Here is a 288,358-nt window from a genome sequence, read left to right on the forward strand (position 1 = left end):
AAATTGTCAAAGATTTTTTGGATCATAATTTCCTCCAGTATCAAGAGAGATGAGAAGCTATGCATTCAAGAAACTGGCCAAAGTCCAGTGAAGAAATATCCCCAAATAAATTTATCATAACCTATAATAATCACACTATTCAATACCAAAGACTAGGAAAGTTTTCTGAAAGCAGCTTATGACAAACAAATAGTTCATTGAAAAGTGGAACACTAAAGCTAAGCTCTGATTTCTCAGAAGAAACCATGCTAAGCAAAAATGCAGTGGGATGACCTATCAAAACTTTGAAGGGAAAAATGTCAGTCAAGAATTTTATAGGCAGAAAAACTACCTTTCAAATATGATGGTGAATTTAGGACAATTCTAGATAAACAATAGATTTCAATTTATTAAAAAGTAATCCAGAGACATCTTACAAGAAATTAGAAATGGAATTCTCAGCCAAAGAACCACAATCACAGCAGATAAAAAACTGATTAAAATACATGATTCTACCCAGAACTCAACCCAGACTTAGAAATATACAAATAAGGAAATCTACAAAACCAAAATAGGGAGCCAGATAAGTGGATTTGTAAGGAAAATGATTGTAAAGTAAAAAGATGGAACAATGTAGTTTCAGGACTTCCAATAAAGAGAAATTAAAATAGTTTTGAAGAACGTTAGGGAAGAACTTTAGTGGGGAGAGTAGGTGGAAGGCAGAGGGAGAGGTTGGCCCAGTCTTTGCAGTGGACATATTGCTTTATAAAGTAGAGTTTCAGGAAGAGAGAGAGAGAGAGACTCAAAGAGATGATTGACATGGTGACTACAGTAAGGGGATCACATAGTTGGAATTGTGAGGGTGGTACAGAACAGGTGGTGTTTGGTTTTGTTGTGACATTGCTATGAATAAGAATTCACTCAATAGCACTTAACAAAAACAGGCATTTTAATACAAATATCATTTTGAAACAACAACAAAAACAACTAAGCATCATGCATAGGTTCACATGTATGTGTGGCCATATATACACATACATTTAATACATACCACATGTATTTATATATGTATATATGTATATGTCCTTAACTGTAGGAACACATGCTCAAATATAAATATAATGAAGCACTCAGGCAGCTGCTTTTTCTTGTACCTGTATTGAATTTTCTTAGACATATGAAACTTTTTGGATTTAATTTCTGGGTTTGAAGGATTAGGATGAGGACTAGAATGTCCCATTGGACATCTCAGTCAATTGCATTATATAATTTATAAAGGGTTGTTCTATATCTTACTTTATTTCCTTCTATATCCTGCTTTCAAAAGTAATGTCTTGAATCTTAAATGTTTGTGAACATACATTTAAGGCACCCAGTCTAGCTACAAGAAAAAGAGAACAATAAAACTATCTCAAAGAAGAAACTAGACTAATAATAAACAAAAACCAGGATCCTAGCTACTCTAAGACCATTACAACAGAATCACAATGCATGAGCCATTGTAAAACTGGGAAGGCCAAGGGAAATGTGAAAAAGAATCTCAAGTCCTTTAAAAACAGACAGCACACACACACAAACCTCCTGGACTGATTGGGAACTAGAGGGTTTCCTAAACAACGGCCAAATTTGCTCTTCAAACCTTGGACACAAAAGAATACTGAGGTCACCTTGTAATACTTGAGGTATTACAAATTTGCATAAAATTGTTAATATGAGTAGTGTACACCTTTACAGGTATCACCAATTAGGTTAGGTGAAAGCATTGCTATAACATTATAGGAACCTTTATTAAACAAAATATAAAGTGTTTAATCTTTGACAATCATCTAGCTTTATATACGTATGAAAGAATTGGGTTAATATTTCTAACCCATTCCTAAAAAATGTCTAATTCTTCAATTTACACCATGCGAATGATGGTTGTTTTCCTTTTAAGTGTTCTTTGATTGAATTTTGAGAGCAAAACAAATTGTAAAGGAACAAGAGGGGACTGTAAGATAAGTAGAGTTTCCAATGAAGTTCTCATAATGAACTCAAAAACAAAAGCAAGTGCATTATTGTGATGGAGGGAAAAAAATCGCTTAGCACTTTTTTTTTGCTCTTTTTTTCACAATCCACTTGTCAATTTTCTTAATTCAGTGGCCAGTTTCAGTAACCATCTGAACGGACCTTTCTGTCTTTAACTGACCAACCAGATCCTTGAGAATGTACTTGTTCAATTGGATATATTTTTGGAGAACATTTTATCTTATATACTCGAGTACAAGCCAACCCAAATATCTGGCAAGGCACCCAATTTTACCACAAGAAATACATAAAAGCATTAAAAAATTTGCTGAAAAACTCAGCTTATCCACAAGTATATATGGTAATTAGACTGACATGCGTGTGTTACTGAGAGAACTTATTTGAAACCACTTGCAGAGATGCCTTTAAGGTATGTATGTATGAACTGGAATATTAATAGTGAGTCTTTTACTTACCTTTGTATTTCATGTAAATTATCAGCAGCTATATTAAAAATTTAGAATATAAGAAAGTAGGAAAATAGATTAAGGGGAAAATGAGAATGCTCATGCCTGTGAATAATGCAACCAATGTTACTGACCAGTTTGGTGAAAAATGTAGAATGGAAAACTAAATTGCTATCCTAAACTTCATTAAATACACAAAGATAGGACTAAGAGAATAACCACAGCAATGAAATGTACTAGTGTAACTACTCTGACGTGTCCAGGGGTTCTTGGTCTTTAAAACAAGAATGAACTCATGGACCACAAAATGGCAAGCAGAATTCATAGCTTATTTGGAAAAGTAAGAAAAGCATCTGATGTTGCAGGTGGGTGGGTGAGGGCAGCTTGGATGTGTTGCCACTGAATGAACTGTGTGTAGGGTTTTTTCCAGGCATGGGGTACTTGGCTTGTCAGTGCCTCCAGATCATGAATGGTTCTGCCCATAGTTCTCAGGTCCAATCATAAACTTGATCATGCTCTCCTCCACTGCTGGGTCTTTCAAAGAATTGGACAGGGAAGGGAGCATGCAATGCCTCAGCAAATAGAGGCTTGAAGTTGCTGACTTGAAAATTTAAAATCATCCTTGAGGTTTAATATATTAATATTAATCCTGTAGGATTAATATTTATATTTCCCTAGGCTGTTGAAACCATCTCTCTAAACCTCCTGCTGCTAACTAGAAAAGTTTTCTGCCACAGGGTCTCTTGTTTCTTACTTGGCCAATGAGCTCTGTATCTCATTGCTCACTAGCCACACACACATATAAAAAAAACCTTGGAACAAATAACAGATAGCTTTACAGATTCGCCTGAACATTTGTAGAAGAATGACACCAATGCTATCTATATTCTTTAAAAAACGAAAAAAGAAGAGGCAGAAAAATATCTTCCTGCCGGATTTGTGGCAAAATGGTGACCAAGTAACGTACCAGAGGGACTCCGCAGAAATCAGTGCACGAGAGCAACTGAGAGAAATTCCACTCTGCCTGGGCAAAGGAATAGCTTCTTAAAGGTAAGTAGGTACAGATCCAACTGGTTTTGAGAGGCTATGGATTTTTTTTTACCATTGTGGAGGGGAACTAAACCCCACTACAGTATCACCCAGAGCTGGGCTCCTTTGGGTGATTAAAGAGCTTTTCTTCAATATAGCCAGTTTGCCACCACCTCTGGGCAGGGTTTAAACCCCTTCAGCCCTGCAGTCAGGCAGGCAATCAGGACTCAGTTATATATTTACTTTTGTTTCTCTCTCTCCTCTTCCCCCTCCCAACTACCCCACCTCCAGTCTCAGCCTGCTGTTTTGTTTTTTCCTTTCTCTTTCTCCTGATCCTTCACTACTGGTCTCCAGGTCTCTCCCATTTGCATAGGTCATTTATGACAGCCTTCTACTCAGCTTGGGAAACTCCAGCATTTTTCAGGATAATATGTGGCTAGGACAATAATCCTACTGACTTCCGTTACAGGGGAACTCATGCCTATCCTACAAAGCCCTTTAAGCCGCTTGGGGAAACCCTGACACACTTGAGGTGCTCAACTTGGCTGGGGGAATATGTGCCAGCCTTCTACAACACTCCACATGGCTGGGGGAGACCCTGTCCATCCTTCACAGTCCCACGTGGCTGAGGTAACCAGCATCCCCTGAGAGCACCATCCAACTTGCCTTAGGGAGCGAATGAAACTCTGGGAGATAAGACACAAGGGCACCCCACAGTGCAATTAGCAGCAGGCAGTTTGAAGAAGTATTCCTACAAATCTCCCAGAGCCAAGTGTTTTTTCAAATCTTGACATAATACCAGGCTCCTCTAAGAAAACACAACACAACAGAAACAGCAATCAGTTCCACAAACCTGAATGAAAATTAAACAGGAGAAATGAAAGGCAATGTTGGAAGAAGTCCTTAACATAAGAACATGTATAGAAAAAGCAGACGTTGATCTGCCACATAAATAAATTTTCAGAATGCTGCTGGTATTTATACAGGATATAAAGGAAATAATACAGAATAAGGATAGAAGAGATACAGGCCATGCACCCAATAGAAATAAAAATCCTAAAGGACGAGATAACAAAATCCAGTAGGAAATTCACGGCTTCTTGGACAGATTTGAGGATACAAAGAATCAAACCAGTGACCCAAAGCAGGCGTGTCAAACTGTCTGCCTGCAGGACGCATGAGGCCCCAAGGTAATTTTGTGGCCCACAATGCTCTGAAATAAAATAAAAATAGAAACAAATTGTTATGAAGAAAATAGCGCTTAGGGGATATTGAGGCAATACTATACACAAAATTCCCTCATTACATTTTATTTTAGAGTTTCATGGGCCACAAAAAAATTGCCTCAGGGGCCTCATGCAGCCTGCAGGCTGCCAGACTGATACCCCTGACTTAGAGGATAACAAGGCAGACTTCAAGAAATGGGAAAGGTAGTAAAATAAGATATTCAGGGAAGCTGAAGAAAACCTAAAAGTAATTTCTGATGCTATGAAAAGGAACAACATAAGAATAATTGCCTACCTGAACAAGACACAATGAATAAATCAATTTTAAAACAAGTGAGGAAATTCTTATAGGAAAACTTCCACAGATTCCTCAATGAAAATCAAGCAACCATTAAGGAGTCCAAAAGAACACCAGCTAGACTAAATCCCAAGTCTAGCTGAGATAAATAGATTGGGTAAACCCCCAAATTATTAGGGCCATCACTGAGGGAATTTTGGGACAAACCTGAGAACTTTGGCACATACATAGGCTATCAGAAATTGGGGAGGACACAAATACAGAGGAGTCACAAATAGACAAGTGGGACATACTGAAGATAAACCACTGTGTGCAAAAAATAAATCACCAAGAGAGTAATAAAAGAGCGAAACCATCTTTAGCAATGGCACAACAGACAAAGGCCTTCTTAATAAAATCTACAGTACTCTGCTAGCTTCCAAAGGGGTGGGGCACTAATTGCCCACTGAGGAGGTGGGCAAAGGACCTGAACAGAAGTTTCACAGTGGTAGAAATCTGAATGGCCAATAAACATAAGTGGAAATGTTCCCAATGGTTTTCCATAAGAGAAATGCAAATTAAAACAACAATAAGATATCACCTTACACCCTTAACGGTGGCCCAGTTAAAAAACTCAGAAAGTAACAAGTGTTGAAGGGGCTATGGTGAGAAAGGAACTCTCATCTACTGCTGGTGTACCTGTAGATATATACAGTTATTATGGAAATTGATTTGGTGATATTGAAAACAAATGGAAATTGAGCTACCATATGACCCAGCAATCCCCTTACTGGGAATATACCTACAAGAGGCAAGAAACAAACCACGGCCACACATCTGTGCTCCAATGTTCATCGCAACATAGTGCACAATTACAAAGAGTTGGAAACAACCCAAATTTCATTCAACAGATGAATGGATTAAAAACCCATGGTACATACATACAATGGGGTACTATGCATCTCTAAAAAGCAGTGATGGACACACAAAGTACATCACGGCATGAGAAGAAATGGAGGAAATTTTGCCAAGCACAAAAGAACAAGTACGATATGAGTCCCCTGAGGTAAGCTTAAAAATGCAAAAGGGGCATAGGGGAAATACTATTGCATACATACCTTACTTGGTTGAGGTCCAGATACAATGGCAACGGCCAGACCCAACCCAGGGAAAATATGACAGCCAACTAAAAAGGAAAGGAAAAGAAATAAAAACAAAAGAGTGAGAGACATGGGTAGCAGAGGAACACTAACCCACCCAAAGGGAGGGTGTTGTTTACACCTTCACAGGGAGAAAGGGACCAGACTTCACATAATATGCCAAGATGTGAATTCAACATACTGGCATAAAGCAATAGAGACTGCAGGACTGATTCCAATCCCAACTATGTGGACACTTCCCCTCCTCCAGAAGAATTCACTTCAAACAGCACTGAAGCTACAGATCAGGGAGAGAGTCCCATTTGATCAGAACACAAGAAGCAAACAAAGTGGAACACATCCAGGCCCACCAGGCTCCAAGGATGATATCCCTGCTCAGAATAGCCAATGCAGAGAGAGGGCCATCGGGCCAGCCCTACTATAAGACAAGATGTCCCTCACTGACCAATAGCACTATGGGGCCACACTGGAGGCATAGTGTAGGAATTGTGCCTAATCTGACCCCACCACACCAGGGAGAAATGCTAAGGGTGGGCAACAGAGCAGCAAGGGGAGTAAAGAAATGAAGTCCCCAGGGAATACCAAAATTAGCCTTTGGGACCAGGATGTGGCATCCCATCATATTTGACTGCAAACACCCCTAAAGGTTAACAAACAGACCTGGAACTATTTATAGGCTTGTCTCTTTTTTCATTTTTTTTTTCATTTTGCTCCATCTTGTTTTTGTGCTTATTATTGTCTCTGCCTGTCTATCTAGATAAGATAGACAGGAAAAACAATCCAGAGGAGAAAACAAGGGGACAGACAGTTTCAGGGGTACATGGGAGAGGGGAAAAGGGAGGGGAAAGGAAGAAGGTGTTCACAAACCCAGGGACAAGGGAACAACAAGTGATCTAAAATCAATAGTGAGGAGGCCATAGGATGCCTGGTAGTGTTTGAACAAGAACAATGTAACAGAGGAATTACTGAAACCCGTAAAAAGGCCTAACATGATAGTGGGACAATAGGAAAGTAAAAGAAAATAGAGGAAAGGAAAAGGAGGGAAAAGGCACTTATAGAGGTTTAAATATGGGCATGTACATACATAAATACATATGATGATAGGGAAATAGATGTACATACATATATTTTTATATGTTAAGTAGCAAGGTACCAGATGGACATTGGACCTCTATTGAAGTACTCCGTCAACAAAAGAACACATTGTTCTAATAACTTGGCATTCTGCAGTGCTCGCCTTCCTGACATGAACAGTGAAGACAAAATGGGTGCATAAGCAAATGTGGTGAAGAAAACTCATGTCAATCTATCAAAACATACAATGTCTGGGGTCTCAAAGGCTTGAAGATAAATAAGAGGACATCTATCTGAGAAGCAACATAGCCCACATGGAAGAAACACAGCAGCTTGTGTGTACATGCATGAGATGTTCATAGTATCAGGTATCAAAGACCCAGAACAAAAAATCATACCGATGTGAATGAGGGAAAAGGTGGAGTGGAGACCCAGAGCCTATATGTAGACAATTGGACATCTCCTTACAGAGGGTCACAAGGAAGAGATGAGCCAGTCAGGGTACAGAATAACACCGATGAAATATTATAACTTTGTTTTAGTTATTTAATGTTTCCATCCCCACACTATCATGACCCCAATTCTACCTTAGAAATCTGGCTTGACCAGAGCATGTGCATGGGTACAGATAAGAGGTGGAAACACAGGAATTCCAGGACAGATAAATCCCTCAGGATGAACAAAGAGATTAATGATACCAGAAGGGGAAGGTGCAGGGAGGAGGGGAAATTGATCACAATGATGTACATATAACCCCCTCCCAAGGTCATGGACCAGAGCAAAGTGGGTGAAACGAGATATTGGTCATTGTAAGACATGAATATAACAAGTAAAAATTATCAAAGGTTCATGAGGAGAAATAGTGGGGGAGGGGAGAAAATGAGCTGATTGACCAATAGCTCAAGTAGAAAGAAAATGTTTTGAAACTGATGGTGGCAACACATGCATAAATGTGCTTGACACAATGAATGGATGTATTGACTGTGATAAGAGCTGTAAGTTCCCCAAATACAATGATTTTTTTTAAGTGTTAAAAGAGTTAGTCACTTAGATGACTATGGTGTATCTAACCAAATCATGGTATTTTTAAAATCATTTTATTAGGGGCTCATAAAATTCTTTTCACAATCCATACATACATCACTTGTGTAAGGCACACTTATACATTCATTGCCCTCATCATTCTCAAAGCATTTGCTCTCTACTTAAGCCCCTGGAATTAGCTCCTCATTTTGTACACTCCCTCCCTGCTCCCCCATCCCTCATGAACCCTTGATAATTTATAAATTATTCTTTTGTCATATCTTGCCCTGTCTGATTTCTCTCTTCAGCCACTTTTCTGTTGTCCTTCCCCCAGGGAGGAGTCACATGTAGATCCTTGTCATCAGTTCCCCGTTTCCAACACTCTAACCTCCCAGTATGGCCACTCACACCACTGATCCTGAAGGGATCACTCCTTCTGGATTCCCTGTTTCCAGTTCCTATCTGTACCAGTGTACATCCTCTGGTCTAGCCAAACTTGCAAGGGAGAATTCACGTGGGGGGAGGGAGGAAGCATTTAGGAACTAGAGAAAAGTTGTATTTTTCATCGTTGCTACATTGCACTCTAACTGGCTCGTCTCCTACTCAAGACCCTCTGTAAGGGGATGTCCAGTGGCCTACAAATTGGCTTTGGGTCTCCACTCCGCACTTCCCCTATCCCATTCACTATGATATATTTTGTTCTGAGGATGCCTGATACCTGCTCCCTTTGACACCACGTGATTGCATAGGCTGGTGTGCTTCTTCCATATGGGCTTTGTTGCTTCTGAACTAGATGGCCACTTGTTTACCTACAAGCGTTTAAGACCCCAGATCTATATCTTTTGATAGCAGGACACCATCAGCTTTCTTTGCCACACTTGCTTATGCACCCATTTGTCTTCAGCGATCATATCATGGAGGCAGGCACAAAATAATATGAGGTTTTGTTCTTTGATGTTTGATAACTGAACTCTTTGGCACCTAAATCATGATATTTTCAAATAGATAAGTATGGATTTCTCTCAACAAGGTGGGTTGCTATAAATTAGAACCAACAGTATGATATTGACAACCTCTATCCAATTCCTGCTTTCATATTTGCTAAATCTGAATATGGTAAGGCTGACAGAGACTGCAGATACTTATTTTACTTTTAAAAATTCTTGCCAGATGCTAAACTAGAATTGAGAATCACCCATGTAATGGCAGAAAAAATTTATCAAAACCGTTCTGGTCCCATAAAATAAAATTTGTGTTCCCCAAATAGTAGTCCCCCAACTCTGTTTTAATTATGCAATAATGAACCTTTTAAGATTCAGGATAAATCAGCTATCTATAAAATATATCTTTGGACTCGATTGCTATATATAAATTTAGGTTATGCTTTTAATAAAATGGAACCTATAAACTGTTATATATTTATTAGATGTCAATAGAATTAAGTAGATAAAATCAGATTCATATTTAGTGGAAAATCTACAAAATGAGCAAAGTAAGGCTGCTTCTATAAATTTGTCTTATTGCAGGACTGTAGAAATAAAACTGTGTTTAACTCTGAGAACTTTTCACAGTTATTTTCAGTGACAGTCTGAAAGAGGTAGTCTTTTTCTACTAAGACCTGAGAATTGAAGAAGAATAATCTGTTATAGAAAGATTGCTAAGTAAAAGTAACATTAAAATATTAAAGATCAAGGAACTATATAATATGAAGATAATACAGTTTGTTACTAAGACAATTTTGTCAGTAAATTGGCAAAAGATTCCATTATGATGGAACGAATATAATTTAAATAAATTCACCATTGAAGATATGGCAAATTTGAAGCGATGGAATTCAATATTACATATTTGACTCAATTCTATACATATTATATAAAAGCAACCATAAGAGACATATCCATAAGTGACAGACTTTACTATGTTCAAACACAGTTGTTTAATGAAAGGTGGCAAGCCTAGGCTATAAAGTCTGCTAGCCCTGTTCTAGAATATAGCAGACTCTGGGCATGGGCATGGCACACAGCTACAACATTAATTGATCTGTAGCAGTAAATTCTGTTTTGAAGGAAAGTTTTCTCAAAAGGGGATAATTTGTTTTTATTTTCAGTTGTAATAGGAGTAAACGGAGTAACTATTAAAGAAAGCCAGATTTATCCCCAACAAAATCTATGTCCATTTAATGTATTACTTCACGCAGTAAAATCTAACTCAGCATACCAAAACCCATAAACTAAGTATTCTAAGTATAGCAGACCCAAACCCAAAGTCCATAGAGACAAAGTTATACAAAAGTCATATATCTGAACAGTAATCATACTTTGCTTTAATTAATTGGTTAAGTGCTTAGAAGAAACCCTTCCCAACATTTTTGGGCTACATTTTTGTTTTATTTAATTATTTGAATTTCACCTCCAATTAGTCTCTGGGATGTTTTTCATAGGAAATGCTCACTTCCTCCAGAGAATCAAAAACAACATAAGGCTCTCATCCAGTCTTTATTAAATCTAAACATGCTGGTTTTGAAGAATTTCCATCTTCTTTCAGAGCTCATTTCTTTCTATTTTAAGTAAGGTGGCCAGATGTCCCACTTTTGGCAGGACAGCCCTGATTTTGAACAATTGGTCCCTGTTCCCAAGTGGTTTAAAAAAGGCCTGATTCATGGAAAGCATGCACGACAAGCTAAGGAAGGGCAGGAGAGCGGGAAGGGAATATGCAGTTTTCTGCTGCCATGTGGCTATTTCGCCAGGATATGAGTTTTATATTATTTTTGTTAATTTAATAATGTTAAACTTTAATAATAACAAATAACTGTTGAGAACTGATTATCAAGAACTGCTTGTCAAAGTTCTCATTGTTGATCAGTTGTTAGAATTCGACCACCATTGTTTGGAATTAATGAACAATGGCATTTTTTTTCATTGGCAATGACAAAAACATTTTGCAACTGTCTCTCAGATGATACACATCATACTGCATGATAGTGCTAGTGAGCCAAGTCATGTCAACAAATCAGCTATTCAGATAATTTAGGTACGTTATTTATTTATTTCACAAGTGCATAAATTTTTTTGAATTTAGCAGACAGTATTCATTTATATTTTATAGTGGTGGCAAAAAGTCTAGCACTGGCCTTAACACTTATGACTTTCGTTAGGCAAATTCAGAGAAAAAATTAATACAAGGTAGTATTATTATTTAGAAAGAAATATTGGACTAAAATTAAAATAATTAAAAATATATAGTTACTTTATATAACAATCAACATAATGTAATTTATAAACTAACAAAATGTTTATATAATTATGTACCTACTTGCTGTTTTCAGCAATATGTATATAATAATTTATAATATAATTTTAAGGGTTTCTTTTAGATTTTAACATAGTGAGAAAGGAAAGAGGATGCAAATTCAATAATGATCTAAGAAGTGAATTTCCTTTTATTAAAAAAACTAAAAGCGATTACATGGTAAAATGTGAGAAATGTAATGATGAATTTTCTATTTTGCATAGCAGGAAGAATGATATTTCAAAGCACTTGGAAACACAGAAACATAAAAGATATTTAAATACTGTTGCATCTTCCTCCAAAATACAGTAATTTTTTTCTGAAAACAACTTATGGAGACAAAGAAATGAAATTAGCATTAGTAGAAGGACATGTCTCTTCATGCTATTAATCACAATTATTCCTTAAGATCTATGGACTGTATATCACAATTTGTCAAAAAGTTAATCAACAAAAATTTGCCTGTGGTAGAACAAAATCTGAGACAATTGTGTGTAATGTGCTCCCCATATACATTTTCATAATTAAAATTCTAGAAATAATTACTTTTATATCCATATATTCTGACACATCTAATCATAAGGATATAAAGTCATTTCAACCATTATTAGATTTTTTATTCTAAAACTGGAATAAAAATTTGAAGTTTAGATTTTGTTTCTGAGCCCGGAGAAACTTCTGAAATAATTTTCAGTTCCATTTTTAATATTTTGGAAAAGAAAACTATTTAAAAGATAAAATGATTGCATATTGTGCAGACAACATGAGCGCAAATTTTGGAGAAAAGAAAGAAGAGGTACAAATAATATTTTTTATAAATTAAACAAAAACCTTAATCAAAACATTATTCGTGTTGATTGTGCAGCGCACATAATACATAAAGCCATTCAAACAGCTGCTGATTGGCGTGAGGTCTGAAAGCCCCTCTCTCCAATTCCTCCAAAGGACTCTGTGCCCTTGTCACAGCCTGGTCTAACACAGCAGCTAAATTTAGCAGTGTCACCAGGTAGTACGTTTACCACGGATACATTTTAAGGGCTCAGGCAGAAAGCACCTTTAATCTTGCCTCTGGAACGGAAGTGGTAACGAGAAGTTTGTTTTTTTTCCCTTTTCCCGGCGTTTGAGGCTAGAACCAGTGGACTGTTAGCCACCGGCACCGAAGACATGACACAGAGGGGACCAGAGGACTCCTTCTGCCTCCATACATAACAGAGACAGGGAATGCACGCCCCACCCAAGCCAAGAAAAGGAGGGAGAAGTCTTTAAGATAGTCCTTATTGAGAGTTGTCCAGGTGCAATATTTTTTTTAAGCCCATCATCTTTGCAGATACTAACATCTTTGAGGAGAATGCCTGCTTTGATGCTTAAGTGTGTGTGCATTTTCATTTTTTTAGCCTTTTTATGAATCACCTGAGATCAAATAAATGAAAATTGCAAGTGTACCTAAAAAACATTGGAAGTTATTTAGGGATTTTATTTTGGAACATTTCTGCCAATTTCCTTTTACTTTATTCATCATTGATAATTTTGACATTAGAACTCAAAGCACCAGTCACTGTCATCAAATCATTTTTTTACTGTAGTGACCCTATAGGACAGAGTGGAGCTGCCTGTAGGTTTCCAAGACTGTAAATCTTTACAGGAGTAGAAAGCCTCATCTGGCTCCCCTGGAGAAGCTGATAGTTTTGAACTGCTTACCTTGTGGTTAGCAGCCCAATGTGTAATCCTGTATACCAGTAATTCTGTCTTTACATTGTTTTTAGTTTCTTCATAGAGATCAGTTACTCAGGTGTAGAATGAGAACCTACGCTTCCAAAGGATAGGTTACATTTTCTGAGTGCCATGTTCAGCGTTAAGCCCTTGACATTCATTCCTATTTACACCTTATTGAAACCCCAGGAGATAGGTTTTATGAACATCTTTCTTTTCAGATGTGGAAATGTCAGCTTAGAGAATTTAGGTAAACACTGGAATCAGGACTTAACCCCAGGGTTATCTGACTCCAGAGGTTTGAGTCTAATCCTATTGCATTGCTTTCTGCTCCTGTAAAGAGTTACAGTCTTGAGGGAAAAAAATTATAAGAAAAAGGGTTCCTAGGGGGTAGGGTGTGGGAGGAAGGAGATAAAGGGGAGCTGATATAAAAGAGTTCAAGAAGAAAGAAATTGTTTTGAAAATGATGGTGGCCATAACTGTACAAGTATGCTTGATAAAATTGAATTAGATCAATAAAATGATTTAAAAGAGTTTAAAAAAAACAGCTGCTGATTTGTTGCCCTTAGATGAGGAAAATATTATTAAACTATATTCTTATTTCTATATATACACTGCATGTTGAAATGCTTAAAGAAATTTGTGGAAGTTGAATATCAGAAAATATTTGGATACAGTAAAACACGCTGGTTAGCTCTTTGCCAGCTGTCAAAAGAATTTTGAAAATGATCCTTTGAAATCCTACTTTCTTTAACAGGATAAATGTCCTAGAATTTTAGAAGAGGATTTTGAAAAGGAATCTTCAAAAATGTGTCTAGAGTTTATACACAATCAAGCAGCTCTTTTTCAAAATGCTGTAAAACTTATTGAAGGTGACAAAATTTCGGTAAATGTTGAAAGCCATTAAGACTCAGCCTTGAAATGTCTGAGAAGTCTCATGGCCTATGTGTCATTGTTTGCTGATTTCTTCTGTGACTTTACATTTGAACAGACTGTCAAGGACAAGAAAGTATGAGAGGTCTGGGAAAAACAGGTGGTTTAATTTTCTCAAGGATGTCTGGCTTGGCAGAAGATAAGGGTTGCTATGTGTATCAAATGTGCTTGCTTAACAATGATATAATTAACCCCGGGTTGCTTCTGCATGGATATAAGGAGTGTGTAGAATAAACTCGGGTGCTTCAGTCCATCAGAATGTCGCCCTCCAAATATTTTCTGTCTCTCTTTTTATCCTTAATCCTCACTCCCCCTTTCAGGACTGTTCGACTCATCAGCTGGCTCCGACATGTAATCGAAGTAGCAAATGAAGTTAATAATTTAAAATTTCAGTGTCAAGAGCTGTTAGAAAATAAATTTCTTCCATTAACTATCCATAATAGTATAAGCCAGATAGAAGAACTAGATGCAATAAATCGTGCAGATATCATGAATCATGTTAAAAAGTTCTATAGTAACTGCACAGATTATTTAAAAGAGTGGACAGTACATTACAATGATATTGAACATTTTCATTGGGTTGTATTGAAACAAGAACTTAATTGAAATGATGTGCAAAAATCATTCGATCATATTACTCAAAATTTCCCATATAGTAATATGTCCGAAAATGTTCTTTTTATTAAAAATATATTATTAAATCATTATTAAAAATATATTGATAAGAAAAGGTTAAATCATTATTAAAAATCATTATTAAAAACATATTGATAAGAAAAGGTTAAATCTTAGGCATCAAGAAAAATCACAATAGAGAACAAATGGTTAGAAATATTTCATCATTTTGAAACAAACCATGTTCCATACAAAAGTGTAATAAATTGTAGAATACCAGGAACTAATGCTATAACTGAACGCGTTTTTTTCTATAGTAAATAACGTGTGGACATTAGAAAAGTTACAATTAAGTGTTGAGACTTTGAAAGCCATTTCATGTGTGAAATATAATTTAACTAATTCTTTTGAAAATGTTCATGACCTTTTAAACAATGACAGCAATCTACTAAAAAAATTCACTCAAATGAGAAATATGCCAAAGAATAAAATAATACTATACATAATTTTAATGTATTATACTTGTAAGTTGTATTATGCTGAAATTTAAAAAAAACATTAGAATACTATTTTTGCGTTCTATGAATTTTTTTTTTTGCTCCATATAGACCAAATTTGTAATCAAGAACACGCCACCCCACCCTACCCCCCACCCCTGGTTAATGGTGTCCCCCATTACCAATGTTAAAATCTGGTCACCTTAATTTTAAGAGCTCTGCACAGCTTCTCTAGCTGTTGTAGTTTTATTTGAAAGGTCTTTATCATGAACAACTTTCTGTAAGTAGAAAAGTGCAAAATCTATATGAAAACAAAGGATGATCACCTCAGTTAACAAATGACTGCATTTTTCAGTAAGGGTCAAATACTGAGAAGAAAGGACCAAGCACAATAATACACAATCATACCAATCACAGCCAGCATTATATTTGTTTTATATCTTGGAATTTGTTTTGTTTAGACATGTGGCACTCATGTAAAATATTCTTTTTCATTTTAAGTAAAAAATATAAAATTTCAGATAGCAAGACTAGTTGGTTTGTAAGAGTTTGATTTTTTCCATGGGGATTGCAATTCCTTTCTAACAATTTTGAAAATGTATCAATTTGTATACCCTAAGATTTTCTCCTCTGATATCTTATTTTAGTCTTATCAAGTTTTTAAAAGAAAAATCTAGCAGTTGCAAACAAAATACATCTCATTTATAATAAAATTTTGAAAAAAGGTACTTTTCTGGGAAAGGAAAAATGAAGGAAGCTAAACAACTGAGTTAACAATTTCCCCTCTGTACTAGAACGAAGGTAAAAACAAAAAGAAAAGAGAGAAGAGGCTCTCAAAATGTAGCCCCTGAGCCAGAAGACTCTGCATGACCTAGATTTTTTAAGAAGTGTAACTTTTTGGGTATTATCAGAAATAAAATTAAAAAGAAATATTCGAGTGAGCTGAGGCTGAGATCCAACTCAGTGCTGCTGAGTGAAATCTAATTTTCTACAGCTCTATAGGACAGAATAAAACTGTCCCAGTTTTTCTGAAATTGCACATCCCTATAAGAGCAAGATAGCTACATTTCTTCTCCTCACATAGCTTTTAAGTTTGACCTTTCAAATACAAGCCCAACACATAACCCGATGAATCATCGGAACTCTTTAAGAGTGGTCAGCATACCAATTTTAACAGGTCAGAATGAGTGTAATCTCAAATTTTCCATAAGAAAAAACAAAATTGAAACCATTTTACTTGTTCACAACACCAACATATACTAATTTATTGGGAAGAAATTATTTAAATAAGTACACATAAAAGAGTCAATAAAACTACACAGTGTGGGAATTGCACCTGACTTGATCCCACCACACCGAGGCAAATCACTGGGGGAGTGCAGCGGAACAGCAAGGGAATGGAGTGGCAAGGTCCCCAGGGAATGCTGAAAGTGGACTTTGGGGCCAGGGCGTGGTGCCCCAACAGACTGGACTGGAAAAGGCTCCTAAGGGCCAGCAAACGATCCCTGAACTAACTAGAAGCTTTTCTCTTGTGAACTGTTTTGTTCTGTTCTTTGTCAGTGGTTTGTTTTTGTTGTTTTGTTGTCTGGTTGTATACTGTTGCTTTGTTTTCCTCTGTCTAGTTTTCGTGCATGTTAGTGACTCCACAGGTCTGTCTGAATAGGACAGGCTGGATGAACTATCTGGAGGAAAAACAACAGGACCGACAGTTCTGGGGGGACTTGGGGTGGGGGGTTAGGGGGGGTAAGGAAGTGGTGTTAACAAACCCAGGGACAAGGGAAAAACATGGGACCCCAAATGGTAGAGAAGGGGGAGTGGCAGGCCTGGTGGAAATGATCAAGGGTAAGGTTGCTTAGAGAAGAGGTATACTCTAGCCCAGGTGGCGATGAAGCATGGTAGTAGGGCAGGAGGAAAGTCAAGGGAGATGGAGGAAAGAGCTAGGAGTCCAAGGGCATTCATGGAGGTCTAGACAAAGATATGTACATGCAAATATATATAGGAGGATGGGGAAATAGATCGATGTGTCTATATTTATAGGTCAAGTATTACGGTGGTGGAAGGACCTTGGGCCTCTACTCAAACACTCCCTCAATGCATGAATACCTTCTTTTATTAAATTGGAACTCTATGATGCTCACTCTCCCGACACAACGGCTGGAGCCAAAGTGGGTGAACAAGTAAATGTGGTGAAGAAAGCTGATGGTGCCCGGCTATCAAAAGAGATAGTGACTGGGGTCTTAAAGGCTTGAAGATAAACAAGCGGCCATCTAGCTCAGAAGCAACAAAGTCCACATGGAAGAACACACCAGCCTGTGTGATCGAGTGGTCCCAAAGGGATCAGTTACCAGGCATCAAAGAACAAAAAATCATATCATTGACTGCACACCTCCATGATAGGATCGCTGAAGACAAATGGGTGCATAAGCAAATGTGGTGAAGAAAGCTGATGGTGCCCGGCTATCAAAAGAGATAGTGTCTGGGGTCTTAAAGGCTTGAAGGTGAACAAGCGGCCATCTAGCTCAGAAGCAAATAAGCCCACATGGAAGAAGCACACCGGCCAGTGCGATCACGAGGTGCCCAAGGGACCAGATATAAGGCATCATGCAAAAAAAAAAGATATAAGTGTGTGTATGTATGTGTATATGTATATATGTATGTGTATGTATGTATATATATATATATCATATTAAATGAAGGGGGAAGTGCAGAGTGGAGACCCAAGGCCCAAGTGTCGACCAATGGAGATCCCCTCATAGAGGGGTTAAGGAGAGGAGATGGGTTAATTAGGGTGTGAGGTAGTATCGATGAAGAACACAGCTTTCCCCCAGATCCTGGATGCTTCCTCCCTCCAACTACCATGATCCGAATTCTACCTTGCAGGGCTGGATAGGACAGAGGCTGTACACTGGTGCATATGAGGGTTGGAGGTACAGGGAACCCAGGGTGGATGATACCTTCAGGACCAAGGGTGTGAGGGACGATGCTGGGAGAGTGGAGGGTGAGTGGGTTGGAAAGGGGGAACTGATTACAAGGATCCACATGTGACCTCTTCCCTGGGAGAGGGACAGCAGAGAAGGGGGGAAGGGAGACTCCGGATAGGGCAAGATATGACAAAATAACGATGTATAAATTACCAAGGGCACATGAGCAAGCGGGGAGCGGGGAGGGAGGGGAAAAAAAAGAGGACCTGATGCAAAAGGCTTAAGTGAAGAGCAAATGCCTTGAGAATGTTTGGGGCAGGGAATGTATGGATGTGCTTTATACAATTGATGTATGTATATGTATGGATTGTGGTAAGAGTTGTATGAGTCCCTAATAAAATGTTAAAAACAAAACAAAACAAAAAAAACGATCTTACCTCTTCAGCCATTTTTAGAAGTACTTCATCATTGTTTTCCAATTTGGTACACCATATTATGGTTTCTTTTTCCAGATTTTTAACTTTCCTTGTCAACTGTGAATCAATACAAATTAAAGTAATTTCATTCATTATCACTCTCAAACCAAAGATGTTTAATGTGCTTTCCTCATTTATTAGCCCTGCTTAAGCACTTGACGATTGCATATGTCTTTATAATAGCATACTTTATCAACATTTAAGATTATAACTATTGGGCTGATTTTGATAAATATAAAATGCTAGGGAAAAATAGATTCAGAAATTAAACTTTCTACAGAATTAACAGTCCACAGAACAAAAGCTTCATCTACCCAGACACCAGAAAACATTCCTGACCTTTGTTAGAACAATAAAGAAAGGGATGTGGGTCTGGGGGGCGGGGGGCAACCCAATCCAAAGTCTAAGAGAAGAAAGTAGTACCCACAGGATCAACAACTTAATCTACTTTAAGACCAGAAGGGCCATGTGGTGTTGGGCATCACTACCAACTATTCATTCAAGGTAATAGATCGATCCTGATAAAAGGAGAGAAAAATATAGATTTTTTAATTCTTAAAAGATCTGAATTTGCAGTACTCATTGAGACTCCTGAACTCTAGAACATGGTCACACTGAGATATTCCACAAACCACAACTACTCCCTGATAGAAGCTGTTAGCGATACACCCTGAGATATTCCATAAATCTTAAACCACAACTATTCCCTGAGAGAACTTGTTAGCGATATAAGAGCTTTCCTCATGTTATAAAGAATATTGCCAGTGAATACTGGTCACTTTTTTAAATTATCTGAGATCAAATGGTAAATAATTACTTTAAAGCAAAGATAAAAAGGTAAAGGGGGTGAGAAACTTTATTAGTAGAAGTGGAATACCCAGAAGGGGATAAAGCATTGTGAGAAGTATCAACAGTCTCTTAAGAAATTCAGTTTTGAGTTTTCTAGGGAATTAGTCCAACAAAGTAACACATCAACAGACTCTTGGAAGGACAGGTATTGTTGTTCCAAAAAGAAGATTCTGGGTACAACAGCAGTTTGAAAACTAGAGGCAATGTTTGGGAACCGATTGTGGTAGCAATGCTACAATTCTGCTTGACGTGATTGAACTATGGAATGATATATGTATTAACTCCAAATGAACAACAGAATATTTTTTAAAGTCTAGGTAAACCAAAAAACTAGAGGCTGTATAATTCTTGTGAACTCGACTATAAAATTCTAGTATGATTCTAGTGACTAGGAAAAATAATGTTTCATGTTTAGTTTAGTCATACTTATAATTAATATTTTACCAAAGACAAAATGATCCCCACTTGAAAACAACAATCTTACTGAATGATGCCACAGGACCAATATTTAATATTCTTTTGTATACTTTGACTGCAAACCAGCTTTGCCCAAAGTAGAGGGCACTAAGCTAGGAATAAAAGAGAAACAACTTGTGCTTTACTATAACATGAGTAGGGTCAAATTCTTGGGAAAGAGGTCATGAAAGACATAGGCTGTGTATTAATTGACAGTGATGATAGCATTGTTCATACTCAATTGCTCAATGTGAGAAAGATTAAGTTGTCTGCTCTGGCAAAGATTTAAAATCTCCAAAGCCCTAAAGGGGGTGGTTATGAGTTGGAATTGACTTTATGGAGGCTTTGTGTTAATTTTGAAAGTGTTTCTGGTTGGTCCACATAGTTAAGTTCTCAGGTACTCTGTTCTACCCAGAGGCACTTAGAAGGAAGTCATGGTTATCTACTCACCCTGATTCATATGCAATCATGAAGCATATGTCCTTAAATGTGGGCTTCCTCCACCTACTTCAATGAGTAAAGCTTGGGTTCCCTTTTAAATTCTAGATAACACCTTCACTCACTCACTCACTCACTCACTCACTCACTCACTCACTCACTCACACTCTTTAACATTTTATTCCTCAACTATGAACCACTGTACCCTTCCTTCATTAATGACATTGTTAGATTCCATAAATCCATATAAGATCACAAAATAGAAGAAGTTATTAACACATAACTGTCAAAAAATGGAGAGAAACATGTTCTAGTTAACCTAACACTTAACCATCACAGGTAACTTTAAGGTGTGATTAAACTACAAATACTGAGCAAATTTTCTGAAGATGGAAAGGAGGAAAAATGAAGAATTTAGGAATAGTAATTAAGTAGCCTTATAAGACAGTAAGTCATCCAGTGGGCTGGTATTCATAAGGGCCAATGGGAAAAAAGACTTTCTTCTCTTATAAAGTAGAAAGCCTTGACAAGAGGGACAATTCTGCTCTGTTCAACTGGGACACTCTTGTCATCAGGTGTTGTTAGTTGCCTTCCAGTCATCTCCCACCCATAGAAACCAGTGTCCTGCATCATCTTCACAATTGCCATCTGGTCAAATCCACTGTTGCCACCACTGCATCAGTCTACTAAGTCTTCCTTCTTTTTCCTGTCCTTCCATGTTACCATGTATGATGTCTTTCTCCAGGAATTTTTCTCTCCTAACAAGACAGCCAATGCATATTAAGAAGAAGTGTCAAAGAGGCACAGGGAATCCAGGGTGGATGATACCTTCAGGACCCGGGGTGTGAGGGGTAATACTGGGAGAGTAGAGGGTGAGTGGATTGGAAAGGGGGAACCGATTACAAGGATCTACATGTGACCTCCTCTCTGGGGGATGGACAACAGAAAAGGGGGTGAAGGGAGACGCTGGATAGGGCAAGATATGACAAAATAACGATGTATAAATTATCAAGGGCTCATGAGGTAGCAGGGAGCAGGAAGAGAGGGGAAAAAAAACGAGGACCTGATGCAAAGGGCTTAAGTGGAGAACAAATGCTTTGAAAATGATTAGGGTAAAGAATGTACAGATGTACTTTATACAATTGATGTATGTATATGTATGGATTGTGATGAGTTGTATGAGCCCCTAATAAAATGTTTTTTAAAATGAGGAGCTGATACCAAGAGCTCAAGTAGAAAGGAAATGTTTTGAGAATGATGATGGCAACAAAAGTACAAATGTGCTTGACACGATGGATGTATGGATTGTTTTAAGAGTTGTATGAGCCCCCAATAAAATGACTTTTTTATAGCAAAAAAAAAAAAAAGATGAAGTGTCACCACACTTGCCTCAAAGGAGCATCTGGCTAGTCTTCTTCCAAGACAGATTTGTCCTTGCAGCTCATAGTATTTTCCATACTCTATTTCAGAGTACAGTTTAATGCTTTCATTCCACTTCAGACTTCTTTATTCCATGTCCAACTTTCACATTCATAAGAGGCAATAAAAGACACCATAGCTTGGGTCAGGTGCACTGTAGTACTCAAGGTAATATTTTTGCTTTTCAATATGCTAAATAAGTTTTGTGCAGCAGATTTACCTAATGCAATATGTATTTTGCTCTCTTCGCTGCTGCTTCTATGAGCCCTCAGTGTGGATATAAGCATTAAGCAAAATCGCTGAAAACTTCAAAGTTTTATCCATTTATCATGATGTTATCTATTGGTCTAATTGTGAGAGTTTTCGTCATCTTTACATTGAGTTGAAATCCTTGATTGTCATTAGCAAGTCTTCCTTGCTTTCAGCAATCAAGGTTGTGTCATGTTCATATCGCGTTCTGATGCCTCCAATTCTGATGACTTATTCTTCTTCATATAAGCCAATTTCTGTGATTTGTTGAGCATGAAGATTGTTAAATAAAAATGGAGAGTATACAACCATGTGACATCCTCTTTCCTGATTTTTTCCTTATCATTTTATTGGGGGCTTGTACAACTCTAATCACAATCCATGCATATAACCATTGTATGTCAAGCACATTTGTTGCCTTTATCATTCTGAAAACATTATTTACTTTCTATTTGAGCAGTTGGTATCTGCTCCTCACTTTTAAGCCTCCCTCAGAGCTCCCATCTCCTTCATGTACCCTTGATAATTTATAAATTGTTACTTTGTCATATCTTACTCTGTCTGATGTCTCCCTTATTTATCCTTGAAAAGATTTAATGTACAGTCCTGAGATTCCTATTCTTTTCAAGTCTGTACATAAACTGTATGATCTACAGAGTCAGATGCCTTGTATAGTCAATAAAGCAGGTGAAAGTATCTGATATTTTCTGCTCTCAGCAAACATCCATTTGATATCAGCAATATCACTAGTTCCACATCCTCTTCTGAATCTGGTCGAAACTTCTGGCAGCTCCCAGTGAATCCATTGGTGGATCATCTTTAGCAAAATTATTCTTGTTTGTGATATTAATTATATCATTCTATAGTTTGGGCATATTTTCTTTGAGATGGATACAAATAGGGATCACTTCCAGTCAGTTAGCCAAGTAGCTATCATCCAAATTACCTGGCATAGATGAATGAGTGCTTCAGTGTTTCATGCACTTCCTGAAATCTTGTATTTGGTATTCTATATTTCCAAAGCCTTCCTTTAGTTTAATGTGTTCTTTGAAGCTTCAACTTTTTATTCAATATCTTGTTCATACACTGCTCCCTAAAATGGTGGAATGTTGATTAATTCTTTTTGGCACAATTATCCATCTTCTTTGGATGCCTCTTGAATTATTCAATGTTTTGTCTATAAAATCTTGTCAACACTGTAACTTCAGGCTTGAAATTATATGTCAATTATATTTTTAATAATTTTTATAAATTATATGTCAATTATATTTTTGGTTTTCTAACTGGTCCTTAGCACATTTCATTATAATATTTTACTTCTTGGGTTGATCTTTGAAATTTTCTATTCAGTTCTTCTAACTTCATTATTTCTTCCATTAACCTTAGCTACACTGTGATTAAGGGCAAGTTTCTGAGTCTCTTTGACATACAGGTTGTTCTTTTCTTCTTATCTTTGTTAATGGGACCTTTTCAGTATGTCCTCCCACAGCTCATGAGGTCTTTTGTCATTACATTCAATATATCAAATATATGTTGAATGCTCTTGGTCTGTTCTTGAAATTCAAGTAAGATATAGTATCCTGGCCTACTGTGGTTCTCTTGGACTTGCCCTAATTTTCCATTAGTTTCAACGTGACCTTACATATGAGCAATGAATTGCCTGTTCCATCGGCAGCCACTGGCCTGATTTTAGTTTCCCCATTGTTTCTTCCCACAGACACAATGAAAATGACTTCTGTGGCTTCATCTGAAGTCTATGTTTATAGGTAACTTGTGGGCTTTAAAAAATGCAATTAGCTATGAACAAGTCATTGGGCTTTAAAAATTATATCATGTAATTTCTATTTTCATATCTATCACCTGCTATTATTTTTCCTGTTGATTTTTCCCTCCTCCTAACCTTCAAGTTTCCAATAATTATTAATGCTTCCTGATTATATGTCTGATAAATTTCAGGCTGAAGAAGTTGGCAGAATTCTTTAACTTTCCATCACTAGCTTTGGATAAATTTGAATAATAGTTGTAATTTAAATTCCACTAATAGAAATAGTAAATCCAATCATAATTAATTGGATTTCCTTATTAGCAGATGGATATAAACGTATCATGTACAGCAATGCACTGTAAGAGATATCTTAAAATGTCCATTTTGACAATAAATGCATGCCATTCCTCTTGAATTGTTATTCTAGATAGTAAATAATGTGACTTTCTCACTCTAAGAGGCCAATTCCTCTCCATTTCACCTCACTAATGCTCAGTATATCAACCCAATATATAGGTTCCATTTGGTTTTTGATGATTCCCATTTTTCCTATATTCATCCTTCATGCATTTCAAGTTCTGATTATTGGTAGATTTTTAAAAATCTGTTTCTTTTCCCTTTGAGTTATGCTTCCCTTAAGAAATGAAGCTTCTGAAAGCCTTCATTCACATAAACTTTACACCACGTGTGTTACCATGGTCAATTCTATTGTGAGAAAGCAGCTACTCCTTGGTCATATTTTGAGCACTTTCCAACATGAAAGTACACCTTTGGGTACTTCCCAATAATATTCTGGTTCTATCCAGGATGCCCTCAGTATCAGAAAATGTCTCAATTCTATTGCCCGGGTTTGCAGCAGCTATTTAGTCTAAAGGGGGAAACCAAATCCTTTTTCATAGTCTGTTCTTAGTGAAGAGGCTCTGTTAACAGGGTCACCCTGTTAATTTTGGGTGACCCTGCTGGCATTTGAAGGACCAGCAACATAGCTTCTTGAATCCTAGCAACACAGATCATAGCACACAGTGCAAGAAATTATCATTAAATATTGGCAGAGAAAAACAATAGCCCACTAATAACTGGTAACTAAGAACATACCAAAAATTATACCTAGACAGTTAAGTAGTGGACAAGAGATAATAAATATCACCAACCAACAATAAAAGGTGACAAGGAATAGCAAAGAAGAAAAGAGATTCTGTAAATATCAGAAAGGAAGAACAATGACAGCAAAATATTTTTAAACCATTTTATTGGGGGCTCATACAATTCTTATCACAGTCCATCCATCCATTGTGTCAAGAACATATATACATTTGTTGCCATCATCATTCTCAAACAGCAAAATATTTTAAATAATACTACATAAGAAAAATCAGGCTATGATGTTTAAAAGTCACTCAAAATATAAAAGGCAACAAAATAAAGCAATTAAAATAAAATCTGAGGAGACTGAGTGTGCTTAATATAAATTGAGATATTTTTCCAAGTGTTTAAGGAAATTATCACATTGACTCTGTTCTTTATGTATATGAACAAATAAACTCTAAAATTATCAAGAAAGGGGTTTAAGAAACATTCTTGAAGGATCCTAATTTAAGGTGAATAAGCAAAGACTAGATTTTCATTCCTAATAACTACAAATTAGGTTTGTTTTATGGAGAATTTTAATAATAGGTTATGTTCTCATGAAACAACATAAAGGAAATATATTGAATAATAAGAACGGATGTCCATGCTTGAACTAGGAAATCCCTAGGAAATGTAAGAATTAGTTAGCCACAATGACGGGAAAATTTATCTATTTTAATTCATCTGGTTTGGGTTCAAAAGAAACAACCAGAAACAACAAAGTAGAAGCACATATAGAAGAATATATTTCTTTCTACCACCACACACAAAATTACCTGCTGTTTTAGTTGTGCTTCTTGTAGTTTCATACATTCATATTTATGTCTTTATTCTGTAACTCCTCTTAATAACTAGAAAACAGAAATATTCTGGCAAAGTTCTAAACATAGCTAAAGTTAAATGGCCATTTACTTATTTTTTTTTCTTTTATATCCTTCCACTCACTATATTGGCAAGAATCACAGGTTCTAAAATGAGATATTTTGAATGATCTATTTTGTCAGCATTAGGGATATGTGAAGGGCTTTTTACTGTTTAAATAGAAAATGTAAACTTGGGATTATAAGGCTGCTGGTGAAATTTTTGCTTCAGGTACTAAGTTAAATTCCTGGTTCTCCTTATCTGAATCTTAATAAGCCTATCCATTACAAGAAGAAAGATATGGCAGGATGAAGCTGGATAAAGCAAACCAATGTGGACTCTGTAATGTCATCTTACATCTTTTGTGTTGTGTGTTTTCCTACCTCTCTTTCTAATCAGCGTGTTGTGGTATATGTGTGTGTGTATGTGTGTCTGCGTGGTTTATTCTTGCCTTCTTTTATTGTTGAGCCAATGCTATCCTGGAAGCTATTGTTGATATGTTGACCTCTGAGAGGAGTTATTCTGTGTGGTAGTCTCTTATTTGTGCTTGGTGAGCATGGCTCTTTGGCCTATACTGAGTTGGCAAGGATTTTTTTTTGTAAGGCTGGGTTTCTTTTAATGTAATCTTCCTTGCTCAAGAAGACTCTTACTTCTCTATCTATCTTGATAGATAATTTGTTGGATAGTGCATTTTGGGTTTGTGTCATTTTCTTTCAGCTTTCACAATGTTACTCCATTCTCCTCTTCTTCATAGTGTTGGCTGATTGGTCTGAGCATATTCTTATTTGCATGTCTTTATAGGTGACTGCTTTTTCCCCCTTAGCTGGTCTTATGATTTTCTTCTTTTGCTCAAGTTGGATAGTTTAACTATTATATACCCTGTTGAATTCTTCTTGGGATTCAGTTGCCAGTGTCCTTTTGGCTCCCTGAATTTTCATTCATTAAGCCAGGGAAATTTTTCTCTAAGAATCCCCTTGCTATTTTTGATGTTGACTTCTTTGTGTGTCTTGTTCCAGTAGTCCAATTTTTTATGATGTTGTTCCTATTCATAGCATCAGACATTGTTCTCAGGTTTTCTTCAGCTACTCTGATTATGGTGTTTTACTCTGTTCCCCATTTATTGAAGTCTCCCTGGTTATATTTTAGGTCAGTCGTTCTCAACCTTCAAAATGCCTCATTCCCTCATGTTGTGGTGACCCCAAGCCATAATAAAATTATTTTTATTGCTACTTCATCAGTGAAATTTTGCTACTGTTATAAGTTGTAATGTAAATATCTGATATGCCAGGTGTATTTTCATGGTTACAAATTGAACATAATTAAAGCAGTGATGAATCACACAAAAATATGAAATTATATATTGTGAAATATTTATTTCTAATTAAAAATAAACGAAACTTTTTCTTGAAGCATGATGTAGTGTGGGTAGTAGTTTTAATATAACAGCAGTAAATTACATTGCTACATTTTGCAAAAGTATGAGTAAAGAGCCAATGTCAGTGAAAAGTCGAGATAGCTTCTTTCCCACCAGATCTGACATTCTCGGGGTAGTCTTTGCAAGAGCACAACAAAAATCATCTTCCACAACAAGTCTATTCTATACGTAGACTTGATAACCACAAGCTGGGAAACGCTGTTTCACAAAGATATATTGTTGGAAATGGAAGTAGAAAGCACAACACAGTCCGAGACAGAACAGCATTTGATGACTGCAAACACTCAATCCAGAATTTTCTAACTGGCATTGTAGAGAAATCAGTTCTTCTTGCATCAGTGTAAATAAGTTCAACTAATTCCTCACTGTGTCAGGAACATCTTCAACTTTGACTGTGAATGGGCTCCTGGCAAGTGCAAATGGGGTGTCAGGTAGATTTGGAAAGATTGATGAAATTTCATCTGTGAGCATGTGCAAGTGTTCTTTCACAGAAATAATCAGCTTAATCCTTTGTATGGCACAATGTCATGTTCTTCAAGGAAAGCAGATAAGGTAGGCAACATGTAAATTTTATTTTCACCCAATTTTTTTTTCTCCAAAGCTGAAGTTTCATCTGGAATGATTGGATCTTTTCAGACAAATGAAGACATGTTGCATTTGGTCCTTGCAATGATAAATTTAACTCCTTTAAGATGGAAAAGATGGCAACCAAGTAAGCTATTTTCTGCAGTTCACTTTTACCGTCGAAAAGTGCTTTAAATTGAGGTCTTGCTTTTTTCTTTAAAAACGTTTTGAGTTCATCATGAAGTTCAAAAACATGTTTTAAAACTTTTCCTCCAGACAACCATCTCCCTTCAGTGTGAAATAGCAGAGCATTATTCGGTTCATCCAACTCGTTGCACAGTTGCGAAAACAGTTGACTGTTTAAAGTGCTCGCCTTTACAAAGTTGACAGAATGTATGATGCTTTTCATTACTTCTTGTAACTCTTCTGCCAGCTTCTTCATTGATAATATTTTCTGATGAATCATAGAGTGAGTTCAGATGGTTTTGGTGACTCATTTAGTACCAAATGTTGAAAAACAGATCGATTTCCTATTATAGCTGGAGCACCATCTGTGCAAACATCACAAAGGATTTCCAAAGATATCTTTTGCTCTTTTAGAAATGATCCAACCGTGTCAACTACATCACATAAAGTAGTTTTCATTTCAAGAGGTTTGCAAAAAAGAAACTCATCTTTAAAGTTACCATTGTTTATATTCCTCACAAAAAGCAGTAACTGTGAACAGCTTGCAATATCTGTAGATTCATCAAGCTGGATACTAAATATTGGAAGTGGAGCGATTTAATTTCCTGGATTACCTGATCAGGAATATCAGCAGACATATAATCGATTCTTCTATTTAATGACTGTGGACTGTGTCATTAAATAAGGAAATTGCCTGCAATTTCATAACAAAGTCATCTCCGGTCATAATTTGAACAATGTCTTTGGCCACTGGCAACAGTAAATCCTCAGCAATAATGTGAGGTTTCATAGTTCTGGCAATTCTGAGTGTCACCAAATATGAAGCTCCAACAGCTGCTTCGTGTTGTTGATGGTACTAGCCAGTAGTGTCAAGTCTGGCTTTCTTGAGTCCATCTATAATAGTTGGTATCCTTCCTGGCCAAGTTCAAATGCTTGCTATCAAAATGGCATTTTAGTTTGTTCGCCTTCATAGATTCAGCTGATAGAACTTCACAACAAGTAACACATGTGGTTTCTCAATTCCTGCTATAATTACTAAGTTCCTACCATACTGTAAATGATCCTCACTATATATTTTTTTCTTAACATTCTTCTCTACATGATCCATTGTTATGGAATGGCTTGCTAATGAAAATAATATATAACAATAGCTTTAATAATACAAAAAAATTATACATGGCATAGTTCAGTCAATACAGTTCACTAAAGACTCCTATGATTTACCATTCTCTGTGGGTTTTTTTTACATACCTATTATGATCACAAGGGTGCACTATTTACATCAACCACAGCTGAATATAAAAAGACCAATCAGCATCCAGATTAAGTTCTCATGGTATGAAAATTTTTTTGCAGTAGTTGATGTTTTCATAGTACATGATTTAACATCTACTTAGTAATTATAATTCACGAAGTGTCATTTCACCTCCAATATTGCTGCTTTCAACCTAGTAGCTGCTTTATACACAGTATGTGCTCTTTTCACAGCAGCTGCTCTCTACACATGTGTGACTAGTCTGAAAAGTAGTGTGTGTGATGGGGTTAGCGTGATGATGTTATTACACCAGGAGTTTGTATGTGGGCATATCTCAATGAGGGTGCACCCGCCTGGAGACTGATAGAGCAGCAGTGTCTCCATTCCTAAGACCATCAGAAATCTGTGTTTTCAGATGGTCTTAGGTGACCTCTGTTAAAGGACTGTTAAATCCCCAATGGGTTCAAGACCCACAGTTTGAGAACCAATGCTGTAGGGTCACTGGTACCTGTACTTCCTAGAGCTTGATGATGAAGTCGGTGAATTTGCTACTTGCTTTCGTTACCTCATCCCATAATTCTTGTATTTCCCTTTGTTGCATGGCCTTTATTTCCTCTAGCAATTTATCATTTTACTGAATTGCTTCCCTCATATCCAGTATGACTCAAAGTAGAACTCTGAAGATTTTTTTCTGTGTCAAGTCAGTGTCTGCCTCTTCGATGCTGTTATGTTCAGATCATTCTCTGAAATTAAAAAAAAGACCACTTTATTAGGGACTCATACAACTATTCACAATCCATTCATCCATTGTGTCAAGCACATGAGTGCATTTGTTGCTATGATTGTTTTCAAAGCATTTTCTTTCTACTTGAGCCCTTGGTATCAGCTACTCATTTTCCCGCCCCTCCCTCATGAATCCTTCATAATTTTTAAATGATTAATTTTTCATGTGTTGCATGTCTGATGTCTCCCTTTACCCCTAGCCTATTGTCCATCCCTCTGGGAGGTGGTTATATGTAGATCATTGTGATCTGTTCTCTCTTACTCCCCCACCTTCCTTTCCCTTCCTGGTATATCCTCTCTCAATATTGGTCCTGAGGCATTTATCTGTCCCATATTCCCTGTGTTTTCAGCTATTATCTGTACTTATGTACAGATCTAGCCAGATTAGTAAATTGAAATTAGGGTCACGATACTGTTGGGGAGTGGGTGGGGGGAAGCATTAAAGAACCAGAGGAAAGTTGTATGTTTTATCTGTGCTATACTGCACCCTGACAGGTCCATCTTCTCCCCAGGATGCTTCTGTAAGAGGATGTCCAATTGCTTATAGATTGGCTTTGGGCCTCCACTCTGCACTCCCTTCTGCATTCAAATTATGATTTTTTTTAGCATGATACAGTTTATTGGTCTTTTGAGTTTTCTCATTTTCTTTACCAAAAACTGTATGGATAGATAGTAACAGAAGCACGTGCACTTAGTCTGTTCATCCTTCATTTATAGCAGTCGTACATTTTTTATGGTATCAACAAACCAACACATTACAAGCAAGGTCTCCTATTTTTAAAACCATTTTACTAGGAGCTCATACAACTCTTATCACAATCCATACATATATCAATTGTGCAAAACACATTTGTACATTCATTTCCATCATCATTCTCAAAACATTTGCTCTCCACTTAAGCCCCTGGCATCAGCAACTCCTTTTCTCCCGCCCTCCCCATGCCCCACTCTCCCACTCTCCCTTGATAATTTATAAATTATTATTTTGTCATATCTTACACTGTCTGATGTCTCACTTCACCCACTTTACTGTTGTCCATCCCCCAGGGAGAAGTTTACATGTAGATCCTTGTTCCCCCTTTCCACTCCACACTCCCTCCACCCTCCTGGTATCACCACTCTCACCACAGGTCCTGAAGGAATCATCAGCCCTGATTCCCTGGATTTCCAGTTCCTATCTGTACTAGTGTACATCCTCTAGGCTAGCCAGATTTGAAAGGTAGAATTGGGATCATGATAGTGGGGGATGAGGGGGAGGAAACATTTAGGAACTAGAGGAAAGTTGTATGTTTCATTGTTGTATATTTCATCTCCTCTCCGTGACCCTTTCATAAAGGAATGTCCAATTGACTACGGATGGATTTTGAGTCTCTACTCCGTACTCCCCCTTATTCAAAATTAATGAATCTAGGATGCACATTAATAAAAAAGAGATCCAGAGAGCCTTCATGAATAAAGATGAATCCCAGAGAACCTGATTCATTAAGATGATCCCAGAAACCCCATTTATAATAATGATTCCTGTAGAACACTCATTTTTAACGATGGTGCCTAGAGAGCTTCCATTTGGAAAGATGACCCCCTGATTCATAAAGATGATGCTCAGAGAACCCCCATTCATAAAGAGGATGCATATCACAATTGCTGAAGACAAAATAGGTGCATAAGCAAATATTGTGAATAAAGTGGATAGTGCCCAGCTATCAAAAGATATAGTGTCTGGCGTCTTAAAGGCTTGAAGTTAAACAAGTGGCTATCTAGCAAAGAAGAAACCAGCCCATGTCAAAGACACACACAAGCCTGTGTGATCATGAGGTGTCACCAGGGTTAGGTAACAGGCATTAGGCGACCCAAAACAAACTAACTAACTAACAAGCAAACAAGAAAATCTGTATTGTTGAGAATGAGGGAAATCAGAGCAGAGACAAAAGCCCATCTGTAGACCCTGGGCCATCCCGTCACAGAGGGGTCACAGGGAAGGGATGCAGTAAAGCACGGATGAAACACACAATACTCTCGATTCCCTCAGGCTTTCTCACCCCCTACCACCATGACCTCAGTCCTTCTGGTCAGTGGGGCTAGACCATAGCATGTGCACAAGAGCTCACAACACTCCAAATCTAGGAATAGGGATGGGAATAGTGATACCAGTAGAGAACGGGGAGGAGAGTGGAGGAAGAGGGAACCAATCATTATAGTCAATATCTAACCAAATCCCCCCACCAGGGGATTAAAAACCGAAGCTGTGGGGGAGGGAGACAGTGGTCAGAGTACAAGTATGCAAATAATAATAATAATGTATAATTTATCATTGGGGCACAAGTGTGAGGGGAAGGGGGGTTGGAGAGGAGCTGAAATCAATAGAAAATAAATGTCTAGAAAATAACGATGGCACTCTTGATTCTTTGTGAGGAGCCAAAGCAGGGAGTCTGGCTCTCAGCACTTGCAGCCTGGTGTTTTAGGCTTTGTTAAGCCTTAAAATTAATGTCTCCTGGAAGCTTAATGTGGGTGAAGCTCTGTTGAGTGCCTTCTCTCCCTCTCAGCCTCTCCCAGTCTACTGTGCAGAGGTGGAAGAAACTCTTAACAGCTGCAGAGCCATAATGGTGTGCATGGAATCATGGTGGTGAACACGGAAGATATTCCCATCAAAAGCACCATGGTCAAACCCACTACCACACAACATGCCAACCTCACACAAAGCTTCATCTTGAAGGCAAGGAGCACAGCGTGAGAAACTGATCCTGGGAACTACGTCACCTTCCTTTGAATTCATTCCAAGAAAAATGAAATTATGGTTGCTCCTGATAAAGACTATTTCCTGATTGTGATTCAGAACCCAACTAAATAAAATACCCAGCTCCTTCTCTTAGTCCTTAATGTAATCACCCTTCCCCCAAGCACTGATCATGCCAATCCATTACAAATGGAATCATACACTCAAATTAATCCAGTCAGTAAGGGAGAGCTGTTGCCTCACCCACCCCACCTGTGGAAGGAACCTGCCAAGGTCCTTCTGTAGGGCCTTGCTCTTCCAGGAGACCCCTTTCATGCACCTGGGGATTGGAGCCAAAGCTGTGAGGAGCCCTGACCCTGCTTCCTCCTGACCTTCAGTTCACATGTCACCATTGAAAAAAGTCTGATTTTATTTATCTAAAAATAACCTGAATGCTTGCTTTAAAAATGAAAAGAATGATGGCCAGATATGTTCAAATGTGCTTGAAACAGCTGATGTATGGATGGTTACAAGAGCTTTAAGATCCCTCTATACAATTGTTTTTAAAAAAGAGATGATACCTATCGAATGTGTATCCTTAAAGATGACACCAGGGAATTCCCATTTATGATGATGAGGTACAGAGAACCTTCATTTGTAAAGATGACACCAACTGAAGCATCATTTTTAAAGATGGTGCCCAGAGCACATTCATTCACAAAGATGATGGACATAGAAGCATAATTCATAAAGATGACACTGAGACAACCTCCACTCATAAAGATGATGCCCATAGAACTCCCATTCAAAAAAATGATGCCTGTAGAAGTCCTATCCTTAAAGATGATGGATGCCAGGGTATCCCCATTAACAAGGATGAGGTATGGAGAACCCCCATACATAAAGCTGGTGCTAAGAGACTCTTCATTCAAATACACGATGCTCAGAGAACCCCACTCATAAAGATGATGTCCAGAGAATCTCATTCATAAAGAGGATACCCAGAGAACCTTTATTTACAAAGATGATGCTCAGAGAACCATAATTCACAAAGATGACATGCAGAGATCCCTCATTCATAAAGTTTATGCCCAGAGAATTGCCATTCATAAAGATGACACACAGAGAACCTTCAATCATAAACATGATACCCAGAGAACACTCTTCTGAAGGGTGGGGCCCAGAAACATTTATGCATAAAGATCATGCCACTCATAATGATGATGCTCAGAGTACTCCAATTCATAAAGATGATGTATATAGACAGAATATTTTAAAGATGATGCCAGGAAAATCACATTAGTAAAGATGACATCTAAGGAACTCTCATTCATAAAGATGACAGCCAAAGAACACTCATTTTTAAAGGTGGTGCTCAGAGAACTCCATTCATGAAGATGATGCCTATGGTATGCCTATCTTTAAAGATGACACCAGATTATCCCTGTAATAAAACTGAGGTGTAGACAGCCCCCATTCATAAAGACGGCACCCAGAGAATCCCCATTGATAAAGACATCACCCAGAGGCCCTTCAATAATAAAGATGACACCCAGAGAACACTCATTCACAAAGATGGAGCCCAGTGGATCTTCATTAGTACACATAATGCTCAGAGAACCCTATTAATAAAAATTACATGCAGAGAAGCCCCATTCATAGACGTGGTGCCAAGAGAACCCTATCCAAAGATGATGGTCAAAGAACCCCATTCATAAAGATGTACCCAGAGAACCCACATTCATAAAGATGGCACCCAGAGAACCTCCCCCATTCATAAAGATGATGCTGAAAAAACCCTATGATTAAACATGATGCAAGAGAAATTCCATCCTACAGATGACACCAGAGGATGCCCAGAAAAGTAAGGTAGTATTAGGGAATCTCCATTAACTAAGATGAGGTCCAGTGAACTTTCATTCATAAATATGATGCCCATAGAAATCTCATTTTTAAAGATGGTGCCCATAAAATCTAACTTCACAAGGATGATCTCCCTGATTCATAAAAATGATGATGAGATGCATAATCCCCCAATACAATAGCACCTCGCCCTGCTAAGCAGCCATTGCAGGATACCCATCTTCCCGACATGATCACTGAAGACAGCCGTGTGTGTAAGCAAATGTGGTGAAGAAAGCTGATGGTGTCTGGCTATCAGAAAAAGATATAGCGTCTGGGGTCTTAAAGGCTTGAAGGCAAATAAGCGGCCATCTAGCTCAGAAGCAACAAAGCCCACAGAGAAGAAGCACACGGCCTAAGCGAATACAAGGTGTTGAATGGACCATGTAGCAGATACAAAGGAACAAAAACAATCATTGTGTGATCACCTTCCTCACATAATGGCTGAAGACAAAAGTGTGCATAAGCAAGTGTGGTGAAGAAGGCGGATGGTGCCCGGCTATTGAGAGATATAGATAGCATCTGGGGACTTAAAGGCTTGAAAGCAAACAAGTGGCCATCTAGCCCAGAAGCAACCGAGCCCACACGGAAGCAGCACACCAACATAGGTGACCATGAAGGACAGAGGAGGCCAGGTCTCCAACATCAAAGGTGGGGTGGTGGTGAGAATCACATCACCGTGAAAGAGGGGGAGTGCATGATGGGGACCCAATGCCCACCTGTAGAGAACTGAACACCCCTTCCAGAGGGGTAGTGAGGAGGAGATAGGCCACACAGGGTTCAGTGTAACAACAATGAAACTCAAAACCTTCCTCTAGTTCCTGAATGCTTCCTCCCCTCCCAATCATCATGACCCCAATCCTACCTTGCCTTGCGGACCTGGTTGTACCAGAGGATGTACAGCGGTGCAGTGGGGATCTGGAGGCACAGGGAATCTAGGACAGACGAACCCTTCAACACCAGCGGTGGGAGTGGCGACACCAGGAGGGAAGGGCATGTAGAAAGGGAGAACCGATCTCAGAGATCTATGTGTAACCTCCTCTCTGGGAGATTGGCAAGGGGGAGGCGGGTGAGGGGAGACGCCGGGCAGTGTAAGATAAGATATAATAATTATTTATAAACTATCAAGGGACCAGGGGTGGGATCGGGGAGGGAGGGGGATGGGGGGAAAAAAGGGAAACCGAGCTGATTCCAGGAACCCAAGTGGAAGGTGAATTATGAGAGTGACGAGTGCAACGAATGTATAAGGGTGCTTTGCTCATTTGATGGATGTACAGATTGTGATAAGAGCCTTATGAGCCCCAATAAAAAGATTAATAAAAAATGATTAGGGCAAAGAATGTACGGATATGCTTTATACAATTGATGTATGTATATGTATATGTATGGATTGTGATAAGAGTTGTATGAGCCCCTAATAAAATGTAAAAAAAAAATGATGATGAGAGAATCACTATTCATAAATATGATGCCCATAGAATTCCCATTCATCAAGATATTGGCTATATAATGCCTGTCCTTAAAGATATTGACAGGGAATTCCAATTGACCAAGAGAACCTAGGGAGCCCTAGGGAACCCACACTCAAAAAAACAGTGCCTAGAGAATATTCATTCACAAAGATGATGCTTAGAGAATCCCATTAAAAAAGATTACTCTGAGAAAAACCCCATTCAAAAATATGATGCCCAGAGAACCCCATTCATAAAGATGATGTCCAGAGTACGCTCAATCTTAAACATATTGCATAAAGATCTCCCATTCATAAACATACCACCTGGAGAATGCTCATTATTTTATTATTATTAAAAGATTGTTTTATTGGGGGCTGTTGCAGCGCTTATACTAAAACATTCACAATTGTTTCAAGCATATTTGTACATGTGTTATCATCATAAACTTCTAAACATTTATTTTCCATTGAGTCCTTAGTATCAGCTCCTCCCTTTTCCCTCCCTTCCCCCACCCACACTAAAGATGATGTCCAGAGAACCATATCACGAGGTGATGTCCAAGAAACATATCATGAGGTTATGCTGAGAGAACCATACTATTAGGCGATTACCAGAAAAGACCCATTCCTACAGATGACACTCAGAAAAACCCCAACCATAAAGATGCTGCCAAGAGAACCTTCAGTTGAAAAATGATGCCATAGACCACCCCCCATTCATAAACTGGACTCCTAGAGAACCTTTATTTGTAAAGATGATGCCCTGGGAATCCTCTTAAGAAAGATTACTCCCAGAGCAGCTCCACTCATTTATGTGACAGCCAGAGATCCCGATCCATAAACATGATAGCCAGAGAACCCCCATTCATAGATGATTCCCAGAGAATGCTTATTCTTAATAACAATGCTGAAAGAACCTCCATTCATAAACATGTTGCCCATAATCCCATGATCCATAAACATCATACCCAAGTCACCCATTTAGAAACATGAATTCAGAGAATTATCACTCACAAAGATGATGTACAGAGAGCCCCCAGTCATTCACATAATGCCCAGAGAGTCCCGTTCACACAGATGATGCCCAGATTACCTTCATTTGTAAAGGTGACACCTGAGAACCCTATCCTTAAAAGTGATGCCCAGAGAACCACCATTAATAAAGATGATACCCAGAGAATCTTCATTCTTAATCATGATGCCTAGAAAACCCACATTAATACATACCATGCCCAGTAGTCTTCATTCATAAGGATGATGCCCAAAGCACCCCATCCTTTAAAATGATGACCAGAGAAACCCATTCAGAATGAAGATGCTAGAAAATTCCTATCCTTAAAGATGGCGACATGGAATTTCAATTAGGAAAGATGCTCTCACAGAACCCCATCCTTAGAGATGATGTCCAGAGATTCCCATTGATAGAGATGATGCAGAAAAACCCCAATTCATAAATATAACACCAGATTAAACCCTTTCTTGATAATGGAGCCCACAGAACCCTTAGAGATTTTTGCCCAAAAAGCCTTCATTCATAAAGATTACACCCAGAGAACTTTATGCTTAAAGATGATGGACAGAGGAATGCCCCCCCAACACCCCTCCCCCCCACACACCCATTCGTAAAAATGGTGCCAAGAGAATCTCTCCATTCATAAAGGTGATTCTGACCCCAGGGAATACCAGAAATAGACTTTGGCCCCAGGGTGTGGCACTCCATCAGACTCAGCAGAAAACACTCCTAAAGGTCAACAAACAGACCTGGAACTCTTTATAGACTTTTCCTTTTTTTGTCATTGGTTCTGTTGTTGTAGTTTTTTAGGGTTGATTTGTTTATCTCTGTCTTGTGCTTATTACTTTCTCTGCGTGTCTATCTAGAGAAGATAGACATTTGCTTCTTACCTGGTTCTGATTCATTTCTGAAGATAAACTCAGCTTCCTCAGGAAAGAGCTCCGCAAGAGCAGCCTGCAATTACTATCCACGACCAGCACGTGGCGCTGTCTCCCGTTGGAAGCTGCGCGGGCTACTTTGACTTCCCTAGGCATAGAACTTCTGACTGCAGCCTCCCAGGAGAAGGAAGGGGGAAATTTCCCTTCAAACTTTCTGGAAAGAGAGTGCCACGTTTCCTGAAGCGCCCATGGGGCTTTCTGCTCCTGCTGCAGAACAAACAAAATGAGAGGTGGATTTCCCATTTCAGCTGGCTTTTTAGGAGGAGAAGGAGCTAATTTAATTACACACTTTTTTTAGGATAACTTAATTGCAGGAAGAAGAAATGCCCAATGCCCAAAGCAGATTTCCCATGCAAAGGAGACGTCCAGAAAGGAGTGAGGTGGCTATTCATTAAAGTAACACCCTGGGAGGACCTCATGCTTGGTAAAGGGCAGGTGCAACAGCAAGAGGAAGGCCCTCCTTCCCTGAGATGGGCCCACACGGAGGCTGGCACCAGGGGCTCCCACATCCAGGCGACTGTGAGGGCGTTGGTGCAGGACTATGCAGTGTCACACTCTGCTGGGTTTGGGGTCATGATGGGCCAGAACCGACCTGGCAGCACCACCAAGGTGGTTTTCTTAGTTATAGGGTTGGGCCCTTTGGGGGCAGTCACCTGGATTTGGCCGTGTTGAAAGGGGATGGGTGTGGGGAGCTCAGGGGTTTCTTTTGGTGCCCCACACAGCTCCCTGCACCTGTCACCAGCCAGTCTCAGAGTGCCTGGTAGGCCATGGGGACCATGGCTCTGACTCGGGATGCCTGGGTGCTTTCTAGCTAGTGTGGAAGCCGGAGGTTCTTTCCAGGGTCCATAGCTCCAGTACTCTAGGGCACACACCTTCCCTGGTCTCACCCAGGTCCTGGCCCCATGCCCTGTCCTGACCCCTTGCCAAGCCTGATATCTGTCCTGGAGACTGAGCTCCAAGAACAGCAGAGGTCCTCTGTGACCTGGCCTCAGGCCATGTGTCTCTCTGCCCACCCCCTCAGGGTGGGAGGGGAGATGGGAGAAGCAGCATCTGCAGTCAGGTGTACAGCCAACCATAGAACAGCTGTGTGCAGCACAGGGGGCGGGTGCAACTCACCATAAAAGCTGCATGTGGTGGGAATGATGGCTTGGAGGCGGAGCGTGACAGGTGGTTCTGGCTGCAAGGACCTGGGCTGCCCTGGGACTAGGGGGTGGTCTGGGAGGTGTGCTGCTGGGACCAGCCCAGCAGGCACCTTAGAAAAAAAGGCTTCTGCAAAGACCACCTCAGAAGAAGGAAACCAAGTGGTACATTCGCTCAGCATGGTATGGTATGGCATGGCACCGCATGGTGTGGCCTTCTCACAGTCAGCTGGAGGCCATCGGGGCCAGGAAGCACTCTCCAGAAGGGCCTGGTTCTGAACTCGGTTTGTTGGCATGGTTTTTAAAGAAGGTTTAAAACAGATCCATCAAGACGTTGTATAGCATGCACATTTCTGTCCAAGCTCTCTCCGAGGACTCTTGGTAAGCTTTAATGCAAGTCAACTCATAGCCATGAGTCCATGCTGACTCTGAGCCACCCTGTGGAATTGCCCTGGCAAGTTTCTGAGACAGTACTGCTTCATGCAGGTAGAGAGCATGGTCTTTCTCCCTTGGAGTGCATGGTGGCTCTGAACCATAGATCGTGTGGATTGCAGCCCACTGGACACCACACCGCCACCAGAGCTCTTGTGGTCAGCTCTTGTGGAGTTGACTCACAGTCAGGCTGAGCCTGTGTGCATTTCACTTCTAGTGAGGTGAACACCATCCAAAGCACTCCCGGTAACAGAAGGGACTGCAGTGGCCTAGCGGGGAAACACCCACCACAGCCCGGAGTTGTGTGGTTCAAGCCCATCAGCTGTGCCGAGGAAGACCCAGGTGGGGCCTGCTTCTGCAAAGACTTGGGGCTGTGGAGAACACACAGGACGTTCCACCCGGCCCCAGAGGGCTCTTGTCAGCTGGGCTCAAGCACCACCACTAAGGCCAGGAGTATTTGTGTTCACCAATCAAGGCTGCCCGGGTGATATATGAAAGGATTAATGTGGCCTTCAGCACCCCAGAGGCACACCCTGCTCCTATCTACAATCCTCTTGCTGTAGACCTGCCCCTGGCATGCTCCCACATCCATGTTCTTCTTGCCTGGGCTCCACATTTCACAGTCTGCTGGCCTCTTGAAGTCTTGCTGTGGTGCTCCCTGGGGAACCCCTGAAGCCAGTGATCCCCACAATCAATGGTCCCATTAACAATGGTCCCCATAATCCCTGTCCAAATGACCAGTGATCCCCATAGTCAAGGCACTACATAGTCCATTCCCTCCATGGCCAATGCCTTCCATGGCCCATTCCCTCCACAGCTAATGACCTCCATAGCCCATGGTCTCCTTAACAAATGGCCCTATGACCAACCATCCTCGTAGCCAATGCCCACAGTCACTGGCTGCCACAATCATTGCCCCTGTAAGCCAGCGGTTCTCAACCTGTGGGTTACAACACCTTTGGGGGTCGAATGACCCTTTCACAGGGGTCACCTAAGACCATAATTCCGATGGTATTAGGAACTGAGACATCGCTCCTCTATACAACTCAAGGCAGGTCTACCCACATGCAGAAACACCCATATATGGGGTCACCACAACATGAGGAATTGTAAAAGGGTCACGGCATTAGAAAGGTTGACAACCACTGCCACAAACAATGGCCTTTTTATTCAATGGCCTCTATAATCAATAGTCCCCTTAACAGCAACAGTCCCCATAATCAATGACACTCATACCCAGTGATGCCTATAACCAATGATTCTAAAACCAGTGATCTCCGTAACCAATGGCTTCATAACCAATGGCCCCATTACCAATGACTTATATAACCAATAGTCTCCATAACTTGTGGCCTCTGTAATCAGTGGTCACCATAACCAATGACCTCCATAACCAATGGAGTCTATACCCAATATATTGAATGGCCAAATAATCAATGGTAACCTAGCCAATACCCCCACATGCTGTCCAAGAAAAGAACTTGTTATGCCCCAGTTTTTTAAAAACATTTTATTAGGGGCTCATACAACTCTTATCACAATCCATACATATACATACATCAATTGTATAAAGCACATCTGTACATTCTTTGCCCTAATCATTTTCTTTTCTTTTTTTTCCTTTTCTTTCTTTACATTTTATTAGGGACTCATACAACTCTTATCACAATCCATACATATACATACATCAATTGTATAAAGCACATCCATACATTCCCTGCCCCAATCATTCTCAAAGCATTTGCTCTTCACTTAAGCCTTTTGCATCAGGTCCTCTTTTTTTTCCCCTCCCTCCCCGCTCCCCGCTTGCTCATGTGCCCTTGGTAATTTATACATCGTTATTTTGTCATATCTTGCCCTATCCGGAGTCTCCCTTCCCCCCTTCTCTGCTGTCCCTCTCCCAGGGAAGAGGTCACATGTGGATCCTTGTAATCAGTTCCCCATTTCCAACCCACTCACCCTCTACTCTCCCAGCATCGCCCCTCACACCTTTGGTCCTGAAGGTATCATCCACCCTGGATTCCCTGTGCCTCTAGCCCTCATGTGTACCAGTGTACAACCTCTGCCCTATCCAGCCCTGCAAGGTAGAATTCGTATCATGGTAGTTGGGGGGAGGAAGCATCCAGGATCTGGGGGAAAGCTGTGTTCTTCATTGATACTACCTCGCACCCTGATTGACCCATCGCCTCTCCTAAACCCCTCTATGAGGGGATCTCCAGTGGCCGACACTTGGGCCTTGGGCCTCCACTCTGCACTTCCCCCTTCATTCAATATGGTATATATGGTATATATATATATATATATATATACATACTATATATATATATATACATACTGTGTGGCAATGTCTCCACGGGGTTTCCTATGGGGCACGTGTTTTCTAAACCTGTGCCTCTGCACTGCTGTGCACTAGTGTCTTGCTCTGTCATCATCTAGGGGTGCCATTTAAGGTTTTGGCTTCTAGTACCACATACTGGTAGCCCGAAGCAGCATTTCTGAGATGGGGTGACCCCGGGATGTGCCGGTTTTTCAACCTCACTGCCACCACGGGGTCTTTGGGGAGCCTTTACTGTCCCTACAGGGCATGGTAGCACTGCCCTGTGCCTTTCTGAGATGGTAACTCTTACTGGGAGTAGATAGCCTGGTCTTTCTCCCAAGGAGCGGCTGGTGGTTTCAAACTGCTGACCTTGAGATTAGCAGCCTGACTGGTAACACCTATGCCACTGGGGCTCTTCTGCCCCCGGGTTTGCTGGGTGCTTCGTCAAGACGTTCCAATTCCTCCTGACCTCTTTTGTGTTCCACAGGGTTTCTGTGATGGGTCTCTGGGATGTTGATGGCTACACCTTTTTCTCCAAGGCCTTCTGGCTACCTGGATAATCAGCCTTTCAATGGCAGTGGCACCCAAAGCAGGTACATATCAGACTCTCGGGACAAGGGAACAGTGAACAAACTCTGAGACAGACCCCTCTCCCATTTAGGAGCCAAAGCTGCAGGGGAGGGAGCATCTCCCTGTGTGTGCCACCTCTACAACCTGACCCCCACCTCACCCCCCTGTGATGGGTCCCACAGCTTGGAGCATGTATGTTCATGGATTTATGAGCACCCGCCTTTGTATCTCTTCTTAACCAATGTGTCATGGCCAAACCGCATGCCTGAAAGCTCAGAGTGGCTGTGAAGGCTGTTACTCTGAATTCCATTGCTCTAACCCAAGCTCTGGAGTGAGGCTCCTGAAATTTGAGGACCACCCACTCACCAACCCCCTCGTGCCTCATTGTGCACTTTCAGGACTCAGAGTTCACAGCCATTCCCACACTCAGCCTGTGCACCACACCAGAAGACAGAGAACCTCATGTCCCGACTCCCAGTCGCAGAATGAAGACAGGTCATGAGCCAATGTCCCCATGGACATGGCCATTTTGCACTTCCAGGGACATCTTAGTGGTTCTCTAAATCCCATGATGGAGAGAACGGCCAAGGCCACGTGACCTGAGCAGGCGTGCCTCTGACATGAGCATCCCCAGGCTCCTCTGGAGAGTTAGGAAGTCACCAGTTGCCAAGGTCACTTTCTCCCAGAAGGCACTCGTTCACTGAGAGGAAGGTGTAGCTGGAGAAGTCACACACAGACTGAGTTCAGCCAAACCCACTGTGAGTTCTTCCAGAGGTTGAGCGCTACCTCCGAGAGGGAGGCCTGACCCTCTTGAGCTCAAGAACATGCACCTAAAAGGGGGTGATGTGGGGGCACACGCATGCTGGGAAATCCGAGGTGCCACGAGGAAATGCAGCCTTTGCCAGAGATTGGACCCTCGCTGGACTTCAAACTTGAAAGCCATGTCCTGGATGGACAGACAGATGGACGGATATGCTCTGGTTTGGGAGAATATTTGCATGATTCCCAAAGGACAGCCTTCATGCTGGGGACCTCCTCCTTCTCCTAGGAGGACAGAGGAGTGACTTCTGAGCAGGGCACATGGCCCTTCTGGGACCCTAGCCGCATTGAACACAAGACAAGTTTGGATCTGATTTCCCTAGCAATGCTGGCTAGGCAGCTTTGAACACACTACTGGGTGTCTGAAATCTCAGAACCAACTTCCCGCGTGTCCAGTCCAGCACAGCGCTGTCCTGGTTTGTCCTGCAGGTGAGAGCAGCTGGGTCCCCACTGGTTAAAGGAACCATGGTGGCAGCTTGAGTTATCTGCCACCTTGCATGAGGAGCCTGTGGTGACCTATGAGGTGGACCCTGAGTGCCTTAGTCTCAGCAACAGTGCCACACCAGGGGCCCTGGAGCAAGAGCTACATCTCCCTGATGTGGGACTCAACCCATTAGGGCTAGTGGGTGGGAGGAGGCAGGTATGAGTGCCTGCAAAGCACAACCCTGCACCCCCACCCTCAGGTGTGGTTAGAAGTGAGCCAGCCACATAGGAGTGACCATGAATCTAAATGGACAGAGCAATGAAGAACCCCCTCCTCACCCCGCTGCCACCCAGTCGATGCTGGTTCACAGTGACCCCGTGGAACAGGGTGGAACTTCCCAGTGGGTTCCTGAGGTGGTGACTCTTTAAGGGAGTAGAAGGCCTCATCTTTCTCCCAAGGAGATCTGGTGGTTTTGAACTGCAGATCCTGGAGTTAGTAGCACAACATGTAACCACCAGGGCTCTGGTTAAGAGCGAAATGATGTTGACAGCGATATTAAGCAATGTAAGAGGCCGGGTGCCAAGAAAGGAAAGATGCGGTTCCCTCAACGTGTTGGGCTGGTGTGAATGAGACTGAGGACTGTGCTGTCAGCCAGGGATGTGCAGACCACCATTCAGATGGTTGGGCATGCACGTGTGCAGGGACCTGTGTATGCGTGTGCATGCGAGAGCTGTCGCGCGCCAGGTCTCGCCAGCAAGAAAAGACGCGCCACAACAGGATTCTTCCACAGGTGTTTTATTTTTCATTATGCGGTAAAGACCTTGAAACCCCAGACTACTGCTGCTTATATATGCTCTATGGGGACGTGCTGTGCATTTGCCAAAACCTCATGCATAGATTGGTGAGTTCGCCAGGACCTTCGTTTGCATACTCCAGGGTGGAGTTATGACTACGTCATCTCAGCATCGCGCATGCGCTAAGTGGTTGTTTACCACTTAGTTGGACCACCGCCCTGACTGCCCGGCGCCATCTAGTAATGGCAGCGAGAGTTGCGGCTACCCACATCACGAGAGCTGTGGCTTCCCACATCTCGCGAGAGCTACGGCTTCCCACATCTCCTCCTTTCTTTTTAATTTTAAGCCTAATCCATCGATCAATTCCAGAGCCTCCAGCAGCTCCAAAAGATCAAGATGGATATAAAGTCCATCGATCCATCCCGGAGCCTCCAGCAGCCCCAGGAGATCAAGATGGATCTAAAAACCCAAATCTGGTCACCCTGATGTGTGCAATGAGCAAAGCTCCACATGGTGCAAGGGCTGACCAAGATCCAATTTCTGTCACTCTTCCCAGTGCAATGGGACAATTCCCTTGGGGTGCAAGAGCTGACAACTTATGGGGGTTAATTTTCTCTTAACAAAGAAAGCCAAAGATCATGGGAACCACCGCACTCAATCACTAAGAGCGCCTGCGTGATGATGACTTTATCACGTTTCTGCTGGGCTTTAAGCTTGCAGAGCAACCATAGCAACAACACTCCTCCACAGCACATTATTGCAGCAAATGTAAACACCCCACCCACTCTTTAAAGTAGGAAAAGGCAGTAGAAAGCCAAGAAGTAAAATCTCCAACAGTTATGGGTTTCATTCTTATGCCATTAAGAGTCGTAATCTGCATCCGGAGTTGTTCTTGAAGTTCTTCCAGCTCAGCTGTCCATTGTCCTGTAAGATACTGGGATATATTCTTGCTGCTAAAAGAAGACTCATTCAAGAATTTTAAAGGTGTTATGCACAAATTAGGTGTTGAAGAAACACAACTTAATTGCACCATGCTCGTAAGAGTATCCACTTGTTGTTGTAATAAATCAACTCTCTGGTTCACTAACAGTAAACCAGACATTAATCGAGCATCCAATTTATGGACTGTAGATAAAGCTTCTGATGTAGATTGTGTAATATTGTTAATGACATTTGCTGTCATTACTTGATTGGACATAGCCAATCCTGCTGTAACCGCTGCTGCAGCTGAGAGAGTAATAGCTGTAATAATTGCTGCAGTAATGCCAAAATCTCTTTTATATCTATAAAGGGTAGCAATAGGAAAAGTATTGGGATCTGCTTCAACCGGTACAGGTATCATAGTGGGAATCTTTACTATCAAGGCAAATGGCTCAGAGCCATTCCAACATTCAGCAAGCCAACACTGACTGCTAAAACTATTACATGAAGCTTCCCAAAATGTATCATTTGCATGACTAATGTTGAATGTTAACAGAAAGAAAAATGGGGGCTGGACACAAACAGGTGATGGCTGAAATTGCACTCTTGATATATTAACCATAGTATTTACTTTCAGCCTCTTTGTAGTGGTATTGTATACACCGGTGACATTGTATAAAGTATCATTAATTCCAAACATTTTTGCAAAAGGAGTCACTATTGTAGATGCTCCACGTTGATTATATAATATCCATTCATACCACGGCCAAGTATTATCAGGACCAGTGATATTAATACTGCTATTCCATTTTGCTTTACCTAAAGCTGGAGTCATATTAAAACCTGGTATAATAGGTTTGTTCCGATAGTTTGGAGACTGACATTGAGTAAAAGAAGGCGGAAAACCTTTTTCAGGTAAACAACTAGGTAATATGACACGTCTGGTCACATTAGGTTGCACTACTGATTCATAGATGGGCCCAGAGGGCCTAGATCCCTCACAAATCATCATGAGTGTTGTTATATTTACACCTTTTCCTTTCTCAGAGGTGCCACTTCCACCTGTAGCACCTTGTGCAATTTTCATAAGGGTGGATATAATATTATTAAATGTAGAGTCTCCAGAAGGATCCACCCAATTGACTAAAGACCCATTTCTTTACATATATACAAGGTGCACTAGTATTAATGGTGGTAAAACACAAAATATATGCCAATGTAAAATTGCTTGCATTATATACTTTAGGAGGCTCCCCTCTAGGTGTAATACATGGTATTCCCAAATCACATTGCGTTAAGAATAAGGGTAATATTGACGCATTCGAGTGTATGGGAATAGGTACAGGCCAAGTTTTAGCTATGGCCCATTAAAAAACTCCTTTAACTATTGGGGTCCATATTACCATCAGTATCAGCAACATTATTAGGTTGATCATCACCTTCTTCATTCTTCCTGCTCCCACGATCTTCATCCTCCTTAATTAGTCTCACCAGTCTCTCTGGCACCCAGATGGGGTTTTCTTCTTTCTGTGGAAAAACACAAATTGCTCCCCTGGACCTGATTAATATGGGGTCCGGGCCATACCATTTATTATCCAATACATTTTTCCATCGGGCCATTTCCTTTGGTGGCTTTGGCCATTGTCCATGTCTGTCTGCAGCTGATTGGCCTTTCTCATCCAGATTTAAAAAATTTAGAGTAAAAAGAGTTAAAGATAAGGCCATTCTAGGGGTAGTGACCGTCACGGCCTCTATTCCCCCCTTTTGTTTTAATAAATATTGTTTTAAAGTACGATGACACCGTTCCACAATTCCTTGCCCTTGGGGATTATACGGCAAGCCCGTGAGGTGTTTTACTTGCATTTGCAAGCAAAACTGTCAAAACTTGGTGGAAGTATATGCAGGCCCATTATCCGTTTTTAATATGGTGGGCTTGCTCCATGCACTCCAAGCCTCTAAGCAATGTTGAATTACTTGGCTGGATTTTTCCCCCGTTAGGGGTGTTGCATGTACAATGCCAGAACTGGTGTCCACTGACACATGCACGTACTGCAACTTTCCAAAAGCAGATATGTGGGTAACGTCCATTTGCCAGATGTTGAGAGGACGGACGCCTTGAGGATTTACTCCAACTGAAGGTTTAGAAATAAATTCTGCACACTTGGCGCATTGCAACACAATAGTACGAGCCTCTGCGCGAGTAATTGAAAACTTAATGCGTAGAGTGGCAGCAGGCACATGATACAGCTCATGAAAATCTTTAGCAAGTTCAAAATTGGATTTAGTTAACACAGGAAAAGCTCTTGTAGCTTGATCAGCCAAATCATTACTTTTCACCATGGGTCCCAGGAGCAAGCTATGAGCACGTATATGCTGAATATAAAATGGGTTTCATTGCAAAATACATTTTCTAATTTGAGACAATATGTCTGCTACCTTGCTAGATTGCTTAATGTAGCCAGCAATTTCCAGCTTAGATACTGCGTTGACTACCTAATGGGAGTCAGATATGATGTTAATTGGTTCCGTGAATTTCTTAAAAACTTCTAAGACCACCAAACATTCTACTAATTGAGGTGCATTAGCTAAAAATTGTAATGTAGTCACTTGATTATTTATCACATAACATCCTTTACCTGTTTTAGAGCCATCTGTATAAATGTCTAAAGCTTCCTTAATGGGGTTGTTAACAGTGACACGGGGAAAAATTACTGGATGTGCAGTCACAAACTGCAACAAAGAATGTTTAGGATAATGGTTGTCTATTAGTGCATTAAAACTGCATTTAAAAATTGCCCACTCATCTGTAGTGGCACACAGTGCAGCAACTTGCTCACTAGTATATGGGACAATGACACTGCTCAAAAACTAGCTGCTCAATGAGAGGCATTGCTGTGTCTTGATCTCCAAAAAAGTTTTTTGCTGCTTCCAACATTCGTGCCACAAAATCTGAAAAAGGTTCAGTAGGTCCCTGTACAATTTTTGTTAAGTTGCCTCTAACCTCTCCTTTATTAGGTAAAGTTCTCCATGCCTTGCTTGCAGCAGAATTTATTTGCTGATATACTTGCAATGGATATACTGTCTGATTATTAACCCATGTTCCTTGGCCTGTAAGCATTTCAAAATCCCATGCTGGCTGCCCTGCTGCAGCATTTTCTCTAGCCTGAGCTGTTAATAAATCCTGCCATAAAGATTTCCATTCCAGGTACTGTCCTGTAGTCAATACTGCTTTTGTTACAAATGTCCAATCGGCAGGAGTCATAGCTTGACTCATAAGCCTTTCAATTAAAGATTGAGTATAATTTGCACTTACTCCATAAGCTCTCACAGCTTCAGCTAAGTCCTTTACTTGCTTGTGTTCTACGGGTGTATGATAACGAGCGTTATTCTGATCCTCAAATACTGGATACATTTGTTGAAGTTCTCTACGGATATTGGGTGGGCAAAAGGAATAGCCACACCCTTTTTGCTTTTCTTCCTTATAAGGAGGTGGTGCTGATGGGCTCACAGCTGACTTTCGCTGAGCACTATACCGCCCTCTTTCGGCCGCTTTTAGTGCATCATGCCGACCTTCCTCATAGCGAGCAGCTATCTCCTCTAAGTGCTCCTCCTCTTCCTCTGATATTTCCAAGAGTTCTAGTTCTCACCACGGATTTAAAGGCTCCGAATGGCGGGTACGGTTCTTCTTCTGTTGATCAACTTCCTCCCCTAATTCTACCTGCGCAGTTTCTTCTGTTTGGGCATGCCTTTCCCGAGTCTCCTTGGACTCGCCCCGAGCCTCTTTGGACTCGCCCCGAGCCTCTTTGGACTCGTCCCGAGCCTCTTTGGACTCGTCCCATTCTGTTTCTGACATGCTTTCCTGAACGTCCTCCAAAGCCTGCTGTCCCTGCTGTAGTGACTGTCTACACTCTTTATCCTCAATACATGCTTTTATTAACTTCCAGATGGGTCTAGTTCCCGGTTTCAATTTCCCTTCTTTTGCAGCTCGGTCTACATCCCAGCCCAGTTTGTTCCAACTTGCCAAAGTTAGAGAACCTGTAGATAAAAACCACGGTGCTATCTCATCCACATTTGTTACAAACTTACGCAGCGTCGGCTCTGAAATTTTTAATCCTCTCTTCCTTAATAAAGCATCAAGCGCTGTAACCATGGTGTTTATTGCTACGTTCCCCATATTCCCTACTTATGTAGACAAGAATTTAACACACAGGTTCACACGGTTTTATTTGCAAGATAAGAAGCAGCAGGCTGTCCGCCGTTGAAACCGAAAGTGAAAGTATTAGAATGAATACAACAGTTTGCAGCTCTAGCAATCGTTCAGGCTCATGTCTCTCAGAACTTACCTCTATAATTCCATGTGGTTCTGAATCCTCCCTGGTGGGGGGTCTCCACTCGTGCCTTAGATGATCGTAAATTCCCGGGTTCTCGGCACCATTTGTCGCGCGCCAGGTCTCGCCAGCAAGAAAAGACGCGCCACAACAGGATTCTTCCACAGGTGTTTTATTTTTCATTATGCGGTAAAGACCTTGAAACCCCAGACTACTGCTGCTTATATATGCTCTATGGGGATGTGCTGTGCCTTGATTGGTGCATTTGCCAAAACCTCATGCATAGATTGGTGAGTTCACCAGAACCTTCGTTTGCATACTCCAGGGTGGAGTTATGACTACGTCATCTCAGCATCGCGCATGCGCTAAGTGGTTGTTTACCACTTAGTTGGACCACCGCCCTGACTGCCCGGCGCCATCTAGTAATGGCAGCAAGAGTTGCGGCTACCCACATCACGAGAGCTGTGGCTTCCCACATCTCGCGAGAGCTATGGCTTCCCACAGTTTTTTTTCTCTATTTGTTTTGTTTTTAACAATTTCTTAGGGTTCCAGATTTATGAAGCACAGAAGGAATGGCTACAGTGAGATAATAACTGATGCAATGTTTTATGGTGCGATGGGAGAGAAGAGTGAGGTGAATTAAGAAACAACTAATGAATGTGGGAATGGGGAGGGAGCACTAGAATGGAATTAATGATACATATATAACTCTTTTTAAAAGCGACATAATGATGGCAGTTTATGAGATGTGAATTTTATATCAATATAACTATTAAAACAAACCAATATTATAGCCAAGAAAATCCTATGGTGTTCCTGATGCAGTTAGGTTTAAATTGAGCTCCTTATCATTTGATCTCCCTTATGATCCATTTAAACTTGCTATAGGTTTAATATTTTTTATTTTTGTTTTAGTCTATTAAAAACTGGAGGTTTACAACCTATTTTTTCTTGTTAGTTTTGTTTCTAAATGTTTTTCAGTATGTGAAATCTAGAGTAGATTATAGAAAGCGAGGGGGATGGGAAGTAGGGATCTAATAAAGAGTGCAAAAATGAAGAAAATGTTCAAAACCTGATTTTGGTAATGATGATCTAATTCTTCTTAGTAATAAACTCACTGTGATAGAAACATAACAGACCCATGTGATTTTTTACTGTAATTTTTCAGGGAGTAGAAAGCCCAGTCTTCCTGCATCTGAGTTGCTGGTGGTTTCTAATTACCGACACTGCAGATTGCTGCACAACTCCTTTTTTAAAATTTTTAAATAATTATTTTATTGGGGACCCGTACAACTCTTGTCACAATCCATACATCCATCCATTGTGTCAAACACATTTGTACACTTGTTGCCATTATCATTCTCAAAACATTTGCTTTCTGCTTGATCCTATGCTATCAACTCAGTTTTTCCCCTCCATCCCTGCTCCTCCTCTGTCATGGACCCTTGATCATTTATAAATTATTATTATTATTTTGTCCTATCTTACACTGTCAGATGTCTCCCTTCACCCACTTTTCTGTTGTTCATCCCCCAGGGAGAATATATGTAGATATTTGTAATTGATTCTCCCCTTCTACCTCACCTTCCCTCCACCCTCCCCATATGGCTATTCTCAGCACTGGTCCTGAAGGGATCACCTGTCCTGGATTCCTTGTTTTTCCAGTTCTTATCTGTACCATTGCACATCCTCTGCTCTAGCCAGATTCATAAGGTAGAATTGGGATCATTAAAAGGGGGGAAGGGGAAGGAAGCATTTAGGAAGTAGAGGAAAATTGTATGTTTCATTGTTGCTACAATGCACCCTGACGGGCTCCTCTCCTCCCCGTGACCCTTCTGTAAGAGGATGTTCAGTTGTCTATAAATGGGTCTTGGGTCCCCAATCTGAACTCCCCGTCATTCACAATGATTTGATTTTTTTTGTTGTTGTTGATGATGCTTACTGTGCTGGTCTGGGTACTTTAGAGAAACAAATCCACAGAAACTCGTGGATAAGAGAGAATTTTATATAAAGGTTAAGTGAGCATCAAGAAAACATCCCAAATCAGTGCTGCCCAAGCCCAGAAGCCCAACATTATCCCAGTAACCCACATGTCCGACACCAATCCACAAAGTCCTCCTCCATTTCACAAAACAGACATGATGAAGCTGACTGCATGAGGAAAGCCGAGTCAGTGAATGTGTACACATCTTAGCGATGGCAGGGTCTCCACAAGGGTGCTCCAGCACCCAGGGCTGCATCAGATTAGGCCCTTGTGGCTTCACCTTGGTGATGTCTTGCAGGAAGTCATCCTTGCAAGCGGAATCAGGGAATTACTAAGGCATCCGCACCCTGGTCTGACCATCACAAAGCAATAGACCCGAGAACTAGAAAGGAGAGGTTCACCAAACCATTTATCCCCTTGCCCTTCATTAACCCCATATGTGTTTATTGGCCAGGTTGGCACAATAATCTAACTACCTCAATGCCTGATACCTGATCCATTCAACACCTCGTGATCACACAGGTTGATGTGCTTCTACCATGTGGGCTTTGTTGCTCTGAGCTAGATGGCAGCTTGTTTACATTCAAGCCTATAAGACCCCAGACGCTATATCTTTTGATAGCCGGGCTCCATCAACTTTCTTGACCACATTTGCTTATGCACCGCTTTTTCTTCTGCAATCATGTTAAAAAGGTGAGCATCATGGAATGCCAGTATAATAGAACAAAGTATACTTCCATTGAGGGAGTATTTGAGCGGAGGCCCAATGTCCAGCTGCTACCTTAATACTAAACCTGTAAGTATAGACACATAGATCTATTTCCCCATCCTCAGATATAAATATATTTACATATATACATGCCTTTATTTAGACTTCTATAAATGTCCTTTGCCGCCTAGTTCTTTCCTCTATTTCCTTTTAGTTTCCTCTAGTCCCACTATCATGCTCAGTCTTCATTTGGTTTTCAGTAATTCCTCTGGTTTACATTACCCTTGATCATGCCCTACCAGGGATCAAACACCCTTCTCACTACTGGTTTGGATCATTTGTTGTTCCCTTGTCCCTGGGTTTTTTAACACCACTTCCTATCCCCGCATCTCTCCCTCTCCCATGTCCCCCAGGAACCATTGGTCCTTTTGCTTTCTGCTCCAGATTGCTCATCCAGTCTATCTTATTTAGACAGACTTGCAGAGATAATAACATGCACAAAAACAAGACAGAGAAAAACCAAGCAACAAAATAAAGCAAACCAACAACAACAGGTCAATGACAACAACAACAAAGAAAAGCCTTTAGTTAGTTCCAGGACTGTTTGTTGGCCTTTAGAGTTGTTTTCCAGTCAAGTCTGATAGGGTGCCAAGGCCTGACCCCAAGGTCTATTTTTGGTATTCCCTAGAGCCTTCGTTACTCTGTTCCTCTTGCTGTCTGTTGCATGCTCTTGGTGTTTTTGCTTCAGTCTGGTGGGATCAGATGGGCACAATTCCCACACTGTGTCTCCAGTCTTGTGCCCTGTAGAGCAGCTAAACTCTTAACCATACGCCACCAGAGCTCCTATTCTTGATGTGGTAGAACTGTGGAATTATGAGATATATGAATGATATGGCAATTAAACTGTGTTGGGGAAACACACTAATTCACTTCAGTCTACTAACCTCTAGTATATTGATGTTGATGCATTCCATTTCATTTCTGATAACTTCAAATTTTCTTAGACTCATACTTCATATAAAGTTCTAATTATTAATAGTATTTGCAGTTATTTCTTCTCGTTTGGGGTCTTTCCCATCAGAAAATGAAGGGCACAAGTCTTTATTTTCTAATGCTTTACACCAGCCCTGTCATTACAGTCAACTCTCCTTTGAGTAAGCAGCTCTTCTTCAGTCATATTTGAGCATTTTCTGACTTGAGGGGCAATCTTCTGGCACTATACCTGTCCGTTATCTGTTGATGTCCATTTGTTTTTCAGTCTGTAACGGTATTCCCCTGCTATCCATAGATTCATTCCACTGAAGTTGAAAGTCTCTTCTTTCACTGTGGTCTGTTCTTAATTGTAAGATCTGCTGAAACACTTCACCTTGGGTGACCTTGTTAGTATTTGAAATACCAAATGACATAGATACGAGCATCACAGAAACATAAGCACCACAGTATGACAAAATAACAGACAATTGGAGGAGAGTTTTGTTGGGGGTATTAAATGGAGTTAAAAGGATAGCCAAGTCCAACCATGTGGAAATATGGTGCTATTTAAAACAGCTGGGAATGAAAATCCCATAAGATCCATCAATTCTTCTACTGCGTATGCTCCCTAAAGAAATAACAGACAGAACAAGATCAGACGTATGCACTTCCATGTTCATAGCACTGTTCACCCTAGTGAGTAGTTGGAGAGTGTCCTGAAGCCCATCACTAGAAAGTGGGGGAAGAAACTTTGGTACACAAACACACACACAGTGAAATACTATATGTACTGAAAAAAGAATGATGATACCATGAAGTAACTCATGATGTGGTTGTTGAATCTGGAGAATGTTACACTGTATTAAGTAAATCATTCACAAAAAAAGACAAATATTGTATGAAAAGGCCAAGAGACAGAGAGAGAAAGAGTAGCTCTTCAATACCCACACAAGCCGTCCTTAAAGGCAATTGAGTCATAGGTGTAATTCTTCTATTATTCCTTCATTTGTACACCATAAAGAGGACTTCTCCAGTGGAGACCTCATCCCAACTGGGAAAGAGAAAAGGAGTATTAGTCCATGGCAGGTGGCAGTACCATATAGGCATCTCTATGGAGTGAATGTAAGAATTTGATACACTCGGTGGGGATTCAAGACCAAGTGGAAGGGACAGAGTGTCTGTCTCAAAGAAGATGGTCTCACTGCTGTTGGTGGGGAAAGGGCATTTTTGCCCCTTGGTACAATACTTGGCATTGCCTTATGGTCCCCCAAAGATGAGACTATGCCTGATACTCATGCATGTGATGTAGAGTTTGTTTTTCAATTATTGCTGACTCAAGCCCATACTGTAGGCTACCTAGACTATATAGATCTTGTTCCCTAGCATACTACCTAGGGCATACCAGAAAATCCAAGTCAGAAATCTAGGGACTTATCTTTCCTGACAACAAGTCCAAAGTATGTGAGACAAAGGCTCCCCATGCTTGCCTCTAAGGAGCACTCTTGTTGTACCCTTCAAGGGAGATGTGATTGTCTTTTGGTACTTTCAATATTTTTAATACCACTCCTCTCACTCAGCAAGCAAGGTTGTGTCATCTGCAGATGGAAGGTTTGTACGAAGCCTTCCACTAATTCTGATGCCACATTCTTGCTTATATAATCCATTTTCTCCAATTATTCTCTCAGCATAAGCTTGCAAGGCCAGATGATACACCCTGATACAACTTTCCTGATTTTAAACCATGCAATCTTTCCTTTGTCTGCCTCTTGATGCATGTACAAGTTCCACATGATCACAATGAAGTCCTTTCTATACATAGTGGAGGACTAATGAAGGAGAATTGGGAGCATAGTTAGGCTTTAGCTTCTACCAGTGAGATTCTCCACGGACTCTTCCCACAGATGTATTCAATCATCTGGAGGAATAAATCTGGGTAATTTTCTGTAGTGTTGCTGAAAAACATATCTGCTATGAACCAGTCATTTAGTCTTGCAAAATTCTTCCATTCTGTCTCCAAATTAATTTCTATCACCAAACCCCTATTATTCCTTTTTGTGTATTTCTATATTTTGCATTCCAATTGCCAAAGATTAAAATGCATTTTGATTGCATGTTTACTCAATTTCCAACTGATGGGGTTGGTATAATTTTTCAATTTCTACATCATTCATTTTTGTGATTGGTGCAAAGTTTTGAATAATTATATTGTTTGGATTTCCTTGATGGTTGGACAGAATTAATCTTATCGCAGACAGCATTGTACCTTAAGATCCATCTTTAAATGTCATTTAAAAAAGGGGGGAGGGTGGCAAAACAAATGCAAATCCATTCTGTCATCCTTGCCATAATGTTGCTGTTTGGTGCCATTGAATAGGTTCCAACTCATAGCGACCTTATACACCACAGAATGAAATTCTTCCTGGTCCTATACCACCTTCACAATTTCTATGCTTGAGCCCATTCTTGCTGCCACAGTGTCAATCCAACTCCTTAAAAGCCTTCCTCTTTCTCACTGCCACTCTACCAAACATGATGTCCTTCTGGTTTCTCTGAACAATGTGTCCAAAGTATTTAATATGAAGCCTTGCTGTCCTTGACTCTAAGGGCATTTTGGTCATGCTTTTTCCATTACAGATTAGTTTGCCCATGGTACTTTCAATATTCTTCTCCAGTTTCAAAATTAAATCAATTTTTCACCAGTTTTCTTTATTCAATGTCTAAATTTCATATACATATGAGGCCCTTGAAAATATCATGGTTTGGATCAGGGGCATCTTATTCTTAAAGTAACATAATTTATTTTCAATATTCTAAAAAGGTCTTATGCAGCAGATTTACCTAATACATCATGTCTTTTGATCTCTACACTTCTGCCTCTATGAGCATTGATTGTCGGTGAAAGTAAGACAAAATCCTTTACAATTTCAACATTTTCTCCATTTATCACGATGATACTATGGGTACAATTGTGAGGATTTTGCTCTTTTTCTACATTGAGTTGTAATATATATGGAAGGCGACAATCCTTGACCTTTATTACAGAGTGCTCTGAGCCAACCTCACTTTGAGCTAGCAAAGTTAATAAGTCTTCCTTCAGTCTTGTTTTCTCAATCTTCTTCATCTAAACCAGCTTCTCTGATGATTTGCTCAGCATACAGATTGAGTAAGTTTGATGAAGGGATACAAACCTGTTGCACACTTTTCCTGATTTTTAACCTTGGGGTATACCCTTCTTCTTTCCAGCAAGTGCCTTTTGATCCATGTTCAAGTTCTGCATCACAGCAGTACATAGCACCTCTTGTCCGTCAGTTTGTTGTACTGTTGTCACTTGTGTATTACTGTGATGTTGCAAGCTTTGTCACTGGTACTTCAAATGCCAGCAGGGTCACCCATGTGAACGAGTTTCCTGGGACCTTCCAGACTAAGGACAGACTATGAAGAAGAGCTCTTATTCACACTTTGGAAGAAAGAGCTACTGAAAACTTTAAGTATAGCATCAAAACATAAGGTACTGATTGGAAGTGGAAATTGGCCAAAGATAGTACCTGAGGATAAGCCCCTTTAGTGGGAAGCAACTTAACATTTAACTGAGGTGGAGCTCATTTCTTGGAATGGAGTGAGCCATAATGATGTGAGTCTGGAAAAGCCTGTGGGAGAGAGGTCTTGAACTTCCTCATTTATTGACAGGCACAATTCAAGAGAGGGAGCAACAGCTGCAAAATCTAAAAATCATCAAACTTAGAATGTGGGGCGTATGAATCAAGGGATATTAGAGGGCATCAAAATAAAATGGAAAGCATGACTATCAGTACTCACTAAGTACTCTATATTTGATCTGATCATAGTTTCTTAGCTTTCTAAGGCACATCTTAGCTATGCAGACATATTTCTGCTGTCGTGGATGTGTGATAATGAACTTTGAGCCCTGTACATAACCTTCATTGTTTTCATTCTTCAAAAAAAAAATTCATTGAGATAGCTCATATACCTTATACTTTCATAGTCCAGTTGTATTAAAATGAGTTGTATATACATCATTAGAATCAGTTCTAAAGCAGTTTCTTCATTGTGGCATTCATTATTTGCTTCCCATGTCCTTTCCTATCCCCCATACAAAATAAGTTATTATACCAGTTACTATCTCTCTATATTTGTCTATCTTGGACTTTCTATACTGGAAAACATGATACAAACATACTATCAGCAACAATATATTGCATATTAATATATATTATGTAGTTTGTTTTTTGTTTATATATAAAAGGATAAAGAAAAAACCAGTTATATTAAAATAAACTAGGGAAGGGTAAAATCGCTCATCAAGAAAATAGCAAGAAACAAGCTAGACCACATTTAAAATACGTCAAAGGGGAGATTAAATGATCACGTATTATATTTTAGCCTAATTAAATAATTGATAATTGCATTTATAGTACTCTCTGTCTGATAACAAAGGTATTCACATCCCTTGACTATGTCGGAGGGGATTCACCAGAGGCTCACTTCATACAGGGACACTGTAAGTGGATTGCAGGCTCCCACAGTCATCCATAGCCTTCTGCAAATTGGGTGTTCACAATTTACACTCTGATTTTGATATTATTATTTATCATCCTTGGCTCACACAGGCTCGTGTGCTTCCTTTATGTGGAATTGGTGAACACCTCATTTGATGGCTGCTTGTTTGAATACAAGCCTTAAAACCCCAGGTGCTATAGTTTTTCAAAGCTGATTTCTTTACCACAATTTTCTGGAAGACCCATATCTTCAGTGTTCTCTTCATAATTGGATCATTGAACCTGGTCATCTCATAAGAAGTAATTGTTCATGTGCAGTGGAGAAGAATGTACAGTGTGCTTCTGATGGGTGGAGTGTTCTGTATATGTCTAGGAAGTATCAACTTTATTGACTGTGTTGTTGAGCTCTTTTCTGTCTTTATTGAGTTCCTTTCCTTGAGAGTAGCCCATTGAAGTCTCCTGTTATTGTCGAGTTATGTTGTTGTTTGGTGCCATTGAGTCAGCTCCAACTTATGCATAACAGAACAAAACATTTCACTCTCTTATGTTATCCTTACAATTTTTTCAATGCCCCAGAGCACTGATGAAACCACTACATCAAACCATCTTATTGATGGCCTTCCCCTTTTTTGCTGCCCTTCCACATTACCAAACATGATGTCCTTCTCCTGGTTTCCCCAGACACTAATCACTTCTGACAATATGTCCAAAGTATGTAAGACAAAATCTTGCCAGTTTGCCTCTAAGGGGCACTCTAGCCTTACTTCTTCCAATACACATTGGTATGAACTTTTAGCAGTACATGGTACTTCCAATAATCTTCTTCATACCATAATGCAAATATATCAATTCTTTTATAGTCTTATTTATTTAATGTCCAATTCTGTTCCAATGGAGAGTACCATGTTCCAATGCAGAATATGTTCCAATGGAGAATACCATGGCTTGAGTCAGGTGTTTCAGTCCTCAAAGTAATATTCTTACTTTTCAATACTCTAAAGTGTTCTTGGGAAGCAGATTTGTCTGTAATATGTCTTTTGATATCTTGACTGCTGCTCCAAGAATATTTTTTGTAGACCCAAGCAATACAAAATCCTTAACAACTTCAATCCTTTCTCCATTTATCAAGTTGTTACATATTGGTCTGTTGTGAGATTTTTGGTCTTTCTTACAGCGAGTTGTAATCCATATTGAAGGCTAAAATCCTTGATCTACATCTGCCATGATTTTATCTTCCTCCTCACAGATCTGAAATATCTCAGGCATTCTAGGGTGATAAATGAAATGTTAGCTAAGAGATGGAGGTATTCTTAATTTGAGGACTGAAGATGTGGTGAGAGGAGAAATGATTTTTTTAAAAGAAGATTAGCAGATGAGTAAGCAATGATAGAGGAGTAATTAGGAGAATTGTATATGAATTTGTTTTGATAAAAGGGAGGACATATATAGAAAAAAACACACTACAACAACAACAAAAGGAAAATAATAGGGTATCAAATTTGTTCTGGGAGAGGCCATGACTGTGTGGGCAGAGATCCTTTGAGCATTGGAGACAGTGTCAGGAAGTGAGTATTTCTGCCATTTTGTTTTCTAGGATGTCAGGGAAGGGCAGAGCTTTAGGATAAGGGGTTGATTGTGATAACACAGATAACTAAAACCTGAACTATTTTATTTAGAGGGCAATTGTCTTAGTGGAATAGACTTCAAGTGGAAGTCAGAGTGTGGAATTTACTGTTTTCAAATGAAGTGGTCTCCAAGAGGGGATAGGGAAGAGGAGACTATCTGACCATGTCCTAGGAGAACAAGAAAGAGCCATTTCAAAGGGCAGGGTATTTCCCTGTATGGCTTAGGGAGCTTGGGTTGCGAGGGAGCCAGCAAGTTGTTCAGTTTATCTAGTATTTCAGCAAGACTCACGCAAGCCTTGGAGATGACATCATGGTGGAAGTACACCAAAGCAGGAAGTTCACCAGTCAGGAACACCTTTACCTGGGGGATGCTAGTGTTAATCCCAGGTATGAACCCTTACCTGGGTGACCATCCACCTGCTGAGGGGTAACTCAGAAGGCAATCTGACAGCCAAGTATGTGTGGTCCACATCGTATGGGGATTAATTTAAGCAGATGGACACTGGACCCCTACTTAAGTACTCCCACAATACAAGAATACTCTTCGAATAGCCTGTCATTCCGTGATGCTCACCTTCCCTGCATAATCACCAAAGACAAAAAGGGCACATAAACAATGTGATAAGAAAACTGATGGTGACAGACTATTAAAAGATATAGCATCTGGGGTCTTACAGGCCTGAAGATAAACAAGTGGCCATCTCAGGGGGATTCAACAAAGCCCACATGCAACAAGCACAGTGTGATCATGAAGTGTCATCAGGATCAGGAAATCGGGCATCAGTTGACCTGGAGCAAACAATCATATTGACACGAATGAGGGAGGCCGGAGTGGAGACCCAAAGCCCAACTGTACACAATTGGACATCCCTTCAAAGCAAGGCCACAAGGAAGGGATGGACCAGCCAGGATGCAGTATGGCATCAACAAAACATACAACATTCCTCTCGTTCTTTAATGCATCCTCCGAATCACAATTCTGACCCCAGCTGTACCTTAGAAATCCATCTAGACCAGAGCATGTACACTGATACAGATAAGAGATCTTGACGTAGGAACAATAATGGGAGTAGTGATGGCTTTAGGGTAGGGAAAAGGTGGAGGGAGGAAGGGGGAACTGATCCCCATGATTGATGTATAAGGTGCCTTGAACACTCCCGCAGAGTGACGAACAACAGAAACATGGGTTAAGAGAGACAGTGGATGGTGTAAGACTTGGCCAGCAGAGCATCAGAATTCTTGACAATATGTGCCTGAGTCTCCTTTCCAAGCTTGGGGTGAGTGAGCAGTGTAGGCCAGTCAACTGTGCTTATGGTTGATACCCATTGGGATCTTAGCCTTGACCTCTTACACCTTCACAAGAGCCTTGATGGCTTCGGCACACATGTCCCTGGCATTGGTGGTGTTGGCAAAGCTTATATTCCTGTTAGAACTGGAAAAAAAGGAAAAGTGGAGTCAGAGAGTTGTTTTCAATGAACAGGTCTTATTAGAGTTAACAACCTCCTTGGGAGTTTAGATTGGAATGAGTTTAGATTGGAATGGTTTCCCCTCTCACCACATCTGCTTAAATTAATTAAACAGGTAAGGTGAGGGGAGCCTGGTAGTATAGTGAGAATAGCTGAAAGTCCGGAATGGAGAAGTAGAGACAGAAGGAGAGACAGAAGAATGTGTGGTCACACAAGAACGCAAAGAAAGCCTGGAGTGAGCGAACAAAGGGATTTTGCATTAATAAACTTGGGGGACAGAAATAAACTATGTCTAAGAGGAGCCTGAGTTTACTCCCTATCATTTGTGGCCCCAGTACACTAGTGAGGGTGGAGGGGGGAAAAGGTATCTGTGAGAAGTCTTGAGGTGAGGTAGGGATGGACACTGAATATCGCTGAGAATTGTAGCCTTACTTCTGGACCCTCCTTAAGAGAGCAATATGAATCTCTGTGTGAAACTATTGTAACAAGGTTTCTTGATGCCCTTTCTGCACCATTTTGGGACTGGTTGTGCATAACGTGGTTCCTGGACTTAGGCCTGTCTGCCTAAACACCTACTGTTCCCAGACTACCAGAGACCAGAAGAGTTACGTTCATTGTTCTTCCAAATTAAATGACCCATGCATCCGTAAGTGCATCCTACATTTTTAAGTGGTGGAGTAGAAGAATAATAGACACTTCCAAACAGGTAACAAGAGAAATAAAGCAGAGAGGAAAGATGTAAAAAACTGAAGGGAAAGTAGTAGAGGACAGAGAATAAAAACATCAAGTGGTGCTAATTTTAAAATTGTATTTTAAATAATTATTTTTATTTATTTTATAAAACTTATATAATTTTACTATTATTATTTTCAATCATTTTATTGAGGCCTCATACAGCGCATATCCATACATAACATCATGTCAAACACATTATCACATTTGTTGTCATCATTTTCAAAACTTTTTCTTTCAACTTTAGCCCTTAGTGTCAGCTGATTTTTATTTCCCTCACTCCCTCCCTCCTGCCCTCCCTCATGAGCCCTTGATAACTTATAAACTATTATTATGTGTTAATTTCTTAAACTGACTGATGTCTCTCTTCACCCACTTTTCAAGTTGTCCATGCTCCTTGGAGGGGGTGGGGAGGTGTTACATATGTATATCTTTGTGATTGGTTCATCCTCTCCCCCTCCACCTTCCTCTTATCCTCCTGTATCCCCACTCTCATTATTGGTCTTGACGGGTTTATCAGTCCTGGATTCCCTGTTTCCAGCTCTTATCTGCACCAGTGTACAAGCTCTGGTGTAGCCCCATTTGTAAAATAGAATTTGGATCCAAATAATGGGGGGAAGAAGCATTAAACAACTAGAGGAAAGTTGTACGTTTCATTGTTGTTATACTGCACCTGACAGGTTCATCTCTTCCTTGTGACCTTTCTGTCAGGGCATGTCCAATTGTCTACAGATGGGTCTTTGATGCCTGATACCTGATCCCATCGACACCTCATGATCACACAGGCTGGTGTACTTCCTCAATATGGAATTTGTTGCTTCTCAGACAGATGATCACTTGTTTACCTTAAGGTTTTAAAAATTTTTATCTTTTCATAGTCGGGCACTATCAGCTTTCTTCACTACATTTGCTAGGCACCCACTGTCTTCAGCAATCATGTCAGGTAGGTGAGCATCACAGAATGCCAGGTTATTGGAAAAAATACTTTTCTTGCATTAAGGGAGTACTTGAGTAGAGGTCTAATGTCCATATGCTGCCTTAATACTTAACATATAAATATATGTGCATAGATCTTTTCCCTTATCATTACATAATTACATATGTGCATGCCTGTATTTAGATCTCTATAAATGTCCTTTGCCTCCACGTTCTTTCCTCTGTTTCCTTTTACTTTCCTCTCCCCCCATTGTCCTCTTCAGCCTTCAATTGGGTTTCAGTCATTCCACTTTGTTACATTGCCCTTGATCAAGACCTATCATCAGGCATTCTACATTCTCCTTGCCATCTATTTTTAGATCATTTTTTGTTCTGTTGTCCTGGTTTTGTTAACACTCGCTTCTTTTCCCCTACCTCCCCTTCTCCCACCTACCTCCAGAACCATCGGTCCCATGTTTTGCCCTCTGGATTGTTTATTCTGCTGTATTAGTCTGGGTAGACTAGAAAAATAAATTCATAGACACACTCATGTATACAATATCGAGGTGTACATACAAGATAAATTGAATATTGAGAAAACATCCCAGCTCAGTCCAGATCAAGTCAATTAATCCAGTATTAGCCCATATGTCCGATCCCAATTTATACATTCCTCCTCAAAGATTCACGAGATACACGCAATGACCCTGAATGCTGGAAGATCACAGGTCATTGGGTGCAAAGTCTTGTGGCTCCAGTGGTGGTACAGGCATGTTAGTGCGGGCGGGGTCTCCACATGTTATCTCCTACTCAGGTCATTAGCATATTCAATGTGCCTTGTCAGCAGAGAGCCTCCCAGGGCGGGAACCAAGAGAGAGTTTTCCACCACCTGGGAGGAAATACAGGAATCCCCAGAATTGTCAAGGGAAGACCATGCCCTCACAGAGGTCTCATTGGCTATGACCTGCTTGACACGATAGACTCCACCCTTCACTCTTAATCCTCTCAAGTCCCCAATCCACACCAATTAAGTAAGAACCGCACCTGCCCTTCTTATCTAGACAGACATGCAGAGATCCTAATGAGCACAAAGACAAGGCAGGGGGAAACAAAAAAAATTAAAATAAAACAAAAACAAACAATGACACAAAGAAGAAACGCCTAGAAAGAGTTCCAGGTTTGCTTGTAGACCTTTAGGAGTGTTTTCTGGTTGAGTCTGACAGGGTGCCATGCCCTGGCCCCAACATCTACTTTCAGTATTCCCTGGGGCTTCATTGCTTTGATCCCTTTACAGCTCTGTTGCACAACCTTAGCATTTTGCCCCAGTGTGGTGGGGTCAGCGCGGGCACAATTCCTGCACTGTGCCACCAGTGTTGTCCCTCATAGTGCTATGGGCCAGTGAGGGACGTCTTGAGGTGTGGCTGGCCCTATCTGCGCATTGGCTACTCTGTAGTTTCCAGTAATTTTTTTTACTGGAGACTTGGGTTTTTATATATAGGATATTATCTGTAAATTGCAAGAATTTCATTTCTTCTTTGCCTATTTATCTTGATTTCTTTTGATTGCCTGATGGTTCTAGCTAATATTTTCAGCACGATGTTGAGTAAGAGTGGTGTTTTCAGTGGAAATGTTTCTAGATTCCCCCCACTGAGTGTGAGATTGACTGTTTTTCATTGAGAAATTTCTTTTATTCCTTTTTAGTGTTTTGATCAAGAATCTGTTTTGGATATTGCTTTTCCTGCATGTATTAATATGATCATATGATTTTTATTCATTGCCTTAGATTGATTTCCAATTAATGAACTATCTGTGTATCCCTGGGATGAATCCCAGGGTGTCGTGGTGAATGGTCTGCAATAATTTGTACAGTATTGGTGTCAAATCTTCTCTTAAAACTTGTTAGCATTCCCCTGTGAAACCATTTGATCCTAGACTTTTCATGGTTGGTAGTTTCTTAATGACCTGTTCTATTTCTTCTTTGGTTGGGGGTCTGAGAACCTATCTGCAGATATTTGAGTGGTTGAAGTATTTCAAGTATCTGTTCCTTTCTTCTAGACTGTAGGATTTGTTGTAATACGGTTTTTAAAAATTATTTTATTGCATCTATTCTACTATTCCCTTAAGTGTGCCAGTGCTGTCATTTAGTTAGTCCTTTCAAAGAAAGTTTCTTGTATTGATTTTCCATTTTTCCCTTATAATTTATTTCTGCTTTGATTTGTGTGTTTTCTTTCTCTTGTTGGAGGATTTATGTTGTTGTCCTTGCTCTAGTTCTTGAAGATGTGTATTAAACATACCCCCGATCCCCACACACACGCTCAAAAAATTAATTAGAGTATTGAAAAAAGTAAGGATGATATTTGGAGCCCTAAGGTGTGTGCCTGACCCAAACTGGTATTTTTGATTGAGTCATATGCATGTGAAAGTTGAACAGAGTAAGGAAGACCAAAAATTGAAACAATTGAATTGTGGTGCTGGAGAAGCATACTACAAGTGCCATGGACTGCTAAAAGGACAATCATATTTCTATTGGAAGACGTATCATCAGAAGTACTGCAGAGTCATGAATGGAGGGACTACATCTTACGTACTCTGGACATATTGTCAGGAGAGACCAGACTCTGGGGAAGGACAACATGCTTGGTAAAGCAGAAGGGCAGCAAAAAAGGAGGAGGTTCTTAATGAGATAGTCTGACACAGTACCTGTAAAAATGGGCTCAGGCATAGGAACCATTGAGAGGATGGCCCCGTACTGGAAAGTGTTTTTATGCTTTCTGGTAGAGGGTTATTTATGGATCAGTATCAACTTGACAGCACCAATTAACAAGATGCTACAGAGCTAAATGCAAAACCTATATAGATAGATCACTAATGAAAAAAATACAGATGAGCCTGGCATAAAGACAGTATTAAAAGTAACAGAATGTACATGCAGAAAAGGGGAAATAAGATGACTAGGAGCTTCTAAAAATTAGATACTTCTAAATAACTCAGAAAAATTATGTCATCAGAGGTCTTCCTCTTGAAAGTTGTGTTATATGTTTTCCCATTTTCATTATTTGAAACCCAGGCCCAATGAACTTACATGGACATCACGTATAATAAAGGTTTTTGGGGGAGGAGACACAGAGGTGGTCAGGTAAAAAGAGAGATTATGTCAAAGAGTCTGTGTAGAAAAAGAATCTCTGAAAACTGATTGTAGTAGCAATTGTATAGTTCTACTTGACATGACTGAACTATGGAATGATATATGTATTAAATATGAATTAATTTTAAAAATAAAAAAAATCCAGGGGAAATTTGGCAGTGATTTATCATCTAATAGACTAATCTCTAAAAGTTATAGAAACCTTCAACAAATTTAAAATAAAAATGGACAGAGGATATGAATATGAACTTGACCAATAGAAGATATTCTGGTATCTAAGCAAATGTATTAAGAAATGCTTGTAATCAATAGCCAATAAAACCAAAAACCAAACTCACTGCATTCTGGTCAATACTGACTCTCAGTGACCTCAAAGGACAGGGTAGAACTGTGCCCCTGAGTTTCCAAGACTCTTAACTATTCTGGGGAGTAGAAAGTCCTGTCTTTCTCCCAAAGAGCTGCTGGTTGTTTCAAACTTCCAAGCTCTTGGGCTTCAGCTTAACTGATGACCAGTCTGGCACCAGGACTCTAACACAGAAGTATAAATGAAGACAACAATGCATTTCTATCATGCACTCCAAATGCTGGTGAGGGTACAGAAACTAAAATATTCATTCACTGCTGGTATGGGTGTGGCTGTGGAAAATTATATGGTATTATTCAGTGAGATGGAAACAAAAGTACTATAAAGTACTGTGTGATCGTTAAGATTTTGTGCCCATTAGGCTAGGCCAGGATTTACAATGGCATGGCAACTGAAACACAGATCTCCTTGGGGGTATGGCCTGCTTCTAATATGAATGTGCACCACACACAAGCTTGCTGGCTTTCTGCATGTCTAGGGAGTGAATTTTATAAATAAAATGATTGAGGGGTCACCAGCATCAGTTAGCATACCAAAGTCCACAAATACAGTTTTCCATATACTACTTTGTTGAGCAGTGACTGAAGCTTTAAAAGAATGAAAGCATTCATTTATGGCACATGTGGGAAACTGAGAATCCAGAAGACAGTGTATGTGGGCAAATTGTCTACACTCACAATTAAGGAGTCTGGGAGGCCATGACTGGTGGAGGGATGCCTTCATGCTTGTGTGTTGGAGATGAATCACGGGCACATTGTCCTAACTAAAAGTTATTCCCTACAATGTTCCACACCTTTAATAATGCCAAGTTTAAGATAATGCTTATAAGCACATGACCACTCTGCCATACACCCAGAGACTGTGGTTACAGTGATTAGGTCCTATTGTCCCCTCCACCCTAAGTATGGCCTACTGCTATCTGATATTGAACATAGGTTGTTGCCCTGGAGAAGAGGTAAGGGTCACGTAACATCAATCCAGCTTAGGGACGGCAAATATTAAACTGCCATCTTACCTCTAGGACCTGCCCATCCTGTTCGTGTGTGCTTTCCTGTCACATGTATGCCCCTAGTACCTCCTCTTCTTGTCACATATGTGTATGATGTGGTTTGCATGCCCCAAGATTATATAAGTTTGTGGGAGAGTAAATTTTCTCCCCCTCTGGTTCCAGACTCCATGAAGAGGTGAGCCCTTTTCTGTTGTCCTTTATTTCTTTCCTTTCAATTACACAACTGCTCCCTAGAACCTTATCAGTTGTGAAGGTTAGTTCCTCCAGAGGTGCAATTATTGGTGTACACTCCAACTAGATGAAAGTTCTATGCTTTATCATTGCTACACTGCACTGTGATTGGCTCATCTTCTCCCCACACCCTTCAGTAAGGGAGTGTCCAGCTGCCAACAGATGGGCTTTGGGTCTCCACTCACCCCTCATAGACTCTGATGTCAGAGTGTGGCACCCCATCGACTTGATTGGAGGACATGCCTAGAGTTAGAAAATCAGACCTTGATCTATTTACAGGTTTTTCTTTTACTTTCATTTAAATTAATTTATTCATCTATGGGTCACTGGTTTTCCTTTTTGTTGTCATCGCTGTGTTCTCATGCGTCACCTTATCTTGCTATGCCGTGTTTTGGGGGGGGGGCATATTATTATCTCGATAGATGTAGCTAGATAAGATAGGCTGGATGAACAATCTGGAGGAGAAAACAAGGGGACCTATGGTTCTGGGTGGACATGGGAGAGAAGGTGGGGATAAGGAACTGGTGTTGACCAACCCAGGGACTGGGGAGCAACACGTAATACAAAATTAGTGGCAAGGAGGGTAGGGATTCAGTAAGGGGAATGTAACCGAGAGAAATTACGAAGCCCAAATGAAGGCTGAGCATGATAGTGGGACAAGATGAAAGTAAAAGGAAATAGAGGAAAGAACTAGGATACAAAGGGTATTTATAGAGGTCTAAATACAGGCATGTATATATGTAAATATATTTATATAGTGGGGGTGGGAAAATAGACCTAAGTGCATGTATTTATAGGTTTAATATTAAGGCAACATATGGGCATTGGACATCCACTCAAGTACTTGGTCAATGCAAGAACACATTGTTCTATTAAATTGGCATTCCATGATGCACACCTTCCTGACATGATCGCTGAAGACAAATGTGTGCATAAACAAATGTGGTGAAGAAAGCTGATGGTGCCCAGGTATCAAAAGATATAGTGTCTGGGGTCTTAAAGGCTTGAAGAGAAACAAGTGGTCATCTAGCCCAGTAGCAACAAAGCCCACATGGATGAAGCACACCAGCCTCTGTGACCACGAGGAGTCAAAGGGATCGGTTATGAGGCATCATTGAAAATATCTCTTGTCTGGTGTAATTTAAACTTGGAATAAAATACACTTACAAACATTTCTTATATTATTTTAGGATTGCTTAAAGGACAATGTGGTATAGATTAAGATCTAATAGAGTATTCTTGTGTGTGTGTGTGGGGGGGTAGGTTTTATATTATTCTTGTGTAATTCATTATTTAAGAAACCAAGAAAACATACTTAAACTTGAAGATACTAGCATTACCTGCTTGTCTAAACTAAAATCCTACATTTTCTTCATTTGGTTCTAAATTACTTTTCACAAACAATTAAACATGTAACTAGTGTATATTGTTTATTAGATGTCTTAAATATGTTATTCCCTTCAGAAGGACAATTTTAAGCTGACTTTTTAATGACTCCAAGATTTCAGACAGAAAATCAATACACGAACAAACATTGCCTTTAATTCTTAAATTCACAGTTTAAAACATTCAACTATATTAACCCTTTTATTTCTAGTCTTTTGTTGTTATTTGGACTTAATTCTAATAATAATATAATATTGTGCTGCATGTAATCAACATGACTAAATCAGCATGAAGGAAAGTGGAATTAGAGCATAACATTTCCATTATTTTAGAATGTTATGTAATAAACAGTGTAATAAAGGACATTTGAAGACATTTTCAATTATATTCTTAATATAAATGTATATAAAAATTTTCTTACAAGGGGAAAGTTAATTTTTCATATTCTTATATTTTAGCACGTTTTATTTAAAAACCAGAACTTAAAAATTAACAGAACCATGAAATATCCATTAGCAAGTGCAAATCCAGGCCACAGCTCTATGCAATATACTTGTAATGGTTTGGATTCTCTTTATCTCTTTCCATGTAGCCTCTCTCTATTAAGGATTCTATTTGCTTCTTCAGGTCTCTAGGCTACAAGATAAAGTAAATTCTCAGGGTTAAGACATATTAATTGGCAGCATTTACCATTCTCCCCTCATATCCACAAAACAAATGACACATTTACATACTTTCAAAACTAAAATTTGTATTATATTAACTGGTAATAAATACAGCAAAACTATATAAGGAACTGACTCCATTGAGTAGGTGCTGACTCACTGTGACCTAGATATAGGGCAGAGTAGACATGCCCTTGTGAGTTCCTTAGACATGTAACTGTTTATGAGAGTACAAAGCCCAGACTTTTTTGCTTGCAGTGCTTAGTGGTTTTGAACTACTGACCTTCCGGATGGTACCCAACATGTTTAAGTGCTGCACTACTGGGGCTCCTTTATATACGGAGGGTACGTAAAAATATAATTAAAAATAAAGATCCAAGGAAAATGGATGTTTTCAAATATGATGAAAGTATATTTCATCCAAAGGGAAAAGTACCGGAGCTTACATTATAAACACCCAAAAATGTAGAAGGCAAAGGAGGACAGGAGGACCCCAAAGCTGTCCACAGACTATCCAGTTAGATTAAGCCTTTGGCAGATCCTCCCTGTCCATGAGTAAGGCACTCACACAGCCTTACTATCAGACAGAGATTATTGTAAACTTGATGATGGTGGATCGAACCATGGAATAATATGATACTCGGTCGGCTGACCTCCCTCTTGACCCAACCTGAATGTGCTCCAGGCTAAAATATTTTCACTTGTTCCACGAAAATAATTTCTTCTCTGGCTTTTAAAATATTGACAGTGGACTCTTCTTACTTTTTATTTGTCTTTTAATCTTCATATTATTATTATTTGCTTCTCTTGCTGATTTGTTTAGATTTTGTTTGTTGTTTGTTGGGTTTCCCAGTTTGTGATGCACAGAGGAGTGGATGCAGAGAGATAATAACTTGATGTCATGGTTTATCAAGGACATGGAGGTGTGGGGTTGAAGGTGAAGGGATTTAGCAGGCTAACAATGAATACAGGAGGACTGGAGGGAACATCGAACTCATTATGATGATGGATACAAAACTCTTTTAAAAGCAATTTAACCATGGAAGTGCATGATCTGTGAATACTAAATCATGAAAACTATTTTTTTAAACGGTAAAAGTGTAATCGAACTTCATCAAAGGGTTATCATGGGTCAAGGAGAATGAGTTGTTGCTTAGGGCGCATTGAGTTTCTTAATGGTGGTACTACAATTTGGAGAGGGGAAACAATAATGGGTTAGAAAACAAAGTGTGTAATATTTGGCAGTGAATTCCACATGTAGAAATTGTAGAATTGTGGGTTAAAGAGGGTGAATGTATTTTGGAAACGCAGTAAACATCTGTTTTTACATCTAGTACTTATCCCCTCCTCCTAAAACTCTACTTTCCGGACACCCTTTTAGTCTACAACTGAAATAACCCATGCCTCATCTTTCAGGCAAATGGAAGGTTTATAAAATGTAGAATAATCAATTGCAGGTTACCAACGTGAACTTTTCTACAGGGTTCGAACTCAAGATGCAGGAAAAGATAGGAAAGTACGGTGGGAAATGCTAACCAAGTACCATATCTACTCGAGGATAAGCCGACCTTAATATCAGCCGAGGCACCTAATTTTACCACGCAAAAACTGCATAAAAATATGCTGAAAAACCTCAGCTTATATACAAGTGTATACAGTAGATAGGAAGAATGCTGTTAGATTATAGGGATTTCAATCAATGTCACAAGCCAAAATATCCATGAATTGTTTAGTGGAAAGAAACTTGTGCTTTCATTGAAAATCACAATTTAATATAAAAATATCCTTTAAAAATTGCTAGAGTATAGTTGAGGTTCTCAAAAAGTGGGTAATTTGATACCTTAGACCTGGTTATTTCAATAAGTATCACAATCCAATATACAGACTAATTGTCAATAGGGCATGATGGGGAAAACCCGCTCGTGATTCACAAAAACTCAAATTATAATGCATTCAAGGTGGGGTTAGGGAACTGGGATAAGGAATAAGTGTGTTCAGCTATAAACAGATACAAACAACTATTCAAGTTAAAAATAAAATTAGAAAAACTAAATAGTAATGATGATAATCATAATGGCAATGGGCAACGAATGCTGTACCAACAAACCTTTTCATCAAAACACAAATAGGAAAACTTATTTATTTTATATTATTATGTCAAGAATCTCAGTTGGACTATTCTTTTGCCTTTCGCTACTCTTCAGTTCCAAGGGAAAAGTAAAAACTGTGCCTTTCTTGAGGGAAATATGATTACAAAATAATCACACTTACTTAATTCCCTACCCAGTTTAAAGATGGACTTGTACTGCATTGTAAAGCTGATGTAGTTAGGTCAAAAGATTAAAGCTGATGTAGTTAGGTAAAAATGCACTATCTTATCTTTTGATCACTCTTTCGAACCATTTTAAAGATGTCAGTTAAAAAAAAGTGAAAAGGAAGTACACATGGATTAAACCCACAGTAAAGCCCTTTTGACTATGGATCAGGGGTGTACACACCCTTTCTACCATGCAGAATGCACTAGAAAGTAGATTGTTGCAGATTTCGTTAGGTTAACATTTAACACCCTATCATTTGATCTCCCTTATACTCAATTCACATTTGTTCTACTCTTTTTTTCCCTGTCAAATAGACACTTAAATAAACACTATAAATCCATATGAAACCTTATTGTCATCTAGTAGACACCAAATAATAGTGTCCCTACAGAGCAGACAGAGTAGAACTGTTTTATAAAGATTGCTAGGACATCAATCTCTATACAAGCAGACTCCCTCCTTTTATTCTTCCAGGAAGCAACTGGGAGGTTGACGTTTTGGTTAGCAACGAAGTGGTTAACCCACGTAGTACCTGTAATTCCTAAAAATAACAGTACAATCTAGTCTAACTGAAGTAAATTTGTACTTTACCCACACCAATAATCAAACTAACATACATTTTCTAATTGTACATAGTAAGTACAATTTTATCATGAATTTGCTTACCAGCATTTTTTTTCTTTAAACATTACTTCGTTAATATTAAGTTGGGGTAAATATGTTTACCTGTAATGTGAATTTTAGTTGGTTATATAATTCAGACAGAAGTGCATTATGGTTAAGTGTTTTCCTTATCTTCATAATTTGAACAATTGCAGCATCAATGTAGTATTTTCTATTTTGGAAAACCCTTTCTGTTGAAATAGTTTGTTCTTCTACCTAATGAAATACATTACAATGAAATAAGAGGTGGGTAATTTAGAGTTATAACTTTTAAACTTTGGCAAAATTACACAATTTAACTTGAAATATATTTTGGGTTAGATTGTTAGAGGAATACAAGTAACAATAGCACATATCTAAGAAAACATGTCTGCTTAGAGAGGATGTGGTGGCTAGTTACGTGGTCAAAGACTAGTCTACTCTAAATACTATGACATATTTATATCTACAGTAATTTACGTCCAGGAGCACAGGAGGCACAGTAGTTATGCTGGGACTACTAAGGGAAGTTTAGTTCAAACCCTCTAGGGGCTCTATAACAGAAAGATGAAGTTTCTAACTCCTGTGAAGACTTTCAACTTCAGAAAACCACATGGACAGTTCTGCTTTAACTGATGCGATCAAATGAGCCAGAATCAACTCCAGGACAGTGAGATTCTTGCCCCACTCCCTCCGGCCCCATTCGTTTAAATACTGTCACATGGTTGTTGCTGTGATGTACCGTGGCATTTTATGTGCTGTTATTTTGAAAAAATTATTCCACTGGAAACTGAAATATCAGGGAGTCACTATGTTGCGGAGGTTTCAGCAGAGTTCTCACACTACAGCACAAATTCCACTGAAGTAATAGATTATCCGTGAGAATGTCCACGTCTAAGTTTTTAATCACTTAAAACCGTTAAGAACTTCAGTTTAAAATTAACAGATACAGTGTTAGGGTCTCAGATAAGAAGACCCTTAAAATTTCAAGTGGGACAGAGCTACCTTCTAAAAGTAAAGACAACTTTAATGATGGGCATGAAACGAACTTTTGGAACCTTCCATTGCTGATATGTCATCATTGAAAATGAGGAAAAACAACTGCACACAAACATTCAGTATCAGAGCAAGAAGTGTATGGATTATAACTCATAAAGATCAGATAGTTTTAAGATAAAGTATCCTATGCATGAGTAAGCTGATTTGAACCGGCATTGATCATTTAGAGTTGGAAAATTACATAGCATACAATGCTGGGATTGGCAGATTCTGGAGGAATGGTATCATATTCATCTCCCCCCACCCAACCCCACTATCATGATCCCAATTCTACCTTAGAAATCTGGCTAGACCAGAGGATGTACATAGGTACAGAGAGCAGCTGGAAACACAGAGAATTCAAGACAGATGACTCATTCAGGACCACTGGTGAGAGTGGTGATGTCTGGAGGGTAGAGAGAATGTGGGGTAGAAAGAGGGAACTGATTACAAGAATCTACATATAGTCTCCTTCCTGGGGGAGGCACAGCAGAGAAGAAGGCGGGGGGAGACATTGGACAATGTAATATATGACAAAACAATAATAATTCATGAATTATGAAGGGTTCATGCGTTAGGGGGCAGTGGGGAGGGAAGGGGACAAAGAGCAGCAGATATTAAGGGCTCAAGTAGAAGGCAAGTATTTTGAGAATGATAATGGCAACAAATGTACATATGTTCTTGACAAAATGGATGTATGTACGGATTGTGATAAGAATTGTATGAGGCCCCAATAAAATGATTAAATAAAAAATAATATTCAAGCTCTACTTTGAAGTACACTGCTGTTTATATGGCTACAAGGAAGATCAGTTAATACAACTAGTATTCAAATTTAGGCAACAACTATGGTTGTTATAAAGTGTTAGGAGCTTTAATAGTTGAACTTCAGAGAGATATATGGTATTTATATAACAATCTATCCCAAATCCACTTAAACCATGTTGATTCTGACTCAAAGCAATCCTATATAGGAGAATTTGTACAATGTAGGTTTGTATTCATGAGTGTGTGTATGTATATAATAATTCAACTAATAAATATAACAAAATGGTAGGTTATTAAATGATTCCTCTATTCAGAGAAGCAAGCAGTAATCCAAACACTAATGGTTATGCTTCATGAGGGCAGTGAATAATGTGTTTTCAAAATCTACATGTAAGCCTGGATACCCTACAGAGATGAGAAAGGATGCAATAAGCTGAGCTTAAAAGCAAAATGAATTTGTTGTAGAAAACTGCAAAGTTGAAATAACTATTTGCAGGGGCACTTAATTTTTTTTTAAATTACACAATGCAAAATTCTAATGTTAATGATCAAAGTAATAAAATACACTAATAAAATCACCGAAAAATGGAAAATTGAGACTCATCTCACTGAAAAAGGCAAAGACATGAATCACATTTTAGGTATAAATATATATATATAAATATATACATCCAAATACTGATAAAATTGTAAAGAATTTTATTATACTATTCTAAAAAATGAGAGATCCAAAAGGAATCACAGGACTCTAATAGAGGACAGATATGTAGAGCAAGTTACCAATGACAGCAAAATGTACCATTTCCCATATTAAAATTATTCTTCACGATACAGCAAATGGATTGTCAAAGATCAAGTCTCAGTACAGCAAAAGAAAGGCACAGAGTGCATCTGTACGTATAAATATCTACTTAAAAAGGATGATAAATGTAAAAAGAAGCACAAGAAAAGAACTACACCACCTATCAAAATATGAACTAGAAAAAAAATCACAAGCAGCAGATAAAAAAGAAAACAAAACACTGAAAAGAGATATAGGACATAGAATGTAAGGAAATAGGAAAAAAACCAATGAAACTTTTAAGTTTTTTAAAGTTCCATTAAGTGAGTTCTTTCGGGAGGAGGGGCACCGCTCATGTGCTTGGGATTGGGGCCAGCGTCTCAGACCTCTCTACTGGCTCCCTGCTTCATGCCAGTATATTGCATTCATGTCTTGGTGCATAGGATTGAAGTCTGGAGAGTGTGTCAAATGTGCCTGATCTCACCCCACAACACTGGGATGAAACACTTAGGATGTGCAACAGAACAGCAAGGGAAGCAAAGATATGAAGTGCCAAGGGAACACCAAAAATAGACTGTGGAGCCAGGGCGTGGCACCCCATTAGCCTTGACACTCCTGAAGGTCAAGAAACAGACTGTGAACTATTTATAGGCTTGTCTTTTTGGTTGCTGGTTTTTGTTTTGTTTTCTTTTATTCCATTTTTAGGTTCTCTCTTGATTATCTGCTTATTATTGTCTCTGAAAATCTATATAGATGAGATAGGCAGGATAAAAAATCCAGAGGAGAAAACAATGGACTGAAGATTCAGGGGAGTGGGAGACATGGGAGAGGGAGAGGTGCGGAAAAGGAAGTCAGGTTAACAAATCCAGGGACAAGGGAACAACAAGTGATCTAAAATTGATGGCGAGGAAGGTGTGGGATGCTTGGTAGGGCTTGATCAAGGGCAAGGTAACTGAGAGGAATTATCGAAACCTAAATGAAGGCTGAATATGATTGTGGAACAAAAAGAAAGTAAAAGAAAATAGAGGAAAGAAGTAGGAGGCAAAGGGCATTTATAGAGGTCTAAATACTGGAAAGTACATATGTAAATATATTTTTATATAATGATAGGGAATGAGATCTATGTACATATTTTGAAAGATTTAGTAAGAAGGTGTCAGACGGACACTGATTCTCTACACAAGTACGCCCTCAATGCAGGAACACTTGTTCTAATAACCTGGCTTTCTGTGATGTTCCGCTTCCTGACACAATCGCTGAAGACAAAATCAGTGCATAGCAAATGGGGTAAAGAAAGCAGATGGTGCTTGGTTATTAAAAGATGCAGCATCTGGGGTCTTAAAGGCTTGAATGTAAACAAGCAGCCATCTAACTGAGAAGCATTAAAGCCCACATGAAAGAAGCACACCAGTCTGTGTGATCAGGAGGTGTGTCCAGATATCAGGCATTGAAAACCCAGGAACAAAAATCTTATCATTGTGAATGAGAGGGAGTACAGCAAGGAGACCCAAAGCCCATCTGTAGACAACTGGACATCCCCTTACAGAAGGGTCACAATGATGAGCCAGTCAGAGTGCAATATAGTACAAATGAAACATAAAACTTTCACCTAGTTATTTCCTCTAGCTCTATAATGGAGCTCCAGGCTCCATTACCATGACCACAGTTCTACCTTACAAATCCAGCTAGATCAGAGCATGTACATGGGTACAGAGAAAGAGCTGGAAACTCAGGGAATCCAAGACAGAGAAGCCCCTCAGGACCAATATTGATACTATCAATAGTAGGGTAAGGAGAAAGTGGAGGGGAGGAGGGGGAAGGAGTAGCAATCACAATGATCTACATATAACCCCCTCCCAGGGGGATGGAAACAGAAAAGTGGATGAAGGGAGACATGAATCAGTGTGAAAGATGAAAAAATAATAAAAAATTATAAATTATCAAGGGATCGTGAGGAAGAGAGTGTGAGGGAGAGAGGGTAAAAATGAGCAACTGATACCAAGGGCTCAAGTAGAAAGCAAATGTTTTGAGAATGATGATGGCAAAACGTACAAATGCACTTGACACAGTGGATGTGTGTATGGATTATAATAAGATTGTAGAAGCCCCAATAAAATAATTTTTTTTAAGTTCAATGAAATCAACAAACCTTTTTTAACCTAGACTTACAAAGAAAAGTAGGGAACTGGTGGTTATCCAATATAAAAAAATGAATGTAGAACACAGTATTAAATTCTACAGGAATAAAAGTAATCACAGAAAAACAATGAATAAATTTATGAGAAGAAATGAGCTAACTCTGGTTAAATGAGCAAGTTTCTACCGACATACTTTCCCTACATTACTTCTAAAAGAAACAGCAGATCCCAATAAATCTGTAACACGTGAACACAAGCACTAATCCAAACACTGCCCCCAAAAGAAGTCCAAACCCAGTCACCTTCACAGACAAAATCAACCAAATATTTATAGAAATCACCATTTCAGCCCTTAAGCATGTATCAGTAGTTAAGGGATTACATTTTAATTCATTAATATATAACTGAAGAATATCCCTCATTAATCTAAATGCAGAAACAATTTTTAAAATCCTGTCAAAATGAAATGCACAATACATAAACATATATGGAATTTCCATCTGAAATTAACAAGGAAATATACCATGCTAATTTAGCAAATATAAACAAAAATTGTCATTATCGCAATGCACTGAAGACTTCTGTCAAGTCCAACACCCTTTCTTGATAAAAACGCTCAGTGTGATAACAACAGAAAGGAAATTTCTCAACCTTAGTGGGTCTGAAACATGCATTTAACTTCAAACTACATTGAAAATGTCCAACACAAGTTTTTCGCTTAAGACAAAGGAAGAGGCATAGATATCATCTCATGACTACTACACAATTTTGTATGGCAAGCTGGGTAAATTATGCAAGAAACGAAAAGTTACTCAAATAAGAACGTCATTAAGTTATCCTTTACGAGGTGCACAGGTGTTTTATTCTTATTAGATCCCATTTGTCGATTTCCAGATCACCTGTGTGTGTCCCCTTCCCTGTTGCAGTGAGCCTATGTGCTCCCTGGGCCAGTGCTCTGAGATTAGTCCCGATTCCCTCCTTAATGGTCCTGATGGTTTGGGGTTTGACTTCTAGATCTGTGATCCACCTTGAGTGTATTCTTGTGCATGGGGTGAGGTAGACGTCTTGTTTCAACTTTCTACATGTGGATATCCATTGTTTCCAGCACCACTTATTAAAGAGGGCATCTGCTTCCCACTTGACGTTTTTGGGACCCTTGTCGAAGATCAGTTGTCTATATGCTGATGATTTTACTCCTGGGCTTTCTATTCTTTTCCACTGGTCTGAGTTTCTATCATTGTGCCAGTACCATGCTGTTTTGACCACTGTAGCTGTGTAGTAGGCATTAAAATCAGGTAGGGCGAGTCCTCCAATTGTGTCCTTCTTCTTGAGGAGTTCTCTGCTAATTCTGGGTTTCTTCCCTCTCCATATGAAGTTGGTGGTCAGTTTTTCCAATTCTTTGAAGAAGGTTGATGGTAATTGGATTGGTATAGCATTGAACTTGTAGAGTGCTTTAGGAAGAACTGTCATCTTTACTATGTTCAGCCTACCTAACCATGAGCAGGGGAGCTTCATCCATTTGTGAAGGTCACTTTTGGTTTCCTGTAATAGGGTTTTATAATTATGCTTATATAGGACTTTAGTATTTTTTGTTAAGTATATTCCTAGGTATTTCAGTTTGTTCTTGGCTACTGTGAAGGGTACTTCCCTCTTAATCGCCTCTTCCATGGCCCTGTCCGATGTGTATAGAAACCCTACTGACTTCTGTTTATTGATCTTGTATCCTGCTACCCTTCCGTATTCCTCTATTGCTGTAAGTATTCCAACTGTGGAGTTTTGGGGGTCTTCAATGTATAAGATCATGTCATCTGCAAATAACGATAGTTTCACCTCCTCCTCTCCCAACTGGATCCCTTTGATGTCCTTCCGCTGTCTTATGTTGTTAGCCAGGACCTCCAAAACGATATTGAATAGAAGAGGGGACAGGGGGCATCCTTGTCTTGTAAGAGGGTGACAAGGCAACCCACAGACTGGGAGAAGATTTTTAGTAATGACACGTCAGACAAAGGGCTCATTACTAAAATCTACAACACAATCATGACCTGCAAAAAGAGGAAAACAGTTAACCCCCTAAGGAAGTGGGCAAAAGAAATGAGAAGAACTTTCACTAGAGAGGAGATCAATATGGCCAATAAATATATGAGAAAGTGCTCGAAGTCCCTTGCCATAAGAGAAATGCAAATCAAAACAACCATGAGATACCACCTAACACCCCTGAGGCTAGCCCAGATCAGTAAATCAGAGAGCCACAAGTGTTGGAGGGGCTGTGGTGAAATAGGAACCCTCCTCCACTGCTGGTGGTCGTGCAGATTTGTACAGACACTGTGGAAAGCAATCTGGCGATACCTAAAGAAAATGGAAATTGATCTACCTTACGACCCAGCCATCCCTCTACTGGGCATATACCCGGTTGAAGCAGCAAATAAAACACGACCAGTCATATGCGCTCCAATGTTTATTGCGGCACAATTCACAATAGCAAAGACTTGGAAACAGCCTAAGTTTCCATCGATAGACGAGTGGATTAGCAAACTTTGGCACATACACACAATGGAGTATTATGCAGCACTAAAAAGCACCGATGAGCACATGAAACACGTTATTTCATGGGAAGAGCTGGAAGGAATTATGCTAAGCGAGGTAAGTCAGTCCCAAAGGGACAGGTACAACATGAGTCCTCTGAGGTAAGTACAATCAGCATGACAGAAATGGGGCATTAATCCACCCAAGGGGAGGGTATGGCTTATATCTCCACAGGGAAAGTGGGACCAGACTTCAACCCAGTGTCGCAAGGTGTGAATGCAATATCCCGGTGTGGAGGACGGAACCGGTGGAGAGGTCTGGGAGGCAGGCCCCAGCACCATAAATTAAGTGGATTCCTGCCCCTCCCCCGAAAAGAACTTGTTCCAAAGGACGACATTGACCCTGCAGCTATGGGAGATGGACATATTTGATCAGAGCACACGGGAGCAGATGAAGGGGCAGGAGGAGAGAGTGGAGCACAGCCTGGCCCACCAGGCCGTGATGATGATGTTCCTGAGTAGAGCAGCCAGTCCACAGAGAGAACAACATGGCTGGCCCTACTATGAGACATGATGCCCCTCAGTGACTAAGGGCGATACAGGGGACAGCACCGGAGACACAGTGTGGGAATTGCACCTGACCTGATCCCACCACACCGAGGCAATGCACTGGGGGAATGCAGCGGAACAGCAAGGGAATGGAGTGGCAAGGTCCCCAGGGAATGCTGAAAGTGGACTTTGGGGCCAGGGCGTGGTGCCCCAACAGACTGGACTGGAAAACGCTCCTAAGGGCCAGCAAAGATCCCTGAACTAACTACAAGCTTCTCTCTTGTGAACTGTTTTGTTCTGTTCTTTTTCAGTGGTTTGTTTTGGTTGTTTTGTTGTCTGGTTGTATACTGTTGCTTTGTGTTCCTCTGTCTAGTTTTCGTGCATGTTAGTGACTCCACAGGTCTGTCTGAATAGGACAGGCTGGATGAACTATCTGGATGAAAAACAACGGGACCGACAGTTCCGGGGGGACTTAGGGTGGGGGGTATGGGGGGGGTAAGGAAGTGGTGTTAACAAACCCAGGGACAAGGGAAAAACATGGGACCCCAAAGGGTAGAGAAGGGGGAGTGACAGGCCTGGTGGGAAATGATCAAGGGTAAGGTTGCTTAGAGAAGAGGTATACTCTAGCCCAGGTGGCAATGAAGCATGGTAGTAGGGCAGGAGGAAGGTCAAGGGAGATGGAGGAAAGAGCTAGGAGTCAAAGGGCATTCATGGAGGTCTAGACAAAGACATGTACATGCAAATATATATAGGAGGTTGGGGAAATAGATCTTTGTGTCTATATTTATAGGTCAAGTATTAAGGTGGCGGAAGGACCTTGGGCCTCTACTCAAACACTCCCTCTATGCATGAATACCTTCTTTTATTAAATTGGAACTCTATGATGCTCACTCTCCCGACACAACAGCTGGAGCCAAAATGGGTGAACAAGTAAATGTGGTGAAGAAAGCTGATGGTGCCCGGCTATCAAAAGAGATAGTGACTGGGGTCTTAAAGGCTTGAAGATAAACAAGCGGCCATCTAGCTCAGAAGCAACAAAGTCCACATGGAAGAACACACCAGCCTGTGGGATCGAGTGGTCCCAAAGGGATCAGTTACCAGGCATCAAAGAACAAAAAAATCATATCATTGACTGCACACCTCCATGATAGGATCGCTGAAGACAAATGGGTGCACAAGCAAATGTGGTGAAGAAAGCTGATGGTGCCCGGCTATCAAAAGAGATAGTGTTTGGGGTCTTAAAGGCTTGAAGGTGAACAAGCGGCCATCTCGCTCAGGAACAAATAAGCCCACATGGAAGAAGCACACCGGCCAGTGCGATCACGAGGTGCCCAAGGGACCAGATATAAGGCATCATGCAAAAAAAAAAAGATATAAGTGTGTGTATGTATGTGTATATATGTGTATATGTATATATGTATGTGTATATATATATTATATTAAATGAAGGGGGAAGTGCAGAGTGGAGACCCAAGGCCCAAGTGTCGGCCAATGGAGATCCCCTCATAGAGGGGCTTAGGAAAGGAGATGGGTTAATTAGGGTGTGAGGTAGTATCGATGAAGAACACAGCTTTCCCCCAGATCCTGGATGCTTCCTCCCCCCAAATACCATGATCCGAATTCTACCTTGCAGGGCTGGATAGGACAGAGGCTGTGCACTGGTACATATGAGGGTTGGAGATACAGGGAATCCAGGGTGGATGATACCTCCAGGACCAAGGGTGTGAGGGACGATGCTGGGAGAGTGGAGGGTGAGTGGGTTGGAAAGGGGGAACTGATTACAAGGAGCCACATGTGACCTCTTCCCTGGGAGAGGGACAGCAGAGAAGGGGGGAAGGGAGACCCCGAATAGGGCAAGATATGACAAAATAACGAGGTATAAATTATCAAGGGCATATGAGGGAGGGGGGAAAAGGGAGGGAGGGGGGGAAAAAAAAAGAGGACCTGATGCAAGGGGCTTAAGTGAAGAGCAAATGCCTTGAGAATGATTGGGACAGGGAATGTATGGGTGTGCTTTATACAATTGATGTATGTATATGTATGGATTGTGGTAAGAGTGGTTGGAGTCCCTAATAAAATGTAAATGAAGAAAAGAGGAGAAAAAAATGATTAGGGCAAAGACTGTACAGATGTGCTTTATACAATTGATGTATGTATATGTATGAACTGTGAAAAGAATTGTATCAGCCCCAATAATTTGTTAAAAAATAAAAAATAATTAAAAAAAAAGAAAAAAAAGAAAATATAAACAAATAAATATTTTAATTGATGATTAAAAAAAAAAAGTTATCCTTTACTTCTTTTGCAAATGACATGATCCTATAACACGTTGCTGTTGTTAGAGCCCATCAGTCAGTACTAACTCACAATGACTGAAAGACTGTCTTGTTCTTTATCATTGATCTTATTACATAGTAAAGTCTAAAGAATCTTTAGTATACTAAATCTAATAAATGAATTCAGTAATGCGTGGTACAAAGAAAACACGCAAAAACCTGTTGGAATTTTAAACACCAACAAAGAATAATCTGGAAAAGGGCATTATTCCATTTCTAAAAGTATCTGAAATAATTAAACACAAACAAATCAATTTAATCAGGGATGTGAGGCTTGTACAATAAAAATTATAAAATGATACTTTGAAATTTTTAAGAAGATTTGTAAAAAAAGACATTCCATTTCCATGTTCATGGATGAGCTGAATAGATAGTGTCAAGAAGTTAATACGAACTATGAATTATTAGAGTCAATGTAATACCCATCATCAGCTTTCTCTGTAAATATGAAAGGACAAAATGCAAATTTTCAGAATTAAAAGAACCTCTCTAACTTAGGGGGTGTGTTTTCCTTCCAGATCACTTACTTTGCATTCCTGAATCTAAACTACTACTCAAGATTCCCACCACTTGCTCCTCCCCAACTGTTTGATTTAGCGTCCCTATTATGCATCACCATCTTCATTTACCCAACTCATTATTCATGAATGTCTAGCCAATTGGTTTGTCCTACCTCCCTTGACCTCCCTACTTTGGGCAACTCCAAAGTCTGTTCCCTTTGTTATAAAAGACTTTATAAGGCTTCGCCCCTTATTATTGTGGTCTTGTATCCTATTTGTGTGTTTTACTAATTTCACTCAGCCTAATATTCGCCATATCCAGTTGTGTTGAGATTTCTGTCACTTTTTCTTAGTGTTGCACAGTATTCCACTTTACCAGCCTTACACTTACGGGCGTTGAGGTTGAGGTTGTTTCCACCTTCTTACTATTGTGTACAGGGTTCCAGAAACATGTTTATGCACAAGTCTGTTAGTGTTATGACTCTCACTTCTTTAGGCTACATACTCACAGAGGGTTTGCTAGATCTATGGAAAGCTTAATTGTTTGCAGTAGTGTCATATCACTTTCCATGGCTGCAAGTCCCACCAGCAATGTATGAGGTTTCAATCTTTCCACCATCCCTCCAGCACTTGCTATTTTCTGTTTTGGTTTCGTATCTCCTTATTACTTTGAATTGTATTACTAGGACAGTTATTGATTGTGAGCATTTCTCCAAATTTGTTGGCCATTTCAATTTTGTCTTTGGTGAAGTCTTTTGCTCACATTTCAGTTCACCTTTTTCTTACTGAGTTATTTCAGTATTCCACAGATTTTACAAATTGGTCTTTTTCCACTGTGGCATTGTCAAATATTTTACCCCCATGTATGGGTTCCCCTCAAAGAAACCTTTTGATGTACATTAAGGGATATATTTTTGTAGGTCCAGGGGAAATATGGGGCTACATGTTTCTGTAAATAATTATTGAGGAAATATTAAATACCTTACTGGATCCCCCAAAATGGATACCATTGGGAGCAGTTCCACTCTGTCCTCTGGGTTTGTTTAGTTGAAATTAACTCAATGTCAATGACTTTGGTTTAGTTTATGAATATTCTCAAAGACAGAGTGAAAAGAAGGATTAGAGCAAAACATCTGTGGTTTGAAATGATCAAGAGACAGACTGCTGGCAAGCCTACTCAAGGAAAGGAAGGAGCAAACATCGATGGCCAGGAAGAGGGATGAAACAGAGGAAATCACAACAGTCCCCACTGAGATTAAAAGGGTAAGCACAAAGTACTATAAAAGTCTGTATTCTAATGACTTAAACAGCGGGAAAGACATGGACAGATATTTGGGAAGACAATCCCTCCCTAGATTATCCCATATAGATGTCTCTAACTTCAACAGACTCATAGCAAAAGAAGCAACAGATATGGTAATCAAGAAACTAACAACAAAAAAGGCTCCCAGACTAGACAGGTTGACAGGAGAATTATATGAAGCATTCAGGGAAGAACTAGCACCAATGCTCCACAAAGTATTCCAGAGTATAGGAAAGGATGCCAAACTCCCAAACCCATTCTACGAAGCCAGTATAACTTTGATACCCAAACAGGGCAAGGATCCCACATGAATATAGAACCATAGACCAATCTCTCTAAGGAACACAAATGCAAAACTCCTTACCACATTTTGGCTAATAGAATACAAAAGAATATAAAACATGTTATCCACCATGATCAGTTATGATTCATCCCAGGGATGAAGGGATGTTTTAACATACAAAAATCCATCAATATTATACACCACACTAATAAGAAAAAGTACAAGAATCACATAATAATACCCATAAAAATAAATTCAGAAAAAACATTTGACAACATCCAAAACTCATTCCTAATTAAGACACTAAAGGAGCTAGGAATGGAAGGACAGTTCCTCAAGTTAATACAAGTTATCTATAAAAAGTCAACAGGCAACATCAGAGTCAATGCAGAAAAGACAAGAACATCCCATTTAAAATGGAGACCAAACGAGGATGCTCTCTTGTCCTCACTTCTATTGAACATCATACTAAGGTTCCTACCTAACAAAATAAGACGTTAAAAGTATCCAACTAGGAGAGGAGGTGGTGAAACTATTGCTCTTTAAAAACCAAATGATTCCATATATTAAATATCCTCAAAGCTCCACAACACGAGTACTGACATTGATAGAGGAATATGGTAGAGGGGCCGGATACAAGATCAACTGGCTTCCTATACACACCAGACAAGGCCACGGAACAGGAGATCAAGAAGGCAGTACCCTTCACAATAGCCAAGAACAAACTGAAATATCTAAAGATATATTTAATAACACAACCACAAAAAAGACATACAAGGAAAATTACAGACTCTACTATAGGAAATCAGAAGCACACTCCACAAATGGGAGAACAACCTATGCTCATGTAATATAAGTCTCAATATAGTAAAGATTTCAATCTTACCAAAGGCACTATAGGTTTAATGCTATCCTGAATTAAATATCAACAACCTTCTTTAAAGAATTGGAAAAACTGGACACCAATTTCATACGGAGAGGGAAGAAGCCCAGAATTACCAGGGAACTCAAGAAGAAGGACAAATTCAGAAGGCTTGCTTTACCTGACTTTAACACCTACTGCACAGCCACAGTGGTCAAAATATCATGGTAGTTGTTTAATGACAGATACTTTTATCAATGGAAAAGAACAGAAAACCCAGAAATAAAACCATTAGCATTTAGACATCTGATATTTGAGTAGGGCCCAAAAAGCATCAAGTGAAAAGCATATTCCCTCTTTAATAAGTGGTACTGGAAACAATGAATACCCACCTGTAGATAAATGAAACAAGTTCTTTACCTCACCCCATGCACAAGAACAAACTGAAGGTGGATCACAGACCTAGAAATACAACCTCACACTATCAGAACCATCAATGGAGGAATCGGGACAAACCTAAGAACCTTGGCTCAGAGAATACATAAACTAATTCAATAAGGAAGGGTACACACACAAGTGAACCTGCCATTGACAAGTAGGATGTACTAAGGATAAAGCACCTCTGGGGGTCAAAAGACTTCATCAAGATGGTAACAAGACCCACAGACTAGGAGAACATTTTTAGCAATGACACAAAACCTGCACCAAGAGGAAAACAGTTAACTCCCTGAAGAAGTGGACAAAAGACCTGAACAGAGTTTTACTAGGGAGACCCCAATGGCCACTAAACAGGAAAAAGTGTGCCTGATCATTAACCATCAGAGAAATGCAAATTAAAACTATGCGATGTCGTGTAACACCCTTGAGGTTAACCCAAATCAGGAAATTAGAGAGCACCAGATGTTGGAGGGGATGTGGCAAGATAGGAACTCTCCTCTACTGCTGCTGGTCGTGTAGATACATACAACCTCTGTGGAAAGAGATCTGGCGATATTTAAAGCAAATAAAATGGTACTACCTTATGACCCAGCTATCCCTCTAATAGACTTATAGCCAAAAGAGTAAGACATAAACCACAACCAGTCTCTGCACTCCAATGTTTATTGCAGTGCAATTCACAATCGCAAAGGATTGGAAACAACCTAATTTTCCATCGATAGACAAATGGATTAGAAAACTCTGGTACACTTTGTTTGGTGCTGTCAAGGCCATCTGCAATTGTATGCGCATATTATTATCTCTGCATGTCTATCTAGATAAGATAGGCTGGGTAAAGGGTGTGGAGAAGACAACAAAGGGACCAATGATCTCCCGGGGCCATGGGAGAGTGGAAGGTGGGAGAAAGAGGAGGTGTTGGCCAACCCAGGGACAAGGGAACAATGAGAGGTTCAAAACCAGTGGCAGGGAGGGGATTGGAGGACTGGTGGGGAGTGGCCAAGGGCAATGTAACTGAGAAGAATTACTGAAACCAGAACTAAGGCTGATCATGGTAGTGGGACAGGAGGAAAGCATAAGGAAATAGAGGAAAGAAGTAGGAGCAAAGGGCATACACAGAGGCCTAAAAACAGATGTGTACATATGTAAATATATTTATGATTATGGGGGGAAAAGATGTATGTGCATATACTTACAGGTTGAGTAGTAGGGTAGCAGGTGGACACTGGGCCTCCATGCACGCATTCTCTCTATACAAGAACACTTTGCTCAGTTCAACAATCATTCCATGATACCCACATTCACAACATGATTGCTGAAGACATAAGCATATGTAGTAAAAAAAGATAATGGTGCCCAGAATCTGGGGTATTAAAAGGCTTGAAGGTAAACAATCAACCATCTAGCTCAGAAGCAACAAAGCCCACAGTGAAGAAGCACACACACCTGTGTGACCACGAGATGTTGAAGGGATCAGGTTGCAGAACAATACTATACTTACAGGTTGGGGAGAGGAGCCGGCATATCAGGCCCACCTGGAAATTAACCAAGAAGGAAAGAGAAAGAACTATGGGGCCAGTAACAGCTCAAGGCAGGTCATCCCCTTACTAGACCATATAGTGACAGAGGACAATACTAGGAACAAACAGTGGTCAGTTTAGTCCAGTTTGAATCCGCAGTCTGAACAATGAAGGTAACACAATAGGTAACCAATGGGAGCAAAGCCAAGTCCCCAAAGTCCCTAAAGACCTCCAAAATAGAATTCAGCCCAGGAGGGGCAGCTCCCAGACCCTCCCAGGGCCCGTGGGGAGATAGACATGAAGGACAGTAGATAGGCTTAGAATTATGTACATTTTTTGTATTTTTCTTTTTTCCCCCAATCTTTTGTTTTCTTTTTGTTTGGTCTATGATATTGCTGGTTAGCCTACTTATACAAAACAGGCATGGGAAGCAAGCTCCAGGAGAAATCAATGGGACTAATGGTCCCAGACAGGCTTGTGAAAGAAAGTTGGGGGCTAGGGGAGGGGGTGGGTGTGGAACAGAGCAATGAGCAAACAATGCCATAGACTGTAGAACAACTAGGGAATTAAAATCAACAACAAGGCGGGCGTAGAGATCCTCAGAGTGTTGGAACAATAAAAATCTAACTGAGAGGAAGTACTAAGTTAAGGTGGGGCAGAGAAAGGTAAATGAAACAGAGGAACAATCTAGGAAACAAAGCTATGAATAGAAATATAAGCAGAGGTGTATATATGTAAATATATTAATACATAAAAATAGAGGTATTAATGTATGATGGACTTTGGGCCTCTGTTCTTACCCTCTTCTCAATACAAAAACACCTTGTTTTAACAAACTGGCATTCTGTGATACTAAACCTCCCAGCACAATCATGGAAGACAAAACGGGTGCATAAGCAAATGTGGTGAAGAAAGTTGATGGTGTCCAGCTATTAAAAGATAAATGGTGACCAACCTGTCAGGGTACAGTGTAGCAACGATGAAGCATACATTTTCCTCTAGTCCTTGAATGCTTCCTCCCCCCCACCCCCACCCCCCCACTATCATGATCCCAATTCTACCATACATAACCGACTGGACCAGGTGATGTACACTGGCAGAGAAGGGATCTGGAAGTACGGGGAATCCAGGAGAGATGAGCCCCTCAGGAACAGTGGTGAGAGTGGAGATATTGGGAAAAGGGAGGGAGGGTGAGGGAGAAAGGGGAAATAGATGAAAAGGTCTACATGTAACCTCGTCCCTGGCGGAGGGACAGTGTAGAGCTGGGTGAGGAAGATGTTGGATGGTATAAGATAAAATAATAATTATTTATAAATTATCAAGGGTTCGGGGGGTTGGAGTGGGGAGAGAGGGAAAAATGAGGAGCTGAAACCAAGGGTTCAAATAGAAAGCAGGTGTTTTGAAAATGATGATGACAACATATGTATGAATGTGCTGGACAAAAATTATGTATGTACGGATTGTAAAAAGAGTTGTATGATCCCCTAATGAAATGATTTTTAAAATTTTTTTAAAAAGATAAATGTCTGGGCCTAATGGCTTGAAGTTAAACAAGCAGCTATCTAGCTGAGAAGCAGCAAGGTCACATGGAACAAGCAAACCAGCCAGTGCACTCATGAGGTGTTGCTGGGATCAAGTAACAGGCATCAGGAGACCTAAAACAAACACACATTGTTGAGAACGAAGGGGGTAGGGTGGAGTAGAGACTCAAAGCCCATCTGTAGACAATGGACATCCCCCCACAGAAGGGTCACAGGGAAGGGATGAGTCAACCAGGGCACAGTAAAGCACCATCGAAACACAAACTATTCCTCTGGGTCCTTAAGGCTTCCTCATCCCCCACTATGATGACCCAAGTGCTGCCTCTCACCAGAGCACATACATAGACACAGAAAAGAAGCTAAGAGCTCAGGACACATAGAAACAGCACAGGAATGGGGATAGTGATACCAGAAGGGGAAGGGAAAGGCGAAGAAGGAGGGGCAGAGGAGGAACTGATCTCCCTCCCTCTCCAGGGAAATGAACAACATAAACCATGGGGAAGGGAGACAGCAATCAGGACCAGATATGAAAATAACAATAATTTATCAAGGGGTCACAATGAAGGAGTTGAGGAGCTGATACCAAGGGCTTAATAGAATGTAAATGTCTACGAAATGATGGCAACATATGTACAAATATGCTGGATACAATTCATGTCTGGTATGTTATAACAGTTTTATGAATGTATGCATTGGGTATGACACCCCAATAAAATGATTTAAGAAAAGACTGTAAGAGCCCCCAATAAAGAGTTGTTAAAATAAAAAAAGACTTGTAAGAGCCCTCAATAAAAATGATCCTTTAGTACAAAATTTTAAAAATAAAAATAAAAATCAGGAAAAAAAGTATAAAGTGGCCGGCTTACAAACTTTCATGGATGGAAGATCTCATAGTATTCGTGTTTACAAAACTGCTAATGTAAATCACAGAAAAGTTATCTTTCGTTTACTTACAGAACATATAACTTAAATAGTGCTGGTGCGTATTTGAAGTCCAGGTAGTGTAGTGGTTATGTGTTGAGCTACTAACAAGGTTAGAATTTTGAAATCACAGCAGCTCCATGGGAGGAAGATGAGATATTCTACTCCTATAGAATTACCCAAAGGATCATTTATACTTTGCCCTATAGGCACATCAGTAGCCAGAATTGATTCAATGGCAGCCAATTTGTTTGTTTTGGGGCTGGTGCATTTTTGTTTGTAGGTATTTTAGTTTTACCCTGTAAAGTAAGAGTATTATTTTAGCATCATATTTAAGAGTTGTGTAGCTTAAAGAGTTGTGTGTAGGTGTCAAGTTGACAAGGGGTGGTCCGTGGCAGTTAAGACTTTATGTCAACTTGCACTTGTGTAAACTGTCAGTCAGGACAGTAGTCCAATTTGTTTATCAGGTCACATCCATTTCTATGAGGTTTGCTCGTTTTTATAACAGACCTTTCCCTCTTTACCTTCCTATTTCCTGGAACTCTGTGGCTGCCTCCAGACTAACTAACTGTGGGTCTGTAACCCTGAAAATTATGGTGCCTAGCCATGCCTCCACTGACCATGGATCCACAGGGCTGTGCACCACAGGGCTGTGATATATCCCTGCTTCCCACTGTATCTTTTGGCATCACTGGCCTGCAGAGTCATGAGTCTGAGGAGGGCAACAACTAGCAATTGACCTATGGAGTCAAGTTGGACTGGACTGGGAACCTTTCTTGTTATAAAGTTTTTCATAAACAAATATGAATGTCGCTGTTTTTTTATCTAGACAACCTATTTGAATGCATTATCTTTCTGGGATTAATTTTAGCTCCAATTTAAACCAAAATCCACTGGTATCAGCAATGATATTCCTAGTTCAGGAACCTCGTCTGAACCCATCCTGAATTTCTGGCAGCTTCTTTTGAATGTACTACTGCAAGCACTGATGATTTTTAGAAAAATATTACTTACATGAATATTAATGACAGTATTCTATAATTTGAGTATTCTGTTGGATCTCCTTTCTTTGGAATGGGCACAAAAATGATTACATCCTGGTAAGCTGGCCAGGAAGCTATCTTTCAAATTTCATGGCATACACTAGCATGTACTTCCAGTGCTTCATTAGTTTGTTGAAACGTCTCAATGTTAGTCCATCAATTCCTGGAGCTTGTTTTTTTGGTTAGTGCCTTTAGGGCAGTTTGGACTTTTTCCCTTAGCTGCACTGATTGCTATTTATAAACCTCTCGGAATGGAAATTCTATGGTTAGATATTCTTGGTATGGTGACTTGCATTTTTCTATCTTCTTTTGATGTTTCCTGCATATTTCAGTATTTTGCCAATAGGATCTTACTATATTACAATGAAGCTGAGTTTTATTTTAAGTTATTTCAGTTTAAGAAATGCTGAGTGTTCTTCCATTTTGATTATTTTCTGATACTCAGAGTTCGCACATTTCATTTTGCTTTTTCTTCTGTAACTTCCCATAAACTACAAACTACTCTTCATTACACATTTGTCACATCTGCTATTCCATTTTGGAAATATTTTTTCAATTCAGTTTGGATGGCTGAAAGAACCTCCCCTTGTTTTTCCCTTCCCATCTGCTATGTCATTCAACTGCTGTCCTTTCGGGCCCCACTTCATGAATTATACCCCCACCCCACCCCCAACTTCATTTTCTGGACTATAACATGTACAACGAAAAACAATGAGATCTACAGCCCATCTCATCAAACCGTGATGGTATTCCATTAAATGTGCCATTAATACAAGGTTCTTTCTTCTCTTCCACCTCCTCCATTTACCCACTTCCTCATCTTCAAGCCCTTTCTCTCTCCCCCTCTCCCTGAGTCCTGGCCTTGTAGGCTGTAGTCTTTCTTTCTATTGTGAAAACCACCTTTATTTTCTTTCTTCCTTTATAATGATGATAAAATATTTATCTTTATGGATAACTAACTTTTCTAAGCATTAAGTCCTTTTATTTTGCCAACTTCATCAGTTGTTTGACAGTTGTAATTATTTAAGAATGCATAATATAATACTCTATTGTATGTATTAGAATTTGAAGAGGGATTCACGCTTTGTGATCAATTGACCCTCTCCTTGTACTTTCTCCTTAATGTATGGTTTTATTGCTAAAATTTGCATTAGAAGTAATGCTTTAGTCATGTCCAAGAGGTTCAGGTGTGTGGCATTTTCCTTTTCCTTTATTTCAAGGAATCTTTACATTGTTCTCTTTATCTCTTCAATGATTCAATGGTCTTTCCAATAACTGCTGTTTAATTTCCCTGTAATTCCGTTAGAAAACATGGCTTACAGTATGTCAATGTTTAATATACTTTTATAATCATGCTGTACTATGGAGTATATTTTTAATTATCTTTTGCTTCACTCATGTATCATGTCTTGATGTCATTGCACAGCTAGCTCATCAGGTCTTCTCTCATTAGTATTCTTTTCTTGGGATATTCATGGAATACAAATGGGATATATTTAAGGCCATATTTTTGATCTTTTGCACTTGTCTTTTCTTCATCTTCAATCTGAATATACATAAGAGCAATTGGTGGCCTTTCCACAGTTGGCCCCTACCGTCATTTTAGGAGGTGGTAATGAGCTTCTCCAAAATCTCTTCCCACAGATGTAGTCAATTTTCTTTCTATGTATTCCCACTGGGAAAGTAAATATGTATAATCACCATATGTTGTTATTTTTAAAAAACTCCTTTTGATGCATAAGTCATTTGTCTTGAAAAATTGTGTCATGGGATCTCCAGCTTTATTTTTTTTAACCAAGTCCATATTTTGCACTGTTCCTTCCTATATATTTCCAACTTTTGTTTTCTACATGCCAATGGTTAACAATGCACCTTGATCAGTTTCAGACTGAAGTTATTAAAGCCTTCATTTTCTACAGCACAAGTTTTAATGGCTGGTGAATAAATCCAATTAAGTTCATTTACCGGATTTCTAAATATGTACATAGATTATATCCTATTACACATAGTATTGTACTTCAATGCAGATCTTGAAATGTCCTTTTTGATGATGAATGTCACATAATTTCTCCTGAATTTGTCATTCCTGAAGTAGTAAACCATGATTACTTGACTCAAGTGAACTAATATCCATCCATTTCAGATAGAACCTCTGATGGTGTAGTCATTATGTGTTGATTTGTGAGGTGCAAGGTCAATAATTAAAAAACACCGACATTCCTTGGAATGAAGATGGAACTTTCTACTCTTGTAAAGGGTTACCATCTTGGAAATACACGGGGAGGGGGCAGTTCTAATATGTTCTACACTGTCATTAATACATAAGGATACTGATCTCTATGTGGTCTACTTCATTTTGTATGAATTCAATTTTCCTAAGTTCATACTTCGCATGCTCCAACCCCTAATTATTAATAGATGTTTACAGATGTTTATTATTTTGAGTTGTGTTCTATCACCAAATGAAAGTCATAAAAGTTTAATTCTACACACATGGTCAACTCTTCCTTGAGAAAGGAGTACTTTGGGCATTATATCTGATAATGTTCTGTTATTTATGAGTTTCACTGATATTCATAAGGCTTTCACTAGCTAATCCCTTAGAAGTGGACAGTTTATTCCTTCTTTGTAGGGCTGATTTGGAAGCTCTTCTGAAACATCTTCACTTTGGATAATGTTGCTAGTGTTTTAAAAACAAGTGACATAACTTCCAGAATCACAGCAATGCACAAGCCACCACAGAATGAGAACCTTACAGACAAGTAGCAATGTAAAAATATAGTCCAATAGAAACATCAGTCTCAACAACGATTTTTTAAAGAAACATCAGTCTCTACAACCATTAAACTCAAAGAACTATATAGTGCATGGGATAAAACTACCAAATCTTCTAAAAAGATCACATTACAAGATCCTGAGTAGAGTGGGAGAAGAATGTGAACTAAAACTCCAAAATAACATGATGAGACTAATCCTTAGATACAAATAGCGGGACTCAAGATCAGTACTCTTGGTCACTTTTCAAGTTTGGAACAAAATTCACCTCCTCACTATAGTAATTAATCAAATTAGATTAAAAGAGGAGTATTTATCCAAAGACAAGGTTTGAAGGGTTAGGAATAAAGACAGGGAAGACAAGGAAGAAAGGTACACTGGAGGTAATTACAATAAATGAGTCATTCAGAATGTGTGCAGATCATTTAATGTAAAAGTTTAATATGCTCTGTATAACTGTAATTTAATTCAAAATTAAAAGTCAGCCAAAAAATCTCTTTGGGGGCTATAAAAGAATATCAGAGTAGAAAAGTTATTTGGTTAGATGCAAGTAACTATTAAAAACACAATAAAAACCATACTCAGTGGAGAAAAACTTGGAATATTTTAAGGTAATGAGAAGAACAAAGGTGCATATAATCTCATGATGACTATTGAATACTGACAATAAAAAGTGTCTAATTTAAAAGAAAAAAAAACCTATCCCACGTTCAATGAAAACATGATATACAGAAGAACTCACAGAATACATAAGAAACGTACTATATAGCTCATAAGTGATTTCTTGCAAAAAGGCAGGTAAAAAGGTCAATATATAGTCACTTAACTTTTCACTTCTCAGAGATAAACAATTTGAAAATATCACCACGCAAAAAATTCTACTTAAAACATCCCCAAAATTACATAAATGATTTCACCAGAGAAATTAAAGAGTTTCATATTTAGAAACATAAAGCATGACTGAAATAAATTAAAGAAACCCTACATAAATGAAAGGGCATTCCATACTACAGGTGGAAAATAATGAAACAATCCTAAAAGAATTCTGTATGCTCAAAAATGCTTCAAGATCCCAAAATTTTTTTGCATAAATGTAAGAGACAACCTGTCTATCCATTTGATATTCTTTATTAAAAAAACACCAAACCAAACCTCCTGACAGCAAGTTGATTATGAGTCACAGTGAGCCGAGGCTATAAATCTTTTACAATCATGTTTCTTCTGCAGCAAGTAGGTCCTGGGTCTGAGCCATTGCTATGCACTTAGTTTACGCATTCCAAAGCGTAAATCACCGAAAACCTGGACCCTTTTGTTAATATGGATTATCAAAAATCTACATGCATGAATCCTCAAAAAGGTATTCTTCCTAAATACATTGTATACTCAACATATATTCAAGATATTTGCAAGGAAAATAAACTCTTACCTCTTTATATTTTAATTTTTATTTAGAAATATTTAAAGAGAGCCTTTTATGCTCTTTGCTACATATTTCTACAGAATTACAAGCATGAAATTGAAGATATTTTAAAGAAACAATCAGAAAAGTGATTGTGAAAGCTTAATGAAATTTTTAAAATGTTATAGAATACAAAATGTTCATGAGGAATTAAATCTAATGCAATTCAATTGAGTGCAAGGTGCTGTATAATAAAAATGCATTAATTAAAAGATTATAAAGTAATTTATATATACACATTTTTTTAATTTTTTGGTGTTGAGAAACAATAAAGAATGATAAATAATAAATACCGTTTCTTTCTTCTGGACTTGATTGATCGTTACCTTGAAGAGTTTATGCTCAAATTCTCCATTATAAGAAAATTTATCACAGTCTTCTACATCTCTACCCTTTGAGTATTTGATGAGTGCTTTAGCTCGGCCGCAGGCTAATGATTGTAGAGTGCTTCTTAGTTCTTTGTCCTCTAAGTGAAAAAGAACATGTTGATGATTTTCATTAAGTCACAAATGCAAATAATTACAATCATTACTTACCTAGTCCAGTAGCTGCTTTAATTTCTTCTAAAGTGAACTGGTCTCCTTCATTAAACATCAATAGTACCAATGCTTGGAATAGGGAGACATGAAGTTCTTTCTCTCCCTGTTAGAAAATAGCATTATGATAATTCCTGATAAAGCAATTATTTTACATTCAAACATTTGCATGTTCATTTTGTTACAACTCATTCACTATAATCCCCTCAATGTACCAATATTATTCTTATTCCTCCCTGACTTTCCTATTTCCATCATTCCTTCCTTTAAAATTGATCAGAACTTTGGCCTTGAGTAAGCGTGACCCTTTTGATCCTATCTGGTTGATTATTTTAATGTGTAAGTACCAATCTCTAGTTTTACTATCACTTACTCATGACCACATATTTAATAGCAACTCATACTCAACCTATATGACCAGGTGGGACAGTCCTTGTGAGGTCTCAAGTTGGTAACTGCTTATGGGAATAGGAAGCCCCATATTTCTCCCAAGGAGTGACTGGTGGTGTCCCACTTGCAGAATGCAGTCTAACAGATAACCACTGACATCTGGGCTCCCAGTGTCACTGTATGCCTTATCAATTGTGTGCTGTTTGGCTGAAAATTAAACCAGGGGATTAATTTCCATTTGAAACCTGAGAGGTAACTAAGAGTCGTGGTTGTTGGGGTCCAACCAGTCTCTATCCCACCAAGTAAACTGGTTCCTTTTATGTATTGTGTCTTGGAACCGTATTTTCCTTTTACTCTATCCAGAACCTTCTAATATGTTTCCTTACTTAGCAGTTGGGACCACACACAATCTAGTTCTTCTGTTCTCAGGGTTGTGTTGAATTCACCTTAAGTTCATTAGACTGTTTCCACGGGACTTTTTTAAATTTTCATAGCTCCTTTCCTCTGGATGGACAGAGTATACTAGCTGTACCTTAGATGGTTGTTTATGAGCCTCTAAAATACCAGTTGCTACCCATCCAAGTTAGGATACAGAACCTTGTTTTTGTGATCCATATAATGCCAAATGACCTTGGTGTAACCTTGGGCTATATTCCTAAGCCAAGGCCTACTAACGGATTCACTAAAGGTAATTTTGTCCTGTGTACCATGTCGCATTTATAGATATAATTACAATAATGGTAAAAACACATCTACAAATATCCTCTATGAAACCTGTAAAGAGTTTACAGTAAGTAGTGTAGTGGCTTGCGCTCTGCTCTCATGCTGGAATGCCACTGGTATTTCAAATGCCAGCAAGGTCAACAAAAGTGAATTGTTTCAGTACAGCTTCCAGAGAAAGTGTTCAGTTCCCCATTTTGGATGAAGAAGCTACTGAAAACCCTTTACAAAGTTTCAGAGTATTTTCAGATACTGAAGCCCTAATGAATGTAAGTAGGTAGAACATTGTAGGACATACTGCCAGAAGATAAGCCCCCTGGGTCAGAGGGCACTTGGAATGTGACTGAGGAGTAGCTGCTTTCTCAAAGTGAATGCGCAAATGGAGTAAAACAGGAGGGAGTGGGGTCTTATGAGGTCTTCAGCTGCCAAAGCAGATAATACCAGAAATATGTTTACTTGTGTTTTATGGACTAAACCAAGGCATTTGACTGTGTGGCTCCTAACACAAGAGGATAGCCTTAAGAAAAATGGGAATTCCAGCACACTTCATTACACTTATGTGGAACTTTGACCAAGAGGCAATTGTGTGAACAGAAGAACGGAGTACTGTCTGACTAGGAAATGTGTGTGTGTCGGGATTCTCTCTTAAACTGATCAAATCATCAGAGAAACTGAAGTATATGAAAAAGAATGTGGCAAGATTGGTGGAAGGCTTATGAATAACTTGTGATAAGCAAGTGACGAAACCTAGCTTGCTGATAGGGAGGAGGACTTAAAAATTGTTGATGAAGATCAAGGACGGCAGCTTTCAATACATATTACAATCAATGTAGAGGAGACTAAAATCTTCACAACTGGACTAGTTGGTAACATCATGATAAATGGAGAAAACGTTGATGTAGTCTAGGATTTTTGTCTTGGAAGCAGAAGTCAAATGAACAAGAACCAAGTTGCATTAGATAAATCTGCACAAGATCTAATGAGAGTATTGAAAAGTAAAGATGTTACTTTGAAAAATAAGTTGTGCCTGTCCCAAGTCATGGTAGTTTTCATTGCCTCATATGCATGTGAAAGTTGGATGCTGAATAGAGAAGACTGAAGAGGAGTTGATGCATTTGAATTGTGGTGCTGGCGAAGTATATTTAAAGTACCATGCATTTCTAACAGGGCAAATTGATCTATCTTGGAAGACGTATAGTTACAATTCTCATTTCATGTAAGAATTCATCTTAGATAATTTAGATACATGGTCCGTCGAAACATATTCCTGTGGGTAAAGTGGATGGGCAGCTGAAAAACGAAATAATTTAGATGGGCTAAGGCACTGGAATACTTCTGAGAATGGCTCAGTCCTGGGAAGTGTTTTGCTCTGGTGTGCTTGGAGTTACTATGGATTGGAACTGTAACAGTAATGACATATAACATCAACAGTCACTCCTACTCCCTCTCCCACACTTCTTCAGCTTGGGTGTCTATTCATGTTTCTACTCAAAACTTCATGTTGATTGCAGCATTATTTATTAAAGCAAAATGATAGAAATAGTCTAAAGGTCCATCAGCGGACAAATGAATAAATAAACATTGGAAACATACATGGTAACATAAACAAACCTTGGAACAGGACATAATATTCATGATAATAACTTTCACCCATCTCTTCTCTCAACACACACACACACACACAGAGAGAGAGAGAGAGAGAGAGAGAGAGAGAGAGAGAGAGAGAGAGACAGAAGAGAGACAGAGAGACACGCATCAGCATCAGAGTTAGTTCTCATGAGCTAGAAGTCAAATGTACATCCACTTTCAGTTTCTCCATTTTATCAATGCTTCTGGAGGATTGCTTTTTTTCCCCCTCTTGGTTTCATATTTGCTGGATTATATTTATATTGATGCTTGTATGGTCGTTTACGTGTTAAGGTACAACTAAAAGTTACAGGTTAAAACTTAGGTTCGGCATGATAACGAGTTGAATAAATCCACGTAGAAGAAGCATACCAGATGTGTGATCCAAGTTGTCAACAACTGAGTTCAAATATGACTAAAGAAAACATATTAAATTTGAATTGTGAACACCAAGTTTCTAGATGGCTAAGGAGCACAATGCAGTAAATTTCGTTGGTATACATTTGCCACAATCAGAAAAAGCCCACATTAATAACAATGGCTATAAGGAAGAAGAAAATGTGATAGAATTGAATATGGTGACATTTTACAATTTTTCTTGATAATATTGAATCAATGAATTATATGACATGTGGGTGAAGTGCTACTAAAACTATTTTAAAAAGATGAAATGTTTGAGTGTCTGAAAAGCAAAAAAACATGAATTTTCTTACTTACAACTCTAGGAGCAGATCATTTCCTTAGGTGGAACATGTCTCAACTGCTCTTAAAGCAAACAGGCTCTAAGTTATTACACTTCTTGGAACACTTGGAATAGACCATTTCCTGGCTGCAACAACTTTCAGGGTTTCCACCATTCCTCTGATAGTGCTGCTTTCTTGGTTGTTTCTTATGCTCAATTGTTTGTGGGAGAATTTTCAGCACGCGTCTTCCACAACTCAAAGGACGCTATTTTTTTCAGGATGTTATCAAGACTGAAGCCACCAAATCTGAATTTCCCGGATATTTTCTAAAATAGTTACTTTTCCATTACTTTGCAGGCATCTATAGGAAGACCTGAAACCTAACAACTATTCAAGAAATCCCCAAAATAGTTTTTACCACAATCAAGGGATAAAATAACAATATTCAGGAGTGGTCTAAAGATATACCCTAAGTTATAAATATGTAATATATGTGATTCCTATGGGGTATAGTGAGTTTGTTAACATTTTATAAGAAGGGGTAGTAAATAGAAATTTCAGTCAAGTAGGTTTAAGTCAAAGGAAAAAAAACATATATAGTTTGTTGGGAGAAACTTAATATGGTCTGTACCTAAAAACGTTGACTACTATCAGAACAAGCAAGTAATATGATTTAGCCATAAGCTTATATGAAAGCGACAGACATGAAAAGAAAACAGTGAGCACACACATTCAGAGAAGTCAACAATTTTCTCTCTTCTGATAAGGAAGCAGACATTTAAATATATTGTTTGTTAAGTTGAAAAGAATGAAACATAAAAACAAAATACTACTTTAAACTGCATTGCTCACCTTTTTATAGTCAGCCTTAAGAACACAATGCCCAAGAGTTGACTGCCACTGAAGTTTTCGACCATTGTGCTTGCTTAAGTAGAAATTCTTAAAAGATTTTTTAAGTTTTTCCATCTAAAATAGATATGAAGTAAAGTATTTCTCACATCATTTAAAAATCACATTTCTTGTTAGTATGTATCATTAAAAATAAGTCATCCATAGTTTTTATAAAAAACCATTTAATTGAGTTAATACAGATATATCATTCCATACGTCAATCACATCAGCAGTATTTTAACAACTGCTACCAGAATGAGTTTCAAGCAATCCTTTCATTCTTGAACTCCTTGACAGCTCCCTTTTACACCCCCATCACCACCACCACTGTATAGGTGACCCCCATCCCAAAACCCTCATTCTACTTGCTGTCCCTATATGTTCATCAATCCTAAGTTTTATATACTGGAAAATATATAGGAAAAATTCTAGAGGATGACCGCCAATGACATAACACATCTGACATATTGAAAGCTTTTTATATTTAAGGAAATGGTATGATAGAAGGCCCGAGGCTAGAGAAATAAATGCCATTTCTTTTGTTCCACACTTTAAGTAATTTAAATGTGAAATTCCTGTAGTGCCCCCTTCCTTAAAATCCCAATATGACAATTTTAGCCTTTTAATAAAATAGGCATACAATTATATTGAAGATATCATTAGAGGCTATAACTACTGAATTGCCATGTGATATTTTTGTAAAAATCGTAGAAAGTGTCTTATGGGTACCTGATTTAGCATAGATTAGAAAAAGGTAAATAAGGAATTCAAGACCCTGAAAAAAGGAGTGTCAATATTACTGTATACAAGATTGAATGGAAAACTGAGGTAAGCTTTGATACATGTTTTTTTTCTCTCCCCATGTGTTTTGTTATCTATGTGAAAAAATTTTTTGATGGAAACATGAAAGCAAATGTAAGATACAACAAACCACCTCTATTTGTCCAGAGAAAATGGAGGGAATAAAAGAAAACCAAGACTCCAAGATGAATCTCATTTGCATAAGCTACACAATATTAATTTACCCTGGGACTAGAAGTACTAGATGGTTTCAATTACCATTGCTGACCATTCTAATAAAGGTCACAAGAAAGGGACTCTAATAATACAGGAGAATAATGTAGAGCCAAACTTCAAGTTCAAACAAACGACCAAAACAAACAAGGTATAGATATCGTGAGATTGGATGACACTGATTAGGATTGGAAGATTCCCTGGGACTATTGAAGCACTAATCAAACTTGGAGAAAAACTACCTGTTTATGCCTCAAGGTCACCTTCAGTATGAATTAAAACTAACTGTAAAGCAAACCAAAATGCTTACAACTGGTTACATCGTAAAAAGTGGAGAAAAGTTTTAAGTTGCCAAGAATTTTTTCATGCTTGGATGCACAAATAATATTCATTTCAACAGAGAAGAAGCTACTGGTGAGAAGCAGCACAACGGATCTAAGAAGGAAGGAGGAAACATGGAGAGAACCTGGAAACAAGAGTCAGAGAGCTAAGAGCTAAGGCACTTTGGAAGGTACTTGTAGTAGAGTTATGCCTGCTGATCCAAAGATCGTGGCCACCAAATTCCGTCAGGAGGGCAGGGCCATTGATGGCCTCAGAGAATAGAGAATTATTTTCCAGCCTTGAGAGTTTGGGTAGGGAGAAACAGGGCACTAAGCACCCCAAAGGAATATTGTTTATGTCTCCACAGGAGAGGAAGAGTGAGACCAGGCTTCAACCCGGTGCACCAAGACCTAGAAACAACATGACAGCATATACCAGGGAATCAATAGAGAGGTCTTCAGGGTCAGCCCAGACCCAACCATATGGACCCCCACCCCCAACCCCAGAAGTGCACTTCAGAGGACAGCACTGAAGCTACAGCTTGGGGAGAGAGGCACATCTGATTAGAGCACACAGGGTCTGACCCCATCACACTGGGGAAAACTACTGATGAGATGCAACAGAGCCGCAAGGGGTCAAAGCAATGAAATTCTCAGGGACTACGAACAATAGACTTTGGGGACAGAGAGTGACACCCGTCAGATTGAACTGAAAAACACTCCTCAAGGTCAAAATATAGACCTGGAGCTAGTTATGGGCTTTTCCTTTTTTTGTCATTGGCTTTAATTTTGCTGGTATTTTTTTGTTTTTTTTTCGTTGCTGTTGTTTTGTTCATTTGTCTTCCTCTGTAGCTTTGTTTGGCTTTGCCTGGTTTTTTCACTTATTAATGTCTCTGCATGTCTATGTCTCTGCCTATCTATCTAGATAAAATAGATGGGCTAAATAACTTGGAGTTGAAAACGAGACTGGATCCTGGGGGACATGGGAGAAGGGAGGTGGGAGAAAGGCAGGGGGAGTCAACCAACCCAGGGACAAAGGAACAACAAGTGAACTAAAGTCACTGGAGGGAATGGTGTAGGATGCCTAGAGGAGCTTAATCAAGAGCAAAGTACCAGTGAGTGATTACTAAACCCACATGAAGGTTGAACATGATGATGGGACAAGGGGAAAGTAAAAGGAAATAGATGAAAGAAGTAGGAGGCAAAGGAAATTTATAGAGATCTAAATACAGGCAGGTACACATGTAAGTATACTTATACATAACAATTGGGAAGTATATCTATATGTTAAGTATTAAAGTAGCAGATGGACAATGGGCCTGTACTCAAATCTCCCTCAATACAAGAACACTTTGTTTTAATAATCTGACATTCTGTGATGATCGCCTTCCCAACACAGTTGCAGAAGACAAAATGGGTGCCTAAGTAAATGTGGTGAAGAGAGCGGTGGTGCCTATCAAAAGATATACCATCTGGGGTATTAAAAGCTTGAAGATAAACAAGTGGCCATCTAGCTGAGAAGCTCTAAAACCAACATGGAACAAGCACACCAGCCTGTGTGATCATGGTATCAGGGATCAGGTATCAGGGATCTAAGACCCAGAAGAAAATCCTACCAATGTGAAATGGTGGATGCGGGGGAGCACAAAATGGACACCCAAAGCACATCTGTAGACAATTGGACATCCCCTTACAGAAGGGTCAAAAGGAAGAGACAAGCCAGTCAGGCTGCGGTATAGCAGTGATGTAACATACAACTTTCCTCTAGTTATTTAATGCTTCTTCACCCCCATTATCATGATCTCAATTCTACCTTACAAATCTGAGTAGACCAGACAAGTACACTGCTCCAGGTTCAGAGCCAGCAACACAGGGAATCTAGGATAAATAAACCCCTCAGAACCAACAATGAGACTAGAGATACCAGGAGGGGAAGGGAAAGGTGAGGGGAGAAAGGGCAATTGATCATGAGGATAGACATCTAACCCCTTCTCAGGGGGATGAACAACAGAAACATGGGTAAAGGGCAATAGAGGAGGACATAAGTTATGAAAATAATGATCTATAATTTATCAAGGTTTCATGAAAGGGGGAAGGTGGGGGAAAATATAGAGCTGATATCAAGGGCTCATGTAGAAAGAAGATGCTTTGAAAATGATGGTGGAAACAAGTACAAAGGTGCTTGACACAATGGATGAATAAATGCATGGATTGCGATGAGATGTGAGTGACCCCAATAAAAGTATTCAATGAAAAAATATATATAATCTTGGTGACAGAACAAAGCTAGAATGATAGAATTTTGCAAGACCAACAACTTGTTCATTTCAAACACATAGTTTGAACAACATTAAGTGGTACAGAGACCAGTCAGTATATCTCATCCGATGGAGTTGCATGAGTATAAAATTTATTATATTTGTGACAATGGATAATGGAGCTGAGCAACATAGCAGCCAAACCATGGTCAGAATCTACTGTGAAAAGGACCAAAACAATGGTAAATATGACACAGGACAGTCATTTTTGTTCTATTGTTCATATAGTCTCTGTGAGTGGGGAAACACTCACAGGCACCTAAAAGTACAATAACTGGAATGGAAATCCATTTCTTGTGTCTATTGCACAGTTGTATTTCACAAGAGATATAGGGTAAATTTCATAGGTTCACAGGTGAGAAATTTTGAACTGGGAACTTTTGGATTTGGAGTTAAGCCTTTTGGGTAGATTTTTTGGGGATGTGAAGGTTTTAGGGGACTTCTAGGAAGATGGCAACTGAGCAACACACACAAGAGGGACTCCAGCTCAGGAGAGTAACTAAGAAGGAAATACAGCACTGCTGGTTGGCAGAAGGAGCATCATAAAGATAACAGGCACAGATCCACAAGGTTTTGAGGGACTGGGGTCTTTTAGATTACCACATTGGAAGCCAGCTAGGGTTTGATTTTAGCCCTGTCATTGTCTCCACCAGAGGCGGGACCAGTTGGAGCCTGGACAGGAGCTTTATATAAGCACAGCCACAGCCTGCCACCACCTCAGGGCAGAGATTAAACCCTTGCAGCCCCTTGGGCAGGGATCAGCTTACATTGTTACTTTTCTTTACCTCTCTCCTCTCTATTCCCACACAGTCTCAGTGGGCTTAGTTTTTAAATGTTTTTCTCCTCTTTGACTATTCCTTGTCTCTCACACACCACTGCCAAACTCCAGACCATTTGTCTTAGCTTAGGGCATTTACGCCTAACCCCACCCAGTTAGGTGAGCTCCACCCTGTGCAGCATAGCCTAAGGCAGGGGAAAGCCCGGCTGACCTCCACCAGTGGATATACTTCCCAACTTCTTACTGGGGGATTCCTGCCTGTGTGGTAGGGGACCTTCTATTAGTCCTCTGTGGGCCCACTTGACTGATAAAACTTCCTCCCACCTACCTTGGTGCCTCACATGGCTTAAGGCAGCTCAGACAACACTCAGCAATATTCCAAGCTGCTGCAGGAACCTCTGCCCAACCTCCGCAGATGGCCAGGGCAATTCTGCCCATCATTCGTGGTGTTCTACACCAAAGCAGGGAAACCACCAGCATTCTGGGGCACTCCCCTTGAGAGTGAAGCTACAGGATGATTAAGTGGTAGGCTCATTCCATAGTGAAATTAGCAGTAGGTAGTTATAAGATGAATTCCTACGAGTCTCTGAGATGGAGCCAGTGCTCTTCAACTCCCTAGAAAATGGAACCTGGCTCCTCTAAAACAACACAAGGCAAACAGCCATCAGCCAAATGACCTAAATGAAAAACCAGGAGAAATAAAAGGCAATGGAAGAAGATATCCCGAACCTAACAGCATGTATAGAAGAAGCAGTAACACATAAGGAAGTTTTCAGAATGCTGCCTGGAGTCATAAAGGATATGAGGGAAACAACACAGAAAAAGGATGAAATGATAGAGGAAATAAAGTCCCAATAAATTAGGGAGGAGATAACAAAAATCAGTAGTAGACTCATGGATCTCGAGAATCGACTGGAGGAAGCACAGAACTGCACCAGTGACTTGGAGGAAAGCCACACAGACTTTAACAAATGCAAACAACTATCTAATAAGATCATCAGAAAAGCTGAAGAAAACCTAAGAGCTATGTCTGATGCTAAAAATAGGCATCAGAATAATTGGATTGCCAGAGGAAGACACAACAAAGAAATCATCTACAATAATTGTGAGGAAATTGTTGGAGCAAAACTTCTCCAGCTAAATGAACATAAACCAGACAATCAATTAGGAGACTGAGAGAACACCAGCTATACTGATTTCCAAAAAGAAGTCACCAAGGCACATAATAGTTAAAGTATCCAACTTTGAGGAAACGGAGTAAATCATGAGAGCATGCTATCACATGTAAAAGTTCCCAAATACGAATATGCTCCAGCCTGTTAGTGGAAACTGAATAAGAGGAGAGAGTGGAGTAACATATTCCAAAAATTGAAGGAAAATAATGCAAAACAAGAATACTCTATCCAACCCATTTATCAGTCAAGATAAATGGAGGAGTAAGAGTCTTCCCAGATAAGGAAAAACTCAATGAATACGTTAGAAGTAACTCAACTCTACAAAAGGTCCTTGCCAACCTAGTATGGGCAGAACAACACTCACTGCCACATAGAAAAACCTCACCAAGAGGGCAACTAAGAGAAAACAGACCCCAAAATAGCATTGGCTTAAGAAGAAGTCAAGAATAAGACACACACACACACACACACACACACACACACACACACACGCGTCCACACAACACACTAATAAGAAAGGAAGGTAGGAAAGCACCCAATAGAAAAAGGCCTAAGATGACATCACAGAGTCCACAGATGCAGATACCCCTGAATATCAATGGGCTGAACTCAGCCATTAAAAACTAAGGCTAGCAGACTGGCTTAGAAAACACAAACGCATCAATCTCCTTCCTACAGGATACACATCTTAAGGTTACAAACAAAAATAGACTGAGAAGCAATCTGGAGAAAGGCATAACAAGCAAACAACAACTACAAATAGCAGGAGTTGCAATCCTAATCTCGGATAAAATTGACCTCAAAGTGCAAACCAAGAAAAAGAGATAAGGGTGGACACTATATCATGCTCAAAGGAATGGTACACAAAGAACCATTAAACATTGTAAACATATATTCCCTGAATTAGAGACCCACGGAATATGTCAACAAAACACTCCAAAAGATGAAAAACGAAATCAGAGCATCCTATCTGTACCAATGTACATCCTCTAGTCTAGCCAGATTTGTAAGGTACAATTGGGATCGTGATAGTGGGGGAGGGAGCATTAAAGAACTAGAGGAAAGTTGTGTGTTTCATTGTTGCATCCCAGCACCCTGAATGGCGTGTCTCCTCCCTGCGACCCATCTGTAAGGGGGTTGCCTACAGTTGGGCTTTGGGTCTCCACTCTGCACTCACCCTTATTTACAATGATATGATACTTTGTTCTTTGATGGTTACTGGAGAATTCTGCCAAGCATTTAGGAAAGAACTAAAACCAATTCTACAAAAACTCTTCCAGAACATAGAAAAAGACGGCAAACTCCAAAACTCCTTTTACAAAGCTAGTATTACTCTGATACCAAAACCGGGTAAGGATTCCACAAGGATTGAGAATTACAGACGAGTATCTTTTTTTTTTTCTTCAGAATTACATTTTGCTTTATAATAATAAAATTTGAATATGCACATAAGATACATATTTCCAAATTATTAAGCAAGCCAGAATACCATCCCAACTAGAAACATGTGGATATACTTAATATAGTTTTTTAAAAATCTTTTTATTGGGGCTCATAAGGCTCTTATCACAATCTATACATACATCAATTGAACAAAGCACCCTTATACATTCGTTGCACTCATCACTCTCATAATTCACTATCCACTTGGGTTCCTGGAATCAGCTCGGCTTCCCTTTTTTCCCCCCCATCCCCCTTCCTCCCCGATCCCACCCCTGGTCCCTTGATAGTTTATAAATAATTATTATATCTTATCTTACACTCCCCGGCGCCTCCCCTCACCCGCCTCCCCCTTGCCAATCTCCCAGAGAGGAGGTTACACATAGATCTCCGAGATCGGTTCTCCCTTTCTACATGCCCTTCCCTCCTGGTGTCGCCACTCCCACCGCTGGTGTTGAAGGCTTCATCTGTCCTAGATTCCCTGTGCCTCCAGATCCCCACTGCACTGCTGTACATCCTCTGGTATAACCAGGTCCGCAAGGCAAGGTAGAATTGGGGTCATGATGATTGGGAGGGGAGGAAGCGTTCAGGAACTAGAGGAAGGTTTTGAGTTTCATTGTTGCTACACTGAACCCTGAGTGGCCCATCTCCTCCTCACTACCCCTCTGGAAGGGGAGTCCAGACCAGTATCTTTAATGACCATCTATGCAAAAATTCTTATCAAAATACTGGTCAGTAGAATACAAAAGTATATAAAACAAATCATTCTCCATGACCAAGTGGGATTCACATCAGGGATGCAGGGATGGTTCAGCATATGCAAGACCATTAGTATCATTTGCCACATTGACATGAAAAAATGAAAGAACATGATAATATCTATAGATGCAGAAAAAGCATTCAATAACATCCAACACCAATTCCTGTTTAAGACACTTGAGAAGATAGGAATGGAAGGAAAATTCCTCAAGACAATACAAGCTATATTATGAAAAACCAACAGCCAACATGCTAGTCAATGGAGAAAAGACTAATACAATCCCATTGAAAAGGGGGACCAGACAAGGATGCCCCTTCTAGCCACTCTAATTTAACATTGTACTGGACATTTTAGCTAACAGCATAAGGCAAAGAAAAAGACATCAAAAGTATTCGTCTGCAGAAGGAAGATGTGAAACTATCATTATTTGCAGCAGATGATATGACTTTATTTAGGGAAAACCCCAAGAACTCTCCACAAGGGGAGTGGAAGTAATAGAGGAGTTTGGCAGAGTGGCAGTATACTAGGTTAACAAACAGAAGTGCATCGGACTACTATACACATCGGATAAGACCACAGAAGAGGAGATCAAAAAGGTGGTACACTTCACAATAGCCCAGCACAAATTGAAATATCTAGGGATATACCTGACCGATAGAACCAAAGATCTATATGAGGAAAACTGAAGAGCACTATTACAAAAAAACAAAAGTGACCTCAACAAATGGAAGACTATCACATATTCATGGATTGGAAGACTCAATGTAATAAAGATGTCAGTTCTACCCAAGGCATTATATAAGTTGAATGCAATCCAAATACAATTACCCTCATCTTTCTAAAGAAAGGGAAAAACTGATTACCAACTTCATATGGTGAGGGAAGAAGCTCAGAATTAGCAGAAAACTCCTCAAGGAGGACAGTATTAGGGCTTGCATTACCTGACTTTAGCACATATTACACAGCCACAGTTGTCAAACCTGCATGGTATTGGTCTAATGACAGTTACTCAAACCAGTTGAAAAGAACTGAAAACCCAGAAATAAAATCATCAGCATACAGACAACTGATTTTTGATAAGGCCACACAAAAATAAACAAATGGGAAGCAGATGCCCTCTTCAACAAGTGGTGCTGGATAAAAAAAAGGATATCTACCTGCAGAAAAATGAAGCAAGACCCTTACCTCACTCCATGCACAAGAATAAACTCAAAGTGGATAACAGACCTTGAAGTAAAACCCCAAACTATTAGGACCATCAATGAGGGAATTGGGACCAACTTGACAACTTTGGTTCAGGGAATACAATAGGCTAGAAAATCCACACACACACAAAAATATCACATTATTTTCAAGCTGACCTAGCACACATTCAAAGACAGACCACATGCTGGGGTGTAAGGTGAATCTACATAAATTTAAGCACATTGATATCCTATAGACCTCTCTCCCTGATAAATGTGCCATAAGGCTGGAAATTAACAAAAAGAACAGCAAAAAAAAAATAAGAGCTACCATATAGCCCAACAACCCCCCTTACGGGCCTAAAACTACGCTTCGCTAAGCAGTGATGAACGTATGAAGCACATTGCCACATGGGAAGAGCTGGAGGAAATCATGCTAGGTGAAGTAAGCCAAGCAAAAAAGGACAAGTACAGCAGGAGTCAACTGAGGTAAGCTTAAAAAAATGCAAAAGGGACAATGAGAGAATAAAAAAAGCTACGTATACAAATATTCCTGGGGTGAGAACCAAGTAGCATGCTAGGGGCTAGATCAAACCCAGGGCTATATATGGTAGTCAACTAAAAAGGAGGCAAGGAAAGGGGAAAAAAAGGAAATGGGTAGTAGGGGAACAGGGAACTAACCCAACCAAGAGGAGGATATTGTTTATATCTCCACAGGGAAAGAGGGACCAGACTTCAACAGAATGCAGCATGCCAGCATGAAGTAGGGAACTAGTGGAAACAGAATGCAACATGCAGGCATGGAGTAGGGAACTAGTGGAGAGGTGTGAGGTGCTGGACCCAATCCCAACTACATGGACAGCTAACCCTCCTCCAAGAAGAATTTATTTCTGCAGCTCAGGGAGAGGCACATGTCTGATCATAACATATGGGAGCAAATGACAGGGGAGGAAGAGAGAGTAGCACACATTCTGGCTCACCAAACCTTGAGGATGATATTCCCACTCAGAGCAGCCAATCCACAAAGAAGACCATATGGCCGGCCCCACTATGAGACAGGACATCCCTCACTGACCAATAGTCCTACAGGGGACAACACTGGAGACACAGTGTGGGAATTCCATCCGATCTGACCCCACCACACCGAGGCAACACATTAAGGGCGTGCAACAGAACAGCAAGGGACACAGAGCAACGAAGTCCCCAGGAAATACCAAAAATAGACTTGGGAGTCAGGGCTTGGCACCACATCAGTCTAGAACTAAAAACACTCCTAAAGGCCAACAGTCTTTGAACTCACTACAAGCTTTTTGTTGTTGTGGGTTTTTGTTTTTTTGTTATGTGGGGTTTTCTTTGTCGTTGGCTTTCTGTTGTTGTTTGTTTTACTCTGTTTTTGTGCATGTTATCATCTCTGTAGGTCTAAATAACATATGCTAGATGAACAATCTGGAGGAGAACACAAGGGGACCGACAGCTCCAGGGCGACATGGGAGACAGGGAGGTGGGAGAAAGAAAGTTATTTTAACAAACCCAGGGACAAGGGAACAAGTGATCCAAATCCGTGGTGAGGAGGGTATAGGAGGCCTGGTAGGGTGTCATCAAGGGTAGTGTAACCAAGAGGAATTACTGAAACCCAAATGGAGGCTAAGCATGATATTGGGACAAGAGGAAACTTAAAGGAAATAGAGGAAAGATCTAGGAGGCAAAGGGCATTACAGAGGTCTAAATAAAGGCCTGTAAATATGCAAATATGTAAATATATTTATATGATGGGGAAATAGATCTATGTGCATATATTTTTAGGGTTAGTATTAAGGTAGCAGATGGTCATTGGGTCTCCACTCATTTACTCCCTCAATGCAAGAATACTTTGTTCTACTGAACTGGCATTCTATGAGGCTCAGATCCCCAACACAATCGCTGAAGACAAGGCGGGTGCATAAGAAAATGTGAAGAAAGCTGATGGAGCCTGGCTATCATAAGATATAATCTCTAGGGTCTTAAAGACCTGAAGGTAAACAAGCTTCAATGTAGCTCAGAAGCAACAAAGCCCACATGGAAGAAGCACACTAGCCTGTGTGCTCATGAGGTGTCAAAGGGATGTGGTATTAGGCATCAAAGAACAAAAAATCATATTATGGATGAGGGGGAGTGGGGTCCTAAAGTCAATCTATAGGCAACTGAACATATCCTTATTGAAGGGTCACGGGGACGTCAGGGCTCTGGGTAGCAACAATGAAACATACAACTTTCCTCTACTTCTTTAATGCTTCCACCCCACCCCACTATCATGATCCCAATTCTACCTTAGAAATCTAGCTATACTAGAGGATGTACACTGGTACAGATAGCAATGGGAAACAAAGGGAATCCAGGATGGATGATCCCTTCATGACCAGTGGTGAGAGTGGTGATTTTGATAAGAGTTGTATGAGGCCCCAATAAAAAGATGAAAAAATACAAGTTTCCTCTACTTCCTAAATGCTTCCTTCGCACCCCACTATCATGATCCCAATTCTACCTTACACATCTCCCTAGGCCAGAGGATGTACACTGCTACAGATAGGAAATGGGAACACAGGGAATCCAGGATGGATGATACCTTCAGGACCAGTGGTGCGAGTAGAGATACCAGGAGGATGGAGGGAGCGTGGGATGAAAAGGGGGAACCGATTACAGGGTTCTATCCCTCCTCGCTGGGGAACAGATAATTGAAAATTGGGTGAAGGGAGACGTCAGACAATGTAAAATATGACAAAATAATAATTTGTAAATTATCATGGGTTCATGAGGTAGTGGGAAAGGAGGGGGAAATGAGGAGCTGATGCCAAGGGCTTGATAGGAGAGCAAGTGTTTTGAGAATGATGAGGGTTATCGACTGTACAAATGTGTTTTATACAATTGATGCATGTATGGATTGTGATGAGTTGTATGAGCCCCAAATAAAATGGTTTTTTAAAATCAATAAAAATGCTTGGGTCAGATTGTATCCTCTCCTCACACTTATGCAATGTGTATAACAAGCAAATAATCAAGGTAAGCTTGCTTATATGAAGAAGAATGTGCCATCAGGTTTGGAGCAAGGCTTGACAACCCGTGAAATGCAGATGATTCAACTTTGTTTGCTGCAAGTAAGGAGGACTTGAAGCATTTGCTGATGAAGATCAAGGATTGTAGCCTTCAGTGTGGATTTGAATTCAATGTAACAATGATGAAAATCCTCACAGTTGGGTCAAAATATAACTTTAGGATAAATGGAGAAAAGATTGAAGTTGTCAAGGATTTTTGTCTTCCTTGGATCTACAATCAATGCTCATCCCAAGATGTGCTGTCTTCAGTAAGTCACAGTATTTTAGTTGCATTTTATGCACGTGAAAGTTGAACACTGAATAAAATAGATCAAAGAAGAATTGATGTATTTGAGCTGTGGTGCTGGAGAAGAATATTCAGAGTAACATGGACTGCTAAAACGGCAAACTGATCTGTCTTGGAAGTGTAGGCATTGAGCTCCATGGAGGCAAGAATGGGAAGAGATATTCTTACATACTTTGGACATGTCATCAGAGATCAATCCTTGGAGTAGGACATTCACTCATTCAAACATAGTGAAAATGAAGGAGAATGACAGCTATTGAGATGTATTGGTACGGTAGCTTCATTGATGAGCTCTGACATAGGAACATTTTTGAGAATTGCTCAGGACTGTGCTGTGTTTTTGGTTTTTTCCTGTTTTGCATAGGGACCTTAGCCAAACTGATAGCACCTAACAAGAAAAATGATGCCCAAAAACTCAATGACAAATTACCGGGATACATATATAGGCATTACTATGTAGTTAAATAGACTCTTCAAATTCTAAACCTTTTTATGTTGTTATCCATATTTTTAGAGCAAAAACATTTGAACCTGCAAAAATTGAGGGCATATATGAGAACGTACAAAAATATAAAAAATAAAACTGGAAAAAGTTCCCCTGGGTGGATGGAGCTTCTGTAATATGCATTTTTTTCCCACTAGGCAAGCATCAAGCAACTCGCTCTGACTTAGAACATCAGTGGCCTAGCCTGGGGAGGTTCTCTCTGGTCACAGTAAATTTTTTCTTAAAATCAGTTTCACTTAAACCTAACTTTTGTGATGCCTGATTTAAGAGAACCCAGTGTATGGCTGTGAAATTTTGTTTTCTGTTTGGGAAAAATGCCACATAAACTATTGTGATGCTGAACACAGCTAACAAGCACAGCGCAACGGGAAAACTTAAGTGTATGAGTCATTTTCTTGTCCATCAACTTCCAGAGCAGATGAAAATGTTGACTCAGTGCATTTGGAGTTCATTCCACCAGGTCAGACTGTTAATCAAGGTTTCTAATGAAAGGTTCTGGAAAGACTGCATAACAGTGTGTGAGGAAAAGGCCTGAAGTGGCAAGTGGGGGAATAGTTTTGCCATCACGACAATGCACCTGTTCAGGCAGCCATCTCAGTGCATCAGTTTTTGGCCAAAAGCAGCATGCCTCTCTTGCCCCACTCACCCGACCTCACTCCATTTGACTTCATTTTGTGTCCAAGAATGCAGAGAATGTGAAATGGAAGCAATTTGAGGACACAGATGAGGTGAAGGAAAAAACGAGGAAGGTGCTGTCAGCCATCCAACCAGCTGTGCATGACAACAGTTTCCAAATCAGGGTCAGCAGACCAGCCTGGAACTATTTATAGGTTTGTTCATTTTCCTTTCTCTATATGTCTTATATAAGATAGGCAGAACAAACAATCCCCAGGATAAAACAATGGGACTAGCAATTCCAGGAGTACATGGGAGAGGAGGGGGTGGGAACAGGAAGCCAAGAAGCTCAGGGATAAGGGAACAACAAGATGATGATGATGATGATGAAGAGGTCTGGTGGGTATTGGTCAAGTGCAATGTATCCAAGAGGAATTACTGAGAGTCGAGTGGAAGGTGATCACCATAGTGGGACAGAGAAAGGTAAAATGAAATAAAGGAAGGTAGAAAACAAAAGCTATTCAGAGGTATAGGTATAGATATGTATATATGTAAATATATTAATTTATAATGAAAGGAATAGAGGCCAATGTACATATATGTACATGTTAAGTGTTTAGAGAGCAGGTCGGCTTTGGACCTCTCCTCAAGGTCTCCCTAAACACGAGGAGATTTTGCCTAATAACCTGGCACTCTTTGATACTCACCTTCCTGACATGATAGCTGAAGACAAAATGCGCATAAGCAAATGTGGTGAAGAAGTGGATGATGCCAGGTTATCAAAAGATATAGCACATGGGGTCTTAAAGGCTGGAAGTTAAAAGAGCAGCCATCTGGCAGGGAAGCAAGTAAGTCCACATTTAGAAGCACGGCAGCTGTGTGATCATGAGGTGTTGACAGAATCAGGTATCAAATATCAAAAGTTCCCCCCAAAAACAATTATATCGATGTGAAAGAGAGGGGCTTGGAGTGGAGACCCAAAGTCCATCTGTGGACAACTGAGCACTCCCCCACAGAAGGGTTACAAGGAATGAACAATTCAACGAGGCTGTAGTATAGCACCAAAGAAACATACAACATTCCTCTAGGTCCTGAATGGTTCCTTTCCCACCGACTAGCATGACTCAGCTCTACATTACAAATCCTGCTAGACCAGAGTATACACATCAGCACAGATAAGAGCTCTCAACACATGGAATTCAGGACAGGTAAAACCCTTTGGAACAGTAGTTGGAACAATATCATGGGACTTGGGGGATGGTGGGGGTAAGGAGCTGAGGGTAGGCAGAGAGGTGCGAGAGGGAGGGGGTTAAAGAAGAGCTGATACAAAGGCTCAGGTAAAAAAGAAATTGTTTTGGGATTGTTGATGGCAACATATATACATGTGTGTTTAATACAACTGAATGATGGATTGTCATACGATGTTTTTCCCGGGAGGGTGCAGGAGGTGGGGTAGAAAGAGGAAACCAAATACAAGGATACACATATAACCTGCTCCTTGGGGGATGGACAATAGAAAAGTGGGTAAAGAGAAACATCGGACAGTTTAAGATATAACAAAATAATAATAATTTATACATTATGAAGGGTTCATGAGGAAGGGGAACAGGGAGGTGGGAGATGAGCAGCTGATACCAAGGGCTCAGGTAGAAAGCAAATGTTTGAGAATGATGAGGGCAACAAATGTACAAATGTGCTTGGCTCAATGGATGTATATATGGATTGTGATAACAGCTTCAAGAGCCCCCAATAAAATGATTATTTTTTAAAAGAAATATGTTTCTAAGAATGGAATTGCAGATTTGACAAATGTATTAAATGTAACGGAGATTAATTGAAGGTGATCAGGTTGTTTTGTAAAAAAAAATAATACATAACTTTGAAAAAAAATTCCATGACATTTTGTTTTGCTTGGCAGGGGTATCCCCTCGTATAAAGTAGCCAAAACTCTAAAACAAAACAAGAAAATATTTCCTCATTTTCAATCATAGCAACTCTGGAAGACAAAATAAATTGTCCTTGTTAGTTCCAGAGAACATAGACTTTACAGAAGTAGGAAGTCTCACCTTTCTATAACAGGGTGGTTGGGTGGTTTCAAACGGATGATCTTAAGATTATCAGCCAAATGTATAATCCCTATACCCGAAACGCTCCTCTCATAGAAACCAAATACATGGTAAATGTTAAAAGATTTTATTAAAACTAGTCTGCTTTCTCTGAGCCATAGTCTTAAACAATGACTTTCTTACCTCTAAGGGCAATTGAATCTCCTTAGGGATGTATGTTGGCCAAAAGCTGGTAGTCAGAATGTTTACAGTTAACTCGATGTTTCCTTGTATATTCTGGGTTTGCATATACTACAAAAGGGCAAGCATACATTTAAAATGAAACAATAAACATGGTTAAAATGTCTAACAGTGACAACTTTATAGATTTAAAATGTTTTAAATTTCAACCATGAATAGAAAATTACTGCATATACATCTTTCCTTACAAAGTAAAATATACATTTTTATTCTGAATAAAATTAACAAATTACATCAAGTATGAGCAGGTTCAAGTAACTGAATTCTATTTCCTATAACAATTTTTAAAATCCAATCTTGTATCAAGAAAGCTCTCAACGCAAATTATGGGGCTACTATGCCAAATTGAACTTGTGTGTATGTGTAAAACAAAATTGAAATAGATGCTCAAAACTATTTTATAGTTTATATTCATATGCCTAGTACTGTTATTATTTTCCCAGAATTTCCAATTATGTTTTAGCTTAAAGGTCCACAAAACAATAGTGGGATTCATTTTTTTATTTCTTCTAGAAAAGCAACATCACACACATAAGTGTATTTCAATTTAAAAACAATAAATGTTCTTTATATTTTAGCTCAGGCTTACCTGTTTAAACTGAATCATGATATCCTTGGAAAGTTCCATGTCTTTAAGCATTCCTTGAAGTTTATTTGTGAAAGAAATGCCACACTCTGGAAAACATTTTAAATAAGCACTAATTTGTAAGCATCAGTGAGAATAGGATGAGAGGTAAATCTAAGGGTCTGTCTAAAATAAAATTTTTGATGTGGAAAATTCTGGGAGATATTACAATGTCACATGTAAATCAATTCTTAAATCAGAAAACTTGCTGATATACTTGAGTATAAGCTGACCCAAGTATCAGTCAAGGCACCTAATTTCACCACAGAAAATACTGTATGAAACTGTGCTGAAAACTCAGCTTCTGCATAAGTATATACAGTACAACTGACCTACAAAAGCAAAATCCTTCATAAATCTGAAAAACGACTCCAACAAATTAAATAATCTAAATGGAATGGACATATTCCTGAAACATACAGCTATGTATAGAAACTCAAGTAAAAATTAAAATATCAGCACATACATAAAAGTAAGTAAGAATATTAAAACCTAATGAATAGAATATTTCTAACTAAAAGTTGCAACGAGTAAGTATAGTGGGGGATATCTACCAAAAATTCAAAGAGATGTGAATATCAATTCTTTTCAAATACTTTCTGGGATATATCACATTTCCTTATTCCTAAATTTCTTATGTAAGATAAGAATTATGGTGATATCAAAGCAGGACATACGTACACACACACACACACACACACACACAACACACTCTAAAACTGCAGACCAATATCACAAATGAACATAGATATAAAGTACTCAACAAAATGTTAGCAGAATGTATCCAAAGCTGATTATCTTCAATGACTAATCAAAGAAATTTGGCAAATCTAAATATATTTAAATGAGGAAAAATACATTAATCCAGGAATTAAATTTTATAACATCATAAATAGCAAACTCATTACAGAAACATCAGATAAGAAAAAGGAACTGGATTTCTCTCTCACCAATGCTCTTAAACATGATCATGGAAATAATTATCCACTTTCCCAGATTAATAAGGTTAACCAGAAAAGTGAATGTAAAATTATAAACATAGCATGAGCAAATATATTGAAAATGCCAAAGTATTGAAAACCACTTAACTAATTATACGAATCCTTTAGAGTTGCAGCACACGAGATCAACACTGAAAAATATCACTTGAGTTTCTTATTTTATTGTCATGAATAATATATAATCACAGTGTTTATTATTATATACAGATACGATTGCAATGTATTTGTATGTAGTAGTATTGCAATGAGTAATCCAACAATTCATTGCTGACGAGAGGATTCTGATTCACAGAGTTCCATGCATTCTGTAGGTCAAAACTCTACAGAATTTCCTCGATATAATTTTTTAAAGTTTTATTATAAATTCAATAAAGATTTACATATCATCAGCTTATTCAACACCTTGCACATTTTGTGTTAGCTCGCTGACTGCAATCCCCTCAACATAATATCACTTACCCTATATCCTACCTTTGTTTCCTGCTTTCATCTCTCTTTCATCCATACTTTGTTTGTAGCTATCCACTGACCACAGAGTTATGTTTAAGAATTTTTTTGTTTAAGAATTTTTTTGTAATAACCCTGCCATATATAAACTGGAATTATAGTAACAATTCTTTTTTACTTATCCCTGTAATATCTGACTCTCAATACAGAAGGGTTTAAAGGTAACACTATTCAAAGCAATACAAATAACAACACAACATACATCAAAATTAAACCTCCTACGCAAAACTGGAATAATCATTTTTCTTTATATATATGAAATTTTAAAAGGTCAACCCACACTCGACAGAAAAGGAGCACAATACATCCATTAAAATAAAGATATCTAAGACGGAATAGTCATAAATATATGTTTACTGTGGTTGCAAATTGATAAATATGGCTGAACACAGACGGGGGGGAAAAGCTATGCTAACTTCTCAGTCATAGCCAAGCACTAGGAGGCTATCTGTAATTGGGCCTGGGGGCTGAGGATAGCATTCTCAGGGACAGCAGTGTCAATCTGTATAACTCAGTTCACAAAGGCAAAGTTCTGTATCCTACTTTTCTGTGTAGTAAATGGGGTCTAAAATGCTTTAAAGTGACCATCTCAAATGCAACTATTGATCTGTTCCTTTCTGGCTCAATAAGCATTAAGAAAATTAATGAAGAAACAACCTAAAGGACCAATGGAACATGAAAACCTGTCTTCACCACCCTGAAACAAAAAGTACTAAATGGTAATTACAAGAGAGTGCTTCTTACTACTCTAAAAAATGATGACAGTCGAGTAAGAAAAAAAGTTGGGGAAGAAAATTCAGAGTTACAACAAAGCCCAGACTTACTAGGCCTGGCATAAATTTTTTTTAAAAAAGAAAAGAAGCACCACTTCATTATTATTAGAAACTACTACATGAAAAGAAGAGAATAATGCTTTTGGTGATGATGCAAATAGAAAAACAAACCAAAAGCCCATTAGCAGATAAATGATTAAAAAATGCATACAATACTTTCAGCTATGAGCATAAAGTTAATTACAACACAACTGAACACTGAAAGCATTATGCTAAGCCAAAGAACTTAAACACTAAATGACAAATACAGTGTAATTCCACATACCTAAATAGGGAAATACATCAGATGAAAGTTTTTATGAAGTTCCTACTACAGAGTAATGTCCTTTACTATTATGCTCACAAAAACTCTTTATCAAAAGGGTAAAGGCACATCATAGATCTATCTCTACAAAAATCCTTGAATATTTGTTGAGAAAATTTTAAAGGAAACAAGTAGGATTCCTGTTCATCAATTAATAATAAAAAAACAACAACACCACAAAGCCAGTGCCATTTAACATAAATTCCCAAGTATACTAAACCTACATAGGGTTTCTATGGCTGTAAATCTTTATAGGAGCAGATAGTTGTAAATGCCTTCCTCCGAGTCCCTAGAGAATATGAATCACCAACCTTGCAATTAGCAATCAAAACTTGACCAACACACAATGCGAGGCCCTTTACTCATGAATAGATGACATACTTTAGATACATACACACATGTGTTTATTTACTTATCACAAACACACACAATCATATATACAGACATATGATGAGATTATAACATATTCTCATCAGGCATCTATTAGTAATATTCCTGTCCTTATAATAGAAAGTATACTTGGAAAACATTTACACAGCTATTTGTTTCCTGTTTGTAAGGGGAAACAATATATTTTGTTTCTCACAAGTGTAGTGGGAATATTTTCATTCTTGTTTTTACAAATAGTACTCTGAAAACCATAAAAGCCTTGTTAATTTCACTTACTGACAAGGAAGTTAAATATATTATCTCTGATTCACACATTTATTAGGAGGCCCAGAAGACAGAGGGACATAGTAAAGAGACTTAATGGCTAAGATGGACTAGGGCTTGTTTCCATTGTTAGATTTTTGCGGGGTGGATTTTGGTAACATATTAGCTGAATAATAGAGTAAGTCTGATTGACAACTAAATAGTACACACCCAACTGGTTGAAATCGTTATGTTTTGTATTACGTTTTGCCATTGCTTACTAACAAAAGCAGGCCCTCTGGTCTCTAAAAGATGTATATGTCTGATGAAATCACATTAATTTTTCTTAACCAGCACCAAGTAAGGAAGAACAGACTGGCTACCTGCTTTTTAAAAAAACTGACCACAAAAAACTTTCTGATTTGCAGTTGAACATTGCCTGGCATACTTCCAGAAGATGAGCACATGCTTGCAAAACACTCAAAAACAGAGACTATATTTCATGGTAAAGACAAAAAACCTGGTCACTGCAAATGTCTTTTTCAATAAAATTAAATACAAATTATTGCTGTAAGAGCCATCACATAGAATGAACAAAAATAAAACATTAAATCTGTGGAAAGAGATGATAAGCTCAAAGTAATCAGTTACAAGACAAACAGCCAACCATAGAACAGATCATCAATGTCTCCTCTGCAGTTTCAAGTCTACCTGAAGAAATTTAACCAAATCCCAAGCACACTTTTAAGCATATCTCACTTGAATTTAGAAACCCTCTCAAGAAAATATTTGATGCAATAAATACTAACAAATGAAAACAAGTTCTGTGATGACATCAAAGATACTACACCTAAGGAAAGCAAAGCATCCCTAAGAAGACAAGAAAGGAATGACTAAATAGATGTCAGAAGAGTTTTTGAAACTTAATCCTGAATGTACAGCAACTAAGGACAATGAAATGCTGTGCTGGTGAGTACAGCACGGAGAAAAGGCAGGATTACCCTGGAGAAAAAATTTGAAACTGCTCCTATGGACCCCAAGAGGAGAATCCTCCCTTTATTATCTGTCTCATCAAGCAATTTTAATTGAATGCATTTCAGCCTTTAGTGGTACAGGGCTCTTAATAAAAGACATATTGATTTTGCATTTTGAGATGTATAGCAGCATAAGACAGGCCACATGAGAGGGATTTGAATCAGAAGTCCCGTAACTGAATCTGACTTTACCTTAAACACATCTGCCACACCTGTTGCATATTAAAGAACTACTATATTCCTTTGAACTTCAAGCTATTTATACCATAATGAGAAAAGTCATTTTTTGCTTTGAGGTTAATAAGGGGCAAATTAAGATGACCATTATTGGCCACTGTAATATTTTCTTAGCCTTTTAAATCTTGTCTCAGTTCTGCAGACAAGTTTTGCTACAGTGAATGAGTATTAATGAACTTTGTGCACTATAATATAGCCCTCACTGTTTTCTTAAACAAGATCAGTGGCTTAAATTCTTTGACATTTCTAAGTAAACATACCAAATATTTTAGTCTAAGAAATGTTCCCATAGTTAGTCTCATTATAACAACTGTATTTTAAATCATAACTATAATACCATTTTATTTAAACAATACTATTATCAGAACTACCTGAGGCCCCATGGAAGTTACTTATCCTTCTCTCAAACTGCTAACAATGCTGCCAGTATGCTGGAAATGTATTATGTGTAAATTTGAGGAATATGAACGGATACTGAGCTCACACAGCATAAAAGCGCTCAGTTCTGATGATGTGGCCCTGCTCAATACTTATAAATATGAAGGGATCACTGGCAATATATGAGTGTTAGAGAACAGTGTGATGAAGAAATCATACAGTGGCTGACTAGCAATTATTATTTCTGGGGTCTTAAAAGCTTGTCTTAAAACAAGAATCCATCTAAATGAGGTGTCAGCTAAGTCCATACCGAAGAAGCACATCCACCTCAAAAATGTCATTTCAAGATATATTCTGAACCACTTTAAGAGGATAGTGACTTATCCACATACAAGAAAATTCAGTCCATGCAACTATTTTTCAAGTTTATGCATGAACCACTAAAACTAGTAATGAGGAAAGTGAAGAATTTTGTGAATTTCTGAAAATTTTCAAACGTGCAAAGAGGAAACAATGGTTAGTAAAGAGAGTCCTGGAGATCATATGATAAAATGTTTCTTTAAGACCCTTGATGATTTCATCCCAATTTTCAGCATCCTAAACAGTCACTCTGCAAGTGAGCATCTCTAGAGGGATTATACACAAATTGAATACATCTAGGGGAAGAGAGAGTGGGGAAACACTTTATTATTAAATAAAATGAGGTCCACAGCTCAATGTGGAACAAACCACCTGTAGTTCAGAGTGCCATCATGGTTATGTGTTGGGTTGCTAACTGCGAGATCATGGTCTGAAACCACCAACTGCTCCTCGGGAGAATGATCAGACTCTGTAGTCCCCAAAAGAGTTGCCATTTGGTAAGGCCTGTCTGAAAGATCTTCAGCAAAGCCGTCACCATCACCATGTTCTCTCAGACAGGAATTGTCGGGGCCTTGGCATGGGATCTGCAGCCATAATGGAATCCAGTTTGAAATATGGCAACTCTGAAAGATATTACCAGACAACTAAAGCCCATCGAAAGCATCCAGAAAATAAACAAGTTTATGAAAATGGCTAACTCCTGGGAGTTTACGTTTGCAATAACAAAGTCCTTGGTAATGCTGGTGATCCAAAGACCAAGCAGGGGTAGCAAGTCAAAATTAGCACTACCTTGTAGAAATACAATTTGAGTCCAATATACAATTGCAATTTTGTAGGTGCTGTTGTGAAGATGACCAAGCTGTAAATATAAGCAGGTGATTAAAATAGATTTAATTTAAATCTGCATGTTGAATAATTATTGTCTTACATAAAGTAGGAATATGAATAATTTACATTTACACAGAAGTACTCAGTAATATGTCATTAGAAAATATATATCTAATTAAGAGATAATATTGTATGAAATATTCAGTATGTCATTAGAAATATACATATATTGAAATAAGGGCTGGTATTGTATGAAACAAAAATAGACATATCTGAAAAAGAAATTGTTACATTACAATAGCTGGTGAATTCACTATTGTCTTTTGCAGACAAAATCTCTAAGCAGAAAGCCAATTAAAATAAAACTGATTGATTAATATTAATTAATTCATATATCAGTATCTATAATAAACAGAAAATTAGAATAAAATCCATGAGAAAAAAATATGAAAGATCTGAGTAGCAATAATTCAAGAAGAGATAAAGAGAAAAAGACAAAGAAACCAACATGTGTGTGGGCCTTTAAGACAACCAACTTGAATAGAAATAAAGTGTAGTTATTGGCGGTTATCAGGGAGGGGGGAAATGGGTGAGTTATTGCAATAGAGCACTGCATTTTGTATTACAGTGATAGAGAAAGTGCATGGATTAAAGGGTTAACAGTTGTTTAATGCAAATGCTATCAGTAAATGATTTGACAAAAAAGGTGTGATAGATTTACAAGTACAAAAATACACAAAAGAACGGTAACACCCGCCTCCTCTTACAGCAAATCACTGTCATGGTAATCTACACGTAGAAAGCATTCAATGAGCATATATTCTGCTGTGTATATGCAATAAAAATAATATAAATTGAATTATTTTAAAAATAAAAAACTTTCAATTCCTAAAGAAAGCATAAAAGAAGACTCAAATTACATAAAGCAGAAATAAAAACTGGGAGTGGGGGAAGGTGAAGAGAAAGAGAAATGGCTGGAATGTTGTAACCACAAAAGAAGTCCCTCTGCAAATTACAGGGAGGTCCCAAACAGAAGTGAATATATGCTTCCTAAATTTAATGCTGAACATGAAAGTGAAGTGCACCAACTTTATTTTTTCCTCCTTTTTCTTGTTGAAATGGGACATCAGCAGCATAGGCTGAAACTCTGTGATACCTACCATCATCAAAGGCATCTATCTCCCTGTACCTGAGACAGATCCCGCCTAAATGCTATCCAAAACAATCACCTCAAAATCCTCACTTTGCTGGGCCCAGGATCTTTGCCTGGAGGACGACCTGTGGGCATCCTGACAGTTCAAGAATCAATTTTTGCCTTTTTCTTAAATTCTCAGTTTCCTAGCCACAGCTTTCCTTTTGCCCACCTCCTTGCCAAAGAAAGGAAGTTCCACCCAAATCACTTACTTATGTTTTCTGCGCCTCAGCTTTTGCTCCTACTGTATTTTACTGTAAATAAATCTATCTCCCTTTTGGCTCCTACTTCCTAACTTTGTAAGGCCCTAACCCTAGGACCTACCCCAGCAGAAATCCTTACCCAGATCCAAAATTTTTCACAAGCACACCTCTCCAAATCCACAAGCACACCTGTAGTTCCTCAGCTTCTATTTTTACTTCCACATTTATTTAATTGTAAATCAATCTATACTCCTTTTTGGTTCCCATTTCATCCTTCTTAAGGACTACACACCCCTGTGGCTGCTGTAAACACAGGCAAACTCAGACATCAGGGGGCACAGACCCACTCGCATGCATAACCCTTTAGGAACAGAATCCTTAACCACATCCCAAATGTTTGGGAGGTTATCTCACACAATTCAGAAGTCTATTTTTTTCTTAACCATATTCAACCCAAGTTGCCCCCTACTTTTATCCTCCAATCCCCATGCCCCATTTGTACTCTTTGTTCTCTGGTCATCATTTTAGAACCTTAAACTTTCCATTTTCTGTCTCCTCTTACTTCAAGTTAACTTCTTCTAAATATGTTTACATTTATAGTAATAAATACTTATTATGAAATTAAAAATTATTATATGTATTTACTAGGAAAACCTCTAGAATACCATGGGTTACTCTGAAAATGAGATGCTGGCACTACCAAAAATAGAGTTCAAAAGAATGATTTTTATATTATTTTTAGCCATTTCAAATGATATGGGGATGAACCAAGAAAAAGAACAGTCAAATTTGAAAAACCAAAAAGCTCACAACCTAATGAAATCAAGAAGATAAACAATAAGACAGTATGAGAAAGACCTGGAAAATAGAATAGAAAAGAGGAAAACTGAATCAGTGAACACACAGACAAAATAATCCATTAAAAAAGAAAAAAACTCTACAGAACACCTGAGAAAGATGGAACACTATCAAGAGAAACTATGTTTCATCGGTAATCCCCAAAAAAATAAAAACAAACAAACAAACAAAAATCTCCCAAAATTTTTATGAGAGTTCTTGGATGAATTTCCGCATTATCACAAAAAGAGGAGAAGGTACTTATCAAGGAAACTTAAAGAACCCCAAATCAGATAGACCCCAGAAGAAAAACACCAAGATAAATTTTATTCAAATTCTTTTAAGTTCAAGGAAAAGGCGAGAACCTGATGGAAGCTAGGGAAAAAGAGCAGTCACCTACAAAGAAAAACACATAAAGATAAGCTAAAAGACTTCTCAGCAGACTCTGCAGGTAAGAAAACAATAGAATATTATATATCAAACTTGGAAGGAAAAACCAAACCAAACCAAAACTGTCAACAAAGATCCTATATCCAGGAAAATAATCACTTAAATAAAAAGGAGCAATAAAGATATTTCTAAACAAGGAAAAACTTAAGGAATTTATAAAGAGAGGAACAACATTAAAAAAAATAGTAAGCAGATCACTCTGGACAAGGATCAACAGCAGCAAACGAATCTGAAAGCATCAAATCAAACAACACCATCCAGTAATCATTAAAATTAAAACAGTACCCAATAACATGAGATTAAAGGGGGGACAAACACATCAATCATCCCCTAGGCCTATACAAACACACACAGGAATACAGCAAAATCACAGGAACAGACGTGAATTTACCAATAATAATACTGAATATAAATGGACTCAATGTACCAGTAAAAAGTCAGATAAAAACAGACTCAATTAGACAACAAGTCCCATCCACATGCTTCCTACAAAAACACATCATGAACCCAAAGGCAAACATAACAAATTAAAGGCAAGTGTAGCAATATAACTCTCCAGTAAATTGGCTTCAAGGTAAATATCATAATTAAAGGAAATAATGGACTCAACGTAATGAGTAAAGGCACAACACACCAGGTTATATGGATGAATATAACCATAATTAACATATATGCCCCCAAAGAAAAAACCTCAGACTATACCACAGAGTTGAAGAAAAAAAATCAACAAATTGACAATAATATTAGAACATTTCAATTCATCATTCTCAAAGAAAGATATCATCAAGAAAGAAACTCAATTTAAAAATAAAATAAAGCAGAAGAGTTGAACAACACAACCAGTTCAACATTCTGAATAGAGAGAACTTCCCTAGTGCATATCGTACGTTATCTAAAATAGACCACCTGCTAGGCCACACAGGTAGCCGTAACTAATTCAAAAACATCGAGATCCAACAACCAGTATTCTCAGATCATAATACTATAAGATTGGAAATCCACAATTAAAATACCATAATACATTTATTAGTTTATTCTAGTCCTCTCCCAACTTCCTCTCTGGTGTCCTTTTCCATGTGAATTCACAAACCTTAGAATATGCATTCCTCCACAGAAAAATATACCTCAGAAAGTAATACAGTGAAAACAGCATTCAAAACAACACAGAGAATTAGTAACAAAGACACTAAACACACACACAACCACAAACACAGAGAGCAAAATGACAGCAATAAATCTGAACATATCAATTGTGACATTGAATGCCAATGGATTAAGTGCATCAATAAAGAGACAGAGTAGAAGAGTGTATTGGAAAACAAGACCCATAAAATGCTGCGTAAAATAACATACGTAAACTGAAAGGGAAATAGATTAAAATTCCATAGGTGGAGCAAATTGAAAGAAGATCCATCACTTAATACCCCATGTACAAAAAACAAACTCAACATAGATTGAAGACCTAAATGTATGTCCCAAGTTATAAAGATCATCAATGAGAAAAGAGGGACAAAATTAGGGCTTTGTTACAGAGTACTAAGTAGAAATAAGGAAAAACACACAACTGAAAATAAAAGTAAAAATATATCACTGGGACTTACTAAAATAAAGCATTAATACCCACCAAAATACTTCATCAAAGGGAGTAAAAAGAGAGCTCACAGGAGAAAAATGCAGCAATGACACAGCGGACAAGAAACTAATCTCTAAAATACAGTTAATACTACAATCCCTAAATAAGAGAAAAATCAATTCAAAATGGAAAAAAATACATGAACAAATGAGTTATCAAAAATTATATTCAAATGATTAAAAACACACGAAAATGCTCACAATCACTAGGCATCTGGGAGACAGAAATCAAAACAATGAGTTATCACATTAAATTGATAATGACAGGCTAGTTTAAAAAATAAGAACACAAAAAAGAAAACGAATAAAATGTGAAAATTAAGATGTACAGCACACCGAGAGATGTATACACTCACATGCTCATGTCAGCACTTTTCACCATAGGAAAAATTGGCAACAGTTTTATGGAATACTATGTGTACTTCAAAACATGGACAAACCTGGAGAACATTATACTTTGATAAGTTAGTCACTCATAAAGGACAGTTATTGTATGAGACCACTGCTGTAAGTTTAAACACTAAAACAAAGACAGGCATCTGTTCTGAGGGCATGTAAGACACAAGCCAAAAAATGCAGTGGTGTGTGTGTCTAATGCCTATGATCCAATGATCATTCCCTTATTTGTATAAAATGCATTTCTTAAGTAGAGGCCTAATCTCAGCTTGGGTCAGTTTTTTTATTCAGAGGGAGTAGAGCAGAGAGGTCTGCCAACCCCCATTGATACTCCATATTAATAGACACTCATAAAATAGGTGGTCAGTAAATGTGAATGGAAATTCATTGATCAGAAGGAAAAGGAAAATGCCTGTCTCTGAGAAGGTGATTTGAACTGCTGGAGTCTAAACTAGAAGGGCCAGTCTCTGTCTTTAGGAAAAATATTTAACGTTACCTCCTAAACCTGAGTGACCAAACCTTGCAATTTTAACTTTCTATTCAGCTCTAGGTGACTCAGGTTGTGTGTTATAGGGCTCTTGGGCTATACATTTCATCTTTTTGAGGTGTACAGCATTCTTCATAGGCCAGATCAGAAGATTGGATTTGGGAACCCTACTGAGTGATCTGAACATTACCTTATACACACCTGCTTCCAATTAAAGGAACTGAAATACGCATTTGGATTTAAGGATGAAAGACAAATATGAGAAAAAGAGGTTGAGTGTTATCCCATAGTTGTGGATTTGGAAGTCAATGGACTTTCATTCAACTCTCTTAACCCTGAAAATATAGTTTAGCCTGAGTGAAAGTTGCTATGTTCTTTTGCCTTGTATCTACTTCTCACTCTTCTCTTAAAGTGTTCAGTTTTTAATAGCTACAACTAAACATTCTATGATATTAATGTAAAAACATTGCTACACATGAATATAGTTTACATATTTTAGTTTAATAGTTTATTTTAAATGCTAGGTTACTGGCTAAAATAATGATAATAGAATTACCAAACAGCTCCTGGAATTCCCCCATGACCAGCAGGGAGACAGTCATAAAAGTCAGCGGACAGGCCTGGAATCATGTGTCTTTCTCTTTTTTTCAATCTTTTGCTTTCTAATTGTTTGGACTATATCATTGTTGGTTTAGCTACTTACATAAGGCAGGCATGAGAAACAAGCTCAGGAAGAAAGCAACAGGGCTGACTGTCTTAGAGGGTCTTGTGGGGAGAAGGTGGCTGAGAGAGAGTGGGTGCAGTGAGCAAGCAATACCAGACAGGGGAACAACTAGTGAATTTAAACCAGCAAGGAGGATGTTGAGATCCTGTGGGTGTTGAAAGCAATAGCAGTCTAGCTGAGAGAAAGTATTAAGAAGCAGAAGGAGGGGGAATGTGATGCTGGGACCTGAAGAAGGCAAAATGAAACAGAAGAAGAATCTAGGAAGTCAAGCTATGTATAGAGGTATAAGCATAGGTACGTACATATTTAAATACATTAATCCATAAAAATTAATCCACATATTTATATGGCAATACACTGAGCTCATACCTCCTTCAATACAAGAACATGTTGTTCTAACTAATTGGTATTTTGTGATATTCACCCCTCCACCTCACCCTGGAACAAGAGCAGAGGACAAAACAAGCTCATAAGCAATTATGGTAAAGAAAGCAGATGGTGCCTGGCTATTAAAAGATAAAACATCTGGGATCTTAAAGCCTTGAAGTTGAACAAGTAGCCATCCAGCAGTGAAGCAACATGCCCACATGAATGAAGCACACCAGTTGTGGCGTAGGGGCACAGAAGATCCACAACAAACAAAATACATATTGTTGAGACAAAGGAGGAGGGGTCAGAGCAGAGACCCAAAGTCCATCAGTAGACAATTTAACACCCCCCCACTCAGAAGGGTCACAGTGGATGAGTCAACCAGGGTGCAATAAAGCACCAATGAAACATACAATATTCCTCTGGTTCCTTGAGGCTTCCTCACCCCCCACTGTCATGACCCCAGATAGTGGACTAGACCAGACCATGTACACAGTTATTGATAAGAAATAAAAGCTCACGACACATGGAATCCAGGAACATGAATAGGAATACTGATAACAGAAGGGTAGGGGGAAGTTGTGGAGAGAAGGGGAATAAGGGAGAACTGAACACAATGATCAACACATAACCACACACCTCCAGGGGGAAGAACAACAGAAACCACAGGGGGAGGAAGACAGTGGTGTGCAATATAAAAATAATAATGATTTATAATCTAGCAAGGGGCCACGAGGGAGGGAAGGGAAGGAAAAAAAAGAGGAGCTGATACCAAGGGCTCAATAGAAAGTGAATGTCTAAAAAAAAGATAATATTACAAATATGCCTGATATAATTGATGTGTGGATTGTACTAATTTTAAGAGTTGCCAATAAAATAATCTTTTCATAATAATAAAAACAAATTACCAAATGCTTAGTGATTATTTATTATTAAGAAAATTTATATATATATAAAGTTGTATGATTGGATTTTAAGATCAAGATCTTAAACTCTAATCTAAGCACAATTTACTTCTTATGATGTGGTCATGCTCAATACATGCCTTCATGAACTTTCATTGAAATTATGAATACCATTATGGATTAACCTTGAAGATAAACCAGGTCAGGGGCTGAATAGGAAGCACACTTCTCAATTGTTCATATGTGAATTATAACAAGTCCAAGAAAGCCAAAACACAACCTGTGCATAGCCCACCTAAATTTCAAAACATCTCAGGGACAGATTTCACACTGAAATCTAGGGACAGAAAACTTGCTGAGCAGTGCGATGACATCAAGAAACAACATTCATAATGAAAGCAAAATGTCCTTTAAAAGACAGAAAGAAAGAAATGATCAATGTGTGCCTAAAGACACCACAAAACTTGCTGTTAATCTTGCAGTGGCTGAGATACATGGAGAAATTATTAAATCAAATAGCTAAATGGTGGGTTTCAAAAGTTAGCTTGAGAAAACAGAAAAATATAACTCGAAAAGCAGTTAGAAAACCCACAATGGAAGAACATACCATAATTTTAAATGAAAGATTTTAAGAAAAAAGTACAAGACTCAAGTTGGAATCTTTAAAGATTCTACAGGAAACATTGTATGATGCAGGAAGCATCAAAACATGGTAGGAAGAATACACAGTGTACTTGTACCAAGAAAAACTAGCAGACATTCCACCTTTTCAAGAAGTAGCATATGAGCAAGAACCCTAGTCCAAGCTGCACTGAAAGTGTTAGCCAAAAACAAGGCTCCAGGAATTGATGGAATACCTCTTGAAATGCTTAAACAAACTGATAAAGCATTGGACGCACTCTTCTGTGCTAGAAAATTTGGAAGACAGCTACCTGAAGAGATCCTTATTTATACACATTTCAAAGAATGTGACTCAAATGTTTAAATTGTAGCACGTTTTTGATATCGCATGTAAGTAAAATTTTGTTAAAGTTCATCCATCCAATAATGGTTGTTGTTGCAGTACATTGACAGGGACCTGCCAGAAGCTCTGACTGAATCCTCAAGGGAATGTGAAACAAAGGATATCACTGCTGGTATCAGAGGATCCTGAAAAAACGCAGAGAACACCACACATCATTAGGTGCCCTTAAGTGGTTCTGATACCTAGTGACCCTCTGCACAAGTGAAGAAAACACTGCAGTCTTGAGCCCTCCTCACAAGTTTCTATGATTGAGCCCATTGTTGCAGCCACTCTTTGAGGATCTTTCTCTTTTTCAGTGCCCCAGGGACTGGATGTCTTCTACATGGAGTAAGTCTATCCTAACAGTCCAAAGTACATAAGAAGTAGTTTTGCTATCTTTGTCTCTGTGAGCAACTGGTTATACTTCAACAATATTATTCTCCAGTATTACAATTCAACAATATCATCTATATCAATTCCTCAGTACTCCTCAACAATGTCTAACTTTCATTTGCACAGGGAGGCAATGGAGTATACCATGGCTTGGATCAGGCACACCTTAGTTTCCAATGCAACATCATTGCTTTTCAATACTCTAAAGAGGTCTTGTGCAGTATTTACCTAACACAACTCACCATTAGATCTCTTGACTACTGTTTCCATGAACATTCATTGTGATCCAAGCAAGACAAACTGCCCCATTTACCATGTCATCTATTGGTCTGATTGTGAGAAATTTCTTGTATTAATAGGCCAAGACATTTGACTGTGTGGACCATAAAAAACTATAGCTAACCCTGGGAAAACCCAAACACTACTTCATACTCACAAGAAAATTGTACCCAAGAAGCAGTTGTATTCATTGGGAATGTTGCCTGGCTTATAATCAGGAAAGGGGTGCAAACAGGGTTTATTCAATCTGCGTGCTAAACAAATAATCAGAGAACATGGATTTATATGAAGAAAAAAATGGGTTTCAGGATTAGTGGAAGGCTTCTTAACAATCTGATTTGCTGATGACCCAAACTAGCTTGCTGAAAATGAGGAGAACCTGATGCAATTGCTGATGAAGGTCAAGGTTCGTAGCCTACATTATGAAATACAATAATATACACAAAACCAAAATTCTCACAAATGGACCACTAAGTAGATGAGAAAAGACTTAAGTATCCAGGATTTTGCCTTCCTTGGATCCACAACCAATGCTCATGGAAGCAGCAATCAAGAAATCAAATGATGTGTGGCACTGGATAAATCTGCTATGCTATGATAACTTAAGGTACACTTGACCTACACCATGGTATTTTTTCAATTATCTCATATGCCTTTGCAAGTTGGTCATTGCTTAAGGAAGCCTGAAGAAGAATAGATGTATATTAACTATAGTGCTGGCGAAGATTATTCAAAGTACCTTGGACCGCCTAAAAATACAAACAAGTCTGTCTTGAGCGACGTACAGGTAAAATGTTCCTTACAGGTGGGGATGAGATTTCTTCTCACCTTGTGGTTTGGATATGTTGTCAAAAGAGACCAGTCTCTGGAGAAGGACATCATGCTTAGAAAAGCAGCAGGAGAGGAAAAAGAGACCAAAAAAATTCGACAGGATAGATTGACACAGAAGCATATTGATATATATGCTGAAATATAACAATTGTCAGGATGGCATAGGCCAGGTTCGTTTTTTCTATTTGCTTGTGCATAGGGCTGCTATGAGTCAGAACTGAATCCATGGCGATCTGCTTTCTTTCCTTCTTTCCCATTTCTTCCTCCCCTCTTCCCTCCCTCATTCTTTCATTCCTTTTCTTTTGATATACTCTGAGACATTTTAAAAACAAAGAAAGCATAGAAGCAATTATGAGGATGACACAGGATTGTGCAGTATATCTTTCTGTCATGCATAATGTTACGATGGGTCTGAACTGACTTGAGGACACCTAATAAAAACAACAAAAACATTGCAAAGTTATTTAAATAGTTGTAAACATATTATTACCAGTTGTTCCTTTGATCCTAGATGATACCTCCCAATACACCAAAGACCTTTCACAACTGATTAAATGAAATTACACCGGATAAATCTGTTACTTTGATGCGGCTAAAATTCATATGCTTAATACATGACTATATACACTTAAGAGGATTAGACACACATTCCATTCTCTTGAAAAACAGTTCTTTTGATATTTTGCCCACTCTGCCTAAATATTCTTACCTTCTAGGCTGACTCACATTTATCTTTAGGACATTCAAAACGGAATTCCCTAGGCCAGTGTCCACATTTTTTTCTTGTACTTTTTTTTTAATTCTACATCATCTTATTCAGACTATTAAGGGTCCAATAACTTCTGTTTCTGTTAGCTCACTGTACCATGTGTAATGCCCATCTGGAAACAATATCTAAAAGACATATCTAGCCCAAACTATCTTAGAACTTTGCCGGTTTATTCTTTGAACAAAGTTCAATGTTTAAATCTGGATAAGTAAATTCTATAACATCCATTAAAGAGCCTCTCCTCTTGGTATTGATGCTTTTATGTAATCTCCTTTCCATTAGTGTGGCATATACCTAGTAGTATGTCTCCAGGAAATTTACAAGAATGTTGGTTATCAATACCAAAATTCTATTACAAAATACTAGAATTTTTGTACTCTACCTAGTTAAAGCAACCTGGAACTCTTGTCACATATCCTCTTCCTCAATATACACATTCAATATATAATGTCCAATTTGATCATCCTTTACACAAATCTAAATCATTCTAAAGTAATAATGTGATGACTCCAGAAAATCCATTTTCTAGGCATCTAATGGTTCTCTCAGTAGCCAACATATGGATGCAAAACCAAAGTGGCTTCAAGACATGAATATTTAAAATCATTTTAATAACAGCCTTATTTTCATAATGTAATCAGTGTTGTAAATTAAATTGTGCCTACTGAAAAGACATGTGGAAGTATAAACCTGTAGCTATAAACATGACCCTGTTTTGAAATGTTCTTAGGTGTCCTGGTCAATTTCCACCCAAGCATTCCTATTCATGTATAGCACGATAAAACACTGCCTGTCCTGCACCATGCTCACAATTGTTATGTTTGAGACTATTGCAGCTCCTGTATCATTCCAATTTGTGAGGGTCTTCATATTCTCCAAAGCCCCTATTCTTTACAAATGATGATTCTTTCTCCAGAAACAAGGCTCTCTTGATGATATATCCAAACTATGTAAGACCAAGTGTGGCTTTGCCCCTTAGGAGTTCTATGGCCATACTACTTCCAAGACAGGTGTTTTGTCATTTTGGAAATCCATGGTATTCAAATAGCGTAATGTAAATGGGATATTAAGAAAGTCTTAAATCTAAATACTTTTGAGTCACATCTAGTGAAAAAAGAGACAGAGGCACATAAAGCGAATGTAAAATCAGAGACCACACAAAGCATCAAAACAATACAGATTCTACTTTAGGCTTCAGAATTTGGACTCCCAGAACAGTAAGACATTAAGCTTTTGTGAAAGCCACTCACTTCTGGTATCTTTTATTAGCAGTATTAGCAAACTAAGCATCATGAAAATCAGATCTCCATTTCTAACTTCATCATTCAGTATATTCCCATTCTTTATCCACTTTGGTTACTGTAGACATTCAGGTTCTCAACTACACTATAGTCCATTCTTTGGTGAAATGGTCGTCTTCTATTACCTTACCTTATATAAGTTTTCCATCACTCACTGACCAGGATAAATTCCCCTTTTATAAGGCCTCTCGATTCTTCTTCATAAAACTTACCACAGAACCAATGTAAAATTATGTAAGTATGTTGCTATGCTCCATCAAGTTGTTTCTATCTCATAACATAAGTACAACACAAAACAAACAAACAAACAAACTGCCTGGTCCTGTGTCGTCCTCACATCGTCATGTTTGAAAACACTACTGCGGCCATTTTGTTACCTCGCCGAGGGTGATCCTCTCTGTCTATGTAAATATGTAATGTGTATGACATAGATCTTGTATGTACAGAAGTAATCAATTTATTTAAAATACTAAATCAATAGTTTAACTTGTTAATAGGCATGCATTTAGAAGATAGCATAGCTATAGTAGAAAGCCACATAGTTTTAGAACATTTACATTTATCTAACTCACTAAGTAAAAGTTAAAATAAGCTGAAGAGGGAAAGAGGCACAAGCACTGAAATGAAGTTATATTTAAGCATCAAAGATTAACCTTATACAGAAATAATTGAAACTGAGGTGTCAGTCAAGACACACACCTCGTTTAAGTTTGAACAGCATTGACTTCTCAGCATCAATGGAAGCACTATTGTCAAGTAAGAGCCGTTTTGCTAAATCTTTTTTGTAGAAAGCTTCAAACACATCTTTCCCTGCAATATTTAAAGAAAAAAGACCTTTAATGCTGAATTTTAAAATGTATAAATATTGATAGTCTATAACATCAAAACAATTTGAGGGTAAACAATAAAGTACTGCAACAAAAGCATACCAATATTTTTTTAAATCAAAGATATAAAAAGGGAAGCTATTACTTCTCAATATACTTTTTTATCTAGGCCTATACACTTAAAACAATGTTTTTCTCTATACACTTTTGAACACAGATATTCAATCTAAGCTTTCCTTGAAGAATTATGTACTCTTCAATTCTACCACTGGTAATTTTGTCACCCTCATGGGAATGAAACTGTGTACACTTTAAATACTAGATTTGGGAAATGAACAGAAGGCTGAGGGAGAAAGATCAGGGCTGCAGAGCAGAAGGTTTACCAAAGCAACTTCATAATGAAGAACATTATCGTGACAGGAAGAATAAAAACTCCTTGGTCCAACTTTCTTGGACTGTCTTCTTAACATCAGTGCCCCAGTGATTGTTTTGTGTCCTTCAAAACCCCAAAAACATAGTAGCCATAACCCTCTGGGCTAAACCCTTTGTCCTGAATTTAACTGGCTCAGTGAAGGCACCGAAAATCCATTTGGGGCAGGGGGTTTGCCATTTTTGAAGGTACTCTAACAACATTTACATAAATGTATTACTGGTATGCAGCCATCCACTGATCACAAAAATATATTTAACACATTTTACATGTAATAAACTTGTTGCATATATAAACTGAAACAACAGTATAATATTTGCCTTGGCCTCATTTTTAAACAATTTTATTAGAGGCTATTACAACTCTTATCACAATCCATACATACATTCATTGTGTCAAGCAATTTTGTACATTTGTTTCCCTCATCATTCTCAAATTATTTGTTTTCTACTTGAGCTCTTGGTATCAGCTCATTTTTCTCCTCTATTCCTGCTCCCATCTTAATTTATTTATAAATTATTATTTTGTCATACCGTACACCGTCCAATGTTGCCCTTCACACACTTCGCCCCTTTCCATTCCCCAGGGAGGAGGTTATATGTAGATCTTTGTAATCTGTTCCCCCTTTCTCCCTCACTTTCCCTCCACCCTCCTCGTATCACCACTCTGTCCTTTAATGCCTGTTTCTAGTTCCTAGCTGTACCAGTGACTATCCTCCAGTCAGCAGGATTTGTAAGACAGAATTGAGAGCATGATAGTGGCTGGGAGGAAGCATTCAAGAACTAGAAATGGCATGTTTCATCATTTCTACACTGCACCCTGGCTGGGTCATCTCCTTCCCGTGGCCCTTCTGCAAGGGGGTGTACAATTTTCCACAGATGGGCCTGCCCAGTCCGCACTCCCCTCATTCACAATGCCATCATTTTTTTTGGTCTTTGATGTCTGATACCTGATCCCTTCGATGACTAGTGATCTCACAGGCTGGTATATTTCTTCCATATGGGCTTTGTTGTTTCTCAGTTAGATGGCTGATTGTTTATCTTCAAGCTTATAGGACCCCAGACCCTCTATCTTTTGATAGCCAGGCACCATCAGCTTTCTTCCCTGCATTTACTTAGGCTTTGTCTTCAGTGTCTGAGTCAGGACAGGCTGGTGTGTTTCTTCCATGTGGGCAATGTTGTTTCTCAGCTAGATGGCCGTCTGTTTTATCTTAACGCCTATTAAGACCCCAGAAGCTATGTTTTGATAGTTGGGCAACATAAGCTTTCTCCACATGTGCTTATGCACCAATTTTGTCTTCAGTGATAAGAGTCAGGACAGGCTGGTGTGCTTCTTCCATGTGGATTTTGTTGCTTCTCATTTATATGGTCACTGGTTTATTTTCAGGTCTTTAAGACCCCAGATGCTTTATCGTTGATAGCGAGGAAGTGTCAGCATTCTTAACCACATTTTCTTGTACAGCTGTTGTCTTCAGCAATCTTGACAGGAAGGTGAGGATCTCAGACTGCTGAATTGTTAAAGCAAAGTGCTCTTGTGTTGAGGGACTACTTGAGTACGGGCCCACTGTCCATCTGTTTCCTTAATACTAAACCTATAAATATATGTACATAGATCTATTTCTCAATCATATAAAAATATATTTATATCGGTATATGCCTGTATTTAGATCTCTATAAATTCCTCCTACTTCTTTCCCCTATTTCTTTGTACTTTGCTCTTCTTGTCCCACTCTCATTTTCAGTCTTTATTTGGGCTTCAAGAATTCCTCTTGGTTACATTGTCCTTGAACCATCCCTGCAAGACTTCCTACACCCTCCTTGCCACTGATTTTGGATCACTTGTTCCCTTGTCCCTGAGTTTGTTAACACCCGCTTCCTTTCCCCCTGCCTCACCCTCTCCCATGTCACCCAGTAACTCTGATCCTGTTGTTCTCTCTTCATGCTTTTTTATCTCACCTATTCCTTCCAGGTAGACTTGCAGAAACAGCAATATGCAACATGAAAAGACTGACTACAATGAAGCAACAATAGAAAATGAAACAGTAACTACAACAAAACACCTGTAAGTAGTTAAGAGTCTATTTGTTGTCCTTTAATAGTGATTTCCTATTGAGTCTGATGGGGTGCCATGCCCTGGCCCCACATCTATCCTTGGCATTCCTTGGGGACTTCATTGCTCTGCTTCCCCTGCTGCATGGCCCAATGGCTGGTTTCAGCATATTGACTTTGCCCTCATCTTGACATATCATATGCAAATCATGTGAATAGCAGCACTATTTACAATAACTAAATGAGGAAAAATATGTAATTGTCCATCCATAGATGATGGTATATCTAATGTGGTAGTTTGTTTATATTATCCTATCAAAGAAAAACATTCTACATTTCTCAATGGATAGGAAAACAGACATTGAGGAATGAACATTTAATGAATATGTGTTCCTATTTAAGTTGATGGAAATGTTCTCAGATTATAATGGCAATTGTTACAGGAAAAAAATGTACATTATTCTATAGACTGAACAAATTAATCTGTTTAAAAGTGTAAAATTTAGGTCATAAGTGTTTTCACAGTAAAAATATGAATTCTGCATATTGCAATGTACAACCTTTCCATGTTTACTTTCTAATTAAAAAACTTTTTGCATGAAAGTAGAGCAAATCACTCACCATAAATAAACCTAAATAGAATAATTATTTTTTCAAATAATGCTTCAAGTTCTTCATATGCAGCCTCCTTTTTACCTGCACGAAGTTTTGAATCCACATACTTGGCTAAAATGCAAAATATAAAAATAATTTGTTACAAAAATATGAAATACATACTGTGAATAGAAACAATTTCTTCAAGCAATGACTTTTCTGATAATTATTATCTATCTGAGTCCAACAGTATAGAGAAAATAAATACATGTGTGTATATATAGATGGGGAAATCAATGAAAGAACAAGAGGTCAAACATTAATATGTACTTAATATTTCCAAAACCTGTGTTCAAATGACAAAAATGAATTATTTTATTACTAATTCTGTGAATACAAATGAAGAGCTGAACAGACTGTGCAAATGAAAATCTAAAGGCTGGTGATATTATATAAATATAAATAATGATAACCCAAAATCCTAAGATGGATTTTGCTAAGTTCAGAAATGGAAATATGTATTTATAAAAACCCCAACAGTATATAAAAATAGATGATTGTCTTAAATCTTCAAAAGCTGTCATCAACAAGAAAAATATTTTAGAATCTGTAATCTTACTAAATAGCCACAATATTATTTGGTGTTGAAGAATGTTTTCAGTAATATTTTTAAATAATGTTGGTGTTCTTTGGTGACATTTAATAGGTTCTGATCCACAGTGACATTCTACTCAAGAGAATAAAATACTGCTGGGTAGTGCACCATCCTATAGCTGAGCCCACATTATACCCACAGTGACAATCCATCTCCTTGAAGGACTTTATCTCATTAACTCCACTCTATGTGCACAAAATATGGAAGATGAAATCTCACTCTCCTTGCTGCTAAGGAGCACTCCGGTTGTACTTCTTCCAAGATAGATCACTCTGTCCTTTTACAACTATATGGTACTTTGAATATTCTTTGCCAGCATCACAATTCAAATGCATCAATTCTTCTACAGGCTTTCTTATTCAATGCCCACCTTTTACATGTTATGAGGCAATGAAAAATACCACTGCTGGGTCAGGTGCACCTTTAACCCTCAAAAGTAACATATTAACTTTTCAATACTAAAGAGGTTTGTAAAGCAGATTTACCTAATGACATATCTTTAAATCTCCTGACTGCTGCATCCATGATCAAGACACAAACCTTGCAATCAACTTCAACACTTTCTCCATTTATCACGTTACCTATTGGTTCAGTTGTGAGGATTTGGGTCTCCTTTACTTCAAGACTAACATCCTTGATCTTCATCAGCAAGTGCTTCAAGTTCATCCTCACTTTTAGAAAGCAAGGTTTTGTCATCTGCTGCATGTTAATAAATCTTCCTGTACTCCTAATCCATTATCTTTCTTCATATAAACCAGATTCTGTTGTCCCACAACACATCAGGTCTTCTGTCACTTGTGTTCAATGCATCAAATCTATTCTTGAAATAAATGATCAGATAGGATACACTTGACAATTTATTTCTCCTGGACTTTTAAATTTTCTTGACCTTTATTATGATTGTAAATATGTGCAATTTATGGTCTGTTCCACAGTCAGCCCAAGTCTGTTCTTAGCTGCTGTTACTGAACTTCTCTACTGTGTCTTCTCACAGATGTAATCAATATGATTTCTATATATTCCACCTGGATAAGCTCATGTACACAGTCACTTATTTTGTTTAATTTGTGAAGAATGTGATTTTGGTTTTTAAAAAGTCTATCAGTCTCTGGCTTTGTTTCTATCACCAAGTCCTTATTTTCCAAGTATTCCCTTCCTCATTGTTTCAAATTTTTGTACTCCAATTGCCAAGAATTATACATGCATCTTGACTGAAGTTCTTGGTAGAATTCTTCAATTACAGCTTTTGTGGTTGGTACATAAATTGTAATAATAACTGTGCTGAATGGATTTCCTTGAAGGCAGATAGCTATAATCCTATGAAAGACAGCACTGTACTTCACAATTGGCTTTTTCCTTTTGGACAATCATGCCAAACCATTCCTCTTGATTGTGTTATTGCAGGCATAGTAGATTATATGATTTTCTGATTCAAAATGGCCAATACTGGTCCACTTCAGTTCACTACTGCCTAGGATATTGCTAATTTTATTTTAGACCATTTCCAGTTTCCTAGATCCATACTTCACACATTCCAAATTTCAATCAGCAGATTTTCACAGTGGTTTCTCCGTACTTTTACTCATGCCACATCAGCACACGAAGTTCCCCAAGGCTCCACACCCACAGCTTTAAATGACCCACACCATCATGATCAACTGCACCCTAAGAGATTCACTCCTCTGCTGTCACGCTGAGTTCCCTCTGACTCAGAAGGGCCAATCCTCCAGCACTGTTTCTGATAATGTTTGTATTCACTAGGCTTTCAGTATCTGACAATGTTTGGAAGTTATACAAGGCTTTCAGAGGTTCCTCCTTCAAGTGAGCCAACCCCTTCCTTGTCTGCTCTTAAACATGAAGCTCCACTGAAACCAGTTCACTTTGGGTGTCTGTGCTGGAATTTGAACCGACAGTGGCACAAACTTACAATATCATAGCAACACAAGGACATCATATTATCACAAAGAGAGAGACAATTGTTTTTTTAATAAGAGGATCCTAATAATGACAACGACCCTTCAAGAAATTCAATCTTAATTGATAAAAGGTAATTTTATATGCTAATATGTTATAGACACGAAAACCTCCAGTCTCACACTTGTGAAAGAGCCAAAAGTCGTGCCTGAAGAAAACAAACAAACATAAAGCAACTGTTTCTTTCAATTACTAACAGCTTCATTAACTTTGTCTTAATCTTAAAGATAAAAGTGAAAGAGTATTTCATGAGATTGAAAATCATACCTAGAAGCTCAGCTGGTTTATTAGCCCGTTTATTAACAAATGTTTCAAAAGCTTCTTTCATAGCTACAATAAATTTCCCATTCTTCAGAAAAGAAGTGTTGATAATATAGTCAATCTTATCTTTAAAATCCAGAAGTTCTTGCACCATGGTGTTATCTTTCTCAGGATTAATAATAGTACTGCCAAATTTCTGAAAAAGAACATTATCCAGAGTTGTTGTAAGTATATACCACACAAAATTATTAATTTTAGAAAATATTTAACAATGTTAATAACAAATCCCAATATGTAGTTATGTAGTAAGCCTAATTTTAAAAATAATAGCAAAAGATACTGATTTCTGAAAATAATTACAGACATATGTAAATTGTTGACAAAAGGGAACTATTTTTACCCAAATTATTTCTTCTAATATTTTGTAGTTATTTAAATACAAGTTTAAAAGAAAACTGCTTTCCATTCATCAATTAAGAGCATTTTGTTTGCCAATATTAACTGAAGTCTCCATAACGCATTGGAAGCACTCCCTCGCTTCGGACAGTGGAATTTGGAAGAACACCAATAGACCAATTGAAGGGATGAGAGCCATCTTTGTACCTATTCCAAAGAAAGGTGATAGCAGAAAGCTCAAATTATAAAACAGTATTTGTATCACATGATAAATATCCAATAATGGTTGCATTAATACATTGACAGAAAGCTTCCAGAAGTCCAAGATAAATTCAAAAGAGGATATGGAACAAAGGATGTCATTGCATCATGATGTCAGGTGGACATTGGCTGAAAGTGGATAACCCAAGAAAGATGTTTACTGTGTTTTAATAACTATGTCAAGGCAACTGAGTGTGAAGTTCATAAACTACCAAGAGCTTTGAGAATGGGAATGCAGAACACTTCATTGTGCTCACAAGGAATATATACATGAACCAAAAGACAGTTGTGCAAATAGAAAAGGGGTAGACTACATTTTTTAAAGTCAAGAAAGTCGTGCATCAGGGTTGTATTTCCTCACCATATTTAAGCCATCTATATGCTGAGGAAATAACCAAAGAAATTGGATCTTATACAGAAGAAATTGTCATTAGAGTTGGATGTGACTTATTAACAACGTATATAAAATGACACAGGCACTAGAAGCATTTGCTGATGAAGATTAAGGTTTTCAACCTTCAGTATGAATTACACTTCAATATAAAGAAATGAAAGACCTTGATCAAGCTGCTAAACGTGATAGTGGGACAAGAGGAAAGTAAAAGGAAATAGAGAGAAGAACTAGGAGACAAAGGACATTTATAGAGGTCTAAATACTGGCATGTGCATATGTAAATATATTTATAGATGATAATGGGGAAATAGATCTATGTACATATATTTACATGTTAAGTATTAGGGTAGCATACAAACATTGGGCCTATACACAAGTATAGGCCTATACACCCCCACTATCATAATCCCAATTCTTCCTTACAAATCAGGACCAGAGCACGTACATGGGTACAGGTAAGAGCTGGAAACTCAGGGAATCCAAGACAGATAAGATAACCCTCTCAGGACCAATATTGAGAGGAGCTATACTCAAAGGGGAAGGGAAAGGGGCAGGTGGGCGAAGAAAGGAGGAACCTATCACAATGATCTATGAATTACCCCCTCCCGGGGGTATGGACAACAGAAAAGTGGGTAAAGGAAGGGAGACTCCAGATAGGGCAAGATATGACAAAATAAAGATGTATAAATTACAAAGGGCACATGAGGGAGAGGGGAGCGGGGAGGGAGGGGAAAAAAAAAGAGGACCTGATGCAAAGGGCTTAAGTGGAGAGCAAATGCTTTGAGAATGATTGGGGCAGGGAATGTATGGATGTGCTTTATACAATTGATGTATGTATATGTGTGGATTGTGATAAGAGTTGTATGAGCCCCTAATAAAATCTATTAAAAAAAGAGGACAAAAAAGAATGATTAGGGCAAAGAATGTACAGATGTGCTTTATACAATTGATGTATGTATATGTATAAGAGTTGTATGAGCCCCTAATAAAATGTTAAAAAAAAAGAGAGCCCCTAATAAAAAGATTTAAAAGAAAAAAAGCAAACCAAAGTCCTGACAACTAGACCAATAGGTAACATCATGATAAGTGAAGAAAAGCTTTAATTTGCCAAGCAAAGAGTTTGCCTTTCTTAAATTCCCCAATTTTCATGGAATCAGCAGCCAAGAGACAAAATGAACTACCGCTTTGACAAAATCTGCTGCATCAATTCTCTTCAAAAGTACTGAGTCAGGATGTTACTTTCAGGATGAAGGTGCACCAAGCCAAGGTGTTTTAAATTGCCTCATATGTATATGAAAGCTAGACACTGAATAAAGAAGGCTGAAGAAGTATGGATGCATTTGAATTATGGTGCTGGCCAGAGGTCCTTAGAAACATGTCTTACATATTTTGGAGAGCAGTATTTGGAGAAGCATATCATATTTGGTAAACTAGAAGAGCAATGAAAAAGAGGTAGGCTCTGGACAAGACTGCAGTAATAGGACAAAATATAAGAGCAATTGATAGGTTCCTCTGTGTAAAGGGTAAGGACTTCTGGTAGTATAATGGTTACTGGTACAGATGCGATCCAGTCAGTGGTTTGACACCACAAGCAACTTTGAGGTAAAAAGAATGAGCTCTCTCTCTACTCCCATAATGGTCACTATGAGTCTGCATTCACTTGACAGTGGTGAGTTTAATTTGGTTTGGTTCTGCAAAAAGGTCACTAAGAGTCACATAGAATGAAGAGCACCAAACAACCGTCACCGCCACCACAATGCAATGGCACTTTTCCTAGGGCCTTCAATTTCTCCTGAATTTGATCAAAAAACAGAATGATCAATATGGGTAGTATCACTTTTTCAAAAAAAAGTCTAGAATGAATGATTTCTCTAAGGTATGTAAATCTCCCTGTTCACTATTAAGTGCTACTTTTCAGATGTCTGATCTATGCTTTGACATTCAATGCCAGGCCTGGAAAGTGAAGCAACAGTCCCGAGGGCTTCATTATTCTTTGTTAGGCCTGTGATATTTATAATTTTGAGTTTTTCCACAAGTTCTTCCACTCTAGCCAGGCCCTTTTAATCGGATCCCTTTCAGAGCAATAGGTAGGGGTACCTGGCCAACATCTAGCCTTGTCTTAGAATCAATGAGGTTGAAATGTAGAAGGACAATTAGTCATTTGTTCTAAGTGTAGGAGGTCTGCTGGAAAAGGTGTTTACTGGTGGGTGACTAATTAGTCTCCTGTGCCTCTGTTAACCTTGCAAGTAAAAGCACTGCAACATAACTCTTTTATTTATCACCCCTTTATAACTCTCTGGAACCCTGCATGTCATTGTGTCTATCTTAGAATATAGTGCTGTTATTCAAGTGTTTAGACAGTGTGCCTAGTAATGTTTACATAGCTAAAAGGTTCAAAATGTTTTTTAATTTAGTGCTTTAATGTTTACTTTGTAATCATTTCCCTGTTAGACGTGTATAAAAACCAAACTTTGAATATACTCGGGACTTCAGTCCATCAGACTGTTGTCCTCCCAATCCCATGCTTTGTATATGTCTTTCTTTTCCTTTCATCAGCACGCCTCAGTTCAGATGCAGCTTGATATGACAGAGCTGGTCTATCACCTGCAACTAAATACTTACCTGAATTTTGTCTTTGCTTTTTTTCCTTTAGACAAAGAGGTGCAAATAAATGCACTTTAAATAACTACATACAACTTTTAATTACTGTATATACTTGAGGAGTGGCCGACCTGAATATAATCCAAGGCACCAAATTTAACCACAGAAAACTGAGGAAGCTGATTGACTCAAGTATAAGCCTCGGGTGGGAAATGTAGCAGCTACTGGTAAATTTCGAAATGAAAATAGGTACCAATAAAATTATGTTAATTGAGGCATTAGTGTGTTAAATGTTTTTGAATATTTATTTCAAAGAAAACAGTAAACTAGATCTGTAATGGGAAAAGTGGGTCAATAACAAAGATGATATCAACAGTAACTATACATGCTGTGTTACTGCATGAGCTATATACGCTGCCTTATCACATGTACACAATGCAGTGTGGATATTATGATGTCTAACACAGGCTGCTCTATGCAAGCATAGACAACAATGGGTCCAGATAGGGATCAATAAGAAAATTAAAAATACGTATATAGCACACTAAATACTGTAAATAAATGTACTGTGTATCAAGACTAGAGATATACCAGTACTTGTATTCAGCAATGCTTGAGTGGAGGAAGGGGGGATGACCAAGCAAGGGTAAGACAGTAAAGGCTACGTCATTGGTCACTGCCCTGGAGAAGAGCAGGACAAGAAGAACAGTGGCACCAGCATTCATCTGACAAGGATGTGGTGCACCCCAGGTACCAGCACACAGAAGCGAGCAGGTTCTTTCCCAGTATGCCACAGACAACACAGCGGAGAGGCTGCCTGTGTGCAGGAGAAAAGAAGAGTGGTGGTGTTAGAAGTCATCGGACCACCCAAAGAGGCTGCAGGCACCCCCAGATCAGCAGGAGAGACTGGATAACACCGCACTACAGCAGAGAACAGGTAAGTATAAGCCGAAGGGGGGCTTTTTCAGCATAAAAACTGAGTTGAATAACTCAGCTTATACACAAGTGTATATGGTAACCTAGTTACTCACTTCACTATCTCTTTAGACTGCCTAACCCCAAACAACAAATCTCTTTCAACTCTATATATTTGGTTATGCATGGCAAACATGTTTATTAAACACATATGCAATTTGTATATAGAAATATTATCTGTCAGATCTATCCAGGATTATCAGTGTTCATCTGCCTCTCTGGCCTACGTGTGCACTTCTAGAGTATACTAATAAAGAAGCCCAGTATTTTATAAAATAATATATATCTTGGTTGTCTGTGTGTTGCATGCACTTCTTCGCGTTTTCCTGTAAGTTATCTTGAGCTAACTCATACCCTTATTTTAACATATTATTTTATATTTTAATATAATTATTTTAAAATATACAACTATATAAAATACTTAAATTTATAGTTAGGTACTCTAAAATAAAAATACATTTTAATATAAAGTTATATTTTATATATTATATATAATAAAATGCAATAGCATATTTAATACAATAATTGTATATTGCTTTTTCCTTTTCCCAACATAAGCTAATCTATTACCTAATTGAACTTCCCTTCACCCTCCTCTCCCCTCCTTTTCTAGTATGTGTGCGTGTGTGTAATTATATATATATATATATATATATATATATACATATATACTTAATGTTATGTTCATTCTAATAACCATGATTTTGTTGAGGATTTTTGCGTCTGTTCAAAGGTGTACTGGCCTATAAAGTTGTTTTAATGTTGTCTTTGCCTAGCTTTGACATACCAGTTATGTCTGTTTGTAAAACAAATTTAAAGTATTCATATGCTTCTAAATTTTGGAATATTTTGAGTAGAATTGATGTCAATTCTTCATTGAACAATAGAATCAAGACATATGGGAAGGAGTTCTATTTTGAGTTCCACAATTTCATCTTTAGTGTAGTTCTACTTAAGTTCTCCATATTCGGCTGCGTTAATTTATGTAGTGGGTTTGTAGGAATTTTTCCATTCACCCATGTATAAAATGTTTGGAATAGATTTTCCTATAATATTATTTTTATTATCCTTTTTATGTTGGTTAATGATATTAGTATGTTGTCCTTTTCATTGCTTTCTTGTGCTATTAGTTTAGTTTTTATTTACTTAAATATGCAATGTTTTATCTATTGTGTTCATCTTTTTCAAAGATCAATACCTAGTTCAACATATTCTTTCACTGATTCACTGTTTTCTGTTCCATTTATATTTTAGGCCTTATTATTTCATCTCGAAGCTGGCGGATTTTTATTTTTGCATTTCTTTCTGTTTGCTATTCTTCTAATTGTTGGGGTTAATGAATATATGTTATGGTTTTGCTTTTTCTTCTTTTTTGACTTCAGCTCTGTCCTAGTTTTTTATCAGTTTCTTTTATTGCTACGAGTTATTCCGTTTAATCAATTAAACAGTAATCTTTTAGCAGACTATTAGTTTCTGTACTTTTGATCCACCCCTACACCACCTTTTTATTAATGATTTCTAATTTTAAAATGTGGTGGTCACAAAAATACTTAGCATTATTTTTATTCCTTTAAATTTATTGAGGGGTGTTTATGATTTGAAATGATTTATATGCACTGGAAAATGTGCATTGTAATTTACTTTGCTGTTCAGTATACACCCATTGGGTCAAATGTGTTGATTATTTTTTTAAAAGATCTTCCATGTATGTTCTATTGTTTGAATTTTCTGTCCCATGGTGAAAGTGGTGTGTTAAAGTCTTATTATTTTGATGCCATCTACTGCTATTTTAAATTATGATCATGTTTCTTTTACATACTTGAGACTCTTTAGAGAATGATGGAATCTCTAAGACTATGACCCTCATTCACCCTTTGGATCTGCCAGTGAACTTACTCAACTAGGTTTAGCCAATAGTTGTATAAGGGAAGCAATAACACTATTACTCAATTATTCATATAAGTAACAATTTGGGATCAAAATGGCAACCTTTCCCAATGGATAACTATTCAAAAGGGTCAAGAAAGAAAGTAAATAGTAAATGCAAAAAGGGAGTAGAATAAGCTATGTAACATTCAAGTGATTGAAAAGAAATTGTGCATTAGCTACTGAATGTAAAACTGATGCCTTCTGTAAACCTTCAATTTACAAGTTAAAAGAAATAACTTAGAGGGAATGCTGTCAAATAATCCAACAAATATCCTAAGGTTCTAATAATAAACGTGATGTCAAATATATATATATATATATATACACCTAGGTTCATAGCAGCCAAATGCATAATACAAAAAGATGGAAGAAAAGCTAAGTGCCAATCATGTATGAATTGATAAGTAAAATGTGATAAGCAATAAAATACCATAGAACACGATCTGACAGACATGATTTTGAATATGGCAATCACTAAATCTATCTCTATAAATCTGTGTATATATGCACAGATATGTAGTGATAGTGCACTGAGAAATTAATACTTACTACTGGTTATCATTTCTCACATTGAAAGCATGTGTTTACATATAATATACAGCACACTGTGGGCTTAGTATAGATAATTCTTAGATATACCAATTTCTAATAAGATTAGGTGTCTTCTTTTAAAAATTAGCAACATACTATCATGGAACATCTCAATTAAGTGGGAAAATACAGTTACTCATTATGTTCCCCATCTTAGTTTTGGTAATATATGAGTTCTTAAAAATAACTCTCTAAGATAAGATTACATGTCATCATTTGTCAACAGCAGAGTGAAAAGAGAAAGTGGAAAATGAAAGCAAAAAATTGTCTTCAGGTCCAAGTCAACATAAAGGATAGCTTCATCTGCCCTGAGACAAGAATTAAATGGTGTCAGGTCGAAATAGCTACCATTCTACTAAGGACATCAATATACGGACTCTGAAACAAGCAAACACAAGCTTACAAGTAGACGTAATGAGTTGGTTGAGAATGGAGAACTGCCTGAAATTATTACCCCCAAATACTCTTCAAATATTGAACTGAAAGTAAATTCTGAAATTGTCTGATGAAAAATATATAAGTATGTACCATGCGCAAGTCCTGTGCTCACTCTTTACAAAGCATATATACTCCTGTCAACAATTACTTTACTATAAACATGAGAATGTAAGGAAGTAAAGAAACTAGAAAAATGGAACTGAAACAACTAGAATGAAAACAATGAGACTATGCATGCATTTTGAAGAACATAAACGTCGTCACATAAAAAATTAATGTAGTGATGAGATCCTGAAACACCTCATGACAGGTGAGGACCTGGAAATCATTATATTGAGTGATGTTAATCCATCACAAAATGTCAAATACGTTTGAGCCCATATAAAGATAAGGATAAATAGCAAGGCAAAGGCAGGTTTCTCCTTTCAGTTTCCAAAGCAATGAAGTAGTGAACCTCCCAGTTCTAAGAACCATATATCATCCTCTTTATTTGTACATTTTAAAGACCAATTAGATGGGGGAGACCTCACCTCAGCTGGGGTCAACTTCTCAAGATATGGGGATGAAAAGACCAGTATTTGCTGCCATACCACACTGTGTTAAGGTCATACTAAATCAACAGTTCTACAAGAGTCATTAACAAACTTTACTAGGAACTCAAATGAAAGCATGGGAGTGAAGAAGGTAGGTCTTGAAAAAGCAATTACAGTATATACTCATGTATAAGACGAGTTTTTCAGCACATTTTACGTAGTTTTGTGGTAAAATTAGGTGCCTCAGTTGATATTTGGGTTGATTTACACTCAACTATAGATAGTACACCTCTATTGATGGATAAACTAGTGGGGTAAATGCCACTGCGGGGCAGGTGAGGGAATTTTATAAGCACTTAATAACTTATTTGGAATCACAGGGGAGAAACATCCAATAAATGTCCTAACTGGACATTTTTTACTCGGTTTCTCTCTCTAGGTAAACTATGCCTCATGCTCTTGACAACTGGACATCATATTCTGTCATTTTGAGACGCACAAAATTCTAGGTCACACCAGAAGGATCCAATTTGGAAAACACACTAAGCAAATTGGGCTCTACCCTGTAGAAAATTTAGTGAACTGACAATACTCTAGGATTTAAGACTGAAATGCCCCGAGAAGTAGATGACTGCTATTCCAAGGTTATGGAATTGGTGATCATTGGACTTTGATTCAAATCTCTTGGTGTGAGTGAAGGTGCCCAGCGATGCCCAGGACTACCACACACTTTAATATTCTTCTCTTTGATTTTCTTAGGCTTGTCTTGTAGGCCTCTGTGAATGTTAGTGAAAGTTTCACCTTATGCATAATCTCACTGTTCATGGAAACAGCACCCAGTCACTTGCACTCTTATTTGTACCATACTGCATGTATGAGAAGCTGGCTTATGCATATGTAATTTTCTTTTCTCAATTATGCTTTAAATTATAGACCACTGGCAAAAATAATGCTAGTAGTAGAATTATCTTATACACCATTTGGATTATTTATAATGTTATGAATCATAAAATGATGATCTCACTAGAGTCAAACTAAAACATATATAAATCATATGTGTGTACATATATATGAATGGATTGGGGCTCACACTTAATTGTAACCTGAATCTAAGAACAATCTGTTCTTGTGACAGAGCCCAACTTGATACCTTCGTGATGAGATCACTGAAGAGATGGGTGCTACAGTAGAGGATGGTGTACAGCTAACAGAATGAACAGCATCTGGGGGCTTAAAACAAGCAGCGATCAAGTTGAAGCGTCAACTAACTTCATGCAAATGAACCTCAACAGCATATGTAATTCAAACAGGTGGTGGTGGGAAGCAGTTCAGAGATTAAATCTGAATATTGAGTTTTCAGTAGGCTATAGAAGCCCAGGATCTTTTGTAGGATCCACACATTGATTATGTTTCTGCTGAATCCAACTCTCATCATAGTTCTGAGATGTGAACAGTTTTGCTTTTAGAGAGAACATTGTAAAGATTAAAGGGCAATCTGTAGCATGGTATTATGAAAGTATGTTAAATTAATAGCCTTCATCTTCAGTCATGCTGGCACTCTCTCATTAACCTGGCATAACTACAGAGAGGGGGGAAATCAAAATTTTCAAACCGAGAAAAACTAAAGATTGGAAATTTTTTTGTTAAATTCCATAAATCATGCTACAAGTGACCATAATAATATTAAATATTTCCTGGTCTTCACCAATGTTTATGATCAATTTTGTGTCAGATCACTTACGAACTATAGAAACCATATACAAACCATACAAGCTTACAAATCCACACAAACTATAACAAATATGTATACACCCAATTAAAGACCCTCAAAATAATCAGTAAAATCCTCCCGGAATTATAAAAGGAAACAGACACCTTGACAACAATAGGAGAAGCAATACGAATCGCCAGGAAATGTTGAAAGGCAGAAAGGAAAGGCAGAAAATAAAGAAACTTTATAAAGATGAAAAAGAGTTCTCCAATTCACTGACCAAGGAGACTGAGTGATAATACATTTTGACATGTTTCCAGAACTAATTGAGATGGCTGAGCAACATTGTGAAGACACTAAATGCACAACAGTAAACTTTGTTACGTATGTTAGCCCAATGAGAGACCGTTAGAAGTATGCATAAAACTAAGCCTAAAGGTTGTTGAAAGTACCCCTTCTTCCTTTTTTGGGTGAGAAGCTCTCCTCTCTTCTGAAGCCCTGTGCTTTCTGTGGCAAACTGTCTTTGGCAGAGGATAACCAAGATAAATTCTCAGTTGTTAGTCAAATAACAACATATGGGCTGGGAAAAAAATGAGTGTTGTTCAAATGGCCATGTTTCCAACTTCTCCTTAACACATCCATTACCGCTGACCAAAATAATAATAACAATAATAATCAATCTTATTTTTATAAAGAAAGGAAATAGATGTTATACACATGGATATCTTCTTGGCCTTTCTGTAATTTTTTATTCTTATATAAGGTCAGAGATGTTCCAAAGAAATCATGCTTTTAAATGGAAAAAAATCAAACTACTGCATGGATTTTTGACTCACAGCAACTCTATGTAGGGTTTCTAACACATAATCTTTATAGGTTCAAACAGCCACATCTCTCTCCTGCAACACGGCTTGTGTTTTCAGCTGCTGACCCTGGAGTCAGCAACTCGACATCTAACCCACAGCATCATCAGGTTTTCTTTAGATAGGCAAAGAAACCAAGAAATCTATGAACTGATACAGTGACATTAAGTAATACCTTTATGTAATCACTCCAGGGTTGAAGAAGTATTTGCACTTCACATCCTACCCTCTTACACAACTGGTACAGTAGAGACAAATCTTGAATTCTGTTCTCATCAAGAAGATGACTTAAGCCTGTACATTAGAAACATAAAAAATTAGCAAATTAACTATTCACCCCAAGTAATATATTAAAATAATTCATTTCAATTGTATAAAGCACATCCATATATTCCCTGCCCCAATTATTCTCAAAGCATTTGCTCTCCACGTAAGCCCTTTGCATCAGGTCCTCTTTTTTTTCCCTACTCCCCGCTCCCCCCTCGCTAATGTGCCCTTGGTAATTTATACATTGTTATTATGTCCTATCTTGCCCTATCCCGAGTCTCCCTTCCCCTCCTTCTCTGCCGTCCCTCTCCCAGGGAGGAGGTCACATGTGGATCCTTGTAATCAGTTCCCCCTTTCCAACCCACTCACCCTCCACTCTCCCAGCATCGTCCCTCACACCCTTGGTCCTGAAGGTATCATCCACCCTGGATTTCCTGTGCCTCCAGCCCCCATATGTACCAGTGTACAACCTCTGCCCTATCCAGCCCTGCAAGGTAGAATTCGGATCATGGTAATTGGGGGGAGGAAGTTGGGGGAAGTTTTATACAATTGATGTATGTATATGTATGGATTGTGATTAAGAGTTGTATGAGTACCTAATAAAATGTGAAAAAAGAGGAGAAAAAAAAGAAAATGATTAGGGCAAAGAATGTACAGATGTGCTTTATACAATTGAGGTATGTACATGTATGGACTGTGATAGGAGTTGTATGAGCCCCTAATAAAATGTTTAAAAAAATAATTCATTTCAACAAATTTACTTTTATTTAAAATGTTTACATATTTATTCATCATCCAACTGCATGGGATAAATTCTCTCCTCTAATTACCATGATCAAACATCAAGGGTTTGAATTATGTTACTGATGAAGAATACTGAAAGTATCATGTACTGTTAAAAGAACCAACAAGTCTCTCTTGGAAGAACTACAGTGAGAATGCTCCTTATGAAGGGAGGATGGTGAGAATTCATCTCATGTACTGTGGACACTTTGTCAGGACATACCAGTCCCTAGAGAACATCATTCATACTTCGTAAAGTGGAGGGCAGTGAACAAAAGCAGATGGATTGACACAGTGACTACAACAAGGTACTCCAATTTAATAACAATTGTGAGGATGGTGCAGAACCAAACAGTGTTTTGCTCTGCTGTACAAAGTGTTGCTTATGATTTGTAACCCACTTGACTGTACATAACAACAACATAAATAACTATTCCACCACTTCTCTGTCAGTTTGTTGAACTGTGTGGCTTTTCTGTTGTTCCTATTTTATAATCTAACTCTCTGATATTTCAAATACCAGCAGGGTCACCCATGATGGAAAAGTTCAAAAGGACTGGAAACAAAGAGTAAGTGGTACACATCTGAGAAGATTCGTCACTGAAAACCTCTGAATAGCAACAGGACATTACTTGATACAATGCTAGAAGATGAGTCCATTTGGTTGGAAGACTCAAAGTATTCCTGTAATGATGTGCCTCCTTGTAAAACAGGCAGTTTTAATGATGCTGACAGGACAAATCCAACAATAATCTGAGACTAGAATGCCCTTTGTATGAAAATAAGACAATTAAAATAATAAAAAATAAGATGCTAGCTACAGTTCTATTAAAATGTTAACACTAATAACCTCCTCTCTGGGAGATTGTCAAGGGGGGGGTGAGGGGAGACGCCGGGGAGTGTAAGATAAGATATAATAATTATTTATAAACTATCAAGGGACCAGGGGTGGGATCGGGGAGGGAGGGGGATGGGGGAAAAACTAGGGAAACTGAGCTGATTCCGGGAACCCAAGTGGAAGGTGAATTATGAGAGTGACGAGTGCAACGAATGTATAAGGGTGCTTTGCTCATTTGATGTATGCACAGATTGTGATAAGAGCCTTATGAGCCCCAATAAAAAGATTAAAAAAAAAGAAAGAAAATGATTAGGGCAAAGAATGTACGGATGTGCTTTATACAATTGATGTATGTATATGTATATGTATGGATTGTGATAAGAGTTGTATGAGCCCTAATAAAATGTAAAAAAAATGTTAACACTAAATTATTTGACCTCCTTTTTGAATCACATGAGAATTGTCCCAATGTTTAATATTTTCAGTCTCCTTTTCCAATGAGGTATTTGTTTTCTTTTGTCATTGTTGTTGAATATTTGGTTTCTTTAGCTAGCATTTTTCACTATATTTAATCTAATTTTGCAAGACCAACAACTTGTTCATTGCAAATTAACTTTTTCAACAACATAAATGGTGATTATGCACATGGACTTCTCCAGTTGGGATACACTAAAATAAAGTGAGTACTTCTGTGGGAAAAGACAATGGAGAAGCTCAGTATCAGCACTAAAAGAAATCCAGGGGCTGATGACTGTGGAACAGACCATCAAGTGTTCATATATGAATTCAGGATGAAGCTCAAGAAAAATAAAACTTGTGCATAGGGCCAAAGTACTGCCTGGAGACTGCCCCACCAGAAATCCAAAACATCACAAGAACAAATTTGACACAATAACATAAAAAACTCAAATGAACTATGTGCATGAAATTCAAAAATATCATAGATGGAAAAAGTAATAAAGGCAAGAAGAACTAAAAAGTCCAGGTGGGTCATAAGAGACTCTGGAACTTGCTCTTAATCATATAGTAGCTAACAAATGATGAAATCAAAGAGCTAAACAGAATTTTTCTAAGGGCAGTGAAAGACAACAAAATAAAACATAATGAAATGTGCACAGTCCTCGAGTTAGAAACCAAAAAAAGGAAGGATATATTCAGCATATCTGAAACTAAATGAACTCAAGAAAAACTGAAGCCTCAATTACAAAACTGAAAGATTGGGTGAGCAAAATAATGAATGATGCAGGAAGCATCCAAAGATAGAAAGAATACAATACTCATAGTACCAAAAATGCTAGTCCACATTCCTCTATTCCAGGATTTTGCCTATGAGCAAGAACTGGTACTGAATGGTACTGAAGGAAGCTATTCAAGCTGCATTAAATATATTAGCAAAAATTAAGGCTTCAGAAATTGATGCAATACTAATTAGAATGTTTCAACAAGCCAACGAACACTGGAAATCCTCACTTGTCTATGCCACGAAATTTGAAAGATAGTTTAAAAAGTGGCTGAACAGAATGCTCAAATTACAGACTATTATCATTATTAAATCACAGGTAAATTTTGCTATCATCCAATCACAGTTGCAGCAATACACTGACAGGATGCTGCCAGAAGTACAAGCTGGATTCAGAAGAATGCGTGGAGCAAGGGGTATCATTGTTGATGTCAGAATGGTCTTGGCTGAAAGCAGAGGGCACCAGAAAAATATTTACTTGCGTTTTATTAGCTATGCAACAACATGTAATTGTGTGAACTGTAACAAACTATAGTAAAAATGGGTATTCAAAAACACTTCTTCATTGTGCTTGGAAATTACAAAAGGTAATTGTTCAAACAGAAGAGCCGACTGCACAGTTTAAAATCAGAGGAGTGTGTGAAAGCGCTGCTATCTCTTACCATATTTATTCAGTCTCTATGCTGAGCAAACAATCAAAGATTATGTGAAGAGAATGCAGCATCAGCATTGGAGGAAGGCTTATTAACAACTTGTTATTCAAAAATTAAGGATTGTAGCATTCTATATAAAGTACGGTCCCATGTAAAGAAAAGCAAAATCAAGCAGATAAAATCCTCATAAACAGTGAAAAGACTGGAGTTCCCAATGATTCCATCTATAATCTGATTGGGTTTATAATCAGTCGTTACAGATATAGCAGTCAAGATATCCACTACGTGAGATAAATCTATTACACAAGAGCTCTTTAAAAGTGTTGAAAAGTCAGTAAGTTACTTTAAATACTCATATGTGCCAGACCAAGCCACAGTATTTCAGTCACCTTATTAGCTATGTGGATGTGAAAAGTAGACATTACATGAGAAAGACTGAAGAAGAATTGATGCATTTATTTTTTTCCTCAATAATGAAGGAAACCTTTATTTGATATCTTTCTACAAGTAACAAAATCATGAAATTATCAAACATTTTTCTACTCTTATTTTTTATAACTCACTACACTACATGATTATACCATTAATGTTACAAATATTTGAGAAATATCTTCAAAACAAATGCTGAATAAACCAAAAAACCCACTGCATCAAGAAAAAGAGCAACAACAAACTCGGATACAATATCTTTAGAAAGAAAGAAAATATTGAAAATTCACACACACATTTAAGTATATTAAGGTTTCTTTATAATTATATTTAATATTTACTCTAAAATATTTTTATTGAAACCCGTACAACTCTTATCACAATCCATACATACATCAGCTGAGTAAAGCACCCTTATAACATTTGTTGCCCTCATCATTCTCAAAATTTGCCTTCCGCTTGGGTTCCTGGAATCAGCTCATTTTCCTTTTTTCTCTCCACCCCCTCCCCAAACTCCTCCCTCATGAACCCTAAAAATAATTTATAAATTATTATTTTATCATATCTTACACTGACTGGTGTCTCCCTTCACCCACTTTACTGTTGCCCATCCCTCAGAGAGGAGGTTATATGTAGATCCCAGAGATTGGTTCCCCCTTTCTAGCCCCTGCCCTTCCCTCGGGGTGTCACCACTCTCACCCTTGGTCTAGAGGGGCTAATCTGTCCTAGATTCCCCATGTTTCCAGATCTCAAATGTATTGCTGTGCATCCTCTGGTCAACCAGGCTTGCAAGGTAGAACTGAGATCATGCTGGAAGGAGGGAAGCGTTTAGGAACTAGAGGAAGGTTGTGAGTTTCATTATTGCTACACTGAACCCTGAGTGACTCATTTCCTCCCCACTATCCCTCTGCAAGGGATGTCCAGTTGTCTACAAATGGGCAATGGGTCCCCATCATGCAGTCCCCATTCACGATGATTTTCCACTCGCATTTGTTGCTTGAAACCTGGTCCCCTCAGAGATTTGTACAGCCCCCGTGGAAAGCAATCTGGCAATACTTAAAGAAAACGGAAATTGATCTACCTTATAACCCAGAAATCCCTCTACTGGGCATATACAAGGTGGATGCAGGAAATAAAACACGACCATTCATATGTGCTCCAATTTTTATTGCGGCACAATTCACAATTAAAAAGACTTGGGAACAGTCTAAGTTCCCATTGATAGATGAGTGGATTAGTAAACTTTGGCACATACACACAATGGAGTGCTATGGAGCACTGAAAAGCACTGATGATCACATGAAACACGTTGTTTCGTGGTAAGAACAGGAAGGAATTATGTTAAGCGAGGTAAGCCAAACTCAAAAGGACAGGTATAACATGAGTCCCCTGAGGTAAGTACACTCAGCAAGCCAGGAATAGAACAATAAACATCTATCTCCCAATAAACGGGCAGAAGCATAGATAGTTGGGGGGGGGGTAGGACTCACCTAGGGAGGTACAAGAGAGTTCAACATAAAGAAGGGAAAGGGGAGCAGGTGGAAGGAGAAGCAGGGTGGGGAGAAACTGAGTGGATTGCATGGGGGGGCACTGACTCACCTGGGAAGAGTATTGGTTGTGTTCCCACAGAACTGTAACATGCATATGGACCCAGTACGATACGCTAAACCAAGAGGGCAACATAAACCATAGAAGAATCCACAAAGAGACTGGACCAACCAGAATTAGCCCGACCCCCAACAATCGAAGGGAGTACTACGCAAAATGAAGATGGATCGCCTGGTGTGGGAAAGGAACTGACCGACCACACCACACACAGAAGGAAGCTGAACCAAAGGAAGGAGGAAGAATGGAGCAGAGCACACCTGGGCCCACCAAGCTCAGAGGGTGAAAGCCAAGCTCAAAGGGCTCAATGTACACAGAGAACCATATGGCGAGATGTGACATCCTGCACTGAACCATAGCCCTTCACGGGGCTGCACCTGAGACACAGTGGGGGATGTGTGACAGAGCTGACCTTACCACACTGAGGCAAAACACTGGGGGTGTGCAATGGAGCGGCAGAGGAAGCAGAGCAAGTAGGTTCCGAGGGAGTATAAAGTATAGATTTTGGGGCTAGGACGGGTCACCTCATCATACTTGTCCGGAAAACACTACTAAAGGTCAACAAACAGACCTCGAACTACTAACAGAGTTGTTTTGCAATTTTTGTTTTTTGTTTTTTTTTCTCTTCTTTCAAATTTGTATGTTAGTGACATTTTTGTTTGTTAGCGTGGCGGTGTTCCTGCTGTCCATGCCATATTCTTACATGCCACTTTGGTGCTGTCAATGCCATCCGCATTTCTATGCACATATTACTATAACTGCAGGTCCACCTAGATAAGATAGGCTGGACAATGTGAGAAGAAAGTAACCGGACAAATGGTCCCAGAGGGACAAGAGAGTGTGGGAAGCAGAGGAAAGTAGGAGGTGCTGGCTAATCCAGGGACAAGGGAACAATGAATGATTCAAAACCAGTGGACAGAGGGAATGGGAGGCCTGGTAGGGAGTGACCAAAGGAAAGCTAACAGAGTAATTACTGAAACCACAATGAAGGCTGAACATGGTAGTGGAACGGGAGGAAAGTGTAAGGAAGTAGAGGAAAGGAGTAGGAGCAAAGGGAATACATAGAGGCCTAAATACAGACATGTGCATATGTAAATATATTTATGATTATGGGGGAATAGACCTATGTGCATATATTTATAGGTTCAGCAGTAGGGTAGCAGGTAGACATTGGGCCTTGTGCACACCCCCTCAATACAATAGCACCTTGCTCAGCTAAACAGTCATTCCATGATACCCACCTTCCCGACATCATTGCTGAAGACAGATGTGTGCATAAGCAAACGTGAAGAAAGCTGATGGTGCCTGGCTATCAAAAAGACATAGTGTCTGAGGTTTTAAAGGCTTCAAGACAAACAAGTGGCCATCTAGCTCGGAAGCAACAAAGCCCACAGAGAAGAAGCACACAAGTCTAAGTGAACACGAGGTGTTGAAGGGATCAGGTAGCAGACACCAAAGAAAAAAAACCATCATTGTGTGAACACCTTCTCATATAAACGCTGAAGACGAATGGAGTATGATTATTATTTTACATTTTTCTCCTGTCCTGCTTGTGAAATATATTTCCACTATACCTATTAATTCCTATTACACCTCTTAAAATATATTTCCTATTAAGTCTAATAAACATTCTGGCTTATTCAGAAAAGTGGGAAATACTCATGAGAATATGATTACTTTAATTATTCTCATCTTCCTACCACATTCCCCACTAACCTAGCTCTCTTTTTCTCTCCATTTCCCCCATATTAAATCTCTTGTATATCACCACACTCAGTCAATCAACTGTAGGCAACCAAACTTCCTACAGACAAATAAGAGCGGCACCACAGCCTGCAGTGGAAACAGGACTCAACCACAGAGGGGTAAAAAAAGAGGGGGGGGGGGAATAAGAAAACAAACAAAGAAGCAAACATTACCCAAATCCAATGATACACCATGAAAAACAAGATTTGAAATGCTCAGAAACAGGATTCAATATAATCGTAGTTAAGTTCTTTTAAGAGACATGGGGAATACTCATGAGAAGAATAAAACTAAATGAAAAAACCTATTCTTATTCCAAAGGGAGCAGAATGAAAGAAAAAGGAATCTTGAATGAGTGAGCTTGAAGACTATTACTCCAGCTAAACTGATGACAGAAGCAATCAACAACAAAAAACAAAAGAGAGCTGAAAATTATGTGGGACACTATCAAGGAAAACAACTATATCACACCAGGATCCAGGAATGAGAGTAATAGAAAATCTGTCTGTATAGTACAAGATCTCATGGAAGAAAATTACCCAACATAACAAGTAGGAGAAAGTAATGTTTGCAGAGGCTGAGAAAACTCCAGAAAGCACAGATGCCTGAAAAAAAGGTCTTACCAATCTCAGGGAAGAGAATCCTGATGAGAGCTAGATAAAGCAGACAAAAGTCACCTACAAAGGAGAACCACTAAGAATAAATTCAGAATTCTTAGCAGGGACTTGTCATCCAGGCAAGAAGACAACAAAATGATGTATATCAAACAAACAAGAATCTTACAGCAAACAAAAGTATCTCTCAAACAATAGGGACATGTAAGGATGTTTCCGGAAAAGGAACTATTCAAGAAATTCATAAAACAAAAAGGACACATTACAAAAAACATTGACTGCATCACTATGGACAGAGAATCAAAAATAGCAAGAAGACAAATCTGAGAGTATCAGCATGACAATACTACCCAGAAGCAAATACAATGAGACAAGTAATCAGAACAGCAAAGATTAGAGAAGGGAAAAGACAGCAGTAAAACTACACTCACACACATGAACACAAATACAGAAAAAATGACTAGCCATTTGAAAGATGGAAATCAAAATGATATAATCTTATATCCACAGTGATAGCTCAACTCAAAGACACAGAAAAAACCTTTATGAAGGAGGCTGTAGGGCCCATAGAGCTTTCAACTAGTGGTAGGTTTACAAACATGAACAACCATTGTAGACAGTGATATGACACTATGTAAAACAACTGAGAATAGAAATATTATTGGAGCCTGAAATATTTCTTATGGGTGTACATGGTGCAATCATATAAAAACGGAAAATTTTTCAAAGCTACTTATTTAAAATATTTTTTCAAAACAATGTATCACCTTCAAAGTATTCTCTATTACACACAATACACTTGTTTAATCTGTGATTCTATTCTTGGAAACATTTTTTTAAATCACTTTATTGGGAGCTCATACAATTTTTATCACAATACATATATACATTGTATTAAGCACATTTGTTGCCATCATTATCCTCCATTTGCCTTCTACTTGAGCCCTTAATATCAGCTCATTTTCCCCCTCCCTCTCCACTATCCCCTAAACCTCATAAACCCTTCATAATACATGAATTATTATTATTTTGTCCTACACTATTCCACGTCTCCCCTTGAACACACTTCTCTGTTGTCCATCCCCCAGGGAAGAGGTTACACGTAGATTCTTATAATCGGTTCCCCTTTTTCACTCCACATTCCTTCCACTCTCCAGGCATCCCCACTCTCACTACTGGCCCTGAAGGGATCCTGGATTCCATGTTTCTAGATGCTATCTGTGCCAATGTATATCCTCTGGTCTAGCCAGATTTGTAAGGTAGAAGTGGGATCATGATAGTGGGGAGGGGGAGAGGAAGAATTTAAAACTAGAGGAAAGTTAAATGTCTCATCGTTGCTACCCTGCTCCCAGATTGGCTCATCTTCTCCCCACACCCCTTCAGGAAAAGTCCGTCCAGTTGCCTACCAAAGGGTTTTGAGTATTCACTCTGCACTCATCATCACTTACAGTGATATGATTTTTTGTTCTTTGTTGCCTGGTCCCTGATCACTTTGATACCTTGTGGTCACACAGGCTGGTGTGCTTCCTCCATGTGGGTTTTGTTGTTTCTGAGCTAGATGACCATTTGTTTACGTTCAAGCCTTTAAGACCCCAGACACAATATCTTTTGATAGCCGAGCACTAGTAGCATTCATCAACATATTTGCTTATGCATACATTTTCATGGAATGCCAATTTAATAGAATACAGTGCTCTTGAATTGACTATACTTGAGTGGAGGTTCAATGTCTATCTGCTGCCAGAATACTAAACCTATAAATATATGTACATAGATCAATTTCCATACCATCCTACATAATTATATTTACATATATAGATGCCTGTGTTTAGACATCTATAAATACTCTTTGTTTAGACCTCTAAAGATACTCTTTGTTTAGACCTCTATAAATACTTTAGTTCTTTCCTCTATTTCCTTTTACATTCTTCTTGTTCCACTATCATGCTCAGCTTTCATTTGGGTCTCAGTAATTTCTCTCAGTTACATTGTCCTTGCTGAATCCCTACCAGGCCTCCATACCCTCCTTGCCACTAGTTTGGATCACTTGTTGCTCCCCTGTCTCTGGGTTGAACATCACCTCCTTACCCCTGCCTCCCCCTCTCCTATGTCCTGTTGTTTTCTCGACCAGATTTGTTCATCCAACCTATCTTATCTAGAATAGATTTGTTGAGAAAATAATATGCACCAACAAACCAGGCATTGCAAGACAGGTGACAAAAGAGAACACAGCAATGATAACAAAAAAGAAAACCAATGACCTATGAAAGGATAAATCAATTAATAGTGAAAAAAAGAAAAAAATTTAAAAAGAAAAACCTGTAAATAGATCAAGGTCTGATTTTTGAACTGTTAGGCATGTCCTCCAGTCAAGTCCAATAGTTCTTTGGCCCCAGAATCTATCCTTTGCACTCCTTCCAGAGTTCCCTGCTGTGCTCCCCAGCTGCTCTGTCACATGCATTTAGTTTTTTTGCGTAGATGTCGAGGGTTCACTCCAGGCCAGTCTTGACACTAATATCATGTTATCCCCCAGAAGGCCCTGGACCAGTGAGGGATGGCATGTCTCACAGTGGGGTCAACCATATGGTCCACTCTATGCACTGGCAGTTAAAAGCAGAGATATCATCCTCCAGGCCTGGTGGGCCAGGATGTGTTTCGCTCTCTCTTCCTCTCCATTCATTTGCTCTCATGTGCTCTAATCAGATATATCCCTCTGCCCCAGCTGCAGCTTCAATAGTGTGCTCTAATTCTTCTGGGGGGGTGGGAGGGGCAGTTGTCCATTTAGTTGGTATGGGAGTCAAGCCCTTATGCCCCTTCACTGGCTCCCCACTCCATGCTGGCAAACTGTATTCACGTCCTGGAACACTGGATTTAGGTCTGATTGCTCTTTCCCTCAGGGCACTCTTGTACTTATCCTTTTGTTCTTGGTTTACTTCATTTACCATAATTTCCTTCACTTCTTCCCATGTGGCAATAGGCTTCATGTTTTCATCGCTGCTTTTAGCGATGCACAGTACTCCATTTTATGTATGTACCACAATTTTTTAATCCATTTATCTGTTGATGGAAATCGGTTTGTTTTTCAACTCCTCGCAATTGTGATCTGTGCCACAATGAACACTGGATCACATATATCTGGCCATGGTTTATTTCTTGCCTCTTGTAGTTATATGCCCATAAGGGTGATTGCTGGATCTTATGGTAGTTCAATATCCATCTGTTTTTGAAATCACCAAATCAATTTCCATAGTGGTTGTACATACCTACAGGTCCACCAGCAGTGGATGAGAGTTCCTATCTCACCATGGCCCCTCCAACAATTGTTGCTTTCTGATTTTTTCAATTGGGCTATCTTTGAGGGTGTTAGATGGTATCACATAGTAGTTGTGATTCGCATTTCTCTTATGGCTAATGATTGGGAAGATTTTCTCATAATTTACTGGTCATTCAGATTTCCAACTGGGTGAAACTCTGTTCAGGACCTTTGCCCACCTCTTCAGTGGGAAGTTAGTTTTTCTCTTATCATAAGCTTGCAAGGTTTTATAGATTTTCGTATTAAGGCCTTTGTCTGATGTGTCATTGCTAAAGATGTTTTCCTAGTCAGTGGACTCTCTTATTACTCTCTCAGTGAACTCTCGATGTACACAGGTGTCTTAGTTTCAGTATATCCCACTTGTCAATTTGTGACTCCTCTGTATTTGTATCCTTCCCTATTTCTGATAGCCTGTGCCAAGGTTCTTGGAAACATTTTTCAAACTCATCTCTTTGAATGGCTGATAGCATCTCCCTCGTATTTTTCTTCACCTCTTCTATGCTGTTCTTTCATGTTCCTCTTCATTTGCAGAAACAGAAAGAAGTCACAAGGGCAGGTGAGTCAGGTGCATGAGGCAAGAGAGGCATGCTGGGATTTTTGTTTTGTTTTGCAAAAACAAATGGTGCATGAGCTGACTGCATGACCAGGCTGATTGTTGTGGTGGCAAAACCAGTCCCCCGTATGCCACCAACAAAGCCTTTTTTGACACACACTGTGATGCTGTCTTTTCAGAATTTCTCAATAGAAAGCTTAATTTAACAGTCTGACTAGTGGAACAAACTTTAAATGCACTATCAGAAAAACTCCAAATGCACTCATCAAAAACACAAGTGAGCATCATCTTAATCTTTGATTTCACCTGAAGAACTGTTTGGGGTGTGAGGTGATGATGGTGTCTTCCAATGGCTTGTTAGATGTTTGTTTTCGGAGTCATCAGAATACAATAAAGTCTCCTTATCAGTAACCACCTTTGAAAAAGGCTGAATTGCTTCAGAGCTGTTCTTTAAAAGCATAGGAAGTCTATGCTGTTTTTCCTGGCCAGCCACAACCCACGGTACAAATTTCACAGCAGTCCTCTTTCCCAAATCTTCCATTAATCTGCTGAACTGAGCTCTGAGATAGTCCAGGTAACTTCCCATGTCTTCAACAGTCTTCAAGCACAAGTATACAAATTTTTTCAACATGTTCGTCAGTTGAGGGAATTGACAGATGTCCAGAATGAGATTCATCATCACTTGACATTTCACCTTTTTATAAACAAGAAAAACACTTGTACGTGGGAGTTTTCCCCCATAGTGCTGTTCTTGTAATCTGTGTTCAACATCACAACAGTTTCTGTGACATTCATCCTGTGCAGGAAACAACACTTTACGTTTTGTTCTCTTAAATGGACCATTACAAAAATGAGGTTCAAATGAAACTGCTTTTATGCAAAATTTCACTATGACCAGAGAAAACTTTCCCAGTTAACATCAGAGTGAGTTGTTCGCCTAGTGGAGAAAACACATACTATGATAGCTCTGCCCAGCAGAACTTTTTGTTTTGAGTACCCCCTCGTATACCCCAAAGTATTAAGAGACAGGTCATAAGCAGGCACACACATTCCCTTGTTAATCAGAGTGCACTTCACAGGAGCAACAAGTTGGAAATATTCCAAATGACCGTCAATGAAATAATGGGTAATGAAAGTCTGGTACATACACAAAATACATACTATGAAGTACTTCATGACATGGATAGACCTGGAATTTATTATACTGAGTAACATCAACTCACAAATGGACAAACATTTTATGAGGCCACTACTCTATGGATGACAACCAAGATAAAATAGGAACCTGTTCTTAGGTAATGTGATCTACTAATCCATTATCAAAAGCAACAAGGTAGTGTGCCACATGGTGTTCATGATCCATATTTATTTATACATCTTACTACCCACTTCAACATAAAAGGCCCCAATTCAGGTTGGGAAAATCTCTCATCTTGGGAGAAAGGAAAAAAAGACCAATTAGTTCCTGTCATATTAAACTGCTCTACAGTCAACACAATTCAACAGACCCTCTTACATGGGTGGCCAGCAAACTTCTGTTAGCAAATAAACCAGGTTGGGCAACTTTCCACTAGGAAAAAATATTAATGAGGACCCCCTAGTAAGTCACTATGCCTGGTATTATGTCCTTAATCAAACAGTCTGACTGAGTTTCTAGCCTGGCCTTTATGACGCATGCCACATTTTCTAATCTCTGTAATTTAGAAGTGAGTATCCTGCATAAGCCAGACCAGAAGGGTCCAATTTGAAAATACCACAAAAATTGAACCTTAAACACACTTGTAACAGATTAAAAAAATTAAAGACTCCCAAGACTGAAGCACCCTCGTGTGAAAAGCAACAGATAACTATTATCCCTAGTGTATAGATTTAGAAGGCATTAGATTTCAATATAAATATTTTGCTTTAAGTGTGCCCATAAATGGCAACTCAAACTACCATAGATTTTCACACACTCTGCTTCATTATGACATAATGTCTTAGTAGTGCTGCCTTTGTGAATGAACACTACTTAAAGTTTGTCGCTATCTCCAATCCTCACTGTTTGCTTAACTCTTATCAAGTCACTACGTTTTTAATCCCTATGAGTCAACAATCGATGTAGTCTAAAATCCTATCCTTTATTTTTCTTGTCTAAACAGTACTTAAAATTCTATGTTATTCTTAGGTTCCATCAAGGCATTACCTACTCATAGTGACCATCTGCACAACAGAACAAAACACTTCCCCATCCTGTGTCATTCTCAAAAAAATGTCCCAATACTTGAGACCATTGTTGCAGACACTATATCAACCCATCCTGTTGAGGGCTCTGTTAGGCAGAGCTGACTACATGCTTTAATATCAAGGATTAATTGTTTATCAAGTAAATATCCCAGTCCAATCCAACTGAAGTCACTAAGTCTGGTACTAGTCTATAAATTTCTCTTCAGATTAATGATACAGAATGCAAAAAGACCATAGGTCATTGGGTGCATAGTTGTGTGGATTCAAGGTTGGTGGAAACATGGCAGAGCACTGGCAGCTCCTATGGACAGTAAGCAGGGAGGGGGGGGAAGACCAAAACAACCGGGGAGACAGCTTCAGGCTGTGATCTGATTGACAAGTTTCATTCCACCCCTTGCTAGGAGTGTCTTCACAAAAAAAGTCAACTACCACAAGAGCCTTCCTGGTTACACTTCCCCTCTACGTCCTTTTCCAGGGTCTGCTCTTATGATATGTCCTAAGTGCGTGTAACAATTCTTAACTATAAGAAACATTCTAGCCATATATATTCAAGGCAGATTTGATTGTCCTTTTGACAGACCATAGTATGTTCAATATGCTTTACCATCATCACAATTCAAATGCACTGATTATTTTTTGGTCTTCCTTATTCAATGTCCAATTTAGCATGCATATGGAGCAACTGAAAATACCATGGCTTCGGTTAGGTCCACCTTACTTACTGACCTCCCTGTTTTCCAACACTCTCAAGAGACCTTGTACAACCCATTTACCGAGTACAATACATCTTTTGATCTCTTGACTACCACTTCTATGAACACTGATCAAAGCACAATGAAATCTGACAATTTCAATCTTTTCTCCATTTATCATGATGCTTCTTATTTGTCCACTTGCGAGGATTTCAGGTCTGTTTACATTAAGTTGTAATCCTAATTCCCAACTTTTTCCCTAAAAAAATTGTGATCAGTAATAATCAAAGTATGTTGCTTGCATGTTTGATTAATTTCAGATCGAAGATGTTGGTAAAAGTCTTCAATTTATCCATCACTAGTCTTGGATATTGGAACAGAAATTGGAATAATAGTATATGGACTGGATTTGCTTGTATTCAGGCAGACGTTATCCTATTACAGACAGTAATAGACTTCCAGATAATCTTTAAGTGTTATTATTGACATGAATGTAATGATGTTACTCTTGTGTCATTCTTAGCATATTAAACCTTTAGTGATCTGATTCAAAATGGCCAACACCAGTCTATTTCACTGCACAAATGACTAGGATGTTGCTGTTCTTAGGTGTCATCTTATCAGTCCAACCCATAGAAACCTTAGGCACAATAAAATTAACAACGCTCATTTCTGAGTCATCCTAGCAATTCTTACTATGTTTGAGCTCCTGGCTGCAGCCACTGTGTCAATCCATCTTGTTGAGAGCCGGCTTTTACTTCAACTGTCCCTCTGTTTCACCCAACATGATGTCATTTTAAGGGACTCATGCCTCCAGAAAACATACCTAACATACGTAAAATGAAGTTTTACAAAAGCCATTATTGTCTCTAAGGGGTACTCTGGCTTTGCTTCTTCCAGAACATGTTTGTCCTTTTAGCAAAGCATGCCATTTTTAACATTCTTCTCCAACACCTAAGGCAAATGCATCCATTCTTTTTCTCACTTCTTTATTCAGTCCAACTATCACACACACGAGGTAAAGGAAAATTCCAATGGTTTAGGTAAGGCTCACTTTAGCCCTCAAAGTAAACTATTTGTTTTTCAATATTCTAAAAGGGTTTTATACAGGAGTCTCATTCAGCCGATTTAACAAATGCAACTCATTTTTTAAGTCTGACTACTGCTTCTATGAGCATTGATTCTGGATCCAAACAAGATAAAATTATAGAATTCAAACTGTTCTCCATTACCACTTTTGGGCCAGTTTTGAAGTTTGTTTTTTATGGATTTGTAGTCCATACTGAAGGCAGCAATCCTTGATCTTAATCATCAAATGCTTCTAGTTCTCCTCACTTGTGGCAAGCAAAGTTATGTAATTTGCATCTCTGATCGTAAGTCTTCTTCCAATCCAGATCCTTAATTCTTCTTCATATAATCCTGCTTCTCTGATATTCTCAGCATACAGATTGAAAAAAGTTGGTAAGAGAATATAACCCTGACACACACCTTTCCTAATTCTAAACCATGCAGCATCCTCTTGTTCCCTTTGCACAATTGTGTCTTGATCCATGTACAAGTTCCAAGTCAGCATTCTTTTGAAGTATACCTGTACTTTGTAATGGCACACATATTTCAGTGCCTTGGAACAGCCAATAACACTCAAGTAAACATGTTTCTGATATTCTCTGCTATAACCCAAGATCCATTGACACCAGTATGGATATTCCTTGCTATAAGTCCTCTTCTGAATCTGGCCTAAAACTATGGCAGCTCCCTGTCAATGTCTTGTTCAAACTATTGTTGAATGATCTTCAACAAAATTTACCCAAGTGTGATATCAGTCATATTGTTCTATAGTGTAAACATCCAGTTGGATTACCTTTCTTTTGAATGGCTGCAAATATGGATATCTTTCTGCCAGTTGGCATAGTAACTGTCTTACAAATTTCCTGGCACAGACAACTTGGTGATTTCAGCACTTCTTCAGCTTTCTGAAACATTTTAATTAGTATTGCAGAAATTCCTGAAGCCATGGTTTTTGGTTAATGCTTTCAGTGTAGTTTGACCTTCTTCCTTCATCATGGTTTTGCTAATGATACCTTTTGAAATGTTGCAATATCGATTACTGCTTTTAGTTACAGTGACTGTACATTCTTTCCATCTTCTTTTGCTACTGCATCTTTCAACATTTCACCCTAGGATCAATATTGCAATGAAAGGATTTTGCCTACAGTTTTTCAGTATATGATTTGCTGATCAGGCTCTCTTTGGGGCTTTCTAATTCTAGGTCATTTCAGATTTCCTATTTGGCTTTATCTTCTTGAGTTGCCATGTGAAAATATCCATTCAGCTGTCTTCTATTAGCTTTAGATAATAGGGCAAATTTCAGAGTGTCATCTGACATCCACTTTGATCTTTTCTTTATCTTCTGTCTTTTTAATGAACTTTTGCTCCTTCATGATGTTATTGATGTCATGCCACAGTTCATCATGTCTTCTGTCATTTGTATCCAAATGTTTCAAATCTGGTTTTGAGGCATTTTTGAAATACAGGAGGGAAAGACTCAAAGTTATATTTGGATTTTATTGCATTGTCTTAATTTTCTGATTTATCTTGAACTTACATATGAGTAGTTAATTGATGATTTATTCCTCAATTGGCCCACTGATTTGGATTTGTTTTCTCCATCATGTCTTCCCACACATGTTCTAATTTTAATTTCTGTGTATTCCTTCTGGAGAAGTTCATGTGCATAGCCACCATTTCTTGTTGAAAAGAAAGTTAGTTTCCAATTTTTGCATTCAAATTGCCAATAATTAACATTGCATATCTATTTTGTTTGAACAATTTCAATCTGAAGTCTGATAGAATTCTTCATTTTCATCATCACTAATTTTTGTAGTTGTGTATAAATTTCAAGTGTTATATTTACTAGAAATCTTTGAAGTTACAGATACAATCCTATCTCAGAGAACAATGTAATCATGATTGGTTTTATAATGGATTTGCTGATCATGAAAGTCATGGCATAATTCTTGATTGTGTTATTTCTAGCATAGTTAGTGTTATGCTTTCTGACTCAAAATTGCCAATATCTGTAGATTTCAGCTCACTAATGCCTAACATATGGATCATTATGCATTTCAATCTTGACCACTTTTAACTTTCCTAGATTCATACTTTGGACATTCCAAATTCATTGGTAAATTTTTGCAGCTGTTTCTCCTTGTGTCATGCCTATCAGCAAATGAAGATCCCACAGGCTTTACTCCATTCATATCCTTACAGTGTATTTCATTCAGAGAATGCTGTTCCTACTAAGTCACATTTCAGGTGCCCTCTTACCCCATGGACCTATCCTCTGGCACCAACTCTGGCAAGGTTCTGTTTATACTCATGAGGAATTCAGTACCTGACAATGCTTAAGTTTTTCAGTGATTCCTTGATGCATAAGTTTTTCAGTGATTCCTTCCTCCGAAAAGGGTGGCTGATATCTAAATCATAGTCTTAAGTCTGGAAGCTTCACTGAACCAATTCACTATAGGTGACACGCTGGCATTTGAAATACTAATGATATAGTTTCCAGGATCTCAGCAACAAACAAGCCACCACAGTAAGGAAAACAAACTGAAAAACAAGCAATGCTACTCTTTAAATATATATTATTCAAATTTTGGAGTTGGGACCCTTTCCAAGGTTGTGTTTTAGTTTTGTGGAACTTGTTTCAATTTTCTTCAACTTTTTCCTTAGCTTGCAGATGTGCACTTGTTCTACAATTGGACTTTGGTCTTGTTTTGGGTGATGATACTGCACTTCTCTATTTTATCTTTTCACAGTTGTAGTTGTTTTGTTTCCTGTATATGTCATCTGTTTATGTCCATTTACCTAGATATTTGCTGTTTATGCTACTGCACAAATGTCCACTGTCTCACACACATACATCACACATGTGTATATTTGACCATAATCTCCCATTCTTTCTCCCATGCCTGTTCAACCTGTGTGTACATGAATCTACTCTTTGTTTTGAAGAATTTCATACTGTTTAAAAGTTTTAAGTTTGATAAAAATCCAATTAACCTTTTATCTAATTGTTTGCTTGTGCTTTTGTTGTTATATTTAAGAATCTTTTATTGAAAGTGGTATTGAAGTCTATTTTTTTAATATCGCTATCAATTTGTCCTTTCAACTTCATCATTGTTAAATTTATATGTCTTGAAGATATTTGCACATAAGTATTTGTAATGTTATATTTTCTTAAGAATTCATCCATTTGCCTGCATATAAACATCAAGTTTTGCTCATTTGAATTTTTAAAATAATTATCTATTTAATAAACAGACAACCTAGTAAAATATAAATTAACCAATGCTGTGTGAATTTACTTAAATTCTATTTCTGTGATCCCTAATCCTATCAGAGGCCAGGTAACAAACTGGGTCAAGAGTTGGGCTGCTAACCTAAAGTCCATAGTCTGAAACTGCCAATGTCTTAACAGAAGAAAGAGGAGACTTTTTACTTACATAAAAATTTGCACTCTCAGAGACCCAGAAGACTAGTTCTATGTAATATATGTTTCTTAAGAGTCAGAAATTACTGCATGTTGGTGAATATATGTCTATCATTAAATCAGTCCCAGGGTATTGTGATTTGTTAATTTGCTATACACATGTTTTTCTTTTACCTTTTTGAAGAACTGTTGATAAATGTTCACCAAGAAGCTGCTTTTCTACAACAGGAATTAGTAGTTTCCTGTTCAAAAAAAATTAATGAAATTCTAGAATAAATCACTAATATTTTAATAGTAAAGGCTCAAATTGCTATTAAAAATTTTAATTAACGTGTGCATTATTATCATACCTGTCTTCACACTGTAAATTGTACTCATATCTTGTAATATATAAAATCTGCCAATTTGATCTTAAGGAAAATAAAAATTTAAGACACATTTTGCCCTCTCTCAATTATGGTTATAAATAGCTTTTCTGGAAGCAACATAGTGAAACTAGAACTCAATATCTAAATTTTTATTTTATCCTAAGATTGAAATAATACTTAACATCAATGTTTTAAAATTTACCTTACTTTAGGTTCCACATATTTTTAACTTGTGTAAAATTTAATACAAACCTATATTTTTAGGAGCTTTGGTGGTATGGTGGTTAAGTAATGGATCTGACCAGCTATCTTGAGGTTGAAAAATGTGCATTGCTTTTTGTAAAGATGAGTCTTAGACACCCTGGGGTACATTCTACGTCTTCCTTTAGTCAGAAAATATGAGATGGGTTTGGGCTTTTTCATATTTTTGTAAAAAAGAATATAAAATACTAGTTTATTTAAAAATGTATCCTGACATGAATACAACAAAAAGTCATAATATTTTTACTAGGATTCTAGTTCACACATAACCAGGTTTATTTAAAAGAAGATCTATATGAACATGTCTCTGAGACCTGTCCATGGCTATAGACAAGTTGTCTCAGTAACGTATTTATATTAGTTTTTAAGAATGTCTCAAAAGTAAGATCCAATAAAGTCAAAGGCTTCTAAAGAAATGTACTAGACCAGTTAACTTCAAAGTAGAAGGGTCAGTTCAAAAGCTTTTGACCATTTTTTGAGACTGCAAAGGGGTCAGAGGTTGCTCAATTTTCTGGAAGGACAAATGAGATTACTGTGATTTATTAGAAGGAATTTTTTTAAACTAAAACTACTGGGTTAGAGAAAAGTGAAGAACAGTATAGTGAGGGATTTTTTCCCCCAATTAGGCTAATTCATGTGGTTGCACTTGAAGGAGAGGTAAATATGTAAGGAAATCTTACATCATTTCTTACAGCCTAATAAGGCCCGTTTAGGCCTTCTATTTGTTTCCAAAAGTCAAAGAACATTTGAAAATATAATTATTTCACTCCCTTGAAAATGAAAAAATTTCTAGCTTGATGAAGCATAAATCTAAGACGACAGAATTTTTTAGAGAAGTGTTAAAGAAAGGAAACACTAACTTCCCCTTCACAAGTGAATATAAATTGTATACAAATGTTATATCAAGAAACAATAGCTTGTTATAAGGAAAATAAGGAAATAAAGTGAAGAATTTCCTGCCAAAGCAACAGAGTTTGCAGTTTGTAAAAGGAGAAAGGCAAAGGAAAAAATGGCAAATAAAGATGGTTAGTGACTGTTGACTTGGAGGAAATGAAAGATGGTGCTTCACAGGAGGAAGAAGAAAAATCAAGGAACAGTACAAAGAAGAAAAACCAAGGAGCAGTATAAAGAAGAGAAATCAAGGAGCTGTGCAAAGTTAAGTATCTGAAAACATAAACATTCCCTATGCTATTTTCTTCAATAAAACAAAAGCTTTATATTTTGATATTTTTGTTATCAAAGGTTTCTATAACCAAGTACCAATTTTTTTCTTATGTATTCAACTTTAAACTAAAAACTGATTAGTACCAAACGTGCTGGCTTGAATAGCAAAATTCCTACACATAATTTCTCTACTTTGTTTCATTAGCATTTGAAAAAAATACTGAAGAAAATCTTTCTGTTTATCAGTAAGATATCGTTGATTAAACAGAATGGAGAAAGGGAAAGTTTTAAATGTTTATTCTGATACTTTAAAAATTGTTATTCCATTTAAATACAAATAATGTTAAGTAAATATACAATTCTTACTGTGTATTCATGTGTAGGTAGGTTCTGTCTATTTCTTCATCTAAGAACTTGTTGATGTGGTAAAGGCATCCTGGAATCTGAAAAGAAGAATTTAACTTTATTATTTACCAAGAGTCAGAAGATTTCATGTGGAAGAATTGCAAACAAAAGAAAAGGCAAAAAGATCATTTGCTTGAATGATTTTATCTTTTTATGCTAGAAAGAAACATCATTATGTTTGGTCTATTTTTGATCATTAAAAGGGCAAAATATTTTTAAAATGGAGTAAAATCCATCATTTACAGCCATAGAATTTAAAAATCTAACATAAAATCATTAAATATACAAAGTAAAGACTGAAGTGAATTGATAAACACATTATATAATATTCAAAACTTTCAATAATAAAACATTAAGCAAATAACAGGATTTCACATTTTAAACAATTAGCATTAAAAATTAAAGACGAAAGTGTGCATAAGCAAGTGTGGTGAAGAAGGCTGATGGTGCCCAGCTACTGAGAGATATAGTGTCTGGGGACTTAAAGACTTAAAAGCAAACAGCAGCCATCTAGCCCAGAAGCAACCGAGCCAACACAGAAGCAGCAAACCAACACAGGCGATCGTGAAGGGCAGAGGAGACCAGATCTCCAACAACAAAGGTGGGGTGGTGGTGAGAATCACATCACCGTGAAAGAGGGAGAGTGCATGATGGGGACCCAATGCCCATCTGGAGACAGCTGGACACCCCTTCCAGAGGGGTAGTGTGGAGGAGATGGGCCACTCAGGGTTCAGTGTAGCAACAATGAAACTCAAAACCTTCCTCTAGTTCCTGAACGCTTCCTCCCCTCCCAATCATCATGACCCCAATTCTACCTTGCCTTGCAGACCTGGTTGTACCAGAGGATGTACAGCGGTGCAGTTGGGATCTGGAGGCACAGGGAATCTAGGACAGACGAACCCCTCAACACCAGCGGTGGGAGTGGCGACACCAGGAGGGAGGGGGGTGTAGAAAGGGAGAACCGATCTCGGAGATCTATGTGAACCTCCTCACTGGGAGATGGGCAATGGGGAGGCGGGTGAGGGGAGATGCCGGGGAGTGTAAGATAAGATATAATAATTATTTATAAACTATCAAGGGACCAGGGGTCGGATCGGGGAGGGAGGGGAATGGGGGAAAAAAAGGGAAACTGAGCTGATTCCAGGAACCCAAGTGGAAGGTGAATTATGAGAATGACGAGTGCAACGAATCTTTAAGGATGCTTTGCTCAATTGATGTATGTACAGACTGTGATAAGAGCCTTATGAGCCCCAATAAAAAGATTTAAAAAATAAGGTAAAGGGTCTGCATCAAAGAGGAAGATGCTCATCAAGACAGATTAATGACACAATGGCTGGAAAAAGGAGATTAAAAAATTGTGAGGAAAAAAATTAAATAGGACACAACAGGGCAATAAGCATTCTTCTCTAGTATCTTAGGAACATTCAATAGGATGGACACCCACACACCCCCACACCCTGACACCCCCCCACACACACCCCAGAGTGAAATGGGCCATATGCTGACACACACACTACACAGTGGCAACTGGAAAACAGTGATAGAGGAAATTTACAATTAAGTAGAAATTTACACCATACTCCGAAATAACTAGTGGATCAAAGGCAGCTGCACAGAGGAAAAACAAAAATGCAACAACATGGATTAAAACAAAAATACACACATTAAAGATCATGGCAATGCCACCAAGTAAAACAGTTCCTTGAAATCAATTTATAACTATTATATAAATTTATACCTATGATATAAAGATCTCAAATCAGTAACATCCTTTACTTTATAGCAACAACAAGTACACAAAACATAACAAGAAAATAGACTAATGAGGCTGTGAGGATCAGAGTAGAGAATGGAGAAACAGGACAGAAAATTAATGAGAACCAAAGCCTGGTTCCGAAAACTACAAACAAGGTTGGCAAGGTTATAGCTAAGCTGACCCCCCAAAAGACATGAAAAGTAGCAGCATAAAAAAGTAGTTAAATTATATATGAAAAAACATGTCTTTATACACAATTTAAGCAAGGGTTTATAATGTCATCTTCATCTGAAATACCTCTCTGTTTTCTACGAGCTTTTTCCCCTCTGCTGCATAGAATCTGCTTGTTTCTTCTAAAAATTTACTTTCAAAAGACTCTTCATAAATCTAAGGAGTAACATATGACAGTTAAAATTAACCTTTAAAATAACAGATCAGAAATACGTCACCATGTGTTAAGAGTTAAGCCATTGCTCACCTGCAAGTCAGAAAGCATAGATAAAAGTCTTTGAATCAAACACCTGTCAACCATTTCTCCATTTCGTTCTTTTTCAATCAACAGAAGAATGCCATCAACAGTCCTTTTCTGAATCTTCTCATCACAAATTATGTATGTTTTAAATAATTCTAGCCCAATCTCCCTAAAAGGCAAAAAAGCATCTAAATAAATGCTGCAGGCAAATTTCAATCCTGAACATTTAACTATGTTTATTAGTAATTATAATAACTTTAATTAGTATTAACATTTCTGTATCTTACATTAACTATAGTTAACAGAATTTTTATGGAGTTAGGAAAAATAATGTATCAGAAATAAAATTAGAAACAATGGGGGCTTCAAAAGTTCATGAAAAATTCCATTATCTTTTAATTTTAGTATTCCATTATTTTCTTAAAGCATCTTCTTCCAACTAATCAATTAATAGTGTACATTATAGATTATACATTACACAATAAGATTTGTTTCAACTTTATAAGAGTTAAGGTCTCTAAGAAATAAAACAGTGTTTAGCATAGCTTGTTTCTAACTTTGCCTTATACAGATTCCCTAAATTTTTAATTTTAGAATGCCTCAACTTAATATGAACATTATCGTTTGCACACTAAGAGATGTAAATCTAGTGGTCTACAACATGGTTTTCACATAATCCATAATGTGTGATGATCCATACAGTTAAGTATCTTGGATTGCTCAATAAAGCATTGAGCCTACCTTACAACCTTCTGGAAGTCCCTCCTTTCACACAACATTAAACTGACACGTGCTTCATTCCACATGCCCTCTGCGTCAAGTTTTTATTTCTAATACTTCTCTGACAATGTTCTGTTGTAACCATTTTCAGTTATCTTCAGACAAATTTTACTTGGATAAGACTGTTTAATATTTCCACATTCTGTTGGACTACCTTTCTTTGAGTAGGCACAGACATGGCTCTCTTCTAGTCAGATGGCCAGATCATTCCTTTCTAAGTTTCTGGGCATCGATGAATGAGCACTTTGAGGACTGCACAGATTTGTTGAACCTCTCAACTACTGTTTCCTCCATTCTTGGAGCCTTGCTTATTGGCAGTGCCTTTAACACTTTAGCTTGAATTTCTTCACTCCAGACTATCAACATTTTCCATGATACCTCCTGAAATGACTGAACGTTAGGCATTCTGACTTGATACAGCGATTGCATCTTCCATCATCCTTTGATATTTCCTGAATCGTTCAGAACCTTGACTATAAAATCTTTCAATACACAACTCAAAGCTTAAATATTTTTTCAGCTTTGCAATTTGAGAAAGTCTGTGTATTTTCTTGACTTTTGTTTACTAACTCCAAGTCTTTACATATTTCATTATACTAGTCATTTATTTTATTCCCCTTAAGTTCTTAACTGAATTAAAAATATATACAGACTTAAACACTTAATAGTTTTTATTACAGTATTCTTAATAAACTCACTGTCATTGTGTAAATTCTTACTCAAATCTAATCTTGTGGCAGAGTAGAACTGCTCCCTTGCGTTTCTAATACTATAAATCTTTATGGGAATGGAAGATTCATCTTTCTCCCATGGAATAGTTGGTATTTTTGAATTGCTACCTTTGCAGTCAACAGCCCCAATACTTAACCTACGAATCCACTCCAAGAATATTAAAAGAATTACATAACTTAAATACAAAATTTTAAAGTACTCATTGCCATCCTTACCAAATGGAAGGCATCACTGAAATTTGGAAAACATAAGTTCTATCTAGGAATAGAAAAATGTTCCTAATCATGATCTGTTAAGGGAGAAAAAAATACATTATTAAAGAACATTGTTTTTAAATTATCAGCTATCTAATGAAAACTTAATTTTATAAACAATTATTTTTGATATTTGTGCTACCATTCTGCTAAATCAAGGACATGAACCAAGAGAACTAATTTTGACATAGTTATTTCCTTCTAATTTTAACTATTTTTTACCATTATCTACAGTAATTAAAATTCAGGAAATAATCTTGCTAGTGATATTTTAATTAATTCTAAAACCACTTCTATAACAAAAATTATGTTACTTGTTAAATGGTAAAATAAGAGACCTACTTTGAACACATAACATTGACAAAAGTAATTTTTATCCACAAGGATAACACTAAAGTGTAAGGTCACTCTCACTGACTTTCACTCTAATCTGATATAGTAACACAATTAAAAACCAAAACCAAACTCACTGACATCAAGTTAATTCTGACTCTTATGGATATTATAGAAGAGGATAGAACTGTCCCTTTCGATTTTCAAGAGGTAACTATTTAGAAAACCTCATCTTTCTCTCAAAGAAGAAACTCAACAGGACAGAGTAAAACCACCCCTGTGGGTTTCCAGGACTTTAATTGTTTAAAAGACTAGGAAGCTTCATCTTTCTCCCACAGAGTGGCTCAGAGATCCACCACAATGATAGCAACTTCGAATCACAACTACTATACCACCAGGTGTACTTTATAAATTCATTAAAATTCAAAATACACTAGTCTTGTACTTCTGGCTCACTAAAATTCAAAAATATACTAGCCTTGTAGTTCTAGTTCACTTTTTCTGAAGAGTCACTTTACCCAGGTACTATTATGTACAAAACTCAAACTCACTGCCACAGAGCAATTCTGACTCATGAAAACCCTATAGGGAAGAGCAAGCTCTTAGTGTTTTTAACTTTAACTATTTACAGGAGTAGACAGCCTTATCTTTCTCCAGAGTAAAGCACCTATGGTGCGATTGAACTCTCAGTTTTGTGGTTAGCAGCCTATCATGTAAGCCATTATAGCACCATGGCACTGCATGGTTTTGTACAATCATACAATATTTTGAAAATAGTAGTCCGCAAAGCTTTGATCCTCCCAATGCTGACACGAATGAAAAGTTCACTCTTGCTATCTCACCACTTATTTCAAAGAAAGGTCTTTAAGTAGAAAAGTCTTGACATTCATTCTAGTGCATTCCATTCTCCAAAATTCCAATTTAATGCTTGGATGCTTCAAATAGTATTATTGGTAACAAACATTGCAATGGATTACGTGAAAGGATACATTCATTTCACTGATTACCCAAAAATGTATAATATACTCAATTACATAAAACCAGTTTTCATGAGGTTCTGATAAGAATAAATAATGTATTAGCAATGGGAAAAATGGTAAGTAATTTAAAAAGAGAAGGGGGAAAACCCTCCATATGTCACTATAGCAAATATTCCTTCATAGCTATTCCCTGTCTCATTACAGAAAATACAAAAAACTCACATATGCAAGGATCATGATTTAATAAAATTACTAATTATTTTCACATGAAAAACTAGCTTCCCAGTTTTTACTTTAAAAGTCATAATTGTGAATACCACAATTACATTAACTAGAAATAGGGTCACTATATCAAATGCTGCTAAGAAACAAGAAATTTAACCTCTACTGTTTAGAAGCATGTCAATATGTAAACAAAACTGACATTTTAATAGTATGTCAACTTAAGAAAGATCAATTTTTACACTCTACCATTTGTCTGCCATGATCTTGCCAGCACTTATCCATTTTGTTTAGAAAAAGGTCACTATCCAAAGAAGTCATGAGGGAATGTTAAGAAAAATACATATTTTGAAACTAACACATATTCTGGAAGAAAGAAAATGTGACTTCTAACCATTATCATATTTAGCAAAGGATATTGGTTAGTCCAGACCTAGAAGGTACATTTAAGAAAATCTAAATCTAATGGTAATAAGGGCAACCTAGCTCCAATGTTATTTCATTTACTCCAGTATGTTATTTCATTTACAACTATATAGGAAAAAAATCTGACACAAAAGGAAAAACCTTTTAAAATATTAACTTTACATTAATCTCATAAAAATATTTAAATATTAAATATAAGTCTTCTCTTTCCTCCTGCCATAATTCACGCCCCAAAAATACATATTATTAAAGTTTAGCAAAATTTAAGTAAAGGGTTTCAAAAAGGATATTCTTTGAATTGAAGAATTTGTGCTTTGATATGATCTTCACAAAGTTGCCTCAATTTTTGATATATACTTTCAGGTGAATTGTAGGAGCACAGGTTTTCAGCATTCTGGGAAGTAAAAATGTGATTATTAAAAATAAAATTTTAAATGTTTTTAATTCTTTTCCACATTATTGCTAAATACCACTTGTGATCTTCACATGAATTAATAAACTAATAGAAATGGTATTCATGCTAATTAAGACTAATATGAATATTAAAATTATAAATGAGAAATTAAACTTAAATATTTGAGTTTCAACAGTGACACTATTATTATTTGTCCATTAAAATAAATTTTCAGAAAAGAATCTAAGAAAAATTCAATACACAGATAAGATGACAATAATGGGTGCCTTCCTAAACATTACATAAAGCAGTAAGAAATATTTATTGGACCCTGTTTGAACACTAAAAAGGTAGGCAAAAGGCAACAAGCAAAGAGAAAGAAGCAGAAATTTAAAAATCACAAATTTGAAATGATAATCTCGTCTTGCAATGTCCACCATTCCTATTAAAATCACAGCAGATGGAGGACTGTAATCGAGACAGAGCCACAGTTTGAAATGACCCAAATCTCTCAGGAGTAGATTTCCAATATTTCATTCTGAAGAAAAAATGTCTGGTTAACTTCAGAGATTTTATCTGGGTTTTATGCATCCTGAAGAACTGAGGTCTTCCTCTGGTTTGAAAGGCAGAACTAATAGACAAGAGCTCAAGGATTGATAGTCAATTAATCCATGATATAAAGCTCTTAAATACATGAATGTTAAAGGATTTGTTTGTTTCTCTATTCAACATGGCCTAACCCAATTTTCAAGGGTCCTAGAGCTCTGCAGCTCGCCTGACCAATAGAGCTACAAGGACTTGAGATCTATTTTGACCAGCCTGGGGCAGATGTAAATACAAAAAGGTTCAACTTTCTGCCCAAGCAGAGGATGTTCTTTCTGATCCCATGCAGCCCTTATCAATACCAGGAAAACACAGCATATTGAACCTTGTGAGAGTAACGACAGAGCAGCTAGGAGTGGCCTTAAATAGTGAACAAGTTTACTTTCCGCACAAGCCAGGGAAGCACCACCCCCACCCAACAAAGTTAATCCCAAGGACCAGTGGGTTCCTCTTGATGAGTTACTGGATAGAATCCCAGATGTCTCATGAAACCACTCCCTAGTCAGCAACCCAACAGACCACCCGAAGCCACTGAGACCAACAACCTGCTTACCCCTCCCTCCTAAATCACCTGGGTGGCAATTTAGACCCACCTGTCAGTGTGACCTCCAATCCCAGAAAAGTGAACCCTGTCTCTTCAGGCCTGAGCTACCAGAAGCCCATTACCTTTAAGATCACTAACCTAAATTAAAAAATACAGAACACTCAGCCAAAACAAAATTGTGCATTACTCTTATAATTCATTCTTCTCCATCTGTTAAGTCTAACTAAGGGGAAAGAGTAGTATTTTCCTTTTTTCACTTTAACTCCCCCCCCCATGTACATCATCAATCCACAAGTTAGCAATACTCCATCTCTCAATTATGAGCTCAATTAGTATCTAGTACACACTGTGGTTCACAGCAGCAGACTTCCGCCCCCCCCCCCCCCCCGGGGGACCATTTATCCCTCACCTCTTTCTCCTAGACCATCACCAAAATGAAAGTCCAGTCCCAAAACATCCCTGAATCTTTCTTTCAAATCTCTCGCTCTTGGAATACTAAGTCTCATCTCATTCACATACAAATACCATAAGATAACACGAAGAAACTTCTTCATATTCTGACATTCCACCAACCCCCTCAACTCCAGGGCACCAAATAATATAAAGACATAAAGTCACCCCAAGTTACTGACCAGGAGGAACCACTACCCACAAATACTAAACATAACTGCTGAACAGGTCCTCAGGCAGTGTGCTCCAAGCCCAGGTCCAGAATCCACAAAAAGGCCCTATGCAGTCTTCAAGAAAGACAAATCTCTCTTGCCTACATTAGAGACAAAGCTCCTGGGCAAAGTTTAGCGCCCAAACAAACATACACTATAACAGCATGTCTGCTACTTACTCAGTATTACATTTTTCTATTATAAGTATTAATACTTTTGTCTCCTCTTTAACATTAAACTGTTATTTCATCTTTCACATTAATCCTTCTCTTTCCCAGACAAACATATGGAGATAGAAACACAACACTGGGAAATGATTGGATAATATAACAAATCAGGAAGGAAAATTTAAAATTCCTTAAGACAAATGAAACTTTTGACTCAGAAAAAGCCACAATGAGGGACAAATTTATATCAATTATTACACACATGAAAAAAGAAGAGATTTTCAAAATCAACAACTCAACCCAGGTTAAGAGTAGAAAACAGAAACCACGTCAACTATAGTTTAAAGAAAAAAGAAATCCTGAGGATCAGAGCAGAAATAATGTAGGGGGAAAATGGAAAAATACCAACTAGTTGGTCCTCTGAAAGAACTTGCAAAATAGGCAGATAAGGGAGGTGGCAGCCTTAAGACCCAGAATAGGACATGGAAAGAGGTTAAATTACAACATATAAAAAGGAAGTAAGAATAATAACACATTCCCATAGAAAATGTACTTAAATAAATTTAACAAACTAGAATGGATACCTAAAAATACCTCATCCACTCAAATTGGTGCAGACAGATGTTGAAAACTCAAGTGGCAAAAGAAAACACAAAGCAGATGATTAGGAACCTTCCAACCAATGGGTTTGGGGTACACACTAAACCTTAGCTCCAATTTAAGAACATGGTTCTGTTCAGTCCTTACCCTCAGGAAGGACACACAGACAATATAGGTGCTATAGCAAAGTGTGGTGAAGAAATTAGATCGTGCTCTCAGATGAAATTGTATTTGGGGTCTTAAACGCTGATTTTCAAACAAGCAGTCATATAAGTGAGGTATCAGCTACATGGAAGAGGCATACAAACATCAGTGATTGTAAATCATACTATCCAAAGTCAAAAGAGGGGTTAGTTTCAAATCCTAAATTGTGAGAAAATAGTTTGTAGAAGGGTATGGATGCCACTGGGAGCCCAAGATACATATGTGGAAACTACATAAAAAAAAGTAAGGTCTGGTGATTTCCTTCTATCCATAATGCAGAGATGAGAGTAAAGTGGTTACTAAATAGAGTGCACTGGAGAGATGAGTATAGAAGATAAAATGAATAAACCTGACTTGAACAGTTAAATATTGGGGGGTTCATCCCCCCCTCTGATACCAGTGGACCTGATCAGGTTTTCAGTATTTTCTGTATTTTTGTTTGTTCATAAAAGTGTTTATCTCAGAGGTGTTATGCCATTGAGGGTCACCCAACTGAAGATGTATTACATGTCTTTTTGGTTGTCAGTATATTAAACCCAGGATTGAGGGACCTATCGACACAGCAAGAAGAATAAGGGTTTCTTTATTCTTCTTGGAGAGAGTACATGGGTGAGATCAGTGGAGTAAAAGGGAGACATCATCAAGGAGTCCAGAAAGGAAAAGAAATATTAGAAAACTGTTTATGGCAGCAACTGGACAATACTGCTTGACATGATTGAACTGTAGAATGATATACATATTAACTCCCAATAATAAATTTTACATAAATAAATTATATATTTATAATGAAAATTAAAAAGAAACTACCAACCAGAAAAATGCCCAGGAACAGATCGTTTTAGAGAGGAAATGTACCAAGTATTCAGAGAAGATCTGTCACCAATACTACACAAATTATTTCAGAATATACAAAATGACAACAAACTCATTCTATAATACAAGCATAACTGATTGCCAAACAAAGTAAAGATTCCACAAAGACCAAAAAGTATAGCTCTATATTCTTCATGAACACAAAAGCAATAATCTTTAACAAAATTCTTGTCAACAGAATCCAACATCATACCAAAAAAATTATTCAACATACTCAAGTAGGATTCATTCCTGGATGCAGTTAATGATTAAATATTTGAAAAACAATCAATGTAATCTACCACATAATAAACACAAAGAATTAAAACAAAAGTTCACATAAAGTGAGGCAGAATAGGCTTCTAAGCACCTTTTTATTAAAACAAAATTTTCAAGAAAATAGGAACAGAGACCTGATATCGGAGGCTCAAATGGGAAGAGAATGCTTTGAAAATAATGATGCAGCATATGTGCAATTGTGCATTACACAATGGATAAATGTGTGGATTGTGATGAGATATAAGATCCCCCAATAAAAGTAATTAAAGAAATAAATAGAAGAATGAATAGTATGTATTGATACGTCAGATACAATTGATGTACAGATTGTAACAAAAGAGCCCCAATAAAAAAAGCTATAAAGAAATATACCAAAATATTAAGTAATCATGGGTTTCATAGGACCAGTTATAAAAATTTCTTGTTTTCTCCATATTTTCTAAATTTTTCTAAATGTATATTTGTTATCAAGAGAAGTAAAACTTTATTTTTGAATTTAAATAAAATGGGAATACAGGGAATATTTTAACATAATAAAAGTCATATGTGAAACCCAACTGGCAACATCATGCCCAATGCGGAAAAAAAAACAAAAACCTAGAAACATTTTCTTGAAAACAGCAGACAAGGATGTCACCTACCACCATTCTAATTCAACATCGGGCTAGGGAGTCTTGTAGAAACTTTAGACAACAAAAACAAATCAAAGAAACACAAATAGGCAAAGAAGAAGTGAAACTCACTATTTTCTATTCTTGTATTCCTACAAAAAGAGATCTGGAAAAGATATTAAGAAAACAATACCATCCAAAGTGACCACACAAAAGATTGAATACTTAAGAATAAACCTAATGAAAGGGATGTGTGGAGGGGGAGAGGGACCTATAAAGAAAAACTATGGAACATTACAAGAAATTAATGGGAACCTACATAAAAGGAAATATTGAACGCTCTTGAATAGGCAGACTTAATATTGTGAAAATAAATTCATCCCTAAAGCAATGTAGAGATACAATGCAATCCCATTTTAAATTGCAAATAAATTATTTAAAAATGGATAATCTAATGACCAATATCATATGGAAAGGCAAGAAACACAAGATACTCAAAGAACTCCTCAAAAGGAAGATTCAAGTAAATGAGGCTTCACAATATCTAACCTAAACACCTTCTACCTTGCCATTGTAGTAAAAAAAAGAAACAAAAAACCCGGATATGGGTACAACCAGAGGTTCACAGTACAAAACAATGGAACAGAAAATACCAATGTAAATGCATCAGCTAAAAGTCAATAAAGGATAAAAAAACTATCAAATGCAACAAGGACAATAAAGGGAGCAGCAAGATTTCAGAGGAGGCCTCTTCAACAAACGATGTTAGACAAACTGGATCTCCATCTGCAGAAGAATGAAAAGCATGTATATTTCTGCCCACACACAGAAACAAACTAAAGATAGATTTAAGACCTAAATGTAAACCCCAGAGCTATCAGGTGGTCAGTGAGGAAACTGAAACTGCACAGCATAAGTAGACTACCAAGTAAATTAAGGAGCAAAAATCATGGAAGACAAAATAGATGATGGTAAGGGACATGCTGAAAATAAATCACATCAAAAGACTTCAACAAAAGAATAATATGAGGGTGCACATATGAGAAGCTATTTTTACTAATGACACAATGGGCAAGAGTCTAATTATCAAAATTTACAGAATTCTACAATTCAGTAAGTAACAAATGACCCATTAGGAGATAGGCAAAAGACACAAACAGTTCACCACAAATAAAATATAAATGTCTAACAAACACATGGAAAAAATGCTCAGTATTATTATTTAAAACCGAAATGATATTCTTGCATTCACTGAGCAAACCCATTTAAAAAAACGTGTACATGTATATTTTAATAGAAACCTTAATTAATAGTCTAACCTGGTTAAACAAACTCCAAATATACTACGAGTTGATATTTTCGTCTATTTGGGATGTTGACGGATGTCCACAATGGACATCCAGATCTGGTTTGTCATCAACATTGCATCTTTTTTTTAGATGAGCAAACCACTCATACACTTGAGTGTTTCCCATAGCGCTGTCCTTTTAGACTGTGTTCAACATCAAAACAGTTTCTGTGGCATTGTTCGGGAGCAGGAAACATGCTGTTCTCTTAAATTGGTCATTACAAAAAAAGAGGCTTGAGTGAAAGTTTCTATAAGAAACCTCACTGTGACCAGAAAGAACAAGGGTGCACTAATTCAGGAGTTGAAAGCTCTGTCCAGTAGAGCTTTTTTTTGTATCCCCTCTATGAATGATTCACATGTTCCTTATTTTTCAAGAGTTTAACTGATTTAATAAATACATATATTTAATATATCATATACGACCATAGTTAAGTTGCTTAAAAAGAGTTGTATGTTCATCATCACAATCAGCTCTAGTGGACCATCACCTTTCCTGTATTCCCTATTTGTTCAATTCCCTTCATCCTCCCCAAGACCCATGATAAGCTATTACATCAGTCATTGGCTGTATGCATGCACCTTTTCTGATTCTTAAACTAGGACACCTAACAAATAATAGAAAACATAAACAGGATTTTAAAAAGGAAGAAAGGAAATCCCATAGTCAATTTAAAATAAGCTAGAGTGAAAACTTCTGTCTTAGAACAAAAGAAAAATATTTAAACACAGAGAATATTCAGGGGAAGTCAAAAAGGAAGCAAACTGAATAAGTAACATATTGTACCAAAGTTCCATCTACTTAAATTAAGTTAGCCATAATCTCTGACTGATCTTTCAGTACCTTGACTGTAGCCAAAAGGGATGTACCATAAGCTTGATGTGAATAGATACTTTGCAAATGGATCTTGGGCTACCATATCTTCACATGCCTTTTTAAAAATTTGGTGTTTACATTTTAAGATATGATACCTTTCCATTTCCCATATTTGGAATTCATTATCTTTAATCTTTGGATCACTCAGGCAGCTATACTTCTTCCATGTAGATGCTTCTTAGATGCCTCCGTGTTTAAATACAAACATTAAAACACAGACACTATTCCCTTCAATAGCCAGACACCATCTGCTTTCTTTACCACACTTTGCAGTAGCACCCTTATTTTCAGGTGATCTCTTGATGTATTCAGTTATTGAGCCAGCCCACGTGGACTAGAGCTAGAATTAAGTGGAAGCTCAGCATCCATCTGCTTGTCCTAGGGTTAATTCAGTGGTCTCCCATCATTTTATGGTACGAATTATTAATCATCAGTCAAATATGAAGATATTCCATTAATAACATTAATAAATAATTTATCCAATAGTATAAAATCTAAGATATTCTTAAGAAAAAGGACTTTAAAATTTTAAACAAAGAAAAAGGACTTTATATAAGTATAGGTCAATCATAACCCACAATTCATGAGTTGTTATTTTATATCGATTGCATTTTTAAATGATTGAGCTCAGTTTACACTGACCTTGGGAATTCATGCTAGAAAAACACTTCTGCAACTTTCTTTACTAGTGAGATGATTACATGTCTTATGTAACAGGAACTTAAGATATTAAATACATGGAGGTTCTGGGTCCCCTTCCATTAGATGCCCGCTGAGATAGGGATCCTAACCAAGGTCCGATGGCCACCAACTACACACTCTTGGCATGTCCATCATTTGTTTCTTCTCTCATTGGAGAATTTAAATTTTTAAGTCCCAGGGCTATAGAGGATAGTGATGTAAGGTTCATCTCATTCCGTGTGGTTTCCACGTTGACTCCTTTAGGTATGGCCTATTGGGGATGCCATATTCCTTGTAAGGGCAGAATCTAGAGTCATCATAGTATATAGTGTGTGGAGTGAGTCACTGAATTTGGGTAGAACTGGGTTTATTTGCCCTTTGGGTATCCTACAACTATTGTTGAGCATCCCTTACTAATGTAATGTTGATCCATCCCCATTTATCCACCAACAAGGGTAAAAATGCCTCCTCTGACGTGCTGCTCCCTTTCCTGGTCTTGATTTGCCAGTAGGATTCCCTCATCATTGCTGTGGAGTATCTGTTCATTTGTTTCAATATTGTCGCAATGCTGTATAGCCTCAAGTGGATGGTCTTCTGCCTCTTCCACCTTCATAAAGCCATGACCCTGGCCATGTGAGGTCTCTTTTGGGGAGGTTGTTCTTATGCAGTGCATGTAATAAGTGAGGTAAAGTTGATGACCAATAATCAGGTTTCCTATCTCTTTGGGACTTTGCCTTTAATGGCTGTTTGTTATTTCTCCTTTAGAAGTGGGCTCACTGTAGCATTTACCCTTTTGTGACTGACAGGTCACTCAGCATAATGGTTTCCAGGGCCTTCTATGTCATCACTGTTTCATGCTTTTATCACTGTTTAGGCATACATAGGGTGTCTCTACCATACGTAGTTTCTTTATACATCCTTCCACTGCTGGACATTTAGTCTGCTTCCAGTTTATTACTATTGTGAAATGTGCTGTAATAAACTCAGTGTTTCAGCTCTTATTTCTTTGGGGTATATGACCAATAAAGGTATTTCTAGATTATAAGGGATTTCAATTCCCAGTTTTTTTAAAATATTGCCATAAAACTGCCCATAGTGGTTGTATTTACAAGCCCACCAACAGTGTAATCTAGTTCCACTCTCTGCAGCATTTGTTGTCATTATTTTCTGCTGGCCTTCTAGTTTGCCAAGCATTATGTACTTCTACGCGTACTTCTATCTCCAGACATGTTCAAAGTACTTTAGACAAAGTCAAGCCATCCTTTCCTTCAAGGAATATTCTGGTTATACTTTGTCCCAGGAAAATTTGATTGTTCTTTCAGCAGCCCATTGTTCTTTCAATATTCTTCACCAGCACCATTAATTTTCACGTGTTGATTCTTTCTCAGTCTTCCTTATTCAATGTTCAACTTTCACATACAGAAGAGGTACCTGAAAATAGGCATGGGTTGCGTACACCTTGCTTAATGAAGTCAGTCAATCACAAAAGGGGGATTGTTGTATGAAACCACTATTGCAAAAACAAAAACTCTACAAAAGATTTCCACATTAAACACTTTTTTTATGGTTAGGAGCTGAGAATAGAAGGAATTATGATGATACATTATATAATGATACACTTTAACTTGGGTGAGGGAAAGGTAATATATAATATGATGGAAGTAACAAAAAAAGTGAAGGGAAGATGCTTGGAAAACTATAAGAGTTAAAATCAGTAGAGGAAAACAGATACAATTCTACAATATTGATAATTATCCACTCATACTTAAATGGGCAGAGATACAAACTCAATATGTGTGGAAGAAAACATCTGGGAATACCAACAAACATACCTATCTATACATATATATGCATATTTGTTTTTGGCAGAGAATATTCATATATGTGTATTTATTTTTATTGCAAATATATTCATGAATGTGGGGAAGCACAAAGAGAGCAAAGTTCCAAAAACTTGAAACACCTTGAGGGAACAAAAACCCTAACATCTTGAGGAAAAAACTGCTGTACCTGGGTCTAAAAGACAAGAAAGACAAATACAACACAGTCCACAAAGATTATGTTCTATATCCTATTTTGGTGAGTAGTGAACTAGGGTCTTAAACGCTCATGAGCTAACTACTGGTTTTTCCCTATCCAGTACAAAGGATAATAAAGAAAATTGAACCTCTATGTAACGGATAATTCAGTTGTCTTAATGGACCACATGAACATCTGTCTCCATGATTAAGACCAAAAGAAATAGTAGATGGTTAGCTACTGAAAGGTCTAGATAGAATGGGAGGAAAGTGAAAAATAGGAGGAAAGTGAAGGAGCACATTGAAAGGTCTAGACAGAATGGGAGCAAAGTGAAGAACACTATTCACATTCATTTTTATAAAACAGCAGCAAGTGGTTTACTGGCCTGAAAGGGGCAGTTGGAATTCCTGTCTTTGGTTCTCTCATTACCTGTCAGGTCTGAAATGGAACTCATGCCCATGATTCAATTCCAGCCAAATTACAGACAACTCTATAATGGAATAACACTGAGCCAATGGAATAACACTGAGACAGAGGAGAGTCAGTATGAGAATCTGGACAGATAAATTGGTTCAAAAAGGCACTCTATTGAATGACTGCACTCCTCAGGTTCTCTTTTGACCTAAAAAGATGGAGGAGCAAGTGGCTGGCCAACCACTAAACTACTATTCTTCAATGACAGCTAATCAGAAACTGATTTTAAATGTGTGCTGGAGACCAGAACGTGTTCTGCAAAGTAACTTAAGAATGTTTGGAACTCACAAGGAACTGGAAATTACCAGAAAAGTATTATTTTTTACTGCACACGCCTATTTCAAGAGAAAAATTCCATCCTTTTTTGAATGATAGCCCAGGTCTTCATGAATAATGTATTACATTCCTTGTCATTGATTCAATTGTGACTCCGCGACCTTATATTCTTGTTAGGTGCCATCAAGTCAGTTCAGACACATAATGATCCTTTACACAACAAAACAAAACACTGCCCAGTCTAGTACCAAACTACAGTTGTTCCTATCAAAAGCGCACTGTTGGAACTATAGTGTTAGTCTTCTCCTTGAAGGCATTTACCTCCTTCACTGACCTAGGCTTTACCAAATATGATGTCCTACTGCAGGGAATGGTATCTCCTGAAAATACATTCAAAGTATTCTGAAGTGTTAAAAAAAAGTCTCACCATCCTTGCCTCTAAGGAACACTGCTGAACTTCTTTTGAGACAGACGGGTTTCTACTTCTCAAATGCACGGTACTTTTCATGTTTGTCTCAAAAACCACAATTCAAATGCATCAATTAAGCTTCAGACTTCTTCCTTCAATACCCAATTTTCACACATATATAAGGCAAAGGAAAATACCAGGAATGGTCAAGTACACCTTAGTCCTCAAAGTAACATCCTTGCTTGTCAACATTCTACAGAGGTCTTGGGCAGATGATTTATGGAATGCAGCACATCTTTTGATCTACTGCTGCTTCCATGAGCATTGACTGTAGGTCCAAACAAGAAAAAATTATCGTTAGCTTCAAACTTTTCCCCATGTATCATGATGTTACCTATAAATTCAATTGTGAAGGTTTTGGTCTTCTTTACATTGAGTTGTAATCCGTATTGAAGGCTGCAATCTGTGATCTTCATTGGCGAGTGCTTTGAATTCTCACTTTCAACAAGCAAGGTTGTGTCATTTGTATAACTTTAATTACTAATACGTCTTCCTTCATTCCTGATGCCACATTCTTCTTCATATAATTCAGCCTCTCTTATTTTTTTCCTTAACATATACATCAAATAAATTTGGTGAGAGGATACAACCCTGTCACATACCATTCCTGATTTTGCACTGTGCCCTTATACATTTCGCACAACTGTCTCTTGATTCATGTACAAGCTTCACAGGAACACAATGAAGAGCTCTGGAATTCCCTTTCTTCTCAAATGCATAGTTTGTTATGATACAGAGTCATATCCTTTGACATAGTCAATAAAACACAGGTATTGTTTTCTGGTGTTCTCTGCTGTCAGCCAAGATCCATCTCACATCAGCATTGATATCCCATGTTCCAGGTTCTTTCCTGAATCTGGTCAGAGCCTCTGGCAGCTACATGTCAACATATTGCTGCAACTGTTGTTGGGTGATCCTTGGCAAAATTTTACTTACTTTCCATATCAATGATATTGTTCTATATATTTTTTTAATTTTATTTAATTTTATTAGGGGCTCATACAACTCTTACCACAGTCCATACATGAATCGATTGTGTAAAGCACATTTGTACATGTATTGCACTCATCATTCTCAAAACATTTGTTCTCTACTTAAGCCCCTTACACCAGTTCCTCATTTCCCCTCCATCCCTCCTCCCCCACCCTCATGAACCCTTGATAATTTTTAAATTATTGTCATCTCTTGCCCTGTCTAACGTCCCCCGTCAGCCACTTTTCTGTTGTCCGTCGCCCAGGGAGGAGGTCGCATGCAGATCCTCGTAATGTTCCCCCTTTCCAATCCTCCTTGGATTATCTGTGTTTCCAGTTCCTATTTGTACCATTGTACATCCTGTGGTCTAGCCAGACTTGCAAAGGAGAATTGGGATCATGATATTGAGGGTAGCTGGGGAGAAAGCATTTAGGAGCTAAAGGAAAGTTTATTTTAATCATTGCAACATCACACCCTGACAGAATCATCTCCTCCCCGAGACCCTTCTGTAAGGGGGTGTGCAGTGGACAAAAGGGCTTTGGGTCTCCACTCCGCACCCCCACCTCATTAACTATGGTAAGATTTTTTTATTCTGATAATGCCTGATACATGATTCATTTGACCCCTCATGATAGCACTGGCTGGTGTGCTTCTTCCATGTGAGCTTTGTTGCCTCTGTGCTACATGGCCGCTGTTTGAAATACAGTTGGATCAACTTTTTTAAAATGGGTATAAATATGGATCTCAGCTGTCTTATCAATTTCCTTCATCAGCTTGTTGACATATTTCATTTGATATTCCATCAATTGAAGCTTGTTTTTGGCTAATGCTTTCAGTGTGGCTTGAATTTACTTCCTTCAGAACCCTTGATTAATATTCATAGACTACCACCTGAAGTGGTGGAATATCAACTACTTCCTTTGGTACAAAACTGTATTCTTCCCATCTCCTTTGGATGCTTTCTGAATCATTCAATGATTTTCCTACAGAATCTTTCAATATTTAATTCAAGGCTTGATTTATTTATTTAGTTTTAGGTCTTTCAGATTTAGATTTATGGAGCATGTTCTTCCCTTTTAATTTTCTAACTCTAAATCTTTGCACATTTGATGCATTGTCTTCTTGAGCTGCCCTTTGAAATTTTCTATTCAGCTCTTCTATTTCACTCTTTCTTCCATTTTCTTTAGCTACCCTTTGATTAAGAGCGGGTTCCAGTCTCTCCTGACATCCAGTTTAATCTTTTCTTTCCTATCTTTTTAACGAACTTTTGCTTTTTTCATCTGTAATGTTCTTCATGTCACACCACAGCATATCTTCAATATGTCAAAATTGTTCATGTGATGTTTTCAAAACTAAAATGGGACAGACACAAGATCGTATTTTGATTGTCGGGGAATTTTTCCTTCAACTTTATTCTGAACTTACCTATGAGCAATTGATGACCTGTTCCAGAGTCAGTTCCTGGCATGATTTTAGCTGCTAATAATGAATTTCTTTATTACCTCTTCCCACAAAATCAAATTATTTTGATTTCTGTGTATTCCACCTGGAAACTCCATGCTTATAGTCACCATCTTTGTTGTTGTGAACAAGATGTTGGTCTTACAAAATTCTATCATGGAATTTCTAGCTTCATTTCTAGCCTCAAGACAATGTTTCCCAACTACTGATCCTTTCTCTTTGTTTCCAACTTTTCATCCCAATTGCCAAAAATTATCAGCGTATATTCATTATGTTTGATCAATTTCAAACTAAAGACGTTGACCAAATTCTTTGATTTCTTCGTCACTAGCTTTTGTGGTTGGCACATATATTTGAATGATAGTTGTTAAAACTGGATTTCCTTAAAGATAGATGTATATAATCCTATCACAGACAGCATTGTATTTCAAGATAGATTTTGAAATGTCCTTTTGACAATGTATGCAAGACAATTCCTCCTGAATATATCCTTTGAGATTGACATATGGTTATATGATTTTCTCATTCAAAACAATCAGTTCACTAATCCCAGGATATTGATTTTTAAGCAATTCCTTTCCGTTATGGCTTACAATTTTCCTTTCATACTGTATACATTTCAAGTTCTAATTACGCAAAGATTTTTGTAGTTATGTATTCTCTTTTTGAGTTATGCCTCATCAGCAGACTTAATCAGCAGACTTAATCCATAGGCTTCATTCCATTCGCATCACCATGGTAGACTCTACTTTATTTTGGATTTCTTCTGAACTTAGGGGCACACCTTCTGAAACTGTGTCTAACAATATTCAGCCTCATACATTAAGTGTGCAGTATCTGAAAAAGTTCCATGCTATACCTAAGGTTTTCAGTGACTATTTCCTCCAACTTGGACAGTCAATTCTCTCTAGTAATCTGTTCTTTGTCCTGAAACTCCCTTGAAACCTGTTCACTCTGAATTACTCTGCTGGTATATTAAGTAGCAGTGACAAAGCTTCCAGCCCTACAACAATATACAAGTCAGCACAGTACAACAAACTGACAAACAAGTGATATCTCTACTTGGTACACACTCTAAAGAATTAAGAAACAGACTTCCGGGAAGATGGCGACGGAGTAACACATACCAGAGAGACTCCGCAGAATCCAGCCCAGGAGAATTGCTCAGAGGGAAATTCAACGCCACTGGATCGCAGGAGGCGCATCATAAAGATAAGTAGGCTCAGATCCACGGGGTTTTGAGGGGCTGGGGGCTTTTGGCTTACCTCAGTAGAAGCCAGCTGGGGCTCGACCCTAGCCTAGCCGCTGTGTCTGCCCAAGCCGGGACCATTTGGAGCCTGTAGCAGGGCTTGGCCTCGGCGCAGCCAGTTTTCACCTGCCTGCCTAAGGGCAGGGACAGGGCCCTTGAGGCTCCACGGGCAGGGATTGGTGTTCAGCTGCATTGTTGCTTCTGTTTGCGTCTCTGTTCTATATTCCCACGCAGCCTTGGAGGGCTGCACAGGGGTTTTTCGGGGCACAACCACAGCTTGCCGCGCGGCGTGGGCTGAGCAGGGACTGAACCCAAACCCCCACAGCTCCATAGGCAGGGATCAAGCTTCAGCTACACTGCGGTGCCGGTTAACATCTCTGCTCTCTGTACCCCCACTTCTCTGGGGGCTGCTCAGCAGCTTTCTTGTGACTCTTCTTGGGGCTCAGCTGCGGATTGCCGCTGGGGCTTGGGGCAGGGAGTGGGCCCTTGCAGGTCCACAGGAAGGGAGTGGGACTCAGCTGCATAGTTGCTTTTCCTTCCCTCGCTTCCCTGTACCCCGGCACAGGCCGGTCTCACTGTTTAATTTTGCTCCCCCTCTTGTTCCTGAACTGCTCTCTCACATTCCATTGCAGACTTACGGGACACTCCGATTGCCCTAGGGCATTTGCGCCTGGGCAACACCCAGCTAGGTGAGCTCCACCCTGCATAGATAGCCCAAGGCTAGGGAAAGGCCTGCTTGCTCTCCAGGGGATACTCCTCTGACTCTTCACCAGGGAGTTCCTGCTTGTGTACCTGGGGACATAAGGCAGCTCAGCCAACACTTATCAATATTCAAACCAATAGCAGGAACTTCAGCCCAGCACCTGCAACACTGGGGCAGGCAGCCGATCTGCCATCTGGGGCACTCCCATGATAGGAAAGCCACAGGAAGATAAAGTGGTAGGTTAATAACCTAGCAAAATCAGCTGTAGGCAGTTCGAAGAAGCATTCCTATAAGTCTTCCAGAGAGAGACTAGAAAATGGCACCTGGTCCCTCAAAAACAATTCAACGCAAACAGCCATCAGCCCCAACGACCTCAGCGAAAAAAAACAGGAGAAACAAAAGACAAAGGCAGAAGATGTGCTGAACATAGCAACATACATAGAAGAAGCAGAAATTGAGAAGCCATACAAAGAAACTCTCAGAATGCTGCTTGGAGTCATGCAGGATATGAAGGAAACAATACAGAAAAAGGATGAAACGATAGAGGAGATAAAAGCCATACACCAAAGGGAAATACAGGAGCTTAGGGAGGAAATAACCAAAAACAATAGCAAAATCATGTTCCTTGAGAATCGACTGGAGGAATCAGAGAACCGCATCAGTGTCTTGGAGGACAACCAAGCAGACTTTAATAAACGTGAACAAAAATCTAATAAGAGCATCAGAGAAGCCGAAGAAAACCTAAGAGCTATGTCTGATGCTATGAAGAGGAACAACATTAAAATTATTGGCCTACCGGAGGAAGACACAACAAAGAAGTCATCTGCAACAGTAGCGAGAGAATTCTTGGAGGAAAACTTCCCCAGCCTAATGAATGAAAACCAAGCAACCATCCAGGAGGCTGAACGAACACCAGCACGACGGGACCCCAAGAAAAAATCACCAAGGCACATAATAGTTAAACTATCCAACTTTGAGGAAAAGGAGAAAATCATGAGAGCAGCTAGGGCAAAAAAAGCAATCACACATAAAGGGCACCACATAAGGATATGTTCAGACCTATCAGCAGAAACTATGAAAAAAAGGAGAGAGTGGAGTAACATATTCCAAAAGTTGAAGGAAAACAACGCAAATCCAAGAATACTCTACCCAGCCAAATTATCGATCAAGATAGATGGAGAAGTAAAAGTCTTCCCAGACAAGGGAAAACTCAAAAAATACGTTACAACAAACCCAGCCTTACAAAAGATCCTCGCCAACTCAGTATGGGCAGAAGAACAACACTCACCAAGCACAAATAAGAGACCAACACATAGAACAACTTCACCCAGACCACAACAAAGAGAAAACAGGCCCCAAGATAGCAATGGCTTAAGGATGGAAAGAAGTCAAGAATGAAACACACACAAAACACATATTAATGATAAAAGAAAGTAGGAAAACTCCCATATCAATGGCCTGATCTCAGGCATTAAAAGACTGAGACTAGCAGAATGGCTTAGAAAAAACAACCCATCAATTTGCTGCCTACAGGAGACACATCTCAAGGCTACAGACAAAAATAGGCTGAGAATCAAAGGCTGGAGAAGGACCTACCAAGCAAACAGCAATTAAAAAAAAACAGGGGTTGCAATCCTTATATCAGATAAAATTGACCTCAAAGTGCAAACTATAAAGAGATAAGGAGGGACACTATATAATGCTCAAGGGAATAATAGACAATGAACCACTAAGCATTGTAAACATATATTCCCCTAATGAGAGGCCAGCTCAATACGTCAACCAAACACTCCAAAAGATTAAGAAAGAAATCACAGACTCGACAATTATAGTGGGTGACTTCAACACACCACTCACTGAGAAAGATAGATCACAGGGAAAGAAACTCAACAAGGAGACTAGGGAGCTAATCTCCACAATTAGACAATTTGACCTAATAGATATTTACAGAGCTTTTCATCCAAATAAAAAAAAATTTCACATTCTTTTCAAGTCCCCATGGCACATATTCGAAGATAGACCACATGCTGGGGCATAAGGCAAATCTACATAAATTTAAGCACATTGAAATAATACAGACCTCTCTCTGTGACCACTGTGCCATAAGACTGGAAATCAACAAAAGGAAGACAAAGAAAATAAGAGCAAATAATTGGAGGATGAATAACTCTCTACTGCAAAAGGAGTGCATACTGGTGCAGATCAGAGATGAAATCAGGAAATTTCTAGAAACCAACGAAAATGAGCACACGACGTACCAAAACTTATGGGACACAGCAAAAGCAGTCATCAGAGGAAGGTTCATAGCAATACAAGCACACATAAGAAAGGAAGAGAGACTCATGACGGATACGCTGACACAAAACTTACAAAAACTAGAGCTGAGTCAGCAGGACAACCCTACTAATAGCAAAAGAAAAGAAATTATAAAAATCAGGGCTGAGATTCAGGAGAGGGAAAATAAAAAAACTATGGAAAAAATTAATATCGCTAAAAGTTGGTTCTTTGAAAGGATAAACAGGATTGATAGACCATTGGCAAACCTAACCAAAGAAAGGAGGGAACAAATCTCAATAGCAAGAATAAGGGATGAAAGAGGGGTCATTACAACAGACCCTAATGAAATCAAAAGGATAGTTACACAGTACTATGAAGGATTGTACTCCAATGAATTCAACAATTTGGAAGACATGGACAAATTCCTGGAAAAACAATCCCTCCCTAAACTATCCTCGGCAGACATCAAGAATCTCAACAGACCCAAAGCAATAGAAGAAATAGAAAAGGTTATCAAGGGATTACCAACAAAAATATCCCCTGGACCAGATGGCTACACTGGAGAATTCTACCAAGCATTCAGGGAAGAACTAATACCAATGCTACACAAATTTTTCCAGAACATAGAAAAAGATGGCAAACTCCCAAACTCCTTCTATGAAGCTAGTATAACTCTGATACCCAAACCGGGCAAGGATCCCACAAGAATAGAGAACTACAGACCAATATCCCTAATGAACATTGATGCAAAAATCCTTAACAAAATACTAGCCAATAGAATACAAAAGTATATAAAACAAATAATTCACCATGACCAAGTGGGATTCATACCAGGGATGCAGGGATGATTCAACATACAAAAGACCATTAGTATTATTCGTCACATTGACACGAAAAAGTATAAGAATCACATGATTATATCAATAGACGCAGAAAAAGCATTCGACAACATCCAACACCAATTCCTGTTTAAGACACTAGCGAAGATAGGAATGGAAGGAAAGATCCTAAAGACAATACAAGCTATATATGAAAAACCAACAAAGTGGTAGTCAATGGAGAAATGACTAACACAATCCCACTGAAAAAGTGGACCAGATAAGGATGCCCCTTGTTCCCACTCTTATTTAATATCGTGCTGAGGTTTTAGCTAACAGCATAAGGCAAAGACGTGACATCAAAGGTATACGTCTGGGGAAGGAAGAGGTGAAACTATCCTTATTTGCAGATGATATGATTCTATATATGGAAAATCCCAAAAGTTCCACAAGGGGAGTACTGGAAGCCATAGAGGAGTTTGGCAGAGTGGCAGGATACAAGATCAACAAACAGAAGTCCATCGGACTGTTATACACATCAGATAAGACCACAGAAGAAGAGATAAAAAAGGTGGTACCCTTCACAATAGCCAAACAGAAATTGAAATATCTAGGGATACACCTGACTAAAAAAACAAAAGATCTATATAGGGAAAATTATAGAACACTATTACAAGAAACCAAGAGCGACCTCAACAAATGGAAGAATATTCCATGCTCTTGGATTGGGAGACTTAATATTGTTATGATGTCAATTCTGCCAAAAGCACTATATAAGTTTAATGCTATCCCGATACAATTACCATCATCTTTCTTCAAAGAAATGGAAAAACTGATTACCAACTTCATATGGAGAGGGAAGAAACCCAGAATTAGCAGAGAACTTCTCAAGAAGAAGGACGCCGTGGGAGGGCTTGCTTTACCTGACTTTGGAAAATACTATGCAGCCACAGTTCTCAAAACTGCATGGTATTGGTACAATGACAGATACTCAGACCAATGGAAGAGAACTGAAAACCCAGAAATAAAAGCATCAGCATACACACAGTTGATCTTTGATAAGGGCCCCAAATATATCAAATGGGAAGCCAATGCCCTCTTTAACAAGTGGTGCTGGAAAAAATGGATATCTACATGCAGAAAAATTAAGCAAGACCCTTATCTCACTCCATGCACAAGAATAAACTCAAGGTGGATCACAGACCTTGAAGTTAAACCCCAAACTATTAGGGCCATCAATGAGGGAATTGGGACCAACTTGAGAACTTTGGCGCAGGGAATACACAGGCTATCAGAAATAGGGAAGGACACAAACACAGATGAGGCACAAATCGACAAATGGGATATACTGAAGATAAAACACATGTGTACATCTAAAGAATTCACCAAGAGAGTAATAAGAGATTCCACAGACTGGGAAAACATCTTTAGCAACGACACATCAGACAAAGGTCTTATTACTAAAACCTACAATACTCTGATAGCTTCCAAAAAGGTGGGCAAAGGACTTGAAAGGTGGGCATAGGACTTGAACAGAAATTTTACAGGGACAGAAATCTGAATGGTCAACAAACATATGAGAAAATGTTCCCGATCTTTAGCCATAAGAGAAATGCAAATTAAAACAACAATGAGGTACCACCTAACACCCTCAAAGGTAGCCCAATTCAAAATATCAGAAAGCAACAAGTGTTGGAGGGGTTGTGGGGAGACAGGAACTCTCATCCACTGCTGGTGGGACTTTAAGTATGTACAGCCACTATGGAAATCAATCTGGTGATACCTAAAACAGATGAAAATAGAGTTACCATATGACCCAGCAATTCCCCTACTGGGCATATACCCAGAAGAGGCAAGGAACAAACCAAGACCAGACATCTGTGCGCCAATGTTCATTGCGGCACAGTTCACAATTGCAAGGAGTTGGAAGCAACCCAAATTTCCATCAACTGATAATTGGATTAAAAAACTGTGGTATATACATACAATGGAGTACTACGCATCACTAAAAAGCACTGATGAACCTTTGAGGCACATAGCGACATGGGAAGAACTGGAGGAAATCATGCTAAGTGAGGTAAGTCAGGCACAAAAGGACAAGTACAACATGAGCCCGCTGAGGTAAGTATAAAAATTTTTTTTAATTAAAAAAATTTCTTTAAACTATTTTTTAATGCAAAAGTGGCATAGGGGAAAAAGCTACTGTATACAAACATTTCTGGGGAGAAGACTGTGTAGTATGGCAGAGACCTGATCAAAACCAGGGATGCACATGGTAGACAACAGTGGAGGAGGTGGGGAAAGGAAAATAAAAGGATAAATATAAGGAAGAAAAGGGAAGTGGGGGCATGGGGCACTAATCCACCCAAGGGGAGGGTATTGTTTATATCTCCACAGGGAAAGTGGGACCAGACTTCAACGCAGTGCCGCAAGGTGTGAATGCAATATCCCGGCATGGAGTAGGGCCCAGCACCAAAAAATAAGTGGATTCCTGCCCCTCCCCTGAAAAGAATTTGTTTCAAAGGATGACATTGATTCTGCAGCTCCGGGGGATGGACATGTCTGATCAGAGCACACGGGAGCAGATGTAGGGGCAGGAGGAAACAGTGGAACACAGCCTGGCCCAAGAGGCCGTGAGGATGATGTTCCTGAGTAGAGCAGCCAGTCCACAGAGAGAACAACATGGCTGGCCCTACTGTTAGACATGATGCCCCTCAGTGACTAAGGGCGATACAGGGGACAGCACCGGAGACACAGTGTGGGAATTGCACCTCACCTGATCCCACCACACCGAGGCAAAGCACTGGGGGCATGCAGTGGAACAGCACGGGAATGGAGTGGCAAGGTCCCCAGGGAATGCTGAAAGTGGACTTTGGGGCCAGGGCGTTGTGCCCCAACAGACTGGACTGGAAAACGCTCCTAAGGGCCAGCAAACGATCCTTGAACGAACTACAAGCCTTTCTTTTGTGAAGTGTTTTGTTTTGTTCTTTGTCAGTGGTTTATGTTGTTTTGTTGCCTGGTTGTATACTGTTGCTTTGTGTTCCTCTGTCATGTTTTCGTGCATGTTAGTGTCTCCACAGGTCTGTCTGAATATGACAAGCTGGATGAACTATCTGGAGGAAAAACAATAGGACAGACAGTTCCTGGGGGACAGACAGATCCGGATGGGGGAGAGGGAGGAGGGTAAGGAAGTGGTGTTAATAAACACAGGGACAAGGGAACAACATGGGACCCAAAATGGTAGTGAGGGGGGAGTGACAGGCCTGATGGGGAACTATCAAGGGTAAGGTTGCGTAGAGAAGAGGTATAGCTGTAGCCCAGGTGGGGACGGAGCATGGTGGTGGGGCAGGAGGAAAGTCAATGGAGAGGGAGGAAGAAGCTGGGAGTCAAGGGACACTTATGGAGGTCTAGACAAAGACGTGTACATGCAAACATATATATAAGGATGGGGAAATAGATCTAAGTGTCTACATTTATAGGTTTAATATTAAGGTGGCGGAAGGACCTTGGGCCTCTACTCAAGTACTCCCTCAATACATTAATACTTTCGTTTATTAAATTGGTACTCTATGATGCTCACTCTCCCGACACAACTGATGAAGCCAAAGTAGGTGAACAAGTAAATGTGGTGAAGAAAGCTGATGGTGCCCGGCTATCAAAAGAGATAGTGACTGGGGTCTTAAAGGCTTGAAGATAAACAAGCGGCCATCTAGCTCAGAAGCTACAAAGCCCACATGGAAGAACACACCAGCCAGAGTGAGCGAGTGATCCCAAAGGGATCAGTTATCCGGCATCAAAGAACAAAAAATCATCATATCATTGACTGCACACCTCCATGATAGGATCGCTGAAGACAAATGGGTGCAAAAGCAAATGTGGCGAAGAAAGCGGATGGTGCCCGGCTATCAAAAGAGATAGTGTCTGGGGTCTTAAAGGCTTGAAGGTGAACAAGCGGCCATCTAGCTCAGAAGCAAAAAAGCCCACATGGAAGAAGCACACCAGCCAGTGCGATCACGAGGTGTCAAAGGGACCAGGTATAAGGCATCATGCAAAAAAAAAAAAGAATATGTGTGTGTGTATGTGTGTGTATATATATATATATATATATGTATGTATGTATATATTTATATATATACCACATTGAATGAAGGGGGAAGTGCAGAGTGGAGACCCAAGGCCCAAGTGTCGGCCACTGGAGATCCCCTCATAGAGGGGCTTAGGAGAGGAGATGGGTCAGTCAGGGTGCAAGGTAGTACCGACGAAGAGCACAGCTTTCCCCCAGATCCTGGATGCTTCCTCCTCCCACCTACCATGATCCGAATTCTACCTTGCAGGGCTGGATAGGGCAGAGGTTGTACACTGGTACATATGAGGGCTGGAGGCACAGGGAATCCAGGGTGGGCGATACCTTCAGGACCAGGGGTGCGAGGGGCGATGCTGGGAGAGCGTAGGGTGAGTGGGTTGGAAAGGGGGAACTGATTACAGGGATCCACATGTGACCTCCTCCCTGGGAGAGGGACGACAGAGAAGGGGGGGAAGGGAGACTCCGGATAGAGCAAGATATGACAAAATAATGATGTATAAATTACAAAGGGCACATGAGGGAGGGGGGAGCGGGGAGGGAGGGGAAAAAAAGAGGACCTGATGCGAAGGGCTTAAGTGGAGAGCAAATGCTTTGAGAATGATTGGGGTGGGGAATGTATGGATGTGCTTTATACAATTGATGTATGTATATGTATGGACTGTGATAAGAGTTGTAAGAGCCCCTAATAAAATGTAAAAAAAGAAAAGGGAAAAAAAAAGAAAGAAAAGAAAATGATTAGGGCAAAGAATGTACAGATGTGCTTTATACAATTGATGTATGTATATGTATGGACTGTGATAAGAGTTGTATGAGCCCCTAATAAAACGTAAAAAAAGAAAAAAAAAAGAATTAAGAAACATACCACAAACAGGTTTATGCACACCTATATTCACAGAAGTAGTACTCAGGGCAGCAAGAAATGAAAACAATTGCTCATCAGTTTAAGAATGCATACACAGAGTGGAATATGAAACATACACAGAGTGGATTATGAAACATCTTTCACATAGGTGGTCTTAGAAGCCATTGTGCTGAGTGCAATTAGTCAATCATAACTAATATTTTATGAGACCACTGTATAAAAAGCAACTAAAAGCCTTTCATACTAAAATAAATAGACTTTTATGATTACATGTGGTAGGAGGTGTGGAGAAGAGGAAAGACATATTAACTTGGGTTAAGAGGGTGATAATATTCAACAAGTGTGAGGTGGGCATAGGAAAACAGGGCAAGTCATTAGGATGTTTGATAAGTTGCTGGATTTTAAAATGGTCATCTATCTGAAACGCCTCACCTAATTTACAATAAAGTGTGTTTATTTGTTTGTTTTTAATCCTTCCTTACCTCTGCTAGGAAAGGCAGCCTAAGGAGTAATCATCACTCCCTTCACTCTGAAAACAAGAATAAATTTGCCCAGGCCTTTTATAATCTAAGTATCATTTCTGCATATTCTTCAGTGGACAAAGATTACCTGACTCAGTAGAGACTTCCCTACCTGAAAGTAAAACTATGGAATTATGTACACCTTAGAATATATAACCATATTTAAGCAAAAAGGCAGCTTTTTATCCTAGAGCAATTAGAAAAGGAAGCTGAATGGAAACATTAAACAGAGATGGGAGTGGCGTATATGAGGTCAAAGGGAATTGCAAACTATGACAGGAGACAAAGTTGTATAATCTGTTGAAAAGTAAACTTATCTATACTTATACCTTCACTGTGGGAAACACAGATTTCTCCCAAGTTGTCTCCCCCATACATAGGCACACTTAGTTGCTTACCTCATGTGGCAAATAAGAATACACTTGGAGGTCAACAGAAGTAGGTCAGGAGTTATACTCCCTAAGGGTTATCAGCCATCTTGAACAAGCAGTCATCACTGTTTATCCCACAAGTAGGACCCATTCCCTTCTGATAAGGATAGTAGTTGACTATTTCCTTATAGGAGACCCCTGAGAAGTAAAGCCCACCCAAGGGTGACCAAGGTTAGGTCACCATTATGATTATAGGGCCTGCCCATCTTGTCATATGTATACCTTTAATCTCTCCAATTCCTAGGTGCACATCCCTAGCTTGTGCCTGCCCTTCCTGTCACACTTATATCTTTCGTACATCCCATTCCTATGGTATGTATGCCTATTGTACTGTCCCTTCCTGTGGTGTGTGGTTACTTATAATCACGGCGCCCTAAGTAGTTAAGACCCTTGGTTAGCAATAAAGTTGAGCAGAAAATTTGTAATAGTAAACACTTGCATTAAAAAAAGAAATTAAAAAATGATTTAAAAAATTTTAATCAGCAAGCTAGCTTTCAAATTCAAGGAACAAGAGGCACAATTCTAAACTCAAAGCTATAGAATCAGTATCAAAGAGGTGAAATAATCATTAATGATTATAATTAAATATTAATTAGATTATAAAACAATGGTATATTAAAAAGACATGTAAAGAATCCACAAAATCGAATGCTATTATCTTGAAACATTACATTAAATGAAGGCATCATGGTCAAGCCTACAGAAATAAAAGAAAACAATAATACTTCAAGTTGTATACACCAAATTATAAACTTTCAAGGACTGAAGCAATTTCTAAAAACAAATAGCCTACTTTGACTCATGAGAGAAAAACCTTAATAGACCCCAAACAAGCAGAGATGAATTAGTAACTACAATTAGTAACTGCACATCAAACAAAAATTCTAAACCAGATGGATCACTGGAAAATACCATCAAATTAGTATTTAAACAAATAAAATATAATTCAAATCTTATTTTTTAGGCAACTCATTTTCTCAGACTATAAAAGCATCACATGGTTAACAAAATCAGAATTAACAATGCCCCAATAGAAATATTTCAACAAACAAATGCACAGCTGGAAGTAATCACACTCCTTTATGTGTAGAAATTTGAAGACCAATTCGAAACTAACCAAGTAAGGAAGATCCATAATCATACCGTTCCAATGGAAGGTGCTTCAATAAACTGCAGTAATTATTTAATATATGAATATCTGCCACTCATCTGTAAGTCTGTCACATTGTGGTGGTTTGAATGCTTCTGTGGTGCTGGAATCTAAGTCACAGATATATTAAATACCAGCAGATCACTCCTCATCTCATGATATAGTTTTCAGAAGTGCTTCCAGACTGACAGATCAGGAGAAAGGAATAAGCAGACCACTTCTCAAAACTTAAATGGAAGACCTTATCAATAGCAGCAGTATATTAATCCAGTGCCAGAAGATGAGCTCCTCAGGTAGAAAAAGCACTAAGATAAAATTGGTGTAGAGTTAACTCCTCAAGTTCAATTGAGATCTTCATTTTGCAAAGTGGCATGATTCAAATGAGAATAAGCAGCTGCAAATATTTTCTATGAATCAGAACTTGTTAGGTGCCATCTGTTGGTTCCAACTCAGCAACCCACAGGAACAGAATGACGCACTACCTAATCCTGCATCATCTTCATAATTGTCTTGTGTTTGTGCTCACCATTGCAGCTACTATGTCATGTCAATTCAACTCTTCAAGAGACTTTCCTTTCTCATATCCCCTCTGCTTTACCAACCATTATGTCTTTCTCTAGGTACTGGTCTCTCCTATTACTATGTGCAAAGTGTGCAAGACAAAGTCTCACAAAATGCACAAAATGATGCCAACTGCAGGAGGAAAGCCAAGTCAGTGTACATGTAAGCATCTCAGTTCTGGCAGGGGTCTCCACATGACTGCTTCAGCACCCCAGGCTGCATCCGAGTAGGTCCATGGGGCTTCTCCTTGGGATGTCTTGCAGGAAGTGAGCCTTGCCTGCTGAAGCAGGGAACTGCCTAAGGCAGCTTCACCTGGTCTAACCATCATAAAATATGAGACCTGAGAACTAGAAAGCTGAGGCTCACCACGCCATTTATCTCATCACCCTTCAATTAACCCCACATGTTTACTGGCCAGGTTGGCACATTAAAATTACTCTGTATCAATATGTATCATTACATAAAAATTATTAAACTGAAATGCTTCATGACACAACAGATTTTGAGGAAATTTTGCTGATTGAGGTTGGTCAAACATAAAAAGAAAAATTTTTAAGAGACCATTGCTATGTTGAAGAAAGGCAATAATTTAGGTTAAACAAGGAGGCATTTAGATATGATGGAGAAGATAATTCCACAAGAGCAAAAGAGAAGAAACAAAGAAATCTTTGGGGAGGTCTGAAAAATTGCTTAAATTGCTGCATATCAAAATGGTGATCTGAAATGTAAACCCTTACTGAATTTACAAAAGTTGGGGAAAAATGGCAAAAGAGGTATTGCAAGATCTAGAAGCATAATGAAGTAATACCAGTTATTTATATTTGTACCAAACATGAAAGCCAAAGGTAATGAAATTATAAAAGCCTACAAACTTCTGCAGTATAAACTTTACTAGATGTGTAATGTATATGCTTTTCATAATTACTGGTGATTTGACTGCAAAATTTGAAACAAAAAAGAGTTGGAAAAGATGACCTTTATGATAGAAATAATGGTGATCACAGAACAGAATTTTACAGCTCAATGGCTTATTCGATGAAAACAATTTTTTAAACATCATAAACCAGGGTTTACAAATGTGAACTTCAACTGATGAACTATGCTAAAATCAAACTAACTCTATATGTGAAAAGAGTTGATGGAGCGGCGCAAAATCATCAGCCAAAATAAGGCTAAACAAACGGATATCTGGTTACATAAAAGTCTATGTTAATACTGAAGGAAATTAAAACAAATTGGCAAAAGACAAAATATAACATTGAGTACATTTCATCTGATGGAAGACACTCTCAAGAATACAACTGACCATATGAGTGGGTGGAATTACATCAAGAACATCACATATGAAGAAAAAAGGCAAAAATGAGGAAAGAAAACTGTGTATGAAAAGAGACTATGAAATTTGTTCTTAACACAGAAGAGTGAATGCAAATTGGAGAAATAGTAAAAGTTGAAGAGAAATTTTAAAAGATACTAAAATAGTGTTATGCTAAAAAAGATAAAAACATAAATTAAGAAAACTAAAAGAGATCACACTAAGAATATCTCAAGCTGAAAGAACTGAAGGAAGAAAAAAAAATCAAGCCTCAAGTTAAAATAGTGAATTTCTCTGGGATAATTTTAATGGTACAGGAATCATTTTTAAAAATTGAATGCAGAGTCACTGCACAAAACAATAATTGGTCAATAGTCAACTATTTTCAAAGGTAGCATATGATCAATGATATTCTAGTACTGAAGGTAAAAAGCTTATGGTAGTACCAGAGAAGTCCAAACTACATTAAAAACACTGTTTAAAAAAAATCCAAAAACAAGAATCCAGGAACTGATAAAAAAGCAACTGAAATGTTTTAGCAAACTGAAGAAGCGCATAAACCACTAACATGCCTATGTTGTTCTTAACTGAAAAAAGACTGTCAGAGATGCATATCTGTGTCCATCTCAAATAAAGGTGACCAAACAGAACGTAAACTTATGAAACATTAACAACACATTCAATCAAAATTGTGTTAAACAAAATTTGATAAAAGTTAGCGCTGTACATGGGCAGTTGGCTGGCAAAAATTCAAGCTGGATTCAGAAGAGGAGGTGGACCAACAGATAATATTGCTGACATCAGATTGCAAACAAAGAACACTGAAGAGAAGTTTATTGAAATTTTAGACAATTCAAAGGTTTTCCACAGTATGGATCATAGCAATCTATGGACAGCATTGCAAATAATGGGAATTATAGAACAATTTATTGTGCTTCTGTAGAACTTATACATAGACTACCAGTTGTTTTGACAGACAAGGGGATACTAAGCAGTACCCATCAGGGTTTTAACCTTTCACCATAGTTAACTCAACTTGCTTGCTGCATAAGTAATGAAGAAAAGCTAGATAATATGAAGAAAAATGTGACAAGGATTGAAGAAGACTCATTGACAGCCTGTGATATGGAGAAATGTGTACTAGAAGAGACTCTAAAAATTGTTCAACACAAAAAAGTAAATGCAAATGGGAGAACAGTCAGAGAAGTTGAAATGAATTTCTCTAAAGCTAAAAAGGAAAAGAACTTAAAGATCTTACTGATGAATACAGAAGATCAGTATGACAAGTAATAGGTGGAAGCAATTGTCTCAGATTTCTAGATAATGAGGAGTTTAAAGAACTGTGATGAGCTGGGAATGGTAGCAAAATAGGAATTCAGGTATTCTTCACTGTTCCATATTCCACCACTTACCCAATTCAGTGCAGCCATTCTAGGCAACACTGATTGCCAATGGGAACAGTGGTGTTCAAAGAATAACAGCTGACAACTTCAGGCAAAGGCCTATTGTTAAGCTTCCTCAGAGAGCACACAGTTACATTAGCCAATGCCAGTATTCACAGTGAGGGATATGTTAAGAAGACTAGTAAAGCAACAAATCTGATTGTCCCAAATGAGGGTGCTCTTGTAAAATAGCGGTAAAAGAGCTCCCAAGCCAGGTTCCTGGAATTAAATAGTTCTCAGAGGGTACACCAAAGTGAGAGGCATATGCATGGAATAGCCTTGGGTACAAAAAAAATAGTGATGTTGAGTGTTTTTTAAAAGGGTATGAACTAGCCATGGACAAGCAGGTGGACACTGAGCTACTTAATTCTGACCACAGTCTAAGAATAGTTCAGATAACATGGTCCTGCTCAATACTCCCCTTCATGAAGCGATCACTGAAGATAAGGGTGCTACAGCAAAGTGGAAGAAAGCACATGGTGCCCAACTGCCAACTGGAATAATGTCTGGGGTCTTGAAATGAAATAGTTTTTTTAACATCTTTAATTGAGGTGTCTACTAAGTCCACATTGAAGAAGCACACCAGCAGGTGTGATTCAAAGATAATGATAACAAAATCTAAATAAGACGATGGGACTGTTATCAGAGTTTAAACTGTGAACACCCAATTTGTAGAAGGGTATGGAGGGCGGTGGAAAACCAAAATCCATCTCCAGTGTATATCCTGTCCGATTACGCCTCTACCAGATCCCCTCTGGCTATGGGCAAGGAAATGGTACAGCTTTACAATTAGACTGAGATTACTTTAAACTTGATTATGGTGGCTGGAACTAAGGTATAATATGATACTTGAGCAGTTGAACTCTCTCTTGGGCTGAACCCGAATTTGTTCAAGGCTTAAATATTTATTGCTTTTCCCACAACAGAAATTGCCTCTCTGGTGTTTTTAATATGGCTAGTGGTCTTTTCTTTCTTACTTTTTAATTTTATTTTATTTGTATTTTTCTTCCTTCTGTTTTATTTTGTTTTGTTTTTTATTGTTACTGTCAGGTTTCCCAGTTTATGAAGCACAGAAGATGTGAAGCATAGAGACAATAACTTATGCAATGTTTTCTCAGTGATGAAGTTGGGGAATTGGATAGCCAATAATAAAAATGGAAGCTGGCGGATCACTAGAACTGATTGTGATGATGTTGTGTTAGACATGGTTCTCTAGAGCGACAAACCAGATTGCTGATAATTATATATATATATATATATATATATATATATATATATATATATATATATATATATATATATATAGAGAGAGAGAGAGAGAGAGAGAGAGAGAGAGAGAGAGAGATAACACAAGAAATGCACTGTTACATGTAGATAGATACATAATACAAGAAATGAACAGCTAATTTATAAAGCAGTACAAATGGCTCAGTGTAACTCACTCCTGAGAGAGTTGTGAGACACTGGCAGTCCTTCAAGTCTTGAGGGCTGCCAGGTAGTCCTCTGCAGATAGATTTAGGCTATCCTGGAACAGGCAACAATCAGCAAGGCAGGTTACCAACAGTCAGTCCCCAGAGATGTACATTCCAATTCTCTGGAGAGGAAGGCCTTAAAGGGGCCTCAAATTACAGTGACACAGTCCATAGCTGAAGTGTCCCAGAGTTAGTGTAGCTTGCAAATTGAGGCACAGAACAAGCAAGGCAGCCACACACTGGTCAAATATGAGAAAGAGACAAGAAAGGCAAGGCTCGCCAAGCCACTTATCTCTCTGCCCTCCAATTAATCCCACATGTGTTTATAGGCCAGGCTGGCACAATATACTATCTCGGATGTGTATACAATTCGTTTGAAAATTAGTGAAGTATGGAAGTGCATGATATGTGAAATTTGCATCAAGAAAACTACTAAAAAAGAAAGAAAACACATTTGACGTTACCATAGATGAAGGAGGAAGAATTTTTTTGCTCAGGGTACACTGAGTTAAACTTAATGGTGATAGGATCATTTGGAAAAGAATATAAAAATGGATGCACAACACAAAGGGCATAATCAATGGCACTGAATTATACATGTAGAAGTTGTGAGGGAGAAAATGATTTGTTCTGTAAATTTTGCCACAATTAAAACAAAATAATTAAACTATGTGTCCAAAGAAGAATAAGATCTTTTAAAACTGATATGCTTATGAGTTTAAAACTCTTATGATGAATGAATATTGAAATGTGTTGTAATGCCAATAAAATGTAACCCTATACTTGTGTTTTCCAGAGAGTTAATTGCCCAGAATAAATGGTTTTTTGTTTGAAGTAAGGTAAATAAGGGGCCTAAAATACTAAAAATGAGCCATACTCACCACCTTGAGCATTAGAATGTTTGTACTTGATGAGTCATGAAGACTCACTCAGAACTACTAAAAGACTAATCCTTTTGTGTGTGAGAGAAAACTTAATTGTATTTCACATATAGAAATTGTGAAAAATATTTACATTTCCCCACATTACAGCAAAATATTTCAATGAAATAAGATTTTTACCATAAATAAAACTGAAACATTTGAAACATTTCCTTAACTGAAACATTTCCTTAAAGAAAAATGTATTACTAAATCTTAATGATTATCTCAGATCTCGAATATAAAATTATGGCTTCATTATTAACATTCTACATAATACATTACTAAACTATTTCTATGAATAATTAGCATCTATTTACAAAGATGCATTTCTAATACTGTTTTGATCAGTTGGAAATATGGCAGAAAAAATAACAGTTCAAAAATAAACCATATATTTCTGCCAATTATTGTCTAGTAAGTACATTATTTGCATAGGGTTTTAACTAACCTTTAACGTCTACAAATTTGCTTTTAAATAGTTATTATCTCTAAACTGAAATGTTTAACTAAAGTCAAACAGTTACAGTATTTGCAACCATTTAACAAAATTTAAAATATCATTTGAATTATGTTAAAATTTCGAGTGAACTCATTGGCATATAGAAATGCCAGACATTTTTCTGATGGAATGCTAATTTTATACAATAGTTAGTTTCAACATATGTCCCCAATAAGTAAAGTCTGTGCTATAAAATATCTCATCTTAGACCAAATTATCTCAGAAGTTACTTAGAATTTTAAATATTTAAATATTTCAGAACATATCACAGATTAGACCTAATTATTTTGCTTTTTCTGGAAGGAGGGGGTTGGAGAAATATTTTATTATAAATTAATAAACAGTACAATGCAAAGAAAAATCAATACAATGCAAAGGATTCACAATTTTGTTCAAAGAAAACATTCAGAAGCTTCCCCTACCTGTCCCACATTTATAAACATATATACATCCAGAAGTTACAATATTTATTACCAGATTATAGAATAAGCTTATCTTATTTTCTTGTTTTCTATATTTTCCTAAAGTGCTACAATAAATATCTACTACTCTTATAATTAAAATATCTTGTACTTAGTAGAGTGCTATGGAAGTTCTAAGGTTTACATTTTCTGTTTAAAAATCTTTCTACAATTAATTAGGAGGAGGTTTATATACAAGAATATCAATTTTGCACTCAGCAACTAAACAACTTATCAAACCCCTATCAAACACCCAATGACTTGTCCTATTATCCATTGCCTATTGGCAATATTGTCCTATTCCCCATTGTCCTATTTCCTCATTGTTATTGCCCATCTCCAATTTAGAGGATATTGTTTTTCCCTTCACTTAAGTTAGTATCTGTCTATCATCTAACCCATTATTTCCCCTTCACTCCTTTCCCCTCCTAGGAAATAGCAGAGGAAAAAGTTTTTACTGCCCTAATTTTGAGCAAGCAGTTTGTCTTTAGCTGAATCTTGGCAGGAAATGTGCTATGCCCATGAACACAAACCGCTTCTAAGGCTGCGAGTTAAAAAGAACAGGCAATTGGACTAACACTCATTTTGTATGGGTCCACTCTTAAAGGGAAGTGGAATGATGCAGCAAAGACTTAGGCTGAATTTGGATGTTTCTTTGGAACCTGTTCATCTGATTTGAAAGATGACAGCAAAGCTAGAGGATCTGAAGTTAAAAAAGTTCTTCTGAGTCTTAAGACACAACCTCGCCAACGGAGCTTTTGAGAATAAAAGTATGTAAGGGGCCAAAAAATTAGAAGTACAAGAATGAGTGTGTGTACTCCCAAGCTTCTGAACAGTATATGTTAATCTATATTTTAAGACAAGGGCTGAACTAACCAAATCTTAATCTGTGTGGAACAGCAGCCTTGGCAATTCCCTAATCTAGGCTGAATTTCTATTATGAATCCAGATCCTCAAATTTTCAACCTTTATGAAGATTTTTCACATGAAAGATCATGCTTGTTTCCTCACAGTATTGAAGGATGGAAATTTATATATTGGTTTTCTAAAGTCATCATAAAGGCATGAAGTCACTGACTTATAAGCTTTCTTGTGTGCATTTAGTCTCAAATTAAATAGGGCAAGGGTGAATCCCTATTGAATAGTTTCTTATTTTCATAATGAATCTAGAGAACACCTGAGGATTAGAAAAATGTGCCCAAAAGGAAACAACACGGGAGATGGCTATAAAAATGAACATAAATTAGGCAATATTATAGGGATTGTATGGCAGAATGGTCCAGTAAAAAAGTTCTTCATTGTTATAACTTTAAATGTAAATGGATAAAGCTTTCTGATCAAAAGAATAAAATAAAAAAAATCAGAAAATATATTAAAAGTATGTGCTGTTTTAAGAAGTTCTACTTAGGATTTAAAGGCAGCGGTATGTTCAAAGTGAAATTATTGGGAAATTTTTCGTGCAATTTTGGCCACTATTTTGTTTAAGCAGATGACAGAGATGTCACACGACGGATTTTATATGGACTTTTAACGCTGATTAATTGTAATTGGGATTTAATAGACTTTTACGTGAAAATTACTAAAAGCAATAAAAAAATCATGCACTAAGGAAATTATCAATTCACAACAAACGTTAACAAATCCCTAGCAATTTTCATATAAGTACAAGTATAAACAGAGAAAACACTGACAATGAGAGGAAGAAGGGAAAGTTCTAAAACAATGGTTGAAGATTTCAACACAAGACTTCCAATAATGGACAGAATATCTACAAGGAAGGTGAATAAGAAAACTGATTATTTGAATAATTCTACATAAGCCAAGTCTTAACAGATATTGGTAGAACAGCACAGCACAATCCTCCTCTCCAATGCTCAGGAGTTAAAAGTTATGGGAACAGTTTTTTGGGATGCTCAAGGCATTTTGACATTTTTCTGTGGGTTTCTGAAACAGTCCATTGTTTAGTATAAAAATGCACAGGTTTCATAGTCTTTTTCCAGAATGGCAGTGTTCTTGCTCATTCCTCTAAACAAAGGTTAATTTTGTGAGTGTATCAATCAGAACAGTCTTGATTTGGTTCCTTTTAACTTCTTTTTGTCTCCTAATCTTAATATATATTTCCCCAAAATTTGCATTTTTCCTAAATGCAAAAAGGCTGCACAACTTTGCTCTTTTGTACTTTAAAGAGATCTATCACATTTATTTGCACAAGCAATACATTATAGTAACTACTATTTTGAAGAGTTTGATTGTGGATTCAGTTAAAAGAAAATTCTTGGTAACGTCAATCTGTCCTACATTTATCATTATGTTTCTGTTTGGTCTAATTGTGAGGACTTTTGGGGAGTCCCGTTTTTTTAAATCATTTTATTGGGGGAGCGTACAATTCTTATCACAATCCATACATACATCCATTGTGTCAAGAACATGTATATTTGTTGCCATCACCATTCTCAAAACATTTGTCTTCTACTTGAGCCCTTAATATCTGCTGCTCATTTATCTTTCCCTCCCCATTCCTCCCTACCTCATGAACCCTTCATCATTCATGTATTATTATTGTCATATAATCCACTGTCCGATGTCTCCCCGCGTCCTTCTCTGCTGTTCATAGGAAGGAGGCTATACGTAGATTCTTGTAATCAGTTCCTCCTTTCTACCGCACATTCTTTCCACCTTCCAGGCATCGCCACTCTCACCACTGAAGGACTCATGTTTGGTCTTGAAGGAGTCATCTGTCCTGGATTCCCTGTGTCCAGCAAGTAACTAAAATCCTCTTTGCTTTTAATAAGGTTATGTTACTGATATATCACTAGTCCTTTATGGGTCTGCCTCAAATTCTGATCCTATGTTCATCTTCATGCAGTCTAGTTTTATAATGGCTCATTATCCTATTCCTCTGAACATCAATGAACAGAGTTCAATAATTTTGTAAATTGATGTAATCTAGATCTTCCCAAGGAGAACTTTTCTACAGTCCCCCAAATCAACCTCCTACCCCCAAACCACTGGATCTTGTTAAGCCAGATCCATTTTGACAACTTGGAGAAAGATAGCAAGGCTACAGGTAAAAAGGCAATCAAAGTAAATATTTAAATATTTTGTGTGTGTGTGTGTGTGTAGTTTGGGCTAGTGCCATTGTATTTCCCTGGGGTTACAAGCATTTCAGTCTCATATTAAAAGTTTTTTTCCGCTTGAATTTGGCTTAACTTTAACTCCACTTGGAAGTATTCTAAGTTTACTCATTTACAATTAATTCTTCTTATTCTCTACATATTCTTCTAGGTATATTTTCCTTCGGTTACTTCTTATTGACTTCTGGGTGGTTTTGTATGCATGTTTATTAATTTCAGGTTACTGTCATTTCTGGGGCTGAAAAACTTTAGTATTTTTCATAAGATTGACTTTATTCCTACAAACTCTTCTAATTTGTTTATCTGCATATGTACTAGTTTCACCATAAAATCTAATAAGTAAATGTAATAATAGAATTTTATGAAATGGAAATTTTGTTGGGAATGATTCCTTTTGCTTGCAATTCCTTCTGCTTATAAACTACACACTAGTCTTCTTAGTTCTCCTTTTCAGTTTTTTGCTTTTCCCAAACCACTTTCAGTATTATTTCCTTGACTTTTGTTTGGGAAAGTTTGATTATAGCATGGCTTGGTGATTTCTTGTTTCGGGTTCATTTAGGTTCTTGAGTATCTTCTCCTCTTCATAATATTAACAGTGTTCTTAAAGGAACTCCTAGTTAATTTTATAATCATTTACTTATTTTGGAATCCCATTCATACATAAGTTAATGTTATTTTAGAAAATTATTCAAGTTTTTTTCTGTTTTTGTTCTTTTTGGCTTTTTTTTTTGGCACCAACATTTGGAAGTAGAGCAAACTAGTATTGAGAAATTTATCAATTTATGATTCTCTAATCTCCAAAATTGTCCTTCTACTAATCAGCTGGATTATGAAGTTCTGTATCAGCAGCTAACACGAGGGCCAGCATTGATTGTGGAACAAAATGTCAATCGCTCATATGTAAGTTTATATAGAAGATGAAGAAAAATTTTAAAACTTCCAAGGAGCCAAAATACACTGGACTTCTGAGAACATCTCAAGAACTGATTTGCTGCACTGAGCACTAAAGACAGAGACCTAATGACATCAATAACATTCTACATGAAAAAAAGCAAAATGTCACTAAAACAAAAGAAAGAAAGAAAAGATTAAAGTGCCATCAGAAAACACTCAAACTTGCTCTTGATTACAGAGCAACAAAGGATACTGGAAGAAATGATGAGGAATTGAAGAAAATTTCAAAGGGTTGCTCAAGAAGACAAACTCAAATATTAAGGGGATATATACACACATCTAGTTAGAAACAGAAAGGGAAGCATACACTCCACATATATTAAACTAAAGAAATCAAGGAAAAAATCAAGTGTTAAGTTGCAATATGGAAAGATTCTGTGGGCAAAATATTGAATTATACAGGAAGCATTAAAGGATGACTAAATACACAGAATTACTGCACCAAAACCAACACATTTCACCACTTCAGTAAGTAGCCTCTCTACACGAGCTAAATGATAGTAAAGGAAGAATGTGACTGATAGAATGAGCCAAAAAGAGACTCCAGGAGTTGATGGAATACCAAGTGAAATGTTTCAACAGGAAGATAAAGCACTGGAAGCAATTACGTTTCTCAATTATACCAGCACAGTTGGAAAACAGCTACTTGGCCAACTGACTGGGAGAGATCAATATGTGCACCTATTCCAAAGAAAGGTGAGCCACCCGAATGCCCCAACTATAAAACAGTATCACTGATAAAACATGCAAGTAAGATTCTGTGGAAGATCAGCAACAGTTGTGAACATACATTAACAGGGAGCTGTGAGAGGTGAAGGATATCCTCAAAAGAGAACTGAGAACATGGGATATCACTGCTCATGTCAGACGGATTTTGGTCCAAAGCAGAAAATACCAAAAAGATGTGTAAGACATAACTAAATAATAATACTTTATAAATGATTCAAGGGTTAATGGGGGGAGGGAGGTGTGGGCAGTGAGGAGAAAAATGAGGAGCTGATACCAAGGGCTCAAGTAGAAAGCATAAGTTTTGAGAATGATGAGAGAAACAAATGTACAAAAGTGCATGACACAATTAATGTATTGTGGATTGTGATATGAGTTGTACAAGCCCTCAATAAAATGATTTATTTTTTTAAAAATATGTTTACTTGTATTTCATTGATTATGACAAGGAATTCAACTGTGTACATCATAACCAACTATGGATAGTCTTGAGAAGAATGACAATTCCAGTATACTTCATTGTGCTTATGTGGAACTTCTACAGGGATCAAAAGACAGATGTGTGAACACACAAAAAAAGCATACTGTATGGTCTAAAATCAAGAAAGGTGAGCATCAGGTTTGGCCCTATTCACCATACTTATTCTACCTGTAATAATTCAAGCTGGATTATATAAAGAATGCACAATCAGGATTGGAGGAAGGCTTATTAGCGCCTGGTGATGTGCAGAAGACACAACCTTGCTTGGTGAAAGTGAGGACTTGAAACACTTGCAGCCTTCAGTATGGATTTCAAAAAAAATAAGGAAGACCAAAATCATCACATACGGATTAATAAGTAACAATGCAATAAATGAAGAAAAAATTTATAAGTTGTCATGGAATTAACCTTGCTTGGATCCACAATTAAGGCTCACGGATGCAGCAGTCATGAGTTCAAAAGATGCAGTGTTCTGTGTATATGTGCTGCACAAACCTCTGGGGAGAATTGAAAAGCAGTAATATTACTTTAATAACTAAGGTGCACAATGGTATTATCCTCATAACATGTGAAACTAAGAAGACTTTATGAGTTTTAACTGTGTTGGTAGCAAAGAATATCCCGGGTATCATGGAATGTCCAAAGGACAAACAAGTCTGTCCTGGAAGAAGTATAGCCAGAGTCCTCTTTAGAAGTGCAAAGATCAGGAGACTTTGCCTTACATACTTTGGACACACTTTGTTAGGAGAGATCACTGAAGAAGGACATCATGCTGGGTAAAGTCAAGAGCAATGAAAAAGAGGCAGCCCTCAACAAGATGGATTGACACAGTGGCGGCAACAATGGACTCGACCACAGGAACAGTTTGCAGTATGATGTAGGACCAGGCAATGTTTTATTCTGCTTAGTATTGATCACCATGGTTCAAAACAAACTTGATGGTACTAACTGATAAATTAGGATTAACTGATCAATTCTGCTACTGAAATCTTAATGCTAATCCTGGCAATTCCTTCTTGCTGTTTTTCTATGGATTTTAGTTGTAAGTTTATTGTTTTTGTTCTAACAGAACTTTCCTGAATTCTTCTGTTTCTGCACCTTCTTGATGTTGTCTACAGTACCGCTTTTTCTCTGAAGCTAATGAATGGGATTACACAGCGTTCCTTTTATCAAATAAATTCAATGTCATTTCTTTCTCAATAATATATTCTAGCTTTCCGAATTCTACCTTGCAGGGCTGGATAGGGCAGAGGTTGTACACTGGTGCATATAGGAGCTGGAGGCACAGGGAATCCAGGGTGGATGATACCTTCAGAACCAGTGGGTGAGGGGCGATACTGGGAGAGTAGAGGGTGAGTAATTTGGAAAGGGGGAACTGATTACAAGGATCTACATGTGACCTCCTCCCTGGGAGACGGATGGCAGAAAAGGGGGGGAAAGGGAGACTCCAGATAGGGCAAGATATGACAAAATAACAATCTATAAATTATCAAGGGCTCATGAGGGAGAGGGGAGCAGGGAAGGAGTGGGAAAAAAATAGGACCTGATGCAAAGGGCTTAAGTGGAGAGCAAATGCTTAGAAAGTGATTAGGGCAAAGAATGTACAGATGTGCTTTATACAATTGATGTATGTATATGTATTGATTGTGGTAAGAGTTGTAAGAGCCCCTAATAAAATATTTATTAAAAAAAAGAAAGTGGAAAGAAATATAATGAAAAGTTTTCTCTCTATATGTATATTCTAGCTTTATAACTCTGTCACTTGTTTAAGTGCCCTCTGAATTGGTCTCAGCATGAATTGAAATTGTCGGTTGTCTCCAAAAAATTCAAGTATCATATCTGTATTTAACTGATCATTGTAATGTTGGTATGTTCATAAGCACTCACCAATTATCAAATTTAAGCTGTCATGAGAAGAGGAGTGCATGCACAGTTCTGTTTGATGTTCATGTAACATAACTGCGGGTAAATCTGTCTAAGGCTGAGTACTTATATAGTGATTATCAACTTGCACAGGAGTGGTATGGATGTAGTTGCTTCCTAGTCAATAACACAGGTGCTTGTGCTGACAGGTAGCTGTCCTAAATGGATTATGCTTGTTAAAGCAATGTCAACCAGCTCACAACTCACAATGGCCATGTGTCTCCTCTAACAACTTTTTTCTATTATTTTCTATTTAGCTTTTTCTATTAGTTGGTATTTAAGTGGGTGTTAACATACCCAGGGCAAAAAAGAACAACAATTGACCAAAAATCAGTGGTGAGGAGGGTGCAGGAGGTCTGGTGGGTCTTGATCAAGGGCAATATAACCTATAGGAATTCCTGAAACCCAAAAGAATGCTGAACATGATAGTGAGATAGGAAGTAAAAGGACATAGAGAAAAGAATTAGGAAACAATGGGCATTTACAGACACCTAATTAAAGGCATATAAAATAATTATATATGATGATGGGGAGAGAGATCTAAGGACATATATGGATAGGTTTAGTATTAAGGAAGCAGATAGACATTGGGTCTCTACTCAAGTACTCCTGCAATACAAGAACACTTTGTTCTAATAACCCAGCACTCTGAGATGCTCAACTTCACAACACAATCACTGGAGACAAAGTGGGTTCATAAACAAATGCGGTGAAGAAAGTTGATGATGCCCAGCTATCAAAAGATATGGCATTTGGGGTCTTAAAAGTCTTAAAGATAAACAAGGGACCATCTAGCCTAAAAACAACAAAGCTCACATGGAAGAAGCACACCAGCCTGTGTGATCATGAGGTGTCGATGAGATCAGGTATCAGGCATCAAAGACCCAGAGCAAAAAAAATCATCATGTGAATGAAAGGGGGAGTGCGAAGTGGAAGCCCAAAGCCAATAGGTAGGCAACTGGACAAAAGGGTGCAAAAGGGCCGTGGGGAAAACATGTGCCAGTCAGGATACAGTATAGCACTGATGAAACATACACCTTTCCTTTGGTTCTTTAATACATTCTTCCCCCTGTTCCCCCACTAGCATGACTCTAATTCTACTTTACAAATATGGTTGGACCTGAGTATGTACAGGTATACAGATAAGAGTTGGAACCACAAGGAATACAGGACAGCTAAATTCCTCGGGACCAATATTGAGATTACCCATACCAGGAGGGGGAGGGGAAGGTGGGGACAGAAAGGGGAAACCAATCACAATGACCTACCTATAACCACCTCCCAAGGGGATGGACAAGAGACAAGGAGGTGGGGAGAGACACCAAACAGTTCAATACATGAAAAAATAGTAATTTGTAAATTATCAATGGTTCATGAGGGACAGAGGAGGCAGGAGGAAGGGAAAAAGAATGAGGAACTCATACAAGGTTTTAAGTGGAGAAAAAATGATCTAGAAACGATTATGGCAACATATGTACAAGTGTACTTGAGACAATGGATGTATGTGTGGATTCTGACAAGAGTTGTATGAGGCCCCCAATAAGATGATTTCAAAAAATAAAATGGGTTATATCATCAAATGGTGTATTTAGAATGTAAAAGGAAAAAACTAGCAGGGAACTGCCTGTAGAGCACTCAACTGAAAATAGGAAAACTGAGCAAAGACTCAGAGTTCACATAATACAGAGCAATCAACACTGGATAACAAGGAATTAATCTGGTTATCTGAGAATTGACTGATCATAAAACAGATCAAACTTTAAAATATTACTCTTGAATATTACACCTTAGATTTTATTAACATAAATATTTGCTTAATGACATGACAATACTTTCTTATGGCAACATGCTTATGATAAAGACTAATACAAGTTATACATATCTATCAACCCATCCAAACTATAATAACAAAACTATAAATATTTAATGACAATTCATATCTAAAAATACTTTTTAAAGTATTACCATGGGAGAGGGGGAGGCGGGGGGAAGGAGGTGGTGTTGACCAATTCAGGGACAAGGGAGCAAAAGTGATCCAAAATTAGTGGCAAGGTGGGTGTGAGAGGCCTGCCTGGTAGGGATTCAGCAAGGGCAATGTAGTCGAGATAAATTACTGAAACCCAAATTAAGGCTGAGTAAGATAACGGGACAAGAGCAAAGGAAAAGGACATAGAGGAAAGAACTAGGAGGCAAAGGGTATTTATAGAGGTCTAAATACACGCATGTCATATGTAAATATATTTATATAGGATGCTGGGGGAATAGATCTATGTGCATATATTTATAGGTTTAGTATTAAGGCAGCAGATGGACCTTGGACCTCCACTCAAGTTCTTACTCAATGCAAAAACACTGTGTTCTATTTAACTGGCATTCCATGATACACACTTCCTGACACGATTGCTGAAGACAAATGTGTGCAGAAACAAATGTGGTGAAGAAAGCTGATGGTGCCAGGCTATCAAAAGATAGCGTCTGGGGTCTTAAAGGCTTCCAGGTAAACAAGCAGCCATCTAGCTCAGAAGCATCAAAGCCCATATAGAAGAAACACACAAGCCTGTGTGACTATGAGGTGTAGAAGGGAGCAGGCTATCAGACATCAAAGAACATAAAAATCATAACAATGTGTGCCCACCTTCCCAATATGATCACTGAAGGGAAATGTGTACATAAGCAAATGTGGTGAAGAAAGTTCATGGGGTCCGTCTATGAAAAAATATAATGTCTGGGGTCTTGAAGCCTTGAGGATAAATAAGCAGCCATCTAGCTCAGAAGCAACAAAGCTCTTGGGAAGGAGCACACCAGCCTGCTAACCACGAGGTGTCAAAGGGACCAAGTGTCAGACATCAAAGAACAAATAATCTTATCATTGTAAATTAGAGTGGGTGCAGAGTGGAGACCCAAAGCTCATCTATAGGCAACTGGACATCCCCTTACTGAAGGGTCGGGGAGGAGATGAGCCAGCTGGGGTGCAGGTTAGCAACGATGAAACATACAACTTTCCTCTAGTACTTAAATATTTTGTTCCCCCGCTATCATGATCCCAATTCTACCTTAGAAATCTGGCTAGAGCAGAGGATGCACACTAGTACAGATAGGAACTGGAAACACAGGGAATCCAGGATAGATAATCCCTTCAGGACCAGTAGTGAGAGTGGCCATACCTGGAAGGTAGAGGAAAGGTGGGTGTAGAGGGGGAACCATTTACAAGGATCTACATATAACCTCCTCCCTTGGGGGATGGACAACTGAAAAGTGGGTGAAGGGAGACGTTGTACAGTTTAGGATACAACAAAATAATAATTTATAAATTATAAAGGGCTCATGAGGGAGGGGGAGAAGGGAAGGAGTGGAAAAATGAAGAGCTGATACCAAGGTCTCAAGTAGAAAGCAATTGTTTTCAGAATGATGAGGGCAACAAATGCACAGATATACTTGACACAATGGATGGATGTATGGATTGTGATAAGGATTATATGAGCCCACAATAAAATTATTTTTTTAAACTTACTACTAAGGTCCTGAGTAGCCTTTAAATTCACTTAGGGCTTCATATAACTTTCAGGTTTAACAGTCATTCTAGACTCTTATTAAACATTTAAACAAGCCTGCTAAAGCATAGCGTTGCAAGATGACTTTACATATAAACATGTAAAGAATTCATCAGTTATTACAAATTCACAAAAATCATTACATTTGCATGCACCAATTTGTTAGCATGTACCTGATAGAGTTCTTCTAAGCTGTATTTAATAGACGTGTTATTCTGAATAGCACATACAGCTTCTTTTAATTTTAGCCATGCTTCTTCATTGTAATTTTTCAGTCTTAAGGGTTTTTCTAAGAAATAAATAAAAGATTAAGCTATAAAGTATTTCAGAAGAGCACTTTAAGACATAACCTCACCATATCTACTACTGATTGTCTACCTCAATTCAATGTGTTCCTCACAATTTTATACTATATTTCTAATCATTAAGATGCTAACAGAAATGTTACATGAAAATTGTCAATAATATTATTTAAGAACTCTAAAGCATTTACTTTGAGAGGGGAAACAAAGATATGATGTGTAAAATCACAGTATATCCTGTGGAAATGTCAAGTCTAGAATCCAAGAATCAAAGTCCAAAACCAATGTCATTTCTAACATGCATGAAAGTTAAAAATATGAAGTTAAAATTTAAATGGAGTATGAAGAACCAAAACTTAAATTTTAATTCTTAATTAGATTACCTTTAAAGTTTTTGATTACCAACTTTTTGGCAATACCACTGGCAGGCTTACTTTCTGCAAAACTGGACAAGGTCATGAGAACCTTTCTTAAGTATTCTACATGGTGTTCTGTAGGACTAGAAAAAATTATCAAGCCTTCATCTTTAAACTGTTCTTGGTCCTCAGAGTCCGCAGAAGAGGAAGATGAGTCTTCTTCAGCCATTTCTATTAAATCCTATAATATTAAAGATAATCATTTTAATCCAATTTACTACAATATTAAAGGTTAATTAAAAGATATCTAATAAGCTTAAAGCTAAATATGAAGTAGATAATGAACTAGAAGAAAAATAAGCAATGTTTTTTATATTTTAATAATACGTAGAAGTAGATGAATAAGAATTAACAGTACTGAATCTACCCTAGAGGGATGAGTAGAACAGCAGTAGGCATGACAATAATGCCATATGAATGAATGCATGTCCAAACAAAAAAGCAAATAGCCTAGAGGAAAGGAAAGAAAAATGGAAATCAAGTTTCAGTTACAGTCGGTGTGACTTCCAGGGAAACAGGATCTCCAAGAAATAAGCACAGGAAGACTTTTTCAACAATGACCAAAAAGTCCAAAGAGAAGTAGTAGTGCAAGCTTTCTTCTACTCCAAGTTAACTTGTGGAAATGAACAAAGCAAAAGGAGGGCGTACAACTGCTAGCTGTTTATCCCATTCTTGTACGTCTCATTAACCACTAACCAGTAGCCCAAGCTGCTTCTCTGAAGGCCTCTCCTTCCTTCCTTCCTTCCTTCCTTCCTTCCTTCCTTCCTTCCTTCCTTCCTTCCTTCCTTCCTTCCTTCCTTCCTTCCTTTTCTCTTTTTTTCTTTCTCTTTCCTTTCTCTCTCTCTCTGTCTCTCTTTCTCACATTCATACACACACATATACACACACACCACCACCACCACCACCACCACCACCACCCGCCTCCCCTGTAAAACCTCTGGTGGCTTAGTGGAGATAATAAACTGAAAACAGATTGTAAAATGCCACAACCCTGCTAAGTACTTCCTGATTTTTAAACTTAGTATTTATTTCTGCTACCTTCCTTCTTCCATGTGCCCTGAACTCAAAGAAAACATGTACCCCTAACAAATAAAGGTACATGTACTCTGACATATCACATTCCCCCTAACCATGTTTTCCCCCTTCTCACGCAGGTCAAAATAGACCCTAGAATGTACATTGCTATAGCAAAATTTAACATCACAACCACCCCACAGCTTCTTTTTTTGTTTTCTCTTCTTTTTTTTGTTCTTCTTCTCTCTCCAAGTCCTTATTTTTCTATTTTTAGATTCTATTTCTACTAAATGCCTATAGCTCATTTCATTGCTTGAAAACAGGGATATATATCTATAGATGTAGATAGAGACAGATAGATGTATACATACATATGCATACACATATTAGAATGTGGAGGTAGATGAAAGAACCAACAGCATTAGATCAAATGACTAGAGTGTTAAGAAAGACAACAGTGTTGATGGCAATAAAGCCTTGGCAAACATAAATATTTAAAATGTCAAATCAAAAATATCTAGAGCACTATATTTATCTACATTTACCAAAAGATATTTCTATAACTATAGGTACAGAATATAGGTAGATATATATAACTATACAAATACATACATACATACATAAAGATACATGTGTGTGTGTGATATGTGTATATATGCAAGAGCAGGCTACTGTGGTTCTTCTGGCAAGGCTCTAACTCCCACCAAACAATATTTTCCTGTTGTGCATTGGGTAAGAAATTAGGGGGAGATCATGATAGATTCTCTTATGAGTAATTGTGAACAAGAGTCACAGAAATGCCAAGCTGTTGTATATTAAATGAAACATCTAAAAAGCAGGGGAATCTCATCATCAGAGAGGGCCAGGATTGGTGAGCATCCTCTAGATTCATGACCACCATGCAGTGAATCTCCTGGATCCTAAAGATAACTGCATAAGCAGAGGTACAGCTGCAGCATTAAGATCCAGACCATGGATCAGAGCAGTGGACCAATAATCAGAGGAAGCAAATACAGCGAAGTACTTTTGTGCAGAAGGTTGGCCTGTGGAATGTGATACTTCCTGGAACTTACTTGGGAAACTTGGACTTGCTTACCTATGAAAAGTGTAGCTGAGGTTTACTCCAGGGGTGTGTCTTTGTAAAATTAATTAAGTGAGCTGTGTTTACTGAGTCAGCAGTTTTAGTTGATTGCCTTTGAGTTGAAATTTACAGGAGAATGTGCCCATTTCGACATTTATTACCAGACCTGAAAGAACTTTGCAACATGTCATGAGCACTTTTTTTACTGGCTTTACAATTGGTAATCTTCCTAACAAGTACTTTAATCAGGAATTTTGCATGTGAGTTCAGTATACTCTTGCAATGGATATAGAACCTAGAGACCAAGTAGAGGAAAAAAATATATAGGGACAACTCCCTCCCCAACCAAAAAAAAAAAAACAAACAAAACTTCATTGCCCTCAAATCAATGATGACTCAGAAACCCACTGTGGGGTTTCTGAGACTGTAATTGTTTACAAGAGTAGAAAACCCAGTCCAGACTTTCTCCCACAGGGCTGGTAGTTTCAAACTAATTAGTATGTGGATTACATCCAAGGACATAACCACTATTCCACCAGGGCTTTTAGACAAAACGATATTTAATACAAACAATGACTGCCATCCAATTACTCTTTACACAAGTAGGAAGTTCCATCTTTCACTTCCTAAGTAGATAGATAAGATACAGTAACAGAGATATGGGTATATATTGAAACATACCTATTGATAAAATGCATATATAATATTCAAACAACATTGTTCATTTCTCTCTCCCAACTATCTCTTACTGTGCTCTCCTGGTTAAAAAATATTTCAGTATATATATTCATTTTTAGTTACCGCCCCCCTCTACATTACATTTTCCCTTATTTGCATACCCTCTTGAGCCAGTCATATGGACCTTAAAATATTATTTTTCTCATTTATCACTCTCCTATCCTACCCCATACCCCCTTCTCTTTTATTTCAGCAACCCCAGCTGGCTGCTACACACAGCTTTTGTTGATTCCACACTGGGCATTCAATAACACACACCAACATGAGCATGCTGCTATAACAAGAGGATTTAGCAACCTTATCCAAGCAATACTACCTTTCTTTTCTTTTTCATTTTCTTTTTTTCTTTTCCCTTCTAATTTTACTACTTCTATGCACATGTATGTACATGTTTTCTTATTTAATGGTTCGATATACTATTCTCTTTTCATACAACTCTTTGTCCTCTATCTCTTGTAAAACTTATTTTCCTTAAACTTATTTTTATTACCTCTCAAAAAGTTTCTTACTTACATAAATTCTGTTTTTCCTTTAATTTCTATTCTTCCCATCCTCTAAATTCTGACTTTATTTTCATTAACTCCTGTGTCTGATAGTGGCAACCCTTAAGGCATGCACCAGGGATCAATGCTACTGTTGGTTCTCTTCCACCACTATCAGTGAGACTCTTGGAAGTGCTTGCCAACACCAGACCCTACTGGCCTTCACAGAGTGCCTCCTCTCTGATCTTATTTCTAAAGTCTCCAGTGTCCATGCACAGGTAGAAAACCTCGCTTGCTGTTTTGTTCAGGGGCAGTTCCACTCTGCCACTAGTAACTGCACCACAATTGCACAGGAACATCAGCATTCACAATGAATACACACACACAGAGAACAATCAAGAAAAACAAACACAAACAATGAAAATCACCCAAGACCAATGGAGTACACTGAAAAACAGGCCTTGCATGCAATTGTCAGAAATAGAATATAGTCAAAACTCATTCAAGTGCCTTCAAAAGCTGTAGGAAAGGAATTTCAAAACTATAGAAATCCTTCACCAAATGTCATTCCACAAGAGCAACAGTAGAAGTAGAAACACAATAAAAGACCTTAATGATTCATAGAATGGAAGGAAAACCAAATGTATGAGCTTGCAAGCACTGCTTCCAACAAGAGAAAAAAGCAACAAATTAATCAAAGGAATACAAAGAAAGTTTAAGGATGTAGGATATCATATCCACAGTAAAAGTCTCACTGGGAACAATAAAAGTCTTTTACAGTAAAAGACTTACTGGGAACAATAAAAGTCTCACAGGGGTCCTAAAGCATGAGGAAACAACCAACCATTAAAACCAAAGAAAATACTAAAATAAATTATGAAATAGACCTTCCCCAACACCATAAAGGAGTAGAAACAAACAATTCAAGAATCTGAGAGAAACCCAAACAAGGCAGACCCCAAAAGAAAAACACCACAGCATAACAAGTCAACTCTCTAATTTCAAGGAAAATGAGAAACTCTTGAGAGGAGGTAGGGAGGAAATGAAGGAGTTTAGAAATACAAGCTAATAAAGAAAAGGTACTGATATGTATGTGATTTTAAAATTTGCCACAATCATAGACAGATGACCAGCAAAAAGATGCAGAGACAAGAAACACATATATATACATACTAAGAAATGGAGTAAAGGAAGTAGAAATAAGCCACTGTAACGTAATAAAAAATTTAATTAAGAAAAAATACCCAGTGCTGTAAAGTATTAGCAATTCATAGCTACAAAAGGTGACAAAGTAGAACTGCTTTATAGGGTTCTCTTTGCTTTTACTTTTTATACAATCATATTGTCAAGCCTCTCTTCTTCAGTAGCACTGGCTGAGTTCAATAGGCCAGCCTTTCAGTTAACCAATGAACAAATTATTTTCACCACCAAGCAACTTTTAATACAAGAAATGTACATTATGTGTCCATTGATTTTATGCTTAGTCCTATATATATTTGCTTATCCTAAAATTATAGGTATCAGTAAAAAAGAAAGTCCTTTGTTCCCATATAGTATCCACTGTAAAAGCTAAAATGTTTGAAACCACAAGTGATAAAAAGCAAAACTCAAAGAAATTTTTTAATATATCAGTAAGAATTTAAAAGGCAATATGAGAAAACAGAGGGAAAGAGAATACAAGGTGAAATCAAGTAAAATAATTCTCATAAAGGCAGAGACCGAGAAATTACAGGCCAAGAATTATGATAAATATATATACATAGAACACACATATTAATATAAATTAAGAGATAACAGGAGAGGCAAAAAAGAGAAAACACATTTTTAACCAGTCACAAAACACAGAAAGATCTAAACATCAGAAATAAATATGAGAGGTGAAGGGCAAAAGAGAGATTTTTAAAATCCTTGTATGTCCTGGGAAAAAATGATCAAAGAGACAGGTAACCGAAACAAAGCAAGCAAAACATAGAAATCCGAGCAAGTGCAAAGTAGAAATAAATAAATAATAGCATTAAAGGAGAGTTAATGCAAAGGGGAAAATCTTAGGAACCTAAAAATAATAATAGTGAAACCATAAAGCATCTACTTCATCTCATGGATGGACCTAGAGAATATTATGTTGACCTACTGCAAGGATAAATACTGGGATAAAGACTGGTCCAAAGAGAACAGATTTTGGAGTTTACTAATGGAAAGGGAGAAAGGTGAGGAGATTAGCCAACAAACTATCTTATATACTCAAGTATAAGCCAACCCAAATATCAGCCTAGGCCCCAAATTTTACCACAAAAACTAAAAAAAAAATTAGCTGAAAAACAATTATACATTTGAATGTAACAGTTGGAAGAAAAAGCATAGCATATAAACCATACACTATAAAAGAGACAATTCTGAATAAAAATTTTATAAACTCATTGGCAGAACAGGGCAGAACTGCCTCTGTGAGTTTCAGAAACTTTAACTCTCTACAGGAGTAGAAAGGCTTTCTCCTTCAGAGGAGCTGGTGGTTTCCAAATGATAACCTTACAGTTACCATAAAACCCACTATGCCACCATTCTCCTTCAGGATTAAATTAGTCAAACAAAATTTAAATCAGAACCTACACAAAACACATGCAAGACTAAACAAAAAGACAGAAAATGAACACAAGATAGTAAAATAAAGTCAAAATAAGAATGATATGCGGGAAATAAATTTTTTAAAAATCAGAGAAGAGGTAGGAGGAAGTAAGGAGATTACATGGGCCGGGGGAGGGTTTTAAAGATAATAGGAGAGTGATAAAAGAGGGAAAAAAGGAAGAATAAAGGACACAGATTTAAACTGAAATGTACATAAAGAATTAGCTACAGCAACACTATAAGCAAAACTAGATTAGGAAGAACAATAAACTCTGAGTGAAAAAGAGCATTAGAAAAGCAAAAAAAAAAACTTCAAAAGACTAGGAAAGTAGATTGACAAAAGGAAAAAAACTTTTTTTAAAAGAATAAAATGATAAGTTGATGATGAATTTGTGATTTTTAAAGAAAGGGGAGAACAGAAAATAAAAATAATAAAGTAAGACAACAATGAGAGAGTACAATAAGTCGAGACATAAATAAAGACTCCTGGAATCATGAAAAATGTTAGCAATGAAACAAAGCACCGGCAGTTGTTTCAAGTCAATCTACTGTGTATTAAGATAGAAATGTGATTCCTAAGGTGGTTCCAGCCATTCAGGTAATAGTCAAGTGCTTGACTATACTGATTACAACTCCAATTGAGATAACAGACAAATGACAGAGCTAGAAAAAGGGGTTAAACACCAATAATGAAACCAAGATTAAACTATAAATAAGCTTGAAGGAGTATGAAGGGAAAAAATTAAAATATAGCAGAATTTTCTACAAACCTCAGTCACCTCAGTCCGTGGAAGGAAAGAGAAAATATGTAAGCAAAAAACCCCAAAAAAGAACAGTGTGGGCTTAGAAGACAAAAACAGTTTACATTCAAAAGAATGGCAGAATGGTGAGAAAAATGAGACTCAAGGACCAGGGTAAAAACAAGATAAACTACTATAAGGACAATGCTTTAATAAGAGAAGATGAAGAAAAAGGTTTGAGAAAAACAGGGAAGCACAGCACATAAGAGACACTAGTAAAATATTTTATATTAAAAACAAAGACTTTAAAGTTGAGGGATAAACTGGGTGCACAAAACACACAAAACTGTGCAAACAGAAAAAAAAGTAAACAAGCCACTCAGGGCAGCTACCAGCTATCAGGAGAGGAAAAGAAACCCTGAATTTGAAAAAAGACCGTGCCGAGATAAATTTGAGAAGTTTCTGAGAAACTGAGTCCCTGTTACCAGACAAAAATCAGAGTCCACCAGACAAAACAGGTAGCATGACTTACCACAAAAATCAAAGTCCGCAATCCTGAGGGGAAAAACACAAATATACTTTAAAACTTGTGGCGGAAGGGGGCAGTTTTACACGTGGGCAAGTTCGGGGGGAGAAAGTAGAAAACACCAGGTTTACATAAGCGCCATCCCTACGCAACCTACTTCACCATCCTCAAGTTCAGAGAGCTAGAAGTGCTCACACGTCTTATCTTCAAGGTTAAGGCAAAATGGATTAGTAAGATCTCCCTCATTCGTATTAATGTACTTGCCTCGAGAGACGCGGAAGCACCACCTCAGCAGCGAGCGTCGACTAACCTGAGATCTCGCGCAGTCTTAGTTCTCGCGATATGGGAACTCAACATTTCATTGGAAGGAACTGATTTCAACATCTCTCTTATGACACAGTCCCACATTTTGCAGACAACCCTTTCGCAAATCAAGTTTGGACACTAGAGCTGTGTCCAAATCAGTGCAATCATTTTAACGTATAGGGAAAGGGTCAATCAATGCTAACGCAAATGAAAGCTGGCATTAAAATTATGTAAATGTGGAACAGTAGGTAAATCCATTCTGCATTCCGGAGGCGGGAGGGAAAACCACAAAGACTAGGTAGGCATCTTCAGCCAGAAACTGAGCGTGTGAAGTAAAAGTAAGCACTAATCAACTTAATTAAACATACTAGACTTATATTCATTACTGTCTTCCTTTGCAGAAGAACCATCGTGACTGTTACTGCAATCTATTTTAATCAATTAATATGTGGATCCCACGAACACCGCTGTCATCAAACCATATATAGGACTTCAAGATTAAAACTAATTAGGACCAGTCAGCCTCATTTTCCTTAGAGCTGTGTTTGAAGGGTTGGAGCACCAACCTTGGCTTCGTATTCCAGCAGGTAACCCAGAGTGCCACCTGGCAACATCATTTCTTCACTTCTAGGGACATATTGGTAAAATCTAATCTTAGTGGTTAATCCCATTATATTACTAAAAACAATTATCTGAGATACCTTTTACTTATGCACGTGCCTCTTAATATCTGCCATGGATTGTTTCACTTGACCTTTTAAATTAGTTATTATGACAAAATTCTAATTAATATAAATATATTTAAATGATATCACAAATGGACACATTTTACTTGAGTCAAATATGTGTGAATCCATATATATTATATTTACATACATATATATCTTACTTTTATAGTAAAAGAGAAAATATTCACTTTTCTCCTTTTATTAACGAAAACAATTCTAACAAGAGTTTTTTAAATGCCAGGAAAAGTCTCCCTACCTGTAACTGATAATAAGAATTTTAATATTAATAAATAATACAGCACACGCACACTGTTAAGTATTTCATGTAGGTTATTTAATTTAATTATCTTACCAATTATATAAAGTGGGGAAACTGACTAACCCAACTCTCCCAGACTTGTTTGTGCTTATAACATGAAGAAAGAGAGGACTTCACTTCTTATACTCAATAACGGCACAAATCCTGAACCCTGAACAAGGCAGTAAAAAAAGTCAAGCGATTAATGAAAAGTGTTTTAGCTAGTATCATTGAGAATAAGAAAGAAGAACATGTTTAAAACTGATTGTGGGGATGATGGTACAACTTTTAAAATATGATTGCACTATTAATTTATTAATTATATTTCAAAGTCACTATTTAAAAGGTTTATCATGCAGTGCAATGCTGACTGTGAAAGGAAAATAACTATCTGCAAATAAGTAAATTCACTTAGTGTTACTATTATACAAATTAATGTACCAAGCACTAAAGCAAGAGCTAATGAAATTGAGGAATTTTATTAGTGTTTTCAATTCAAAATTGATCAAACGTGCGATTAAAATGCATTGACAATTATTAGTGATTGGAATGCAAAAATTAGAAACAGAAAGGGAGGAATAGTAGTAAGGAAATGAAACTGGAGATCCCATCATAGAATATTGCAAGGACAACAAATTTTTTCATCACAAATCTTTTCTTTTAATTTGACAACACAAAATCATATGGGCTTCTCTAGATGGAATAGACAATATAAAATCGACTACATCTATAGGAAAACATGATGGAAACGATAAGTATCAGCAGCTTAAACTCATTGAGAGGGCTCCTGTGGAATAGACAATCAGTTGTTTATACGTAGGAACAATGCGAAGCTGAAGAAAATTAAAACAAACATCAAATAGGAAAAATACAAATTTTGAGTGGGTCGCAAGAACAATTTTAAAGCACTGAACATTAATTACTGAAGATGTGATGAGCTGTGGGATGACATCAAAATCATCATACATTATTAAAGTAAAAGACAATTTAAAATACACGAAAGAAAAAAATAACCAAAGTGTCTGTCAGAAGAGACTTTGAAACATACTTGTAAAGGTAGCATCGCTAAAGAAAATGGAAGAAATGATGGAGAAAATAATTGAAAAGAGAATTTCAATGGGCAACTTGAGAAGACAAAGTATTATAATAAAAGGTCCAAAGAACTAGAGAAAACCTTTTAGAAAACCTAAAAGGAAGAACATTTAAGCATATATTAAACTTTAAGAACTAAATAAATTTCAAGCCTCAAGTTGAAAAATCCCAAGATTCTATGGGGAAAATATTGTCTGATGTAGGAAACATCAAAAGTAGGTTGAAAAAATACACAGTTCAAAAAAAGATGTAGATGACATAAAACCATTTGAAGAGATAACATATAATAAGAACCAATTAACTGAAGAAAGACATGTAAACTACATTGAAGGCATTAGCAATAAAAGAAGGCTCCACGAATTGTTGAAATACCATAGAAATATTTTAACAACCTAATAAAGCACAGGAAACACTCATTCTTCTATGTCAGGTAGTTTGGAAAGCAGCTATGGGCTGACTGATGGGAATACATCTATATTTGCATCCATACCAACGAAATATGAAACAACGGAATGTGCAAAGTATAGAACAATATCATTAACCTCATATGCAAGTAAATTTTGCTAAGCATCAACTAACAGAATTGTGGAAATACAGGCAGGGAAATACTGCCAGAAATTCAGCTAGAGTCAGAAGAGAACATGGTGACATCAGATGGAACTTGGCAGAAATCAGAACACCAAAAAGATGTGTACTTATAGACAAAACATAGGTGTTTGATTGTGTGAACCATAATAAGCTATAGATAACCTTGAGAAGAAAATATTTCAAAATACTAAGTACTGCTCATGCAAAACTAGTATACCCATCAAGTATCACTTGTGCAAACAACGTAACAAGGGAATCCTGTATGGTTTTGAGTGAGGAAATATGTGTGCCAGGGTTGCATCCTTTCACCATATGCTAAGTAAATAATCAAAGAAGATGGCTTATATGAAGAAGAAGGTGGTATCCGGATTGGAGGAAAGCTGAGTAACGGCCTGCAATTTACACACGATGCAACATTGCTTGCTGAAAGTGAGAGAGACTTGAAGATCAAGAGTTGCAGCCGTCAGTGTGGATTACAACTCAATGTAAAGGAAAGCAAAACCCTCACAACTGGACCCCGAGGAAATCTCACTATCACTCATTGCCATTGAGTCAATTCAGATTCATAGTTGACACTCCAGGAGGAGGTAAAGCTTCTCCTTAGAAACTGGGATTCTGAGACTATAACTATTTACAGAAATAGAAAGCCTTATCTTTCTCTTGATGGTTGGTGGAGTGGTGTTGTTATGTGGTGTCACTTTGGAACCATAGTGACTCTACCATGTAGCACAGAAGGAAACAATGCCCAGCCCTGGGACAACGTCTTAATCGATATGTTTGAGCCCAATTTTGCACAATGTTGCCAAGGGATATTTCATTTTTGCTGCCCTATTACTAACATGATAACATTTTCATTTTTAAAATCATTTTATTAGGGGCTCATACAACTCCTATCACAATCCATACATGCATCAATTATGTAAATACATTTATACATTCGTTGTTCTCATCATTCTCAAAATATTTTTGCTGTCTACCCAAGTGTCTGGCAACAGGTGTTCATTTTTTTCCTTCCCTCCCCACTCCTCCTTCCCTCATGAACCCTTGATAATTTATAAATTATTATTTTGTCATACCTTGCTCTGCCACACGTCTCCCTTCACCCTCTTTACTATTGTCTGTCCCCCAGGGAGGAGGTAACATGTACATCCTGGAAATCTGTTCTGCGTTCCAACTCACCTTCTCCATACCCTCCCAGTATCACCACTCACAACACTGGTCCTGAGAGGACCAACCACTATGGATTCCCTGTGTTTCCAGTTCCCGTTTGTACCAGTGTACATCATCTGTTCTACTAAGACTTGCAAGGTAGGATTCGGATCATGACAGTGGGGGAGTGGGGAGGAAGCCTTTAGGAACTAGAGGAAAATTGTATATTTCATTGTTGCTACATCCCCTCCCCAAGAGCCTTCTGTAAGGGAATGTCCTGTGGTCTACAAATGGGCTTTGGATCTGCACTCCCCAATCCCTCGCTCATTCACTATGGTAAGATATTTTGTTCAGATGATGGCTGATAACTGATCCCTTTGACACCTTGTGATTGTGCAGGCAGGTGTGCTTCTTCCATGTGGGGTTTGTTGCTTCTGAACTAGATGGCTGCTTGTTTACCTTCAAGCCTTTAAGACCCCTGATGCTACATCTTTGGATAGCTGGACACCATCAGTTTTCTTTGCCATGTTTGCTCAAAGGACTTGTCTTTTCTGATAGCAGGTCTAAAACATGACCTTGTGATTAGCATCCCAATACATGACCACTAGCTCCCAGGTCTCATAAAATCATGACACAAGAAAATGTATTAAATTTGACATGGATTTCAATTTGTTTAGGTTCACCATCAATGCTCATGGAAATTTTAGACAAGAGATGAATGATGCATTGCATTTGGGTAAATTTACTGCACAAACGTTTTCAAGTGTTTGAAAGTAATGGTATTACTTTGAGGGTGAAGGTGCACCTGATCTTTTGTTGTTTTCAACAGCTATGGGGTTTTCAATAGCCTCTTTAGAATGTGAAAGTTGGCCACTGAATGAGGAAGAAGAATCAATACATTTCATTTTGGTGATGGAAAAGAACAGTGAAAGTATCATTGACTGTCAAAAGAACAAATAAATCTGCCTTGGAAGAAGTACCCCAAAATACTCATTTAAAGGGAAGATGGGAAGCTTTTGTCTCTCATGCTTTGTGTGGACCCACTTCGTATAGTAACTTGACACTGAAAAACTTACACATAGCGTGAAAATATTGTCAGATACTTAAAGCCTAAGGAAAAGAAACAGAACATTGCTAGAAGTAGTGATGGAGAATGAGCCCCTCAAGTCAAAAGCACTTGAAATATAACTATTGACCATTTTACTGTCAATGTGTAAAGTATGTGGGAATGGAAGTCTTCTGTATTTTTACTTGTTAACGAGGAACAACTCAATGTAAATAGAAAAACCTTCAAAACATCTACTAATAATTAGAACTTGTACATCATGGAAAATAAAATGGAATGCATAAATATTACTATCCTAGAAATGAATTAGTTGAAATGGATTTCAATTGGCCATTTTGAATCAGAAAATCATATTGTTTACTATACTGAGAATGACATAAGCAAGAGGAATGGAATTGCATTCATAGTAAAAAGGAACATTTTCAGATCTATCCTGTAATACTGTGTGATATAATTGTATCATCCAACTTTAAAGAAATATTTTGACTACTATTGTTCTTCAAATTTATGCTAAAATGTTTATAAGACCAATGACTTGTTCATAGCAAACACATTTTTCCAGTAACACAAGAGATATCATTGCTGATGTCAGATGGACCTTGACTGAAAGGAGAGAATATCAAAAAGATGTTTACTAGTATTTTGTTGGCCATGAAAGAAGAATGGGAATTCCAGAGCACTTCATTATACCCACAGAATGATGAAATGCTGCATGGTTTAAAATCCAGAAAGTTGTGTGACAGGGTTATATCCTTTAATTGTATTTACTCAGTGCATATGCTGAGCAAATAATCCAAGTAGCAGAGAATTGTCTGAAGAAATATGTGACATCAGGATTGGAGGAAGGCTTATTAACAACCTGTGGCAAGCAGCTGACACACCTTGATTGCAAAAAGTGAGGAGAAAGAAGCACTTGTCAGTATTGCAGCCTTCAGTGTGGATTGCAACTCAATGTAAAGACAAAAATCCTCACAACTTCACCAATAGTTAACATCATGATAAATGGAGAAAAGATTGAAGTTGTCAAGGAATGTGTCTTGTTTAAATCCACAATCATTTCTTTTGGAAGCAGCAGTCAATAATAGGGTTTAAAAGAAATCAGGCCTAATCGCTTCTTGGCCTTTTGACGAAGATCAAGCATAAAATAAATCAGGCTCACATTAGAAGTCTTTGGGGAGAGCCCTACAGTGAAAAGACCCAAAACTTAAGCACGCACGGCTTAAAGCCACCTGGTCATGGGTACTAGAACAGAGCAGCCCTATGTCATACAAATACTTAAAGGCATCCACTAAAACGCTGACAATACTCTCAACCATGCGCCCCAAGTAGGAGTGGGAAAGGATAAAAGCAGAAGCAGACTCCTGCATTTTCTCTCTCCCTTCTACTCCCTCTTATTTCCAGGCATTTACACATGTCTCTCCACCTTCCCAGGATCAGCCCATATATAGTTGCAGACTCTCCAGTGCCTTACCTATGCAGCCTTATATACTTTCCAGAGACAATGTGGACTATCTGAGACTATACTTCCCAAGACTTCTTTTCACTCTTAAAAGTCACTTGGACATAAAAGAAAATCAGTCAAGAAATCAAAAATTGTAGCCCATCAGGTAAACCTGCTGCAAACAACCTCTTCAAGAATTGAAAAGGAAAAAGAATTGAAAAGCAAGGATGTTGTTTTGAGGGCTAAGGTGTGCCTGATATTTTCCATCACCTCATATGAATGTGAAAGATGGACACTGAATAAACAACACTGAACAAGAATCAGCGCACTTTGAATTATGGTGCTGGTGAAGAATAAGCATTTTGAAACTGTCATGGAAATGCAAGAACAAATATGCCTTGCAAGAAGTAAGGCAAGGGTGCACCTTAAAAAAGCAAATGTGGCGAAGAAAGCTGATGGTGCCTGGCTATCAAAAGAGATAGTGTCTGGGGACTTAAAGGTTTGAAGGTGAACAAGCGGCCTTCTAGCTCAGAAGCAACAAAGCCCACATGGAAGAAGCACACCAGCCTGTGTGATCATGAGGCGTCAAAGGGATCAGGTATAAGGCATCATCAGAACAAAAATCCTACCATAGTGAATGAAGGGGGAAGTACAGAGTGGAGACCCAAAGCCAACTTGTCAGCCATTGGAGAGCCCCTCACAGAGGGGTCTAGAGGAGGAGATGAGTGAGTCAGCTGTGACATAGCACCGATGAAGAATACAGCTTTCCTCCAGTTCCTCAATGTTTCCTCCCAGCCCACTACCATGATCCGAATTCTACCTTGCAAGCGTGGATAAAGCAGAGGTTGTACACTGGTGCAGATAGGAGCTGGAGGCACAGGAAATCCAGGGCAGATGATACCTTCAGAACCAGAGGTGTGAGGGACGATACTGGGAGGGTAGAGGGTGAGTGGGTTGGAAAGGGGGAACCGATTACAAGGATCTACATGTGACCTCCTCACTGGGTGATGGACAACAGAAAAGGGGGTAAAGGGAGATGCCAGATAGGGCAAGATATGACAAAATAATAATTTATAAATTATCAAGGGCTCATGAGGGAGTGGGGAGCGGGGAGGGAGGGGAAAAAGAGGACTTCATGCAAAGGACTTAAGTGGAGAGCAAATGCTTTGAAAATGATTAGGGCAAAAACATGTACAGATGTGCTTTATACAATTGACGTATGTATATGTATAGATTGTGATGAGTTGTCCCTAATAAAATGTTAAAAAAAAACATTTTTAACGAAATTGGTAAGACTTTTTCTTACATATTTTTTTTAATTTATTGGGGCTCATACAATTCTTTTCACAGTTCATACATATACATATATCAATTGTATAAAGCACATCTGTACAGTCTTTGCCCTAATCATTTTTTCTCCTCTTTTCTTTTTTTACATTTTATTAGGGGCTCATACAACTCTTACCACAATCCATACATATACATACATCAATTGTATAAAGCACATCCATACATTCCCTGTCCCAATCATTCTCAGGGCATTTGCTCTCCACTTAAGCCCCTTGCATCAGGTCCTCTTTTTTCCCCTCCCACCCCATTTCCCCCTCCCTCATATGCCCTTGGTAATTTATACATCGTTGTTTTGTCATATCTTGCCCTATCCGGAGTCTCCCTTCCCCCCTTCTCTGCTGTCCCTCTCCCAGGGAAGAGGTCACATGTGGATCCTTGTAATCAGTTCCCCCTTTCCAACCAACTCACCCTCCACTCTCCCAGCATCGTCCCTCACACCCTTGGTCCTGAAGGTATCATCCACCCTGGATTCCCTGTGCCTCCAACCCTCATATGTACCAGTGCACAGCCTCTGTCCTATCCAGCCCTGCAAGGTAGAATTCGGATCATGGTAGTTGGGGGGAGGAAGCATCCAGGATCTGGGGGAAAGCTGTGTTCTTCATCGGTACTACCTTGCACCCTAATTAACCCATCTCCTCTCCTAAACCCCTCCATGAGGGGATCTCCATTGGTCGACACTTGGGCCTTGGGTCTCCACTCTGCACTTCCCCCTTCATTTAATATGATATATATATATATACATATATACATACATATATACATGTACACATATATACACATACATACACACACTTATATCTTTTTTTTTGCATGATGCCTTATACCTGATCCCTTGGGCACCTCGTGATCACACTGGCCGGTGTGCTTCTTCCATGTGGACTTATTTGCTTCTGAGCTAGATGGCCGCTTGTTCACCTTCAAGCCTTTAAGACCCCAGACACTATCTCTTTTGATAGCCGGGTTCTTACATATTTTAGAAATAGTAACACGAGAAACTCTCCCTGGGAAATAACATCATGCTCCGCAAATTAGAGGAGCAGTAAAAAAAATATCAATAAATAAAGTATCATTGAGATGAAATTACACAGTGGTCCCAACAATTGGCTCAAGCACCACAGAACCAATTCTGAGTATAGTGCAGGGCCAGAAAGTGTTCATTCTGTTCTTGTTTGCTGGGTTGGAAGTAATTCAATGGAACCTAACATCTATAACATAGAAGGAAAAATAACATTAGATAGGCACCTGTAGAATAATCAGCCATGCAAATCAACTTGGCTTCATTTATTTAAGGACAAATATCAGAAGGGCCAGGAAAAGGAGGCGTGGATACAGGCAATGGAGGTAATAGAAGAAGTGCTGTTGTGGTTGTGCTGCCTAGTCAGTTCCACTCTTAGTGATCTTATTTACAGCAGATGAAACACTAGCTGATCCTGTGCCATATCAGAATAATTATGTGTGATCTCTGCGCTGTAGCTATCTTACTGAGGGCCTTACTCTTTTCCACTACCCTTCCACTTTACCAAGCATGTCGTCCTTTTTGAGAGACTAGTCTCTTCTGAAAAATATCTGAAATGGTAAAAAGAAAATCTGTCCATGAGGTGGAATTACATGAGACAATGGCTCAACAACCTAGCTTCTAAGTGGTATTATTGATATATCTCTCCGAACATATTTTTGGTTTATGGAAATGTTGAAGCCTATAGAAACCCCAACAGCAATACAATTATTCATATGATGTTGTTGTTCCTGTTATATGGCATTGAGTCAGTTCTTATCCATAACAACGTTATGCACAAAAGACGTAAACATCTCTTGGTCTGTGCCATCGTCCCAATTATTTCTATGATGATATATATATAGATAGATAGATATATCTATATATATAATGAATATATATATATATATATATAATGAAATCTTACCATCCTTACTCTAAGGAGATCTCTGGCCTTACTTCTTCAGGACAGACTTGTTTGTCCTTCTTGTGAGTCCATGGCAAATTGAAGATTCTTAGCCAGCACCACAATTCAACCACATTGATTCTTGTCTGAGCTCATAATTGTTTGAGCTCTTTGCTGCAGCTATCTCATTGAGGGCCTTACTGTTACCAGTGACATAGCTTACAGCACCAGAGCAACACATAAGCCACTACAATAGTTTGTAACTGATAGTACACATCATCAAAGGAGCCATGACAGTATATAATACTCTCAAACATATGGTTGCGTTAAGGACTTCACCAAACCAGTCAGGAAAATTCTAGAACAGTTCACTGACAAAGTGGCAAAGAAGCACTCTGTCATCTAATCTTCTGAGTGCTATACTATACAATATCCTTAGGTCAATAACATATTTAACTGAGGAAGCAGACCTTGCACAAAATACAGAGCTAACCATGAAAGAAATTCCAATACGCTCTTATGGGAGGAGGTCTAATCCACAGTCTGAGGGAATCCATCTAGCATATGGCAGTGATTATCCATCTAGTTACAGATGGTGTGTAGATAGATAGCAGGGAGGAGTGAAGAAGCCAATGTCCAGAGATAAGCCACCTGTGTGGTCCTGATCCATGAATCCAGTCCCATAATTTTGTGCCTACGTCAGCCTATAGGACCACTGTGGACACAGCAATTTGTTTCTCTGGCAAAGGCCAATACATAAATTCCTAAACGCAGCCTTACTTTTACACTGTATATGGGTTGAACATTAATGTAAAAACACTGTGGGCACTATCTTTCTTTGCCTATTTGACTTTTATTGCCTGGACCTTCTCCTGACTATCAGGGGCTGAGAAGGGCAAGTGTATGTGGAGCCATGATGGAATCTTCAGGGAGAACTGTGATGATAGTGAGCCAGCAGTCAGGCTGTGAAGATCTAACTTCTCAGAGGAAATCATGTCTAAATGTGTGCATCTGTTGGAATCAAGCCAGAAAGATTGGCTTGAAGCTTTATCAGGAGTACATTGGTGAGAGGATCAGTGTAAATCCTAACAGGTACAAAGACTTTTGTGCTCTGTTTCTCAGTTTTATTGCATAAATATTTTGTTTCTGCTTCCAGTTTTAGCAACAAACTCATCGGGGTCTCCTGTCCCTTCTCATGTACTTTTAAAAGCCTATCCTACCATAGACACTAAAAATCAGTGGCCTCAGCAGGGAGGGGAAGTAATATCCTTGACAGCTTCTGCCTTGGTGTTAAAAAGGCTTAGTTATCAAGAAGATGAATTTCTTCCTGAACTACTAGAATATACTGTAAAAATTTCTGACTCTCCCTTCAAATCTCAAGCTTTTGGGCAATCATGAATATTTTAGCTATGAATTATGGACTTCTTAGATAACACATAATGGCTTGATTTGTTATAAAAAAAGAATACCTCTTTCATAAAAAACAAATGCTTGTGTACCAAGTACTTTTACTAACCTTGATCTTAGCCAAAAGGCCGAGAAGCAATATTCCAAGTACTTTTTAAAGAATTCTCCATTCTCTACCATCTCGTTTCACCCAATACCTTTCCAAAATTCATCAAATATTTATGAGTCCTGTAGTGTAATAGACTAAATTTTAAAGAAAACCTTATGAAGAAAAAAACAAAGAAAGATTTATAAATTATCAAGAAGCCATGGAGGAAGGATGAAAGGAAAGGAGGGGAGAAAATAATGAGCTCATGCTCAAATAGAAAGAAAATGTTTACAAAAAGGTAGTGACAATATATGTATGTACAGATGTGTTCGACAAAATAGATTTATGTATGGATTTTGATGAGAGCTGTAAGAGACCCCAAATTTCAACTTTTAAAATGTTGAGAATTCCATTTTCCATGAACTACTTAGAGCCTTTCACACATCTCACTTTCATTATATTCTCTGTCCAGTGTTCTGGCTTAAAAGTACTATTTAATCATTTGTTTAGAGGGAAATCAGAACAAGGAATTTTGTGTTAGAAATTTTTTTTTTCACAAAGCAAAATAAAGGGTGACAGCATTGACATTCAACAATCCTAAAAGTGGGCTAACTCTTTAACATAAAGCAGCACTATCTCAACATGTTTCCATTGTTGGTTTGTCAGTGTGCAGATTTAAATTTTTTTTATTTGGGACTCATACAACTCTTAACACAGTCCATACATACATCGATTGTGTAAAGCACATTTGTATATTTATTGCCCTCATCATTCTCAAGACATTTGCTCTCCACTTAAGTCCTCATTTTTTATCCTCTCTCCTCACTTCCACCTCCCTCTTGAACACTTGATAATTTATAAATTATTATTCTGTCCGACATCCCCCTTCACCCATTTTCTATTTTCCATACCCCAGGGAGGAGATCATATGCAGATCCTTGTAATCTATTCCCACTTTCCAACACACCCTCCCTCTACCGTACCTGTATCGCTACTCACACCACGGGTCCTGAAGGGATCATCCGCCCTGGATTCCCTGTGTTTCCAGTTCCTGTCTGTGCCGGTGTACATCCTCTGGTATAGCCAGACTTGCAAGGTAGAATTGGGATCATGATAGTAGTTTGCATTTGTGTAGTGGGAGGGGCAGTAAACATTTAGGAACTAGAAGAAAGTTGTATTTTCATCGTTGCTACATCGCACACTGATTGGCTCATCTCCTCCCTGAGACACTTCTGTAAAGGGGTATTCAGTGGCATACAAATGGGCTTTGGGTCTCAGTCCCGCACTCCACCCCTTCATTCACTATGGTAAGATCTTTTTGTTCTGATGATGCCTGGTACCTGATCTCTTTGACACCTCGTGATCTCACAGTTTGGTGTGCTTCTTCCAAGTGTGCTTTGTTGCTTCTGAGCTAGATGGCCACTTGCTTAACTTCAAGCATTTAAGACGCCAGGCACTGTATCTTTTGATACCTGGGCACCATCATCTTTCTTAGCCACATTTGCTTTTGCACCCATTTCTCTTCATGGAGGTGAGCATACAATTATATGATTTTAGTTCTTTGATGCCTGATAATGGATCCCTTAGGCACCTCGTGATCACACAAACTGAAGTGTGTCTTCCATGTGGGCTTTGTTTCTTCTGAGCTAGATAGTCGCTTGTTTACCTTCAAGCCTTTAAGACCACAGTCGCTGTCTCTATGATAGGCAGCACCATCAGCTTTCTTCAACACATTTGCTTGTTCATCTGCTTTTTCTTCAGTGGTTATGTCTGGAAGGTGAGCAACATAGAATGCCAATTTAATAGAACAAAGTATTCTTGCATTGAGGGAGTACTTGAGTGGAGGCCCAATGTCCTTCTGCTACCTTAATACTAAACCTATAAATATATGCACATAGATCTATCTCTATCCTAATATAAAATATATTTACGGATACACATGTCTTTATCTAGACCTCTATAAATGCCCTTTGCCTCCCAGCTCTTTCCTCTATTTTCTCTGACTTTCCTCCTGTCCCACTGTCATGCTCAGTCTCCACCTGGGTTTCAGCAATTCCTCTTGGTTACATTAACCTTAATCATGCCCTACCACGCCTCCACACTCTCTTACCACCAATTTGGTCACTTGTTGTTCCCTTGTCCCTGGATTTGTTAACACCACTACCTTCCCCACCCACCCACCGCTTCCTCTCCCATGTACCCCCAGGACTGTCAGTCCCATATTTTCCTCCTCCAGATTGTTCACCCAGCCTATCTTATTTAGACAAACCTCCAGAGATAATAACATGCACAAAAACAAGACAGAACACAACCACGCAACAATATACGGCAAAACAACAATGGCAAATCAATGACAAAAAAAAAACACGACAAGAAAGAAAAGCTTGTAGTTAGTTCAAGGATTGTTTTTTGGCCTTTAGGAGTGCTTTCCAGTCAAGTCTTTTGGGCCACCATGCCCTTGCCTCACCTAAAGTCTACCTTCAGCATTCCCTGGGGAATTGCCATTCCATTCCCTTGATGTTCTGTTGCACCCCCTTAGTGTTTTGCCTGGGTGTGGCAGGATCAGATCGGGTGAAATTCCCACACTGTGTCTCTGGTGGTGTCTCCTGTAGGGCAATGGGTCAGTGAGGGGCGTCATGTCTCCTAGTGGTGCTGGCCATGTGGTCCTTTCTGTGGACTGGCTCTTCTAATCAGGAACATTGTCCTCATGGCCTGGTAGGCCAGGATGTGCTCCACTCTTGCTTTCATCTGCTCCCATGTGCAAGTTTTGGAAAAAAATTCCACTTCATGTTACATGATATTTTTAATCCCTCATCAGGTTTAAAAGTGGAATAAAATTAAAATCTCATCAAGTGTAAAACTATACTGAGCAGTATTGAGCATCAATCTGTCCTAATGAACCAGGTTAAACTATGGCAGAGCAAATTTGCTATTTAAAAAAAAATAATGGGTTGTACACATTTCAGTATAATAAATGTTTTCAATACATTTTAGAAAGGAAGACGAGAGAAGAAAAATATAGACAAATCTTACAAGAAAATTAAGGGGAGTTCTTTGCGAAGTGAATAAATAATAGTACACAACAACCTTAGATTATCATACACAGCAACAGTATTCTAAATCAACTGATATTTTAAAATATCAAAAGTAAAACAAATTTTGAGATTGAAAATAGGAAACCAGAGCTATCGATTTTAATCAAGACATTTTCAAAATAAACATAATAGGATAATTATAGAACTTCCAAATAATAATTGCTCTTTAACCAATTCCCAGCTAGTTGAGTATTTTCATCAAGATAGAATGCTGAATTTTATTAAATGGTTTTTAAGAGAGTTAAAATTAAGTGTTTTTTAATAAAATCACTTGTTTTACTTTTGTTTTATATTAATGAAGTGTATCACATTGAATTCCTAATGCTGATCCAATTTGAAAATCTGGAATAAATTTCAATTGATCATTATGATCCAGAAAATGGAAAGTTAAATAAAAGAATCAACAATAAGTTTGTTTATTTAGAAATAGGTACAAAATAAGCAAACATCTGGTAGTTCTATTTAGGTAAAGAAGAAAAAATTCAAATATAATTAAGGAAAGCAAGAATGTCACAACAACACCTACTGAAATGATAACAGAAATCCTTGAAAATATCCCTCCCACAAATTATGAAAATCCAGAAGAAATAAGGAAATGGTGACACAATGGCTGTATCAATGGGCACAAACATAAAAAAAATGATTATGAGGATATATAGAGGAAATAATTTCCTCACCTAATGGTGGAAATAATACCACATGTAAGTAAAATATCAATAGAGATCATTTTTAATGGCTGCAGCAGTACACTGCTATCTGATTCAGAAAAGGATCTGTTATGAAAAATATCATGGCCTTAGTCAGTCAAATAATGACTGAATGCATAGAATTTCAGGCATGGAGACTATAGTCATTTGGGTCACTGCCTCATGCAGCTTACTTATTGCTTCAGGTACTACTCAAACCTGATCTCATATCTACCACTTCCATTAAATTATGTACTGGTGTTGTGTATGTCTAACTATATAAGTCTGTGCATCAGACAACACCAAGTTCCAGATGATCAATTCAGGTTGCAGGGTTACTTAGTGGCTTATGGTGAGAGATTCAATCTCTCCTAAAACTCAGTAACATGTCACAGCTGTTTCTCAAGGGGGAAGTAGATGGCAGTGCTTGTACAAAGATGGCAGTGCTTTGCCCCCAATCCTAAGGTTCTGTGCTGCAATTCAGCAACAGAGTCCTTCCAGAGACTCCAAATTGCATCTCTGTCTGCAACAGATGCTTAAAGAACTGTTGGATCGCTGAGTATCATATGACTGAAATGGCAGAGTGACTTCACAGTAGTCTGAAATTTCTCCAAATCTTTCTTTTTTGAAGGACATGATTCAAAGATTGCAAAGTTTCAAGTCACTTGATAAATAGGTTGAGTATCATGCCCAAATAGGGACATGTAGCCACCAAAATCTAAAAAGACACTGCAGGTGTTGTGCCTCTTTTTCAGTTGTGCCATAACTTGTTTTGTATTTTAGTAGGAATATCTCAACATGCCTGACATCACTGGACACTTAGTAATTTCAGTGATGGAGAAAAGAGACTGAACTTTGGTTAGGTTAATTTTCAACCTTCTAATATAAACCAATAAGTGGAGTCACTTAGATATACTTCTTACAGAATAAGTGGAGTCACTTAGGTATACATCTTAGTTAACATATGAATGCAATGGATCAGCATGACATTTTGTAGACAATGTCTCTGTGCTGCAGACAGCAGTGCTGGAGAGTTGAAGTTCCCCTCAGGTAAAAAGGTGCATGTAAATGTTGTCATTTATAGATGAAAGTAAGCTATTTGTGGTGACTCTTATAAACAAAATTTTAGGAAAAAGGCATTGACCAGACTAATAAATGTGGACCATGTACTGTATTAATTTAAACAAGCAATGGGCATGCATCTAGAATAGCAGCTGCTACTGGACATACCACCGAATTAAATAAAAAAGAATTCACTTATTCTGTCCTGAGTTTTGTACAATTAAATTGGAATGTGATAGGAATAACCACACCTGTATCCTACATGTTTGGGTAGTACTACTAATCTTTCTGGGAATACAATGTTTATTTTGGTTTTCTATTTTTCTAGATAGTGGAAATTCTAGTATTTGTACTTAACTTTTCCTAGTATAATAGTTCCTATTCCGCATGCCAGATATTGAATATTGGGGTTCTTTGGAATTAGGGTAATCACTATAAGATGTATTTGGGGACCCACTAGACCCACTGTGAGATTAATTTTGCTAGGATTTTATTAATAACTTGACCTCCATATGCTTCCAGTAAGCATTCTGACTAGTAAGTCTGCAAAACATTTTGAGTCTAAAGGAATTAGTGTAAATTTAGAGACACTGTTCAGTAATTTACCCCAATTCTGATGATTTTTGTAACAGAGTTTTTGTGCCAACATTGTACTTGCAATAAGATATGGGTCGTGGGTAGCCTGTCAATCAAGTTGAAGACTGAAGACCTACTTTAGAGGTGCATCTGAGATAAATGGCTCTCTGGAGACCTGCCCACTCACCTCTCTCTGCCTTCACCTTCCTGATGGTGAGCCAACCTGAGACCAGAGAGATCGCTGTGATGAACTCCGCCATTGGATCCAAAAGACTGTGCCCACTGGCAGGTGATCTTCCTACATTCTGCATCATTGCATGTGGTTATGTGAGTCGGAAGAGGGACTTTGGACTAGTATTAAATTTATGGACTTGAGTTGGAGTGGACTGGGATCTTTTTCTAAAACATAAAGCTTCTTGATACAAAGCTCTTTCTTACACATATATGATGTTATTGGATTTGTTTCTTAGTCAACCCAGCCTAACACAATTTTCTTTCCCCCACTGAATAGTTACTCTTGTAAAAGGTTGTAGATTTCTTTATGGAAGGCTTGAGAAAGACTAACAGTATAAAATTATGACAGTATGTGAGATCATTCCTACAAAGTACTTAATTCAAGGGCTTGGGGGTCAACAAACTGGCTCAAATGTGGGGATTGATTGAATAAATAAAGATACATTGCTATACACCAGCCTAGAATTCTTCTTGTACAGATCAAATAAACATTTAGTAGATTCCCATTTGTTTCCTTCATTGGAACTCCCTACCTAAATAATCAACACTATAACTCCATACAAGTCAAACTATTCTGATAAGTACATTGACTGCTGTCCATATGGCAACTATATGGATGTTGCCTGTAGGCCCCATTTCTGTCCAATATTGCCCTTAATTTAACTTCAAAACATTTTAAGTTGAGAATGCAATTGACATTGTAATTCAGCCATTCTTTTAATAAGATTCTGCATTTGGTTTTTGACAACTCTGATAGTACAAAAAATAAGTTTTTAAAAGGCACACGTGGAAACGTTGAGGTCTTTTATGCAGCCACTGAGGTTTGACTATGAAACTCTGAGTTTATCTCTTTCCCTTAACACTTTGTTGTAAATAGGATCAAAATTTAAATTGCTTAAAAATACAGAACACAAAATATTCAGTCTTCTTCTCATCAATATTTCCTCCATGGTGGTGATATGCTGCTTATCAACATTACCACTTCATGCTGTGGATTAAATTACCCTCTGTATTAATACCAGTAGAGCTATCAATCCTAATGTAGGCAGACTACAGTCTACTAGAGACAAGGTTTGGGGGCCTTGAAACCTAATAAGACCGGAGAAGCAATTTATAAAATGAGTTTTGTTTCCTCATAACAAATTTTATTACAAATGTGTTAGGCAGTATTACTTATGGAAAAATAAGCAGGAACGTTTAAAGATATACATACATGGAAAATATACATCAAGACAATGCTCACCCAGTTCCAGAATTAGGCAAGTTCACAGCCTCACAAGTTCCAAGTTTGGGGATCAAATGTTACATTGAAGACTTCTCTCTTGTGTAGCTGTTGGTTAGGGAAGACCAACAGGAAGATCACTAGTGGCTCCACAGAATGACTCTAAACTTTAGAGTCATTAGAACCCATAGGGATTTGATCACTCTCAGAATTTGGAGACAAGACGACAGAACATAAGCTTAAGTGAAAAGAATCAGAAGCTAAAAAGCCGTATGAAGAATCAAGACTCAGTAGAAAGTGAGCAGACTTATCCACAGAGTCCTTATATAGGAAATAGGACGCACTGCCCATGAAACTTCCCTTTAATAGCATCAATGCTGCAGACTAAATACAAATGTTGCACTTCATCCTGATTGCCTCAGGTATCATTTTCTGCTTACAGCAGATGTCATTATGGAGTTTATTATTTTGTGTTAGGACATTTCATGGGGATTTACTAAGGCTTAACTGTTTACCCTGACATTCCTAACCCAACCAGACTGACACAAAACTTATCATATGTGTTATTTTGCTGATATCTATAATCAATATTCATGAAAGCCATGGTCAATAATTCAAACTATGTATTGCACTACATACATCTACTGTAAAAGAGTTATTTAAAGTATTGAAAAATAAGGATGTCTCTATGAGGACCAAGGGGTCTGACCCATGCTATGGTATTTTCAATCACTTCATGTGAAAACTGTACAATGAATAAGGAACAACAAAAATAATTGATGCATTAAAATTGTGGGGTTGGCATAGAATGCTGAAAGCACCATGGACTTTCAGAAGGATAAACAAATCTCTCTTGGAAGTAGAACCAGGACGTTCCTTAGAAACAAAAGTGGTGAAAATATTACCATGAGAGTCTACTCTCAGGAAAAGGACATAAGCTTGGAAAAGTAGAAGGTCAGAAACAAATGAGGAAGACTGCCAGGATGGCATGACACAGAGGCTTCAACAATGGACTCAAAGATAGCAGTAACTCTGAAGATGACAGGGCATCAGTAAATATTTTCTTCACAGGACACCTGTCAGTCAGAACCAACTGAATAGCACTTAACCAAACCAACAACAGAAGAAACTGACAAAACTATACATATACTATCTACCTAAACTAACTCTGAAATAGAAAAGATGAACAGAATCATAACAAAAGAAGAAATGGATCAGTCATTTAAAACATCAACATAAAAGAGACCAAGATCAGCTTCCCTGGTGAATTTTACCAACTTTGCAGAAAAATTGCTGTTATTGCTACTGAGGTCGACTATAAATCAAAAAAGAGCTAAAATCGATTCTACTAAAACTCTTTTTTAAACATTTTATTAGGGGCTCATACAACTCTTATCACAATCCATACATATACATAGATCAATTGTATAAAGCACATCCATACATTCCCTGCCCCAATCATTCTCAAAGCATTTGCACTCCACTTAAGCCCTTTGCATCAGGTCCTCTTTTTTTCCCTCCCTCCCCACTCCCCACTACCTCATGTGCCCTTGGTAATTTATACATTGTTATTTTGTCATATCTTGCCCTATCCGGAGTCTCCCTTCGCCCCCTTGTCTGCCGTCCATCTCCCAGGGAGGAGGTCACATGTGGATCCTTGTAATCAGTTCCCCCTTTCCAACCCACTAAAGGCTTGAAGGTGAACAAGCGGCCATCTAGCTCAGAAGCAACAAAGCCCACATGGAAGAAGCACCCCAGCCTGTGCCTTCATGAGGTGTTGAAGGAATTCGGTATCAGGCATCATCAGAACAAAAAATGATATCATTGTAACACGAAGGGGAGTGTGGAGTAGAGACCCAAAGCCCATCAGTAGGCAATTGGACATCCCCTTAAGGAAGGATCTCAGGAAGGAAACAAGCCAGTCAGGGTGCATTATAGCAACAATGAAATATACAACTTTCCTCTAGTTTGTAAATGGTTCCTCTCCCCCACTATCATGATACCAATTCTACTTTACAAATCTAGCTAGAGCAGAGGATGTACAATGACTGGTACAGATAGGAACTAGAAACACAGAGAATCCATGGCAGGTGATCCCTTCAGGACACCAGCAAGTGCGATCACAAGGTGCCAAAGGGACCAGGTATAAGGCATCATGCAAAAAAAGATATATATATATATATATATATGTGTGTGTGTGTGTGTGTGTGTACACACCATATTGAATGAAGGAGGAAGTGCAGAGTGGAGACCCAAGGCCCAAGTGTCGGCCACTGGAGATCCCCTCATGGAGGGGTTTAGGAGAGGAGATGGGTCAGTCAGGGTACGAGGTAGTACTGATGAAGAACACAGCTTTCCCCCAGATCCTGACTGGCTTGTTTCCTTCCTGAGATCCTTCCTTAATTGCTTTGGGTCTCTACTCCCCTTCGTGTTACAATGATATCATTTTTTGTTCTGATGATGCCTGATACCGAATTCCTTCAACACCTCATGAAGGCACAGGCTGGGGTGCTTCTTCCATGTGGGCTTTGTTGCTTCTGAGCTAGATGGCCGCTTGTTCACCTTCAAGCCTTTAAGACCCCAAACTTTAGATCTTTTGATAGCTGGGCATACCTTTCTTCACCACATTTGCATATGTGATCTTGTGGGGGAGGTGAGCACACAAGATATGATTTTGTATTCTTTGATGCCTGATAACTGATCCCTATAGACCAATATTCTTCATGAACATAGATGGCAAAGTTATCAACAAAATCCTAGCCAATAGAATCCAATAATATATAGAAAGAATATGATAGATAAAACATATTTACACCAGATATGCAAAGGTGTTTCAAGACTAGAAAAATAGCCAATGGAATCCATCACAAAAATAAAACAAAGTTAATAAAACATGACCATATCTATTGATTTATCCATATCTAGTGGAATATTATACAACCTTAAAGAAAACTTATCCATCTAAAATAACACCTCATAACATAGATGAATCTAGAGGACATTATGGAGGGTGAATATTGCCTATCACAAAACAACATATAATGCAAAAGATCAAGAAAATGTTTTCACACTAAAAAGTATATATTTTACTGCTACCAAGGATGGTAGAGGAAGGGAGCAAAAGGGTATCACTGGCTGGAGTATGGGCAAAAATACGTGTTAGAGCAAACCATGCCATCCAAATTGAAGTCATATGCTTTGAAAGTGAACTTAGTGGGCATATGTGAAATATTCAGCGTATTTTTAAATAAAAATAAAACTATAATTTAGAATTGCTCATTTTAAAGCAGCCTGAAAACCCACAGGGCTTGTGAGTCACTATGAGTCAGAATCAATTTAATGGCAATGAGAGAGACAAATGTATTAAGAATTTGTCTATATTTTCTTTGTTTTCAAATTTGTTGTATTATAGATTTTAAAAATTTTTTGTTGTGATTATCTCAGTTGAAACTTATTTAATATCTCCCAGTTGCATTGATAACATTGGTTATTTGAATTTCCTCCTTTCTTTTTTACTAATTTGGTCAGTGGTTCATCAACTTAGTTGATACTTTCCAAGACTCAACTCATCATTGTACTAATTTCCATGTTTTCCATTCCAATTATCTTTGCTTAGAGCTTTAGTGCTTTGTTTGTTATAACTTTAGACTTTTGCTTTATCAATTCTATTTGCTCATTATTTCTGATTAAGTTCTAATTTGATCCTTTTAATAATTTATGTATTTAAATAAATTCTTCTTTGAGTATTACTTTTATTTCATGCTTAAAGTTTTGTTTTTTAGTTCAAGAATTGTTTGTTGGCCTTTACAAATGTCTTCCAGTCCAGTCTGTTGGAGCACCATGCCCTGGCCCCACAGTCCACCTTCAGCATTCCCTGGGGCCCTTGCTGCTCCATTTCCTTGCCATTCCACTGCACTCCCCCAGGGCTGTTCCTTGGTGTGGCAGGATCAGATCGGACACAATTCCCATACTGTGTCTCAGGTGCATCCTTAAAGTTTTAATATATTGTTTTCATTGTCATTGCATTGTCAGTATTTTAAAATTCAATTTTCAATTTTTTGCTATGAACCGATAGTCATTTGGGTAGTATATTATATAATTTACATGTATTTAATTTGATTCCATATTTTTATCTATTTGATTTCTTGTTTCATACTGGTATGGTCAGATAAAAGCTTTTTATTTCAATTTTACAATATTTATATTGACCAAAAAGTGTTCTGTTCTGGAAAAATATTCCATGTGCACTGAAGAATAATATAGTTTATGTTTGCTTGCTTACTTTGGGGTTACTCCTCTCTTCAACTGTTAAAATCTGTATATTTTTGGACTGTGCTATTTGGTACATAACTATTTATAAATGTTCTGTTGTTTTAGTAAATTGACCTCTAGTCATTATATAATGTTCTTCTTTGTATCTTATAGTGGATTTTCCTTTAAAGTCTATGTTGTCATATATTAACATTGCCATTGCCGGTACTTTTGGTAACTATTTGTTTGGAGTAGAAGGGCAGTGAAAAAGAGGAAGACCCTCAAGGAGATGGATTAACACAGTAGCTGAAACAATGGGCTGAAATACAACAGTTGTGGATATGGTGTAGTATCAGGCTCTGTTTCTTTCTGTTGTACTCATGAGCTCCTAGAAATTATAATGTGTGCTAGGGAAATGTTGTTTAATCCTTTGGCCTTTCAAATCAATTTATGTACCTGTATCTAAGATATATGACTTTTGTAGACTAAAAAGGAAATCCATTCTGCTGCTCAGATTCCTTTGCCTGATGTGTTAATCCATTTGCATGGATTATTGATTGCTGAGCATTAACTGCTGCCAAAAATCTGGCCTGCTAGCTACAATGTCTGTAGTTTAATTCTACCAGCTCCTTCATAGGTGAACAGTGATGTTCCAGTAAATATCTATAGACTTAGATTTGGTTTGATTTATTGTGCTATGCATTTCTTATGTGATATTAACAGTTTCTTTGCTCTTTTTCATTATCTATGTTGAATAAATGTGAATTTTCATGTTATTTTATTTCTTTTTAATGACTGTTTCTTATTTTACTAGTCTTTGATTTTCTTCATTTTAAGATGATTCATTAATTTTATGATGTTACTCTGAAGTTTACATTTATCACCTTGATATGGATGTTCTGTAACTATTCTTTAAACCATTTGTTTTGAAGTTGTTGTGGAAGTTATTGTCTCTGTTCCTTCTAATCCACTTTGTAGATATGTTTAACTTCAGTGGACTGTTTCCCTGTTTTGGGATCTGTATGATGATATCATCTGTCATTTATGCCAGATTTTTGTCTTGTCTGATGTCACTTTTTAAAACAGAATAATTTGAACAATTATTTTTAGTATCTTGTAAAAAGTCTTGAGGTTACTAATTCTTCTAATTTTTGCTTATCTGAGCTTTTCCTAATTTTGCTTTACTTTTTTTGAAAGATGGGAGAAAGTTTTCTACCCTGTCAAAACTTCTACTTTCACAAACCCACAGGCACAACCTCTACTTAGCATCACTATAATTTAGCACAAACTTGATGGGAGTGAATCTGCTTGTTTGTTTTAAGATAATTTTGTTGAATATACAATTCTGGGTCATATATTTATAGCTGAATATGTGATATTGCACTGCATTTTTCCTCCATAGTTACTGATGAGAAATGTGGTTATTTTTGGTTTGTTTTCTAGAGACCCTTTTCTTTGGAGACTGGGTAGCATAGGGGTGACATAGGGCTTTGATCTATATGGTGGGAGTGGTAGTTAGATAAGTAATGGATATGTCTTCAGAGCACTTCCCTGCACAGGCTTTGACAGTCAGGTGGCCTCTAAAACAAAAAGATTTGGAGAATGGCACACAAAACTGGATAAAGGTGAAATTCCTGATGATTGCTTTGAAGTTTCACTATTTGAAATTCTGGTGATGCATTAGACTACTTACTTCAAGTTATATAGTTCATAAAAAATGAGATTGTTTGCTCTATGTAGTCTTAGAAATTCAGTTAGGTTAGTTTTTATTACTCAATTGATATCCACATGGATGGACAACAACTGGGATAGAAATCCCCATCCCTAGTTTCTAGGTCTGTCACATCCCTGTTTTTCATAAACAGTGAAACACTCACTTTTCTGTACTTACTCTTGTTCCTTTGTAGAAGTGCATTCCCTGCTTTATGAATCCCTCATCCAGATAAGCCAAACTCTGTATTTCCCTAGTTTTAAATCTCGGTGTCTTACACAGTTGTACAAGTAGGAAAATTCAGGCTGGTGCAAATTCATCAGTCAGATGTAAGCTGAAGGTTCTTGAATTCTTGTAGCTATAGAACCAGACAAACAGGAAGCAGGATGACAAAGAAAGAGGGCCACAGTCTGATGGATATAAACACATCCCAGGTTTGTCAAACAAATTCAAGCTTGGCACTCCAATGACAGCTCCTGGAATCTGCAGGCAGCAGAAGGATCTATTAACTGTACACATAATTGAGTTACTGCAGAAAGCTAAAAGCAAAAGAGAACTTGGCTTGGCTTAGGATTTATAAACATATTAGCACTTATTAAAAGCAAGTAAATACTTTCACTTGGGTTTTTAAATATCTTCAATGTATTTCCTGTTTGATGGAATGACAGGTCTATTTTTATCCTTCCATCTTTTATGTAGCAATAATGTATTAGTTTTGCATTAAATATTCTTTTATGAAATCCTCTGTGATACATTACTGTAATATGAACTGAGCCGCTTTCTCCGTGAGACTCAGCTTTAGTTTATTTCCTTTGTTTAGTTGAAAACTGGCAATCTCTTTAAGAAATAGCAAAGAAACAAACAAAATAAAAAGTAACTGGTGTAATTCCCCCTGATAGGCATTAAATGTACAAGTATGGAGTTTGTCACCTAGAAACCCCTCCCCAAAATATGTGAAAAAAACAACTCCTTCACCTAAACCAGCGGTTCTCAACCTGTGGGTCACAATCCTTTTTTGGGGCGAACGACCCTTTACAGGGATTGCCTGATACTTAACAGTTGAAAAATTACAGTTATGAAGTAGCAATGAAAATAACGTTATGGTTGGAGGTCACCACAGCATGAGGAACTGTATTAATGAGTTGTTGTATTAGGAAAGTTGAGAACCAATAATCTAAACACTAATAGCTAATAACATTATGTGACAGAAAAGTATAATGAATCTAATATCATGATCTGGATGTTCTCCATAAGCTTTCAAACTTCTGGCTTCATCTGCATTATACTTTAAAATTACATCACCCTTGTTATCCTTAAAAAAGACAAATTTGTTTGAAAATGCATGATTCCAAAAAATCATTGTTTCTCCAATTACTTTGAAGGTAAAGAAAAACTCACTATTTCATTACATGTGCTGCTGCTTCTCTTAACCTCTCCCAATACACAGAGGCTTATTGAATAGTGATCAATATTCTAAAAGACACGCCTATTTCACTTTAATAAAAGCAGAAGTGGTGAAAGCCAATTTCTTGGTAAAGCAATTATTAGGATTTCTAACGTATTTCAGATGCTGCTGTGGTCTATTTCACTCTGAGAAGCAGAATATAAAAATATAGAATATATAAAAATACAGAATATCCCCCAAAATTAAATCTTAAGATTCAAAGAGTAGGTTTGGGCTCTCACACTCTTTTAGAATCTTAATTTGTGTTTAAAAATGATGTGATAGTCCTTGGGCTTTCAAGACCGAAGGAGATAATCAGCATTAAAACAATATAGAAACACTGCCTGAATTTTTTCTATCCAAGAATGTAAGAAAGAAAAAAAATTACCTTGGTTATAATAAAGTCTGTAGAAATAGGTCAAGAGCACAATGATCCAAATAAAAGAAAAACAAAATAAACTCTTTGCCATTGAGTTAATTACAACCTTTAGTAACTGTGAAAGGTGGGACACAACTGTCTGTGGGTTTCTCAGACATAAGACTTTTAAAATCCTCTCTAGAAAGGCACTAGCAAAAAATATAAAAACCAATTCTTTAGGAATTCTAAAATTAATTAAATTATTACAACCATGACAGTGTTTATTTTAAAGTTGAATTTCAGTAAGTACAGTGAACTTTTTGTTGTATTAATTTGTCATATTTATAATCTTCTCTCCCAGTTCTCTCCCAGGTAGCTATGAAAAAATAAACACCTCACAACCATGGGTAGAGAGAAGATAAGCTAGAGGTTCTGAAGGATATAACCATAAATAAATGTCTGGAGTTCATTAAGAATAAATTCTACTTTCAGGACTTTTCTTCACTAGTTCTGACTCAGACTTAAAAAGCCAAAAAGCCAAACTCTCAACCACTGAGTCAATTCTGCCTCAAAAGAACCCTCTCAGGCTAGCTGCCCATCTGAGTTTCTTAAGGTGTAACTCTTTACAGGAGTAGAAAGCTTTGTCTTTCTCCCTTGGAGGAACTAGTGGTCTTGATCTGTTGACTAATGTGCAATTACCAAGCCACTAGTGTGCACTCACTACTAATTTTACCCACTGAGGTTTTCATTTTACAGAAAAAAAATTACAGAGTGCAAACTGTTAAATTTTACAGTTATTTGAAATGGTTGGAAAATTTAGTAGCTGAGGAATAAAGTGTTTTGAAGTGTAAATGTGACAAATGTGGAATTCCATATGTTTGTCTATGGGTGGTTTTATGGTATTTTTACTATTGGCTGGCCTTGTGGCTACTGCAAAAATTTTAACTATCTATTGCAATATTGGAAACATGCACAATACTCCTGAAAAAGTAAGGGACTTAAAGGGTTTAGGTAGTAATGGAAAATTTGGCTCAACCATGACCAGACCTCTAAGCTAATTAAACAGAAAGTTAAATAGTCCTAACACTAAAGACTACAACAAACTATTTCAGAAAAGTCAATAAATAAGCTCAACATCAAAAACTTCTGAAGAAAATGAACTTGACTTCCACAGTTCAGAATCTTATTTGTAATGTCCAGTTTCAACAACAGAATTTAAGATATAACAAAACAAAGAAACTGTGGGCTTCATACCATTATACATTTGTATTAGCACCTAGTTAAAGAAAACTTTTTACATATTTAGAAAAGAAATTTAAGTCCATGAAAATAACAACAAATTACTACATTTTTTGTTTTCTTTACTCTCAGTAAGTCAGTAAAAATAACAACTTGCATTAATATAAACTCACTGCCACTTGGGTATCAAGTCCCTAGAATACGTAGCATAATACCAAAACAGAAATGGCCTTTATTGAATGTCTTATGCTATTTATCCAAATCTTAAGAGTTTGCTACACATCTTATATAAAATAAAATCAATGGAGAAAATTGCAACATTTGCCAATCTTCTCAAAAATAGTCCCACAAAATACTGTTGTCCAAAAGTGGGAATTATTCAGAATAATAAAAATATTAGTCTTATACAACAAAATAAAAATCTTTATCACTTGCCTTCAAGACCATTATAACTCCTAACAACATCTTCTGTGTGTCAACTCCATAGAATTCCCAGTTGCTATGTCATACTCACTCCCCCTAACCCCAATATATTATGAGATCTTTTGTTGAAGATGCCTCTAAGTAGATTTGTACTGCCAATCTATCCATTAGGAGCCAAATACTTAACAGGCGCATCCAAAGACTCAAGTCTTGAACACAACTTAATACAGAGATGATGACAAAATGAGAAGACATGCTGACTTTAACTGGCCAAATATGTTTCTACTTATTCTCAAACACTAATAACTTATTAAATACAACCATGAAATGTAAATTTAAATGTAATTTTTACCTGATAGTCTCATAGATCAATCAATATAATGTCCAAGGTATTTATCCAAACCTATAAAACAAATTTGACACATTTTATTTAAAATAAAACAAAGAGCAATATTAAACTAACTCTGCATGCATTATCACTCAGTGTGAGTCGAGTATCAAGAAGTCGAGAAAAACAGTAATATTAATAAAGATTACTAAGGTTCTAAATTTATGAGACATTGGGTCATAAATTAAACAACAACTTTCTTAAAACTATTCAAGTTGCCAAATTCCATTAAAGGCTATCTAAGAGGATAAATTTTAAAATTAGAAGTCGTACATAAAATGTTCAGCTATCTAGTACATTAAGAGCCATAAATTTATATAAGCATACTCATTCACTCGCCCATTTATATAAATAAAAGCTCAAATCTTCTATTAGTTGATACACTAGAAAACCGATAATAAAAATAAAATTGGTAAAAATGAATCTATCTGACCTACTGGAATGAGAAATTTCTCATTATGTGGTCAGGTAGTCCTGATGTTTTCATACTCAGGAAATTCATTATTTTATGTTACACAAACCATATTTAAACAGCCCAATTCTCTTCTCACAAACCAAAATCTTATGAGGGAACAAGAATTGCATCAAATATCAGACATTTTTTGATGGTTCCCCAGGGTTCCCTGGGGATAGGTTTTGGTGGGATTAACTAACATTTTACTCAGAATTCAGGTTATCTGTTTTATAGATTGGTTAAGTCTTAATTATTTACTCATTCAGGGGTTAGGTAAACACTGTGGGAGAATGACATTGTCAGTGATTCAAACAACTTATAAACGTATCTTCACAAAGGTCTTGTTTTATGAAAAAATGTAAACCGTTGTTGTTTATAAGTATTTTTGGAACTCACAGAAAAGTTTTTGGCCAATATAAATCATAGATGAACTATTAAAAATTAGTTTAATTTAAGTCAATTTCCATGCCTACCTGTTTTCTCTATTTCCCTCTAATATGACATTACCTTTTTATACCATCAAAACACATCACCTCTATTCATCCACTTCCCAACATTTTGATTACCTGAGCATACTCTAAGTGACAAAAAAATAGAGTAATATAATGTCAAATTTTTGTTAAACAGTGGGACAGTTAACCAACATACTATTTATAGAAAGACTTAAGCCGCCAAATTCTGATCAAAATTTATGCATGTACATTACATACATTTATATATACTCATATACACACACATACATATAGACAGCCTAAAAAGTAAAATGCTGCAATATTCTGAAACCTATCCTGCTTCCAAGTGACACATATTTAAGCAAAGAACTCATCTGTGACAATTTCTACAGGATCTCCTACTCAATCTCCCTGAATTTTAAAGTAATGAAAAGGCCTACAAACAAGAAGTAATTTATCTAATGATATTAAGTACCACTACCATGACAGGCTGGCTGTTCTGTCTTTAAATAAACACTTGAGTAGACTGACTATTGTATTCCTTTTTGGCTCCTTGCTTTACTTTGGACATCAAAATAGCTCATTCACCCTTAAAATACATATTCAAAGCTTAGCATTATTTGGCCCTACATGTCACCAGAAACTTTAGAGGTACTAGAAGGTAACTTAATTATTAATACAATCTTGTTTTAGAGACTTGGTGATTAATCCAAAGCTCTGTTATGTTTTATGAATGTAAGTCAAGAACACATATAGGTAAAATGTGTAACATTTAACTGAAGAAAAAAAAAACCCTGCCTGAATGGCCTGATTTTTCTGTTACCTTAGCAGCTCAAATCACTTATGTTGGTACTTAGGACTAACTACAAAGAGAGTATCTGCCAATTACATAGAAAAGTTAAATGGCTATAATGTGGGGCTGATAAAAAGAAGTGAATCCCTTTAAGTCCCAAGTGGGGCTTCCTTATCACCAACACCTTTTTAGCTTCCAGACAAAAACAATAAAGAAATGGGAAAATTTACCACCAAAATAGTTACTTACTGATTAAGGTCAGAATGACAGAGACTTATAAATAATTATTTTCAGTCCAAATATATTTTGCAATACTTCTTAATGGTTACATATATGACATTGAAATTACTACTAAAATTTTATATGAAAACTTATCTTTTGTTAAAAGTGTTAATGTTTCAGCCAATTGGAGAAATTTCAATACAGTTTATATGTTAGATCAACACTACCCGGTAAAGTTTCATTGATGATAAGAAAAATTTTAGCACTTTCCAAAGCTATAATCCTTACAGGAACCAGTCATATCTTTCCAAATTATGTAGAATAGCTAGTGGGTTTGAACCACTAATTTTCATTGTGACACCAAGACTCCTCCTACTTACAGCAAAAAAGGAAAAAAATAGACAAGTGTGAAATTTTCTAGTTTCATGTTTTCTACCTGTATTTCCTAATCTGCCTGTGATTAAATCCTCTATCCTAAATTAAGAATACGAAAGAAAGGATTACATAAAGACAACCTCCACAGAAATGCAGGGATAATAAATAAGGAAAAATGGAAACATGAAACTACTGCTCAACATTATCATTGGGATCCAGTTCGCATTTAACGACGAAAATCATCTTTAACCCTCCCCCCCCCAAACAAATCTTTCTTACTTTGCCCATCTTCTTTAAACACCAACTCTCTTTTTTTAGATTCATTCTCATTCTTACCTCTATGCCTGTTTTTACCTCCCTAAGAGGTAAACTGTTAAGTAATTATGCATAGCAAACCCACTGCCATGAAGTTCTTTGGAACTCACAACATTATACACCAGAGTAGAACATATCCATTTGCAGAGGCTATAAACCATCAGAAATAGATTGTCTCATCATTCTTTGTTGGATTTGAGTCATATTTGTCTAAAAGATGGCTCCAGTTGAGTTCCAAAACATATATCAATTAAAAATTAAAACAGGGTTAAATAAAGTACATGGAAAAAATTTAAATGTAAATTCAAATAATACAATAAGATTTTTAAATGACTTAAATTGCTTACTCATTAATATTAAATTTGTACTTTGCAAAAGGTATGTTCAGTCTTCTTAAGCATAAAAGTAAAATCTACATAAAACACAGAATAATGCATCATTTTTTAAAAAAAGGATCTTTTTAAAAAATCTTTTTATTGGGGCTCATAAGGCTCTTATCACAGTCTGTACATACATCAATTGAGCAAAGCACCCTTATATATTCATTGCACTCGTCATTCTCATAATTCACCTTCCACTTGGGTTCCTGGAATCAGCTCGGTTTCCCTTTTAATCCCCCCTCCCCGTCCCTCCCCGATCCCACCCCTGGTCCCTTGATAGTTTATAAATAATTATTATATCTTATCTTACACTCCCCGGCGTCTCCCCTCACCCGCCTCCCCATTGCCCATCTTCCAGAGAGGAGGTTACACATAGATCTCCAAGATCAGTTCTCCCTTTCTACACGCCCTTCCCTCCTGGTGTCGCCACTCCCGCCACTGGTGTTGAGGGGTTCGTCTGTCCTAGATTCCCTGTGTTTCCAGATCCCTACTGCACCGCTGTACATCCTCTGGTATAACCAGGTCCGCAAGGTAGAAGTGGGGTCATGATAATTGGGAGGGGAGAAAGCGTTCAGAACTAGAGGACGGTTTTGAGTTTCATTGTTGCTACACTGAACCCTGAGTGACTCATCTCCTCCCCACTACCCCTCTGGAAGGGGTGTCCAGCTGTCTACAGATGGGCATTGGGTCCCCATCATGTATTCCCCCTCTTTCACGGTGATGTGATTCTCACCACCACCCCACCTTTGTTGTTGGAGACCTGGTCTCCTCTGCCCTTCACGATCCCCTATGTTTGTGTGCTGCTTCCGTGTGGGCTTGGTTGCTTCTGGGCTAGATGGCCGCTTGTTTGCTTTCAAGCCTTTAAATCCCCAGAAGCTATATCTCTCAGTAGCCGGGCACCTTCAGCCTTCTTCACCACACTTGCTTATGCACACCTTCATCTTCAGCGATTATGTGAGGAAGGTGATCCCACAATGATTGTTTTTGTTCCTTGGTGTCTGCTTTATGGTCCATTCAACACCGTGTATTCGCTTAGGCCATGTGCTTCTTCTCTGTGGGCTTTGTTGCTTCTGAGCTAGATGGCCGCTTGTTTGCCTTCAAGCCTTTAAGACCCCAGATGCTATGTTCTTTTGATAGCCGGGCACCATCAGCTTTCTTCACGTTTGCTTACACACACATCTGCCTTCAGTGATCATGTCGGGAAGATGGGTATCCTGCAATGACCGTTTAGCAGGGCGAGGTGCTATTTTATTGGGGGATTATACATGAGGAGGCCCAATGTCCATCTGCTACCCTATTACTGAACCTTTAAGTATATGCACATAAGTCTATTGTCCCCATAATCATAAATATATTTACATATGTACAAGTCTGTATTTAGGGGAAGGGAGGAGGTGTCGCCCAACACAGGGACAAGGGAACAGTGAGTGGTTCAAAACCAGAGGAGGGAGGGGAGGGGAGGACTGGTAGGGAGTGACCAAGAGTAAGGTAACTGAGAGGAATTACTGAAACCAGAATAAAGGCTAAACATGGTAATGGGATGGGAGGAAAGTGAAAGGAAATAGAGGAAAGGAGTAGGAGGCAAAGTGCATACAGAGAAAAGGATCTTTTAATCTTACTTTTATTAAAGAGACATACAACAAATTACATAGTAGGATAATGCTGTGAAATCATACTCATATTTTTATAGTTTATAAGCAAAGACCAACCTCCCTTTTATAACTGAATACTCCAGTCACAGGGTTTGTGGAACACACTTCTGTCATTCAATACCAGAAAGACAAGGATGTCAAGTTCAGTTGGGTTCTTTATTTTAGTGTGCTTTACTATGAAATAACTCATGAAAGGAGGGAGCAGTTTGGCATTAAATTTGATTCCCATCCAGAATTGAAACCAGTCTTTTACAAAGGGAGTATGAATGAATATACCTTATAGTGGCCCAAAAAGTTAAATACCAAAACGTTAGTTAATATGCTTATCAGACAGAGTAAAACGAAGCAGCAATATACAACAAGACAACAAACCACTGACAAAGAACAAAACAAAACACAACAAGAAGAAAAGCTTGTAGTTAGTTCAAGGATCGTTTGTGGCCTTTAGGAGTAGTTTTGCTAGGTCTTGTTTTTTGTGCATGTTATTATCTCCGCAGGTCTGTCTAAATAAAATAGGCTGGATGAACAATCTGGAGGAGAAAGCAACGGGACCTACAGTTCCATGGGGACATGGGAGAGGGGGTAGTGGGGGGAAATTAAGTGGTGTTAACAAACACAGGGACAAGGGAACAACATCTGATCCAAATTGGTGGTGAAGTGGGTATGGGAGGCCTGATAGGGCATGATCAAGGGTAATGTTATGAAGAGGTATTGCTGAAAACCGAGGTGGGGACTGAGCATTATAGTTGGAAAAGAGGAATGTCAAGGGAAATAGAGGAAAGAGCTGGGAGGCAAAGGGCATTTATAGAGGTCTAGATAAAGATATGTACATATGCAAAGATATTTATATATGAGGATAGGGAAATAGATTTATGTGCCTATTTTTATAGGTTTAGTATTAAGGTAGCAGAAGGACATTGGGCCTGCACTGAAGTACTCCCTCAATGCAAGAATACTTTCTTCTATTAAATTGGCATTCTATGATGCTCACCTTCCTGACACAACCACCGAAGGCAAAGCACGTGAATAAGCAAATATGGTGAAGAAAATTGATGGTGCCCGGATATCAAAAGATATAATGTCTGGGGTCTTAAAGGCTTGAAGATAAACAAGTGGCCTTCTAGCTCAGAAGCAACAAAGCCCATATCGAAGAAGCACACCAGCCTGTGTGATCACAAGGTGCCGAAAGGATTCGTTATCAGGCATCAAAGAACAAAAAATCATATCATTCAGTGCACACCTCCACGATAAGATCACTGAGGACAAGCGGGTGCATAAGCAAATGTGGCGAAGAACACTGATGGTGCCTGGTTATCAAAAGGTATACTGTCTGGGTCTTAAAGGCAGGCTTGAAGGTAAACAAGCGGCCATCTAGCTAAGAAGCAACAAAACCCACACGGAAGAAGCACACCAGCCTGTGTGATCAAGAGGTGTCGAAGGGAACAGGCATAAGGCATCATCAGGAGAAAAAAAAAAACTTACCAAAGTGAACGAAGTGGGGAGTGTAGAGTGGAGACCCAAAGCTCATTTGTTGGCCACTGGAGATCGCCTTGCAGAGGGGTCTAGGGGAGGAGATAAGCAAGTCAAAGTATAATTCAGTACCAATGAAAAATACAACTTTCCTGTAGTTCCTAAATGCTTATCCCCTCAGCGCCCCCCCACCCATCATGATCCAACTTCTACCTTGCAAGTCTGGCTAGACCAGAAGATGTATACTGCTACAGATAGGAAGTGGAAACAGGAAATCCAGGGTGGATGGATACCTTCAGGATCAGGGGTGTGAATGGTGATACTGGAAGGGTAGAGGGAGAGTGGGTTGGAAAGAGGAACTGATTACAAGGATCTACATGTGACCTCCTTCTTGGGGGGCAGACAACAGAAAAGTGGGTGAAGGGAGACTCTGGACAGGGCAAGATATGACAAAATAATAATTTATAAATTATCAAGGGCCCATGAGGGAGGAGGGAGCAGGGAGGGAGAGGAAAAAATGAGGACCTGATGCCAGGGGCTTAAGTGGAGAGCAAATGTTTTGAGAATGATGAGGGCAATGAATGTTCAGATGTGCTTTATACAACTGATATATGGATTGTGATAAGAGTTGTATGAGTCCCTAATAAAATGAGTTTAAAATGGTTATCAGAGTCACACAAAGAGAGGACATTAATTTCTTAGGCATTCTTAGATCCCTAGAAAAAGGCTATATGAAGCCATTAAACATACCGGACGTTTTAAAGACTTTAGTGAGGCTCCAAAGGCAAGAATCACACCTGTGTTTAAGGAGTTATATAAGGCAGGTTCTGACTCGGCAAGTTTAGAACACTATGTCGCCATCTACTATCGAAAACATGAGACCAACTTTCCCCAAATACTCTTACTTCCACAGGTCTGGGAATACCTTTGCTCTCAATATGAGGATGATCTTTTAAGATTTCTGGAAGTAATGAAGTAGGAATCAATAGCGAATCCATAGTTATTCCTATCTTGGATTAAGAACACTCTCAACACTACTGAATGATTTACTATAAATAAAAGAATACGATGCAGGAAGTAACCAATGGCAACTGCAATAGTTAGCTTTGTAAGTTACCCACACCTGCCAAGGATTAACTCCATGCCCTGTGGGCCAAGAGCCTGAGGTTCCCCTACAGGTGCTCACGGAAGACGCCAAGTTCCAGGGCAGTGTGCCGCGAATCAGGGGGCACCACCAGTCTGCTGTAGGCCGGATAAAAAATGCAGCCTGCTCCCGAAGTACCATGAGGAGAGACAAGGATAGCTTCCTAAGTCCTCTTCAAATTTCAGAGGCGCGTTCGGAGGGCGGAATAGGTTAGTTCCTGCTCAGCCACAGGAGGGAGCGAGTACAACCCCGCAGGGGCTGGGGGAATGGCTGGTCAACTGCAGCCGCATTACCCTTATTTTTAGGAATGGCTAGGCAGTGTCGCAGCTTCCACAGCTCCTTCCTGGGCGACCTTAGTAGTTTCTGGAACAGAGCCTTGGCAATAGAGGAGCTCCACTCGCCGTGTGACGCACCAAAATGCGTGCTTGTGACCGCCTTGCCCTATGGAAATCAGCGTGAGTCAGCTTGGCGTCAGCGGTGACGTCACAGCTGCGAACCTCAAGAGCCAATGGTTGTTGTCACTGCTTGACCCGCCCACTGGCTCTCTTGGCGCAGGAGTGACGGACGGGGTCCTGTTATAAACGTACGTATCCGACGCATCAGGCAGGATTTGGGGCTGACCAAGTGACACTTATTCTGAGCAGAGAACTCATCTGTCACACAATTTCCACAGGCTCGCCTACTCAATCTCCCTGAATTTTAAGAGTAATGAAAAGGCCTAAAAACATCAAGTAATTTATCCAATGTCATGAAGAATACAGCTTTCCTCTACTTCCTAAATGCTTCCTCCTCCGCGTCCCCCCTTCCCCCCCTACTATCATGATCCGAATTCTATCTTCAAGTCTGGATAGAACAGAGGGTGTATTCTGGTGCAGATAGGAGCTGTAGGCACAGGGAATCCAGTGCAGATGATCCCTTCAGGACCAGGGGTGTGAGTGGCGATACTGGGAGGGTAGAGGGTGGGTGGGTTGGAAAGAGGGAACTGATTAAAAGGATCTGCATGGGACCTCCTCCCTGTGGGACGGACAACAGAAAAGGGGATGAAAGGAGACATAGGACAGGGCAGGATGTGACAAAATAATCATTTATAAATTACCAAGGGCTCATGAGAGATGGGGGAGCGGGGAGGAAGGGGGAAAAAAGGGGACCTAATGCCAAGGGTTTTTATTGGAGAGCAAATGCTTTGAAAATGATGAAGGCAATGAATTTACAAGGGTGCTTTACACAATTGATGTATTTATGGATTGTGATGAGTTGTATGAGCTCCTAATAAAAAGTTTTGTTTTGCGAATGATAATGGCAACGAATGTACAAATGTGCTTAACATAATGGATGGAAGTATGGATTGTGATAAGTGTTGTACGAGCCCCCAATAAAATGATTTTAAAATAAATAAATAAATTTTAAAAGTAAGCCAAACAAAGCAACTATTACTCAAATTTATGTACCCAACAAGAAAGCTTCTGATGAAGAACTTCAAAAATTCTACCAATACCTCCAGACTGAAATTGATTAAACATGCAATCAAGATGCTTTGATAATTATTGATAATTATTGATAATTGGAATGCAAAAGGTGAAAATAAAGGAAACGTACTTGGAAAATAGTCTTGGTGATAGTAACAAGACTAGAGATGCCATAATAGAATTTTTCAAGACCAATTACTTGTTCTAGCAAATACTTTTAAACAACACAAAAAGCAACTGGTAAAGTGGACTTCCATAGATGACATACACATAAATCAAATTAACAAAATGTGTGGGAACAGATGATTCAGAAGTTCAATATCAGCTAAAATCAGGCCAGGGGATGACTGTGAAAACAATCATCAATTGTTCACACGAAAGTTGAAGCTGAAGAAAAACGTCCACTAGAGTCAAAATATGACCAGAGTCTATCCCACCTGAATTTTGAGAATATTGAATGTTCTCATTGAATGGCGGAAGTCCTCATGAAGACATCAAAGCATCCTGAAGAAAGCAAATCATCAGTTAAAAGGCAGAAAGGAGAGAAAAGACCCAAATGGATGTCAAAAGAAACTCTGAAACTTGCTCCTAGTCAGAAAGAAGCTAAGCCAAAGAGCTCAATCAAAAATTTCAAAGGGCACCTAGAGGAGAAAAAGCCATATATAATGAAATGTATAAAACCCTACAGTTAGAAAACCTTCATTGTACCTTAAGGTAAGAGAACTAAAGAATTCAAGCCTTGAGTTGAAATATTAAGATTTATGGACAAAATAGAATATTGAAGGATGCCAGAAGCATCCAAAGAAGATGGGAAGAATACACTGAGTCACTGTACCCCAATAGAACTAGTTGGCATTCCACCATTTCAGGAGGTAGCATATGAGCAACCACCAATAAAGATGAAGGAAGAAAAAAGGAGAAAAGGTTGATGTCAAGAATTTCATCTTGTTTGGAAAAGTAAGGATGCTACTTTGGGGACTAAAGTGTGTCTGATCCAAGCCATGGCATTTTCCCTTGCCTCACAGGCATGTGAAAGTTGGATATTACATAAGCAAAATTGGAGAATATGCAGATGAGTCCATGAGAAAAGTATTGAAAGTACTGTGGGGTGCTAACAGGACAGGTCAACATGACTTGGAAAAAATAAGGCCAGAGTGCTGCTTATAGGCATACTTTAGATATGTTATCAGGAGAGAAGAGTCACTGCAGAAGGTAATAATGCTTGGTAAATTACCGGGGCAATGAAAAAGAAGGCTCTCAATGGGATAGCTCAACAGAGTGGCTGCCATGATGAGTTGAGGATCAATCAGAAAAATTAAATTCATGCATTAAGAACAACCTATGAATAACATAGGAAAAAATTAGAATAATTGTGGGGATGGTGCAGGACCAAGCATAATAGGGTCATTGTGAGTTGAAATGGACTCGATGGCTTCTAATATCAACAACAGGCAGCATAACCTGTGTTAAGATAACTCTTTATTCTTTACTGAAAAAGATGGCTTTTCAGGGAACTCTTCACTGAAAAGGGAGTTAGTTGTACTATTTTAAAAGTTTGATTGGACATCGAATACAGGTAGTGTCAATAAAGAGCTAAAACTACAAATCCTTTTTGGAATGCTAGAGCAATATTTACATGCTATTAGGAAATGTATACATAAAAGAGGTTGGAGGGGGACAGGTTGCAAAATAGAATTTAAAGTGATTACATGTAAAACCAAGATGTTAATTTAAAATTTTCAGTGACCCACCTCAAAGAGAGTCATAAACTCAGAAGGTACTCACTGCCATTTAGTAGATTCCTACTCACAGTGACCCTATGGGACAAGGGACTGAAACTGCTGACAACTAACAACCAGACTCCTAACTGCTGTACTAGGATTTAATGGCAAGGTGAGCAAATGGATACCACCAGCCACTCTGGGAGAGAGATGAGGCTTTCTACTCCTGTAAACAGTTATAATCTGGCACAGGGGCATTTTTCTACTCAGCGGGTAGCCTCTTTTAACAACAAAATCAATTATATTCACACAAATATTTTCTTCAACTTGTTGAACTTGCTGAAATGAGTTTTAAAATAAATTTACCTACATATGTTCACATATTGCATTAAAAATGTGAAGATTGTGGTTTGTTATCATATGCAACTGATGAATCTCAAATTTGTTGATTTAGGAGGTAGTATTAGTCATCTTGGATTGGAGCAATACCCTTTGCATGTACACAAACACCTGACCTCACATGGACACAATTCTTGTATATTAAAAAATCATGGACGTATCTTTGTGGGAGGCAATCAATATGGCCATTTTTCAGCATTTCATCGTGTTTGCTTAACTGTTACATTTATTTTGTTTTTTGGAAGAAAACAACAGTGATTACAAAAAAGATTGCTTAGTTAATTGAACTAGTATTGATTACTTACAGAAAAAGAACATACAGATTCCAGCGACAACACATGGATTTATCCTCAGGCATCCTCAAAGATAAAATCTAGGAATTAAATTCAGACAGGAAAATCAGGCAGATATTATATGTCCTTAGCCTACTCTGCGCTAAGGACATATAATATTTCCTTGCCTGGTAAAAGCAGTATAACAAACAGAATTCTGAATTCTGAGTATCCAAATCCAAGAAACTCATGTATATAACAAGATTAATATACACCTATAATCAATATAAATCTCAAATGTAGTCATAATTTAATGATTCAACAGTACTCTGTAGATACATATATTTACAAACACGAATACAAAGTTTATACTGTTACATTATCAATTTATCATTATCATCACCTATATCACTGGAAAACTGAAATTCATCATCTCTTTGTCCAAATGTATACTTTAAAATTTTTTTAGCTCAAGGTATGACATATATACTCAATATGTATTCAAGATTACATTCAAATGAATTGGCTACAAAAAAGAATGGTGATAATGCAAAAATAATGTAACTGAGAGATAAAAAGTTTATTGGAAGTCAAACTTAAATTCTAGCATAGTTCCATTGCAAAAATATTGTTTTAAATTTCCCTAACCCTATTTAAAAGAAAAATATTCTTTTAAATCTTTCTATCATGTGTTAAACATTTTTCAGAGAAAATCTATTTACAACAGAATGAGACAATGCCCCATCATTTGTTATCTGCACAACCAGTCTTTTGACATCATTGTTGCAGCCACTGTATCAATTTGTACAACCCTTTTTGCTGGCCGTCTTACATTACCAATTCTTATTTCCTTCTCCAGGAACTGATTCCCCCTCATAATATCCAAACTATAATAAATTAAGCCTCCTTTAAGGATGATTGTGGTTGTGATTTTTAAAGGCATATTTGGCATATATTCTTCTGTATAACCATGGGATAGCTTAATATGCATCATCATTACCATAATTCAAATGCATCATATATGTGATCCTTAGTCAATGTCCAGGTTTCATGTATTTATGAGGCAATGACTGGGATCATGCACACCATTATTCAAAGTGATATCTTGGGTTTTGATGGGACACAGAGATTTGAAACTCATATTACCAATGCAAATGTTATTTGATTTCTTGACTTCTGGTCCCATAGATAGTGATTGTGGATCAAAAAAATATTATCTCCATTGATTATCATGCTACTTCTTGGTCTAGTTGTGAGAATGGTATTTTGAGGCATAATCTATACTGAAGTCTGTGTTGTTGTACGTTTCCTGAAGCTGATTTCCACATAAAATGAGCCTATACAAGGCAGCTCTCTCTGCAAGACTGAACTTTAGAATTTTTCCTTTGCTTACATGAAAAAAGCCCCAAAACCTAAATAAAACCCCAAACTGGTGTATTCTCCTCTGACAAGCATTATATATACAAGTATGGAGTTTATTAACAAATAAACCAGTCACCAAAACATATAAAAACATACACAATTCTACAAGAATTCCTTGATCTAAGCTCCAATGCTCAATACTAATAAATACAAATAACCAATAGAATTAGGGGAAAGAATAATTTAATGAATCAGGTTATCATGCTCTGGAAGTTCACCATATGCTTTCCAAAGATTGAGTGAACATTTAAGTAACATCTAAGAACCCTACGTTTTTAGTTTGTTTATTTTTCCCTGTTGGAAATATCACAATGAGAACCTGTACTTTAGAATATTCCCAGTTCCCATTTCAAAGATTATGACAGAAAGTTACTGAGAGGGAAGTGTAATAAAATGAATATTTATATTTAACTTTGGGAAGATTTGAAAGCAACTAAAATCATAAAAGTGTGCAATGACAGTGTGAATAAAAATAACACATCAAACTCCAATGTGTATAAAAAATATAAGAAACATATTTAGCCTTAGATTTAAGGGAGGAATTTGTATTATATTTCAAATGCTGCTAGTGGTCTTTGAGTGACTCTAAACATCAGAAAAATACAAATTTTTTTTAAACATTAGGGGCTCATACAACACTTATCACAATCCATGCATATACATACATCAATTGTATAAAGCAGATCTGTACATTCTTTGCCCTAATCATTTTCTTTTCTTTTTTTACATTTTATTAGGGGCTTATACAACTCTTATCACAATGCACATGTATACATACATCAATTGTATAAAGCACATCCGTACATTCTTTGCCCTAATCACTCTCAAAGCATTTGCTCTCCACTTAAGCCTTCTGCATCAGGTCCTCTTTTTTTCCCCTCCTTCCCCACTCCCCCGTCACTCATGAGCCCTTGATAATCCACAGATTGTTATTGTTATCCGGAGTCTCCCTCCATCCCCCACTTCACTGCTGTCCATCTCCCAAGGAGGAGGTCACATGTGGATCCTTTTAATGAGTTCCCTCTTTCCAACCCACTCACCCTCCACTCTCCTAGCCTCGCCCCTCACACTCCTGATCCTGAACGTATCATCCACCCTGGATTCCCTGTGCCTCCAGCTCCCATATGCACCAGTGTACAGTCTCTGCCCTATCCAGTCCTGCAAGGTAGAATTTGGATCCTGGTAGTTGGGGGGAGGAAGCACCCAGGATCTGGGGGAAAGCTGTGTTCTTCATCAGTACTATATCGCACCCTTACTGAACCGTCTCCTCTCCTAAACCCCTCTGTGAGGGGATGTCCAGTGGTTGACACTTGGGCCTCGGGTCTCCATTCTGCACTTCACCCTTCATTCACTATGGTATATATAAATATATAAATATATGTGTGTGTACATACATATACATATACACAAAGATACACATATACACACACACACACATATATGTATTCTTTTTTTTTTTTTGCATGTTGCCTTATATCTGGTCCCTTTGGCACCTCATGATCGCACCGGCTGGTGTGCTTCTTCATTGAGGGCTTTATTGCTTCTGAGCTAGATGGCCGCTTGTTCACCTTCAAGCCTTTAAGACCCCAAACACTATCTCTTTCGATAGCCGGGCACCATCAGCTTTCTTCGCCACATTTGCTTATGCACCCGTTTGTCTTCTGTGATCGTATCATGTAGGTGTGCAGCCAATGATATGATTTTTTTGTTCTTTGATGCCTGATAACTGATCCCTTTTCTTTTCAAACTTACAGATTTGAAATTTTATGTTCTCTACATTTGAAGTCTGTCCCTTTAGTGGACTTTGCTAATTTCTTTATATTTGGTCCCTTCCAAATGGATTTTATTTAAAAAACATTTTATTAGGGGCTCATATAACTCTTATGACAATCCATACATATACATATATCATACATACATATATCAATTGTATAAAGCACATCTGTACATTCTTTACCCTAATCATTTTCAAAGCATTTGCTGTCCAATTAAACCCTTGGCATCAGGTCCACTTTTTTCCCTCATGAGTCCTTGATAATTTATAGATTGTTATTTTGTCATATCTTGCCCTATCAGGAGTCTCCCTTCACCCCCTTCTCTGTTGTCTGTGTCCCAGGGAAGAGGTCACATGTAGATCCTAGTAATCGGTTCCCCCTTTCCAAACCACTCACCCTCTACTCTACCAGTATCGCCCCTCACCCCTTGGTCCTGAAGGTATCATCCACCCTGGATTCCCTGTGCCTCCAGTTCCTACATGCACCAGTGTACAACTTCTGCTCTATCCAGTCTTGCAAGGTAGAATTCGGATCAGGGTAGTTGGGGGTAGGAAGTAACCCGGATCTGGGGGAAAGCTGTATTTTTCATCCGTACTACATCGCACCCTGACTGACTCATCTCCTCCCCTAAAAACCTCTGTGAGGGGATCTCCAGTGGCCAACAAATGGGCTTTGGTTCTCCACTCTGCACTTCCCCCTTCATTCACTATGGTATTTATTTTTGGATGATGCTTTATACCTGGTCCCTTTGGCACCTCGTGCCAAGCTAGTGTGCTTCTACCATGTGGGCTTTGTTGCTTCTGAGCAAGATGGCCACTTGTTCACCTTCAAGCCTTTAAGACCCCAAACACTATCTCTTTCGATAGCCGGGCACCATCAGCTTTCTTAGCCATATTTGCTTATGCACCCTTTGTCTTTGGCGATCATATCATCGAGGTGTGCACCCAATTACATGATTTTTTGTTCTTTGATGCCTGATAACTGATCCCTTTTGGACCACGTGATCACACAGGCTGGTGTGCTCTGCCATGTGGGCTTTGTTGCTTCTGAGCTAGATGGCCGCTTGTTTATCTTCGAGCCTTTAAGACCCCAGATACTATCTCTATTGATAGCTGGGCATCATCAGCTTTCTTCACCACATTTACTTGTTCACCCGCTTTGGCTTCAGCAGTTGTGTCAGGAGGGTGAGCATCGTAGAGTGCCAATTTAGTAAAAGAAAATATTCATGTATTGAGGGAGTGCTTGAGTAGAGGCCCAAGGTCCTTCCACCATCTTAATACTAAACCTTTAAATATAGACACATAGATCTATTTCCCCATCTTTATATATATTTTTGCATGTACATGTCTTTGTCTAGACCTCTATAAATCCCCTTTGACTCCTAACTCTTTCCTCCATCTCTCTTGACTTTCTTCCTGCCCCACTACTATGCTCTGTCCCCACCTGGGTTACAGTTATACCTCTTCTTTACATAACCTTACCCTTGATCATTCCCTACCAGGCCTGCCACTCCCCCCTCACCACCAATTTGGATCCCATGTTGTTCCCTGGTCCCTGGGTTTGTTAACACCACTTCATTACCCCTACCCCACCTCCCCCCTGTCCCAAGTCCACCCAGAACTGTCGATCCTGTTGTTTTTCCTCCAGATAGTTCATCCAGCCTGTCTTATTTAGAAAGACCTGTGGAGATAATAACATGCACAAACACAGGACAGAAAAAAACAAAACAACAGCATACAACCAGACAAAAAAACAGCAACAACACACCACTGACAAAGAACAAAACAAAGCACATCAAGAAAGTAAAGCTTGTAGTTAGTTCAAGGATCATTTGTTGGCCTTTACGAGTGTTTTTAGTCCAGTCTGTTGGGGCACCACGCCCTAGCCCCAAAGTCCACTTTCAGCATTCCCTGGGGACCTTGCCATTCCATTCCCTTGCTGTTCTGCTGCACTACCCCCAGTGTTTTGCCTTTATTTCTGGGTTTTCAGTTATTTTCCATTGTTCTGATTATGTCATTGTACCAATACCATGCAGTTTTGAGAACTGTGGCTGCATAGTATGTGCAAAAGTCAGGTAAAGCAAGTCCTCCCACAGTGTCCTTCTTCTTAGGGAGTTCTCTGCTAATACTGGGTTTCTTCCCTCTTCATATGAAGTTGGTAATCAGTTTTCCCATTTCTTTGAAGAAAGGTGATGGTAATTGTATCAGGATGGCATTAAACTTATATAGTACTTTTGGCAGAATTGGCATCTTAACTATATTAAGTCTTTCAATTAAGAGCATGGGATATTCTTCCATTTGTTGAGGTCACTCTTGGTTTCTTGTAATAGAGTTCTATATTTTTTCCTGTAGAGATATTTTGTTTTTTTCAGTAAGGTGTATCCCTCTATATTTCAATTGTGTTTCGCTATTGTGAAGAGTACCACCTTTTTGATCTCTTCTTCTGTGGTCTTATCTGATGTGTATAACAGTCTGATGGACTTCTGTTTGTTGATCTTTTATCCTGACACTCTGCCAAACTCCTCTATTGCTTCCAGTACTCCCCTTGTGGAACTTTTGGGATTTTCCATATATAAAATCGTATCATCTGCAAATAACGATAATTTCACCTCTTCATTCCCCAGACAAATACTTTTGATGTCACTTCTTTGCCTTATGCTGTTAGCTAAAACCTCCAGCACGAAATTAAATAGGAGTGGTGACAAATGGCATACTTGGCTGGTCCCTTTTTTCAGTGGGATTGTGTTAGTCTTTTCTCCGTTGACTACCACTTTGGCTGTTGGTTTTTCATATATACTTTGTATTGTCTTGAGAAATTTTCCTTCCATTCCTATCTTCGCTAGTGTCTTAAACAGGAATTGGTGTTGGATGTTGTCGAATGCTTTTTCTGCGTCTATTGATATTATCATGTGATTCTTACACTTTTTCATGTCAATGTGACGAATAATACTAATGGTCTTTCATATGCTGGACCATCCCTGCATCCCTGGTATGAATCCCACTTGATCATGGTGAATTATTTGTTTTATATACTTTTGTATTCTGTTGGCTAGTATTTTGTTAAGGATTTTTGCATCAATGTTCATTAGGGATATTGGTCTGTAGTTCTCGATTCTTGTGGGATTCTTGCCTGGTTTGGGTATCAGAGTTATACTAGCTTCATAGAAGAAGTTCAGGAGTTTCCCATCTTTTTCTATGTTTTGGAAAAGTTTGTTTAGGATTTGTGTTTGTTCTTCCCTGAATGCTTGGTATAATTCTCCAGTGTGGCCATCTGGTCCAGGGGATTTTTTTTTTTTTTTGGTAATCCCTTGAAAACCTTGCCTATTTCTTCTAGTGCTATGGATCTGTTGAGATTCTTGATGTCCACTGAGGATAGTCTAGGGAGGAATTGTTTTTCCAGGAATTTGTCCATGTCTTCCTAATTGTTGAATTCATTGGAGTACAATCTTTCATAGTACTGTGTAACTATTCTTTCATTAGGGTCTGTTGTAATGACCCCTATTTCATCCCTTATTCTTGTATTGAGATTTGTTCCCTCCTTTCTTTGGTTAGGTTTACCAATGGTCTATCGATCCTGTTTATTCTTTCAAAGAACCAACTTTTAGCAATATTATTTTTTTCCAGAGTTTTCTTATTTTCACTCTCCTGGATCGCTGCCCTTATTTTTATAATCCCTTTTCTTTTGCTATTAGTAGGATTGTCCTGCTGACTCTGCTCTGGTTTTTGTAAATTTTGTGTCAGCGTATCAATCATGAGTTTCTCTTCCTTTCTCAGGTGTGCATGTATTGCTGTGAAACTTCCTCTGATGACTGCCTTTGCTGTGTCCCATAAGTTTTGGTACATCGTGTGCTCATTTTCGTTGGTTTCTAGAAATTTCCTGATTTCATCTCTGATCTGCAGCAGTACGCACTCCTTTTGCAGTAGAGAGTTATTCATCGTCCAATTATTTGCTCTTATTTTCTTTGTCTTCCTTTTGTTGATTTCCAGTCTTATCGCACAGTGGTCAGAGAGAGAGAGGTCTGTGTTATTTCAATGTGCTTAAAGTTATGTAGATTTGCCTTATGCCCCAGCATGTGGTCTCTCTTCGTATATGTGCCATGGGGACTTGAAAAGAATGTGACCTTTTTTTATATTTGGATGAAAAGCTGTGTAAATATCTATCAGGTCAAATAGTCTAATTGTGGAGTTTAGCTCTCTAGTCTCCTTGTTGAGGTTCTTTCTCTGTGATCTATCTTGCTCAGTGAGTGGTGTGTTGAAGTCTCCCAATATAATTGTCGAGTATGTGATTTCTTTCTTAATCTTTGGAGTATTAGGTTGACGTATTGGACTAGTCTCTCATTCGGGGAATATATGTTTACAATGCTTAGTGGTTCATTGTCTATGATTCTCTTGAGCATATGTAGTGTCCCTCCTTATCTCTTTTTATGGTTTGCACTTTGAGGTCAATTTTATCTGAGATTAGGATTGTAACCCCTGTTTTTTTTTTTTTTTTTGTATACCATGCTGTTTGCTTGGTAGGTCCTTCTCCAGCCTTTGATTCTCTGCCTATTTTTTGTCTGTAGCCTTTAGATGTAGGTAGCAGATGGATGGGTTGTGTTTTCTAAGCCATTCTGCTAGTCTCAGTCTTTTAATGCCTGAGTTCAGGCCATTGATATTCAGGGTTATTATTTCCATCTGCGGACTCTGTGATGTCATTTTATTCCTTTTGTGTTGGGAGTTTTCCTACTTTCTTTTATCATTTGTGTGTGTTTCATTCTTGACATCTTTCCATCCTTAAGCCATTGCTATCTTGGGGTCTGTTTTCTCTTTGTTGTGCTCTGGGTGAGGTTGTTCTATGTGACAGTCTCTTATTTATGCTTGGTGAGTGTTGTTCTGCCCATACTGAGTCGGTGAGGATCTTTTGTAAGGCTGGGTCTGTTGTAACACATTTTTTGCGTTTTTCCTTGTCTGGGAAGACTTTTACTTCTTCATCAATCTTGATCATTAATTTGGCTGGGTAGAGTATTCTTGGATTTGCGTCGTTTTCCTTCAATTTTTGGAATATGTTACTCCACTCTCTCCTTTTTTTCATATTTTCTGCTGATAGGTCTGAGCACATTCTTATATGGGAACTTTTATATGTGATTGCTTGTTTTTCCCTAGCTGCTTTCATGATTTTCTCCTTTTCCTCAAAGTTGGATAGTTTAACTATTATGTGCCTTGGTGATTTCTTTTGGGGTCCCTTCGTGCTGGTGTTTTTTCAGCCTCCTGGATGGTTGCTTAGTTTTCATTCATTCAGCTGGGGAAGTTTTCCTCCAAGAATTCTCTCGCTATTGTTGCAGATGACTTCTTTGTGTGTCTTCCTCCTGTAGGTCAATGATGCTTCAAAGTTGTTCCGCTTCATAGCATCAGACATGGCTCTTAGGTTTTTTTCAGCTTCTCTGATGCTCTTATTAGTTTTTGGTCTCAGTCTGCTTGGCTGTCCTCCAAGACACTGATGGGGTTCTCTGATTCCTCCAATTGATTCTCAAGGACCGTGATTCTGCTATTGTTTTTCATTATCTCCTCACTAAGCTTCTTATTTCCTTTTGGTGTATGGCTTTTATCTCCTCTATCGTTTCATCCTTTTTCTGTATTGTTTCCCTCACATTCTGTATGGCTCCAAACAGCATTCTGAGAATTTCTTTGTGTGACATCTCAATGTCTGCTTCTTCTATGTATGTTGTTATGTTCAGGGCATCTTCTGCCTTTGCCTTTGTTTCTCCTGTTTTTTCGTCGAAGGCATTGGGGCTGATGGCTGTTTGCATTGTGTTGTTTTTGAGGGACCAGATACCATTTTCTAGGCTCCCTCTGGGAGACTTATAGGAATGCTTCTTCGAATTGCCTACAGCTTATATTACTAAGTGATTAACCTAGGGCTTTATCTTCATTTGGCTTCCCAAACAGGGGAGTGCTCCAGATGGCAGGTAGGCTGTCAGCCCCAGTGTTGCAGAGGCTGGTCTGAAGTTTGTTCTATTGGTTTGAAAGTTGATAAGTGTTGGCTGAGCTGCCTTATGTCCCCAGGTACACAGGCAGGAACTCCTGGGTGAGAAGTCGGGTATATCCCCTGGAGAGCAAGCAGGCCTTACCCTAGCCTTGGGCTATCTATGCAGGGTGGAGCTCACCTAGCTGGGTGTGACCCAGGCGCAAATGCCCTATGGCAATGGGAGTGCATCATAAATCCGCAATGGAGTGTGAGAGAGCAGGGTAGGGATAAGGAGGAGAGCAGGCTAGGAATAATAAGGAATAAAGAGAAAAATTAAAAAGTAGGACTGTGCAGGGGTATAGGGAAACTAGGGAAGCAAAAGCAACTATGTAGCTGAGTCCCACTCCCTGCCTGTGGAGCTGCAAGGGCTTACTCCCTGCCCCAAGCCCAGCAGCAGTCCGCAGCTGAGCCCCAAGAAGGGTCTCAAGAAAGCCACTGAGCAGCCCTTAGAGAAGTAGTGGGACAGAGAGCAGAGATGTCAACAGAAGTCATAATGTAGCTGAACCCTGATCCCTGCCCGTGGACCTGTGGGGGGTTGGGTTTAGTCCCTGCTCACAGGTGTGGCAACCTGTGGCTGTTCTGTGAAAAAGCCCCTGAGCAGCCCTCCAAGGCTATATGGGAATAGAGAGCAGAGATGCAAACAGAAGCAACAATGTAGCTGAACCTGATCCCTGCCAGTGGAGCCTCAAAGGTCCTGTCCCTGCCCTGAGGCAGGCAGGGGAAAACTGTGGCTGTGCTGAGACCAAGCCTGGCCACAGTCTCCAAATGGTCCCGCCTCCAGCAGATACAGTGGCTTGCTGGGCTCCAAATGGTCCCGGTTTGGCAGATACTGTGGCTGGGCCAAGGTCAAGCCCCACCCGGTTTCCACTGAGATAAGCCAAAAACCCCCAGCGCCTCAAAACCCTGTGGGTCTGTGCCTACTTATCTTTATGATGCACCTCCTGCTATCCAGCAGCGTTGAATTTCCCTCTAAGCAACTCTCCTGGGCTGGATTCTGCAGAGTCCCTCTGGTATGTTTACTCCGTAGCTATCTTCCCGGAAGTCCTCCAAAACTCTCTCTTATATGCTGCAATAGTTTATTGTGCCAACCTGGACGATATACAAAAGTAGGATTAATTGAAGGGCTGAGAGATAAATGGCTCGGGGAACCTAGCTTTCCTTGTCTCTAGTTCTTTAATCACCAGACCTGGGTGTGGCTGCCTTGCTTGTTCTTTGCCTCCTCAATTGAGGGTTTTATCTGCTTCACTCAGTAATTCTTGTTAGTCTGTTGTTTTGTTTTACTTTTTAATGTTTTACTACATGTGAAATCCACGTATTAGAATATACGTCCTATGATACAACAGTGGGTGACAGGTTTACTAGAGGAAACCTCAGAGGGGCTGCTGACCAGAGTCAAAAGGCCCTCTCTGTACAGACTAGCAAGGGTTTTTAGGTCTACTAAAGGGGTGACATTTGTTAGTAGGATGTGTGATTTGATTTATTCTGGGAATCAGGGTTAACTGCAGGCAGGTGGATTAATGAACAAGATGTTTCTTCAGGGATATCTTTGCTGCTCATGTAAAAGATCACTGGGCAAGGTGTTTATATAGGTGGACATTTCTTTGGGTCATTGTCTCTTTATTCCCAACTAATAGCATAAAAGTAAGAGAGGTGTTGATGTCTATCTGACTACTTCCAGCTTTGGCTACTTCCTGCATAGTTTGGGTGTTGCAAGGCGACTTATTACTTGTGCCCCTGGGACTGAAGTAGGAGACTGTGTGGATTTTGGACTTGAAGTAGGAGCTGGCATTGCAGTTTGATTATCCTGGGCAATAGCTTTGTGAATAGACCTAAAATCGAAGGGGAGAAAGCAATTAAAAATTACTACTACCAGGCTTCGGAAAGGTATAACCCATTTTAGAGGGCCTGATAGAAAATGATATGTTGCTACAGTTTTATAGCTCTGTTGTTTGGTTTGGAGATTATTTCATGGCCAACCCCTGCCTTACAGGTATAAAAGTAGGAGTCTTCTTGTAAAGGAAGCTAAATGCCCCCTTATTGTCCTATTCAAAAGTCAGTATCTATTCTGTTTTGTAGGACTGCTGCTGCTAGTGAGTCAATCCGGGTTTGCAAACCTGGACTCTAGAAGAATTCACTTAGGGTTTCTGCTAACTCTTTTGACAAAGTTTGCCTAACATGCAGGGAAATGCTTAATACTCCTATCCCCAGTGCCATACTTGAAGTTAAACCTATCAGTAGGGGAATCTGGTGAATAGCTCCCTTGTGCCTTATAGCTATAAAGGTGATTCACGAGGGACAGGAACTCTGTATTATGCTGGAAGAAGTGTTTTATCAGGTGCCTAATATACTACTCAGCATAGAGTCCAGTACAATTTTTGGGGAAACAGAGATACCTCTAGTACCACATAAAAAGAAGATTCTTTCTTTGTTAAGGAAAAGACAAAGACCTAGTGAGAACAACCACTGGAGGTTCACACTACCGAGTCAGACTGTGCTATAGTTTACTGTGCCAGCCTGGCCGATAAACACAAGTAGGATTAACTGAAGGGCAGAGGGATAAATGGCTCGGTGAGCCTCGCCTTGCTTGTTCTGTGCCTCAGTTTAAAGGGGTACACTACCTGTGGGATGCCTAGCCTGTGTACTGTGTCACTGTAAGTTGAGGTCCCTTTAAGCCCACACGATTGGAATGTTCATCTCTGGAGCTGGGGACTGACAGTTGATGACAGTTGGGGACCTGCCTTCCTGTTTGCTGCCTGGGTATATATAGCCCAGCTCTCTCTACAGAAAGGGGACTGGCAACTGGCAGCTCTCAAAACTTGAAGGACTGTTAGTGTCTCACTGCTTTATATTTTAACTCTTAATTTCTTGTATTATCTATCTGTATATTATTTAACGGTTTATTACTTGAATTATATATCTATCTTTATAAATATATTTATATATAATTACTAGCAATCTGGTTTGTCTCTCTAGAGACAGACTGTTAACTGTCCAATACAGACTGCTAACTGATTCAAATGGTCCTTGGGTGAAGGGATGTGAATTGGAGCTATTAGGTTTTCTATATGGAGAAAGAGTTCCTTCAGGTCTATCTGGGCTTCTAGTTTTTATGTTATTTCTAGCAATGTTTTACAATTTGCCTGGTCACTTTTTGTTTACTCATGTGGTCCAAGAGGGCAATTAGGTGTGCAGCTTGAAATGAGTCAACCTTGGCAAAACCCCATTTGTTGTGTCAAGCAGGGTGAAAGGGTGGGCAGAATTTTTGGCCAGCCCATGTATCATAATGTTTTAGTGGTTGCTAACCCTCTGGCCATCATGATGGACATGGTTTTGTTTTTTGTGCCACAGTCAGCATAGGGGGTTAGATAAATGGTGGCTTTTCAATGTTGTGGATGTAGTGCACTGCACCTCCGTAGATGTTGTGGTGAAGTCAGTGCACAGGGAGCTTAAGGTAATAAGTTGGTTTGATTTATCAAACCCACAAGGGCAGAATAATTTCTATGTGGAATGAGTTGTTGGTTCTTGGCTAAATTTACAATTGAGAATATATTTCCAGTTTCCCGTTTCCATGCTTTGCAGTGGATATGCTGGGCACCTGGCCCACTCAGGCAAAGGCATTGGCATTATATCACAGTTTCAACCGGGTAAAATCCCAGCAATTTTGGGACAGGTTATTCAGTGCCTGGATCTGTTATTTTGTCCCAGGTTTTGTTTATGATTTTTAGATTATAGTGGGCTCTTTTCACAGTGTGGAAGAAGTTTACAAAAGGGATAGCAAGAAAGGGCAAAAAATAACTGCCCTGCAGTTTAATTTGGGAAGGTCCCTTGGAGCCACATTTCAGTTAGTAATGCTAGGAAGCTGGTCACCTTTACTGATATACCGTTGCAAGTCTTCAGTTATGTCTTCTACAAATTTGCCAGACTGAATAGTATCAAGGCTCATTCTGGAGAAATCATAGTCTGAAATATTAATGCTGTAACAATACAGAAAATAAATATTACCATTGAAGGGATAACAACAGAGATCCCTTGGGAGTTTTCTAGAAAAATAATAAAAACAGTTTTAGGTTATACATATTTAACACTGCTTATGGGGTCTTGATTACGACTAGGGAGGCAAAGTGGAACAAATTTATTCTTTCAAATTTTCAAGGGAGTGGAACAGACTCCGAAGGGGACCACCATCCTGGATTTGAGGGTTATTTTCTTTTTTAAAAGAGTAATTTAACAGGACCTAGTCTCGAGGCACTAGTGCCTAGGGAGATTTTACATAAGTGCTGGAGGGCTTTGTTGACTGTTCTTCACACAGGCTTTATAATATAGGGCTGACTACAGTTATGGATAGGGACCAATTGCACTGGATGGTTGCTGTGAAAGGTGCCAAGGGCCTTCTGTATATTAATTCAAATGGGTTGATCTTTAAAGGTTGTCTGTGAGAGCTCTGGAGTTTCATAAGGTAGTAGAAGCAGATAGTTCTGTGATATGATTTTTAATATGCTATTTAATATGAGATTTATTCTTTTGACTTTTCCTGATGATTGTAGATAGTATGGGATGTGAAAGTACCAGGAAATGTTTAGCTCTTTGCCCATAGTTTTGATGATTTATGCTATAAATTCTTTACCACTATCTGATCAAAGAGATAGCAGTATGCCAAAGCAGGAGTGATTTCTTAAACTAAATACTTGGGTATACTTTCTGTTCTTTTATTTGTGGTTGGAAATACTACATCTTAGAAATGCATCTACTAGGATGATGAGGTATTTTGTCACAATTTGTCTGGTAACATATATGTGAAGTCAATCTGCCAGTCTCCTTCAGAAAGGGTTCCTGTAGGAACTGTAGGGTTCCTGTAGGGTTCCTGGGTAGGAAACAAAGGGGAATGATGTTGGACTGGAGAAAGCCACTCTGACAAATAGGGCAATGAATGAAGATGTTTCATAATTCGTTATGTATTTCAGGAGTAATTTTAAGGGAGAAACTTTAAAAATTGCAGGAGAGGGAATGAGCTGCTGTGGTATGTATTAGAAACTGCCTTTTAAGAAGTCTTTTTGTCGAGAATTTGGAAGATTAGTTTCCCATCTAGGTACCAATGGAGGACTGGGAAATAATGCCATGTATTTACACAGTGTTGTGGGGTGGGATAATATGTTATTTTTTTCCGAGAGCCTCTGGTGGTTAGCAGGAGTACATAAATGCACAGCCAGAATAAGTATACCTTTCAATGACAAATCTTTTCCTTGCCTTGGTGGAAGCATTCATCGTCCACCAGGTGGCTCTTTCTTCATTGATGGTGCATCAGCCTTTCCTGCAGAAGGGTGGTGAGAACAGCCGACTAACTTCACAAACCTTTCTCTCTTGTAATGTCCTTCACTCCTCTCTACTAATAAAACCAAGCTTCTCTATAATAAAACTGATAATAAAAATAGATTTTCAAAGTGCTATCTATAGACAATGCTGCGATTTAAAGTTGAGGAGCAAAAAAATGTCAGAGTGAACATCCTTTAATTCGCTACAGGCTTTTGGTTTTTCAATATAATAACATGTCTATTCAGTTGGACATCCCCTTTCAGAAGGGCCACAAGGAAGAGAGAGCCAGGCAGAGTGTAACACAGCACTAATGAGACATACAAGTCTCCTCTAGTTCTTTAATGCTTCCTGCCCACACTATCATGACCCCAACCTACCTTACAAATCCAGCTAAACCAGAGCATGACCAGATAAGAGTTCAAAACACAACAAAGGCAGGGGGAAAAAAACCCTCAGGACCAATAATGAGAGTAGCAGAGTAGTGATACCAGGAGGGAAAGGGGAAGTTAGGAGGAGAAAGTGGGTACCGATCACAATGATCTATATGTAAAACCTTCCCAGGGGGATGGACAACAGAAAAGTGGGTGAAGGGAGACTACAGTCAGTGTTATACGTGAAATAAACAATTTACAAATTATCAAGGGTTCTTGAGGGAGAGAGCATAAGGGAGGAGGAAAATGAACTGATACCAAGGGACTCAAGTAGAAGAAAATGTTTTGAAAATGATGTCAGCAACATATGTACAATTGTGCTTGTCACAATGGATGGATTGAATGAGATAAGAGCTGTAAGAGTCCCCAATAAAATGATTTAAACAAGATAATATGTATCTATTATGCCCAAAATTTTGCAAGGTTTACATAGAGATGTCGAGCTTTATCCACATGCTCTTTCTGCACCTATTAAACTGTTCATGAGGTTGTTAAGTCTAGGAATATATTAATGTACTTTTTCCCCTGAAATAAATAATTCTTAAAAATTGTTTTAAATTGTTTTGCTCTGTAACCTGTATACTTTAAGTAGTCCAATGTGAAGAATTTAGTGAATTTAAGTATATTCACAGGATTGTGCAGTTATCATCATTATCTACTACTCAATATTTTACTTCCCTTGATAGGAAATCCAAGCTCTATTAACAAGTACTCTCCTTCCCCTCTTCTCCCATCCTCTTGCCACTACAGTCTTCTCTAGAACTGCATTCCTTAGACATTTCCTGTAAATAAAGTCTTATTGGACCTACCAGTTTTAATGCATTAGCTTGTTTTCATGTTGTTGCTTACGTCAGTACTTCATTTTATTTCTGCACACCATTGAAGTATATGGATACCACATTTCACTGATTTAATTCTTGGTGTACATTGATATTCAGCTAGTCAGTATATGAATGATCCTATAAATAGCCAAGTACAGATATTTGGATACCTTTTGAGTTGGACATAATAATAAGTACATGTTTATGTTTTTGAAAAACTGACCAAGCATTTCCTGAAGTATTTGTAATAATGTATTATTAAAAAAATATGAGGGTTCTAGTTCCACATTCTTGTCAACTTAAAGCATTTCTGAATCATAGTGTGTGAAATGGCATCTCATTATAGTTTGATTTGAATTTCTATAATTAAATCATGCATCTTTTCAATGTTTACCACCCATTTGCCCATATCCTCTGCAAAAATTAAAATAATTTTAATACTTTTGAATATTAGACACTCTTGAAGATAAAGAATTTCAGCATAGCATCTATTGCTCTGTAGAGTTTTTCTTTTAGTTTCTTCATGGTGTCCTATCATTTTGATAAAGCCCATTTTGTCTCTTCTAGGGGAGTGTCTTAGTGGGTCGTTCTGTAATACCACATATGGTGTGGATGAGAACAGGATGAATAGGGATTTATTTTCTCACAATTCAGAGCTATGAGACCAAGAGCAGAGGACCAACTAAAAGGAAAAGCTTTCTGTCTTGCCTTATTTTGGAGCTCTCCAAGTGGCATCTATCTTCGACCCTTTTGTGCTTGCTCATTTGCTTTTGTACCTAAATATTTTCTAACTCAAAATATTTCCCTAACACACCATATATTGCAACAGACTCCTCAACACCACAAAGGAACCCTCTTCACGAATGGATTATCCACAGCATTGCTATTTGTCTCTCAGATGGGTCTCACTCACAGTAACTTCATGTGAACTGCCAAAGGGAGTTGTTTTTGTTTTTTATCCTGTGACTTACCTTTAATAATACGTCAAAAGCACACATTGATGGGTTTGATTACATGGAAATTTAAGTTATCTGTTGGTGAAGTATACAAGATGTAGGGTTAATTCACTGAAAGAGAATATTATATCAAAACTAATAAAAGAGAAGTATCAATCACATACATACAAAAGCACTCTGAGAAATCCAACCAGAAGTTTTATTGGGGACTCATACAGCACTTATCACATACACGCATCCACTGTGTCAAGCATATTTGTACATGTGTTGCCATTATCATTTTCAAAACATTTTCTTTCTACTTCAGCCCTTGGCATCAGCTAATTTTTTGAGCCCCCTCTCTCTCACCCTCCCTCACAAAACCTTGATAATTTATAAACTATTATTTTTTCATGTCTTACATTGACAGACGTCTCTCTTCACCCACTTTTCTGTTGTCCATCCTTCAGAAAAGGGATTATATGTAGATCGTTGTGATCAGCTCCCTCTATCTCCTCCCACCTTCCCCTTTCCCTCCTAGTATAGTTACTCTCATTATTGGTCCCGGGAGATTTCTGCCATGGATTCCCTGTGTTTCCAGGTTTTACATGCTCTGGCCTAGCCAGGTTTGTAAGGTAGAATTGGAATCATGATGGTCTGGAGGGAGGAAGCATTAAAGAACTAGAGGAAAGTTGCATGTTTCCTGTAAGGTTTATTTGGGCGTGAAACAGAACCAGAGATCCAATTAAGAAAGTTTTAGAAGCAGGCTTTGTTGAGAAGCTTGCGGGCGGGATCAGCAACTCAGAGCATTGAGTTATTGAACCCGCGCAGAGGGAAGTGTGAGTGGTTTTATACCCCTTTCTGACAGGCACAGAGAAAAAAAGGGGGATAACTATGCTTACACAAGGGATTGTAAGAAAAGGAAGTAATTGTTAAAATTTTCTAGGAGTTGGATCGGCGTTGGGCAAACTAGCTGAGCAAGCGTCTAGAAGTTGGGCAAGCTGACTGAGCAAGCGTCCTGTTAGTAAAAATATGCTGGTTTTATACAAGGGAGTGGGGGGTAGGTACAGGGTAAGTTTCAAGAACTTAACATAGTTCCAAAATCAAAATGGAGTTACTTGTGCTAAGATCCTTCATTTCCTTGGTGCTATACTGTACCCTTACAGGCTCATTTCTTCCTTGTGACCCTTCTTTAAGGGAATGTCCATTTGTCTAGAGATGGGTTTTGGGTCTCAACTCTGCACTCTCCTTTGTTCAAATTGATACAATTTTTTGTTCTGATGCCTGATCCCATCAATACCTCACAATTACACAGGCTGCTGTGCTTTTTCCACCTGGACTTTGTTGTTTCTCAGCTAGATTTGTTGCTTCTCTGCTTGTTTGTCTTCAAGTTTTCAAGACCCAAGATGCTATACCTTTTGAAAGCCGGGCATCATTATCTTTCTTTGCCACATTTGCTATGCACCCATTTGTCTTCAGTGATCATGTTGGGAAGGTGAGCATCACAGAATCCCTGATTTGAACAAAGTGTTCTTGCGTTGAAGGAGTACTTGAGTAGAGTTCCAATGTCTGTCTGCTCCCTTGATACTTCACATATGAATATACGTGCATTTCCCTGTTGTTATAGAAAATATATTTACATATGTACATGCCTGTATTTAGATCTCTATAAATGTCCTTTGCCTTTTAGTTCTTTCCTCTATTTCCTTTTACTTTCCTCTTGCCCCAGTATCATGCTTGGCCTTCATTCAGGTTTCATTAATTCCTCTCAATTATGTTGCCCTCGGTCAAGTCTTACCAGGTATCCTACACCCTCCTCCCCATGCATTTTATTTTTAAAAATATTTTTTAAACATTGTATTAGGGGATCATACAACTCTTATCATTATCCATACAAACATCAATTGTGTAAAGCACATCTGTACATTCATTATCCTCATCATTGTCAAAGCATTTGCTCTCCACTTAAGTCCCCTT

General features: G+C 38.2%; 1 protein-coding gene, 1 non-coding gene and 1 pseudogene across 2 annotated transcripts; 1 reads left to right on the top strand and 2 right to left on the bottom strand.

Annotated features, from left to right (window-relative positions):
• Positions 1 to 12,636: 12,636 nt before the first annotated feature.
• On the bottom strand, positions 12,637 to 12,783 carry LOC142435722 (small nucleolar RNA SNORA57). The gene has a single exon (XR_012781603.1). It is a non-coding gene; the product is annotated as a small nucleolar RNA SNORA57 (small nucleolar RNA).
• A 19,337-nt stretch (positions 12,784 to 32,120) lies between these two features.
• Positions 32,121 to 32,918, top strand: LOC142435639 (dynein light chain roadblock-type 1 pseudogene; annotated as a pseudogene).
• A 36,509-nt stretch (positions 32,919 to 69,427) lies between these two features.
• Positions 69,428 to 223,432, bottom strand: LOC142435541 (cullin-4B-like). The gene is made up of 20 exons (XM_075539765.1): positions 223,231 to 223,432; positions 222,719 to 222,834; positions 179,807 to 179,912; positions 179,342 to 179,409; positions 177,519 to 177,592; positions 175,798 to 175,960; positions 175,617 to 175,706; positions 173,525 to 173,601; positions 171,540 to 171,607; positions 152,090 to 152,208; positions 141,229 to 141,418; positions 138,360 to 138,464; positions 135,133 to 135,243; positions 116,512 to 116,597; positions 115,866 to 115,973; positions 100,094 to 100,207; positions 95,823 to 95,928; positions 95,580 to 95,752; positions 72,597 to 72,749; positions 69,428 to 69,523 (listed from the first exon to the last, which is right to left on the bottom strand). The coding sequence occupies exons 1-20, from the start codon at positions 223,430 to 223,432 to the stop codon at positions 69,428 to 69,430; spliced, it is 2,325 nt and encodes a 774-aa protein (XP_075395880.1).
• Positions 223,433 to 288,358: the final 64,926 nt, after the last annotated feature.

Source organism: Tenrec ecaudatus, chromosome Y, assembly GCF_050624435.1.
Source record: "Tenrec ecaudatus isolate mTenEca1 chromosome Y, mTenEca1.hap1, whole genome shotgun sequence".
Taxonomy (NCBI): Eukaryota; Metazoa; Chordata; class Mammalia; order Afrosoricida; family Tenrecidae; genus Tenrec; species Tenrec ecaudatus.

What these genes read in the sequence shown, in the direction of transcription:
- LOC142435541 (XM_075539765.1), bottom strand. Translation starts at nt 223,432, where the DNA reads ATGGCTGAAGAAGACTCATCTTCCTCTTCTGCGGACTCTGAGGACCAA. An exon ending in TACCTACACATGAATACACA is followed by an intron (nt 171,608 to 173,524) that starts GTAAGAATTGTA and finishes TTTTTTGAACAG; the next exon opens with GAAACTACTAATTCCTGTTG. An exon ending in TAAACCAGCTGAGCTTCTAG is followed by an intron (nt 138,465 to 141,228) that starts GTATGATTTTCA and finishes TTTGCATTTTAG; the next exon opens with CCAAGTATGTGGATTCAAAA.